The sequence below is a fragment of the Bombus huntii genome, chromosome 3 (genome assembly GCF_024542735.1).
Source record: "Bombus huntii isolate Logan2020A chromosome 3, iyBomHunt1.1, whole genome shotgun sequence".
NCBI lineage: Eukaryota > Metazoa > Arthropoda > Insecta > Hymenoptera > Apidae > Bombus > Bombus huntii.
This window is the reverse complement of record NC_066240.1, coordinates 5,075,372-5,363,729: the sequence shown is the minus strand read 5'-3', so window position 1 is coordinate 5,363,729 and position 288,358 is coordinate 5,075,372.

The window sequence follows — 288,358 nt, the reverse complement described above, 5'->3', positions numbered from 1 at the left end:
GTCAAATGGTATAACGTTATAATGTATTACGTCATATCGTATAACGTTATAACGTAATACGTTATATGGTATAACGTCATATGGTATAACGTTATAACGTATTACGTTATATGGTATTACGTTATAACGTATTGCGTTATATGGTATAACGTTATAACGTATTACGTTATATGGTATTACGTTATAACGTATTACGTTATATGGTACAACGTTGTAACGTATTACCTTATATGGTATAGCGTCATATGGTATAACTTTATAACGTATTACGTTATATGGTATTACGTCATAAAGGAATACGTTATATGGTATAACGTTATAACGTATTACGTTATATGGTATTACGTTTTAACGTATTACGTTATATGGTATAACGTTATAACATATTACCTTATATGGTATAACGTCATATGGTATAACGTTATAACGTATTACGTTATATGGTATTACGTTATAACGTATTACGTTATATGCTATAACGTCATATGGTATAACGTTATAACCTATTACGTTATATGGCATTACGTTATAACGTATTACGTTATATGGTATAAAGTCATATGGTATAACGTTATAACGTATTACGTTATAGGGTATAACTTTATAACGTATTACATTATATGGTATTACGTCATAACGTATTACGTTATATGGTATAACGTTATAACGTATTACGTTATATGGTATTACGTTATAACGTATTATGTTATATGGTATAACGTTATAACGTATTACGTTATATGGTATTACGTTTTAACGTATTACGTTATATGGTATAACGTTATAACGTATTACCTTATATGGTATAACGTCATATGGTATAACGTTATAACGTATTACGTTATAGGGTATAACTTTATAACGTATTACATTATATGGTATTACGTCATAACGTAATACGTTATATGGTATAACGTTATAACGTATTACGTTATATGCTATAACGTCATATGGTATAACGTTATAACGTATTACGTTATATGGTATTACGTTATAACGTATTACGTTATATGCTATAACGTCATATGGTATAACGTTATAACGTATTGCATTATATGGCATTACGTTATAACGTATTACGTTATATGCTATAACGTCATATGGTATAACGTTATAACGTATTACGTTATATGGTATTACGTCATAACGTAATACGTTATATGGTATAACGTTATAACGTATTACGTTATATGGTATAACGTTATAACGTATTACGTTATATGGTATAACGTCAAATGGTATAACGTTATAATGTATTACGTCATATTGTATAACGTTATAACGTAATACGTTATATGGTATAACGTCAAATGGTATAACGTTATAATGTATTACGTCATATCGTATAACGTTATAACGTAATACGTTATATGGTATAACGTCATATGGTATAACGTTATAACGTATTACGTTATATGGTATTACGTTATAACGTATTGCGTTATATGGTATAACGTTATAACGTATTACGTTATATGGTATTACGTTATAACGTATTACGTTATATGGTACAACGTTATAACGTATTACCTTATATGGTATAGCGTCATATGGTATAACTTTATAACGTATTACGTTATATGGTATTACGTCATAAAGGAATACGTTATATGGTATAACGTTATAACGTATTACGTTATATGGTATTACGTTTTAACGTATTACGTTATATGGTATAACGTTATAACATATTACCTTATATGGTATAACGTCATATGGTACAACGTTATAACGTATTACGTTATATGGTATTACGTTATAACGTATTACGTTATATGCTATAACGTCATATGGTATAACGTTATAACCTATTACGTTATATAGCATTACGTTATAACGTATTACGTTATATGGTATAACGTTATAAGGTATTACGTTATATGGTATTACGTTATAACGTATTACGTTATATGGTATAACGTTATAACGTATTACGTTATATGGTATTACGTTATAACGTATTATGTTATATGGTATAACGTTATAACGTATTACGTTATATGGTATTACGTTTTAACGTATTACGTTATATGGTATAACGTTATAAGGTATTACGTTATATGGTATTACGTTATAACGTATTACGTTATATGGTATAACGTTATAACGTATTACGTTATATGGTATTACGTTATAACGTATTATGTTATATGGTATAACGTTATAACGTATTACGTTATATGGTATTACGTTTTAACGTATTACGTTATATGGTATAACGTTATAACGTATTACGTTATATGGTATAACGTCATATGGTATAACGTTATAACGTACTACGTTATAGGGTATAACGTTATAACGTATTACATTATATGGTATTACGTCATAACGTAATACGTTATATGGTATAACGTTATAACGTATTACGTTATATGCTATAACGTCATATGGTATAACTTTATAACGTATTACGTTATATGGTATTACGTCATAAAGGAATACGTTATATGGTATAACGTCATAACGTATTACGTTATATGGTATTACGTTTTAACGTATTACGTTATATGGTATAACGTTATAACATATTACCTTATATGGTATAACGTCATATGGTATAACGTTATAACGTATTACGTTATATGGTATTACGTTATAACGTATTACGTTATATGCTATAACGTCATATGGTATAACGTTATAACCTATTACGTTATATGGCATTACGTTATAACGTATTACGTTATATGGTATAAAGTCATATGGTATAACGTTATAACGTATTACGTTATAGGGTATAACTTTATAACGTATTACATTATATGGTATTACGTCATAACGTATTACGTTATATGGTATAACGTTATAACGTATTACGTTATATGGTATTACGTTATAACGTATTATGTTATATGGTATAACGTTATAACGTATTACGTTATATGGTATTACGTTTTAACGTATTACGTTATATGGTATAACGTTATAACGTATTTCCTTATATGGTATAACGTCATATGGTATAACGTTATAACGTATTACGTTATATGGTATTACGTTATAACGTATTATGTTATATGGTATAACGTTATAACGTATTACGTTATATGGTATTACGTTTTAACGTATTACGTTATATGGTATAACGTTATAACGTATTACCTTATATGGTATAACGTCATATGGTATAACGTTATAACGTATTACGTTATAGGGTATAACGTTATAACGTATTACATTATATGGTATTACGTCATAACGTAATACGTTATATGGTATAACGTTATAACGTATTACGTTATATGCTATAACGTCATATGGTATAACTTTATAACGTATTACGTTATATGGTATTACGTCATAAAGGAATACGTTATATGGTATAACGTTATAACGTATTACGTTATATGGTATTACGTTTTAACGTATTACGTTATATGGTATAACGTTATAACATATTACCTTATATGGTATAACGTCATATGGTATAACGTTATAACGTATTACGTTATATGGTATTACGTTATAACGTATTACGTTATATGCTATAACGTCATATGGTATAACGTTATAACCTATTACGTTATATGGCATTACGTTATAACGTATTACGTTATATGGTATAAAGTCATATGGTATAACGTTATAACGTATTACGTTATAGGGTATAACTTTATAACGTATTACATTATATGGTATTACGTCATAACGTATTACGTTATATGGTATAACGTTATAACGTATTACGTTATATGGTATTACGTTATAACGTATTATGTTATATGGTATAACGTTATAACGTATTACGTTATATGGTATTACGTTTTAACGTATTACGTTATATGGTATAACGTTATAACGTATTACCTTATATGGTATAACGTCATATGGTATAACGTTATAACGTATTACGTTATAGGGTATAACTTTATAACGTATTACATTATATGGTATTACGTCATAACGTAATACGTTATATGGTATAACGTTATAACGTATTACGTTATATGCTATAACGTCATATGGTATAACGTTATAACGTATTACGTTATATGGTATTACGTTATAACGTATTACGTTATATGCTATAACGTCATATGGTATAACGTTATAACGTATTACATTATATGGCATTACGTTATAACGTATTACGTTATATGCTATAACGTCATATGGTATAACGTTATAACGTATTACGTTATATGGTATTACGTCATAACGTAATACGTTATATGGTATAACGTTATAACGTATTACGTTATATGGTATAACGTTATAACGTATTACGTTATATGGTATAACGTCAAATGGTATAACGTTATAATGTATTACGTCATATTGTATAACGTTATAATGTAATACGTTATATGGTATAACGTCAAATGGTATAACGTTATAATGTATTACGTCATATCGTATAACGTTATAACGTAATACGTTATATGGTATAACGTCATATGGTATAACGTTATAACGTATTACGTTATATGGTATTACGTTATAACGTATTGCGTTATATGGTATAACGTTATAACGTATTACGTTATATGGTATTACGTTATAACGTATTACGTTATATGGTACAACGTTATAACGTATTACCTTATATGGTATAGCGTCATATGGTATAACTTTATAACGTATTACGTTATATGGTATTACGTCATAAAGGAATACGTTATATGGTATAACGTTATAACGTATTACGTTATATGGTATTACGTTTTAACGTATTACGTTATATGGTATAACGTTATAACATATTACCTTATATGGTATAACGTCATATGGTATAACGTTATAACGTATTACGTTATATGGTATTACGTTATAACGTATTACGTTATATGCTATAACGTCATATGGTATAACGTTATAACCTATTACGTTATATAGCATTACGTTATAACGTATTACGTTATATGGTATAACGTTATAAGGTATTACGTTATATGGTATTACGTTATAACGTATTACGTTATATGGTATAACGTTATAACGTATTACGTTATATGGTATTACGTTATAACGTATTATGTTATATGGTATAACGTTATAACGTATTACGTTATATGGTATTACGTTTTAACGTATTACGTTATATGGTATAACGTTATAAGGTATTACGTTATATGGTATTACGTTATAACGTATTACGTTATATGGTATAACGTTATAACGTATTACGTTATATGGTATTACGTTATAACGTATTATGTTATATGGTATAACGTTATAACGTATTACGTTATATGGTATTACGTTTTAACGTATTACGTTATATGGTATAACGCTATAACGTATTACCTTATATGGTATAACGTCATATGGTATAACGTTATAACGTATTACGTTATAGGGTATAACGTTATAACGTATTACATTATATGGTATTACGTCATAACGTAATACGTTATATGGTATAACGTTATATCGTATTACGTTATATGCTATAACGTCATATGGTATAACGTTATAACGTATTACGTTATATGGTATTACGTTATAACGTATTACGTTATATGCTATAACGTCATATGGTATAACGTTATAACGTATTACATTATATGGCATTACGTTATAACGTATTACGTTATATGGTATAACGTTATAACGTATTACGTTATATGGTATTACGTTATAACGTATTATGTTATATGGTATAACGTTATAACGTATTACGTTATATGGTATTACGTCATAACGTAATACGTTATATGGTATAACGTTATAACGTATTACGTTATATGGTATAACGTTATAACGTATTACGTTATATGGTATAACGTCAAATGGTATAACGTTATAATGTATTACGTCATATTGTATAACGTTATAACGTAATACGTTATATGGTATAACGTCAAATGGTATAACGTTATAATGTATTACGTCATATCGTATAACGTTATAACGTAATACGTTATATGGTATAACGTCATATGGTATAACGTTATAACGTATTACGTTATATGGTATTACGTTATAACGTATTGCGTTATATGGTATAACGTTATAACGTATTACGTTATATGGTATTACGTTATAACGTATTACGTTATATGGTACAACGTTATAACGTATTACCTTATATGGTATAGCGTCATATGGTATAACTTTATAACGTATTACGTTATATGGTATTACGTCATAAAGGAATACGTTATATGGCATTACGTTATAACGTATTACGTTATATGGTATAACGTTATAAGGTATTACGTTATATGGTATTACGTTATAACGTATTACGTTATATGGTATAACGTTATAACGTATTACGTTATATGGTATTACGTTATAACGTATTATGTTATATGGTATAACGTTATAACGTATTACGTTATATGGTATTACGTTTTAACGTATTACGTTATATGGTATAACGTTATAAGGTATTACGTTATATGGTATTACGTTATAACGTATTACGTTATATGGTATAACGTTATAACGTATTACGTTATATGGTATTACGTCATAACGGATTACGTTATATGGTATTACGTTTTAACGTATTACGTTATATGGTATAACGTCATATGGTATAACGTTATAACGTATTACGTCATATGGCATTACGTTATAACGTATTACGTTATATGGTATTACGTTATAACGTATTACGTTATATGGTATTACGTTTTAACGTATTACGTTATATGGTATAACGTTATAACGTATTACCTTATATGGTATAACGTCATATGGTATAACGTTATAACGTATTACGTTATAGGGTATAACGTTATAACGTATTACATTATATGGTATTACGTCATAACGTAATACGTTATATGGTATAACGTTATAACGTATTACGTTATATGCTATAACGTCATATGGTATAACGTTATAACGTATTACGTTATATGGTGTTACGTTATAACGTATTACGTTATATGCTATAACGTCATATGGTATAACGTTATAACGTATTACATTATATGGCATTACGTTATAACGTATTACGTTATATGGTATAACGTTATAACGTATTACGTTATATGGTATTACGTTATAACGTATTACGTTATATGGTATAACGTTATAACGTATTACGTTATATGGTATAACGTCATATGGTATAACGTTATAACGTATTACGTAATATGGCATTACGTTATAACGTATTACGTTATATGGTATAACGTTATAACGTATTACGTTATATGGCATAACGTTATAACGTATTACGTTATATGGTATTACGTTATAACGTATTACGTTATATGGTATAACGTTATAACGTATTACGTTATATGGTATTACGTTTTAACGTCTTACGTTATATGGTATAACGTTATAACGTATTACGTTATATGGCATAACATTATAACGTATTACGTTATATGGTATTACGTTATAACGTATTACGATATATGGTATAACGTTATAACGTATTACCTTATATGGTAAAACGTCATATGGTATAATGTTATAACGTATTACGTTATATAGTATAACGTCATATGGTATAACGTTATAACGTATTACTTTATATGGTATAACGATATAACGTATTACGTTATATGCTATAACGTTATATGGTATAACGTTATAAGGTATAAGTTATATGGTACTACGTTATAACGTATTACGTTATATGGTATAACGTTATAACGTATTACGTTATATGCTATAACGTCATATGGTATAACGTTATAACGTATTACGTAATATGGCATTACGTTATAACGTATTACGTTATATGGTATAACGTTATAACGTATTACGTTATATGGCATAACATTATAACGTATTACGTTATATGGTATTACGTCATAACGGATTACGTTATATGGTATTACGTTTTAACGTATTACGTTATATGGTATAACGTCATATGGTATAACGTTATAACGTATTACGTAATATGGCATTACGTTATAACGTATTACGTTATATGGTATTACGTTATAACGTATTACGTTATATGGTATTACGTTATAACGTATTACGTTATATGGTATAACGTTATAACGTATTACGTTATATGCTATAACGTCATATGGTATAACGTTGTAACGTATTACGTAATATGGCATTACATTATAACGTATTACGTTATATGGTATAACGTTATAACGTATTACGTTATATGGCATAACATTATAACGTATTACGTTATATGGTATTACGTTATAACGTATTACGATATATGGTATAACGTTATAACGTATTACGTTATATGGTATAACGTCAAATGGTATAACGTTATAATGTATTACGTCATATTGTATAACGTTATAACGTAATACGTTATATGGTATAATGTCATATGGTATAAAGTTATAGCGTATTACGTTATATGGTATTACGTCATAACGGATTACGTTATATGGTATAACGTTATAACGTATTACGTTATATGGTATTACGTTTTAACGTATTACGTTATATGGTATAACGTTATAACGTATTACCTTATATGGTATTACGTTATAACGTATTACGTTATATGGTATTACGTTATAACGTATTACGTTATATGGTATAACGTTATAACGTATTACGTTATATGGTATTACGTTTTAACGTCTTACGTTATATGGTATAACGTTATAACGTATTACCTTATATGGTATAACGTCATATGGTATAACGTTATAACGTATTACGTTATATGGTATAACGTTATAACGTAATACGTTATATGGTTTAAAGTCATATGGTATAACGTTATAACGTATTACGTTATATGGTATTACGTCATAACGGAATACGTTATATGGTATAACGTTATAACGTATTACGTTATATGGTATTACGTTTTAACGTATTACGTTATATGGTATAACGTTATAACGTATTACGTTATATGGTATTACGTTATAACGTATTACGTTATATGGTATAACGTTATAACGTATTACGTTATATGGTATTACGTTTTAACGTATTACGTTATATGGTATAACGTTATAACGTATTACCTTATATGGTATAACGTCATATGGTATAACGTTATAACGTATAACGTTATATGGTATAACGTTATAACGTATTACGTTATATGCTATAACGTCATATGGTATAACGTTATAACGTATTACGTTATATGGCATTAAGTTATAACGTATTACGTTATATGGTATAACGTTATAACGTATTACGTTATATGGTACTACGTTATAACGTATTACGTTATATGGTATAACGTTATAACGTATTACGTTATATGCTATAACGTCATATGGTATAACGTTATAACGTATTACGTAATATGGCATTACGTTATAACGTATTACGTTGTATGGTATAACGTTATAACGTATTACGTTATATGGCATAACATTATAACGTATTACGTTATATGGTATTACGTTATAACGTATTACGATATATGGTATAACGTTATAACGTATTACCTTATATGGTAAAACGTCATATGGTATAACGTTATAACGTATTACGTTATATAGTATAACGTCATATGGTATAACGTTATAACGTATTACTTTATATGGTATAACGATATAACTTATTACGTTATATGCTATAACGTTATATGGTATAACGTTATAAGGTATAAGTTATATGGCACTACGTTATAACGTATTACGTTATATGGTATAACGTTATAACGTATTACGTTATATGCTATAACGTCATATAGTATAACGTTATAACGTATTACGTAATATGGCATTACGTTATAACGTATTACGTTATATGGTATAACGTTATAACGTATTACGTTATATGGCATAACATTATAACGTATTACGTTATATGGTATTACGTTATAACGTATTACGTTATATGGTATAACGTTATAACGTAATACGTTATATGGTTTAAAGTCATATGGTATAACGTTATAACGTATTACGTTATATGGTATTACGTCATAACGGAATACGTTATATGGTATAACGTTATAACGTATTACGTTATATGGTATTACGTTTTAACGTATTACGTTATATGGTATAACGTTATAACGTATTACGTTATATGGTATTACGTTATAACGTATTACGTTATATGGTATAACGTTATAACGTATTACGTTATATGGTATTACGTTTTAACGTATTACGTTATATGGTATAACGTTATAACGTATTACCTTATATGGTATAACGTCATATGGTATAACGTTATAACGTATTACGTTATATGGTATAACGTTATAACGTATTACGTTATATGCTATAACGTCATATGGTATAACGCTATAACGTATTACGTTATATGGCATTAAGTTATAACGTATTACGTTATATGGTATAACGTTATAACGTATTACGTTATATGGTACTACGTTATAACGTATTACGTTATATGGTATAACGTTATAACGTACTACGTTATATGCTATAACGTCATATGGTATAACGTTATAACGTATTACGTAATATGGCATTACGTTATAACGTATTACGTTATATGGTATAACGTTATAACGTATTACGTTATATGGCATAACATTATAACGTATTACGTTATATGGTATTACGTTATAACGTATTACGATATATGGTATAACGTTATAACGTATTACCTTATATGGTAAAACGTCATATGGTATAATGTTATAACGTATTACGTTATATAGTATAACGTCATATGGTATAACGTTATAACGTATTACTTTATATGGTATAACGATATAACGTAATACGTTATATGCTATAACGTTATATGGTATAACGTTATAAGGTATAAGTTATATGGTACTACGTTATAACGTATTACGTTATATGGTATAACGTTATAACGTATTACGTTATATGCTATAACGTCATATGGTATAACGTTATAACGTATTACGTAATATGGCATTACGTTATAACGTATTACGTTATATGGTATAACGTTATAACGTATTACGTTATATGGCATAACATTATAACGTATTACGTTATATGGTATTACGTTATAACGTATTACGTTATATGGTATTACGTTATAACGTATTACGTTATATGCTATAACGTCATATGGTATAACGTTATAACGTATTACGTTAAATGGCATTACGTTATAACGTATTACGTTATATGGTATAACGTTATAACGTATTACGTTATATGGTATTACGTTATAACGTATTACGTTATATGGTATAACGTTATAACGTATTACGTTATATGCTATAACGTCATATGGTATAACGTTGTAACGTATTACGTAATATGGCATTACGTTATAACGTATTACGTTATATGGTATAACGTTATAACGTATTACGTTATATGGCATAACATTATAACGTATTACGTTATATGGTATTACGTTATAACGTATTACGATATATGGTATAACGTTATAACGTATTACGTTATATGGTATAACGTCAAATGGTATAACGTTATAATGTATTACGTCATATTGTATAACGTTATAACGTAATACGTTATATGGTATAACGTCATATGGTATAAAGTTATAGCGTATTACGTTATATGGTATTACGTCATAACGGATTACGTTATATGGTATAACGTTATAACGTATTACGTTATATGGTATTACGTTTTAACGTATTACGTTATATGGTATAACGTTATAACGTATTACCTTATATGGTATTACGTTATAACGTATTACGTTATATGGAATAACGTTATAACGTATTACGTTATATGGTACAACGTTATAACGTATTACGGTATATGCTATAACGTCATATGGTATAATGTTATAGCATATTACGTTATATGGCATTACGTTATAACGTATTACGTTATATGGTATAACGTTATAACGTATTACGTTATATGGTATTACGTTATAACGTATTACGTTATATGGTATTACGTCATAACGGATTACGTTATATGGTATTACGTTTTAACGTATTACGTTATATGGTATAACGTCATATGGTATAACGTTATAACGTATTACGTGATATGGCATTACGTTATAACGTATTACGTTATATGGTATTACGTTATAACGTATTACGTTATATGGTATTACGTTATAACGTATTACGTTATATGGTATAACGTTATAACGTATTACGTTATATGCTATAACGTCATATGGTATAACGTTGTAACGTATTACGTAATATGGCATTACATTATAACGTATTACGTTATATGGTATAACGTTATAACGTATTACGTTATATGGCATAACATTATAACGTATTACGTTATATGGTATTACGTTATAACGTATTACGATATATGGTATAACGTTATAACGTATTACGTTATATGGTATAACGTCAAATGGTATAACGTTATAATGTATTACGTCATATTGTATAACGTTATAACGTAATACGTTATATGGTATAATGTCATATGGTATAAAGTTATAGCGTATTACGTTATATGGTATTACGTCATAACGGATTACGTTATATGGTATAACGTTATAACGTATTACGTTATATGGTATTACGTTTTAACGTATTACGTTATATGGTATAACGTTATAACGTATTACCTTATATGGTATTACGTTATAACGTATTACGTTATATGGTATTACGTTATAACGTATTACGTTATATGGTATAACGTTATAACGTATTACGTTATATGGTATTACGTTTTAACGTCTTACGTTATATGGTATAACGTTATAACGTATTACCTTATATGGTATAACGTCATATGGTATAACGTTATAACGTATTACGTTATATGGTATAACGTTATAACGTAATACGTTATATGGTTTAAAGTCATATGGTATAACGTTATAACGTATTACGTTATATGGTATTACGTCATAACGGAATACGTTATATGGTATAACGTTATAACGTATTACGTTATATGGTATTACGTTTTAACGTATTACGTTATATGGTATAACGTTATAACGTATTACGTTATATGGTATTACGTTATAACGTATTACGTTATATGGTATAACGTTATAACGTATTACGTTATATGGTATTACGTTTTAACGTATTACGTTATATGGTATAACGTTATAACGTATTACCTTATATGGTATAACGTCATATGGTATAACGTTATAACGTATAACGTTATATGGTATAACGTTATAACGTATTACGTTATATGCTATAACGTCATATGGTATAACGTTATAACGTATTACGTTATATGGCATTAAGTTATAACGTATTACGTTATATGGTATAACGTTATAACGTATTACGTTATATGGTACTACGTTATAACGTATTACGTTATATGGTATAACGTTATAACGTATTACGTAATATGGCATTACGTTATAACGTATTACGTTGTATGGTATAACGTTATAACGTATTACGTTATATGGCATAACATTATAACGTATTACGTTATATGGTATTACGTTATAACGTATTACGATATATGGTATAACGTTATAACGTATTACCTTATATGGTAAAACGTCATATGGTATAACGTTATAACGTATTACGTTATATAGTATAACGTCATATGGTATAACGTTATAACGTATTACTTTATATGGTATAACGATATAACGTATTACGTTATATGCTATAACGTTATATGGTATAACGTTATAAGGTATAAGTTATATGGTACTACGTTATAACGTATTACGTTATATGCTATAACGTCATATGGTATAACGTTATAACGTATTACGTTAAATGGCATTACGTTATAACGTATTACGTTATATGGTATAACGTTATAACGTATTACGTTATATGGTATTACGTTATAACGTATTACGTTATATGGTATAACGTTATAACGTATTACGTTATATGCTATAACGTCATATGGTATAACGTTGTAACGTATTACGTAATATGGCATTACGTTATAACGTATTACGTTATATGGTATAACGTTATAACGTATTACGTTATATGGCATAACATTATAACGTATTACGTTATATGGTATTACGTTATAACGTATTACGATATATGGTATAACGTTATAACGTATTACGTTATATGGTATAACGTCAAATGGTATAACGTTATAATGTATTACGTCATATTGTATAACGTTATAACGTAATACGTTATATGGTATAATGTCATATGGTATAAAGTTATAGCGTATTACGTTATATGGTATTACGTCATAACGGATTACGTTATATGGTATAACGTTATAACGTATTACGTTATATGGTATTACGTTTTAACGTATTACGTTATATGGTATAACGTTATAACGTATTACCTTATATGGTATTACGTTATAACGTATTACGTTATATGGTATAACGTTATAACGTATTACGTTATATGGTACAACGTTATAACGTATTACGGTATATGCTATAACGTCATATGGTATAATGTTATAGCGTATTACGTTATATGGCATTACGTTATAACGTATTACGTTATATGGTATAACGTTATAACGTATTACGTTATATGGTATTACGTTATAACGTATTACGTTATATGGTATTACGTCATAACGGATTACGTTATATGGTATTACGTTTTAACGTATTACGTTATATGGTATAACGTCATATGGTATAACGTTATAACGTATTACGTAATATGGCATTACGTTATAACGTATTACGTTATATGGTATAACGTTATAACGTATTACGTTATATGGTATTACGTTTTAACGTATTACGTTATATGGTATAACGTTATAACGTATTACGTTATATGGTATTACGTTATAACGTACTACGTTATATGGTATAACGTTATAACGTATTACGTTATATGGTATTACGTTTTAACGTATTACGTTATATGGTATAACGTTATAACGTATTACCTTATATGGTATAACGTCATATGGTATAACGTTATAACGTATAACGTTATATGGTATAACGTTATAACGTATTACGTTATATGCTATAACGTCATATGGTATAACGTTATAACGTATTACGTTATATGGCATTAAGTTATAACGTATTACGTTATATGGTATAACGTTATAACGTATTACGTTATATGGTACTACGTTATAACGTATTACGTTATATGGTATAACGTTATAACGTATTACGTTATATGCTATAACGTCATATGGTATAACGTTATAACGTATTACGTAATATGGCATTACGTTATAACGTATTACGTTATATGGTATAACGTTATAACGTATTACGTTATATGGCATAACATTATAACGTATTACGTTATATGGTATTACGTTATAACGTATTACGATATATGGTATAACGTTATAACGTATTACCTTATATGGTAAAACGTCATATGGTATAACGTTATAACGTATTACGTTATATAGTATAACGTCATATGGTATAACGTTATAACGTATTACTTTATATGGTATAACGATATAACGTATTACGTTATATGCTATAACGTTATATGGTATAACGTTATAAGGTATAAGTTATATGGTACTACGTTATAACGTATTACGTTATATGGTATAACGTTATAACGTATTACGTTATATGCTATAACGTCATATGGTATAACGTTATAAGGTATTACGTAATATGGCATTACGTTATAACGTATTACGTTATATGGTATAACGTTATAACGTATTACGTTATATGGCATAACATTATAACGTATTACGTTATATGGTATTACGTTATAACGTATTACGTTATATGGTATTACGTTATAACGTATTACGTTATATGCTATAACGTCATATGGTATAACGTTGTAACGTATTACGTAATATGGCATTACATTATAACGTATTACGTTATATGGTATAACGTTATAACGTATTACGTTATATGGCATAACATTATAACGTATTACGTTATATGGTATTACGTTATAACGTATTACGATATATGGTATAACGTTATAACGTATTACGTTATATGGTATAACGTCAAATGGTATAACGTTATAATGTATTACGTCATATTGTATAACGTTATAACGTAATACGTTATATGGTATAATGTCATATGGTATAAAGTTATAGCGTATTACGTTATATGGTATTACGTCATAACGGATTACGTTATATGGTATAACGTTATAACGTATTACGTTATATGGTATTACGTTTTAACGTATTACGTTATATGGTATAACGTTATAACGTATTACCTTATATGGTATTACGTTATAACGTATTACGTTATATGGTATTACGTTATAACGTATTACGTTATATGGTATAACGTTATAACGTATTACGTTATATGGTATTACGTTTTAACGTCTTACGTTATATGGTATAACGTTATAACGTATTACCTTATATGGTATAACGTCATATGGTATAACGTTATAACGTATTACGTTATATGGTATAACGTTATAACGTAATACGTTATATGGTTTAAAGTCATATGGTATAACGTTATAACGTATTACGTTATATGGTATTACGTCATAACGGAATACGTTATATGGTATAACGTTATAACGTATTACGTTATATGGTATTACGTTTTAACGTATTACGTTATATGGTATAACGTTATAACGTATTACGTTATATGGTATTACGTTATAACGTATTACGCTATATGGTATAACGTTATAACGTATTACGTTATATGGTATTACGTTTTAACGTATTACGTTATATGGTATAACGTTATAACGTATTACCTTATATGGTATAACGTCATATGGTATAACGTTATAACGTATAACGTTATATGGTATAACGTTATAACGTATTACGTTATATGCTATAACGTCATATGGTATAACGTTATAACGTATTACGTTATATGGCATTAAGTTATAACGTATTACGTTATATGGTATAACGTTATAACGTATTACGTTATATGGTACTACGTTATAACGTATTACGTTATATGGTATAACGTTATAACGTATTACGTTATATGCTATAACGTCATATGGTATAACGTTATAACGTATTACGTAATATGGCATTACGTTATAACGTATTACGTTATATGGTATAACGTTATAACGTATTACGTTATATGGCATAACATTATAACGTATTACGTTATATGGTATTACGTTATAACGTATTACGATATATGGTATAACGTTATAACGTATTACCTTATATGGTAAAACGTCATATGGTATAACGTTATAACGTATTACGTTATATAGTATAACGTCATATGGTATAACGTTATAACGTATTACTTTATATGGTATAACGATATAACGTATTACGTTATATGCTATAACGTTATATGGTATAACGTTATAAGGTATAAGTTATATGGTACTACGTTATAACGTATTACGTTATATGGTAAAACGTTATAACGTATTACGTTATATGCTATAACGTCATATGGTATAACGTTATAACGTATTACGTAATATGGCATTACGTTATAACGTATTACGTTATATGGTATAACGTTATAACGTATTACGTTATATGGCATAACATTATAACGTATTACGTTATATGGTATTACGTTATAACGTATTACGTTATATGGTATTACGTTATAACGTATTACGTTATATGCTATAACGTCATATGGTATAACGTTATAACGTATTACGTTAAATGGCATTACGTTATAACGTATCACGTTATATGGTATAACGTTATAACGTATTACGTTATATGGTATTACGTTATAACGTATTACGTTATATGGCATAACATTATAACGTATTACGTTATATGGTATTACGTTATAACGTATTACGATATATGGTATAACGTTATAACGTATTACGTTATATGGTATAACGTCAAATGGTATAACGTTATAATGTATTACGTCATATTGTATAACGTTATAACGTAATACGTTATATGGTATAATGTCATATGGTATAAAGTTATAGCGTATTACGTTATATGGTATTACGTCATAACGGATTACGTTATATGGTATAACGTTATAACGTATTACGTTATATGGTATTACGTTTTAACGTATTACGTTATATGGTATAACGTTATAACGTATTACCTTATATGGTATTACGTTATAACGTATTACGTTATATGGTATAACGTTATAACGTATTACGTTATATGGTACAACGTTATAACGTATTACGGTATATGCTATAACGTCATATGGTATAATGTTATAGCGTATTACGTTATATGGCATTACGTTATAACGTATTACGTTATATGGTATAACGTTATAACGTATTACGTTATATGGTATTACGTTATAACGTATTACGTTATATGGTATAACGTTATAAGGTATTACGTTATATGGTATTACGTTATAACGTATTACGTTATATGGTATAACGTTATAACGTATTACGTTATATGGTATTACGTTATAACGTATTATGTTATATGGTATAACGTTATAACGCATTACGTTATATGGTATAACGTTATAACGTATTACGTTATATGCTATAACGTCATATGGTATAACGTTATAACGTATTACGTAATATGGCATTACGTTATAACGTATTACGTTATATGGTATAACGTTATAACGTATTACGTTATATGGCATAACATTATAACGTATTACGTTATATGGTATTACGTTATAACGTATTACGATATATGGTATAACGTTATAACGTATTACCTTATATGGTAAAACGTCATATGGTATAACGTTATAACGTATTACGTTATACAGTATAACGTCATATGGTATAACGTTATAACGTATTACTTTATATGGTATTACGTTATAACGTATTACGTTATATGCTATAACGTCATATGGTATAACGTTATAACGTATTACGTTAAATGGCATTACGTTATAACGTATTACGTTATATGGTATAACGTTATAACGTATTACGTTATATGGTATTACGTTATAACGTATTACGTTATATGGTATAACGTTATAACGTATTACGTTATATGCTATAACGTCATATGGTATAACGTTGTAACGTATTAAGTAATATGGCATTACGTTATAACGTATTACGTTATATGGTATAACGTTATAACGTATTACGTTATATGCTATAACGTCATATGGTATAACGTTGTAACGTATTACGTAATATGGCATTACGTTATAACGTATTACGTTATATGGTATTACGTTTTAACGTATTACGTTATATGGTATAACGTTATAACATATTACCTTATATGGTATAACGTCATATGGTATAACGTTATAACGTATTACGTTATATGGTATTACGTTATAACGTATTACGTTATATGCTATAACGTCATATGGTATAACGTTATAACCTATTACGTTATATGGCATTACGTTATAACGTATTACGTTATATGGTATAACGTCATATGGTATAACGTTATAACGTATTACGTTATAGGGTATAACTTTATAACGTATTACATTATATGGTATTACGTCATAACGTATTACGTTATATGGTATAACGTTATAACGTATTACGTTATATGGTATTACGTTATAACGTATTATGTTATATGGTATAACGTTATAACGTATTACGTTATATGGTATTACGTTTTAACGTATTACGTTATATGGTATAACGTTATAACGTATTACCTTATATGGTATAACGTCATATGGTATAACGTTATAACGTATTACGTTATAGGGTATAACTTTATAACGTATTACATTATATGGTATTACGTCATAACGAAATACGTTATATGGTATAACGTTATAACGTATTACGTTATATGCTATAACGTCATATGGTATAACGTTATAACGTATTACGTTATATGGTATTACGTTATAACGTATTACGTTATATGCTATAACGTCATATGGTATAACGTTATAACGTATTACATTATATGGTATTACGTCATAACGTATTACGTTATATGCTATAACGTCATATGGTATAACGTTATAACGTATTACGTTATATGGTATTACGTCATAACGTAATGCGTTATATGGTATAACGTTATAACGTATTACGTTATATGGTATAACGTTATAACGTATTACGTTATATGGTATAACGTCAAATGGTATAACGTTATAATGTATTACGTCATATTGTATAACGTTATAACGTAATACGTTATATGGTATAACGTCAAATGGTATAACGTTATAATGTATTACGTCATATCGTATAACGTTATAACGTAATACGTTATATGGTATAACGTCATATGGTATAACGTTATAACGTATTACGTTATATGGTATTACGTTATAACGTATTGCGTTATATGGTATAACGTTATAACGTATTACGTTATATGGTATTACGTTATAACGTATTACGTTATATGGTACAACGTTATAACGTATTACCTTATATGGTATAGCGTCATATGGTATAACTTTATAACGTATTACGTTATATGGTATTACGTCATAAAGGAATACGTTATATGGTATAACGTTATAACGTATTACGTTATATGGTATTACGTTTTAACGTATTACGTTATATGGTATAACGTTATAACATATTACCTTATATGGTATAACGTCATATGGTATAACGTTATAACGTATTACGTTATATGGTATTACGTTATAACGTATTACGTTATATGCTATAACGTCATATGGTATAACGTTATAACCTATTACGTTATATGGCATTACGTTATAACGTATTACGTTATATGGTATAACGTTATAAGGTATTACGTTATATGGTATTACGTTATAACGTATTACGTTATATGGTATAACGTTATAACGTATTACGTTATATGGTATTACGTTATAACGTATTATGTTATATGGTATAACGTTATAACGTATTACGTTATATGGTATTACGTTTTAACGTATTACGTTATATGGTATAACGTTATAAGGTATTACGTTATATGGTATTACGTTATAACGTATTACGTTATATGGTATAACGTTATAACGTATTACGTTATATGGTATTACGTTATAACGTATTATGTTATATGGTATAACGTTATAACGTATTACGTTATATGGTATTACGTTTTAACGTATTACGTTATATGGTATAACGTTATAACGTATTACCTTATATGGTATAACGTCATATGGTATAACGTTATAACGTATTACGTTATAGGGTATAACGTTATAACGTATTACATTATATGGTATTACGTCATAACGTAATACGTTATATGGTATAACGTTATAACGTATTACGTTATATGCTATAACGTCATATGGTATAACGTTATAACGTATTACGTTATATGGTATTACGTTATAACGTATTACGTTATATGCTATAACGTCATATGGTATAACGTTATAACCTATTACGTTATATGGCATTACGTTATAACGTATTACGTTATATGGTATAACGTTATAAGGTATTACGTTATATGGTATTACGTTATAACGTATTACGTTATATGGTATAACGTTATAACGTATTACGTTATATGGTATTACGTTATAACGTATTATGTTATATGGTATAACGTTATAACGTATTACGTTATATGGTATTACGTTTTAACGTATTACGTTATATGGTATAACGTTATAAGGTATTACGTTATATGGTATTACGTTATAACGTATTACGTTATATGGTATAACGTTATAACGTATTACGTTATATGGTATTACGTTATAACGTATTATGTTATATGGTATAACGTTATAACGTATTACGTTATATGGTATAACGTTATAACGTATTACGTTATATGCTATAACGTCATATGGTATAACGTTATAACGTATTACGTAATATGGCATTACGTTATAACGTATTACGTTATATGGTATAACGTTATAACGTATTACGTTATATGGCATAACATTATAACGTATTACGTTATATGGTATTACGTTATAACGTATTACGATATATGGTATAACGTTATAACGTATTACCTTATATGGTAAAACGTCATATGGTATAACGTTATAACGTATTACGTTATATAGTATAACGTCATATGGTATAACGTTATAACGTATTACTTTATATGGTATAACGATATAACGTATTACGTTATATGCTATAACGTTATATGGTATAACGTTATAAGGTATAAGTTATATGGTACTACGTTATAACGTATTACGTTATATGGTATAACGTTATAACGTATTACGTTATATGCTATAACGTCATATGGTATAACGTTATAACGTATTACGTAATATGGCATTACGTTATAACGTATTACGTTATATGGTATAACGTTATAACGTATTACGTTATATGGCATAACATTATAACGTATTACGTTATATGGTATTACGTTATAACGTATTACGTTATATGGTATTACGTTATAACGTATTACGTTATATGCTATAACGTCATATGGTATAACGTTATAACGTATTACGTTAAATGGCATTACGTTATAACGTATTACGTTATATGGTATAACGTTATAACGTATTACGTTATATGGTATTACGTTATAACGTATTACGTTATATGGTATAACGTTATAACGTATTACGTTATATGCTATAACGTCATATGGTATAACGTTGTAACGTATTAAGTAATATGGCATTACGTTATAACGTATTACGTTATATGGTATAACGTTATAACGTATTACGTTATATGGCATAACATTATAACGTATTACGTTATATGGTATAACGTTATAACGTATTACGTTATATGCTATAACGTCATATGGTATAACGTTATAACGTATTACGTAATATGGCATTACGTTATAACGTATTACGTTATATGGTATAACGTTATAACGTATTACGTTATATGGCATAACATTATAACGTATTACGTTATATGGTATTACGTTATAACGTATTACGATATATGGTATAACGTTATAACGTATTACCTTATATGGTAAAACGTCATATGGTATAACGTTATAACGTATTACGTTATATAGTATAACGTCATATGGTATAACGTTATAACGTATTACTTTATATGGTATAACGATATAACGTATTACGTTATATGCTATAACGTTATATGGTATTACGTTATAACGTATTACGTTATATGGTATAACGTTATAACGTATTACGTTATATGGTACAACGTTATAACGTATTACGGTATATGCTATAACGTCATATGGTATAATGTTATAGCGTATTACGTTATATGGCATTACGTTATAACGTATTACGTTATATGGTATAACGTTATAACGTATTACGTTATATGGTATTACGTTATAACGTATTACGTTATATGGTATTACGTCATAACGGATTACGTTATATGGTATTACGTTTTAACGTATTACGTTATATGGTATAACGTCATATGGTATAACGTTATAACGTATTACGTAATATGGCATTACGTTATAACGTATTACGTTATATGGTATTACGTTTTAACGTATTACGTTATATGGTATAACGTTATAACATTTTACCTTATATGGTATAACGTCATATGGTATAACGTTATAACGTATTACGTTATATGGTATTACGTTATAACGTATTACGTTATATGCTATAACGTCATATGGTATAACGTTATAACCTATTACGTTATATGGCATTACGTTATAACGTATTACGTTATATGGTATAACGTCATATGGTATAACGTTATAACGTATTACGTTATAGGGTATAACTTTATAACGTATTACATTATATGGTATTACGTCATAACGTATTACGTTATATGGTATAACGTTATAACGTATTACGTTATATGGTATTACGTTATAACGTATTATGTTATATGGTATAACGTTATAACGTATTACGTTATATGGTATTACGTTTTAACGTATTACGTTATATGGTATAACGTTATAACGTATTACCTTATATGGTATAACGTCATATGGTATAACGTTATAACGTATTACGTTATAGGGTATAACTTTATAACGTATTACATTATATGGTATTACGTCATAACGAAATACGTTATATGGTATAACGTTATAACGTATTACGTTATATGCTATAACGTCATATGGTATAACGTTATAACGTATTACGTTATATGGTATTACGTTATAACGTATTACGTTATATGCTATAACGTCATATGGTATAACGTTATAACGTATTACATTATATGGTATTACGTCATAACGTATTACGTTATATGCTATAACGTCATATGGTATAACGTTATAACGTATTACGTTATATGGTATTACGTCATAACGTAATACGTTATATGGTATAACGTTATAACGTATTACGTTATATGGTATAACGTTATAACGTATTACGTTATATGGTATAACGTCAAATGGTATAACGTTATAATGTATTACGTCATATTGTATAACGTTATAACGTAATACGTTATATGGTATAACGTCAAATGGTATAACGTTATAATGTATTACGCTATATGGTATTACGTTATAACGTATTATGTTATATGGTATAACGTTATAACGTATTACGTTATATGGTATTACGTTTTAACGTATTACGTTATATGGTATAACGTTATAAGGTATTACGTTATATGGTATTACGTTATGACGTATTACGTTATATGGTATAACGTTATAACGTATTACGTTATATGGTATTACGTTATAACGTATTATGTTATATGGTATAACGTTATAACGTATTACGTTATATGGTATTACGTTTTAACGTATTACGTTATATGGTATAACGTTATAACGTATTACCTTATATGGTATAACGTCATATGGTATAACGTTATAACGTATTACGTTATAGGGTATAACGTTATAACGTATTACATTATATGGTATTACGTCATAACGTAATACGTTATATGGTATAACGTTATAACGTATTACGTTATATGCTATAACGTCATATGGTATAACGTTATAACGTATTACGTTATATGGTATTACGTTATAACGTATTACGTTATATGCTATAACGTCATATGGTATAACGTTATAACGTATTACATTATATGGCATTACGTTATAACGTATTACGTTATATGGTATAACGTTATAACGTATTACGTTATATGGTATTACGTTATAACGTATTACGTTATATGGTATAACGTTATAACGTATTACGTTATATGGTATAACGTCATATGGTATAACGTTATAACGTATTACGTAATATGGCATTACGTTATAACGTATTACGTTATATGGTATAACGTTATAACGTATTACGTTATATGGCATAACGTTACAACGTATTACGTTATATGGTATTACGTTATAACGTATTACGTTATATGGTATAACGTTATAACGTATTACGTTATATGGTATTACGTTTTAACGTCTTACGTTATATGGTATAACGTTATAACGTATTACCTTATATGGTATAACGTCATATGGTATAACGTTATAACGTATTACGTTATATGGTATAACGTTATAACGTAATACGTTATATGGTTTAAAGTCATATGGTATAACGTTATAACGTATTACGTTATATGGTATTACGTCATAACGGAATACGTTATATGGTATAACGTTATAACGTATTACGTTATATGGTATTACGTTTTAACGTATTACGTTATATGGTATAACGTTATAACGTATTACGTTATATGGTACAACGTTATAACGTATTACCTTATATGGTATAGCGTCATATGGTATAACTTTATAACGTATTACGTTATATGGTATTACGTCATAAAGGAATACGTTATATGGTATAACGTTATAACGTATTACGTTATATGGTATTACGTTTTAACGTATTACGTTATATGGTATAACGTTATAACATATTACCTTATATGGTATAACGTCATATGGTATAACGTTATAACGTATTACGTTATATGGTATTACGTTATAACGTATTACGTTATATGCTATAACGTCATATGGTATAACGTTATAACCTATTACGTTATATGGCATTACGTTATAACGTATTACGTTATATGGTATAACGTTATAAGGTATTACGTTATATGGTATTACGTTATAACGTATTACGTTATATGGTATAACGTTATAACGTATTACGTTATATGGTATTACGTTATAACGTATTATGTTATATGGTATAACGTTATAACGTATTACGTTATATGGTATTACGTTTTAACGTATTACGTTATATGGTATAACGTTATAAGGTATTACGTTATATGGTATTACGTTTTAACGTCTTACGTTATATGGTATAACGTTATATCGTATTACCTTATATGGTATAACGTCATATGGTATAACGTTATAACGTATTACGTTATATGGTATAACGTTATAACGTAATACGTTATATGGTTTAAAGTCATATGGTATAACGTTATAACGTATTACGTTATATGGTATTACGTCATAACGGAATACGTTATATGGTATAACGTTATAACGTATTACGTTATATGGTATTACGTTATAACGTATTACGTTATATGGTATAACGTTATAACGTATTACGTTATATGGTATAACGTTATAACGTATTACGTTATATGGTATTACGTTATAACGTATTACGTTATATGGTATAACGTTATAACGTATTACGTTATATGGTATTACGTTTTAACGTCTTACGTTATATGGTATAACGTTATATCGTATTACCTTATATGGTATAACGTCATATGGTATAACGTTATAACGTATTACGTTATATGGTATAACGTTATAACGTAATACGTTATATGGTTTAAAGTCATATGGTATAACGTTATAACGTATTACGTTATATGGTATTACGTCATAACGGAATACGTTATATGGTATAACGTTATAACGTATTACGTTATATGGTATTACGTTTTAACGTATTACGTTATATGGTATAACGTTATAACGTATTACGTTATATGGTATTACGTTATAACGTATTACGTTATATGGTATAACGTTATAACGTATTACGTTATATGGTATTACGTTTTAACGTATTACGTTATATGGTATAACGTTATAACGTATTACCTTATATGGTATAACGTCATATGGTATAACGTTATAACGTATTACGTTATATGGTATAACGTTATAACGTATTACGTTATATGCTATAACGTCATATGGTATAACGTTATAACGTATTACGTTATATGGCATTAAGTTATAACGTATTACGTTATATGGTATAACGTTATAACGTATTACGTTATATGGTACTACGTTATAACGTATTACGTTATATGGTATAACGTTATAACTTATTACGTTATATGCTATAACGTCATATGGTATAACGTTATAACGTATTACGTAATATGGCATTACGTTATAACGTATTACGTTATATGGTATAACGTTATAACGTATTACGTTATATGCTATAACGTCATATGGTATAACGTTATAACGTATTACGTAATATGGCATTACGTTATAACGTATTACGTTATATGGTATAACGTTATAACGTAATACGTTATATGGTTTAAAGTCATATGGTATAACGTTATAACGTATTACGTTATATGGTATTACGTCATAACGGAATACGTTATATGGTATAACGTTATAACGTATTACGTTATATGGTATAACGTTATAACGTAATACGTTATATGGTTTAAAGTCATATGGTATAACGTTATAACGTATTACGTTATATGGTATTACGTCATAACGGAATACGTTATATGGTATAACGTTATAACGTATTAAGTTATATGGTATTACGTTTTAACGTATTACGTTATATGGTATAACGTTATAACGTATTACGTTATATGGTATTACGTTATAACGTATTACGTTATATGGTATAACGTTATAACGTATTACGTTATATGGTATTACGTTTTAACGTATTACGTTATATGGTATAACGTTATAACGTATTACCTTATATGGTATAACGTCATATGGTATAACGTTATAACGTATTACGTTATATGGTATAACGTTATAACGTATTACGTTATATGCTATAACGTCATATGGTATAACGTTATAACGTATTACGTTATATGGCATTAAGTTATAACGTATTACGTTATATGGTATAACGTTATAACGTATTACGTTATATGGTACTACGTTATAACGTATTACGTTATATGGTATAACGTTATAACGTATTACGTTATATGCTATAACGTCATATGGTATAACGTTATAACGTATTACGTAATATGGCATTACGTTATAACGTATTACGTTATATGGTATAACGTTATAACGTATTACGTTATATGGCATAACATTATAACGTATTACGTTATATGGTATTACGTTATAACGTATTACGATATATGGTATAACGTTATAACGTATTACCTTATATGGTAAAACGTCATATGGTATAACGTTATAACGTATTACGTTATATAGTATAACGTCATATGGTATAACGTTATAACGTATTACTTTATATGGTATAACGATATAACGTATTACGTTATATGCTATGACGTTATATGGTATAACGTTATAAGGTATAAGTTATACGGTACTACGTTATAACGTATTACGTTATATGGTATTACGTTTTAACGTCTTACGTTATATGGTATAACGTTATAACGTATTACCTTATATGGTATAACGTCATATGGTATAACGTTATAACGTATTACGTTATATGGTATAACGTTATAACGTAATACGTTATATGGTTTAAAGTCATATGGTATAACCTTATATCGTATTACGTTATATGGTATAACGTTATAACGTATTACGTTATATGGCATAACATTATAACGTATTACGTTATATGGTATTACGTTATAACGTATTACGATATATGGTATAACGTTATAACGTATTACGTTATATGGTATAACGTCAAATGGTATAACGTTATAATGTATTACGTCATATTGTATAACGTTATAACGTAATACGTTATATGGTATAATGTCATATGGTATAAAGTTATAGCGTATTACGTTATATGGTATTACGTCATAACGGATTACGTTATATGGTATAACGTTATAACGTATTACGTTATATGGTATTACGTTTTAACGTATTACGTTATATGGTATAACGTTATAACGTATTACCTTATATGGTATTACGTTATAACGTATTACGTTATATGGTATAACGTTATAACGTATTACGTTATATGGTACAACGTTATAACGTATTACGGTATATGCTATAACGTCATATGGTATAATGTTATAGCGTATTACGTTATATGGCATTACGTTATAACGTATTACGTTATATGGTATAACGTTATAACGTATTACGTTATATGGTATTACGTTATAACGTATTACGTTATATGGTATTACGTCATAACGGATTACGTTATATGGTATTACGTTTTAACGTATTACGTTATATGGTATAACGTCATATGGTATAACGTTATAACGTATTACGTAATATGGCATTACGTTATAACGTATTACGTTATATGGTATAACGTTATAACGTATTACGTTATATGGCATAACATTATAACGTATTACGTTATATGGTATTACGTTATAACGTATTACGTTATATGGTATTACGTTATAACGTATTACGTTATATGCTATAACGTCATATGGTATAACGTTATAACGTATTACGTTAAATGGCATTACGTTATAACGTATTACGTTATATGGTATAACGTTATAACGTATTACGTTATAACGTATTACGTTATATGGTATAACGTTATAACGTATTGCGTTATATGCTATAACGTCATATGGTATAACGTTGTAACGTATTACGTAATATGGCATTACGTTATAACGTATTACGTTATATGGTATAACGTTATAACGTATTACGTTATATGGCATAACATTATAACGTATTACGTTATATGGTATTACGTTATAACGTATTACGATATATGGTATAACGTTATAACGTATTACGTTATATGGTATAACGTCAAATGGTATAACGTTATAATGTATTACGTCATATTGTATAACGTTATAACGTAATACGTTATATGGTATAATGTCATATGGTATAAAGTTATAGCGTATTACGTTATATGGTATTACGTCATAACGGATTACGTTATATGGTATAACGTTATAACGTATTACGTTATATGGTATTACGTTTTAACGTATTACGTTATATGGTATAACGTTATAACGTATTACCTTATATGGTATTACGTTATAACGTATTACGTTATATGGTATAACGTTATAACGTATTACGTTATATGGTACAACGTTATAACGTCTTACGGTATATGCTATAACGTCATATGGTATAATGTTATAGCGTATTACGTTATATGGCATTACGTTATAACGTATTACGTTATATGGTATAACGTTATAACGTATTACGTTATATGGTATTACGTTATAACGTATTACGTTATATGGTATTACGTCATAACGGATTACGTTATATGGTATTACGTTTTAACGTATTACGTTATATGGTATAACGTTATAACGTATTACGTTATATGGTATTACGTTATAACGTATTACGTTATATGGTATAACGTTATAACGTATTACGTTATATGGTATTACGTTTTAACGTATTACGTTATATGGTATAACGTTATAACGTATTACCTTATATGGTATAACGTCATATGGTATAACGTTATAACGTATTACGTTATATGGTATAACGTTATAACGTAATACGTTATATGGTTTAAAGTCATATGGTATAACGTTATAACGTATTACGTTATATGGTATTACGTCATAACGGAATACGTTATATGGTATAACGTTATAACGTATTACGATATATGGTATTACGTTTTAACGTATTACGTTATATGGTATAACGTTATAACGTATTACGTTATATGGTATTACGTTATAACGTATTACGTTATATGGTATAACGTTATAACGTATTACGTTATATGGTATTACGTCATAACGGAATACGTTATATGGTATAACGTTATAACGTATTACGATATATGGTATTACGTTTTAACGTATTACGTTATATGGTATAACGTTATAACGTATTACGTTATATGGCATAACATTATAACGTATTACGTTATATGGTATTACGTTATAACGTATTACGATATATGGTATAACGTTATAACGTATTACCTTATATGGTAAAACGTCATATGGTATAACGTTATAACGTATTACGTTATATAGTATAACGTCATATGGTATAACGTTATAACGTATTACTTTATATGGTATAACGATATAACGTATTACGTTATATGCTATAACGTTATATGGTATAACGTTATAAGGTATAAGTTATATGGTATAACGTTATAACATATTACGTTCTATGGTAATACGTTATAAAGTATTACGTTATATGGTATAACGTTATAACGTATTACCTTATATGGTATAACGTCATATGGTATAACGTTATAACATATTACGTTATATGGTATAACGATATAACGTATTAGGTTATGTGGTATTACGTTATAACTTATTACGTTATATGGTATAACGTTATAACGTATTACGTTATATAGTATAACTTCATATGGTATAACGTTATAACGTATTACGTTATATGGTATTACGTCATAACGTAATACGTTATATGGTATAACGTTATAACGTATTACGTTATATGGTATTACGTCAAAACGTATTGCGTTATGTGGTATAACTTTTTTAACGTATTACGTTATATGGTATTACGTCATAACGTAATACGTTATATGGTATAACGTCATATGGTATAACGTTATAACGTATTACGTTATATGGTATTACGTTATAACGTATTACGTTATATGGTATAACGTTACAACTTATTGCGTTATATGGTATTACGTCATAGCGTATTACGTTATATGGTATAACGTAATAACGTATTACGTTATATGCTATAACGTCATATGGTGTAACGTTATAACGTATTACGTTATATGGTATTAAGTTATAACGTATTACGTTACATGGTATAACGTTATAACGTATTACGTTATATGGTATAACGTCATATGGTATAACGTTATAATGTATTACGTCATATTGTATAACGTTATAACGTAATACGTTATATGGTATAACGTCATATGGTATAACGTTATAACGTATTACGTTATAACGTATTACGTTATATGGTACAACGTTATAACGTATTACGGTATATGCTATAACGTCATATGGTATAACGTTATAACGTATTACGTTATATGGCATTACGTTATAACGTATTACGTTATATGGTATAACGTTATAACGTATTACGTTATATGGTATTACGTTATAACGTATTACGTTATATGGTATTACGTCATAACGGATTACGTTATATGGTATTACGTTTTAACGTATTACGTTATATGGTATAACGTTATAACGTATTACGTTATATGGTATTACGTTATAACGTATTACGTTATATGGTATAACGTTATAACGTATTACGTTATATGGTATTACGTTTTAACGTATTACGTTATATGGTATAACGTTATAACGTATTACCTTATATGGTATAACGTCATATGGTATAACGTTATAACGTATTACGTTATATGGTATAACGTTATAACGTAATACGTTATATGGTTTAAAGTCATATGGTATAACGTTATAACGTATTACGTTATATGGTATTACGTCATAACGGAATACGTTATATGGTATAACGTTATAACGTATTACGTTATATGGTATTACGTTTTAACGTATTACGTTATATGGTATAACGTTATAACGTATTACGTTATATGGTATTACGTTATAACGTATTACGTTATATGGTATAACGTTATAACGTATTACGTTATATGGTATAACGTCATATGGTATAACGTTATAATGTATTACGTCATATTGTATAACGTTATAACGTAATACGTTATATGGTATAACGTCATATGGTATAACGTTATAACGTATTACGTTATAACGTATTACGTTATATGGTACAACGTTATAACGTATTACGGTATATGCTATAACGTCATATGGTATAACGTTATAACGTATTACGTTATATGGCATTACGTTATAACGTATTACGTTATATGGTATAACGTTATAACGTATTACGTTATATGGTATTACGTTATAACGTATTACGTTATATGGTATTACGTCATAACGGATTACGTTATATGGTATTACGTTTTAACGTATTACGTTATATGGTATAACGTTATAACGTATTACGTTATATGGTATTACGTTATAACGTATTACGTTATATGGTATAACGTTATAACGTATTACGTTATATGGTATTACGTTTTAACGTATTACGTTATATGGTATAACGTTATAACGTATTACCTTATATGGTATAACGTCATATGGTATAACGTTATAACGTATTACGTTATATGGTATAACGTTATAACGTAATACGTTATATGGTTTAAAGTCATATGGTATAACGTTATAACGTATTACGTTATATGGTATTACGTCATAACGGAATACGTTATATGGTATAACGTTATAACGTATTACGTTATATGGTATTACGTTTTAACGTATTACGTTATATGGTATAACGTTATAACGTATTACGTTATATGGTATTACGTTATAACGTATTACGTTATATGGTATAACGTTATAACGTATTACGTTATATGGTATTACGTTTTAACGTATTACGTTATATGCTATAACGTCATATGGTATAACGTTATAACGTATTACGTTATATGGCATTAAGTTATAACGTATTACGTTATATGGTATAACGTTATAACGTATTACGTTATATGGTACTACGTTATAACGTATTACGTTATATGGTATAACGTTATAACGTATTACGTTATATGGTATTACGTTTTAACGTATTACGTTATATGGTATAACGTTATAACGTAATACGTTATATGGTTTAAAGTCATATGGTATAACGTTATAACGTATTACGTTATATGGTATTACGTCATAACGGAATACGTTATATGGTATAACGTTATAACGTATTACGTTATATGGTATTACGTTTTAACGTATTACGTTATATGGTATAACGTTATAACGTATTACGTTATATGGTATTACGTTATAACGTATTACGTTATATGGTATAACGTTATAACGTATTACGTTATATGGTACTACGTTTTAACGTATTACGTTATATGGTATAACGTCATATGGTATAACGTTATAACGTATTACGTTATATAGTATAACGTCATATGGTATAACGTTATAACGTATTACGTTATATGCTATAACGTCATATGGTATAACGTTATAACGTATTACGTAATATGGCATTACGTTATAGCGTATTACGTTATATGGTATAACGTTATAACGTATTACGTTATATGGCATAACATTATAACGTATTACGTTATATGGTATTACGTTATAACGTATTACGATATATGGTATAACGTTATAACGTATTACCTTATATGGTAAAACGTCATATGGTATAACGTTATAACGTATTACGTTATATAGTATAACGTCATATGGTATAACGTTATAACGTATTACTTTATATGGTATAACGATATAACGTATTACGTTATATGCTATAACGTTATATGGTATAACGTTATAAGGTATAAGTTATATGGTATAACGTTATAACATATTACGTTCTATGGTAATACGTTATAAAGTATTACGTTATATGGTATAACGTTATAACGTATTACCTTATATGGTATAACGTCATATGGTATAACGTTATAACATATTACGTTATATGGTATAACGATATAACGTATTAGGTTATGTGGTATTACGTTATAACTTATTACGTTATATGGTATAACGTTATAACGTATTACGTTATATAGTATAACTTCATATGGTATAACGTTATAACGTATTACGATATATGGTATTACGTCATAACGTAATACGTTATATGGTATAACGTTATAACGTATTACGTTATATGGTATTACGTCAAAACGTATTGCGTTATGTGGTATAACTTTTTTAACGTATTACGTTATATGGTATTACGTCATAACGTAATACGTTATATGGTATAACGTCATATGGTATAACGTTATAACGTATTACGTTATATGGTATTACGTTATAACGTATTACGTTATATGGTATAACGTTACAACTTATTGCGTTATATGGTATTACGTCATAGCGTATTACGTTATATGGTATAACGTAATAACGTATTACGTTATATGCTATAACGTCATATGGTGTAACGTTATAACGTATTACGTTATATGGTATTAAGTTATAACGTATTACGTTACATGGTATAACGTTATAACGTATTACGTTATATGGTATAACGTCATATGGTATAACGTTATAATGTATTACGTCATATTGTATAACGTTATAACGTAATACGTTATATGGTATAACGTCATATGGTATAACGTTATAACGTATTACGTTATAGCGTATTACGTTATATGGTACAACGTTATAACGTATTACGGTATATGCTATAACGTCATATGGTATAACGTTATAACGTATTACGTTATATGGCATTACGTTATAACGTATTACGTTATATGGTATAACGTTATAACGTATTACGTTATATGGTATTACGTTATAACGTATTACGTTATATGGTATTACGTCATAACGGATTACGTTATATGGTATTACGTTTTAACGTATTACGTTATATGGTATAACGTTATAACGTATTACGTTATATGGTATTACGTTATAACGTATTACGTTATATGGTATAACGTTATAACGTATTACGTTATATGGTATTACGTTTTAACGTATTACGTTATATGGTATAACGTTATAACGTATTACCTTATATGGTATAACGTCATATGGTATAACGTTATAACGTATTACGTTATATGGTATAACGTTATAACGTAATACGTTATATGGTTTAAAGTCATATGGTATAACGTTATAACGTATTACGTTATATGGTATTACGTCATAACGGAATACGTTATATGGTATAACGTTATAACGTATTACGTTATATGGTATTACGTTTTAACGTATTACGTTATATGGCATTAAGTTATAACGTATTACGTTATATGGTATAACGTTATAACGTATTACGTTATATGGTACTACGTTATAACGTATTACGTTATATGGTATAACGTTATAACGTATTACGTTATATGCTATAACGTCATATGGTATAACGTTATAACGTATTACGTAATATGGCATTACGTTATAACGTATTACGTTATATGGTATAACGTTATAACGTATTACGTTATATGGCATAACATTATAACGTATTACGTTATATGGTATTACGTTATAACGTATTACGATATATGGTATAACGTTATAACGTATTACCTTATATGGTAAAACGTCATATGGTATAACGTTATAACGTATTACGTTATATAGTATAACGTCATATGGTATAACGTTATAACGTATTACTTTATATGGTATAACGATATAACGTATTACGTTATATGCTATAACGTCATATGGTATAACGTTATAACGTATTACGTAATATGGCATTACGTTATAACGTATTACGTTATATGGTATAACGTTATAACGTAATACGTTATATGGTTTAAAGTCATATGGTATAACGTTATAACGTATTACGTTATATGGTATTACGTTTTAACGTATTACGTTATATGGTATAACGTTATAACGTATTACCTTATATGGTATAACGTCATATGGTATAACGTTATAACGTATTACGTTATATGGTATAACCTTATAACGTATTACGTTATATGCTATAACGTCATATGGTATAACGTTATAACGTATTACGTTATATGGCATTAAGTTATAACGTATTACGTTATATGGTATAACGTTATAACGTATTACGTTATATGGTACTACGTTATAACGTATTACGTTATATGGTATAACGTTATAACGTATTACGTTATATGCTATAACGTCATATGGTATAACGTTATAACGTATTACGTAATATGGCATTACGTTATAACGTATTACGTTATATGGTATAACGTTATAACGTATTACGTTATATGGCATAACATTATAACGTATTACGTTATATGGTATTACGTTATAACGTATTACGATATATGGTATAACGTTATAACGTATTACCTTATATGGTAAAACGTCATATGGTATAACGTTATAACGTATTACGTTATATAGTATAACGTCATATGGTATAACGTTATAACGTATTACTTTATATGGTATAACGATATAACGTATTACGTTATATGCTATAACGTTATATGGTATAACGTTATAAGGTATAAGTTATATGGTACTACGTTATAACGTATTACGTTATATGGTATTACGTTTTCACGTCTTACGTTATATGGTATAACGTTATAACGTATTACCTTATATGGTATAACGTCATATGGTATAACGTTATAACGTATTACGTTATATGGTATAACGTTATAACGTAATACGTTATATGGTTTAAAGTCATATGGTATAACGTTATAACGTATTACGTTATATGGTATTACGTCATAACGGAATACGTTATATGGTATAACGTTATAACGTATTACGTTATATGGTATTACGTTTTAACGTATTACGTTATATGGTATAACGTTATAACGTATTACGTTATATGGTATTACGTTATAACGTATTACGTTATATGGTATAACGTTATAACGTATTACGTTATATGGTATTACGTTTTAACGTATTACGTTATATGGTATAACGTTATAACGTATTACCTTATATGGTATAACGTCATATGGTATAACGTTATAACGTATTACGTTATATGGTATAACGTTATAACGTATTACGTTATATGCTATAACGTCATATGGTATAACGTTATAACGTATTACGTTATATGGCATTAAGTTATAACGTATTACGTTATATGGTATAACGTTATAACGTATTACGTTATATGGTACTACGTTATAACGTATTACGTTATATGGTATAACGTTATAACGTATTACGTTATATGCTATAACGTCATATGGTATAACGTTATAACGTATTACGTAATATGGCATTACGTTATAACGTATTACGTTATATGGTATAACGTTATAACGTATTACGTTATATGGCATAACATTATAACGTATTACGTTATATGGTATTACGTTATAACGTATTACGATATATGGTATAACGTTATAACGTATTACCTTATATGGTAAAACGTCATATGGTATAACGTTATAACGTATTACGTTATATAGTATAACGTCATATGGTATAACGTTATAACGTATTACTTTATATGGTATAACGATATAACGTATTACGTTATATGCTATAACGTTATATGGTATAACGTTATAAGGTATAAGTTATATGGTACTACGTTATAACGTATTACGTTATATGGTATAACGTTATAACGTATTACGTTATATGCTATAACGTCATATGGTATAACGTTATAACGTATTACGTAATATGGCATTACGTTATAACGTATTACGTTATATGGTATAACGTTATAACGTATTACGTTATATGGCATAACATTATAACGTATTACGTTATATGGTATTACGTTATAACGTATTACGTTATATGGTATTACGTTATAACGTATTACGTTATATGCTATAACGTCATATGGTATAACGTTATAACGTATTACGTTAAATGGCATTACGTTATAACGTATTACGTTATATGGTATAACGTTATAACGTATTACGTTATATGGTATTACGTTATAACGTATTACGTTATATGGTATAACGTTATAACGTATTACGTTATATGCTATAACGTCATATGGTATAACGTTGTAACGTATTACGTAATATGGCATTACGTTATAACGTATTACGTTATATGGTATAACGTTATAACGTATTACGTTATATGGCATAACATTATAACGTATTACGTTATATGGTATTACGTTATAACGTATTACGATATATGGTATAACGTTATAACGTATTACGTTATATGGCATAACATTATAACGTATTACGTTATATGGTATTACGTTATAACGTATTACGATATATGGTATAACGTTATAACGTATTACGTTATATGGTATAACGTCAAATGGTATAACGTTATAATGTATTACGTCATATTGTATAACGTTATAACGTAATACGTTATATGGTATAATGTCATATGGTATAAAGTTATAGCGTATTACGTTATATGGTATTACGTCATAACGGATTACGTTATATGGTATAACGTTATAACGTATTACGTTATATGGTATTACGTTTTAACGTATTACGTTATATGGTATAACGTTATAACGTATTACCTTATATGGTATTACGTTATAACGTATTACGTTATATGGTATAACGTTATAACGTATTACGTTATATGCTATAACGTCATATGGTATAACGTTGTAACGTATTACGTAATATGGCATTACGTTATAACGTATTACGTTATATGGTATAACGTTATAACGTATTACGTTATATGGCATAACATTATAACGTATTACGTTATATGGTATTACGTTATAACGTATTACGATATATGGTATAACGTTATAACGTATTACGTTATATGGCATAACATTATAACGTATTACGTTATATGGTATTACGTTATAACGTATTACGATATATGGTATAACGTTATAACGTATTACGTTATATGGTATAACGTCAAATGGTATAACGTTATAATGTATTACGTCATATTGTATAACGTTATAACGTAATACGTTATATGGTATAATGTCATATGGTATAAAGTTATAGTGTATTACGTTATATGGTATTACGTCATAACGGATTACGTTATATGGTATAACGTTATAACGTATTACGTTATATGGTATTACGTTTTAACGTATTACGTTATATGGTATAACGTTATAACGTATTACCTTATATGGTATTACGTTATAACGTATTACGTTATATGGTATAACGTTATAACGTATTACGTTATATGGTACAACGTTATAACGTATTACGGTATATGCTATAACGTCATATGGTATAATGTTATAGCGTATTACGTTATATGGCATTACGTTATAACGTATTACGTTATATGGTATAACGTTATAACGTATTACGTTATATGGTACAACGTTATAACGTATTACGGTATATGCTATAACGTCATATGGTATAATGTTATAGCGTATTACGTTATATGGCATTACGTTATAACGTATTACGTTATATGGTATAACGTTATAACATATTACGTTCTATGGTAATACGTTATAAAGTATTACGTTATATGGTATAACGTTATAACGTATTACCTTATATGGTATAACGTCATATGGTATAACGTTATAACATATTACGTTATATGGTATAACGATATAACGTATTAGGTTATGTGGTATTACGTTATAACTTATTACGTTATATGGTATAACGTTATAACGTATTACGTTATATAGTATAACTTCATATGGTATAACGTTATAACGTATTACGTTATATGGTATTACGTCATAACGTAATACGTTATATGGTATAACGTTATAACGTATTACGTTATATGGTATTACGTCAAAACGTATTGCGTTATGTGGTATAACTTTTTTAACGTATTACGTTATATGGTATTACGTCATAACGTAATACGTTATATGGTATAACGTCATATGGTATAACGTTATAACGTATTACGTTATATGGTATTACGTTATAACGTATTACGTTATATGGTATAACGTTACAACTTATTGCGTTATATGGTATTACGTCATAGCGTATTACGTTATATGGTATAACGTAATAACGTATTACGTTATATGCTATAACGTCATATGGTGTAACGTTATAACGTATTACGTTATATGGTATTAAGTTATAACGTATTACGTTACATGGTATAACGTTATAACGTATTACGTTATATGGTATAACGTCATATGGTATAACGTTATAATGTATTACGTCATATTGTATAACGTTATAACGTAATACGTTATATGGTATAACGTCATATGGTATAACGTTATAACGTATTACGTTATAACGTATTACGTTATATGGTACAACGTTATAACGTATTACGGTATATGCTATAACGTCATATGGTATAACGTTATAACGTATTACGTTATATGGCATTACGTTATAACGTATTACGTTATATGGTATAACGTTATAACGTATTACGTTATATGGTATTACGTTATAACGTATTACGTTATATGGTATTACGTCATAACGGATTACGTTATATGGTATTACGTTTTAACGTATTACGTTATATGGTATAACGTTATAACGTATTACGTTATATGGTATTACGTTATAACGTATTACGTTATATGGTATTACGTTATAACGTATTACGTTATATGGTATAACGTTATAACGTATTACGTTATATGGCATAACATTATAACGTATTACGTTATATGGTATTACGTTATAACGTATTACGATATATGGTATAACGTTATAACGTATTACCTTATATGGTAAAACGTCATATGGTATAACGTTATAACGTATTACGTTATATAGTATAACGTCATATGGTATAACGTTATAACGTATTACTTTATATGGTATAACGATATAACGTATTACGTTATATGCTATAACGTTATATGGTATAACGTTATAAGGTATAAGTTATATGGTATAACGTTATAACATATTACGTTCTATGGTAATACGTTATAAAGTATTACGTTATATGGTATAACGTTATAACGTATTACCTTATATGGTATAACGTCATATGGTATAACGTTATAACATATTACGTTATATGGTATAACGATATATCGTATTAGGTTATGTGGTATTACGTTATAACTTATTACGTTATATGGTATAACGTTATAACGTATTACGTTATATAGTATAACTTCATATGGTATAACGTTATAACGTATTACGTTATATGGTATTACGTCATAACGTAATACGTTATATGGTATAACGTTATAACGTATTACGTTATATGGTATTACGTCAAAACGTATTGCGTTATGTGGTATAACTTTTTTAACGTATTACGTTATATGGTATTACGTCATAACGTAATACGTTATATGGTATAACGTCATATGGTATAACGTTATAACGTATTACTTTATATGGTATTACGTTATAACGTATTACGTTATATGGTATAACGTTACAACTTATTGCGTTATATGGTATTACGTCATAGCGTATTACGTTATATGGTATAACGTAATAACGTATTACGTTATATGCTATAACGTCATATGGTGTAACGTTATAACGTATTACGTTATATGGTATTAAGTTATAACGTATTACGTTACATGGTATAACGTTATAACGTATTACGTTATATGGTATAACGTCATATGGTATAACGTTATAATGTATTACGTCATATTGTATAACGTTATAACGTAATACGTTATATGGTATAACGTCATATGGTATAACGTTATAACGTATTACGTTATAACGTATTACGTTATATGGTACAACGTTATAACGTATTACGGTATATGCTATAACGTCATATGGTATAACGTTATAACGTATTACGTTATATGGCATTACGTTATAACGTATTACGTTATATGGTATAACGTTATAACGTATTACGTTATATGGTATTACGTTATAACGTATTACGTTATATGGTATTACGTCATAACGGATTACGTTATATGGTATTACGTTTTAACGTATTACGTTATATGGTATAACGTTATAACGTATTACGTTATATGGTATTACGTTATAACGTATTACGTTATATGGTATAACGTTATAACGTATTACGTTATATGGTATTACGTTTTAACGTATTACGTTATATGGTATAACGTTATAACGTATTACCTTATATGGTATAACGTCATATGGTATAACGTTATAACGTATTACGTTATATGGTATAACGTTATAACGTAATACGTTATATGGTTTAAAGTCATATGGTATAACGTTATAACGTATTACGTTATATGGTATTACGTCATAACGGAATACGTTATATGGTATAACGTTATAACGTATTACGTTATATGGTATTACGTTTTAACGTATTACGTTATATGGTATAACGTTATAACGTATTACGTTATATGGTATTACGTTATAACGTATTACGTTATATGGTATAACGTTATAACGTATTACGTTATATGGTATAACGTCATATGGTATAACGTTATAATGTATTACGTCATATTGTATAACGTTATAACGTAATACGTTATATGGTATAACGTCATATGGTATAACGTTATAACGTATTACGTTATAACGTATTACGTTATATGGTACAACGTTATAACGTATTACGGTATATGCTATAACGTCATATGGTATAACGTTATAACGTATTACGTTATATGGCATTACGTTATAACGTATTACGTTATATGGTATAACGTTATAACGTATTACGTTATATGGTATTACGTTATAACGTATTACGTTATATGGTATTACGTCATAACGGATTACGTTATATGGTATTACGTTTTAACGTATTACGTTATATGGTATAACGTTATAACGTATTACGTTATATGGTATTACGTTATAACGTATTACGTTATATGGTATAACGTTATAACGTATTACGTTATATGGTATTACGTTTTAACGTATTACGTTATATGGTATAACGTTATAACGTATTACCTTATATGGTATAACGTCATATGGTATAACGTTATAACGTATTACGTCATATGGTATAACGTTATAACGTAATACGTTATATGGTTTAAAGTCATATGGTATAACGTTATAACGTATTACGTTATATGGTATTACGTCATAACGGAATACGTTATATGGTATAACGTTATAACGTATTACGTTATATGGTATTACGTTTTAACGTATTACGTTATATGGTATAACGTTATAACGTATTACGTTATATGGTATTACGTTATAACGTATTACGTTATATGGTATAACGTTATAACGTATTACGTTATATGGTATTACGTTTTAACGTATTACGTTATATGCTATAACGTCATATGGTATAACGTTATAACGTATTACGTTATATGGCATTAAGTTATAACGTATTACGTTATATGGTATAACGTTATAACGTATTACGTTATATGGTACTACGTTATAACGTATTACGTTATATGGTATAACGTTATAACGTATTACGTTATATGGTATTACGTTTTAACGTATTACGTTATATGGTATAACGTTATAACGTAATACGTTATATGGTTTAAAGTCATATGGTATAACGTTATAACGTATTACGTTATATGGTATTACGTCATAACGGAATACGTTATATGGTATAACGTTATAACGTATTACGTTATATGGTATTACGTTTTAACGTATTACGTTATATGGTATAACGTTATAACGTATTACGTTATATGGTATTACGTTATAACGTATTACGTTATATGGTATAACGTTATAACGTATTACGTTATATGGTACTACGTTTTAACGTATTACGTTATATGGTATAACGTCATATGGTATAACGTTATAACGTATTACGTTATATAGTATAACGTCATATGGTATAACGTTATAACGTATTACGTTATATGCTATAACGTCATATGGTATAACGTTATAACGTATTACGTAATATGGCATTACGTTATAGCGTATTACGTTATATGGTATAACGTTATAACGTATTACGTTATATGGCATAACATTATAACGTATTACGTTATATGGTATTACGTTATAACGTATTACGATATATGGTATAACGTTATAACGTATTACCTTATATGGTAAAACGTCATATGGTATAACGTTATAACGTATTACGTTATATAGTATAACGTCATATGGTATAACGTTATAACGTATTACTTTATATGGTATAACGATATAACGTATTACGTTATATGCTATAACGTTATATGGTATAACGTTATAAGGTATAAGTTATATGGTATAACGTTATAACATATTACGTTCTATGGTAATACGTTATAAAGTATTACGTTATATGGTATAACGTTATAACGTATTACCTTATATGGTATAACGTCATATGGTATAACGTTATAACATATTACGTTATATGGTATAACGATATAACGTATTAGGTTATGTGGTATTACGTTATAACTTATTACGTTATATGGTATAACGTTATAACGTATTACGTTATATAGTATAACTTCATATGGTATAACGTTATAACGTATTACGTTATATGGTATTACGTCATAACGTAATACGTTATATGGTATAACGTTATAACGTATTACGTTATATGGTATTACGTCAAAACGTATTGCGTTATGTGGTATAACTTTTTTAACGTATTACGTTATATGGTATTACGTCATAACGTAATACGTTATATGGTATAACGTCATATGGTATAACGTTATAACGTATTACGTTATATGGTATTACGTTATAACGTATTACGTTATATGGTATAACGTTACAACTTATTGCGTTATATGGTATTACGTCATAGCGTATTACGTTATATGGTATAACGTAATAACGTATTACGTTATATGCTATAACGTCATATGGTGTAACGTTATAACGTATTACGTTATATGGTATTAAGTTATAACGTATTACGTTACATGGTATAACGTTATAACGTATTACGTTATATGGTATAACGTCATATGGTATAACGTTATAATGTATTACGTCATATTGTATAACGTTATAACGTAATACGTTATATGGTATAACGTCATATGGTATAACGTTATAACGTATTACGTTATAGCGTATTACGTTATATGGTACAACGTTATAACGTATTACGGTATATGCTATAACGTCATATGGTATAACGTTATAACGTATTACGTTATATGGCATTACGTTATAACGTATTACGTTATATGGTATAACGTTATAACGTATTACGTTATATGGTATTACGTTATAACGTATTACGTTATATGGTATTACGTCATAACGGATTACGTTATATGGTATTACGTTTTAACGTATTACGTTATATGGTATAACGTTATAACGTATTACGTTATATGGTATTACGTTATAACGTATTACGTTATATGGTATAACGTTATAACGTATTACGTTATATGGTATTACGTTTTAACGTATTACGTTATATGGTATAACGTTATAACGTATTACCTTATATGGTATAACGTCATATGGTATAACGTTATAACGTATTACGTTATATGGTATAACGTTATAACGTAATACGTTATATGGTTTAAAGTCATATGGTATAACGTTATAACGTATTACGTTATATGGTATTACGTCATAACGGAATACGTTATATGGTATAACGTTATAACGTATTACGTTATATGGTATTACGTTTTAACGTATTACGTTATATGGCATTAAGTTATAACGTATTACGTTATATGGTATAACGTTATAACGTATTACGTTATATGGTACTACGTTATAACGTATTACGTTATATGGTATAACGTTATAACGTATTACGTTATATGCTATAACGTCATATGGTATAACGTTATAACGTATTACGTAATATGGCATTACGTTATAACGTATTACGTTATATGGTATAACGTTATAACGTATTACGTTATATGGCATAACATTATAACGTATTACGTTATATGGTATTACGTTATAACGTATTACGACATATGGTATAACGTTATAACGTATTACCTTATATGGTAAAACGTCATATGGTATAACGTTATAACGTATTACGTTATATAGTATAACGTCATATGGTATAACGTTATAACGTATTACTTTATATGGTATAACGATATAACGTATTACGTTATATGCTATAACGTTATATGGTATAACGTTATAAGCTATAAGTTATATGGTACTACGTTATAACGTATTACGTTATATGGTATAACGTTATAACGTATTACGTTATATGCTATAACGTCATATGGTATAACGTTATAACGTATTACGTAATATGGCATTACGTTATAACGTATTACGTTATATGGTATAACGTTATAACGTAATACGTTATATGGTTTAAAGTCATATGGTATAACGTTATAACGTATTACGTTATATGGTATTACGTTTTAACGTATTACGTTATATGGTATAACGTTATAACGTATTACCTTATATGGTATAACGTCATATGGTATAACGTTATAACGTATTACGTTATATGGTATAACCTTATAACGTATTACGTTATATGCTATAACGTCATATGGTATAACGTTATAACGTATTACGTTATATGGCATTAAGTTATAACGTATTACGTTATATGGTATAACGTTATAACGTATTACGTTATATGGTACTACGTTATAACGTATTACGTTATATGGTATAACGTTATAACGTATTACGTTATATGCTATAACGTCATATGGTATAACGTTATAACGTATTACGTAATATGGAATTACGTTATAACGTATTACGTTATATGGTATAACGTTATAACGTATTACGTTATATGGCATAACATTATAACGTATTACGTTATATGGTATTACGTTATAACGTATTACGATATATGGTATAACGTTATAACGTATTACCTTATATGGTAAAACGTCATATGGTATAACGTTATAACGTATTACGTTATATAGTATAACGTCATATGGTATAACGTTATAACGTATTACTTTATATGGTATAACGATATAACGTATTACGTTATATGCTATAACGTTATATGGTATAACGTTATAAGGTATAAGTTATATGGTACTACGTTATAACGTATTACGTTATATGGTATTACGTTTTAACGTCTTACGTTATATGGTATAACGTTATAACGTATTACCTTATATGGTATAACGTCATATGGTATAACGTTATAACGTATTACGTTATATGGTATAACGTTATAACGTAATACGTTATATGGTTTAAAGTCATATGGTATAACGTTATAACGTATTACGTTATATGGTATTACGTCATAACGGAATACGTTATATGGTATAACGTTATAACGTATTACGTTATATGGTATTACGTTTTAACGTATTACGTTATATGGTATAACGTTATAACGTATTACCTTATATGGTATAACGTCATATGGTATAACGTTATAACGTATTACGTTATATGGTATAACGTTATAACGTATTACGTTATATGCTATAACGTCATATGGTATAACGTTATAACGTATTACGTTATATGGCATTAAGTTATAACGTATTACGTTATATGGTATAACGTTATAACGTATTACGTTATATGGTACTACGTTATAACGTATTACGTTATATGGTATAACGTTATAACGTATTACGTTATATGCTATAACGTCATATGGTATAACGTTATAACGTATTACGTAATATGGCATTACGTTATAACGTATTACGTTATATGGTATAACGTTATAACGTATTACGTTATATGGCATAACATTATAACGTATTACGTTATATGGTATTACGTTATAACGTATTACGATATATGGTATAACGTTATAACGTATTACCTTATATGGTAAAACGTCATATGGTATAACGTTATAACGTATTACGTTATATAGTATAACGTCATATGGTATAACGTTATAACGTATTACTTTATATGGTATAACGATATAACGTATTACGTTATATGCTATAACGTTATATGGTATAACGTTATAAGGTATAAGTTATATGGTACTACGTTATAACGTATTACGTTATATGGTATAACGTTATAACGTATTACGTTATATGCTATAACGTCATATGGTATAACGTTATAACGTATTACGTAATATGGCATTACGTTATAACGTATTACGTTATATGGTATAACGTTATAACGTATTACGTTATATGGCATAACATTATAACGTATTACGTTATATGGTATTACGTTATAACGTATTACGTTATATGGTATTACGTTATAACGTATTACGTTATATGCTATAACGTCATATGGTATAACGTTATAACGTATTACGTTAAATGGCATTACGTTATAACGTATTACGTTATATGGTATAACGTTATAACGTATTACGTTATATGGTATTACGTTATAACGTATTACGTTATATGGTATAACGTTATAACGTATTACGTTATATGCTATAACGTCATATGGTATAACGTTGTAACGTATTACGTAATATGGCATTACGTTATAACGTATTACGTTATATGGTATAACGTTATAACGTATTACGTTATATGGCATAACATTATAACGTATTACGTTATATGGCATAACATTATAACGTATTACGTTATATGGTATTACGTTATAACGTATTACGATATATGGTATAACGTTATAACGTATTACGTTATATGGTATAACGTCAAATGGTATAACGTTATAATGTATTACGTCATATTGTATAACGTTATAACGTAATACGTTATATGGTATAATGTCATATGGTATAAAGTTATAGCGTATTACGTTATATGGTATTACGTCATAACGGATTACGTTATATGGTATAACGTTATAACGTATTACGTTATATGGTATTACGTTTTAACGTATTACGTTATATGGTATAACGTTATAACGTATTACCTTATATGGTATTACGTTATAACGTATTACGTTATATGGTATAACGTTATAACGTATTACGTTATATGCTATAACGTCATATGGTATAACGTTGTAACGTATTACGTAATATGGCATTACGTTATAACGTATTACGTTATATGGTATAACGTTATAACGTATTACGTTATATGGCATAACATTATAACGTATTACGTTATATGGTATTACGTTATAACGTATTACGATATATGGTATAACGTTATAACGTATTACGTTATATGGCATAACATTATAACGTATTACGTTATATGGTATTACGTTATAACGTATTACGATATATGGTATAACGTTATAACGTATTACGTTATATGGTATAACGTCAAATGGTATAACGTTATAATGTATTACGTCATATTGTATAACGTTATAACGTAATACGTTATATGGTATAATGTCATATGGTATAAAGTTATAGCGTATTACGTTATATGGTATTACGTCATAACGGATTACGTTATATGGTATAACGTTATAACGTATTACGTTATATGGTATTACGTTTTAACGTATTACGTTATATGGTATAACGTTATAACGTATTACCTTATATGGTATTACGTTATAACGTATTACGTTATATGGTATAACGTTATAACGTATTACGTTATATGGTACAACGTTATAACGTATTACGGTATATGCTATAACGTCATATGGTATAATGTTATAGCGTATTACGTTATATGGCATTACGTTATAACGTATTACGTTATATGGTATAACGTTATAACGTATTACGTTATATGGTATTACGTTATAACGTATTACGTTATATGGTATTACGTCATAACGGATTACGTTATATGGTATTACGTTTTAACGTATTACGTTATATGGTATAACGTTATAACGTATTACGTTATATGGTATTACGTTATAACGTATTACGTTATATGGTATAACGTTATAACGTATTACGTTATATGGTATTACGTTTTAACGTATTACGTTATATGGTATAACGTTATAACGTATTACCTTATATGGTATAACGTCATATGGTATAACGTTATAACGTATTACGTTATATGGTATAACGTTATAACGTAATACGTTATATGGTTTAAAGTCATATGGTATAACGTTATAACGTATTACGTTATATGGTATTACGTCATAACGGAATACGTTATATGGTATAACGTTATAACGTATTACGTTATATGGTATTACGTTTTAACGTATTACGTTATATGGTATAACGTTATAACGTATTACGTTATATGGTATTACGTTATAACGTATTACGTTATATGGTATAACGTTATAACGTATTACGTTATATGGTATTACGTTTTAACGTATTACGTTATATGGTATAACGTCATATGGTATAACGTTATAACGTATTACGTTATATAGTATAACGTCATATGGTATAACGTTATAACGTATTACGTTATATGCTATAACGTCATATGGTATAACGTTATAATGTATTACGTAATATGGCATTACGTTATAACGTATTACGTTATATGGTATAACGTTATAACGTATTACGTTATATGGCATAACATTATAACGTATTACGTTATATGGTATTACGTTATAACGTATTACGATATATGGTATAACGTTATAACGTATTACCTTATATGGTAAAACGTCATATGGTATAACGTTATAACGTATTACGTTATATTTTATAACGTCATATGGTATAACGTTATAACGTATTACTTTATATGGTATAACGATATAACGTATTACGTTATATGCTATAACGTTATATGGTATAACGTTATAAGGTATAAGTTATATGGTATAACGTTATAACATATTACGTTCTATGGTAATACGTTATAAAGTATTACGTTATATGGTATAACGTTATAACGTATTACCTTATATGGTATAGCGTCATATGGTATAACGTTATAACATATTACGTTATATGGTATAACGATATAACGTATTAGGTTATGTGGTATTACGTTATAACTTATTACGTTATATGGTATAACGTTATAACGTATTACGTTATATAGTATAACTTCATATGGTATAACGTTATAACGTATTACGTTATATGGTATTACGTCATAACGTAATACGTTATATGGTATAACGTTATAACGTATTACGTTATATGGTATTACGTCAAAACGTATTGCGTTATGTGGTATAACTTTTTTAACGTATTACGTTATATGGTATTACGTCATAACGTAATACGTTATATGGTATAACGTCATATGGTGTAACGTTATAACGTATTACGTTATATGGTATTACGTTATAACGTATTACGTTATATGGTATAACGTTACAACTTATTGCGTTATATGGTATTACGTCATAGCGTATTACGTTATATGGTATAACGTAATAACGTATTACGTTATATGCTATAACGTCATATGGTGTAACGTTATAACGTATTACGTTATATAGTATTAAGTTATAACGTATTACGTTACATGGTATAACGTTATAACGTATTACGTTATATGGTATAACGTCATATGGTATAACGTTATAATGTATTACGTCATATTGTATAACGTTATAACGTAATACGTTATATGGTATAACGTCATATGGTATAACGTTATAACGTATTACGTTATAACGTATTACGTTATATGGTACAACGTTATAACGTATTACGGTATATGCTATAACGTCATATGGTATAACGTTATAACGTATTACGTTATATGGCATTACGTTATAACGTATTACGTTATATGGTATAACGTTATAACGTATTACGTTATATGGTATTACGTTATAACGTATTACGTTATATGGTATTACGTCATAACGGATTACGTTATATGGTATTACGTTTTAACGTATTACGTTATATGGTATAACGTTATAACGTATTACGTTATATGGTATTACGTTATAACGTATTACGTTATATGGTATAACGTTATAACGTATTACGTTATATGGTATTACGTTTTAACGTATTACGTTATATGGTATAACGTTATAACGTATTACCTTATATGGTATAACGTCATATGGTATAACGTTATAACGTATTACGTTATATGGTATAACGTTATAACGTAATACGTTATATGGTTTAAAGTCATATGGTATAACGTTATAACGTATTACGTTATATGGTATTACGTCATAACGGAATACGTTATATGGTATAACGTTATAACGTATTACGTTATATGGTATTACGTTTTAACGTATTACGTTATATGGTATAACGTTATAACGTATTACGTTATATGGTATTACGTTATAACGTATTACGTTATATGGTATAACGTTATAACGTATTACGTTATATGGTATTACGTTTTAACGTATTACGTTATATGGTATAACGTTATAACGTATTACCTTATATGGTATAACGTCATATGGTATAACGTTATAACGTATTACGTTATATGCTATAACGTCATATGGTATAACGTTATAACGTATTACGTTATATGGCATTAAGTTATAACGTATTACGTTATATGGTATAACGTTATAACGTATTACGTTATATGGTACTACGTTATAACGTATTACGTTATATGGTATAACGTTATAACGTATTACGTTATATGCTATAACGTCATATGGTATAACGTTATAACGTATTACGTAATATGGCATTACGTTATAACGTATTACGTTATATGGTATAACGTTATAACGTATTACGTTATATGGCATAACATTATAACGTATTACGTTATATGGTATTACGTTATAACGTATTACGATATATGGTATAACGTTATAACGTATTACCTTATATGGTAAAACGTCATATGGTATAACGTTATAACGTATTACGTTATATAGTATAACGTCATATGGTATAACGTTATAACGTATTACTTTATATGGTATAACGATATAACGTATTACGTTATATGCTATAACGTTATATGGTATAACGTTATAAGGTATAAGTTATATGGTATAACGTTATAACATATTACGTTATATGGTAATACGTCATAACGTATTACGTTATGTGGTATCACGTTATAACGTATTACGTTATATAGTATAACGTCATATGGTATAACGTTATAACGTATTACGTTATATGGTATTACGTCATAACGTAATACGTTATATTTTATAACGTTATAACGTATTACGTTATATGCTATAACGTCATATGGTATAACGTTATAACGTATTAGGTTATATGGTATAACGTTACAACGTATTACGTTATATGGTATTACGTCATAACGTATTACGCTATATGGTACCACGTTATAACGTATTACGTTATATGGCATAACGTTATAACGTATTACGTTATATGGTATTACGTTATAACGTATTACGATATATGGTATAACGTTATAACGTATTACGTTATATGGTATAACGTCAAATGGTATAACGTTATAATGTATTACGTCATATTGTATAACGTTATAACGTAGTACGTTATATGGTATAACGTCATATGGTATGAAGTTATAGCGTATTACGTTATATGGTATTACGTTATAACGTATTACGTTATATGGTATAACTTCATATGGTATAACGTTATAACGTATTACGTTATATGGTATAACGTTATAACGTATTACGTTATATGGTATAACGTCAAATGGTATAACGTTATAATGTATTACGTCATATTGTATAACGTTATAACGTAATACGTTATATGGTATAACGTCATATGGTATAAAGTTATAGCGTATTACGTTATATGATATTACGTTATAACGTATTACGTTATATGGTATAACTTTATAACGTATTACGTTATATGGTATTACGTTATAACGTATTACGTTATATGGTATAACCTTATAACGTATTACCTTATATGGTAAAACGTCATATGGTATAACGTTATAACGTATTACGTTATATAGTATAACGTCATATGGTATAACGTTATAACGTATTACTTTATATGGTATAACGATATAACGTATTACGTTATATGCTATAACGTTATATGGTTTAACGCTATAAGTTATAAGTTATATGGTATAACGTTATAACATATTACGTTATATGGTATAACGTTACAACTTATTACGTTATATGGTATTACGTCATAGCGTATTCCGTTATATGGTATAACGTAATAACGTATTACGTTATATGCTATAACGTCATATGGTATAACGTTATAACGTATTACGTTATATGGTATTAAGTTATAACGTATTACGTTACATGGTATAACGTTATAACGTATTACGTTATATGGTATAACGTCATATGGTATTACGTTATAATGTATTACGTCATATTGTATAACGTTATAACGTAATACGTTATATGGTATAACGTTATATGGTATAACGTTATAACGTATTACGTTATATGGTATTACGTTATAACGTATTACGTTATATGGTACAACGTTATAACGTATTACGGTATATGCTATAACGTCATATGGTATAACGTTATAACGTATTACGTTATATGGCATTACGTTATAACGTATTACGTTATATGGTATAACGTTATAACGTATTACCTTATATGGTATTACGTTATAACGTATTACGTTATATGGTATTAGGTCATAACGGATTACGTTATATGGTATTACGTTTTAACGTATTACGTTATATGGTATAACGTTATAACGTATTACGTTATATGGTATTACGTTATAACGTATTACGTTATATGGTATAACGTTATAACGTATTACGTTATATGGTATTACGTCATAACGTAATACGTTATATGGTATAACGTTATAACGTATTACGATATATGCTATAACGTCATATGGTATAACGTTATAACGTATTACGTTATATGGTATAACGTTATAACGTATTACCTTATATGGTATTACGTTATAACGTATTACGTTATATGGTATAACGTTATAACGTATTACGTTATATGGTACAACGTTATAACGTATTACGGTATATGCTATAACGTCATATGGTATAATGTTATAGCGTATTACGTTATATGGCATTACGTTATAACGTATTACGTTATATGGTATAACGTTATAACGTATTACGTTATATGGTATTACGTTATAACGTATTACGTTATATGGTATTACGTCATAACGGATTACGTTATATGGTATTACGTTTTAACGTATTACGTTATATGGTATAACGTTATAACGTATTACGTTATATGGTATTACGTTATAACGTATTACGTTATATGGTATAACGTTATAACGTATTACGTTATATGGTATTACGTTTTAACGTATTACGTTATATGGTATAACGTTATAACGTATTACCTTATATGGTATAACGTCATATGGTATAACGTTATAACGTATTACGTTATATGGTATAACGTTATAACGTAATACGTTATATGGTTTAAAGTCATATGGTATAACGTTATAACGTATTACGTTATATGGTATTACGTCATAACGGAATACGTTATATGGTATAACGTTATAACGTATTACGTTATATGGTATTACGTTTTAACGTATTACGTTATATGGTATAACGTTATAACGTATTACGTTATATGGTATTACGTTATAACGTATTACGTTATATGGTATAACGTTATAACGTATTACGTTATATGGTATTACGTTTTAACGTATTACGTTATATGGTATAACGTCATATGGTATAACGTTATAACGTATTACGTTATATAGTATAACGTCATATGGTATAACGTTATAACGTATTACGTTATATGCTATAACGTCATATGGTATAACGTTATAACGTATTACGTAATATGGCATTACGTTATAACGTATTACGTTATATGGTATAACGTTATAACGTATTACGTTATATGGCATAACATTATAACGTATTACGTTATATGGTATTACGTTATAACGTATTACGATATATGGTATAACGTTATAACGTATTACCTTATATGGTAAAACGTCATATGGTATAACGTTATAACATATTACGTTCTATGGTAATACGTTATAAAGTATTACGTTATATGGTATAACGTTATAACGTATTACCTTATATGGTATAACGTCATATGGTATAACGTTATAACATATTACGTTATATGGTATAACGATATAACGTATTAGGTTATGTGGTATTACGTTATAACTTATTACGTTATATGGTATAACGTTATAACGTATTACGTTATATAGTATAACTTCATATGGTATAACGTTATAACGTATTACGATATATGGTATTTCGTCATAACGTAATACGTTATATGGTATAACGTTATAACGTATTACGTTATATGGTATTACGTCAAAACGTATTGCGTTATGTGGTATAACTTTTTTAACGTATTACGTTATATGGTATTACGTCATAACGTAATACGTTATATGGTATAACGTCATATGGTATAACGTTATAACGTATTACGTTATATGGTATTACGTTATAACGTATTACGTTATATGGTATAACGTTACAACTTATTGCGTTATATGGTATTACGTCATAGCGTATTACGTTATATGGTATAACGTCATATGGTATAACGTTATAATGTATTACGTCATATTGTATAACGTTATAACGTAATACGTTATATGGTATAACGTCATATGGTATAACGTTATAACGTATTACGTTATAACGTATTACGTTATATGGTACAACGTTATAACGTATTACGGTATATGCTATAACGTCATATGGTATAACGTTATAACGTATTACGTTATATGGCATTACGTTATAACGTATTACGTTATATGGTATAACGTTATAACGTATTACGTTATATGGTATTACGTTATAACGTATTACGTTATATGGTATTACGTCATAACGGATTACGTTATATGGTATTACGTTTTAACGTATTACGTTATATGGTATAACGTTATAACGTATTACGTTATATGGTATTACGTTATAACGTATTACGGTATATGGTATAACGTCATATGGTATAACGTTATAATGTATTACGTCATATTGTATAACGTTATAACGTAATACGTTATATGGTATAACGTCATATGGTATAACGTTATAACGTATTACGTTATAACGTATTACGTTATATGGTACAACGTTATAACGTATTACGGTATATGCTATAACGTCATATGGTATAACGTTATAACGTATTACGTTATATGGCATTACGTTATAACGTATTACGTTATATGGTATAACGTTATAACGTATTACGTTATATGGTATTACGTTATAACGTATTACGTTATATGGTATTACGTCATAACGGATTACGTTATATGGTATTACGTTTTAACGTATTACGTTATATGGTATAACGTTATAACGTATTACGTTATATGGTATTACGTTATAACGTATTACGGTATATGGTATAACGTTATAACGTATTACGTTATATGGTATTACGTTTTAACGTATTACGTTATATGGTATAACGTTATAACGTATTACCTTATATGGTATAACGTCATATGGTATAACGTTATAACGTATTACGTTATATGGTATAACGTTATAACGTAATACGTTATATGGTTTAAAGTCATATGGTATAACGTTATAACGTATTACGTTATATGGTATTACGTCATAACGGAATACGTTATATGGTATAACGTTATAACGTATTACGTTATATGGTATTACGTTTTAACGTATTACGTTATATGGTATAACGTTATAACGTATTACGTTATATGGTATTACGTTATAACGTATTACGTTATATGGTATAACGTTATAACGTATTACGTTATATGGTATTACGTTTTAACGTATTACGTTATATGGTATAACGTTATAACGTATTACCTTATATGGTATAACGTCATATGGTATAACGTTATTACGTATTACGTTATATGGTATAACGTTATAACGTATTACGTTATATGCTATAACGTCATATGGTATAACGTTATAACGTATTACGTTATATGGCATTAAGTTATAACGTATTACGTTATATGGTATAACGTTATAACGTATTACGTTATATGGTACTACGTTATAACGTATTACGTTATATGGTATAACGTTATAACGTATTACGTTATATGCTATAACGTCATATGGTATAACGTTATAACGTATTACGTAATATGGCATTACGTTATAACGTATTACGTTATATGGTATAACGTTATAACGTATTACGTTATATGGCATAACATTATAACGTATTACGTTATATGGTATTACGTTATAACGTATTACGATATATGGTATAACGTTATAACGTATTACCTTATATGGTAAAACGTCATATGGTATAACGTTATAACGTATTACGTTATATAGTATAACGTCATATGGTATAACGTTATAACGTATTACTTTATATGGTATAACGATATAACGTATTACGTTATATGCTATAACGTTATATGGTATAACGTTATAAGGTATAAGTTATATGGTATAACGTTATAACATATTACGTTATATGGTAATACGTCATAACGTATTACGTTATGTGGTATCACGTTATAACGTATTACGTTATATAGTATAACGTCATATGGTATATCGTTATAACGTATTACGTTATATGGTATTACGTCATAACGTAATACGTTATATGGTATAACGTTATAACGTATTACGTTATATGCTATAACGTCATATGGTATAACGTTATAACGTATTAGGTTATATGGTATAACGTTACAACGTATTACGTTATATGGTATTACGTCATAACGTATTACGCTATATGGTATCACGTTATAACGTATTACGTTATATGGCATAACGTTATAACGTATTACGTTATATGGTATTACGTTATAACGTATTACGATATATGGTATAACGTTATAACGTATTACGTTATATGGTATAACGTCAAATGGTATAACGTTATAATGTATTACGTCATATTGTATAACGTTATAACGTAGTACGTTATATGGTATAACGTCATATGGTATGAAGTTATAGCGTATTACGTTATATGGTATTACGTTATAACGTATTACGTTATATGGTATAACTTCATATGGTATAACGTTATAACGTATTACGTTATATGGTATAACGTTATAACGTATTACGTTATATGGTATAACGTCAAATGGTATAACGTTATAATGTATTACGTCATATTGTATAACGTTATAACGTAATACGTTATATGGTATAACGTCATATGGTATAAAGTTATAGCGTATTACGTTATACGATATTACGTTATAACGTATTACGTTATATGGTATAACTTTATAACGTATTACGTTATATGGTATTACGTTATAACGTATTACGTTATATGTTATAACGATATAACTTATTACGTTATATAGTATAACTTCATATGGTATAACGTTATAACGTATTACGTTATATGGTATAACCTTATAACGTATTACCTTATATGGTAAAACGTCATATGGTATAACGTTATAACGTATTACGTTATATAGTATAACGTCATATGGTATAACGTTATAACGTATTACTTTATATGGTATAACGATATAACGTATTACGTTATATGCTATAACGTTATATGGTTTAACGCTATAAGTTATAAGTTATATGGTATAACGTTATAACATATTACGTTATATGGTATAACGTTACAACTTATTACGTTATATGGTATTACGTCATAGCGTATTACGTTATATGGTATAACGTAATAACGTATTACGTTATATGCTATAACGTCATATGGTATAACGTTATAACGTATTACGTTATATGGTATTAAGTTATAACGTATTACGTTACATGGTATAACGTTATAACGTATTACGTTATATGGTATAACGTCATATGGTATAACGTTATAATGTATTACGTCATATTGTATAACGTTATAACGTAATACGTTATATGGTATAACGTTATATGGTATAACGTTATATGGTATAACGTTATAACGTATTACGTTATATGGTATTACGTTATAACGTATTACGTTATATGGTACAACGTTATAACGTATTACGGTATATGCTATAACGTCATATGGTATAACGTTATAACGTATTACGTTATATGGCATTACGTTATAACGTATTACGTTATATGGTATAACGTTATAACGTATTACCTTATATGGTATTACGTTATAACGTATTACGTTATATGGTATTACGTCATAACGGATTACGTTATATGGTATTACGTTTTAACGTATTACGTTATATGGTATAACGTTATAACGTATTACGTTATATGGTATTACGTTATAACGTATTACGTTATATGGTATAACGTTATAACGTATTACGTTATATGGTATTACGTCATAACGTAATACGTTATATGGTATAACGTTATAACGTATTACGTTATATGCTATAACGTCATATGGTATAACGTTATAACGTATTACGTTATATGGTATAACGTTATAACGTATTACCTTATATGGTATAACGTCATATGGTATAACGTTATAACGTATTACGTTATATGGTATAACGTTATAACGTATTACGTTATATGGTATTACGTCATAACGTAATACGTTATATGGTATAACGTTATAACGTATTACGTTATAAGCTATAACGTCATTAGGTATAACGTTATAACGTATTACGTTATATGGTATTACGTTATAACGTATTACGTTATAGGCTATAACGTCATATGGTATAACGTTATAACGTATTACGTTATATGGCATTACGTTAGAACGTATTACGTTATATGGTATAACGTTATAACGTGTTACGTTATCTGGTATTACGTTATAACGTATTACGTTATATGGTATAACGTTATAACGTATTACGTTATATGCTATAACGTCATATGGTATAACGTTATAACGTATTAAGTTATATGGCATTACGTTATAACGTATTACGTTATATGGTGTAACGTTATAACGTATTACGTTATATGGTATTACGTTATAACGTATTACGTTATATGGTATAACGTTATAACGTATTACGTTATATGCTATAACGTCATATGGTATAACGTTGTAACGTATTACGTAATATGGCATTACGTTATAACGTATTACGTTATGTGGTATAACGTTATAACGTATTACGTTATATGGCATAACATTATAACGTATTACGTTATATGGTATTACGTTATAACGTATTACGATATATGGTATAACGTTATAACGTATTACGTTATATGGTATAACGTCAAATGGTATAACGTTATAATGTATTACGTCATATTGTATAACGTTATAACGTAGTACGTTATATGGTATAACGTCATATGGTATGAAGTTATAGCGTATTACGTTATATGGTATTACGTTATAACGTATTACGTTATATGGTATAACTTCATATGGTATAACGTTATAACGTATTACGTTATATGGTATAACGTTATAACGTATTACCTTATATGGTATTACGTTATAACGTATTACGTTATATGGTATAACGTTATAACGTATTACGTTATATGGTACAACGTTATAACGTATTACGTTATATGGTATTACGTCATAACGGAATACGTTATATGGTATAACGTTATAACGTATTACGTTATATGCTATAACGTCATTAGGTATAACGTTATGACGTATTACGTTATATGGTATTACGTCATAACGGATTACGTTATATGGTATTACGTTTTAACGTATTACGTTATATGGTATAACGTTATAACGTATTACGTTATATGGTATTACGTTATAACGTATTACGTTATATGGTATAACGTTATAACGTATTACCTTATATGGTATAACGTCATATGGTATAACGTTATAACGTATTACGTTGTATGGTATAACGTTATAACGTATTACGTTATATGGTATTACGTCATAACGTAATACGTTATATGGTATAACGTTATAACGTATTACGTTATATGCTATAACGTCATTAGGTATAACGTTATAACGTATTACGTTATATGGTATTACGTTATAACGTATTACGTTATATGCTATAACGTCATATGGTATAACGTTATAACGTATTACGTTATATGGCATTACGTTAGAACGTATTACGTTATATGGTATAACGTTATAACGTGTTACGTTATCTGGTATTACGTTATAACGTATTACGTTATATGGTATAACGTTATAACGTATTACGTTATATGCTATAACGTCATATTGTATAACGTTATAACGTATTAAGTTATATGGCATTACGTTATAACGTATTACGTTATATGGTGTAACGTTATAACGTATTACGTTATATGGTATTACGTCATAACGGATTACGTTATATGGTATTACGTTTTAACGTATTACGTTATATGGTATAACGTTATAACGTATTACCTTATATGGTATAACGTCATATGGTATAACGTTATATCGTATTACGTTATATGGTATAACGTTATAACGTAATACGTTATATGGTTTAAAGTCATATGGTATAACGTTATAACGTATTACGTTATATGGTATTACGTCATAACGGAATACGTTATATGGTATAACGTTATAACGTATTACGTTATATGCTATAACGTCATTAGGTATAACGTTATGACGTATTACGTTATATGGTATTACGTCATAACGGATTACGTTATATGGTATTACGTTTTAACGTATTACGTTATATGGTATAACGTTATAACGTATTACGTTATATGGTATTACGTTATAACGTATTACGTTATATGGTATAACGTTATAACGTATTACCTTATATGGTATAACGTCATATGGTATAACGTTATAACGTATTACGTTGTATGGTATAACGTTATAACGTATTACGTTATATGGTATTACGTCATAACGTAATACGTTATATGGTATAACGTTATAACGTATTACGTTATATGCTATAACGTCATTAGGTATAACGTTATAACGTATTACGTTATATGGTATTACGTTATAACGTATTACGTTATATGCTATAACGTCATATGGTATAACGTTATAACGTATTACGTTATATGGCATTACGTTAGAACGTATTACGTTATATGGTATAACGTTATAACGTGTTACGTTATCTGGTATTACGTTATAACGTATTACGTTATATGGTATAACGTTATAACGTATTACGTTATATGCTATAACGTCATATTGTATAACGTTATAACGTATTAAGTTATATGGCATTACGTTATAACGTATTACGTTATATGGTGTAACGTTATAACGTATTACGTTATATGGTATTACGTTATAACGTATTACGTTATATGGTATAACGTTATAACGTATTACGTTATATGCTATAACGTCATATGGTATAACGTTGTAACGTATTACGTAATATGGCATTACGTTATAACGTATTACGTTATATGGTATAACGTTATAACGTATTACGTTATATGGCATAACATTATAACGTATTACGTTATATGGTATTACGTTATAACGTATTACGATATATGGTATAACGTTATAACGTATTACGTTATATGGTATAACGTCAAATGGTATAACGTTATAATGTATTACGTCATATTGTATAACGTTATAACGTAGTACGTTATATGGTATAACGTCATATGGTATGAAGTTATAGCGTATTACGTTATATGGTATTACGTTATAACGTATTACGTTATATGGTATAACTTCATATGGTATAACGTTATAACGTATTACGTTATATGGTATAACGTTATAACGTATTACCTTATATGGTATTACGTTATAACGTATTACGTTATATGGTATAACGTTATAACGTATTACGTTATATGGTACAACGTTATAACGTATTACGGTATATGCTATAACGTCATATGGTATAACGTTATAACGTATTACGTTATATGGCATTACGTTATAACGTATTACGTTATATGGTATAACGTTATAACGTATTACGTTATATGGTATTACGTTATAACGTATTACGTTATATGGTATTACGTCATAACGGATTACGTTATATGGTATTACGTTTTAACGTATTACGTTATATGGTATAACGTTATAACGTATTACCTTATATGGTATAACGTCATATGGTATAACGTTATAACGTATTACGTTATATGGTATAACGTTATAACGTAATACGTTATATGGTTTAAAGTCATATGGTATAACGTTATAACGTATTACGTTATATGGTATTACGTCATAACGGAATACGTTATATGGTATAACGTTATAACGTATTACGTTATATGCTATAACGTCATTAGGTATAACGTTATGACGTATTACGTTATATGGTATTACGTCATAACGGATTACGTTATATGGTATTACGTTTTAACGTATTACGTTATATGGTATAACGTTATAACGTATTACGTTATATGGTATTACGTTATAACGTATTACGTTATATGGTATAACGTTATAACGTATTACCTTATATGGTATAACGTCATATGGTATAACGTTATAACGTATTACGTTGTATGGTATAACGTTATAACGTATTACGTTATATGGTATTACGTCATAACGTAATACGTTATATGGTATAACGTTATAACGTATTACGTTATATGCTATAACGTCATTAGGTATAACGTTATAACGTATTACGTTATATGGTATTACGTTATAACGTATTACGTTGTATGCTATAACGTCATATGGTATAACGTTATAACGTATTACGTTATATGGCATTACGTTATAACGTATTACGTTATATGGTATAACGTTATAACGTGTTACGTTATATGGTATTACGTTATAACGTATTACGTTATATGGTATAACGTTATAACGTATTACGTTATATAGTATAACGTCATATGGTATAACGTTATAACGTATTACTTTATATGGTATAACGATATAACGTATTACGTTATATGCTATAACGTTATATGGTATAACGTTATAAGGTATAAGTTATATGGTATAACGTTATAACATATTACGTTATATGGTAATACGTCATAACGTATTACGTTATATGGTATCACGTTATAACGTATTACGTTATATAGTATAACGTCATATGGTATAACGTTATAACGTATTACGTTATATGGTATTACGTCATAACGTAATACGTTATATGGTATAACGTTATAACGTATTACGTTATATGCTATAACGTCATATGGTATAACGTTATAACGTATTACGTTATATGGCATTACGTTATAACGTATTACGTTATATGGTATAACGTTATAACGTGTTACGTTATATGGTATTACGTTATAACGTATTACGTTATATGGTATAACGTTATAACGTATTACGTTATATAGTATAACGTCATATGGTATAACGTTATAACGTATTACTTTATATGGTATAACGATATAACGTATTACGTTATATGCTATAACGTTATATGGTATAACGTTATAAGGTATAAGTTATATGGTATAACGTTATAACATATTACGTTATATGGTAATACGTCATAACGTATTACGTTATATGGTATCACGTTATAACGTATTACGTTATATAGTATAACGTCATATGGTATAACGTTATAACGTATTACGTTATATGGTATTACGTCATAACGTAATACGTTATATGGTATAACGTTATAACGTATTACGTTATATGCTATAACGTCATATGGTATAACGTTATAACGTATTAGGTTATATGGTATAACGTTACAACGTATTACGTTATATGGTATTACGTCATAACGTATTACGCTATATGGTATCACGTTATAACGTATTACGTTATATGGCATAACGTTATAACGTATTACGTTATATGGTATTACGTTATAACGTATTACGATATATGGTATAACGTTATAACGTATTACGTTATATGGTATAACGTCAAATGGTATAACGTTATAATGTATTACGTCATATTGTATAACGTTATAACGTAGTACGTTATATGGTATAACGTCATATGGTATAAAGTTATAGCGTATTACGTTATATGGTATTACGTTATAACGTATTACGTTATATGGTATAACTTCATATGGTATAACGTTATAACGTATTACGTTATATGGTATAACGTTATAACGTATTACGTTATATGGTATAACGTCAAATGGTATAACGTTATAATGTATTACGTCATATTGTATAACGTTATAACGTAATACGTTATATGGTATAACGTCATATGGTATAAAGTTATAGCGTATTACGTTATATGATATTACGTTATAACGTATTACGTTATATGGTATAACTTTATAACGTATTACGTTATATGGTATTACGTTATAACGTATTACGTTATATGTTATAACGTTATAACTTATTACGTTATATAGTATAACTTCATATGGTATAACGTTATAACGTATTACGTTATATGGTATAACCTTATAACGTATTACCTTATATGGTAAAACGTCATATGGTATAACGTTATAACGTATTACGTTATATAGTATAACTTCATATGGTATAACGTTATAACGTATTACTTTATATGGTATAACGATATAACGTATTACGTTATATGCGATAACGTTATATGGTTTAACGCTATAAGTTATAAGTTATATGGTATAACGTTATAACGTATTACGTTATATGGTATTAAGTTATAACGTATTACGTTACATGGTATAACGTTATAACGTATTACGTTATATGGTATAACGTCATATGGTATAACGTTATAATGTATTACGTCATATTGTATAACGTTATAACGTAATACGTTATATGGTATAACGTCATATGGTATAACGTTATAACGTATTACGTTATATGGTATTACGTTATAACGTATTACGTTATATGGTACAACGTTATAACGTATTACGGTATATGCTATAACGTCATATGGTATAACGTTATAACGTATTACTTTATATGGTATAACGATATAACGTATTACGTTATATGCTATAACGTTATATGGTATAACGTTATAAGGTATAAGTTATATGGTATAACGTTATAACATATTACGTTATATGGTAATACGTCATAACGTATTACGTTATATGGTATCACGTTATAACGTATTACGTTATATAGTATAACGTCATATGGTATAACGTTATAACGTATTACGTTATATGGTATTACGTCATAACGTAATACGTTATATGGTATAACGTTATAACGTATTACGTTATATGCTATAACGTCATATGGTATAACGTTATAACGTATTAGGTTATATGGTATAACGTCATATGGTATAAAGTTATAGCGTATTACGTTATATGGTATTACGTCATAACGTATTACGCTATATGGTATCACGTTATAACGTATTACGTTATATGGCATAACGTTATAACGTATTACGTTATATGGTATTACGTTATAACGTATTACGATATATGGTATAACGTTATAACGTATTACGTTATATGGTATAACGTCAAATGGTATAACGTTATAATGTATTACGTCATATTGTATAACGTTATAACGTAGTACGTTATATGGTATAACGTCATATGGTATAAAGTTATAGCGTATTACGTTATATGGTATTACGTTATAACGTATTACGTTATATGGTATAACGTTATAACGTATTACCTTATATGGTATAACGTCATATGGTATAACGTTATAACGTATTACGTTATATGGTATAACGTTATAACGTATTACGTTATATGGTATTACGTCATAACGTAATACGTTATATGGTATAACGTTATAACGTATTACGTTATATGCTATAACGTCATTAGGTATAACGTTATAACGTATTACGTTATATGGTATTACGTCATAACGTAATACGTTATATGGTATTACGTTATAACGTATTACGTTGTATGCTATAACGTCATATGGTATAACGTTATAACGTATTACGTTATATGGTATTACGTCATAACGTAATACGTTATATGGTATAACGTTATAACGTATTACGTTATATGCTATAACGTCATTAGGTATAACGTTATAACGTATTACGTTATATGGTATTACGTCATAACGTAATACGTTATATGGTATAACGTTATAACGTATTACGTTATATGCTATAACGTCATATGGTATAACGTTATAACGTATTACTTTATATGGTATAACGATATAACGTATTACGTTATATGCGATAACGTTATATGGTTTAACGCTATAAGTTATAAGTTATATGGTATAACGTTATAACGTATTACGTTATATGGTATTAAGTTATAACGTATTACGTTACATGGTATAACGTTATAACGTATTACGTTATATGGTATAACGTCATATGGTATAACGTTATAATGTATTACGTCATATTGTATAACGTTATAACGTAATACGTTATATGGTATAACGTCATATGGTATAACGTTATAACCTATTACGTTATATGGTATTACGTTATAACGTATTACGTTATATGGTACAACGTTATAACGTATTACGGTATATGCTATAACGTCATATGGTATAACGTTATAACGTATTACGTTATATGGCATTACGTTTTAACGTATTACGTTATATGGTATAACGTTATAACGTATTACCTTATATGGTATAACGTCATATGGTATAACGTTATAACGTATTACGTTATATGGTATAACGTTATAACGTAATACGTTATATGGTTTAAAGTCATATGGTATAACGTTATAACGTATTACGTTATATGGTATTACGTCATAACGGAATACGTTATATGGTATAACGTTATAACGTATTACGTTATATGCTATAACGTCATTAGGTATAACGTTATGACGTATTACGTTATATGGTATTACGTCATAACGGATTACGTTATATGGTATTACGTTTTAACGTATTACGTTATATGGTATAACGTTATAACGTATTACGTTATATGGTATTACGTTATAACGTATTACGTTATATGGTATAACGTTATAACGTATTACCTTATATGGTATAACGTCATATGGTATAACGTTATAACGTATTACGTTGTATGGTATAACGTTATAACGTATTACGTTATATGGTATTACGTCATAACGTAATACGTTATATGGTATAACGTTATAACGTATTACGTTATATGCTATAACGTCATTAGGTATAACGTTATAACGTATTACGTTATATGGTATTACGTTATAACGTATTACGTTATATGCTATAACGTCATTAGGTATAACGTTATAACGTATTACGTTATATGGTATTACGTTATAACGTATTACGTTATATGCTATAACGTCATATGGTATAACGTTATAACGTATTACGTTATATGGCATTACGTTAGAACGTATTACGTTATATGGTATAACGTTATAACGTGTTACGTTATCTGGTATTACGTTATAACGTATTACGTTATATGGTATAACGTTATAACGTATTACGTTATATGCTATAACGTCATATGGTATAACGTTATAACGTATTAAGTTATATGGCATTACGTTATAACGTATTACGTTATATGGTGTAACGTTATAACGTATTACGTTATATGGTATTACGTTATAACGTATTACGTTATATGGTATAACGTTATAACGTATTACGTTATATGCTATAACGTCATATGGTATAACGTTGTAACGTATTACGTAATATGGCATTACGTTATAACGTATTACGTTATATGGTATAACGTTATAACGTATTACGTTATATGGCATAACATTATAACGTATTACGTTATATGGTATTACGTTATAACGTATTACGATATATGGTATAACGTTATAACGTATTACGTTATATGGTATAACGTCAAATGGTATAACGTTATAATGTATTACGTCATATTGTATAACGTTATAACGTAGTACGTTATATGGTATAACGTCATATGGTATGAAGTTATAGCGTATTACGTTATATGGTATTACGTTATAACGTATTACGTTATATGGTATAACTTCATATGGTATAACGTTATAACGTATTACGTTATATGGTATAACGTTATAACGTATTACCTTATATGGTATTACGTTATAACGTATTACGTTATATGGTATAACGTTATAACGTATTACGTTATATGGTACAACGTTATAACGTATTACGGTATATGCTATAACGTCATATGGTATAACGTTATAACGTATTACGTTATATGGCATTACGTTATAACGTATTACGTTATATGGTATAACGTTATAACGTATTACGTTATATGGTATTACGTTATAACGTATTACGTTATATGGTATTACGTCATAACGGATTACGTTATATGGTATTACGTTTTAACGTATTACGTTATATGGTATAACGTTATAACGTATTACCTTATATGGTATAACGTCATATGGTATAACGTTATAACGTATTACGTTATATGGTATAACGTTATAACGTAATACGTTATATGGTTTAAAGTCATATGGTATAACGTTATAACGTATTACGTTATATGGTATTACGTCATAACGGAATACGTTATATGGTATAACGTTATAACGTATTACGTTATATGCTATAACGTCATTAGGTATAACGTTATGACGTATTACGTTATATGGTATTACGTCATAACGGATTACGTTATATGGTATTACGTTTTAACGTATTACGTTATATGGTATAACGTTATAACGTATTACGTTATATGGTATTACGTTATAACGTATTACGTTATATGGTATAACGTTATAACGTATTACCTTATATGGTATAACGTCATATGGTATAACGTTATAACGTATTACGTTGTATGGTATAACGTTATAACGTATTACGTTATATGGTATTACGTCATAACGTAATACGTTATATGGTATAACGTTATAACGTATTACGTTATATGCTATAACGTCATTAGGTATAACGTTATAACGTATTACGTTATATGGTATTACGTTATAACGTATTACGTTGTATGCTATAACGTCATATGGTATAACGTTATAACGTATTACGTTATATGGCATTACGTTATAACGTATTACGTTATATGGTATAACGTTATAACGTGTTACGTTATATGGTATTACGTTATAACGTATTACGTTATATGGTATAACGTTATAACGTATTACGTTATATAGTATAACGTCATATGGTATAACGTTATAACGTATTACTTTATATGGTATAACGATATAACGTATTACGTTATATGCTATAACGTTATATGGTATAACGTTATAAGGTATAAGTTATATGGTATAACGTTATAACATATTACGTTATATGGTAATACGTCATAACGTATTACGTTATATGGTATCACGTTATAACGTATTACGTTATATAGTATAACGTCATATGGTATAACGTTATAACGTATTACGTTATATGGTATTACGTCATAACGTAATACGTTATATGGTATAACGTTATAACGTATTACGTTATATGCTATAACGTCATATGGTATAACGTTATAACGTATTACGTTATATGGCATTACGTTATAACGTATTACGTTATATGGTATAACGTTATAACGTGTTACGTTATATGGTATTACGTTATAACGTATTACGTTATATGGTATAACGTTATAACGTATTACGTTATATAGTATAACGTCATATGGTATAACGTTATAACGTATTACTTTATATGGTATAACGATATAACGTATTACGTTATATGCTATAACGTTATATGGTATAACGTTATAAGGTATAAGTTATATGGTATAACGTTATAACATATTACGTTATATGGTAATACGTCATAACGTATTACGTTATATGGTATCACGTTATAACGTATTACGTTATATAGTATAACGTCATATGGTATAACGTTATAACGTATTACGTTATATGGTATTACGTCATAACGTAATACGTTATATGGTATAACGTTATAACGTATTACGTTATATGCTATAACGTCATATGGTATAACGTTATAACGTATTAGGTTATATGGTATAACGTTACAACGTATTACGTTATATGGTATTACGTCATAACGTATTACGCTATATGGTATCACGTTATAACGTATTACGTTATATGGCATAACGTTATAACGTATTACGTTATATGGTATTACGTTATAACGTATTACGATATATGGTATAACGTTATAACGTATTACGTTATATGGTATAACGTCAAATGGTATAACGTTATAATGTATTACGTCATATTGTATAACGTTATAACGTAGTACGTTATATGGTATAACGTCATATGGTATAAAGTTATAGCGTATTACGTTATATGGTATTACGTTATAACGTATTACGTTATATGGTATAACTTCATATGGTATAACGTTATAACGTATTACGTTATATGGTATAACGTTATAACGTATTACGTTATATGGTATAACGTCAAATGGTATAACGTTATAATGTATTACGTCATATTGTATAACGTTATAACGTAATACGTTATATGGTATAACGTCATATGGTATAAAGTTATAGCGTATTACGTTATATGATATTACGTTATAACGTATTACGTTATATGGTATAACTTTATAACGTATTACGTTATATGGTATTACGTTATAACGTATTACGTTATATGTTATAACGTTATAACTTATTACGTTATATAGTATAACTTCATATGGTATAACGTTATAACGTATTACGTTATATGGTATAACCTTATAACGTATTACCTTATATGGTAAAACGTCATATGGTATAACGTTATAACGTATTACGTTATATAGTATAACGTCATATGGTATAACGTTATAACGTATTACTTTATATGGTATAACGATATAACGTATTACGTTATATGCGATAACGTTATATGGTTTAACGCTATAAGTTATAAGTTATATGGTATAACGTTATAACGTATTACGTTATATGGTATTAAGTTATAACGTATTACGTTACATGGTATAACGTTATAACGTATTACGTTATATGGTATAACGTCATATGGTATAACGTTATAATGTATTACGTCATATTGTATAACGTTATAACGTAATACGTTATATGGTATAACGTCATATGGTATAACGTTATAACGTATTACGTTATATGGTATTACGTTATAACGTATTACGTTATATGGTACAACGTTATAACGTATTACGGTATATGCTATAACGTCATATGGTATAACGTTATAACGTATTACTTTATATGGTATAACGATATAACGTATTACGTTATATGCTATAACGTTATATGGTATAACGTTATAAGGTATAAGTTATATGGTATAACGTTATAACATATTACGTTATATGGTAATACGTCATAACGTATTACGTTATATGGTATCACGTTATAACGTATTACGTTATATAGTATAACGTCATATGGTATAACGTTATAACGTATTACGTTATATGGTATTACGTCATAACGTAATACGTTATATGGTATAACGTTATAACGTATTACGTTATATGCTATAACGTCATATGGTATAACGTTATAACGTATTAGGTTATATGGTATAACGTCATATGGTATAAAGTTATAGCGTATTACGTTATATGGTATTACGTCATAACGTATTACGCTATATGGTATCACGTTATAACGTATTACGTTATATGGCATAACGTTATAACGTATTACGTTATATGGTATTACGTTATAACGTATTACGATATATGGTATAACGTTATAACGTATTACGTTATATGGTATAACGTCAAATGGTATAACGTTATAATGTATTACGTCATATTGTATAACGTTATAACGTAGTACGTTATATGGTATAACGTCATATGGTATAAAGTTATAGCGTATTACGTTATATGGTATTACGTTATAACGTATTACGTTATATGGTATAACGTTATAACGTATTACCTTATATGGTATAACGTCATATGGTATAACGTTATAACGTATTACGTTATATGGTATAACGTTATAACGTATTACGTTATATGGTATTACGTCATAACGTAATACGTTATATGGTATAACGTTATAACGTATTACGTTATATGCTATAACGTCATTAGGTATAACGTTATAACGTATTACGTTATATGGTATAACGTTATAACGTATTACGTTATATGGCATTACGTTATAACGTATTACGTTATATGGTATAACGTTATAACGTGTTACGTTATATGGTATTACGTTATAACGTATTACGTTATATGGTATAACGTTATAACGTATTACGTTATATAGTATAACGTCATATGGTATAACGTTATAACGTATTACTTTATATGGTATAACGATATAACGTATTACGTTATATGCTATAACGTTATATGGTATAACGTTATAAGGTATAAGTTATATGGTATAACGTTATAACATATTACGTTATATGGTAATACGTCATAACGTATTACGTTATATGGTATCACGTTATAACGTATTACGTTATATAGTATAACGTCATATGGTATAACGTTATAACGTATTACGTTATATGGTATTACGTCATAACGTAATACGTTATATGGTATAACGTTATAACGTATTACGTTATATGCTATAACGTCATATGGTATAACGTTATAACGTATTAGGTTATATGGTATAACGTTACAACGTATTACGTTATATGGTATTACGTCATAACGTATTACGCTATATGGTATCACGTTATAACGTATTACGTTATATGGCATAACGTTATAACGTATTACGTTATATGGTATTACGTTATAACGTATTACGATATATGGTATAACGTTATAACGTATTACGTTATATGGTATAACGTCAAATGGTATAACGTTATAATGTATTACGTCATATTGTATAACGTTATAACGTAGTACGTTATATGGTATAACGTCATATGGTATAAAGTTATAGCGTATTACGTTATATGGTATTACGTTATAACGTATTACGTTATATGGTATAACTTCATATGGTATAACGTTATAACGTATTACGTTATATGGTATAACGTTATAACGTATTACGTTATATGGTATAACGTCAAATGGTATAACGTTATAATGTATTACGTCATATTGTATAACGTTATAACGTAATACGTTATATGGTATAACGTCATATGGTATAAAGTTATAGCGTATTACGTTATATGATATTACGTTATAACGTATTACGTTATATGGTATAACTTTATAACGTATTACGTTATATGGTATTACGTTATAACGTATTACGTTATATGTTATAACGTTATAACTTATTACGTTATATAGTATAACTTCATATGGTATAACGTTATAACGTATTACGTTATATGGTATAACCTTATAACGTATTACCTTATATGGTAAAACGTCATATGGTATAACGTTATAACGTATTACGTTATATAGTATAACGTCATATGGTATAACGTTATAACGTATTACTTTATATGGTATAACGATATAACGTATTACGTTATATGCGATAACGTTATATGGTTTAACGCTATAAGTTATAAGTTATATGGTATAACGTTATAACGTATTACGTTATATGGTATTAAGTTATAACGTATTACGTTACATGGTATAACGTTATAACGTATTACGTTATATGGTATAACGTCATATGGTATAACGTTATAATGTATTACGTCATATTGTATAACGTTATAACGTAATACGTTATATGGTATAACGTCATATGGTATAACGTTATAACGTATTACGTTATATGGTATTACGTTATAACGTATTACGTTATATGGTACAACGTTATAACGTATTACGGTATATGCTATAACGTCATATGGTATAACGTTATAACGTATTACTTTATATGGTATAACGATATAACGTATTACGTTATATGCTATAACGTTATATGGTATAACGTTATAAGGTATAAGTTATATGGTATAACGTTATAACATATTACGTTATATGGTAATACGTCATAACGTATTACGTTATATGGTATCACGTTATAACGTATTACGTTATATAGTATAACGTCATATGGTATAACGTTATAACGTATTACGTTATATGGTATTACGTCATAACGTAATACGTTATATGGTATAACGTTATAACGTATTACGTTATATGCTATAACGTCATATGGTATAACGTTATAACGTATTAGGTTATATGGTATAACGTCATATGGTATAAAGTTATAGCGTATTACGTTATATGGTATTACGTCATAACGTATTACGCTATATGGTATCACGTTATAACGTATTACGTTATATGGCATAACGTTATAACGTATTACGTTATATGGTATTACGTTATAACGTATTACGATATATGGTATAACGTTATAACGTATTACGTTATATGGTATAACGTCAAATGGTATAACGTTATAATGTATTACGTCATATTGTATAACGTTATAACGTAGTACGTTATATGGTATAACGTCATATGGTATAAAGTTATAGCGTATTACGTTATATGGTATTACGTTATAACGTATTACGTTATATGGTATAACGTTATAACGTATTACCTTATATGGTATAACGTCATATGGTATAACGTTATAACGTATTACGTTATATGGTATAACGTTATAACGTATTACGTTATATGGTATTACGTCATAACGTAATACGTTATATGGTATAACGTTATAACGTATTACGTTATATGCTATAACGTCATTAGGTATAACGTTATAACGTATTACGTTATATGGTATTACGTCATAACGTAATACGTTATATGGTATTACGTTATAACGTATTACGTTGTATGCTATAACGTCATATGGTATAACGTTATAACGTATTACGTTATATGGTATTACGTCATAACGTAATACGTTATATGGTATAACGTTATAACGTATTACGTTATATGCTATAACGTCATTAGGTATAACGTTATAACGTATTACGTTATATGGTATTACGTCATAACGTAATACGTTATATGGTATAACGTTATAACGTATTACGTTATATGCTATAACGTCATATGGTATAACGTTATAACGTATTACTTTATATGGTATAACGATATAACGTATTACGTTATATGCGATAACGTTATATGGTTTAACGCTATAAGTTATAAGTTATATGGTATAACGTTATAACGTATTACGTTATATGGTATTAAGTTATAACGTATTAGGTTACATGGTATAACGTTATAACGTATTACGTTATATGGTATAACGTCATATGGTATAACGTTATAATGTATTACGTCATATTGTATAACGTTATAACGTAATACGTTATATGGTATAACGTCATATGGTATAACGTTATAACCTATTACGTTATATGGTATTACGTCATAACGTATTACGTTATATGGTATCACGTTATAACGTATTACGTTATATAGTATAACGTCATATGGTATAACGTTATAACGTATTACGTTATATGGTATTACGTCATAACGTAATACGTTATATGGTATAACGTTATAACGTATTACGTTATATGCTATAACGTCATATGGTATAACGTTATAACGTATTAGGTTATATGGTATAACGTTACAACGTATTACGTTATATGGTATTACGTCATAACGTATTACGCTATATGGTATCACGTTATAACGTATTACGTTATATGGCATAACGTTATAACGTATTACGTTATATGGTATTACGTTATAACGTATTACGATATATGGTATAACGTTATAACGTATTACGTTATATGGTATAACGTCAAATGGTATAACGTTATAATGTATTACGTCATATTGTATAACGTTATAACGTAGTACGTTATATGGTATAACGTCATATGGTATAAAGTTATAGCGTATTACGTTATATGGTATTACGTTATAACGTATTACGTTATATGGTATAACTTCATATGGTATAACGTTATAACGTATTACGTTATATGGTATAACGTTATAACGTATTACGTTATATGGTATAACGTCAAATGGTATAACGTTATAATGTATTACGTCATATTGTATAACGTTATAACGTAATACGTTATATGGTATAACGTCATATGGTATAAAGTTATAGCGTATTACGTTATATGATATTACGTTATAACGTATTACGTTATATGGTATAACTTTATAACGTATTACGTTATATGGTATTACGTTATAACGTATTACGTTATATGTTATAACGTTATAACTTATTACGTTATATAGTATAACTTCATATGGTATAACGTTATAACGTATTACGTTATATGGTATAACCTTATAACGTATTACCTTATATGGTAAAACGTCATATGGTATAACGTTATAACGTATTACGTTATATAGTATAACGTCATATGGTATAACGTTATAACGTATTACTTTATATGGTATAACGATATAACGTATTACGTTATATGCGATAACGTTATATGGTTTAACGCTATAAGTTATAAGTTATATGGTATAACGTTATAACGTATTACGTTATATGGTATTAAGTTATAACGTATTACGTTACATGGTATAACGTTATAACGTATTACGTTATATGGTATAACGTCATATGGTATAACGTTATAATGTATTACGTCATATTGTATAACGTTATAACGTAATACGTTATATGGTATAACGTCATATGGTATAACGTTATAACGTATTACGTTATATGGTATTACGTTATAACGTATTACGTTATATGGTACAACGTTATAACGTATTACGGTATATGCTATAACGTCATATGGTATAACGTTATAACGTATTACTTTATATGGTATAACGATATAACGTATTACGTTATATGCTATAACGTTATATGGTATAACGTTATAAGGTATAAGTTATATGGTATAACGTTATAACATATTACGTTATATGGTAATACGTCATAACGTATTACGTTATATGGTATCACGTTATAACGTATTACGTTATATAGTATAACGTCATATGGTATAACGTTATAACGTATTACGTTATATGGTATTACGTCATAACGTAATACGTTATATGGTATAACGTTATAACGTATTACGTTATATGCTATAACGTCATATGGTATAACGTTATAACGTATTAGGTTATATGGTATAACGTCATATGGTATAAAGTTATAGCGTATTACGTTATATGGTATTACGTCATAACGTATTACGCTATATGGTATCACGTTATAACGTATTACGTTATATGGCATAACGTTATAACGTATTACGTTATATGGTATTACGTTATAACGTATTACGATATATGGTATAACGTTATAACGTATTACGTTATATGGTATAACGTCAAATGGTATAACGTTATAATGTATTACGTCATATTGTATAACGTTATAACGTAGTACGTTATATGGTATAACGTCATATGGTATAAAGTTATAGCGTATTACGTTATATGGTATTACGTTATAACGTATTACGTTATATGGTATAACGTTATAACGTATTACCTTATATGGTATAACGTCATATGGTATAACGTTATAACGTATTACGTTATATGGTATAACGTTATAACGTATTACGTTATATGGTATTACGTCATAACGTAATACGTTATATGGTATAACGTTATAACGTATTACGTTATATGCTATAACGTCATTAGGTATAACGTTATAACGTATTACGTTATATGGTATTACGTCATAACGTAATACGTTATATGGTATTACGTTATAACGTATTACGTTGTATGCTATAACGTCATATGGTATAACGTTATAACGTATTACGTTATATGGTATTACGTCATAACGTAATACGTTATATGGTATAACGTTATAACGTATTACGTTATATGCTATAACGTCATTAGGTATAACGTTATAACGTATTACGTTATATGGTATTACGTCATAACGTAATACGTTATATGGTATAACGTTATAACGTATTACGTTATATGCTATAACGTCATATGGTATAACGTTATAACGTATTACTTTATATGGTATAACGATATAACGTATTACGTTATATGCGATAACGTTATATGGTTTAACGCTATAAGTTATAAGTTATATGGTATAACGTTATAACGTATTACGTTATATGGTATTAAGTTATAACGTATTACGTTACATGGTATAACGTTATAACGTATTACGTTATATGGTATAACGTCATATGGTATAACGTTATAATGTATTACGTCATATTGTATAACGTTATAACGTAATACGTTATATGGTATAACGTCATATGGTATAACGTTATAACCTATTACGTTATATGGTATTACGTTATAACGTATTACGTTATATGGTACAACGTTATAACGTATTACGGTATATGCTATAACGTCATATGGTATAACGTTATAACGTATTACGTTATATGGCATTACGTTATAACGTATTACGTTATATGGTATAACGTTATAACGTATTACGTTATATGGTATTACGTTATAACGTATTACGTTATATGGTATTACGTCATAACGGATTACGTTATATGGTATTACGTTTTAACGTATTACGTTATATGGTATAACGTTATAACGTATTACGTTATATGGTATTACGTTATAACGTATTACGTTATATGGTATAACGTTATAACGTATTACCTTATATGGTATAACGTCATATGGTATAACGTTATAACGTATTACGTTATATGGTATAACGTTATAACGTATTACGTTATATGGTATTACGTCATAACGTAATACGTTATATGGTATAACGTTATAACGTATTACGTTATATGCTATAACGTCATTAGGTATAACGTTATAACGTATTACGTTATATGGTATTACGTTATAACGTATTACGTTATATGGTATTACGTTATAACGTATTACGTTGTATGCTATAACGTCATATGGTATAACGTTATAACGTATTACGTTATATGGCATTACGTTATAACGTATTACGTTATATGGTATAACGTTATAACGTGTTACGTTATATGGTATTACGTTATAACGTATTACGTTATATGGTATAACGTTATAACGTATTACGTTATATGTTATAACGTCATATGGTATAACGTTATAACGTATTACGTAATATGGCATTACGTTATAACGTATTACGTTATATGGTATAACGTTATAACGTATTACGTTATATGGCATAACGTTATAACGTATTACGTTATATGGTATTACGTTATAACGTATTACGTTATATGGCATTACGTTATAACGTATTACGTTATATGGTATAACGTTATAACGTATTACGTTATATGCTATAACGTCATATGGTATACCGTTATAACGTATTACGTAATATGGCATTACGTTATAACGTATTACGTTATATGGTATAACGTTATAACGTATTACGTTATATGGCATAACGTTATAACGTATTACGTTATATGGTATTACGATATAACGTATTACGATATATGGTATAACGTTATAACGTATTACGTTATATGGTATAACGTCAAATGGTATAACGTTATAATGTATTACGTCATATTGTATAACGTTATAACGTAATACGTTATATGGTATAACGTCATATGGTATAAAGTTATAGCGTATTACGTTATATGGTATTACGTCATAACGTATTACTTTATATGGTATAACGATATAACGTATTACGTTATATGCTATAACGTTATATGGTATAACGTTATAAGGTATAAGTTATATGGTATAACGTTATAACATATTACGTTATATGGTAATACGTTATAACGTATTACGTTATATGGTATAACGTTATAACGTATTACCTTATATGGTATAACGTCATATGGTATAACGTTATAACGTATTACGTTATATGGTACAACGTTATAACGTATTAGGTTATGTGTTATTACGTTATAACTTATTACGTTATATGGTATAACGTTATAACGTATTACGTTATATGCTATAACGTCATATGGTATAACGTTATAACGTATTACGTTATATGGTATAACGTTACAACGTATTATGTTATATGGCATTACGTCATAACGTATTACGTTATATGGTATCACGTTATAACGTATTACGTTATATAGTATAACGTCATATGGTATAACGTTATAACGTATTACGTTATATGGTATTACGTCATAACGTAATACGTTATATGGTATAACGTTATAACGTATTACGTTATATGCTATAACGTCATATGGTATAACGTTATAACGTATTACGTTATATGGTATAACGTTACAACGTATTACGTTATATGGTATTACGTCATAACGTATTACGCTATATGGTATCACGCTATAACGTATTACGTTATATGGCATAACGTTATAACGTATTACGTTATATGGTATTACGTTATAACGTATTACGATATATGGTATAACGTTATAACGTATTACGTTATATGGTATAACGTCAAATGGTATAACGTTATAATGTATTACGTCATATTGTATAACGTTATAACGTTATACGTTATATGATATAACGTCATATGGTATAAAGTTATAGCGTATTACGTTATATGGTATTACGTTATAACGTATTACGTTATATGGTATAACGTTATAACGTATTACGTTATATGGTATTACGTTATAACGTATTACGTTATATGTTATAACGTTATAACTTATTACGTTATATAGTATAACTTCATATGGTATAACGTTATAACGTATTATGTTATATGGTATAACGTTATAACGTATTACCTTATATGGTAAAACGTCATATGGTATAACGTTATAACGTATTACGTTATATAGTATAACGTCATATGGTATAACGTTATAACGTATTACTTTATATGGTATAACGATATAACGTATTACGTTATATGCTATAACGTTATATGGTATAACGTTATAAGTTATAAGTTATATGGTATAACGTTATAACATATTACGTTCTATGGTAATACGTTATAAAGTATTACGTTATATGGTATAACGTTATAACGTATTACCTTATATGGTATAACGTCATATGGTATAACGTTATAACGTATTACGTTATATGGTATAACGATATAACGTATTAGGTTATGTGGTATTACGTTATAACTTATTACGTTATATGGTATAACGTTATAACGTATTACGTTATATAGTATAACTTCATATGGTATAACGTTATAACGTATTACGTTATATGGTATTACGTCATAACGTAATACGTTATATGGTATAACGTTATAACGTATTACGTTATATGGTATTACGTCAAAACGTATTGCGTTATGTGGTATGACTTTTTTAACGTATTACGTTAAATGGTATTACGTCATAACGTAATACGTTATATGGTATAACGACATATGGTATAACGTTATAACGTATTACGTTATATGGTATTACGTTATGACGTATTACGTTATATGGTATAACGTTACAACTTATTGCGTTATATGGTATTACGTCATAGCGTATTACGTTATATGGTATAACGTAATAACGTATTACGTTATATGCTATAACGTCATATGATATAACGTTATAACGTATTACGTTATATGGTATTAAGTTATAACGTATTACGTTACATGGTATAACGTTATAACGTATTACGTTACATGGTATAACGTTATAACGTATTACGTTTTATGGTATAACGTCATATGGTATAACGTTATAATGTATTACGTCATATTGTATAACGTTATAACGTAATACGTTATATGGTATAACGTCATATGGTATAACGTTATAACGTATTACGTTATATGGTATTACGTTATAACGTATTACGTTATATGGTACAACGTTAAAACGTATTACGGTATATGCTATAACGTCATATGGTATAAAGTTATAACGTATTACGTTATATGGCATTACGTTATAACGTATTACGTTATATGGTATAACGTTATAACGTATTACGTTATATGGTATTACGTTATAACGTATTACGTTATATGGTATTACGTCATAACGGATTACGTTATATGGTATTACGTTTGAACGTATTACGTTATATGGTATAACGTTATAACGTATTACGTAATATGGCATTACGTTATAACGTATTACGTTATATGGTATAACGTTATAACGTATTACGTTATATGGCATAACATTATAACGTATTACGTTATATGGTATTACGTTATAACGTATTACGATATATGGTATAACGTTATAACGTATTACGTTATATGGTATAACGTCAAATGGTATAACGTTATAATGTATTACGTCATATTGTATAACGTTATAACGTAATACGTTATATGGTATAATGTCATATGGTATAAAGTTATAGCGTATTACGTTATATGGTATTACGTCATAACGGAATACGTTATATGGTATAACGTTATAACGTATTACGTTATATGGTATTACGTTATAACATATTACGTTATATGGTATAACATTATAACGTATTACGTTATATGGTATTACGTTATAACGTATTACGTTATATGGTATAACGTTATAACGTATTACGTTATATGGTATTACGTTTTAACGTATTACGTTATATGGTATAACGTTATAATGTATTACCTTATATGGTATAACGTCATATGGTATAACGTTATAACGTATTACGTTATATGGTATAACGTTATAACGTATTACGTTATATGGTATAACGTTATAACGTATTACGTTATATGGTATTACGTCATAACGTAATACGTTATATGGTATAACGTTATAACGTATTACCTTATATGGTATAACGTCATATGGTATAACGTTATAACGTATTACGATATATGGTATAACGTTATAACGTATTACGTTATATGGTATTACGTCATAACGTAATACGTTATATGGTATAACGTTATAACGTATTAGGTTATGTGGTATTACGTTATAACTTATTACGTTATATGGTATAACGTTATAACGTATTACGTTATATAGTATAACTTCATATGGTATAACGTTATAACTTATTACGTTATATGGTATTACGACATAACGTAATACGTGATATGGTATAACGTTATAACGTTTTACGTTATATGGTATTACGTCAAAACGTATTGCGTTATGTGGTATAACTTTTTTAACGTATTACGTTATATGGTATTACGTCATAACGTAATACGTTATATGGTATAACGTCATATGGTATAACGTTATAACGTATTACGTTATATGGTATTACGTTATAACGTATTACGTTATATGGTATAACGTTACAACTTATTACGTTATATGGTATTACGTTATAACGTATTACGTTATATGGTATTACGTAATAACGTATTACGTTATATGGTATAACGTTATAACGTATTACGTTATATGGTATTACGTTATATGGTATAACGTTATAAGTTATAAGTTATATGGTATAACGTTATAACATATTACGTTCTATGGTAATACGTTATAAAGTATTACGTTATATGGTATAACGTTATAACGTATTACCTTATATGGTATAACGTCATATGGTATAACGTTATAACGTATTACGTTATATGGTATAACGATATAACGTATTAGGTTATGTGGTATTACGTTATAACTTATTACGTTATATGGTATAACGTTATAACGTATTACGTTATATGCTATAACGTTATATGGTATAACGTTATAAGTTATAAGTTATATGGTATAACGTTATAACATATTACGTTCTATGGTAATACGTTATAAAGTATTACGTTATATGGTATAACGTTATAACGTATTACCTTATATGGTATAACGTCATATGGTATAACGTTATAACGTATTACGTTATATGGTATAACGATATAACGTATTAGGTTATGTGGTATTACGTTATAACTTATTACGTTATATGGTATAACGTTATAACGTATTACTTTATATGGTATAACGATATAACGTATTACGTTATATGCTATAACGTTATATGGTATAACGTTATAAGGTATAAGTTATGTGGTATAACGTTATAACATATTACGTTATATGGTAATACGTTATAACGTATTACGTTATATGGTATAACGTTATAACGTATTAGGTTATGTGGTATTACGTTATAACTTATTACGTTATATGGTATAACGTTATAACGTATTACGTCATATGGTATAACGTTATAACGTATTACGTTATATGGCATTACGTTATAACGTATTACGTTATATGGTATAACGTTATAACGTATTACGTTATATGGTATAACGTTATAACGTATTACGTTATATGGTATTACGTCATATCGGATTACGTTATATGGTATAACGTTATAACGTATTACGTTATATGGTATTACGTTTTAACGTATTACGTTATATGGTATAACGTTATAACGTATTACCTTATATGGTATAACGTCATATGGTATAACGTTATAACGTGTTACGTTATATGGTATAACGTTATAACGTATTACGTTATATGGTATTACGTCATAACGTAATACGTTATATGGTATAACGTTATAACGTATTACGTTATATGGTATAAAGTTATAACGTATTACGTTATATGGTAAAACGTCAAATGGTATAACGTTATAATGTATTACGTCATATTGTATAACGTTATAACGTAATACGTTATATGGTATAACGTCAAATGGTATAACGTTATAATGTATTACGTCCTATTGTATAACGTTATAACGTAATACGTTATATGGTATAACGTCATATGGTATAACGTTATAACGTATTACGTTATATGGTATTACATTATAACGCATTACGTTATATGGTATAACGTTATAACGTATTACGTTATATGGTATAACGTCATATGTTATAACGTTATAATGTATTACGTCATATTGTATAACGTTATAACGTAATACGTTATATGGTATAACGTCATATGGTATAACGTTATAACGTATTACGTTATATGTTATTACGTTATAACGTATTACGTTATATGGTACAACGTTATAACGTATTATCTTATATGGTATAACGTCATATGGTATAACGTTATAACGTATTACGTTATATGGCATTACGTTATAACGTATTACGTTATATGGTATTACGTCATAACGTAATACGTTATATGGTATAACGTTATAACGTATTACGTTATATGCTATAACGTCATATGGTATAACGTTATAACGTATTACGTTATATGGTATTACGTTATAACGTATTACGTTATATGCTATAACGTCATATGGTATAACGTTATAACGTATTACGTTATATGGCATTACGTTATAACGTATTACGTTATATGCTATAACGTCATATGGTATAACGTTATAACGTATTACGTTATATGGTATTACGTTATAACGTATTACGTTATATGCTATAACGTCATATGGTATAACGTTATAACGTATTACGTTATATGGCATTACGTTATAACGTATTACGTTATATGGTATAACGTTATAACGTATTACGTTATATGGTATTACGTCATAACGTAATACGTTATATGGTATAACGTTATAACGTATTACCTTATATGGTATAACGTCATGTGGTATAACGTTATAACGTATTACGTTATATGGTATTACGTTATAACGTATTACGTTATATGGTATAACGATATAACGTATTACGATATATGGTATAACGTTATAACGTATTACGTTATATGGTATTACGTTATAACGTATTACGTTATACGGTATAACGTTATAACGTATTACCTTATATGGTATAACGTCATATGGTATAACGTTATAACGTATTACGTTATATGGTATTACGTTATAACGTATTACGTTATATGGTATAACGTTATAACGTATTACGTTATATGGTATAACGTTATAACGTATTACGTTATATGGTATTACGTTATAACGTATTACGTTATATGCTATAACGTCCTTTGGTATAACGTTATAACGTATTACGTTATATGGTATTACGTTATAACGTATTACGTTATATGCTATAACGTCATATGGTATAACGTTATATCGTATTACGTTATATGGTATTACGTTATAACGTATTACGTTATATGGTGTAACGTTATAACGTATTACGTTATATGGTATAACGTCATATGGTATAACGTTATAACGTATTACGTAATATGGCATTACGTTATAACGTATTACGTTATATGGTATAACGTTATAACGTATTACGTTATATGGCATAACGTTATAACGTATTACGTTATATGGTATTACGTTATAACGTATTACGATATATGGTATAACGTTATAACGTATTACGTTATATGGTATAACATCAAATGGTATAACGTTATAATGTATTACGTCATATTGTATAACGTTATAACGTAATACGTTATATGGTATAACGTCATAACGGATTACGTTATATGGTATAACGTTATAACGTATTACGTTATATGGTATTACGTTTTAACGTATTACGTTATATGGTATAACGTTATAACGTATTACGTTATATGGCATAACGTTATAACGTATTACGTTATATGGTATTACGTTATAACGTATTACGATATATGGTATAACGTTATAACGTATTACGTTATATGGTATAACGTCAAATGGTATAACGTTATAATGTATTACGTCATATTGTATAACGTTATAACGTAATACGTTATATGATATAACGTCATATGGTATAAAGTTATAGCGTATTACTTTATATGGTATTACGTCATAACGGATTACGTTATATGGTATAACGTTATAACGTATTACGTTATATGGTATTACGTTTTAACGTATTACGTTATATGGTATAACGTTATAACGTATTACCTTATATGGTAAAACGTCATATGGTATAACGTTATAACGTATTACGTTATATAGTATAACGTCATATGGTATAACGTTATAACGTATTACTTTATATGGTATAACGATATAACGTATTACGTTATAGGCTATATCGTTATATGGTATAACGTTATAAGGTATAAGTTATATGGTATAACGTTATAACATATTACGTTATATGGTAATACGTTATAACGTATTACGTTATATGGTATAACGTTAAAACCTATTACCTTATATGGTATAACGTTATAACGTATTAGGTTATGTGTTATTACGTTATAACTTATTACGTTATATGGTATAACGTTATAACGTATTACGTTATATGCTATAACGTAATATGGTATAACGTTATAACTTACTACCTTATATGGTATAACGTTACAACGTATTATGTTATATGGTATTACGTCATAACGTATTACGTTATATGGTATCACGTTATAACGTATTACGTTATATAGTATAACGTCATATGGTATAACGTTATAACGTATTACGTTATATGGTATTACGTCATAACGTAATACGTTATATGGTATAACGTTGTAACGTATTACGTTATATGCTATAACGTCATGTGGTATAACGTTATAACGTATTACGTTATATGGTATAACGTTACAACGTATTACGTTATATGGTATTACGTCATAACGTATTACGCTATATGGTATCACGTTATAACGTATTACGTTATATGGTATAACGTCATATGGTATAACGTTATAACGTATTACGTTATATGGTATAACGTTATAACGTATTAGGTTATGTGGTATTACGTTATAACTTATTACGTTATATGGTATAACGTTATAACGTATTACGTTATATGGTATAACGTTATAAGGTATAAGTTATATGGTATAACGTTATAACGTATTACGTTATATGGTATTACGTCATAACGTAATCCGTTATATGGTATAACGTTATAACGTATTACGTTATATGGTATTACGTCATAACGGATTACGTTATATGGTATAACGTTATAACGTATTACGTTATATGGTATAACGCTATAACGTATTACGTTATATGGTATTACGTCATAACGGATTACTTTATATGGTATAACGTTATAACGTATTACGTTATATGGTATTACGTTTTAACGTATTACGTTATATGGTATTACGTCATAACGGATTACGTTATATGGTATAACGTTATAACGTATTACGTTATATGGTATAACGCTATAACGTATTACGTTATATGGTATAACGTTATAACGTATTACGTTATATGGTATTACGTCATAACGTAATACGTTATATGGTATAACGTTATAACGTATTACGTTATATGGTATAACGTTATAACGTATTACGTTATATGGTATTACGTCATAACGTATTACGCTATATGGTATCACGTTATAACGTATTACGTTATATGGTATAACGTCATATGGTATAACGTTATAACGTATTACGTTATATGGTATAACGTTATAACGTATTAGGTTATGTGGTATTACGTTATAACTTATTACGTTATATGGTATTACGTTTTAACGTATTACGTTATATGGTATTACGTTATAACGTATTACGTTATATGGTACAACGTTATAACGTATTACCTTATATGGTATAGCGTCATATGGTATAACTTTATAACGTATTACGTTATATGGTATTACGTCATAAAGGAATACGTTATATGGTATAACGTTATAACGTATTACGTTATATGGTATTACGTTTTAACGTATTACGTTATATGGTATAACGTTATAACATATTACCTTATATGGTATAACGTCATATGGTATAACGTTATAACGTATTACGTTATATGGTATTACGTTATAACGTATTACGTTATATGCTATAACGTCATATGGTATAACGTTATAACCTATTACGTTATATGGCATTACGTTATAACGTATTACGTTATATGGTATAACGTTATAAGGTATTACGTTATATGGTATTACGTTATAACGTATTACGATATATGGTATAACGTTATAACGTATTACGTTATATGGTATAACGTCAAATGGTATAACGTTATAATGTATTACGTCATATTGTATAACGTTATAACGTAATACGTTATATGATATAACGTCATATGGTATAAAGTTATAGCGTATTACTTTATATGGTATTACGTCATAACGGATTACGTTATATGGTATAACGTTATAACGTATTACGTTATATGGTATTACGTTTTAACGTATTACGTTATATGGTATAACGTTATAACGTATTACCTTATATGGTAAAACGTCATATGGTATAACGTTATAACGTATTACGTTATATAGTATAACGTCATATGGTATAACGTTATAACGTATTACTTTATATGGTATAACGATATAACGTATTACGTTATAGGCTATATCGTTATATGGTATAACGTTATAAGGTATAAGTTATATGGTATAACGTTATAACATATTACGTTATATGGTAATACGTTATAACGTATTACGTTATATGGTATAACGTTATAACGTATTACCTTATATGGTATAACGTTATAACGTATTAGGTTATGTGTTATTACGTTATAACTTATTACGTTATATGGTATAACGTTATAACGTATTACGTTATATGCTATAACGTAATATGGTATAACGTTATAACTTACTACCTTATATGGTATAACGTTACAACGTATTATGTTATATGGTATTACGTCATAACGTATTACGTTATATGGTATCACGTTATAACGTATTACGTTATATAGTATAACGTCATATGGTATAACGTTATAACGTATTACGTTATATGGTATTACGTCATAACGTAATACGTTATATGGTATAACGTTGTAACGTATTACGTTATATGCTATAACGTCATGTGGTATAACGTTATAACGTATTACGTTATATGGTATAACGTTACAACGTATTACGTTATATGGTATTACGTCATAACGTATTACGCTATATGGTATCACGTTATAACGTATTACGTTATATGGTATAACGTTATAACATATTACCTTATATTGTATAACGTCATATGGTATAACGTTATAACGTATTACGTTATATGGTATTACGTTATAACGTATTACGTTATATGCTATAACGTCATATGGTATAACGTTATAACCTATTACGTTATATGGCATTACGTTATAACGTATTACGTTATATGGTATAACGTTATAAGGTATTACGTTATATGGTATTACGTTATAACGTATTACGTTATATGGTATAACGTTATAACTTATTACGTTATATGGTATTACGTTATAATGTATTATGTTATATGGTATAACGTTATAACGTATTACGTTATATGGTATTACGTTTTAACGTATTACGTTATATGGTATAACGTTATAAGGTATTACGTTATATGGTATTACGTTATAACGTATTACGTTATATGGTATAACGTTATAACGTATTACGTTATATGGTATTACGTTATAACGTATTATGTTATATGGTATAACGTTATAACGTATTACGTTATATGGTATTACGTTTTAACGTATTACGTTATATGGTATAACGTTATAACGTATTACCTTATATGGTATAACGTCATATGGTATAACGTTATAACGTATTACGTTATAGGGTATAACGTTATAACGTATTACATTATATGGTATTACGTCATAACGTAATACGTTATATGGTATAACGTTATAACGTATTACGTTATATGCTATAACGTCATATGGTATAACGTTATAACGTATTACGTTATATGGTATTACGTTATAACGTATTACGTTATATGGTATAACGTTATAACGTATTACGTTATATGGTATAACGTCATATGGTATAACGTTATAACGTATTACGTAATATGGCATTACGTTATAACGTATTACGTTATATGGTATAACGTTATAACGTATTACGTTATATGGCATAACGTTATAACGTATTACGTTATATGGCATAACGTTATAACGTATTACGTTATATGGTATAACGTTATAACGTATTACCTTATATGGTAAAACGTCATATGGTATAACGATATAACGTATTACGTTATATGGTATAACGTTATAACGTATTAGGATATGTGTTATTACATTATAACTTATTACGTTATATGGTATAACGTTATAACGTATTACGTTATATGGTATAACGTCAAATGGTATAACGTTATAATGTATTACGTCATATTGTATAACGTTATAACGTAATACGTTATATGGTATAACGTCAAATGGTATAACGTTAGAATGTATTACGTCATATCGTATAACGTTATAACGTAATACGTTATATGGTATAACGTCATATGGTATAACGTTATAACGTATTACGTTATATGGTATTACGTTATAACGTATTGCGTTATATGGTATAACGTTATAACGTATTACGTTATATGGTATTACGTTATAACGTATTACGTTATATGGTACAACGTTATAACGTATTACCTTATATGGTATAGCGTCATATGCTATAACTTTATAACGTATTACGTTATATGGTATTACGTCATAAAGGAATACGTTATATGGTATAACGTTATAACGTATTACGTTATATGGTATTACGTTTTAACGTATTACGTTATATGGTATAACGTTATAACATATTACCTTATATGGTATAACGTCATATGGTATAACGTTATAACGTATTACGTTATATGGTATTACGTTATAACGTATTACGTTATATGCTATAACGTCATATGGTATAACGTTATAACCTATTACGTTATATGGCATTACGTTATAACGTGTTATGTTATATGGTATAACGTTATAACGTATTACGTTATATGGTATTACGTTTTAACGTATTACGTTATATGGTATAACGTTATAAGGTATTACGTTATATGGTATTACGTTATAACGTATTACGTTATATGGTATAACGTTATAACGTATTACGTTATATGGTATTACTTTATAACGTATTATGTTATATGGTATAACGTTATAACGTATTACGTTATATGGTATTACGTTTTAACGTATTACGTTATATGGTATAACGTTATAAGGTATTACGTTATATGGTATTACGTTTTAACGTATTACGTTATATGGTATAACGTTATAAGGTATTACGTTATATGGTATTACGTTATAACGTATTACGTTATATGGTATAACGTTATAACGTATTACGTTATATGGTATAACGTTATAACGTATTACGTTATATGGTATTACGTTATAACGTATTACGTTATATGCTATAACGTCATATGGTATAACGTTATAACGTATTACATTATATGGTATTACGTTATAACGTATTACGTTATATGGTATAACGTTATAACGTATTACGTTATATGGTATTACGTTATAACGTATTACGTTATATGGTATAACGTTATAACGTATTACGTTATATGGTATAACGTCATATGGTATAACGTTATAACGTATTACGTTATATGGTATAACGTTTCAACGTATTACGTTATATGGTATTACGTTATAACGTATTACGCTATATGGTATCACGTTATAACGTATTACGTTATATGGTATAACGTCATATGGTATAACGTTATAACGTATTACGTTATATGGTATAACGTTATAACGTATTACGTTATATGGTATAACGTCATATGTAATAACGTTATAACGTATTACGTTATATGGTATAACGTTATAACGTATTAGGATATGTGTTATTACATTATAACTTATTACGTTATATGGTATAACGTTATAACGTATTACGTTATATGGTATAACGTCAAATGGTATAACGTTATAATGTATTACGTCATATTGTATAACGTTATAACGTAATACGTTATATGGTATAACGTCAAATGGTATAACGTTAGAATGTATTACGTCATATCGTATAACGTTATAACGTAATACGTTATATGGTATAACGTCATATGGTATAACGTTATAACGTATTACGTTATATGGTATTACGTTATAACGTATTGCGTTATATGGTATAACGTTATAACGTATTACGTTATATGGTATTACGTTATAACGTATTACGTTATATGGTACAACGTTATAACGTATTACCTTATATGGTATAGCGTCATATGCTATAACTTTATAACGTATTACGTTATATGGTATTACGTCATAAAGGAATACGTTATATGGTATAACGTTATAACGTATTACGTTATATGGTATTACGTTTTAACGTATTACGTTATATGGTATAACGTTATAACATATTACCTTATATGGTATAACGTCATATGGTATAACGTTATAACGTATTACGTTATATGGTATTACGTTATAACGTATTACGTTATATGCTATAACGTCATATGGTATAACGTTATAACCTATTACGTTATATGGCATTACGTTATAACGTGTTATGTTATATGGTATAACGTTATAACGTATTACGTTATATGGTATTACGTTTTAACGTATTACGTTATATGGTATAACGTTATAAGGTATTACGTTATATGGTATTACGTTATAACGTATTACGTTATATGGTATAACGTTATAACGTATTACGTTATATGGTATTACTTTATAACGTATTATGTTATATGGTATAACGTTATAACGTATTACGTTATATGGTATTACGTTTTAACGTATTACGTTATATGGTATAACGTTATAAGGTATTACGTTATATGGTATTACGTTTTAACGTATTACGTTATATGGTATAACGTTATAAGGTATTACGTTATATGGTATTACGTTATAACGTATTACGTTATATGGTATAACGTTATAACGTATTACGTTATATGGTATAACGTTATAACGTATTACGTTATATGGTATTACGTTATAACGTATTACGTTATATGCTATAACGTCATATGGTATAACGTTATAACGTATTACATTATATGGTATTACGTTATAACGTATTACGTTATATGGTATAACGTTATAACGTATTACGTTATATGGTATTACGTTATAACGTATTACGTTATATGGTATAACGTTATAACGTATTACGTTATATGGTATAACGTCATATGGTATAACGTTATAACGTATTACGTTATATGGTATAACGTTTCAACGTATTACGTTATATGGTATTACGTTATAACGTATTACGCTATATGGTATCACGTTATAACGTATTACGTTATATGGTATAACGTCATATGGTATAACGTTATAACGTATTACGTTATATGGTATAACGTTATAACGTATTACGTTATATGGTATAACGTCATATGTAATAACGTTATAACGTATTACGTTATATGGTATAACGTCATATGGTATAACGTTATAACGTATTACGTTATAGCGTATTACGTTATATGGTATAACGTTATAACGTATTACGTTATATGCCATAACGTCATATGGTATAACGTTATAACGTATTACGTTATATGGTATTACGTCATAACGTATTACGTTAAATGGTATATCGTTATAACGTATTACCTTATATGGTATAACGTCATATGGTATAACGGTATAACGTATTACGTTATATGGTATTACGTTATAACGTATTACGTTATATGGTATAACGTTATAACGTATTACCTTATATGGTATAACGTCATATGGTATAACGTTATAACGTATTACGTTATATGGTATAGCGTCATATGTAATAACGTTATAACGTATTACGTTATATGGTATAACGTCATATGGTATAACGTTATAACGTATTACGTTATATGGTATTACGTTATTACATATAACGTTATATGGTATAACGTTATAACGTATTACGTTATATGGTATAACGTTATAAGGTATTACATTATGTGGTATTACGTTATAACGTATTACGTTATATGGTATAACGTCTCATGGTATAATGTTATAACGTATTACGTTATATGGTATTACGTCATAACGTATTACGTTAAATGGTATATCGTTATAACGTATTACCTTATATGGTATAACGTCATATGGTATAACGGTATAACGTATTACGTTATATGGTATTACGTTATAACGTATTACGTTATATGGTATAACGTTATAACGTATTACCTTATATGGTATAACGTCATATGGTATAACGTTATAACGTATTACGTTATATGGTATAACGTCATATGTAATAACGTTATAACGTATTACGTTATATGGTATAACGTCATATGGTATAACGTTATAACGTATTACGTTATATGCTATAACGTCATATGGTATAACGTTATAACGTATTACTTTATATGGTATTACGTTATATGGTATAACGTTATAACGTATTACGTTATATGGTATTACGTTATAACGTATTACGTTATATGGTATAACGTTATAACGTATTACCTTATATGGTATAACGTCATATGGAATAACGTTATAACGTATTACGTTATATGGTATTACGTTATAACGTATTACGTTATATGGTATAACGTTATAACGTATTACCTTATGTGGTATAACGTCATATGGTATAACGTTATAACGTATTACGTTATATGGTATAACGTCATATGTAATAACGTTATAACGTATTACGTTATATGGTATAACGTCATATGGTATAACGTTATAACGTATTACGTTATATGCTATAACGTCATATGGTATAACGTTATAACGTATTACGTTATATGCCATAACGTCATATGGTATAACGTTATAACGTATTACGTTATATGGTATTACGTCATAACGTATTACGTTAAATGGTATATCGTTATAACGTATTACCTTATATGGTATAACGTCTTATGGTATAACGGTATAACGTATTACGTTATATGGTATTACGTTATAACGTATTACGTTATATGGTATAACGTTATAACGTATTACCTTATATGGTATAACGTCATATGGTATAACGTTATAACGTATTACGTTATATGGTATAACGTCATATGTAATAACGTTATAACGTATTACGTTATATGGTATAACGTCATATGGTATAACGTTATAACGTATTACGTTATATGCTATAACGTCATATGGTATAACGTTATAACGTATTACGTTATATGGTATTACGTTATATGGTATAACGTTATAACGTATTACGTTATATGGTATTACGTTATAACGTATTACGTTATAATGTATAACGTTATAACGTATTACCTTATATGGTATAACGTCATATGGTATAACGTTATAATGTATTACGTCATATTGTATAACGTTATAACGAAATACGTTATATGCTATAGCGTCATATGGTATAACGTTATAACGTATTACGTTATATGGTATTACGTTATAGCGTATTACGTTATATGGTATAACGTTATAACGTATTACGTTATATGCTATAACGTCATATGGTATAAAGTTATAATGTATTACGTCATATTGTATAACGTTATGACGAAATACGTTATATGCTATAGCGTCATATGGTATAACGTTATAACGTATTACGTTATATGCTATATCGTCATATGGTATAAAGTTATAATGTATTACGTCATATTGTATAACGTTATAACGTAATACGTTATATGGTATAACGTTATAACGTATTACGTTATATGCTATAACGTCACATGGTATAACGTTATAATGTATTACGTCATATTGTATAACGTTATAACGTAATACGTTATATGGTATAACGTCATATGGTATAACGTTATAACGTATTACGTTATATGGTATTACGTCATAACGTAATACGTTATATGGTATAACGTTATAACGTATTACGTTATGTGGTATTACGTTATAACGTAATAACGTATTACGTTATATGGTATAACGTCATATGGTATAACGTTATAATGTATTACGTCATATTGTATAACGTTATAACGAAATACGTTATATGCTATAGCGTCATATGGTATAACGTTATAACGTATTACGTTATATGGTATTACGTCATAACGTATTACGTTAAATGGTATATCGTTATAACGTATTACCTTATATGGTATAACGTCATATGGTATAACGTTATAACGTATTACGTTATATGGTATTACGTCATAACGTATTACGTTAAATGGTATATCGTTATAACGTATTACCTTATATGGTATAACGTCATATGGTATAACGGTATAACGTATTACGTTATATGGTATTACGTTATAACGTATTACGTTATATGGTATAACGTTATAACGTATTACGTTATATGGTATAACGTTATAACGTATTACCTTATGTGGTATAACGTCATATGGTATAACGTTATAACGTATTACGTTATAGCGTATTACGTTATATGGTATAACGTTATAACGTATTACGTTATATGCCATAACGTCATATGGTATAACGTTATAACGTATTACGTTATATGGTATTACGTCATAACGTATTACGTTAAATGGTATATCGTTATAACGTATTACCTTATATGGTATAACGTCATATGGTATAACGGTATAACGTATTACGTTATATGGTATTACGTTATAACGTATTACGTTATATGGTATAACGTTATAACGTATTACCTTATATGGTATAACGTCATATGGTATAACGTTATAACGTATTACGTTATATGGTATAACGTCATATGTAATAACGTTATAACGTATTACCTTATATGGTATAACGTCATATGGTATAACGTTATAACGTATTACGTTATATGGTATTACGTTATTACGTATAACGTTATATGGTATAACGTTATAACGTATTACGTTATATGGTATAACGTTATAAGGTATTACATTATGTGGTATTACGTTATAACGTATTACGTTATATGGTATAACGTCTCATGGTATAATGTTATAACGTATTACGTTATATGGTATTACGTCATAACGTATTACGTTAAATGGTATATCGTTATAACGTATTACCTTATATGGTATAACGTCATATGGTATGACGGTATAACGTATTACGTTATATGGTATTACGTTATAACGTATTACGTTATATGGTATAACGTTATAACGTATTACCTTATATGGTATAACGTCATATGGTATAACGTTATAACGTATTACGTTATATGGTATAACGTCATATGTAATAACGTTATAACGTATTACGTTATATGGTATAACGTCATATGGTATAACGTTATAACGTATTACGTTATATGCTATAACGTCATATGGTATAACGTTATAACGTATTACTTTATATGGTATTACGTTATATGGTATAACGTTATAACGTATTACGTTATATGGTATTACGTTATAACGTATTACGTTATATGGTATAACGTTATAACGTATTACCTTATATGGTATAACGTCATATGGAATAACGTTATAACGTATTACGTTATATGGTATAACGTCATATGTTATAACGTTATAACGTATTACGTTATATGGTATAACGTCATTTGGTATAACGTTATAACGTATTACGTTATATGGTATCACGTTATAACGTATTACGTTATATGGCATAACGTTATAACGTATTTCATTATATGGTATTACGTCATAACGCATTACGTTATATGGTATAACGTTATAACGTATTCCGTTATATGGCATAACGTTATAACGTATTACATTATGTGGTATAACGTTATAACGTATTACGTTATATGGTATAACGTTATAACGTATTACCTTATATGGTATAACGTCATATGGTATAACGTTATAACGTATTACGTTATATGGTATATCGTTATAACGTGTTACGTTATATGGTATAACGTCATATAGTATAACGTTATAACGTATTACGTTATATGCTATAACGTCATATGGTATAACGTTATAATGTATTACGTCATATTGTATAACGTTATAACGTAATACGTTATATGGTATAACGTCTCATGGTATAACGTTATAACGTATTACGTTATATGGTATTACGTTATAACGTATTACGTTAAATGGTATATCGTTATTACGTATTACCTTATATGGTATAACGTCATATGGTATAACGTTATAACGTATTACGTTATATGGTATTACGTAATAACGTAATACGTTATATGGTATAACGTTATAACGTATTACGTTATATGGTATAACGTCTCATGGTATAACGTTATAACATATTACGTTATATGGTATGACGTTATAACGTATTACGTTATATGGTATAACGTCATATGTTATAACGTTATAATGTATTACGTCATATTGTATAACGTTATGACGAAATACGTTATATGCTATAGCGTCATATGGTATAACGTTATAACGTATTACGTTATATGGTATTACGTTATAACGTATTACGTTAAATTGTTATATCGTTATTACGTATTACCTTATATGGTATAACGTCATATGGTATAACGTTATAACGTATTACGTTATATGGCATAACGTTATAACGTATTACATTATATGGTATTACGTCATAACGTATTACGTTATATGGTATAACGTTATAACGTATTACGTTATATGGCATAACGTTATAACGTATTACATTATGTCGTATTACGTTAGAACGTATTACGCTATATGGTATAACGTTATAGCGTATTACGTTATATGGTATATCGTTATAACGTATTACGTTATATGCTATAACGTAATATAGTATAACGTTATAACGTATTATGTTATATGGTATAACGTTATAACGTATTACGTTATATGGTATAACGTTATAACGTATTGCGTTATATGGTATAACGTCATATGGTATAACGTTATAATGTATTACGTCATATTGTATAACGTTATAACGAAATACGTTATATGCTATAGCGTCATATGGTATAACGTTATATCGTATTACGTTATATCGTATTACGTTATAACGTATTACGTTATATGGTATAACGTTATAACGTATTACGTTATATGCTATAACGTCATATGGTATAACGTTATAATGTATTACGTCATATAGTATAACGTTATAACGAAATACGTTATATGTTATAGCGTCATATGGTATAACGTTATAACGTATTACGTTATATGGTATAACGTTATAACGTATTACCTTATATGGTATAACGCCATATGGTATAACGTTATAACGAATTACGTTATATGGTATTACGTCAACACGTATTACGTTATATTGTATAACGTTATAACGTATTACGTTATATGCTATAACGTCATATGGTATAACGTTATAACGTATTACGTTATATGCTATAACGTCATATGGTATAACGTTATAACGTATTACGTTATATGATATTACGTTATAACGTATTACGTCATAACGTATTACGTTATATGGTATATCGTTATAACGTATTACGTTATATGGTATTACGTTATTACGTATTACGTTATATGGTATAAGGTTATAACGTATTACGTTAAATGGTATATCGTTATAACGTATTACCTTATATGGTATAACGTCATATGGTATAACGTTATAACGCATTACGTTATATGGTATAACGTTCTAACGTATTACGTTATATGGTATACGTTATAACTTATTACGTCATAACGTATTACGTTATATGGTATATCGTTATAACGTATTACGTTATATGGTATAACGTCATATAGTATAACGTTATAACGTATTACGTTATATGGTATTACGTCATAACGTAATACGTTATATGGTATAACGTTATAACGTATTACGTTATATGGTATTACGTTATAACGTATTACGTTATATAGTATAACGTTATATCGTATTACCTTATATGGTATAACGTCATATGGTATAACGTTATAACGTATTACGTTATATGGTATAACGATATAACGTATTACGTTATATGGTAATACGTCAAAACGTGTTACGTTATGTGGCATAACGTTTTTGACGTATTACGTTATATGGTATTACGTCATAACGTAATACGTCATATGGTATAACGTTATAACGTATTACGTTATATGCTATAACGTCATATGGTATAACGTTATAACGTATTACGTTATATGGTATCACGTTATATCGTATTACCTTATATGGTATAACGTCAAATGGTATAACGTCATATGTTATAACGTTATAACGTATTACGTTATATGGTATAACGTTATAACGTATTACGTTATATGGTATCACGTTATATCGTATTACGTTATATGGCATAACGTTATAACGTATTACATTATATGGTATCACGTCATAACGTATTACGTTATATGGTATAACGTTATAACGTATTACGTTATATGGTATTACGTTATAACGTATTACGTCATAACGTATTACGTTATATGGTATATCGTTATAACGCATTACGTTATATGGTATAACGTCATATAGTATAACGTTATAACGTATTACGTTATATGGTATTACGTTATTACGTATAACGTTATATGGTATAACGTTATAACGTTTTTCGTTATATGGTATAACGTTATAAGGTATTACATTATGTGGTATTACGTTATAACGTATTACGATATATGGTATAACGTTATAACGTATTACGTTATATGGTATAACGTTATAACGTATTACGTTATATGGTATAACGTTATAACGTATTACGTTATATGGTATAACGTCATATGGTATAACGTTATAATGTATTACGTCATATTGTATAACGTTATAACGAAATACGTTATATGCTATAGCGTCATATGGTATAACGTTATAACGAATTACGTTATATGGTATTACGTTATAACGTATTACGTTATATGGTATAACGTTAGAACGTATTACGTTATGTGGCATAACGTTTTTAACGAATTACGTTATATGGTATTACGTCATAACGTATTACGTTATATGGTATAACGTTATATCGTATTACCTTATATGGTATAACGTCATATGGTATAACGTCATATGTTATAACGTTGTAACGTATTACGTTATATGGTATAACGTTATAACGTATTACGTTATATGGTATCACGTTATATCGCATTACGTTATATGGCATAACGTTATAACGTATTACATTATATGGTATCACGTCATAACGTATTACGTTATATGGTATAACGTTATAACGTATTACGTTATATGGTATTACGTTATAACGTATTACGTCATAACGTATTACGTTATATGGTATATCGTTATAACGTATTACGTTATATGGTATAACGTCATATAGTATAACGTTATAACGTATTACGTTATATGGTATTACGTTATTACGTATAACGTTATATGGTATAACGTTATAACGTATTACGTTATATGGTATAACGTTATAAGGTATTACATTATGTGGTATTACGTTATAACGTATTACGTTATATGGTATAACGTTATGACGTATTACGTTATATGGTATAACGTCATATGGTATAACGTTATAACGTATTACGTTATATGGTATAACGTTATAACGAATTACGTTATATGATATAACGTTATAACGTATTACGTTATATGGTATAACGTCATATGGTATAACGTTATAATGTATTACGTCATATTGTATAACGTTATAACGAAATACGTTATATGCTATAGCGTCATATGGTATAACGTTATAACGTATTACGTTATATGGTATTACGTTATAACGTATTACGTTATATGGTATAACGTTATAACGTATTACGTTATATGTTATCACGTTATATCGCATTACGTTATATGGCATAACGTTATAACGTATTACATTATATGGTATCACGTCATAACGTATTACGTTATATGGTATAACGTTATAACGTATTACGTTATATGGTATTACGTTATAACGTATTACGTCATAACGTATTACGTTATATGGTATATCGTTATAACGTATTACGTTATATGGTATAACGTCATATAGTATAACGTTATAACGTATTACGTTATATGGTATTACGTTATTACGTATAACGTTATATGGTATAACGTTATAACGTATTACGTTATATGGTATAACGTTATAAGGTATTACATTATGTGGTATTACGTTATAACGTATTACGTTATATGGTATAACGTTATGACGTATTACGTTATATGGTATAACGTCATATGGTATAACGTTATAACGTATTACGTTATATGGTATAACGTTATAACGTATTACGTTATATGATATAACGTTATAACGTATTACGTTATATGGTATAACGTCATATGGTATAACGTTATAATGTATTACGTCATATTGTATAACGTTATAACGAAATACGTTATATGCTATAGCGTCATATGGTATAACGTTATAACGTATTACGTTATATGGTATTACGTTATAACGTATTACGTTATATGGTATAACGTTATAACGTATTACGTTATATGGTATAACGTTAAAACGTATTGCGTTATATGGTATAACGTCATATGGTATAACGTTATAATGTATTACGTCATATTGTATAACGTTATAACGAAATACGTTATATGCTATAGCGTCATATGGTATAACGTTATAACGTATTACGTTATATGGTATTACGTTATAACGTATTACGTTATATGGTATAACGTTATAACGTATTACCTTATATGGTATAACGTCATATGGTATAACGTTAAATGGTATATCGTTATAACGTATTACCTTATATGGTATAACGTCATATGGTATAACGTTATAACGTATTACGTTATATGGTATAACGTTCTAACGTATTACGTTATATGGTATAACGTTCTAACGTATTACGTTATATGGTATTACGTTATAACGTATTACGTCATAACGTATTACGTTATATGGTATATCGTTATAACGTATTACGTTATATGGTATAACGTCATATAGTATAACGTTATAACGTATTACGTTATATGCTATTACGTTATTACGTTTTACGTTATATGGTATAATGTTATAAGGTATTACGTTAAATGGTATATCGTTATAACGTATTACCTTATATGGTATAACGTCATATGGTATAACGTTATAACGTATTACGTTATATGGTATAACGTTCTAACGTATTACGTTATATGGTATTACGTTATAACGTATTACGTCATAACGTATTACGTTATATGGTATATCGTTATAACGTATTACGTTATATGGTATAACGTCATATAGTATAACGTTATAACGTATTACGTTATATGGTATTACCTTATTACGTATTACGTTATATGGTATAACGTTATAAAGTATTACGTTAAATGGTATATCGTTATAACGTATTACCTTATATGGTATAACGTCATATGGTATAACGTTATAACGTATTACGTTATATGGTATAACGTCATATAGTATAACGTTATAACGTATTACGCTATATGGTATTACGTTATTACGTATTACGTTATATGGTATAACGTTATAACGTATTACGTTAAATGGTATATCGTTATAACGTATTACCTTATATGGTATAACGTCATATGGTATAACGTTATAACGCATTACGTTATATGGTATAACGTTCTAACGTATTACGTTATATGGTATTACGTTATAACGTATTACGTCATAACGTATTACGTTATATGGTATATCGTTATAACGTATTACGTTATATGGTATAACGTCATATAGTATAACGTTATAACGTATTACGTTATATGGTATTACGTCATAACGTAATACGTTATATGGTATAACGTTATAACGTATTACGTTATATGGTATTACGTTATAACGTATTACGTTATATAGTATAACGTTATATGTATTACCTTATATGGTATAACGTCATATGGTATAACGTTATAACGTATTACGTTATATGGTATAACGTTATAACGTATTACGTTATATGGTATTACGTCAAAACGTGTTACGTTATGTGGCATAACGTTTTTGACGTATTACGTTATATGGTATTACGTCATAACGTAATACGTCATATGGTATAACGTTATAACGTATTACGTTATATGCTATAACGTCATATGGTATAACGTTATAACGTATTACGTTATATGGTATTACGTCATAACGTAATACGTTATATGGTATAACGTTATAACGTATTACATTATGCGGTATTACGTTATAACGTATTACGTTATATGGTATAACGTTATAACTTATTACCTTATATGGTATAACGTCATATGGTATAACGTTATAACGTATTACGTTATATGGTATAACGTTATAACGTATTACGTTATATGGTATCACGTTATATCGTATTACCTTATATGGTATAACGTCAAATGGTATAACGTCATATGTTATAACGTTATAACGTATTACGTTATATGGTATAACGTTATAACGTATTACGTTATATGGTATCACGTTATATCGTATTACGTTATATGGCATAACGTTATAACGTATTACATTATATGGTATCACGTCATAACGTATTACGTTATATGGTATAACGTTATAACGTATTACGTTATATGGTATTACGTTATAACGTATTACGTCATAACGTAATACGTCATATGGTATAACGTTATAACGTATTACGTTATATGCTATAACGTCATATGGTATAACGTTATAACGTATTACGTTATATGGTATAACGTTATAACGTATTACGTTATATGGCATAACGTTATAACGTATTACATTATGCGGTATTACGTTATAACGTATTACGTTATATGGTATAACGTTATAACTTATTACCTTATATGGTATAACGTCATATGTTATAACGTTATAACGTATTACGTTATATGGTATAACGTCATATGGTATAACGTTATAACGTATTACGTTATATGGTATAACGTTATAACGTATTACGTTATATGGTATTACGTTATAACGTATTACGTCATAACGTATTACGTTATATGGTATATCGTTATAACGTATTACGTTATATGGTATAACGTCATATAGTACAACGTTATAACGTATTACGTTATATGGTATTACCTTATTACGTATTACGTTATATGGTATAACGTTATAACGTATTATGTTAAATGGTATATCGTTATAACGTATTACCTTATATGGTATAACGTCATATGGTATAACGTTATAACGTATTACGTTATATGGTATAACGTCATATAGTATAACGTTATAACGTATTACGTTATATGGTATTACGTTATTACGTATTACGTTATATGGTATAACGTTATAACGTATTACGTTAAATGGTATATCGTTATAACGTATTACCTTATATGGTATAACGTCATATGGTATAACGTTATAACGCATTACGTTATATGGTATAACGTTCTAACGTATTACGTTATATGGTATTACGTTATAACGTATTACGTCATAACGAATTACGTTATATGGTATATCGTTATAACGTATTACGTTATATGGTATAAGGTCATATAGTATAACGTTATAACGTATTACGTTATATGGTATTACGTTATTACGTATTACGTTATATGGTATAACGTTATAAGGTATTACATTATGTGGTATTACGTTATAACGTATTACGTTATATGGTATATCGTTATTACGTATTACCTTATATGGTATAACGTCATATGGTATAACGTTATAACGTATTACGTTATATGGTATTACGTAATAACGTAATACGTTATATGGTATAACGTTATAACGTATTACGTTGTATGGTATAACGTCTCATGGTATAACGTTATAACATATTACGTTATATGGTATGACGTTATAACGTATTACGTTATATGGTATAACGTCATATGGTATAACGTTATAATGTATTACGTCATATTGTATAACGTTATGACGAAATACGTTATATGCTATAGCGTCATATGGTATAACGTTATAACGTATTACGTTATATGGTATTACGTTATAACGTATTACGTTAAATGGTATATCGTTATTACGTATTACCTTATATGGTATAACGTCATATGGTATAACGTTATAACGTATTACGTTATATGGCATAACGTTATAACGTATTACATTATATGGTATTACGTCATAACGTATTACGTTATATGGTATAACGTTATAACGTATTACGTTATATGGCATAACGTTATAACGTATTACATTATGTCGTATTACGTTATAACGTATTACGTTATATGGTATAACGTTATAGCGTATTACGTTATATGGTATATCGTTATAACGTATTACGTTATATGCTATAACGTAATATAGTATAACGTTATAACGTATTATGTTATATGGTATAACGTTATAACGTATTACGTTATATGGAATAACGTTATAACGTATTACGTTATATGGTATAACGTCATATGGTATAACGTTATAATGTATTACGTCATATTGTATAACGTTATAACGAAATACGTTATATGCTATAGCGTCATATGGTATAACGTTATATCGTATTACGTTATATCGTATTACGTTATAACGTATTACGTTATATGGTATAACGTTATAACGTATTACGTTATATGCTATAACGTCATATGGTATAACGTTATAATGTATTACGTCATATAGTATAACGTTATAACGAAATACGTTATATGTTATAGCGTCATATGGTATAACGTTATAACGTATTACGTTATATGGTATAACGTTATAACGTATTACCTTATATGGTATGACGCCATATGGTATAACGTTATAACGAATTACGTTATATGGTATTACGTCAACGCGTATTACGTTATATGGTATAACGTTATAACGTATTACGTTATATGCTATAACGTCATATGGTATAACGTTATAACGTATTACGTTATATGCTATAACGTCATATGGTATAACGTTATAACGTATTACGTTATGTGGTATGACGTTATAAAGTGTTACTTTATATGGTATAAAGTCATATGGTATAACGTTATAACGTATTACGTTATATGGTATGACGTTATAACGTATTACGTTATATGGTATTACGTCAAAACGTATTACGTTATCTGGCATAACGTTTTTAACGTATTACGTTATATGGTATTACGTCATAACGTAATACGTTATATGGTATAACGTTATAACGTATTACGTTATATGCTATAACGTCATATGGTATAACGTTATAACGTATTACGTTATATGGTATTACGTTATAACGTATTACGTTATATGGTATAACGTTATAACGTTTTACGTTATATGATATTACGTTATAACGTATTACGTTATATGGTATAACGTTATAACGTATTCCCTTATATGGTATAACGTCATATGGTATAACGTTATAACGTATTACGTTATATGGTATAACGTCATATGTTATAACGTTTTAACGTATTACGTTATATGGTATAACGTCATATGGTATAACGTTATAACGTATTACGTTATATGGTATCACGTTATAACGTATTACGTTATATGGCATAACGTTATAACGTATTACATTATATGGTATTACGTCATAACGTATTACGTTATATGGTATAACGTTATAACGTATTACGTTATATGGCATAACGTTATAACGTATTACATTATGCGGTATTACGTTATAACGTATTACGTTATATGGTATAACGTTATAACTTATTACCTTATATGGTATAACGTCATATGGTATAACGTTATAACGTATTACGTTATATGGTATAACGTCATATGTTATAACGTTATAACGTATTACGTTATATGGTATAACGTCATATGGTATAACGTTATAACGTATTACGTTATATGGTATAACGTTATAACGTATTACGTTATATGGTATTACGTTATAACGTATTACGTCATAACGTATTACGTTATATGGTATATCGTTATAACGTATTACGTTATATGGTATAACGTCATATAGTATAACGTTATAACGTATTACGTTATATGGTATTACCTTATTACGTATTACGTTATATGGTATAACGTTATAACGTATTACGTTAAATGGTATATCGTTATAACGTATTACCTTATATGGTATAACGTCATATGGTATAACGTTATAACGTATTACGTTATATGGTATAACGTCATATAGTATAACGTTATAACGTATTACGCTATATGGTATTACGTTATTACGTATTACGTTATATGGTATAACGTTATAACGTATTACGTTAAATGGTATATCGTTATAACGTATTACCTTATATGGTATAACGTCATATGGTATAACGTTATAACGCATTACGTTATATGGTATAACGTTCTAACGTATTACGTTATATGGTATTACGTTATAACGTATTACGTCATAACGTATTACGTTATATGGTATATCGTTATAACGTATTACGTTATATGGTATAACGTCATATAGTATAACGTTATAACGTATTACGTTATATGGTATTACGTCATAACGTAATACGTTATATGGTATAACGTTATAACGTATTACGTTATATGGTATTACGTTATAACGTATTACGTTATATAGTATAACGTTATATGTATTACCTTATATGGTATAACGTCATATGGTATAACGTTATAACGTATTACGTTATATGGTATAACGTTATAACGTATTACGTTATATGGTATTACGTCAAAACGTGTTACGTTATGTGGCATAACGTTTTTGACGTATTACGTTATATGGTATTACGTCATAACGTAATACGTCATATGGTATAACGTTATAACGTATTACGTTATATGCTATAACGTCATATGGTATAACGTTATAACGTATTACGTTATATGGTATTACGTCATAACGTAATACGTTATATGGTATAACGTTATAAAGTATTACGTTATATAGTATTACGTTATAACGTATTACGTTATATGGTATAACGTTATAACGTATTACCTTATATGGTATAACGTCATATGGTATAACGTTATAACGTATTACGTTATATGGTATAACGTTATAACGTATTACGTTATATGGTATCACGTTATATCGTATTACCTTATATGGTATAACGTCAAATGGTATAACGTCATATGTTATAACGTTATAACGTATTACGTTATATGGTATAACGTTATAACGTATTACGTTATATGGTATCACGTTATGTCGTATTACGTTATATGGCATAACGTTATAACGTATTACATTATATGGTATCACGTCATAACGTATTACGTTATATGGTATAACGTCATAACGTATTACGTTATATGGTATTACGTTATAACGTATTACGTCATAACGTATTACGTTATATGGTATATCGTTATAACGTATTACGTTATATGGTATAACGTCATATAGTATAACGTTATAACGTATTACGTTATATGGTATTACGTTATTACGTATAACGTTATATGGTATAACGTTATAACGTATTACGTTATATGGTATAACGTTATAAGGTATTACATTATGTGGTATTACGTTATAACGTATTACGTTATATGGTATAACGTTATAACGTATTACGTTATATGGTATAACGTCATATGGTATAACGTTATAACGTATTACGTTATATGGTATAACGTTATAACGTATTACGTTATATGGTATAACGTCATATGGTATAACGTTATAATGTATTACGTCATATTGTATAACGTTATAACGAAATACGTTATATGCTATAGCGTCATATGGTATAACGTTATAACGTATTACGTTATATGGTATTACGTTATATGGTATAACGTTATAACGTATTACGTTATATGGTATAACGTTATAACGTATTACGTTATATGGTATAACGTCATATGGTATAACGTTATAATGTATTACGTCATATTGTATAACGTTATAACGAAATACGTTATATGCTATAGCGTCATATGGTATAGCGTTATAACGTATTACGTTATATGGTATTACGTTATAACGTATTACGTTATATGGTATAACGTTAGAACGTATTACGTTATGTGGCATAACGTTTTTAACGAATTACGTTATATGGTATTACGTCATAACGTATTACGTTATATGGTATAACGTTATATCGTATTACCTTATATGGTATAACGTCATATGGTATAACGTCATATGTTATAACGTTGTAACGTATTACGTTATATGGTATAACGTTATAACGTATTACGTTATATGGTATCACGTTATATCGCATTACGTTATATGGCATAACGTTATAACGTATTACATTATATGGTATCACGTCATAACGTATTACGTTATATGGTATAACGTTATAACGTATTACGTTATATGGTATTACGTTATAACGTATTACGTCATAACGTATTACGTTATATGGTATATCGTTATAACGTATTACGTTATATGGTATAACGTCATATAGTATAACGTTATAACGTATTTCGTTATATGGTATTACGTTATTACGTATAACGTTATATGGTATAACGTTATAACGTATTACGTTATATGGTATAACGTTATAAGGTATTACATTATGTGGTATTACGTTATAACGTATTACGTTATATGGTATAACGTTATGACGTATTACGTTATATGGTATAACGTCATATGGTATAACGTTATAACGTATTACGTTATATGGTATAACGTTATAACGTATTACGTTATATGGTATAACGTTATAACGTATTACGTTATATGGTATAACGTCATATGGTATAACGTTATAATGTATTACGTCATATTGTATAACGTTATAACGAAATACGTTATATGCTATAGCGTCATATGGTATAACGTTATAACGTATTACGTTATATGGTATTACGTTATAACGTATTACGTTATATGGTATAACGTTATAACGTATTACGTTATATGGTATAACGTTATAACGTATTACGTTATATGGTATAACGTCATATGGTATAACGTTATAATGTATTACGTCATATTGTATAACGTTATAACGAAATACGTTATATGCTATAGCGTCATATGGTATAACGTTATAACGTATTACGTTATATGGTATTACGTTATAACGTATTACGTTATATGGTATAACGTTATAACGTATTACCTTATATGGTATAACGTCATATGGTATAACGTTAAATGGTATATCGTTATAACGTATTACCTTATATGGTATAACGTCATATGGTATAACGTTATAACGTATTACGTTATATGGTATAACGTTCTAACGTATTACGTTATATGGTATAACGTTCTAACGTACTACGTTATATGGTATTACGTTATAACGTATTACGTCATAACGTATTACGTTATATGGTATATCGTTATAACGTATTACGTTATATGGTATAACGTCATATAGTATAACGTTATAACGTATTACGTTATATGGTATTACGTTATTACGTATTACGTTATATGGTATAACGTTATAAGGTATTACGTTAAATGGTATATCGTTATAACGTATTACCTTATATGGTATAACGTCATATGGTATAACGTTATAACGTATTACGTTATATGGTATAACGTTCTAACGTATTACGTTATATGGTATTACGTTATAACGTATTACGTCATAACGTATTACGTTATATGGTATATCGTTATAACGTATTACGTTATATGGTATAACGTCATATAGTATAACGTTATAACGTATTACGTTATATGGTATTACGTCATAACGTAATACGTTATATGGTATAACGTTATAACGTATTACGTTATATGGTATTACGTTATAACGTATTACGTTATATAGTATAACGTTATATCGTATTACCTTATATGGTATAACGTCATATGGTATAACGTTATAACGTATTACGTTATATGGTATAACGTTATAACGTATTACGTTATATGGTATTACGTCAAAACGTATTACGTTATGTGGCATAACGTTTTTGACGTATTACGTTATATGGTATTACGTCATAACGTAATACGTCATATTGTATAACGTTATAACGTATTACGTTATATGCTATAAAGTCATATGGTATAACGTTATAACGTATTACGTTATATGGTATTACGTCATAACGTAATACGTTATATGGTATAACGTTATAACGTATTACGTTATATGGTATTACGTTATAACGTATTACGTTATATGGTATAACGTTATAACGTATTACCTTATATGGTATAACGTCATATGGTATAACGTTATAACGTATTACGTTATATGGTATAACGTTATAACGTATTACGTTATATGGTATTACGTCAAAACGTATTACGTTATGTGGCATAACGTTTTTAACGAATTACGTTATATGGTATTACGTCATAACGTATTACGTTATATGGTATAACGATATATCGTATTACCTTATATGGTATAACGTCATATGGTATAACGTCATATGTTATAACGTTATAACGTATTACGTTATATGGTATAACGTCATATGGTATAACGTTATAACGTATTACGTTATATGGTATCACGTTATATCGTATTACGTTATATGGCATAACGTTATAACGTATTACATTATATGGTATCACGTCATAACGTATTACGTTATATGGTATAACGTTATAACGTATTACGTTATATGGTATTACGTTATAACGTTTTACGTCATAACGAATTACGTTATATGGTATATCGTTATAACGTATTACGTTATATGGTATAAGGTCATATAGTATAACGTTATAACGTATTACGTTATATGGTATAACGTTATAACGTATTACGTTATATGGTATTACGTCAAAACGTATTACGTTATGTGGCATAACGTTTTTAACGAATTACGTTATATGGTATTACGTCATAACGTATTACGTTATATGGTATAACGATATATCGTATTACCTTATATGGTATAACGTCATATGGTATAACGTCATATGTTATAACGTTATAACGTATTACGTTATATGGTATAACGTCATATGGTATAACGTTATAACGTATTACGTTATATGGTATCACGTTATATCGTATTACGTTATATGGCATAACGTTATAACGTATTACGTTATATGGTATAACGTTATAACGTATTACGTTATATGGTATAACGTCATATGGTATAACGGTATAATGTATTACGTCATATTGTATAACGTTATAACGAAATACGTTATATGCTATAGCGTCATATGGTATAACGTTATAACGTATTACGTTATATGGTATTACGTTATAACGTATTACGTTATATGGTATAACGTTATAACGTATTACCTTATATGGTATAACGTCATATGGTATAACGTTAAATGGTATATCGTTATAACGTATTACCTTATATGGTATAACGTCATATGGTATAACGTTATAACGTATTACGTTATATAGTATTACGTTATAACGTATTACGTTATATGGTATAACGTTATAACGTATTACGTTATATGCTATAACGTCATATGGCATAACGTTGTAATGTATTACGTCATATTGTAAAACGTTATAACGTAATACGTTACATGGTATAACGTTTCGTGGTATAACGTTATAACGTAATAAGTTATATGGTATAACGTCTCATGGTATAACTTTATAACGTATTACGTTATATGGTATTACGTTATAACGTATTACGTTAAATGGTATATCGTTATAACGTATTACCTTATATGGTATAACGTCATATGGTATAACGTTATAGCGTATTACGTTATATGGTATAACGTCATATAGTATAACGTTATAACGTATTACGTTATATGGTATTACGTTATTACGTATTACGTTACATGGCATAACGTTATAACGTATTACGTCAAATGGTATATCGTTATAACGTATTACGTCAAATGGTATATCGTTATAACGTATTACCTTATATGGTATAACGTCATATGGTATAACGTTATAACGTATTACGTTATATGGTATAACGTTCTAACGTATTACGTTATATGGTATTACGTTATAACGTATTACGTCATAACGTATTACGTTATATGGTATATCGTTATAACGTATTACGTTATATGGTATAACGTCATATAGTATAACGTTATAACGTATTACGTTATATGGTATTACGTCATAACGTAATACGTTATATGGTATAACGTTATAACGTATTACGTTATATGGTATTACGTTATAACGTATTACGTTATATAGTATAACGTTATATCGTATTACATTATATGGTATAACGTCATATGGTATAACGTTATAACGTATTACGTTATATGGTATAACGTTATAACGTATTACGTTATATGGTATTACGTCAAAACGTATTACGTTATGTGGCATAACGTTTTTGATGTATTACGTTATATGGTATTACGTCATAACGTAATACGTCATATGGTATAACGTTATAACGTATTACGTTATATGCTATAACGTCATATGGTATAACGTTATAACGTATTACGTTATATGGTATTACGTCATAACGTAATACGTTATATGGTATAACGTTATAACGTATTACGTTATATGGTATTACGTTATAACGTATTACGTTATATGGTATAACGTTATAACGTATTACCTTATATGGTATAACGTCATATGGTATAACGTTATAACGTATTACGTTATATGGTATAACGTTATAACGTATTACGTTATATGGTATTACGTCAAAACGTATTACGTTATGTGGCATAACGTTTTTAACGAATTACGTTATATGGTATTACGTCATAACGTATTACGTTATATGGTATAACGTTATATCGTATTACCTTATATGGTATAACGTCATATGGTATAACGTCATATGTTATAACGTTATAACGTATTACGTTATATGGTATAACGTTATAACGTATTACGTTATATGGTATTACGTCAAAACGTATTACGTTATGTGGCATAACGTTTTTGACGTATTACGTTATATGGTATTACGTCATAACGTAATACGTCATGTGGTATAACGTTATAACGTATTACGTTATATGCTATAACGTCATATGGTATAACGTTATAACGTATTACGTTATATGGTATAACGTTATATCGTATTACCTTATATGGTATAACGTCATATGGTATAACGTCATATGTTATAACGTTATAACGTATTACGTTATATGGTATAACGTCATATGGTATAACGTTATAACGTATTACGTTATATGGTATCACGTTATATCGTATTACGTTATATGGCATAACGTTATAACGTATTACATTATATGGTATCACGTCATAACGTATTACGTTATATGGTATAACGTTATAACGTATTACGTTATATGGTATTACGTTATAACGTATTACGTCATAGCGTATTACGTTATATGGTATAACGTTATAACGTATTACGTTATATGGTATAACGTCATATGGTATAACATTATATCGTATTACGTTATATGGTATCACGTTATATCGTATTACGTTATATGGCATAACGTTATAACGTATTACATTATATGGTATTACTTCATAACGTATTACGTTATATGGTATGACGTTATAACGTATTACGTTATATGGCATAACGTTATAACGTATTACATTATGCGGTATTACGTTATAACGTATTACGTTATATGGTATAACGTTATAACGTATTACCTTGTATGGTATAACGTTATATGGTATAACGTTATAACGTATTACGTTATATGGTATAACGTTATAAGGTATTACATTATGTGGTATTACGTTATAACGTATTACGTCATAACGTATTACGTTATATGGTATATCGTTATAACGTATTACGTTATATGGTATAACGTCATATGTTATAACGTTATAACGTATTACGTATATGGTATAACGTCATATGGTATAACGTTATAACATATTACGTTATATCGTATTACGTTATATGGCATAACGTTATAACGTATTACATTATATGGTATTACTTCATAACGTATTACGTTATATGGTATAACGTTATAAGGTATTACATTATGTGGTATTACGTTATAACGTATTACGTTATATGGTATAACGTTATGACGTATTACGTTATATGGTATAACGTCATATGGTATAACGTTATAACGTATTACGTTATATGGTATAACGTTATAACGTATTGCGTTATATGGTATAACGTTATAACGTATTACGTTATATGGTATAACGTCATATGGTATAACGTTATAATGTATTACGTCATATTTTATAACGTTACAACGAAATACGTTATATGCTATAGCGTCATATGGTATAACGTTATAACGTATTACGTTATATGGTATAACGTCATATGGTATAACGTTATAACGTATTACATTATATGGTATCACGTTATATCGTATTACGTTATATGGTATAACGTTATAACGTATTACCTTATATGGTATAACTTCATATGGTATAACGTTATAACGTATTACGTTATATGGTATAACGTCATATGTTATAACGTTATAACGTATTACGTTATATGGTATAACGTCATATGGTATAACGTTATAACGTATTACGTTATATGGTATCACGTTATATCGTATTACGTTATATGGCATTACGTTATAACGTATTACATTATATGGTATTACGTCATATGGTATAACGTTATAACGTATTACGTTATATGGTATAACGTCATATGTTATAACGTTATAACGTATTACGTTATATGGTATTACGTTATATGGTATAACGTTATAACGTATTTCGATATGGTATAACGTTATAAGGTATTACCTTATATGGTATAACGTCATATGGTATAACGTTATAACGTATTACGTTATATGGTATTACGTTATAACGTATTACGTCATAACGTATTACGTTATATGGTATATCGTTATAACGTATTACGTTATATGGTATAACGTCATATAGTATAACGTTATAACGTATTACGTTATATGGTATTACGTTATATGGTATAACGTTATAACGTATTTCGATATGGTATAACGTTATATGGTATTACATTATGTGGTATTACGTTATAACGTATTACGTTATATGGTATAACGTTATAACGTATTACGTTATATGGTATAACGTCATATGGTAAACGTTATATCGTATTACGTTATATGGTATAACGTTATAACGTATTACGTTATATGGTATAACGTTATAACGTATTACGTTATATGGTATAACGTTATAACGTATTACGTTATATGGTATAACGTCATATGGTATAACGTTATAATGTATTACGTAATATTGTATAACGTTATAACGAAATACGTTATATGCTATAGCGTCATATGGTATAACGTTATAACGTATTACGTTATATGGTATAACGTCATATGGTATAACGTTATAACGTATTACGTTATATGGTATTACGTTATATGGTATAACGTCATATGGTGTAACGTTATAACGTATTACGTTATATGGTATCACGTTATATCGTATTACGTTATATGGCATAACGTTATAACGTATTACATTATATGGTATTACGTCATAACGTATTACGTTATATGGTATAACGTTATAACGTATTACGTTATATGGCATAACGTTATAACGTATTACATTATGCGATATTACGTTATAACGTATTACGTTATATGGTATAACGTTATAACGTATTACCTTATATGGTATAACGTCATATGGTATAACGTTATAACGTATTACGTTATATGGTATCACGTTATATCGTATTACGTTATATGGCATAACGTTATAACGTATTACATTATATGGTATTACGTCATAACGTATTACGTCATATGTTATAACGTTATAACGTATTACGTTATATGGTATAACGTCATATGGTATAACGTTATAACGTATTACGTTATATGGTATCACGTTATATCGTATTACGTTATATGGCATTACGTTATAACGTATTACATTATATGGTATTACGTCATATGGTATAACGTTATAACGTATTACGTTATATGGTATAACGTCATATGTTATAACGTTATAACGTATTACGTTATATGGTATTACGTTATATGGTATAACGTTATAACGTATTTCGATATGGTATAACGTTATAAGGTATTACCTTATATGGTATAACGTCATATGGTATAACGTTATAACGTATTACGTTATATGGTATTACGTTATAACGTATTACGTCATAACGTATTACGTTATATGGTATATCGTTATAACGTATTACGTTATATGGTATAACGTCATATAGTATAACGTTATAACGTATTACGTTATATGGTATTACGTTATATTGTATAACGTTATAACGTATTTCGATATGGTATAACGTTATATGGTATTACATTATGTGGTATTACGTTATAACGTATTACGTTATATGGTATAACGTTATAACGTATTACGTTATATGGTATAACGTCATATGGTAAACGTTATATCGTATTACGTTATATGGTATAACGTTATAACGTATTACGTTATATGGTATAACGTTATAACGTATTACGTTATATGGTATAACGTTATAACGTATTACGTTATATGGTATAACGTCATATGGTATAACGTTATAATGTATTACGTAATATTGTATAACGTTATAACGAAATACGTTATATGCTATAGCGTCATATGGTATAACGTTATAACGTATTACGTTATATGGTATAACGTCATATGGTATAACGTTATAACGTATTACGTTATATGGTATTACGTTATATGGTATAACGTCATATGGTGTAACGTTATAACGTATTACGTTATATGGTATCACGTTATATCGTATTACGTTATATGGCATAACGTTATAACGTATTACATTATATGGTATTACGTCATAACGTATTACGTTATATGGTATAACGTTATAACGTATTACGTTATATGGCATAACGTTATAACGTATTACATAATGCGATATTACGTTATAACGTATTACGTTATATGGTATAACGTTATAACGTATTACCTTATATGGTATAACGTCATATGGTATAACGTTATAACGTATTACGTTATATGGTATCACGTTATATCGTATTACGTTATATGGCATAACGTTATAACGTATTACATTATATGGTATTACGTCATAACGTATTACGTTATATGGTATAACGTTATAACGTATTACGTTATATGGCATAACCTTATAACGTATTACATTATGCGGTATTACGTTATAACGTATTATGTTATATGGTATAACGTTATAACGTATTACGTTATATGGCATAACGTTATAACGTATTACATTATGCGATATTACGTTATAACGTTATAACGTATTACCTTATATGGTATAACGTCATATGGTATAACGTTATAACGTATTACGTTATATGGTATTACGTTATAACGTATTACGTCATAACGTATTACGTTATATGGTATATCGTTATAACGTATTACCTTATATGGTATAACGTCATATGGTATAACGTTATAACGTATTACGTTATATGGTATTACGTTATAACGTATTACGTCATAACGTATTACGTTATATGGTATATCGTTATAACGTATTACGTTATATGGTATAACGTCATATAGTATAACGTTATAACATATTACGTTATATGGTATTACGTTATATGGTATATCGTTATAACGTATTACGATATGGTATAACGTTATAAGGTATTACATTATGTGGTATTACGTTATAACGTATTACGTTATATGGTATAACGTTATAACGTATTACGTTATATGGTATAACGTCATATGGTATAACGTTATATCGTATTACGTTATATGGTATAACGTTATAACGTATTACGTTATATGGTATAACGTTATAACGTATTACGTTATATGGTATAACGTTATAACGTATTACGTTATATGGTATAACGTCATATGGTATAACGTTATAATGTATTACGTAATATTGTATAACGTTATAACGAAATACGTTATATGCTATAGCGTCATATGGTATAACGTTATAACATATTACGTTATATGGTATAACGTCATATGGTATAACGTTATAACGTATTACGTTATATGGTATCACGTTATATCGTATTACGTTATATGGCATAACGTTATAACGTATTACATTATATGGTATTACGTCATAACGTATTACGTTATATGGTATAACGTTATAACGTATTACCTTATATGGTATAACGTCATATGGTATAACGTTATAACGTATTACGTTATATGGTATTACGTTATAACGTATTACGTGATAACGTATTACGTTATATGGTATATCGTTATAACGTATTACGTTATATGGTATAACGTCATATAGTATAACGTTATAACGTATTACGTTATATGGTATAACGTTATAAGGTATTACATTATGTGGTATTACGTTATAACGTATTACGTTATGTGGTATAACGTTATAACGTATTACGTTATATGTTATAAGGTCATATGGTATAACGTTATAACGTATTACGTTATATGGTATAACGTTATAACGTATTACGTTATATGGTATTACGTTATAACGTATTACGTCATAACGTATTACGTTATAACGTATTACGTTATGTGGTATGACGTTATAACGTGTTACGTTATATGGTATAACGTCATATGGTATAACGTCATAACGTATTACGTTATATGGCATAACGTTATAACGAAATACGTTATATGCTATAGCGTCATATGGTATAACGTTATAACGTATTACGTTATATAGTATTACGTTATAACGTATTACGTTATATGGTATAACGTTATAACGTATTACGTTATATGCTATAACGTCATATGGCATAACGTTGTAATGTATTACGTCATATTGTATAACGTTATAACGTAATACGTTACATGGTATAACGTCTCATGGTATAACGTTATAACGTAATAAGTTATATGGTATAACGTCTCATGGTATAACGTTATAACGTATTACGTTATATGGTATTACGTTATAACGTATTACGTTAAATGGTATATCGTTATAACGTATTACCTTATATGGTATAACGTCATATGGCATAACGTTTTTAACGTATTACGTTATATGGTATTAGGTCTTAACGTAATACGATATATGGTATAACGTTATAACGTATTACGTTATATGCTATAACGTTGTATGGTGTAACGTCATATGGTATAACGTTATAACGTATTACGTTATATGGTATAACGTCATATGTTATAACGTTATAACGTATTACGTTATATGGTATAGCGTCATATGGTATAACGTTATAACGTATTACGTAATATGGTATCACGTTATAACGTATTACGTTATATGGCATAACGTTATAACGTATTACATTATATGGTATTACGTCATAACGTATTACGTTATATGGTATAACGTTATAACGTATTACGTTATATGGCATAACGTTATAACGTATTACATTATGTGGTATTACGTTATAACGTATTACGTTATATGGTATAACGTTATAACGTATTACGTTATATGATATATCGTTATAACGTATTACCTTATATGGTATAACGTCATATGGTATAACGTTATAACGTATTACGTTATATAGTATTACGCAATATCGTAATACGTTATATGGTATAACGTTATAACGTATTACGTTATATGCTATAACGTCATATGGTATAACGTTATAATGTATTACGTCATATTGCATAACGTTATAACGTAATACGTTATATGGTATAACGTCATATGGTATAACGTTATAACGCATTACGTTATATGGTATTAGGTCATAACGTAATACGTTATATGGTATAACGTTATAGCGTATTACGTTATATGCTATAACGTCATATGGTATAACGTTATAATGTATTACGTCATATTGCATAACGTTATAACGTAATACGTTATATGGTATAACGTCATATGGTATAACGTTATAACGTATTACGTTATATGGTATAACGTTATAACGTATTACGTTATATGGTATTACGTCAAAACGCATTACGTTATGTGGCATAACGTTTTTAACGTATTACGTTATATGGTATTACGTCATAACGTATTACGTTATATGGTATAACGTTATAACGTATTACCTTATATGGTATAACGTCATATGGTATAACGTTATAACGTATTACGTTATATGGTATAACGTCATATGTTATAACGTTATAACGCATTACGTTATATGGTATAACGTCATATGGTATAACGTTATAACGTATTACGTTATATGGTATCACGTTATATCGTATTACGTTATATGGCATAACGTTATAACGTATTACATTATATGGTATTACGTCATAACGTATTACGTTATATGGTATAACGATATAACGTATTACGTTATATGGCATAACGTTATAACGTATTACATTATGCGGTATTACGTTATAACGTATTATGTTATATGGTATAACGTTATAACGTATTACGTTATACGGCATAACGTTATAACGTATTACATTATGCGGTATTACGTTATAACGTATTACGTTATATGGTATAACGTTATAACGTATTACCTTGTATGGTATAACGTCATATGGTATAACGTTATAACGTATTACGTTATAACGTATTACGTTATATGGTATTACGTTATAACGTATTACGTCATAACGTATTACGTTATATGGTATATCGTTATAACGTATTACGTTATATGGTATAACGTCATATAGTATAACGTTATAACGTATTACGTTATATGGTATTACGTTATATGGTATAACGTTATAACGTATTACGATATGGTATAACGTTATAAGGTATTACATTATGTGGTATTACGTTATAACGTATTACGTTATATGGTATAACGTTATAACGTATTACGTTATATGGTATAACGTCATATGGTATAACGTTATATCGTATTACGTTATATGGTATAACGTTATAACGTATTACGTTATATGGTATAACGTTATAACGTATTACGTTATATGGTATAACGTTATAACGTATTACGTTATATGGTATAACGTCATATGGTATAACGTTATAATGTATTACGTAATATTGTATAACGTTATAACGAAATACGTTATATGCTATAGCGTCATATGGTATAACGTTATAACGTATTACGTTATATGGTATAACGTCATATGGTATAACGTTATAACGTATTACGTTATATGGTATCACGTTATATCGTATTACGTTATATGGTATTACGTTATATGGTATAACGTTATAACGTATTACCTTATATGGTATAACGTCATATGGTATAACGTTATAACGTATTACGTTATATGGTATAACGTCATATGTTATAACGTTATAACGTATTACGTTATATGGTATAACGTCATATGGTATAACGTTATAACGTATTACGTTATATGGTATCACTTTATATCGTATTACGTTATATGGCATAACGTTATAACGTATTACATTATATGGTATTACGTCATAACGTATTACGTTATATGGTATAACGTTATAACGTATTACGTTATATGGTATAACGTTATAACGTATTACGTTATATGGTATAACGTCATATGGTATAACGTTATAACGTATTACGTTATATGGTATTACGTTATAACGTATTACGTCATAACGTATTACGTTATATGGTATAACGTCATATGGTATAACGTTATAACGTATTACGTTATATGGTATTACGTTATAACGTATTACGTCATAACGTATTACGTTATATGGTATATCGTTATAACGTATTACGTTATATGGTATAACGTCATATGGTATAACGTTATAACGTATTACGTTATATGGTATAACGTCATATAGTATAACGTTATAACGTATTACGTTATATGGTATTACGTTATATGGTATAACGTTATAATGTATTACGTTATATGGTATAACGTTATAACGTATTACGTTATATGGTATAACGTCATATGGTATAACATTATATCGTATTACGTTATATGGTATCACGTTATATCGTATTACGTTATATGGCATAACGTTATAACGTATTACATTATATGGTATTACTTCATAACGTATTACGTTATATGGTATGACGATATAACGTATTACGTTATATGGCATAACGTTATAACGTATTACATTATGCGGTATTACGTTATAACGTATTACGTTATATGGTATAACGTTATAACGTATTACCTTGTATGGTATAACGTTATATGGTATAACGTTATAACGTATTACGTTATATGGTATAACGTTATAAGGTATTACATTATGTGGTATTACGTTATAACGTATTACGTCATAACGTATTACGTTATATGGTATATCGTTATAACGTATTACATTATATGGTATTACTTCATAACGTATTACGTTATATGGTATAACGTTATAAGGTATTACATTATGTGGTATTACGTTATAACGTATTACGTTATATGGTATAACGTTATGACGTATTACGTTATATGGTATAACGTCATATGGTATAACGTTATAACGTATTACGTTATATGGTATAACGTTATAACGTATTGCGTTATATGGTATAACGTTATAACGTATTACGTTATATGGTATAACGTCATATGGTATAACGTTATAATGTATTACGTCATATTTTATAACGTTACAACGAAATACGTTATATGCTATAGCGTCATATGGTATAACGTTATAACGTATTACGTTATATGGTATAACGTCATATGGTATAACGTTATAACGTATTACATTATATGGTATCACGTTATATCGTATTACGTTATATGGTATAACGTTATAACGTATTACCTTATATGGTATAACTTCATATGGTATAACGTTATAACGTATTACGTTATATGGTATAACGTCATATGTTATAACGTTATAACGTATTACGTTATATGGTATAACGTCATAACGTATTACGTTATATGGTATAACGTTATAACGTATTACGTTATATGGCATAACCTTATAACGTGTTACATTATGCGGTATTACGTTATAACGTATTATGTTATATGGTATAACGTTATAACGTATTACGTTATATGGCATAACGTTATAACGTATTACATTATGCGATATTACGTTATAACGTTATAACGTATTACCTTATATGGTATAACGTCATATGGTATAACGTTATAACGTATTACGTTATATGGTATTACGTTATAACGTATTACGTCATAACGTATTACGTTATATGGTATATCGTTATAACGTATTACCTTATATGGTATAACGTCATATGGTATAACGTTATAACGTATTACGTTATATGGTATTACGTTATAACGTATTACGTCATAACGTATTACGTTATATGGTATATCGTTATAACGTATTACGTTATATAGTATAACGTCATATAGTATAACGTTATAACGTATTACGTTATATGGTATTACGTTATATGGTATAACGTTATAACGTATTACGATATGGTATAACGTTATAAGGTATTACATTATGTGGTATTACGTTATAACGTATTACGTTATATGGTATAACGTTATAACGTATTACGTTATATGGTATAACGTCAGATGGTATAACGTTATATCGTATTACGTTATATGGTATAACGTTATAACGTATTACGTTATATGGTATAACGTTATAACGTATTACGTTATATGGTATAACGTTATAACGTATTACGTTATATGGTATAACGTCATATGGTATAACGTTATAATGTATTACGTAATATTGTATAACGTTATAACGAAATACGTTATATGCTATAGCGTCATATGGTATAACGTTATAACGTATTACGTTATATGGTATAACGTCATATGGTATAACGTTATAACGTATTACGTTATATGGTATCACGTTATATCGTATTACGTTATATGGCATAACGTTATAACGTATTACATTATATGGTATTACGTCATAACGTATTACGTTATATGGTATAACGTTATAACGTATTACCTTATATGGTATAACGTCATATGGTATAACGTTATAACGTATTACGTTATATGGTATAACGTTATAAGGTATTACATTATGTGGTATTACGTTATAACGTATTACGTCATAACGTATTACGTTATATGGTATATCGTTATAACGTATTACGTTATATGGTATAACGTCATATGTTATAACGTTATAACGTATTACGTTATATGGTATAACGTCATATGGTATAACGTTATAACATATTACGTTATATCGTATTACGTTATATGGCATAACGTTATAACGTATTACATTATATGGTATTACTTCATAACGTATTACGTTATATGGTATAACGTTATAAGGTATTACATTATGTGGTATTACGTTATAACGTATTACGTTATATGGTATAACGTTATGACGTATTACGTTATATGGTATAACGTCATATGGTATAACGTTATAACGTATTACGTTATATGGTATAACGTTATAACGTATTGCGTTATATGGTATAACGTTATAACGTATTACGTTATATGGTATAACGTCATATGGTATAACGTTATAATGTATTACGTCATATTTTATAACGTTACAACGAAATACGTTATATGCTATAGCGTCATATGGTATAACGTTATAACGTATTACGTTATATGGTATAACGTCATATGGTATAACGTTATAACGTATTACATTATATGGTATCACGTTATATCGTATTACGTTATATGGTATAACGTTATAACGTATTACCTTATATGGTATAACTTCATATGGTATAACGTTATAACGTATTACGTTATATGGTATAACGTCATATGTTATAACGTTATAACGTATTACGTTATATGGTATAACGTCATATGGTATAACGTTATAACGTATTACGTTATATGGTATCACGTTATATCGTATTACGTTATATGGCATAACGTTATAACGTATTACATTATATGGTATTACGTCATATGGTATAACGTTATAACGTATTACGTTATATGGTATAACGTCATATGTTATAACGTTATAACGTATTACGTTATATGGTATTACGTTATATGGTATAACGTTATAACGTATTTCGATATGGTATAACGTTATAAGGTATTACCTTATATGGTATAACGTCATATGGTATAACGTTATAACGTATTACGTTATATGGTATTACGTTATAACGTATTACGTCATAACGTATTACGTTATATGGTATATCGTTATAACGTATTACGTTATATGGTATAACGTCATATAGTATAACGTTATAACGTATTACGTTATATGGTATTACGTTATATGGTATAACGTTATAACGTATTTCGATATGGTATAACGTTATAAGGTATTACATTATGTGGTATTACGTTATAACGTATTACGTTATATGGTATAACGTTATAACGTATTACGTTATATGGTATAACGTCATATGGTAAACGTTATATCGTATTACGTTATATGGTATAACGTTATAACGTATTACGTTATATGGTATAACGTTATAACGTATTACGTTATATGGTATAACGTTATAACGTATTACGTTATATGGTATAACGTCATATGGTATAACGTTATAATGTATTACGTAATATTGTATAACGTTATAACGAAATACGTTATATGCTATAGCGTCATATGGTATAACGTTATAACGTATTACGTTATATGGTATAACGTCATATGGTATAACGTTATAACGTATTACGTTATATGGTATTACGTTATATGGTATAACGTCATATGGTGTAACGTTATAACGTATTACGTTATATGGTATCACGTTATATCGTATTACGTTATATGGCATAACGTTATAACGTATTACATTATATGGTATTACGTCATAACGTATTACGTTATATGGTATAACGTTATAACGTATTACGTTATATGGCATAACGTTATAACGTATTACATTATGCGATATTACGTTATAACGTATTACGTTATATGGTATAACGTTATAACGTATTACCTTATATGGTATAACGTCATATGGTATAACGTTATAACGTATTACGTTATATGGTATCACGTTATATCGTATTACGTTATATGGCATAACGTTATAACGTATTACATTATATGGTATTACGTCATAACGTATTACGTTATATGGTATAACGTTATAACGTATTACGTTATATGGCATAACCTTATAACGTATTACATTATGCGGTATTACGTTATAACGTATTATGTTATATGGTATAACGTTATAACGTATTACGTTATATGGCATAACGTTATAACGTATTACATTATGCGATATTACGTTATAACGTTATAACGTATTACCTTATATGGTATAACGTCATATGGTATAACGTTATAACGTATTACGTTATATGGTATTACGTTATAACGTATTACGTCATAACGTATTACGTTATATGGTATATCGTTATAACGTATTACCTTATATGGTATAACGTCATATGGTATAACGTTATAACGTATTACGTTATATGGTATTACGTTATAACGTATTACGTCATAACGTATTACGTTATATGGTATATCGTTATAACGTATTACGTTATATGGTATAACGTCATATAGTATAACGTTATAACGTATTACGTTATATGGTATTACGTTATATGGTATAACGTTATAACGTATTACGATATGGTATAACGTTATAAGGTATTACATTATGTGGTATTACGTTATAACGTATTACGTTATATGGTATAACGTTATAACGTATTACGTTATATGGTATAACGTCATATGGTATAACGTTATATCGTATTACGTTATATGGTATAACGTTATAACGTATTACGTTATATGGTATAACGTTATAACGTATTACGTTATATGGTATAACGTTATAACGTATTACGTTATATGGTATAACGTCATATGGTATAACGTTATAATGTATTACGTAATATTGTATAACGTTATAACGAAATACGTTATATGCTATAGCGTCATATGGTATAACGTTATAACGTATTACGTTATATGGTATAACGTCATATGGTATAACGTTATAACGTATTACGTTATATGGTATCACGTTATATCGTATTACGTTATATGGCATAACGTTATAACGTATTACATTATATGGTATTACGTCATAACGTATTACGTTATATGGTATAACGTTATAACGTATTACCTTATATGGTATAACGTCATATGGTATAACGTTATAACGTATTACGTTATATGGTATTACGTTATAACGTATTACGTGATAACGTATTACGTTATATGGTATATCGTTATAACGTATTACGTTATATGGTATAACGTCATATAGTATAACGTTATAACGTATTACGTTATATGGTATAACGTTATAAGGTATTACATTATGTGGTATTACGTTATAACGTATTACGTTATGTGGTATAACGTTATAACGTATTACGTTATATGTTATAAGGTCATATGGTATAACGTTATAACGTATTACGTTATATGGTATAACGTTATAACGTATTACGTTATATGGTGTAACGTTATAACGTATTACGTTATATGGTATAACGTCATATGGTATAACGTTATAACGTATTACGTTATATGGTATAACGTCATATAGTATAACGTTATAATGTATTACGTTATGTGGTATTACGTTATATGGTATAACGTTATAACGTATTACCTTATATGGTATAACGTCATATGGTATAACGTTATAACGTATTACGTTAAATGGTATAACGTCATATGTTATAACGTTATAACGTATTACCTTATATGGTATAACGTCATATGGTATAACGTTATAACGTATTACGTTATATGGTATTACGTTATAACGTATTACGTCATAACGTATTACGTTATATGGTATATCGTTATAACGTATTACGTTATATGGTATAACGTCATATAGTATAACGTTATAACGTATTACGTTATATGGTATAACGTTATAAGGTATTACATTATGTGGTATTACGTTATAACGTACTACGTTATGTGGTATAACGTTATAACGTATTACGTTATATGTTATAAGGTCATATGGTATAACGTTATAACGTATTACGTTATATGGTATAACGTTATAACGTATTACGTTATATGGTGTAACGTTATAACGTATTACGTTATATGGTATAACGTCATATGGTATAACGTTATAACGTATTACGTTATATGGTATAACGTCATATAGTATAACGTTATAACGTATTACGTTGTATGGTATTACGTTATATGGTATAACGTCATATGGTGTAACGTTATAACGTATTACGTTATATGGTATCACGTTATATCGTATTACGTTATATGGCATAACGTTATAACGTATTACATTATATGGTATTACGTCATAACGTATTACGTTATATGGTATAACGTTATAACGTATTACGTTATATGGCATAACGTTATAACGTATTACATTATGCGATATTACGTTATAACGTATTACGTTATATGGTATAACGTTATAACGTATTACCTTATATGGTATAACGTCATATGGTATAACGTTATAACGTATTACGTTATATGGTATTACGTTATAACGTATTACGTCATAACGTATTACGTTATATGGTATATCGTTATAACGTATAACGTTATATGGTATAACGTCATATAGTATAACGTTATAACGTATTACGTTATATGGTATTACGTTATATGGTATAACGTTATAACGTATTTCGATATGGTATAACGTTATAAGGTATTACATTATGTGGTATTACGTTATAACGTATTACGTTATATGGTATAACGTTATAACGTATTACGTTATATGGTATAACGTCATATGGTAAACGTTATATCGTATTACGTTATATGGTATAACGTTATAACGTATTACGTTATATGGTATAACGTTATAACGTATTACGTTATATGGTATAACGTTATAACGTATTACGTTATATGGTATAACGTCATATGGTATAACGTTATAATGTATTACGTAATATTGTATAACGTTATAACGAAATACGTTATATGCTATAGCGTCATATGGTATAACGTTATAACGTATTACGTTATATGGTATAACGTCATATGGTATAACGTTATAACGTATTACGTTATATGGTATTACGTTATATGGTATAACGTCATATGGTGTAACGTTATAACGTATTACGTTATATGGTATCACGTTATATCGTATTACGTTATATGGCATAACGTTATAACGTATTACATTATATGGTATTACGTCATAACGTATTACGTTATATGGTATAACGTTATAACGTATTACGTTATATGGCATAACGTTATAACGTATTACATTATGCGATATTACGTTATAACGTATTACGTTATATGGTATAACGTTATAACGTATTACCTTATATGGTATAACGTCATATGGTATAACGTTATAACGTATTACGTTATATGGTATCACGTTATATCGTATTACGTTATATGGCATAACGTTATAACGTATTACATTATATGGTATTACGTCATAACGTATTACGTTATATGGTATAACGTTATAACGTATTACGTTATATGGCATAACCTTATAACGTATTACATTATGCGGTATTACGTTATAACGTATTATGTTATATGGTATAACGTTATAACGTATTACGTTATATGGCATAACGTTATAACGTATTACATTATGCGATATTACGTTATAACGTTATAACGTATTACCTTATATGGTATAACGTCATATGGTATAACGTTATAACGTATTACGTTATATGGTATTACGTTATAACGTATTACGTCATAACGTATTACGTTATATGGTATATCGTTATAACGTATTACCTTATATGGTATAACGTCATATGGTATAACGTTATAACGTATTACGTTATATGGTATTACGTTATAACGTATTACGTCATAACGTATTACGTTATATGGTATATCGTTATAACGTATTACGTTATATGGTATAACGTCATATAGTATAACGTTATAACGTATTACGTTATATGGTATTACGTTATATGGTATAACGTTATAACGTATTACGATATGGTATAACGTTATAAGGTATTACATTATGTGGTATTACGTTATAACGTATTACGTTATATGGTATAACGTTATAACGTATTACGTTATATGGTATAACGTCATATGGTATAACGTTATATCGTATTACGTTATATGGTATAACGTTATAACGTATTACGTTATATGGTATAACGTTATAACGTATTACGTTATATGGTATAACGTTATAACGTATTACGTTATATGGTATAACGTCATATGGTATAACGTTATAATGTATTACGTAATATTGTATAACGTTATAACGAAATACGTTATATGCTATAGCGTCATATGGTATAACGTTATAACGTATTACGTTATATGGTATAACGTCATATGGTATAACGTTATAACGTATTACGTTATATGGTATCACGTTATATCGTATTACGTTATATGGCATAACGTTATAACGTATTACATTATATGGTATTACGTCATAACGTATTACGTTATATGGTATAACGTTATAACGTATTACCTTATATGGTATAACGTCATATGGTATAACGTTATAACGTATTACGTTATATGGTATTACGTTATAACGTATTACGTGATAACGTATTACGTTATATGGTATATCGTTATAACGTATTACGTTATATGGTATAACGTCATATAGTATAACGTTATAACGTATTACGTTATATGGTATAACGTTATAAGGTATTACATTATGTGGTATTACGTTATAACGTATTACGTTATGTGGTATAACGTTATAACGTATTACGTTATATGTTATAAGGTCATATGTTATAACGTTATAACGTATTACGTTATATGGTATAACGTTATAACGTATTACGTTATATGGTGTAACGTTATAACGTATTACGTTATATGGTATAACGTCATATGGTATAACGTTATAACGTATTACGTTATATGGTATAACGTCATATAGTATAACGTTATAATGTATTACGTTATGTGGTATTACGTTATATGGTATAACGTTATAACGTATTACCTTATATGGTATAACGTCATATGGTATAACGTTATAACGTATTACGTTAAATGGTATAACGTCATATGTTATAACGTTATAACGTATTACCTTATATGGTATAACGTCATATGGTATAACGTTATAACGTATTACGTTATATGGTATTACGTTATAACGTATTACGTCATAACGTATTACGTTATATGGTATATCGTTATAACGTATTACGTTATATGGTATAACGTCATATAGTATAACGTTATAACGTATTACGTTATATGGTATAACGTTATAAGGTATTACATTATGTGGTATTACGTTATAACGTACTACGTTATGTGGTATAACGTTATAACGTATTACGTTATATGTTATAAGGTCATATGGTATAACGTTATAACGTATTACGTTATATGGTATAACGTTATAACGTATTACGTTATATGGTGTAACGTTATAACGTATTACGTTATATGGTATAACGTCATATGGTATAACGTTATAACGTATTACGTTATATGGTATAACGTCATATAGTATAACGTTATAACGTATTACGTTGTATGGTATTACGTTATATGGTATAACGTCATATGGTGTAACGTTATAACGTATTACGTTATATGGTATCACGTTATATCGTATTACGTTATATGGCATAACGTTATAACGTATTACATTATATGGTATTACGTCATAACGTATTACGTTATATGGTATAACGTTATAACGTATTACGTTATATGGCATAACGTTATAACGTATTACATTATGCGATATTACGTTATAACGTATTACGTTATATGGTATAACGTTATAACGTATTACCTTATATGGTATAACGTCATATGGTATAACGTTATAACGTATTACGTTATATGGTATTACGTTATAACGTATTACGTCATAACGTATTACGTTATATGGTATATCGTTATAACGTATAACGTTATATGGTATAACGTCATATAGTATAACGTTATAACGTATTACGTTATATGGTATTACGTTATATGGTATAACGTTATAACGTATTTCGATATGGTATAACGTTATAAGGTATTACATTATGTGGTATTACGTTATAACGTATTACGTTATATGGTATAACGTTATAACGTATTACGTTATATGGTATAACGTCATATGGTATAACGTTATATCGTATTACGTTATATGGTATAACGTTATAACGTATTACGTTATGTGGTATAACGTTATAACGTATTACGTTATATGGTATAACGTTATAACGTATTACGTTATATGGTATAACGTCATATGGTATAACGTTATAATGTATTACGTAATATTGTATAACGTTATAACGTATTACGTTATATGGTATAACGTTATAAGGTATTACATTATGTGGTATTACGTTATAACCTATTACGTTATATGGTATAACGTTATAACGTATTACGTTATATGGTATAACGTCATATGGTATAACGTTATAACGTATTACGTTATATGGTATAACGTTATAACGTATTACGTTATATGGTATAACGTTATAACGTATTACGTTATATGGTATTACGTTATATGGTATAACGTTATAACGTATTACCTTATATGGTATAACGTCATATGGTATAACGTTATAACGTATTACGTTAAATGGTATAACGTCATATGTTACAACGTTATATCGTATTACGTTATATGGTATTACGTTATATGGTATAACGTTATAACGTATTACCTTATATGGTATAACGTCATATGGTATAACGTTATAACGTATTACCTTATATGGTATAACGTCATATGGTATAACGTTATAACGTATTACGTTATATGGTATAACGTTATAACGTATTACGTTATATGGTATTACGTCAAAACGCATTACGTTATGTGGCATAACGTTTTTAACGTATTACGTTATATGGTATTACGTCATAACGTATTACGTTATATGGTATAACGTTATAACGTATTACCTTATATGGTATAACGTCATATGGTATAACGTTATAACGTATTACGTTATATGGTATAACGTCATATGTTATAACGTTATAACGTATTACGTTATATGGTATAACGTCATATGGTATAACGTTATAACGTATTACGTTATATGGTATCACGTTATATCGTATTACGTTATATGGCATAACGTTATAACGTATTACATTATATGGTATTACGTCATAACGTATTACGTTATATGGTATAACGTTATAACGTATTACGTTATATGGCATAACGTTATAACGTATTACATTATGCGGTATTACGTTATAACGTATTATGTTATATGGTATAACGTTATAACGTATTACGTTATATGGCATAACGTTATAACGTATTACATTATGCGGTATTACGTTATAACGTATTACGTTATATGGTATAACGTTATAACGTATTACCTTGTATGGTATAACGTCATATGGTATAACGTTATAACGTATTACGTTATAACGTATTACGTTATATGGTATTACGTTATAACGTATTACGTCATAACGTATTACGTTATATGGTATATCGTTATAACGTATTACGTTATATGGTATAACGTCATATGGTATCACGTTATATCGTATTACGTTATATGGTATTACGTTATATGGTATAACGTTATAACGTATTACCTTATATGGTATAACGTCATATGGTATAACGTTATAACGTATTACGTTATATGGTATCACGTTATATCGTATTACGTTATATGGCATAACGTTATAACGTATTACATTATATGGTATTACGTCATAACGTATTACGTTATATGGTATAACGTTATAACGTATTACGTTATATGGCATAACCTTATAACGTATTACATTATGCGGTATTACGTTATAACGTATTATGTTATATGGTATAACGTTATAACGTATTACGTTATATGGCATAACGTTATAACGTATTACATTATGCGATATTACGTTATAACGTTATAACGTATTACCTTATATGGTATAACGTCATATGGTATAACGTTATAACGTATTACGTTATATGGTATTACGTTATAACGTATTACGTCATAACGTATTACGTTATATGGTATATCGTTATAACGTATTACCTTATATGGTATAACGTCATATGGTATAACGTTATAACGTATTACGTTATATGGTATTACGTTATAACGTATTACGTCATAACGTATTACGTTATATGGTATATCGTTATAACGTATTACGTTATATGGTATAACGTCATATAGTATAACGTTATAACGTATTACGTTATATGGTATTACGTTATATGGTATAACGTTATAACGTATTACGATATGGTATAACGTTATAAGGTATTACATTATGTGGTATTACGTTATAACGTATTACGTTATATGGTATAACGTTATAACGTATTACGTTATATGGTATATCGTTATAACGTATTACGTTATATGGTATAACGTCATATGGTATAACGTTATAACGTATTACGTTATATGGTATAACGTTATAACGTATTACCTTGTATGGTATAACGTCATATGGTATAACGTTATAACGTATTACGTTATAACGTATTACGTTATATGGTATTACGTTATAACGTATTACGTCATAACGTATTACGTTATATGGTATATCGTTATAACGTATTACGTTATATGGTATAACGTCATATGGTATCACGTTATATCGTATTACGTTATATGGTATTACGTTATATGGTATAAAGTTATAACGTATTACCTTATATGGTATAACGTCATATGGTATAACGTTATAACGTATTACGTTATATGGTACCACGTTATATCGTATTACGTTATATGGCATAACGTTATAACGTATTACATTATATGGTATTACGTCATAACGTATTACGTTATATGGTATAACGTTATAACGTATTACGTTATATGGCATAACCTTATAACGTATTACATTATGCGGTATTACGTTATAACGTATTATGTTATATGGTATAACGTTATAACGTATTACGTTATATGGCATAACGTTATAACGTATTACATTATGCGATATTACGTTATAACGTTATAACGTATTACCTTATATGGTATAACGTCATATGGTATAACGTTATAACGTATTACGTTATATGGTATTACGTTATAACGTATTACGTCATAACGTATTACGTTATATGGTATATCGTTATAACGTATTACCTTATATGGTATAACGTCATATGGTATAACGTTATAACGTATTACGTTATATGGTATTACGTTATAACGTATTACGTCATAACGTATTACGTTATATGGTATATCGTTATAACGTATTACGTTATATGGTATAACGTCATATAGTATAACGTTATAACGTATTACGTTATATGGTATTACGTTATATGGTATAACGTTATAACGTATTACGATATGGTATAACGTTATAAGGTATTACATTATGTGGTATTACGTTATAACGTATTACGTTATATGGTATAACGTTATAACGTATTACGTTATATGGTATAACGTCATATGGTATAACGTTATATCGTATTACGTTATATGGTATAACGTTATAACGTATTACGTTATATGGTATAACGTTATAACGTATTACGTTATATGGTATAACGTTATAACGTATTACGTTATATGGTATAACGTCATATGGTATAACGTTATAATGTATTACGTAATATTGTATAACGTTATAACGAAATACGTTATATGCTATAGCGTCATATGGTATAACGTTATAACGTATTACGTTATATGGTATAACGTCATATGGTATAACGTTATAACGTATTACGTTATATGGTATCACGTTATATCGTATTACGTTATATGGCATAACGTTATAACGTATTACATTATATGGTATTACGTCATAACGTATTACGTTATATGGTATAACGTTATAACGTATTACCTTATATGGTATAACGTCATATGGTATAACGTTATAACGTATTACGTTATATGGTATTACGTTATAACGTATTACGTGATAACGTATTACGTTATATGGTATATCGTTATAACGTATTACGTTATATGGTATAACGTCATATAGTATAACGTTATAACGTATTACGTTATATGGTATAACGTTATAAGGTATTACATTATGTGGTATTACGTTATAACGTATTACGTTATGTGGTATAACGTTATAACGTATTACGTTATATGTTATAAGGTCATATGGTATAACGTTATAACGTATTACGTTATATGGTATAACGTTATAACGTATTACGTTATATGGTGTAACGTTATAACGTATTACGTTATATGGTATAACGTCATATGGTATAACGTTATAACGTATTACGTTATATGGTATAACGTCATATAGTATAACGTTATAACGTATTACGTTATGTGGTATTACGTTATATGGTATAACGTTATAACGTATTACCTTATATGGTATAACGTCATATGGTATAACGTTATAACGTATTACGTTAAATGGTATAACGTCATATGTTATAACGTTATAACGTATTACGTTATATGGTATAACGTCATATAGTATAACGTTATAACGTATTACGTTATATGGTATTACGATATATGTTATAACGTTATAACGTATTACGTTATATGGTATAACGTCATATGGTATAACGTTATAACTTATTACGTTATATGGTATAACGTCATATAGTATAACGTTATAACGTATTACGTTATATGGTATTACGTTATATGGTATAACGTTATAATGTATTACGTTATATGGTATAACGTTATAACGTATTACGTTATATGGTATAACGTCATATGGTATAACATTATATCGTATTACGTTATATGGTATCACGTTATATCGTATTACGTTATATGGCATAACGTTATAACGTATTACATTATATGGTATTACTTCATAACGTATTACGTTATATGGTATGACGTTATAACGTATTACGTTATATGGCATAACGTTATAACGTATTACATTATGCGGTATTACGTTATAACGTATTACGTTATATGGTATAACGTTATAACGTATTACCTTGTATGGTATAACGTTATATGGTATAACGTTATAACGTATTACGTTATATGGTATAACGTTATAAGGTATTACATTATGTGGTATTACGTTATAACGTATTACGTCATAACGTATTACGTTATATGGTATATCGTTATAACGTATTACGTTATATGGTATAACGTCATATAGTAGAACGTTATAACGTATTACGTTATATGGTATCACGTTATATCGTATTACGTTATATGGCATAACGTTATAACGTATTACATTATATGGTATTACGTCATAACGTATTACGTTATATGGTATTACGTTATAACGTATTACGTCATAACGTATTACGTTATATGGTATATCGTTATAACGTATTACGTTATATGGTATAACGTCATATAGTATAACGTTATAACGTATTACGTTATATGGTATTACGTTATATGGTATAACGTTATAACGTATTACGTTATATGGTATAACGTTATAAGGTATTACATTATGTGGTATTACGTTATAACGTATTACGTTATATGGTATAACGTTATAACGTATTACGTTATATGGTATAACGTCATATGGTATAACGTTATAATGTATTACGTAATATTGTATAACGTTATATCGTATTACGTTATATGGAATTACGTCATATGGTATAACGTTATAACGTATTACGTTATATGGTATAACGTCATATGGTATAACGTTATAACGTATTACGATATGGTATAACGTTATATCGTATTACGTTATATGGTATAACGTTATAACGTATTACGTTATATGGTATAACGTTATAACGTATTACGTTATATGGTATTACGTTATATGGTATAACGTTATAACGTATTACGATATGGTATAACGTTATAAGGTATTACATTATGTGGTATTACGTTATAACGTATTACGTTATATGGTATAACGTTATAACGTATTACGTTATATGGTATAACGTCATATGGTATAACGTTATATCGTATTACGTTATATGGTATAACGTTATAACGTATTACGTTATATGGTATAACGTTATAACGTATTACGTTATATGGTATAACGTTATATCGTATTACGTTATATGGTATAACGTCATATGGTATAACGTTATAATGTATTACGTAATATTGTATAACGTTATATCGTATTACGTTATAATGTATTACGTTATATGGTATCACGTTATAACGTATTACGTTATATGGCATAACGTTATAACGTATTACCTTATATGGTATAACGTCATATGTTATAACGTTATAACGTATTACGTTATATGGTATAACGTCAATGGTATAACGTTATGACGTATTACGTTATATGGTATCACGTTATAACGTATTACGTTATATGGCATAACGTTATAACGTATTACCTTATATGGTATAACGTCATATATTATAACGTTATAACGTATTACGTTATATGGTATAACGTCATATGGTATAACGTTATAACGTATTACGTCATATTGTATAACGTTATAACGTAATACGTTATATGGTATAACGTCTCATGGTATAACGTTATGACGTATTACGTTATATGTTATTACGTTATAATATTACGTTAAATGGTATATCGTTATAACGTATTACGTTATATGCTATAACGTCATATGGTATATCGTTATAATGTATTACCTCATATTGTATAATGTTATAACGTAATACGTTATATGGTATTACGTCATAACGTAATACGTTATATGGTATAACGTTATAACGTATTACGTTATATGCTATAACGTCATATGGTATAACGTTATAATGTATTACGTCATATTGTATAATGTTATAACGTAGTACGTTATATGGTATAACGTCTCATGGTATAACGTTATAACGTATTACCTTAAATGGTATATCGTTATAACGTATTACCTTATATGGTATAACGTCATATGGTATAACGTTATAACGTATTACCTTATATGGTATAACGTCATATGGTATAACGTTATAACGTATTACGTTATATGGTATCACGTTATAACGTATTACGCTATATATGGCATAACGTTATAACGTATTACATTATATGGTATTACTTCATAACGTATTACGTTATATGGTATAACGTTATCACGTATTACGTTATATAGTATAACGTTATAACGTAATACGTTATATGGTATAACGTCTCATGGTATAACGTTATAACGTATTACGTTATATGGTATAACGTTAAAACGTATTACGTTAAATGGTATATCGTTAAAACGTATTACCTTATATGGTATAACGTCATGTGGTATAACGTTATAACGTATTACGTTATATGGTATTACGTCATAACGTAATACGTTATATGGTATAACGTTATAACGTATTACGTTATATGGTATTACGTTATAACGTATTACGTTATATGGTATAACGTTATAATGTATTACGTCATATTGTATAATGTTATAACGTAATACGTTATATGGTATAACGTCTCATGGTATAACGTTATAACGTATTACGTTATATGGTATTACGTTATAACGTGTTACGTTAAATGGTATATCGTTATAACGTATTACCTTATACGGTATAACGTCATATGGTATAACGTTATAACGTATTACGTTATATGGTATTACGTCATAACGTAATACGTTATATGGTATAACGTCATATGTTATAACGTTATAACTTATTACGTTATATGGTATAGCGTCATATGGTATAACGTTATAACGTATTACGTTATATGGTATCACGTTATAACGTATTACGTTATATGGCATAACGTTATAACGTATTACATTATATGGTATTACGTCATAACGTATTACGTTATATGGTATAACGTTATAACGTATTACGTTATATGGCATATCGTTATAACGTATTACATTATGTGGTATTACGTTATAACGTATTACGTTATATGGTATAACGTTATAACGTATTACCTTATATGGTATAACGTCATACGTTATAACGTTATAACGTATTACGTTATATGGTATAACGTCATATGGTATAACGTTATAATGTATTACGTTATATGGTATCACGTTATAACGTATTACGTTATATGGCATAACGTTATAACGTATTACCTTATATGGTATAACGTCATATGGTATAACGTTATAACGTATTACGTTATATGGTATAACGTCATATGTTATAACGTTATAACTTATTACGTTATATGGTATAGCGTCATATGGTATAACGTTATAACGTATTACGTTATATGGTATCACGTTATAACGTATTACGTTATATGGCATAACGTTATAACGTATTACATTATATGGTATTACGTCATAACGTATTACGTTATATGGTATAACGTTATAACGTATTACGTTATATGGCATAACGTTATAACGTATTACATTATGTGGTATTACGTTATAACGTATTACGTTATATGGCATAACGTTTTAACGTATTACATTATATGGTATTACGTCATAACGTATTACGTTATATGGTATAACGTTATAACGTATTACGTTATATGGCATAACGTTATAACGTATTAGATTATGTGGTATTACGTTATATGGTATTACGTCATAATGTATTACGTTATATGGTATATCGTTATAACGTATTACGTTATATGCTATAACGTAATATAGTATAACGTTATAACGTATTATGTTATATGGTATTACGTTATAACGTATTACGTTATATGGTATCACGTTTTAACGTATTACGTTATATGGTATTACGTCAGAACGTATTACGTTATATGGTATAACGTTATAACGTATTACGTTATATGGTATAACGTCATATGGTATAACGTTATGACGTATTACGTTATATGGTATAACGTTATAACGTATTACGTTATATGCTATAACGTCATATGGTATAACGTTATAATGTATTACGTCATATTGTATAACGTTATAACGTAATACGTTATATGGTATATCGTCATATGGTATAACGTTATACCGTATTATGTTATATGGTATTACGTTATAACGTAATACGTTATATGGTATAACGTTATAACGTATTACCTTATATGGTATAACGTCATATGGTATAACGTTATAACGTATTACGTTAAATGGTATTACGTCATAACGTATTACGTTATATGGTATAACGTTATAACGTATTACCTTATATGGTATAACGTCATATGGTATAACGTTATCATGTATTACGTCATATTGTATAATGTTATAACGTAATACGTTATATGGTATAACGTCTCATGGTATAACGTTATAACGTATTACGTTATATGGTATTACGTTATAACGTATTACGTTATAACGTATTACGTTAAATGCTATATCGTTATAACGTATTACCTTATATGTTATAACGTCATATGTTATAACGTTATAACGTATTACGTTATATGGTATTACGTCATAACGTAATACGTTATATGGTATAACGTTATAACGTATTACGTTATATGGTATCACGTTATAACGTATTACGTTATATGGCATAACGTTATAACGTATTACATTATATGGTATTATGTCATAACGTATTACGTTATATGGTATAACGTTATAACGTATTACGTTATATGGCATAACGTTATAACGTATTACGTTATATGGTATAACGGTATAACGTATTACCTTATATGGTATAACGTCATATGGTATAACGTTATAACGTATTACGTTATACGGTATAACGTTATAACGTATTACGTTATATGGTAAAACGTCATATGGTATAACGTTATAACGTACTACCTTATATGGTATAACGTCATATGGAATAACGTTATAACGTATTACGTTATATGGTATTACGTCATAACGTCATACGTTATATGGTATAACGTTATAACGTATTATGTTATATGGTATTACGTTATAACGTATTACGTTATATGCTATAACGTCATATGGTATAACGTTATAATGTATTACGTCATATTGTATAACGTTATAACGTAATACGTTATATGGTATAACGTCTCATGGTATAACGTTATAACGTATTACGTTATATGGTATTACGTTATAACGTATTACGTTAAATGGTATATCGTTATAACGTATTACCTTATATGGTATAACGTCATATGGTATAACGTTATAACGTATTACGTTATATGCTATAACGTCATATGGTATAACGTTATAACGTATTACGTTAAATGGTATATCGTTATAACGTATTACCTTATATGGTATAACGTCATATGGTATAACGTTATAACGTATTACGTTATATGGTATTACGTCATAACGTAATACGTTATATGGTATAACGTTATAACGTATTACGTTATATGCTATAACGTCATATGGTATAACGTTATAATGTATTACGTCATATTGTATAATGTTATAACGTAATACGTTATATGGTATAACGTCTCATGGTATAACGTTATAACGTATTACGTTAAATGGTATATCGTTATAACGTATCACCATATATGGTATAACGTCATATGGTATAACGTTATAACGTATTACCTTATATGGTATAACGTCATATGGTATAACGTTATAACGTATTACGTTATATGGTATAACGTCATATGTTATAACGTTATAACTTATTACGTTATATGGTATTACGTCATAACGTAATACGTTATATGGTATAACGTTATAACGTATTATGTTATATGGTATTACGTTATAACGTATTACGTTATATGCTATAACGTCATATCGTATAACGTTATAATGTATTACGTCATATTGTATAACGTTATAATGTAATACGTTATATGGTATAACGTCTCATGGTATAACGCTATAACGTATTACGTTATATGGTATTACGTTATAACGTATTACGTTAAATGGTATATCGTTATAACGTATTACCTTATATGGTATAACGTCATATGGTATAACGTTATAACGTATTACGTTATATGATATAACGTCATATGGTATAACGTTATAATGTATTACGTCATATTGTATAACGTTATAACGTAATACGTTATATGGTATAACGTCTCATGGTATAACGTTATAACGTATTACGTTGTATGGTATTACGTTATAACGTATTACGTTAAATGGTATATCGTTATAACGTATTACCTTATATGGTATAATGTCATATGGTATAACGTTATAACGTAATACGTTATATGGTATAACGTCTCATGGTATAACGTTATAACGTATTACGTTATATGGTATTACGTTATAACCTATTACGTTAAATGGTATATCGTTATAACGTATTACCTTATATGGTATAACGTCATATGGTATAACGTTATAACGTATTACGTTATATGGTATTACGTCATAACGTAATACGTTATATGGTATAACGTTATAACGTATTACGTTATATGGTATCACGTTATAACGTATTACGTTATATGGCATAACGTTACAACGTATTACATTATATGGTATTACGTCATAACGTATTACGTTATATGGTATAACGTTATAACGTATTACGTTATATGGCATATCGTTATAACGTATTACATTATGTGGTATTACGTTATAACGTATTACGTTATATGGTATAACGTTATAACGTATTACGTTATATGGTATAACGTCATATGGTATAACGTTGTAACGTATTGCGTTATATGGTATAACGTTATAACTTATTACCTTATATGGTATAACGTCATATGGTATAACGTTATAACGTATTACGTTATATGGTATAACGTTATAACGTATTACGTTATAAGGTATAACGTCAAATGGTATAACGTTATGACGTATTACTTTATATGCTATTACGTCATAACGTATTACGTTATATGGTATAACGTTATAACGTATTACGTTATATGGTATTACGTTATAACGTATTACGTTATATGCTATAACGTCATATGGTATAACGTTATATTGTATTACGTCATATTGTATAACGTTATAACGTAATACGTTATATGGTATAACGTCATATGGTATAACGTTATAACGTATTACGCTATATGGTATCGCGTTATAACGTATTACGTTATATGGCATAACGTTATAACGTATTACATTATATGGTATTACGTCATAACGTATTACGTTATATGGTATAACGTTATAACGTATTACGTTATATAGTATAACGTTATAACGTAATACGTTATATGGTATAACGTCTCATGGTATAACGTTATAACGTATTACGTTATATGGTATTACGTTATAACGTATTACGTTAAATGGTATATCGTTATAACGTATTACCTTATATGGTATAACGTCATATGGTATAACGTTATAACGTATTACGTTATATGGTATTACGTCATAACGTAATACGTTATATGGTATAACGTTATAACGTATTACGTTATATGGCATAACGTTATAACGTATTACCTTATATAGTATAACGTTATAACATATTACCTTATATGGTATAACGTCATATGTTATAACGTTATAACGTATTACGTTATATGGTATAACGTCATATGGTATAACGTTATAACGTATTACGCTATATGGTATCACGTTATAACGTATTACGTTATATGGCATAACGTTATAACGTATTACATTATATGGTATTACGTCATAACGTATTACGTTATATGGTATTACGTCATAACGTATTACATTATATGGTATAACGTTATAACGTATTACATTATATGGTATTACGTCATAACGTATTACGTTATATGGTATAACGTTATAACGTATTACGTTATATAGTATAACGTTATAACGTAATACGTTATATGGTATAACGTCTCATGGTATAACGTTATAACGTATTACGTTATATGGTATTACGTTATAACGTATTACGTTAAATGGTATATCGTTATAACGTATTACCTTATATGGTATAACGTCATATGGTATAACGTTATAACGTATTACGTTATATGGTATTACGTCATAACGTAGTACGTTATATGGTATAACGTTATAACGTATTACGTTATATGTTATAACGTCATATGATATAACGTTATAATGTATTACGTCATATTGTATAATGTTATAACGTAATGCGTTATATGGTATAACGTCTCATGGTATAACGTTATAACGTATTACGTTAAATGGTATATCGTTATAACGTATTACCTTATATGGTATAACGTCATATGGTATAACGTTATAACGTATTACGTTATATGGTACTACGTCATAACGTAATACGTTATATGGTATAACGTTATAACGTATTACGTTATATGGTATAACGTCATATGGTATAACGTTATAACGTATTACGTTATATGGTATCACGTTATAACGTATTACGTTATATGGTATAACGTTATAACGTATTACATTATATGGTATTACGTCATAACGTATTACGTTATATGGTATAACGTTATAACGTATTACGTTATATGGCATATCGTTATAACGTATTACATTATGTGGTATTACGTTATAACGTATTACGTTATATGGTATAACGTTATAACGTATTACGTTATATGGTATAACGTCATATGGTATAACGTTATAACGTATTACGTTATATGGTATAACGTTATAACGTCTTACGTTATAACGTATTACGTTATATGGTATATCGTTATAACGTATTACGGTATATGGTATAACGTTATATCGTATTACGTTATATGGTATAATGTTATAACGTAATACGTTATATGGTATAACGTTATAACGTATTACGTTATATGGTATAGCGTTATAATGTATTACGTTATATGGTATAACGTCATATGGTATAACGTTATAACGTATTACGTTATATGGTATAACGTTATAACGTCTTACGTTATAACGTATTACCTTATATGGTATAACGTCATATGGTATAACGTTATAACGTATTACGTTATATGGTATTACGTCATAACGTAATACGTTATATGGTATAACGTTATAACGTATTACGTTATATGGTATAGCGTTATAATGTATTACGTCATATTGCATAATGTTATAACGTAATACGTTATATGGTATAACGTCTCATGGTATAACGTTATAACGTATTACGTTATATGGTATAACGTTATAACGTATTACGTTATATGGCATAACGTTATAACGTATTACGTTAAATGGTATACCGTTATAACGTATTACCTTATATGGTATAACGTCATATGGTATAACGTTATAACGTATTACGTTATATGGTATTACGTCATAACGTAATACATTATACGGTATAACGTAATAACGTATTACGTTATATGCTATAACGTCATATGGTATAACGTTATAATGTATTACGTCATATTGTATAATGTTATAACGTAATACGTTATATGGTATAACGTCTCATGGTATAACGTTATAACGTATTACGTTATATGGTATAACGTTATAACGTATTACGTTATATGGCATAACGTTATAACGTATTACATTATATGGTGTTACGTCATAACGTATTACGTTATATGGTATAACGTTATAACGTATTACGTTATATGGCATATCGTTATAACGTATTACATTATGTGGTATTACGTTATAACGTATTACGTTATATGGTATAACGTTATAACGTATTGCGTTATATGGTATCACGTTATAACGTATTACGTTATATGGTATAACGTTATAACGTATTACGTTATATGGCATAACGTTATAACGTATTACATTATATGGTGTTACGTCATAACGTATTACGTTATATGGTATAACGTTATAACGTATTACGTTATATGGCATATCGTTATAACGTATTACATTATGTGGTATTACGTTATAACGTATTACGTTATATGGTATAACGTTATAACGTATTGCGTTATATGGTATCACGTTATAACGTATTACGTTATATGGTATAACGTTATAACGTATTACGTTATATGGTATAACGGTATAACGTATTACCTTATATGGTATAACATCATATGGTATAACGTTATAACGTATTACGTTATATGTTATAACGTTATAACGTATTACGTTATATGGTAAAACGTCATATGGTATAACGTTATAACGTACTACCTTATATGGTATAACGTCATATGGTATAAAGTTATAACGTATTTCGTTATATGGTATAACGTTATAACGTATTACGTTATATGGTATAACGTCATATGGTATAACGTTATGACGTATTACTTTATATGCTATTACGTCATAACGTATTACGTTATATGGTATAACGTTATAACGTATTACCTTATATGGTATAACGTCATATGGTATAACGTCTTATGGTATAACGTTATAACGTATTACGTTATATGGTATAACGTTATAACGTATTACGTTATATCGTAAAACGTCATATGGTATAACGTTATAACGTACTACCTTATATGGTATAACGTCATATGGTATAACGTTATAACGTATTACGTTATATGGTATAACGTTATAACGTACTACGTTATATGGTATAACGTCATATGGTATAACGATATGACGTATTACTTTATATGCTATTACGTCATAACGTATTACGTTATATGGTATTACGTTATATGGTATTACGTTATAACGTATTACGTTAAATGGTATACCGTTATAACGTATTACCTTATATGGTATAACGTCATATGGTATAACGTTATAACGTATTACGTTATATGGTATCACGTTATAACGTATTACGTTATATGGCATAACGTTATAACGTATTACATTATATGGCATTACGTCATAACGTATTACGTAATATGGTATAACGTTATATGGTATAACGTCATATGGTATAACGTTATAACGTATTACGTTATATGGTACCACGTTATAACGTATTACGTTATATAGTATTACGTTATAACGTATTACGTTATATGGTATAACGTTATAACGTATTGCGTTATATGGTATTACTTTATAACGTATTACGTTATATGGTATAACGTTATAACGTATTACGTTATATGGTATTACGTTATATGGTATAACGTTATAACGTATTACGTTATATGGTATAACGTTATAACGTATTACATTATGTGGTATTACGTTATAACGTATTACGTTATATGGCATAACGTTTTAACGTATTACATTATATGGTATTACGTCATAACGTATTACGTTATATGGTATAACGTTATAACGTATTACGTTATATGGCATAACGTTATAACGTATTAGATTATGTGGTATTACGTTATATGGTATTACGTCATAATGTATTACGTTATATGGTATATCGTTATAACGTATTACGTTATATGCTATAACGTAATATAGTATAACGTTATAACGTATTATGTTATATGGTATTACGTTATAACGTATTACGTTATATGGTATCACGTTTTAACGTATTACGTTATATGGTATTACGTCAGAACGTATTACGTTATATGGTATAACGTTATAACGTATTACGTTATATGGTATAACGTCATATGGTATAACGTTATGACGTATTACGTTATATGGTATAACGTTATAACGTATTACGTTATATGCTATAACGTCATATGGTATAACGTTATAATGTATTACGTCATATTGTATAACGTTATAACGTAATACGTTATATGGTATATCGTCATATGGTATAACGTTATACCGTATTATGTTATATGGTATTACGTTATAACGTAATACGTTATATGGTATAACGTTATAACGTATTACCTTATATGGTATAACGTCATATGGTATAACGTTATAACGTATTACGTTAAATGGTATTACGTCATAACGTATTACTTTATATGGTATAACGTTATAACGTATTACCTTATATGGTATAACGTCATATGGTATAACGTTATCATGTATTACGTCATATTGTATAATGTTATAACGTAATACGTTATATGGTATAACGTCTCATGGTATAACGTTATAACGTATTACGTTATATGGTATTACGTTATAACGTATTACGTTATAACGTATTACGTTAAATGCTATATCGTTATAACGTATTACCTTATATGTTATAACGTCATATGTTATAACGTTATAACGTATTACGTTATATGGTATTACGTCATAACGTAATACGTTATATGGTATAACGTTATAACGTATTACGTTATATGGTATCACGTTATAACGTATTACGTTATATGGCATAACGTTATAACGTATTACATTATATGGTATTACGTCATAACGTATTACGTTATATGGTATAACGTTATAACGTATTACGTTATATGGCATATCGTTATAACGTATTACATTATGTGGTATTACGTTATAACGTATTACGTTATATGGTATAACGTTATAACGTATTACGTTATATGGTATAACGTCATATGGTATAACGTTATAACGTATTACGTTATATGGTATAACGTTATAACGTATTACCTTATATGGTATAACGTCATATGTTATAACGTTATAACGTATTACGTTATATGGTATAACGTCATATGGTATAACGTTATAACGTATTACGTTATATGGTATCACGTTATAACGTATTACGTTATATGGCATAACGTTATAACGTATTACCTTATATGGTATAACGTCATATGTTATAACGTTATAACGTATTACGTTATATGGTATAACGTCATATGGTATAACGTTATAACGTATTACGTTATATGGTACCACGTTATAACGTATTACGTTATATGGCATAACGTTATAACGTATTACATTATATGGTATTATGTCATAACGTATTACGTTATATGGTATAACGTTATAACGTATTACGTTATATGGCATAACGTTATAACGTATTACGTTATATGGTATAACGGTATAACGTATTACCTTATATGGTATAACGTCATATGGTATAACGTTATAACGTATTACGTTATACGGTATAACGTTATAACGTATTACGTTATATGGTAAAACGTCATATGGTATAACGTTATAACGTACTACCTTATATGGTATAACGTCATATGGAATAACGTTATAACGTATTACGTTATATGGTATTACGTCATAACGTCATACGTTATATGGTATAACGTTATAACGTATTATGTTATATGGTATTACGTTATAACGTATTACGTTATATGCTATAACGTCATATGGTATAACGTTATAATGTATTACGTCATATTGTATAACGTTATAACGTAATACGTTATATGGTATAACGTCTCATGGTATAACGTTATAACGTATTACGTTATATGGTATTACGTTATAACGTATTACGTTAAATGGTATATCGTTATAACGTATTACCTTATATGGTATAACGTCATATGGTATAACGTTATAACGTATTACGTTATATGCTATAACGTCATATGGTATAACGTTATAACGTATTACGTTAAATGGTATATCGTTATAACGTATTACCTTATATGGTATAACGTCATATGGTATAACGTTATAACGTATTACGTTATATGGTATTACGTCATAACGTAATACGTTATATGGTATAACGTTATAACGTATTACGTTATATGCTATAACGTCATATGGTATAACGTTATAATGTATTACGTCATATTGTATAATGTTATAACGTAATACGTTATATGGTATAACGTCTCATGGTATAACGTTATAACGTATTACGTTAAATGGTATATCGTTATAACGTATTACCATATATGGTATAACGTCATATGGTATAACGTTATAACGTATTACCTTATATGGTATAACGTCATATGGTATAACGTTATAACGTATTACGTTATATGGTATAACGTCATATGTTATAACGTTATAACTTATTACGATATATGGTATTACGTCATAACGTAATACGTTATATGGTATAACGTTATAACGTATTATGTTATATGGTATTACTTTATAACGTATTACGTTATATGCTATAACGTCATATCGTATAACGTTATAATGTATTACGTCATATTGTATAACGTTATAATGTAATACGTTATATGGTATAACGTCTCATGGTATAACGTTATAACGTATTACGTTATATGGTATTACGTTATAACGTATTACGTTAAATGGTATATCGTTATAACGTATTACCTTATATGGTATAACGTCATATGGTATAACGTTATAACGTATTACGTTATATGATATAACGTCATATGGTATAACGTTATAATGTATTACGTCATATTGTATAACGTTATAACGTAATACGTTATATGGTATAACGTCTCATGGTATAACGTTATAACGTATTACGTTGTATGGTATTACGTTATAACGTATTACGTTAAATGGTATATCGTTATAACGTATTACCTTATATGGTATAATGTCATATGGTATAACGTTATAACGTAATACGTTATATGGTATAACGTCTCATGGTATAACGTTATAACGTATTACGTTATATGGTATTACGTTATAACCTATTACGTTAAATGGTATATCGTTATAACGTATTACCTTATATGGTATAACGTCATATGGTATAACGTTATAACGTATTACGTTATATGGTATTACGTCATAACGTAATACGTTATATGGTATAACGTTATAACGTATTACGTTATATGGTATCACGTTATAACGTATTACGTTATATGGCATAACGTTACAACGTATTACATTATATGGTATTACGTCATAACGTATTACGTTATATGGTATAACGTTATAACGTATTACGTTATATGGCATATCGTTATAACGTATTACATTATGTGGTATTACGTTATAACGTATTACGTTATATGGTATAACGTTATAACGTATTACGTTATATGGTATAACGTCATATGGTATAACGTTGTAACGTATTGCGTTATATGGTATAACGTTATAACTTATTACCTTATATGGTATAACGTCATATGGTATAACGTTATAACGTATTACGTTATATGGTATAACGTTATAACGTATTACGTTATAAGGTATAACGTCAAATGGTACAACGTTATGACGTATTACTTTATATGCTATTACGTCATAACGTATTACGTTATATGGTATAACGTTATAACGTATTACGTTATATGGTATTACGTTATAACGTATTACGTTATATGCTATAACGTCATATGGTATAACGTTATATTGTATTACGTCATATTGTATAACGTTATAACGTAATACGTTATATGGTATAACGTCATATGGTATAACGTTATAACGTATTACGCTATATGGTATCACGTTATAACGTATTACGTTATATGGCATAACGTTATAGCGTATTACATTATATGGTATTACGTCATAACGTATTACGTTATATGGTATAACGTTATAACGTATTACGTTATATAGTATAACGTTATAACGTAATACGTTATATGGTATAACGTCTCATGGTATAACGTTATAACGTATTACGTTATATGGTATTACGTTATAACGTATTACGTTAAATGGTATATCGTTATAACGTATTACCTTATATGGTATAACGTCATATGGTATAACGTTACAACGTATTACATTATATGGTATTACGTCATAACGTATTACGTTATATGGTATAACGTTATAACGTATTACGTTATATGGCATATCGTTATAACGTATTACATTATGTGGTATTACGTTATAACGTATTACGTTATATGGTATAACGTTATAACGTATTACGTTATATGGTATAACGTCATATGGTATAACGTTGTAACGTATTGCGTTATATGGTATAACGTTATAACTTATTACCTTATATGGTATAACGTCATATGGTATAACGTTATAACGTATTACGTTATATGGTATAACGTTATAACGTATTACGTTATAAGGTATAACGTCAAATGGTACAACGTTATGACGTATTACTTTATATGCTATTACGTCATAACGTATTACGTTATATGGTATAACGTTATAACGTATTACGTTATATGGTATTACGTTATAACGTATTACGTTATATGCTATAACGTCATATGGTATAACGTTATATTGTATTACGTCATATTGTATAACGTTATAACGTAATACGTTATATGGTATAACGTCATATGGTATAACGTTATAACGTATTACGCTATATGGTATCACGTTATAACGTATTACGTTATATGGCATAACGTTATAGCGTATTACATTATATGGTATTACGTCATAACGTATTACGTTATATGGTATAACGTTATAACGTATTACGTTATATAGTATAACGTTATAACGTAATACGTTATATGGTATAACGTCTCATGGTATAACGTTATAACGTATTACGTTATATGGTATTACGTTATAACGTATTACGTTAAATGGTATATCGTTATAACGTATTACCTTATATGGTATAACGTCATATGGTATAACGTTATAACGTATTACGTTATATGGTATTACGTCATAACGTAATACGTTATATGGTATAACGTTATAACGTATTACGTTATATGGCATAACGTTATAACGTATTACCTTATATAGTATAACGTTATAACATATTACCTTATATGGTATAACGTCATATGTTATAACGTTATAACGTATTACGTTATATGGTATAACGTCATATGGTATAACGTTATAACGTATTACGCTATATGGTATCACGTTATAACGTATTACGTTATATGGCATAACGTTATAACGTATTACATTATATGGTATTACGTCATAACGTATTACGTTATATGGTATAACGTTATAACGTATTACGTTATATAGTATAACGTTATAACGTAATACGTTATATGGTATAACGTCTCATGGTATAACGTTATAACGTATTACGTTATATGGTATTACGTTATAACGTATTACGTTAAATGGTATATCGTTATAACGTATTACCTTATATGGTATAACGTCATATGGTATAACGTTATAACGTATTACGTTATATGATATAACGTCATATGGTATAACGTTATAATGTATTACGTCATATTGTATAACGTTATAACGTAATACGTTATATGGTATAACGTCTCATGGTATAACGTTATAACGTATTACGTTGTATGGTATTACGTTATAACGTATTACGTTAAATGGTATATCGTTATAACGTATTACCTTATATGGTATAATGTCATATGGTATAACGTTATAACGTAATACGTTATATGGTATAACGTCTCATGGTATAACGTTATAACGTATTACGTTATATGGTATTACGTTATAACCTATTACGTTAAATGGTATATCGTTATAACGTATTACCTTATATGGTATAACGTCATATGGTATAACGTTATAACGTATTACGTTATATGGTATTACGTCATAACGTAATACGTTATATGGTATAACGTTATAACGTATTACGTTATATGGTATCACGTTATAACGTATTACGTTATATGGCATAACGTTACAACGTATTACATTATATGGTATTACGTCATAACGTATTACGTTATATGGTATAACGTTATAACGTATTACGTTATATGGCATATCGTTATAACGTATTACATTATGTGGTATTACGTTATAACGTATTACGTTATATGGTATAACGTTATAACGTATTACGTTATATGGTATAACGTCATATGGTATAACGTTGTAACGTATTGCGTTATATGGTATAACGTTATAACTTATTACCTTATATGGTATAACGTCATATGGTATAACGTTATAACGTATTACGTTATATGGTATAACGTTATAACGTATTACGTTATAAGGTATAACGTCAAATGGTACAACGTTATGACGTATTACTTTATATGCTATTACGTCATAACGTATTACGTTATATGGTATAACGTTATAACGTATTACGTTATATGGTATTACGTTATAACGTATTACGTTATATGCTATAACGTCATATGGTATAACGTTATATTGTATTACGTCATATTGTATAACGTTATAACGTAATACGTTATATGGTATAACGTCATATGGTATAACGTTATAACGTATTACGCTATATGGTATCACGTTATAACGTATTACGTTATATGGCATAACGTTATAGCGTATTACATTATATGGTATTACGTCATAACGTATTACGTTATATGGTATAACGTTATAACGTATTACGTTATATAGTATAACGTTATAACGTAATACGTTATATGGTATAACGTCTCATGGTATAACGTTATAACGTATTACGTTATATGGTATTACGTTATAACGTATTACGTTAAATGGTATATCGTTATAACGTATTACCTTATATGGTATAACGTCATATGGTATAACGTTATAACGTATTACGTTATATGGTATTACGTCATAACGTAATACGTTATATGGTATAACGTTATAACGTATTACGTTATATGGCATAACGTTATAACGTATTACCTTATATAGTATAACGTTATAACATATTACCTTATATGGTATAACGTCATATGTTATAACGTTATAACGTATTACGTTATATGGTATAACGTCATATGGTATAACGTTATAACGTATTACGCTATATGGTATCACGTTATAACGTATTACGTTATATGGCATAACGTTATAACGTATTACATTATATGGTATTACGTCATAACGTATTACGTTATATGGTATAACGTTATAACGTATTACGTTATATAGTATAACGTTATAACGTAATACGTTATATGGTATAACGTCTCATGGTATAACGTTATAACGTATTACGTTATATGGTATTACGTTATAACGTATTACGTTAAATGGTATATCGTTATAACGTATTACCTTATATGGTATAACGTCATATGGTATAACGTTATAACGTATTACGTTATATGGTATTACGTCATAACGTAATACGTTATATGGTATAACGTTATAACGTATTACGTTATATGTTATAACGTCATATGATATAACGTTATAATGTATTACGTCATATTGTATAATGTTATAACGTAATGCGTTATATGGTATAACGTCTCATGGTATAACGTTATAACGTATTACGTTAAATGGTATATCGTTATAACGTATTACCTTATATGGTATAACGTCATATGGTATAACGTTATAACGTATTACGTTATAAGGTACTACGTCATAACGTAATACGTTATATGGTATAACGTTATAACGTATTACGTTATATGGTATAACGTCATATGGTATAACGTTATAACGTATTACGTTATATGGTATCACGTTATAACGTATTACGTTATATGGTATAACGTTATAACGTATTACATTATATGGTATTACGTCATAACGTATTACGTTATATGGTATAACGTTATAACGTATTACGTTATATGGCATATCGTTATAACGTATTACATTATGTGGTATTACGTTATAACGTATTACGTTATATGGTATAACGTTATAACGTATTACGTTATATGGTATAACGTCATATGGTATAACGTTATAACGTATTACGTTATATGGTATAACGTTATAACGTCTTACGTTATAACGTATTACGTTATATGGTATATCGTTATAACGTATTACGGTATATGGTATAACGTTATATCGTATTACGTTATATGGTATAATGTTATAACGTAATACGTTATATGGTATAACGTTATAACGTATTACGTTATATGGTATAGCGTTATAATGTATTACGTCATATTGCATAATGTTATAACGTAATACGTTATATGGTATTACGTTATAACGTATTACGTTAAATGGTATACCGTTATAACGTATTACCTTATATGGTATAACGTCATATGGTATAACGTTATAACGTATTACGTTATATGGTATTACGTCATAACGTAATACGTTATATGGTATAACGTTATAACGTATTACGTTATATGGTATAGCGTTATAATGTATTACGTCATATTGCATAATGTTATAACGTAATACGTTATATGGTATAACGTCTCATGGTATAACGTTATAACGTATTACGTTATATGGTATTACGTTATAACGTATTACGTTAAATGGTATACCGTTATAACGTATTACCTTATATGGTATAACGTCATATGGTATAACGTTATAACGTATTACGTTATATGGTATTACGTCATAACGTAATACGTTATACGGTATAACGTAATAACGTATTACGTTATATGCTATAACGTCATATGGTATAACGTTATAATGTATTACGTCATATTGTATAATGTTATAACGTAATACGTTATATGGTATAACGTCTCATGGTATAACGTTATAACGTATTACGTTATATGGTATAACGTTATAACGTATTACGTTATATGGCATAACGTTATAACGTATTACATTATATGGTGTTACGTCATAACGTATTACGTTATATGGTATAACGTTATAACGTATTACGTTATATGGCATATCGTTATAAGGTATTACATTATGTGGTATTACGTTATAACGTATTACGTTATATGGTATAACGTTATAACGTATTGCGTTATATGGTATCACGTTATAACGTATTACGTTATATGGTATAACGTTATAACGTATTACGTTATATGGTATAACGGTATAACGTATTACCTTATATGGTATAACATCATATGGTATAACGTTATAACGTATTACGTTATATGTTATAACGTTATAACGTATTACGTTATATGGTAAAACGTCATATGGTATAACGTTATAACGTACTACCTTATATGGTATAACGTCATATGGTATAAAGTTATAACGTATTTCGTTATATGGTATAACGTTATAACGTATTACGTTATATGGTATTACGTTATAACGTATTACGTTATATGCTATAACGTCATATGGTATAACGTTATATTGTATTACGTCATATTGTATAACGTTATAACGTAATACGTTATATGGTATAACGTCATATGGTATAACGTTATAACGTATTACGCTATATGGTATCACGTTATAACGTATTACGTTATATGGCATAACGTTATAACGTATTACATTATATGGTATTACGTCATAACGTATTACGTTATATGGTATAACGTTATAACGTATTACGTTATATAGTATAACGTTATAACGTAATACGTTATATGGTATAACGTCTCATGGTATAACGTTATAACGTATTACGTTATATGGTATTACGTTATAACGTATTACGTTAAATGGTATATCGTTATAACGTATTACCTTATATGGTATAACGTCATATGGTATAACGTTATAACGTATTACGTTATATGGTATTACGTCATAACGTAATACGTTATATGGTATAACGTTATAACGTATTACGTTATATGGCATAACGTTATAACGTATTACCTTATATAGTATAACGTTATAACATATTACCTTATATGGTATAACGTCATATGTTATAACGTTATAACGTATTACGTTATATGGTATAACGTCATATGGTATAACGTTATAACGTATTACGCTATATGGTATCACGTTATAACGTATTACGTTATATGGCATAACGTTATAACGTATTACATTATATGGTATTACGTCATAACGTATTACGTTATATGGTATAACGTTATAACGTATTACGTAATATGGTATAACGTTATATGGTATAACGTCATATGGTATAACGTTATAACGTATTACGTTATATGGTATTACGTTATATGGTATAACGTTATAACGTATTACGTTATATGGTATTACGTTATAACGTATTACGTTATATGGAATCTCGTTATAACGTTTTACGTTATACGGTATAACGTTATAACGTATTACGTTATATGGTATAACGTTATAACGTATTACGTTATATGGCATATCGTTATAACGTATTACATTATGTGGTATTACGTTATAACGTATTACGTTATATGGTATCACGTTATAACGTATTACGTTATATGGTATAACCTTATAACGTATTACGTTATATGGTATAACGGTATAACGTATTACCTTATATGGTATAACGTCATATGGTATAACGTTATAACGTATTACGTTATATGGTATAACGTTATAACGTATTACGTTATATGGTAAAACGTCATATGGTATAACGTTATAACGTACTACCTTATATGGTATAACGTCATATGGTATAAAGTTATAACGTATTACGTTATATGGTATAACGTTATAACGTATTACGTTATATGGTATAACGTCATATGGTGTAACGTTATGACGTATTACTTTATATGCTATTACGTCATAACGTATTACGTTATATGGTATAACGTTATAACGTATTACCTTATATGGTATAACGTCATATGGTATAACGTTATAACGTATTACGTTATATGGTATAACGTTATAACGTATTACGTTATATCGTAAAACGTCATATGGTATAACGTTATAACGTACTACCTTATATGGTATAACGTCGTATGGTATAACGTTATAACGTATTACGTTATATGGTATAACGTTATAACGTACTACGTTGTATGGTATAAGGTCATATGGTATAACGATATGACGTATTACTTTATATGCTATTACGTCATAACGTATTACGTTATATGGTATTACGTTATAACGTATTACGTTAAATGGTATACCGTTATAACGTATTACCTTATATGGTATAACGTCATATGGTATAACGTTATAACGTATTACGTTATATGGTATTACGTCATAACGTAATACGTTATATGTTATAACGTTATAACGTATTACGTTATATGGCATATCGTTATAACGTATTACATTATGTGGTATTACGTTATAACGTATTACGTTATATGGTATAACGTTATAACGTATGACCTTATATGGTATAACGTCATACGTTATAACGTTATAACGTATTACGTTATATGGTATAACGTCATATGGTATAACGTTATAACGTATTGCGTTATATGGTATCACGTTATAACGTATTACGTTATATGGTATAACGTTATAACGTATTGCGTTATATGGTATCACGTTATAACGTATTACGTTATATGGTATAACCTTATAACGTATTACGTTATATGGTACCACGTTATAACGTATTACGTTCTATAGTATTACGTCATAACGTATTACGTTATATGGTATAACGTTATAACGTATTACGTTATATGGCATAACGTTATAACGTATTTCATTATGTGGTATTACGTTATAACGTATTACGTTATATGGTATAACGTTATAACGTATTACGTTATATGGAATCTCGTTATAACGTATTACGTTATATGGTATAACGTCATATGGTATAACGTTATAACGTATTACGTTATATGGTATTACGTCATAACGTATTACGTTATATGGTATTACTTTGTAACGTATTACGTTATATGGTATAACGTTATAACGTATTACGTTATATGGTATCACGTTATAACGTATTACGTTATATTGCATAACGTTATAACGTATTACCTTATATGGTATAACGTCATATGGTATAACGTTATAACGTATTACCTTATATGGTATAACGTCATATATTATAACGCTATAACGTATTACGTTATATGGTATAACGTCATACGGTATAACGTTACAACGTATTACATTATATGGTATTACGTCATAACTTATTACGTTATATGGTATAACGTTATAACGTATTACGTTATATGGCATAACGTTATAACGTATTACGTTATATGGTATAACGTTATAACGTATTACCTTATATGGTATAACGTCATATGGTATAACGTTATAACGTATTACGTTATATGGTATTACGTCATAACGTAATACGTTATATGGTATAACGTCATATGTTATAACATAATAACTTATTACGTTATATGGTATAGCGTCATATGGTATAACGTTATAACGTATTACGTTATATGGTATCACGTTATAACGTATTACGTTATATGGCATAACGTTATAACGTATTACATTATATGGTATTACGTCATAACGTATTACGTTATATGGTATAACGTTATAACGTATTACGTTATATGGCATATCGTTATAACGTATTACATTATGTGGTATTACGTTATAACGTATTACGTTATATGGTATAACGTTATAACGTATTACCTTATATGGTATAACGTCATACGTTATAACGTTATAACGTATTACGTTATATGTTATAACGTCATATGGTATAACGTTATAACGTATTGCGTTGTATGGTATCACGTTATAACGTATTACGTTATATGGTATAACGTTATAACGTATTGCGTTATATGGTATCACGTTATAACTTATTACGTTATATGGTATAACGTTATAACGTATTACGTTATATGGTATAACGTTATAACGTATTGCGTTATATGGTATCACGTTATAACGTATTACGTTATATGGTATAACCTTATAACGTATTACGTTATATGGTACCACGTTATAACGTATTACGTTATATAGTATTACGTCATAACGTATTACGTTATATGGTATAACGTCATAACGTATTACGTTATATGGCATAACGTTATAACGTATTTCATTATGTGGTATTACGTTATAACGTATTACGTTATATGGTATAACATTATAACGTATGACCTTATATGGTATAACGTCATATGGTATAACGTTATAACGTATTACGTTATATGGTATTACGTCATAACGTATTACGTTATATGGCATATCGTTATAACGTATTACATTATGTGGTATTACGTTATAACGTATTACGTTATATGGTATAACGTTATAACGTATGACCTTATATGGTATAACGTCATACGTTATAACGTTATAACGTATTACGTTATATGGTATAACGTCATATGGTATAACGTTATAACGTATTGCGTTATATGGTATCACGTTATAACGTATTACGTTATATGGTATAACGTTATAACGTATTACGTTATATGGAATCTCGTTATAACGTATTACGTTATATGGTATAACGTCATATGGTATAACGTTATAACGTATTACGTTATATGGTATTACGTCATAACGTATTACGTTATATGGTATTACTTTATAACGTATTACGTTATATGGTATAACGTTATAACGTATTACGTTATATGGTATTACGTTATAACGTATTACGTTATATGGAATCTCGTTATAACGTATTACGTTATATGGTATGACGTTATAACGTATTACGTTATATGGTATAACGTCATACGGTATAACATTATAACGTATTACGTTATATGGTATCACGTTATAACGTATTACGTTATATGGCATAACGTTATAACGTATTACCTTATATGGTACAACGTCATATGTTATAACGTTATAACGTATTACGTTATATGGTATAACGTCATATGGTATAACGTTATAACGTATTACGTTATATGGTATCACGTTATAACGTATTACGTTATATTGCATAACGTTATAACGTATTACCTTATATGGTATAACGTCATATGGTATAACGTTATAACGTATTACCTTATATGGTATAACGTCATATATTATAACGCTATAACGTATTACGTTATATGATATAACGTCATACGGTATAACGTTATAACGTATTACATTATATGGTATTACGTCATAACTTATTACGTTATATGGTATAACGTTATAACGTATTACGTTATATGGCATAACGTTATAACGTATTACGTTATATGGTATAACGTTATAACGTATTACCTTATATGGTATAACGTCATATGGTATAACGTTATAACGTATTACGTTATATGGTATTACGTCATAACGTAATACGTTATATGGTATAACGTCATATGTTATAGCATAATAACTTATTACGTTATATGGTATAGCGTCATATGGTATAACGTTATAACGTATTACGTTATATGGTATCACGTTATAACGTATTACGTTATATGGCATAACGTTATAACGTATTACATTATATGGTATTACGTCATAACGTATTACGTTATATGGTATAACGTTATAACGTATTACGTTATATGGCATATCGTTATAACGTATTACATTATGTGGTATTACGTTATAACGTATTACGTTATATGGTATAACGTTATAACGTATTACCTTATATGGTATAACGTCATACGTTATAACGTTATAACGTATTACGTTATATGTTATAACGTCATATGGTATAACGTTATAACGTATTGCGTTGTATGGTATCACGTTATAACGTATTACGTTATATGGTATAACGTTATAACGTATTGCGTTATATGGTATCACGTTATAACTTATTACGTTATATGGTATAACGTTATAACGTATTACGTTTTATGGCATAACGTTATAACGTATTACATTATATGGTATTACGTCATAACGTATTACGTTATATGGTATAACGTTATAACGTATTACGTTATATGGCATATCGTTATAACGTATTACATTATGTGGTATTACGTTATAACGTATTACGTTCTATGGTATAACGTTATAACGTATTGCGTTATATGGTATCACGTTATAACGTACTACCTTATATGGTATAACGTCATATGGTATAACGTTATAACGTATTACGTTATATGGTATAACGTTATAACGTAATACGTTATATGGTATAACGTCATATGGTATAACGATATGACGTATTACTTTATATGCTATTACGTCATAACGTATTACGTTATATGGTATTACGTTATAACGTATTACGTTAAATGGTATACCGTTATAACGTATTACCTTATATGGTATAACGTCATATGGTATAACGTTATAACGTATTACGTTATATGGTATTACGTCATAACGTAATACGTTATATGTTATAACGTTATAACGTATTACGTTATATGGCATATCGTTATAACGTATTAAATTATGTGGTATTACGTTATAACGTATTACGTTATATGGCATAACGTTATAACGTATTACGTTATATGGTATAACGTTATAACGTATTACCTTATATGGTATAACGTCATATGGTATAACGTTATAACGTATTACGTTATATGGTATTACGTCATAACGTAATACGTTATATGGTATAACGTCATATGTTATAACATAATAACTTATTACGTTATATGGTATAGCGTCATATGGTATAACGTTATAACGTATTACGTTATATGGTATCACGTTATAACGTATTACGTTATATGGCATAACGTTATAACGTATTACATTATATGGTATTACGTCATAACGTATTACGTTATATGGTATAACGTTATAACGTATTACGTTATATGGCATATCGTTATAACGTATTACATTATGTGGTATTACGTTATAACGTATTACGTTATATGGTATAACGTTATAACGTATTACCTTATATGGTATAACGTCATACGTTATAACGTTATAACGTATTACGTTATATGTTATAACGTCATATGGTATAACGTTATAACGTATTGCGTTGTATGGTATCACGTTATAACGTATTACGTTATATGGTATAACGTTATAACGTACTACGTTATATGGTATAACGTCATATGGTATAACGATATGACGTATTACTTTATATGCTATTATGTCATAACGTATTACGTTATATGGTATTACGTTATATGGTATTGCGTTATAACGTATTACGTTAAATGGTATACCGTTATAACGTATTACCTTATATGGTATAACGTCATATGGTATAACGTTATAACGTATTACGTTATATGGTATTACGTCATAACGTAATACGTTATATGTCATAACGTTATAACGTATTACGTTATATGGTATCACGTTATAACGTATTACGTTATATGGTATAACGTTATAACGTATTGCGTTATATGGTATCACGTTATAACGTATTACGTTATATGGTATAACCTTATAACGTATTACGTTATATGGTATCACGTCATAACGTATTACGTTATATGGTATTACGTTATAACGTATTACGTTAAATGGTATCACGTTATAACGTATTACCTTATATGGTATAACGTCATATGGTATAACGTTATAACGTATTACGTTATATGGTATTACGTCATAACGTAATACGTTATATGTTATAACGTTATAACGTATTACGTTATATGGCATATCGTTATAACGTATTACATTATGTGGTATTACGTTATAACGTATTACGTTATATGGTATAACGTTATAACGTATTACGTTATATGGCATAACGTTATAACGTATTACATTATATGGCATTACGTCATAACGTATTACGTAATATGGTATAACGTTATATGGTATAACGTCATATGGTATAACGTTATAACGTATTACGTTATATGGTACCACGTTATAACGTATTACGTTATGTAGTATTACTTTATAACGTATTACGTTATATGGTATAACGTTATAACGTATTACGTTATATGGTATTACGTTATAACGTATTACGTTATATGGAATCTCGTTATAACGTTTTACGTTATACGGTATAACGTTATAACGTATTACGTTATATGGTATAACGTTATAACGTATTACGTTATATGGCATATCGTTATAACGTATTACATTATGTGGTATTACGTTATAACGTATTACGTTATATGGTATAACGTTATAACGTATTACCTTATATGGTATAACGTCATACGTTATAACGTTATAACGTATTACGTTATATGGTATAACGTCATATGGTATAACGTTATAACGTATTGCGTTATATGGTATCACGTTATAACGTATTACGTTATATGGTATAACGTTATAACGTATTGCGTTATATGGTATCACGTTATAACGTATTACGTTATATGGTATAACCTTATAACGTATTACGTTATATGGTATAACGGTATAACGTATTACCTTATATGGTATAACGTCATATGGTATAACGTTATAACGTATTACGTTATATGGTATAACGTTATAACGTATTACGTTATATGGTAAAACGTCATATGGTATAACGTTATAACGTACTACCTTATATGGTATAACGTCATATGGTATAAAGTTATAACGTATTACGTTATATGGTATAACGTTATAACGTATTACGTTATATGGTATAGCGTCATATGGTATAACGTTATGACGTATTACTTTATATGCTATTACGTCATAACGTATTACGTTATATGGTATAACGTTATAACGTATTACCTTATATGGTATAACGTCATATGGTATAACGTTATAACGTATTACGTTATATGGTATAACGTTATAACGTATTACGTTATATCGTAAAACGTCATATGGTATAACGTTATAACGTACTACCTTATATGGTATAACGTCATATGGTATAACGTTATAACGTATTACGTTATATGGTATAACGTTATAACGTACTACGTTATATGGTATAACGTCATATGGTATAACGATATGACGTATTACTTTATATGCTATTACGTCATAACGTATTACGTTATATGGTATTACGTTATAACGTATTACGTTAAATGGTATACCGTTATAACGTATTACCTTATATGGTATAACGTCATATGGTATAACGTTATAACGTATTACGTTATATGGTATTACGTCATAACGTAATACGTTATATGTTATAACGTTATAACGTATTACGTTATATGGCATATCGTTATAACGTATTACATTATGTGGTATTACGTTATAACGTATTACGTTATATGGTATAACGTTATAACGTATGACCTTATATGGTATAACGTCATACGTTATAACGTTATAACGTATTACGTTATATGGTATAACGTCATATGGTATAACGTTATAACGTATTGCGTTATATGGTATCACGTTATAACGTATTACGTTATATGGTATAACGTTATAACGTATTGCGTTATATGGTATCACGTTATAACGTATTACGTTATATGGTATAACCTTATAACGTATTACGTTATATGGTACCACGTTATAACGTATTACGTTATATAGTATTACGTCATAACGTATTACGTTATATGGTATAACGTTATAACGTATTACGTTATATGGCATAACGTTATAACGTATTTCATTATGTGGTATTACGTTATAACGTATTACGTTATATGGTATAACGTTATAACGTATTACGTTATATGGAATCTCGTTATAACGTATTACGTTATATGGTATAACGTCATATGGTATAACGTTATAACGTATTACGTTATATGGTATTACGTCATAACGTATTACGTTATATGGTATTACTTTATAACGTATTACGTTATATGGTATAACGTTATAACGTATTACGTTATATGGTATCACGTTATAACGTATTACGTTATATTGCATAACGTTATAACGTATTACCTTATATGGTATAACGTCATATGGTATAACGTTATAACGTATTACCTTATATGGTATAACGTCATATATTATAACGCTATAACGTATTACGTTATATGGTATAACGTCATACGGTATAACGTTATAACGTATTACATTATATGGTATTACGTCATAACTTATTACGTTATATGGTATAACGTTATAACGTATTACGTTAAATGGCATAACGTTATAACGTATTACGTTATATGGTATAACGTTATAACGTATTACCTTATATGGTATAACGTCATATGGTATAACGTTATAACGTATTACGTTATATGGTATTACGTCATAACGTAATACGTTATATGGTATAACGTTATAACGTATTGCGTTATATGGTATCACGTTATAACGTATTACGTTATATGGTATAACGTTATAACGTATTACCTTATATGGTATAACGTCATATGGTATAACGTTATAACGTATTACGTTATATGGTATTACGTCATAACGTAATACGTTATATGGTATTAAGTTATAACGTATTACGTTAAATGGTATCACGTTATAACGTATTACCTTATATGGTATAACGTCATATGGTATAACGTTATAACGTATTACGTTATATGGTATTACGTCATAACGTAATACGTTATATGTTATAACGTTATAACGTATTACGTTATATGGCATATCGTTATAACGTATTACATTATGTGGTATTACGTTATAACGTATTACGTTATATGGTATAACGTTATAACGTATTACCTTATATGGTATAACGTCATACGTTATAACGTTATAACGTATTACGTTATATGGTATAACGTCATATGGTATAACGTTATAACGTATTGCGTTATATGGTATCACGTTATAACGTATTACGTTATATGGTATAACGTTATAACGTATTTCGTTATATGGTATCACGTTATAACGTATTACGTTATATGGTATCACGTTATAACGTATTACGTTATATGGTATTACGTTATAACGTATTACGTTAAGTGGTATACCGTTATAACGTATTACCTTATATGGTATAACGTCATATGGTATAACGTTATAACGTATTACGTTATATGGTATCACGTTATAACGTATTACGTTATATGGCATAACGTTATAACGTATTACATTATATGGCATTACGTCATAACGTATTACGTAATATGGTATAACGTTATATGGTATAACGTCATATGGTATAACGTTATAACGTATTACGTTATATGGTACCACGTTATAACGTATTACGTTATATAGTATTACGTTATAACGTATTACGTTATATGGTATAACGTTATAACGTATTGCGTTATATAGTATCACGTTATAACGTATTACGTTATATGGTATAACGTTATAACGTATTGCGTTATATGGTATCACGTTATAACGTATTACATTATATGGTATAACCTTATAACGTATTACGTTATATGGTATAACGGTATAACGTATTACCTTATATGGTATAACGTCATATGGTATAACGTTATAACGTATTACGTTATATGGTATAACGTTATAACGTATTACGTTATATGGTAAAACGTCATATGGTATAACGTTATAACGTACTACCTTATATGGTATAACGTCATATGGTATAAAGTTATAACGTATTACGTTATATGGCATATCGTTATAACGTATTACATTATGTGGTATTACGTTATAACGTATTACGTTATATGGTATAACGTTATAACGTATTACCTTATATGGTATAACGTCATACGTTATAACGTTATAACGTATTACGTTATATGGTATAACGTCATATGGTATAACGTTATAACGTATTGCGTTATATGGTATCACGTTATAACGTATTACGTTATATGGTATAACGTTATAACGTATTGCGTTATATGGTATCACGTTATAACGTATTACATTATATGGTATAACCTTATAACGTATTACGTTATATGGTATAACGGTATAACGTATTACCTTATATGGTATAACGTCATATGGTATAACGTTATAACGTATTACGTTATATGGTATAACGTTATAACGTATTACGTTATATGGTAAAACGTCATATGGTATAACGTTATAACGTACTACCTTATATGGTATAACGTCATATGGTATAAAGTTATAACGTATTACGTTATATGGTATAACGTTATAACGTATTACGTTATATGGTATAGCGTCATATGGTATAACGTTATGACGTATTACTTTATATGCTATTACGTCATAACGTATTACGTTATATGGTATAACGTTATAACGTATTACCTTATATGGTATAACGTCATATGGTATAACGTTATAACGTATTACGTTATATGGTATAACGTTATAACGTACTACGTTATATGGTATAACGTCATATGGTATAACGATATGACGTATTACTTTATATGCTATTACGTCATAACGTATTACGTTATATGGTATTACGTTATAACGTATTACGTTAAATGGTATACCGTTATAACGTATTACCTTATATGGTATAACGTCATATGGTATAACGTTATAACGTATTACGTTATATGGTATTACGTCATAACGTAATACGTTATATGTTATAACGTTATAACGTATTACGTTATATGGCATATCGTTATAACGTATTACATTATGTGGTATTACGTTATAACGTATTACGTTATATGGTATAACGTTATAACGTATGACCTTATATGGTATAACGTCATACGTTATAACGTTATAACGTATTACGTTATATGGTATAACGTCATATGGTATAACGTTATAACGTATTGCGTTATATGGTATCACGTTATAACGTATTACGTTATATGGTATAACGTTATAACGTATTGCGTTATATGGTATCACGTTATAACGTATTACGTTATATGGTATAACCTTATAACGTATTACGTTATATGGTACCACGTTATAACGTATTACGTTATATAGTATTACGTCATAACGTATTACGTTATATGGTATAACGTTATAACGTATTACGTTATATGGCATAACGTTATAACGTATTTCATTATGTGGTATTACGTTATAACGTATTACGTTATATGGTATAACGTTATAACGTATTACGTTATATGGAATCTCGTTATAACGTATTACGTTATATGGTATAACGTCATATGGTATAACGTTATAACGTATTACGTTATATGGTATTACGTCATAACGTATTACGTTATATGGTATTACTTTATAACGTATTACGTTATATGGTATAACGTTATAACGTATTACGTTATATGGTATCACGTTATAACGTATTACGTTATATTGCATAACGTTATAACGTATTACCTTATATGGTATAACGTCATATGGTATAACGTTATAACGTATTACCTTATATGGTATAACGTCATATATTATAACGCTATAACGTATTACGTTATATGGTATAACGTCATACGGTATAACGTTATAACGTATTACATTATATGGTATTACGTCATAACTTATTACGTTATATGGTATAACGTTATAACGTATTACGTTAAATGGCATAACGTTATAACGTATTACGTTATATGGTATAACGTTATAACGTATTACCTTATATGGTATAACGTCATATGGTATAACGTTATAACGTATTACGTTATATGGTATTACGTCATAACGTAATACGTTATATGGTATAACGTCATATGTTATAACATAATAACTTATTACGTTATATGGTATAGCGTCATATGGTATAACGTTATAACGTATTACGTTATATGGTATCACGTTATAACGTATTACGTTATATGGCATAACGTTATAACGTAATACATTATATGGTATTACGTCATAACGTATTACGTTATATGGTATAACGTTATAACGTATTACGTTATATGGCATATCGTTATAACGTATTACATTATGTGGTATTACGTTATAACGTATTACGTTATATGGTATAACGTTATAACGTATTACCTTATATGGTATAACGTCATACGTTATAACGTTATAACGTATTACGTTATATGTTATAACGTCATATGGTATAACGTTATAACGTATTGCGTTGTATGGTATCACGTTATAACGTATTACGTTATATGGTATAACGTTATAACGTATTGCGTTATATGGTATCACGTTATAACTTATTACGTTATATGGTATAACGTTATAACGTATTACGTTATATGGCATAACGTTATAACGTATTACATTATATGGTATTACGTCATAACGTATTACGTTATATGGTATAACGTTATAACGTATTGCGTTATATGGTATCACGTTATAACGTATTACGTTATATGGTATAACGTTATAACGTATTACGTTATATGTTATAACGGTATAACGTATTACCTTATATGGTATAACGTCATATGGTATAACGTTAAAACGTATTACGTTATATGGTATAACGTTATAACGTACTACGTTATATGGTATAACGTCATATGGTATAACGATATGACGTATTACTTTATATGCTATTATGTCATAACGTATTACGTTATATGGTATTACGTTATATGGTATTGCGTTATAACGTATTACGTTAAATGGTATACCGTTATAACGTATTACCTTATATGGTATAACGTCATATGGTATAACGTTATAACGTATTACGTTATATGGTATTACGTCATAACGTAATACGTTATATGTCATAACGTTATAACGTATTACGTTATATGGTATTACTTTATAACGTATTACGTTATATGGTATAACGTTATAACGTATTACGTTATATGGTATTACGTTATATGGTATAACGTTATAACGTATTACGTTATATGGTATTACGTTATAACGTATTACGTTATACGGAATCTCGTTATAACGTTTTACGTTATACGGTATAACGTTATAACGTATTACTGTATATGGTATAACGTTATAACGTATTACGTTATATGGCATATCGTTATAACGTATTACATTATGTGGTATTACGTTATAACGTATTACGTTATATGGTATAACGTTATAACGTATTACCTTATATGGTATAACGTCATACGTTATAACGTTATAACGTATTACGTTATATGGTATAACGTCATATGGTATAACGTTATAACGTATTGCGTTATATGGTATCACGTTATAACGTATTACGTTATATGGTATAACGTTATAACGTATTGCGTTATATGGTATCACGTTATAACGTATTACGTTATATGGTATAACCTTATAACGTATTACGTTATATGGTATAACGGTATAACGTATTACCTTATATGGTATAACGTCATATGGTATAACGTTATAACGTATTACGTTATATGGTATAACGTTATAACGTATTACGTTATATCGTAAAACGTCATATGGTATAACGTTATAACGTACTACCTTATATGGTATAACGTTATATGGTATAACGTTATAACGTATTACGTTATATGGTATAACGTTATAACGTACTACGTTATATGGTATAACGTCATATGGTATAACGATATGACGTATTACTTTATATGCTATTACGTCATAACGTATTACGTTATATGGTATTACGTTATAACGTATTACGTTAAATGGTATACCGTTATAACGTATTACCTTATATGGTATAACGTCATATGGTATAACGTATAACGTATTACGTTATATGGTATTACGTCATAACGTAATACGTTATATGTTATAACGTTATAACGTATTACGTTATATGGCATATCGTTATAACGCAATACATTATGTGGTATTACGTTATAACGTATTACGTTATATGGTATAACGTTATAACGTATGACCTTATATGGTATAACGTCATACGTTATAACGTTATAACGTATTACGTTATATGGTATAACGTCATATGGTATAACGTTATAACGTATTGCTTTATATGGTATCACGTTATAACGTATTACGTTATATGGTATAACGTTATAACGTATTGCGTTATATGGTATCACGTTATAACGTATTACGTTATATGGTATAACCTTATAACGTATTACGTTATATGGTACCACGTTATAACGTATTACGTTATATAGTATTACGTCATAACGTATTACGTTATATGGTATAACCTTATAACGTATTACGTTATATGGCATAACGTTATAACGTATTTCATTATGTGGTATTACGTTATAACGTATTACGTTATATGGTATAACGTTATAACGTATTACGTTATATGGAATCTCGTTATAACGTATTACGTTATATGGTATAACGTCATATGGTATAACGTTATAACGTATTACGTTATATGGTATTACGTCATAACGTATTACGTTATATGGTATTACTTTATAACGTATTACGTTATATGGTATAACGTTATAACGTATTACGTTATATGGTATTACGTTATAACGTATTACGTTATATGGAATCTCGTTATAACGTATTACGTTATATGGTATGACGTTATAACGTATTACGTTATATGGTATAACGTCATACGGTATAACATTATAACGTATTACGTTATATGGTATCACGTTATAACGTATTACGTTATATGGCATAACGTTATAACGTATTACCTTATATGGTACAACGTCACATGTTATAACGTTATAACGTATTACGTTATATGGTATAACGTCATATGGTATAACGTTATAACGTATTACGTTATATGGTATCACGTTATAACGTATTACGTTATATTGCATAACGTTATAACGTATTACCTTATATGGTATAACGTCATATGGTATAACGTTATAACGTATTACCTTATATGGTATAACGTCATATATTATAACGCTATAACGTATTACGTTATATGGTATAACGTCATACGGTATAACGTTATAACGTATTACATTATATGGTATTACATCATAACTTATTACGTTATATGGTATAACGTTATAACGTATTACGTTATATGGCATAACGTTATAACGTATTACGTTATATGGTATAACGTTATAACGTATTACCTTATATGGTATAACGTCATATGGTATAACGTTATAACGTATTACGTTATATGGTATTACGTCATAACGTAATACGTTATATGGTATAACGTCATATGTTATAACATAATAACTTATTACGTTATATGGTATAGCGTCATATGGTATAACGTTATAACGTATTACGTTATATGGTATCACGTTATAACGTATTACGTTATATGGCATAACGTTATAACGTATTACATTATATGGTATTACGTCATAACGTATTACGTTATATGGTATAACGTTATAACGTATTACGTTATATGGCATATCGTTATAACGTATTACATTATGTGGTATTACGTTATAACGTATTACGTTATATGGTATAACGTTATAACGTATTACCTTATATGGTATAACGTCATACGTTATAACGTTATAACGTATTACGTTATATGTTATAACGTCATATGGTATAACGTTATAACGTATTGCGTTGTATGGTATCACGTTATAACGTATTACGTTATATGGTATAACGTTATAACGTATTGCGTTATATGGTATCACGTTATAACTTATTACGTTATATGGTATAACGTTATAACGTATTACGTTATATGGCATAACGTTATAACGTATTACATTATATGGTATTACGTCATAACGTATTACGTTATATGGTATAACGTTATAACGTATTACGTTATATGGCATATCGTTATAACGTATTACATTATGTGGTATTACGTTATAACGTATTACGTTATATGGTATAACGTTATAACGTATTGCGTTATATGGTATCACGTTATAACGTATTACGTTATATGGTATAACGTTATAACGTATTACGTTATATGTTATAACGGTATAACGTATTACCTTATATGGTATAACGTCATATGGTATAACGTTATAACGTATTACGTTATATGGTATAACGTTATAACGTACTACGTTATATGGTATAACGTCATATGGTATAACGATATGACGTATTACTTTATATACTATTATGTCATAACGTATTACGTTATATGGCATTACGTTATATGGTATTGCGTTATAACGTATTACGTTAAATGGTATACCGTTATAACGTATTACCTTATATGGTATAACGTCATATGGTATAACGTTATAACGTATTACGTTATATGGTATTACGTCATAACGTAATACGTTATATGTCATAACGTTATAACGTATTACGTTATATGGTATCACGTTATAACGTATTACGTTATATGGTATAACGTTATAACGTATTGCGTTATATGGTATCACGTTATAACGTATTACGTTATATGGTATAACCTTATAACGTATTACGTTATATGGTATCACGTCATAACGTATTACGTTATATGGTATTACGTTATAACGTATTACGTTAAATGGTATCACGTTATAACGTATTACCTTATATGGTATAACGTCATATGGTATAACGTTATAACGTATTACGTTATATGGTATTACGTCATAACGTAATACGTTATATGTTATAACGTTATAACGTATTACGTTATATGGCATATCGTTATAACGTATTACATTATGTGGTATTACGTTATAACGTATTACGTTATATGGTATAACGTTATAACGTATTACCTTATATGGTATAACGTCATACGTTATAACGTTATAACGTATTACGTTATATGGTATAACGTCATATGGTATAACGTTATAACGTATTGCGTTATATGTTATCACGTTATAACGTATTACGTTATATGGTATAACGTTATAACGTATTGCGTTATATGGTATCACGTTATAACGTATTACGTTATATGGTATAACCTTATAACGTATTACGTTATATGGTACCACGTTATAACGTATTACGTTATATAGTATTACGTCATAACGTATTACGTTATATGGTATAACGTTATAACGTATTACGTTATATGGCATAACGATATAACGTATTTCAATATGTGGTATTACGTTATAACGTATTACGTTATATGGAATCTCGTTATAACGTATTGCGTTATATGGTATCACGTTATAACGTATTACGTTATATGGTATAACGTTATAACGTATTGCGTTATATGGTATCACGTTATAACGTATTACGTTATATGGTATAACGTTATAACGTATTGCGTTATATGGTATTACGTTATAACGTATTACGTTATATGGCATAACGTTATAACGTATTACGTTATATGGTATAACGGTATAACGTATTACATTATATGGTATAACGTCATATGGTATAACGTTATAACGTATTACGTTATATGGTATAACTTTATAACGTATTACGTTATATCGTAAAACGTCATATGGTATAACGTTATAACGTATTATGTTATATGGTATAACGTTATAACGTACTACGTTATATGGTATAACGTCATATGGTATAACGTTATGACGTATTACTTTATATGCTATTACGTCATAACGTATTACGTTATATGGTATTACGTTATATGGTATTACGTTATAACGTATTACGTTAAATGGTATACCGTTATAACGTATTACCTTATATGCTATAACGTCATATGGTATAACGTTATAACGTATTACGTTATATGGTATTACGTCATAACGTAATACGTTATATGGTATAACGTTATAACGTATTACGTTATATGGTATCACGTTATAACGTATTACGTTATATGGCATAACGTTATAACGTATTACATTATATGGCATTACGTCATAACGTATTACGTAATATGGTATAACGTTATATGGTACAACGTTATAACGTATTGCCTTATATGGTATAACGTCATATGGTATAACGTTATAACGTATTACGTTATATGGTACCACGTTATAACGTATTACGTTATATAGTATTACGTCATAACGTATTACGTTATATGGTATAACGTTATAACGTATTACGTTATATGGCATAACGTTATAATGTATTACATTATGTGGTATTACGTTATAACGTATTACGTTATATGGTATAACGTTATAACGTATTACGTTATATGGAATCTCGTTATAACGTATTACGTTATATGGTATAACGTCATATGGTATAACGTTATAACGTATTACGCTATATGGTATTACGTCATAACGTATTACGTTATATGGTATTACTTTATAACGTATTACGTTATATGGTATAACGTTATAACGTATTACGTTATATGGTATTACGTTAGAACGTATTACGTTATATGGAATCTCGTTATAACGTATTACGTTATATGGTATAACGTTATAACGTATTACGTTATATGGTATAACGTCATATGGTATAACGTTATAACGTATTACGTTATACGGTATTACGTCATAACGTATTACGTTATATGGTATTACGTTATAACGTATTACGTTATATGGTATAACGTTATAACGTATTACCTTATATGGTATAACGTCATATGGTATAACGTTATAACGTATTACGTTATATGGTATAACGTTATAATGTATTACGTCATATTGTATAATGCTATAACGTAATACGTTATATGGTATAACGTCTCATGGTATAACGTTATAACGTATTACGTTATATGGTATTACGTTATAACGTATTACGTTAAATGGTATATCGTTATAACGTATTACCTTATATGGTATAACGTCATATGGTATAACGTTATAACGTATTACGTTATATGGTATTACGTCATAACGTAATACGTTATATGGTATAACGTTATAACGTATTACGTTATATGGCATAACGTTATAACGTATTACGTTATATGGTATAACGGTATAACGTATTACTTTATATGGTATAACGTCATATGGTATAACGTTATAACGTATTACCTTATATGGTATAACGTCATATGGTATAACGTTATAACGTATTACGTTATATGGTATTACGTCATAACGTAATACGTTATATGTCATAACGTTATAACGTATTACGTTATATGGTATCACGTTATAACGTATTACGTTATATGGCATAACGTTATAACGTATTACATTATATGGCATTACGTCATAACGTATTACGTAATATGGTATAACGTTATATGGTATAACGTTATAACGTATTACCTTATATGGTACAACGTCATATGGTATAACGTTATAACGTATTACGTTATATGGTACCACGTTACAACGTATTACGTTATATAGTATTACGTTATAACGTATTACGTTATATGGTATAACGTTATAACGTATTGCGTTATATGGTATTACTTTATAACGTATTACGTTATATGGTATTACGTTATAACGTATTACGTTATATGGTATAACGTTATAACGTATTACGTTATATGGTATTACGTTATAACGTATTACGTTATATGGAATCTCGTTATAACGTATTACGTTATATGGTATAACGTTATAACGTATTACGTTATATGGTATAACGTTATAACGTATTACGTTATATGGCATATCGTTATAACGTATTACATTATGTGGTATTACGTTATAACGTACTACGTTATATGGTATATCGTTATAACGTATTACCTTATATGGTATAACGTCATATGTTATAACGTTATAACGTATTACGTTATATGGTATAACGTCATATGGTATAACGTTATAACGTATTACGTTATATGGTATAACGTTATAACGTATTGCGTTATATGGTATCACGTTATAACGTATTACGTTATATGGTATAACGTTATAACGTATTGCGTTATATGGTATCACGTTATAACGTATTACGTTATACGGTATAACGTTATAACGTATTACGTTATATGGTATAACGGTATAACGTATTACCTTATATGGTATAACGTCATATGGTATAAATTTATAACGTATTACGTTATATGGTATAACGTTATAACGTATTACGTTATATGGTATAACGTCATATGGTATAACGTTATGACGTTTTACTTTATATGCTATTACGTCATAACGTATTACGTTATATGTTATAACGTTATAACGTATTACCTTATATGGTATAACGTCATATGGTATAACGTTATAACGTATTACGTTATATGGTATAACGTTATAACGTATTACGTTTTATCGTAAAACGTCATATGGTATAACGTTATAACGTATTGCGTTATATGGTATCACGTTATAACGTATTACGTTATATGGTATAACGTTATAACGTATTGCGTTATATGGTATCACGTTATAACGTATTACGTTATATGGTATAACGTTATAACGTATTGCGTTATATGGTATCACGTTATAACGTATTACGTTATATGGCATAACGTTATAACGTATTACATTATATGGCATTACGTCATAACGTATTACGTAATATGGTATAACGTTATATGGTATAACGTTATAACGTATTACCTTATATGGTACAACGTCATATGGTATAACGTTATAACGTATTACGTTATATGGTACCACGTTACAACGTATTACGTTATATAGTATTACGTTATAACGTATTACGTTATATGGTATAACGTTATAACGTATTGCGTTATATGGTATTACTTTATAATGTATTACGTTATATGGTATTACGTTATAACGTATTACGTTATATGGTATAACGTTATAACGTATTACGTTATATGGTATTACGTTATAACGTATTACGTTATATGGAATCTCGTTATAACGTATTACGTTATATGGTATAACGTTATAACGTATTACGTTATATGGTATAACGTTATAACGTATTACGTTATATGGCATATCGTTATAACGTATTACATTATGTGGTATTACGTTATAACGTACTACGTTATATGGTATATCGTTATAACGTATTACCTTATATGGTATAACGTCATATGTTATAACGTTATAACGTATTACGTTATATGGTATAACGTCATATGGTATAACGTTATAACGTATTACGTTATATGGTATAACGTTATAACGTATTGCGTTATATGGTATCACGTTATAACGTATTACGTTATATGGTATAACGTTATAACGTATTGCGTTATATGGTATCACGTTATAACGTATTACGTTATACGGTATAACGTTATAACGTATTACGTTATATGGTATAACGGTATAACGTATTACCTTATATGGTATAACGTCATATGGTATAAATTTATAACGTATTACGTTATATGGTATAACGTTATAACGTATTACGTTATATGGTATAACGTCATATGGTATAACGTTATGACGTTTTACTTTATATGCTATTACGTCATAACGTATTACGTTATATGTTATAACGTTATAACGTATTACCTTATATGGTATAACGTCATATGGTATAACGTTATAACGTATTACGTTATATGGTATAACGTTATAACGTATTACGTTATATCGTAAAACGTCATATGGTATAACGTTATAACGTACTACCTTATATGGTATAACGTCATATGGTATAACGTTATAACGTATTACGTTATATGGTATAACGTTATAACGTATTACGTTATATGGAATCTCGTTATAACGTATTACGTTATATGGTATAACGTCATATGGTATAACGTTATAACGTATTACGTTATATGGTATTACGTCATAACGTATTACGTTATATGGTATTACTTTATAACGTATTACGTTATATGGTATAACGTTATAACGTATTACGTTATATGGTATTACGTTATAACGTATTACGTTATATGGAATCTCATTATAACGTATTACGTTATATGGTATAACGTTATAACGTATTACGTTATATGGTATAACGTCATATGGTATAACGTTATAACGTATTACGTTATATGGTATTACGTCATAACGTATTACCTTATATGGTATTACGTTATAACGTGTTACGTTAAATGGTATATCGTTATAACGTATTACCTTATATGGTATAACGTCATATGGTATAACGTTATAACGTATTACGTTATATGGTATTACGTCATAACGCAATACGTTATATGGTATAACGTAATAACGTATTACGTTATATGCTATAACGTCATATGGTATAACGTTATAATGTATTACGTTATATGCTATTACGTCATAACGTAATACGTTATATGGTATAACGTCATATGTTATAACGTTATAACTTATTACGTTATATGGTATAACGTCATATGGTATAACGTTATAACGTATTGCGTTATATGGTATCACGTTATAACGTATTACGTTATATGGCATAAAGTTATAACGTATTACCTTATATGGTATAACGTCATATGTTATAACGTTATAACGTATTACGTTATATGGTATAACGTCATATGGTATAACGTTATAACGTATTACGTTATATGGCATAACGTTATAACGTATTGCATTACATGGTATTACGTCATAACGTATTACGTTATATGGTATAACGTTATAACGTATTACGTTATATGGCATAACGTTATAACGTATTACGTTATATGGTATAACGGTATAACGTATTACCTTATATGGTATAACGTCATATGGTATAACGTTATAACGTATTACGTTATATGGTATAACGTTATAACGTATTACGTTATATGGTAAAACGTCATATGGTATAACGTTATAACGTACTACCTTATATGGTATAACGTCATATGGTATAAAGCTATAACGTATTACGTTATATGGTATAACGTTATAACGTATTACGTTATATGGTATAACGTCATATGGTATAACGTTATGACGTATTACTTTATATGCTATTACGTCATAACGTATTACGTTATATGGTATAACGTTATAACGTATTACCTTATATGGTATAACGTCATATGGTATAACGTTATAACGTATTACGTTATATGGCATAACGTTATAACGTATTACATTATGTGGTATTACGTTATAACGTATTACGTTATATGGCATAACGTTTTAACGTATTACATTATATGGTATTACGTCATAACGTATTACGTTATATGGTATAACGTTATAACGTATTACCTTATATGGTATAACGTCATATGGTATAACGTTATAACGTATTACGTTATATGGCATAACGTTATAACGTATTACATTATGTGGTATTACGTTATAACGTATTACGTTATATGGTATTACGTTATAAGTTATTACGTTATATGGTATAACGTTATAACGTATTACGTTATATGGTATAACGTTATAACGTATTACGTCATATTGTATAACGTTATAACGTAATACGTTATATGGTATAACGTCATATGGTATAACGTTATAACGTATTACGTTATATGGTATAACGTCATATGGTATAACGTTATGACGTATTACTTTATATGCTATTACGTCATAACGTATTACGTTATATGGTATAACGTTATAACGTATTACCTTATATGGTATAACGTCATATGGTATAACGTTATAACGTATTACGTTATATGGCATAACGTTATAACGTATTACATTATGTGGTATTACGTTATAACGTATTACGTTATATGGTATATCGTTATAACGTATTACGTTATATGCTATAACGTAATATAGTATAACGTTATAACGTATTACGTTATATGGTATCACGTTATAACGTATTACGTTATATGGCATAACGTTATAACGTATTACATTATATGGTATTACGTCATAACGTATTACGTTATATGGTATAACGTTATAACGTATTACGTTATATGGCATAACGTTATAACGTATTACGTTATATGGTATAACGGTATAACGTATTACATTATATGGTATAACGTCATATGGTATAACGTTATAACGTATTACGTTATATGGTATAACTTTATAACGTATTACGTTATATCGTAAAACGTCATATGGTATAACGTTATAACGTACTACCTTATATGGTATAACGTCATATGGTATAACGTTATAACGTATTATGTTATATGGTATAACGTTATAACGTACTACGTTATATGGTATAACGTCATATGGTATAACGTTATGACGTATTACTTTATATGCTATTACGTCATAACGTATTACGTTATATGGTATTACGTTATATGGTATTACGTTATAACGTATTACGTTAAATGGTATACCGTTATAACGTATTACCTTATATGCTATAACGTCATATGGTATAACGTTATAACGTATTACGTTATATGGTATTACGTCATAACGTAATTCGTTATATGGTATAACGTTATAACGTATTACGTTATATGGTATCACGTTATAACGTATTACGTTATATGGCATAACGTTATAACGTATTACATTATATGGCATTACGTCATAACGTATTACGTAATATGGTATAACGTTATATGGTACAACGTTATAACGTATTGCCTTATATGGTATAACGTCATATGGTATAACGTTATAACGTATTACGTTATATGGTACCACGTTATAACGTATTACGTTATATAGTATTACGTCATAACGTATTACGTTATATGGTATAACGTTATAACGTATTACGTTATATGGCATAACGTTATAATGTATTACATTATGTGGTATTACGTTATAACGTATTACGTTATATGGTATAACGTTATAACGTATTACGTTATATGGAATCTCGTTATAACGTATTACGTTATATGGTATAACGTCATATGGTATAACGTTATAACGTATTACGTTATATGGTATTACGTCATAACGTATTACGTTATATGGTATTACTTTATAACGTATTACGTTATATGGTATAACGTTATAACGTATTACGTTATATGGTATTACGTTAGAACGTATTACGTTATATGGAATCTCGTTATAACCTATTACGTTATATGGTATAACGTTATAACGTATTACGTTATATGGTATAACGTCATATGGTATAACGTTATAACGTATTACGTTATACGGAATTACGTCATAACGTATTACGTTATATGGTATTACGTTATAACGTATTACGTTATATGGTATAACGTTATAACGTATTACCTTATATGGTATAACGTCATATGGTATAACGTTATAACGTATTACGTTATATGGTATAACGTTATAATGTATTACGTCATATTGTATAATGCTATAACGTAATACGTTATATGGTATAACGTCTCATGGTATAACGTTATAACGTATTACGTTATATGGTATTACGTTATAACGTATTACGTTAAATGGTATATCGTTATAACGTATTACCTTATATGGTATAACGTCATATGGTATAACGTTATAACGTATTACGTTATATGGTATTACGTCATAACGTAATACGTTATATGGTATAACGTTATAACGTATTACGTTATATGGTATAACGTTATAACGTATTACGTTATATGCTATAACGTCATATGGTATAACGTTATAACGTATTACGTTATATGGCATTACGTTATAACGTATTACGTTATATGGTATAACGTTATAACGTATTACGTTATATGGTAATACGTTATAACGTATTACGTTATATGGTATAACGTTATAACGTATTACGTTATATGGTATTACGTTATAACGTATTACGTTAAATGGTATATCGTTATAACGTATTACCTTATATGGTATAACGTCATATGGTATAACGGTATAACGTATTACTTTATATGGTATAACGTCATATGGTATAACGTTATAACGTATTACGTTATATCGTAAAACGTCATATGGTATAACGTTATAACGTACTACCTTATATGGTATAACGTCATATGGTATAACGTTATAACGTATTACGTTATATGGTAAAACGTCATATGGTATAACGTTATAACGTACTACCTTATATGGTATAACGTCATATGGTATAACGCTATAACGTATTACGTTATATGGTATAACGTTATATGGTATAACGTCATATGGTATAACGTTATGACGTATTACTTTATATGCTATTACGTCATAACGTATTACGTTATATGGTATAACGTTATAACGTATTACTTTATATGGTATAACGTCATATGGTATAACGTTATAACGTATTACGTTATATGGTATAACGTTATAACGTATTACGTTATATCGTAAAACGTCATATGGTATAACGTTATAACGTACTACCTTATATGGTATAACGTCATATGGTATAACGTTATAACGTATTACGTTATATGGTATAACGTTATAACGTATTACGTTATATGGTATTACGTTATAACGTATTACGTTATATGCTATAACGTCATATGGTATAACGTTATAACGTATTACGTTATATGGCATTACGTTATAACGTATTACGTTATATGGTATAACGTTATAACGTATTACGTTATATGGTATTACGTTATAACGTATTACGTTATATGGTATAACGTTATAACGTATTACGTTATATGCTATAACGTCATATGGTATAACGTTATAACGTATTACGTTATATGGCATTACGTTATACCGTATTACGTTATATGGTATAACGTTATAACGTATTACGTTATATGGTAATACGTTATAACGTATTACGTTATATGGTATAACGTTATAACGTATTACGTTATATGCTATAACGTCATATGGTATAACGTTATAACGTATTACGTAATATGGCATTACGTTATAACGTATTACGTTATATGGTATAACGTTATAACGTATTACGTTATATGGTATAACGTTATAACGTATTACGTTATATGCTATAACGTCATATGGTATAACGTTATAACGTATTACGTAATACGGCATTACGTTATAACGTATTACGTTATATGGTATAACGTTATAACGTATTACGTTATATGGTATAACGTTATAACGTATTACGTTATATGGTATTACGTTATAACGTATTACGTTATATGGTATAACGTTATAACGTATTACGTTATATGCTATAACGTCATATGGTATAACGTTATAACGTATTATGTTATATGGCATTACGTCATAACGTATTACGTTATATGGTATAACGTTATAACGTATTACGTTATATGGTATAACGTTATAACGTATTACGTTATATGGTATTACGTTATAACGTATTACGTTATATGGTATTACGTTATAAGTTATTACGTTATATGGTATAACGTTATAACGTATTACGTTATATGGTATAACGTTATAACGTATTACGTCATATTGTATAACGTTATAACGTAATACGTTATATGGTATAACGTCATATGGTATAACGTTATAACGTATTACGTTATATGGTATAACGTTATAACGTATTACGTTATATGGTATTACGTCATAACGGATTACGTTATATGGTATAACGTTATATCGTGTTACATTATATGGTATTACGTTTTAACGTATTACGTTATATGGTATAACGTTATAACGTATTACCTTATATGGTATAACGTCATATGGTATAACGTTATAACGTATTACGTTATATGGTATTACGTTATAACGTATTACGTTATATGCTATAACGTCATATGGTATAACGTTATAACGTATTACGTTATATGGCATTACGTTATAACGTATTACGTTATATGGTATAACGTTATAACGTATTACGTTATATGGTATTACGTTATAACGTATTACGTTATATGCTATAACGTCATATGGTATAACGTTATAACGTATTACGTTATATGGCATTACGTTATAACGTATTACGTTATATGGTATAACGTTATAACGTATTACGTTATATGGTATTACGTTATAACGTATTACGTTATATGGTATAACGTTATAACGTATTACGTTATATGGTATTACGTTATAACGTATTACGTTATATGCTATATCGTCATATGGTATAACGTTATAACGTATTACGTTATATGGCATTACGTTATAACTTATTACGTTATATGGTATAACGTTATAACGTATTACGTTATATGGTATTACGTTATAACGTATTACGTTATATGGTATAACGTTATAACGTATTACGTTATATGCTATAACGTCATATGGTATAACGTTATAACATATTACGTAATATGGCATTACGTTATAACGTATTACGTTATATGGTATAACGTTATAACGTATTACGTTATATGGTATTACGTTATATCCTATTACGTTATATGGTATAACGTTATAACGTATTACGTTATATAGTATAACGTCATATGGTATAACGTTATAACGTATTACGTTATATAGTATAACGTCATATGGTATAACGTTATAACGTATTACGTTATATGGTATTACGTCATAACGGATTACGTTATATGGTATAACGTTATAACGTATTACGTTATATGGTATAACGTTATAACGTATTACGTTATATGGTATTACGTTATAACGTATTACGTTATATGGTATAACGTTATAACGTATTACGTTATATGGTATAACGTCATATGGTATAACGTTATAACGTATTACGTTATATGGTATAACGTTATAACGTATTACGTTATATGGTATAACGTTATAACGTATTACGTCATATTGTATAACGTTATAACGTAATACGTTATATGGTATAACGTCATATGGTATAACGTTATAACGTATTACGTTATATGGTATAACGTTATAACGTATTACGTTATATGGTATTACGTCATAACGGATTACGTTATATGGTATAACGTTATATCGTATTACATTATATGGTATTACGTTTTAACGTATTACGTTATATGGTATAACGTTATAACGTATTACCTTATATGGTATAACGTCATATGGTATAACGTTATAACGTATTACGTTATATGGTATTACGTTATAACGTATTACGTTATATGCTATAACGTCATATGGTATAACGTTATAACGTATTACGTTATATGGCATTACGTTATAACGTATTACGTTATATGGTATAACGTTATAACGTATTACGTTATATGGTATTACGTTATAACGTATTACGTTATATGCTATAACGTCATATGGTATAACGTTATAACGTATTACGTTATATGGCATTACGTTATAACGTATTACGTTATATGGTATAACGTTATAACGTATTACGTTATATGGTATTACGTTATAACGTATTACGTTATATGGTATAACGTTATAACGTATTACGTTATATGGTATTACGTTATAACGTATTACGTTATATGCTATATCGTCATATGGTATAACGTTATAACGTATTACGTTATATGGCATTACGTTATAACTTATTACGTTATATGGTATAACGTTATAACGTATTACGTTATATGGTATTACGTTATAACGTATTACGTTATATGGTATAACGTTATAACGTATTACGTTATATGCTATAACGTCATATGGTATAACGTTATAACATATTACGTAATATGGCATTACGTTATAACGTATTACGTTATATGGTATAACGTTATAACGTATTACGTTATATGGTATTACGTTATATCCTATTACGTTATATGGTATAACGTTATAACGTATTACGTTATATAGTATAACGTCATATGGTATAACGTTATAACGTATTACGTTATATAGTATAACGTCATATGGTATAACGTTATAACGTATTACGTTATATGGTATTACGTCATAACGGATTACGTTATATGGTATAACGTTATAACGTATTACGTTATATGGTATAACGTTATAACGTATTACGTTATATGGTATTACGTTATAACGTATTACGTTATATGGTATAACGTTATAACGTATTACGTTATATGCTATAACGTCATATGGTATAACGTTATAACGTATTACGTATTATGGCATTACGTTATAACGTATTACGTTATATGGTATAACGTTATAACGTATTACGTTATATGGTATAACGTCATATGGTATAACGTTATAACGTATTACGTTATATGGTATAACGTTATAACGTATTACGTTATATGGTATAACGTTATAACGTATTACGTCATATTGTATAACGTTATAACGTAATACGTTATATGGTATAACGTCATATGGTATAACGTTATAACGTATTACGTTATATGGTATAACGTTATAACGTATTACGTTATATGGTATTACGTCATAACGGATTACGTTATATGGTATAACGTTATATCGTATTACATTATATGGTATTACGTTTTAACGTATTACGTTATATGGTATAACGTTATAACGTATTACCTTATATGGTATAACGTCATATGGTATAACGTTATAACGTATTACGTTATATGGTATTACGTTATAACGTATTACGTTATATGCTATAACGTCATATGGTATAACGTTATAACGTATTACGTTATATGGCATTACGTTATAACGTATTACGTTATATGGTATAACGTTATAACGTATTACGTTATATGGTATTACGTTATAACGTATTACGTTATATGCTATAACGTCATATGGTATAACGTTATAACGTATTACGTTATATGGCATTACGTTATAACGTATTACGTTATATGGTATAACGTTATAACGTATTACGTTATATGGTATTACGTTATAACGTATTACGTTATATGGTATAACGTTATAACGTATTACGTTATATGGTATTACGTTATAACGTATTACGTTATATGCTATATCGTCATATGGTATAACGTTATAACGTATTACGTTATATGGCATTACGTTATAACTTATTACGTTATATGGTATAACGTTATAACGTATTACGTTATATGGTATTACGTTATAACGTATTACGTTATATGGTATAACGTTATAACGTATTACGTTATATGCTATAACGTCATATGGTATAACGTTATAACATATTACGTAATATGGCATTACGTTATAACGTATTACGTTATATGGTATAACGTTATAACGTATTACGTTATATGGTATTACGTTATATCCTATTACGTTATATGGTATAACGTTATAACGTATTACGTTATATAGTATAACGTCATATGGTATAACGTTATAACGTATTACGTTATATAGTATAACGTCATATGGTATAACGTTATAACGTATTACGTTATATGGTATTACGTCATAACGGATTACGTTATATGGTATAACGTTATAACGTATTACGTTATATGGTATAACGTTATAACGTATTACGTTATATGGTATTACGTTATAACGTATTACGTTATATGGTATAACGTTATAACGTATTACGTTATATGCTATAACGTCATATGGTATAACGTTATAACGTATTACGTATTATGGCATTACGTTATAACGTATTACGTTATATGGTATAACGTTATAACGTATTACGTTATATGGTATAACGTTATAACGTATTACGTTATATGCTATAACGTCATATGGTATAACGTTATAACGTATTACGTAATATGGCATTACGTTATAACGTATTACGTTATATGGTATAACGTTATAACGTATTACGTTATATGGTATAACGTTATAACGTATTACGTTATATGGTATTACGTTATAACGTATTACGTTATATGGTATAACGTTATAACGTATTACGTTATATGCTATAACGTCATATGGTATAACGTTATAACGTATTATGTTATATGGCATTACGTTATAACGTATTACGTTATATGGTATAACGTTATAACGTATTACGTTATATGGTATAACGTTATAACGTATTACGTTATATGGTATTACGTTATAACGTATTACGTTATATGGTATTACGTTATAACTTATTACGTTATATGGTATAACGTTATAACGTATTACGTTATATGGTATAACGTTATAATGTATTACGTCATATTGTGTAACGTTATAACGTAATACGTTATATGGTATAACGTCATATGGTATAACGTTATAACGTATTACGTTATATGGTATTACGTTATAACGTATTACGTTATATGGTATAACGTTATAACGTATTACGTTATATGCTATAACGTCATATGGTATAACGTTATAACGTATTACGTAATATGGCATTACGTTATAACGTATTACGTTATATGGTATAACGTTATAACGTATTACGTTATATGGTATAACGTTATAACGTATTACGTTATATGGTATTACGTTATAACGTATTACGTTATATGGTATAACGTTATAACGTGTTACCTTATATGGTATAACGTCATATGGTATAACGTTATAACGTATTACGTTATATGGTATTACGTCATAACGGAATACGTTATATGGTATAACGTTGTAACGTATTACGTTATATGGCATTACGTTATAACGTATTAAGTTATATGGTATAACGTTATAAGGTATTACGTTATATGGTATTACGATATAACGTATTACGTTATATGGTATAACGTTATAACGTATTACGTTATATGCTATAACGTCATATGGTATAACGCTATAACGTATTATGTTATATGGCATTACGTTATAACGTAATATGTTTTATGGTATAACGTCATATGGTATAACGTTATAACGTATTACGTTATATGGTATTACGTTATAACGTATTACGTTATATGGTACAATGTTATAACGTATTACGTTATATGCTATAACGTCATATGGTATAACGTTATAACGTATTACGTTATATGGTATTACGTCATAACGTAATACGTTATATGGTATAACGTTATAATGTATTACGTTATATGGTATAACGTTATAACGTATTACGTTATATGCTATAACGTTATATGGTATAACGTTATAAGGTATTACGTTATATGGTATAACGTTATAACATATTACGTTATATGGTATTACGTTATAACGTATTACGTTATATGGTATAACGTTATAACGTATTACGTTATATGCTATAACGTCATATGGTATAACGTTATAACGTATTACGTCATATTGTATAACGTTATAACGTAATACGTTTTATGGTATAACGTCATATGGTATAACGTTATAACGTATTACGTTATATGGTATTACGTCATAACGTATTACGTTATATGGTATAACGTTATAATGTATTACGTCATATTGTGTAACGTTATAACGTAATACGTTATATGGTATAACGTCATATGGTATAACGTTATAACGTATTACGTTATATGGTATTACGTTATAACGTATTACGTTATATGGTATAACGTTATAACGTATTACGTTATATGCTATAACGTCATATGGTATAACGTTATAACGTATTACGTAATATGGCATTACGTTATAACGTATTACGTTATATGGTATAACGTTATAACGTATTACGTTATATGGTATAACGTTATAACGTATTACGTTATATGGTATTACGTTATAACGTATTACGTTATATGGTATAACGTTATAACGTGTTACCTTATATGGTATAACGTCATATGGTATAACGTTATAACGTATTACGTTATATGGTATTACGTCATAACGGAATACGTTATATGGTATAACGTTGTAACGTATTACGTTATATGGCATTACGTTATAACGTATTAAGTTATATGGTATAACGTTATAAGGTATTACGTTATATGGTATTACGATATAACGTATTACGTTATATGGTATAACGTTATAACGTATTACGTTATATGCTATAACGTCATATGGTATAACGCTATAACGTATTATGTTATATGGCATTACGTTATAACGTAATATGTTTTATGGTATAACGTCATATGGTATAACGTTATAACGTATTACGTTATATGGTATTACGTTATAACGTATTACGTTATATGGTACAACGTTATAACGTATTACGTTATATGCTATAACGTCATATGGTATAACGTTATAACGTATTACGTTATATGGTATTACGTCATAACGTAATACGTTATATGGTATAACGTTATAATGTATTACGTTATATGGTATAACGTTATAACGTATTACGTTATATGCTATAACGTTATATGGTATAACGTTATAAGGTATTACGTTATATGGTATAACGTTATAACATATTACGTTATATGGTATTACGTTATAACGTATTACGTTATATGGTATAACGTTATAACGTATTACGTTATATGCTATAACGTCATATGGTATAACGTTATAACGTATTACGTCATATTGTATAACGTTATAACGTAATACGTTTTATGGTATAACGTCATATGGTATAACGTTATAACGTATTACGTTATATGGTATTACGTCATAACGTATTACGTTATATGGTATAACGTAATAACGTATTACGTTATATGGTATTACGTTATAACGTATTACGTTATATGGTATAACGTTATAACGTATTACGTTATATGCTATAACGTCATATGGTATAACGTTATAACGTATTACGTAATATGGCATTACGTTATAACGTATTACGTTATATGGTATAACGTTATAACGTATTACGTTATATGGTATAACGTTATAACGTATTACGTTATATGGTATTACGTTATAACGTATTACGTTATATGGTATAACGTTATAACGTGTTACCTTATATGGTATAACGTCATATGGTATAACGTTATAACGTATTACGTTATATGGTATTACGTCATAACGGAATACGTTATATGGTATAACGTTGTAACGTATTACGTTATATGGCATTACGTTATAACGTGTTAAGTTATATGGTATAACGTTATAAGGTATTACGTTATATGGTATTACGATATAACGTATTACGTTATATGGTATAACGTTATAACGTATTACGTTATATGCTATAACGTCATATGGTATAACGCTATAACGTATTATGTTATATGGCATTACGTTATAACGTAATATGTTTTATGGTATAACGTCATATGGTATAACGTTATAACGTATTACGTTATATGGTATTACGTTATAACGTATTACGTTATATGGTACAACGTTATAACGTATTACGTTATATGCTATAACGTCATATGGTATAACGTTATAACGTATTACGTTATATGGTATTACGTCATAACGTAATACGTTATATGGTATAACGTTATAATGTATTACGTTATATGGTATAACGTTATAACGTATTACGTTATATGCTATAACGTTATATGGTATAACGTTATAAGGTATTACGTTATATGGTATAACGTTATAACATATTACGTTATATGGTATTACGTTATAACGTATTACGTTATATGGTATAACGTTATAACGTATTACGTTATATGCTATAACGTCATATGGTATAACGTTATAACGTATTACGTCATATTGTATAACGTTATAACGTAATACGTTTTATGGTATAACGTCATATGGTATAACGTTATAACGTATTACGTTATATGGTATTACGTTATAACGTATTACGTTATATGGTACAACGTTATAACGTATTACGTTATATGCTATAACGTCATATGGTATAACGTTATAACGTATTACGTTATATGGCATTACGTTATAACGTATTACGTTATATGGTATAACGTTATAACGTATTACGTTATATGGTATAACGTTATAACGTATTACGTTATATGGTATTACGTCATAACGGATTACGTTATATGGTATAACGTTATAACGTATTACGTTATATCGTATAACGTTATAACGTATTACGTTATATGGTATTACGTCATAACGTAATACGTTATATGGTATAACGTTATAACGTATTACGTTATATGCTATAACGTCATATGGTATAACGTTTTAACGTATTACGTTATATGGTATTACGTTATAACGTATTACGTTATATGCTATATCGTCATATGGTATAACGTTATAACGTATTACATTATATGGCATTACGTTATAACTTATTACGTTATATGGTATAACGTTATAACGTATTACGTTATATGGTATTACGTTATAACGTATTACGTTATATGGTATAACGTTATAACGTATTACGTTATATGCTATAACGTCATATGGTATAACGTTATAACGTATTACGTTATATGCTATAACGTCATATGGTATAACGTTATAACGTATTACGTAATATGGCATTACGTTATAACGTATTACGTTATATGGTATAACGTTATAACGTATTACGTTATATGGTATTACGTTATATCCTATTACGTTATATGGTATAACGTTATAACGTATTACGTTATATAGTATAACGTCATATGGTATAAAGTTATAACGTATTACGTTATATAGTATAACGTCATATGGTATAACGTTATAACGTATTACGTTATATGGTATTACGTCATAACGGATTACGTTATATGGTATAACGTTATAACGTATTACGTTATATGGTATAACGTCATATGGTATAACGTTATAATGTATCACGTCATATTGTATAACGTTATAACGTAATACGTTTTATGGTATAACGTCATATGGTATTACGTTATAACGTATTACGTTATATGGTATTACGTTATAACGTATTACGTTATATGGTATAACGTTACAACTTATTACGTTATATGGTATTACGTCATAACGTATTACGTTATATGGTATAACGTAATAACGTATTACGTTATATGCTATAACGTCATATGGTATAACGTTATAACGTATTACGTTATATGGTATTACGTTATAACGTATTACGTTATATGGTATAACGTTATAACGTATTACGTTATATGGTATTACGTTATAACGTATTACGTTATATGGTATAACGTTATAACGTATTACGTTATATGGTATAACGTCATATGGTATAACGTTATAATGTATCACGTCATATTGTATAACGTTATAACGTAATACGTTTTATGGTATAACGTCATATGGTATAACGTTATAACGTATTACGTTATATGGTATTACGTTATAACGTATTACGTTATATGGTACAACGTTATAACGTATTACGTTATATGCTATAACGTCATATGGTATAACCTTATAACGTATTACGTTATATGACATTACGTTATAACGTATTACGTTATATGGTATAACGTTATAACGTATTACGTTATATGGTATAACGTTATAACGTATTACGTTATATGGTATTACGTCATAACGGATTACGTTATATGGTATAACGTTATAACGTATCACGTTATATGGTATTACGTTATAACGTATTACGTTATATGGTATAACGTTATAACGTATTACCTTATATGGTATAACGTCATATGGTATAACGTTATAACGTATTACGTTATATGGTATAACGTTATATCGTATTAGGTTATATGGTATTACGTTATATCTTATTACGTTATATGGTATAACGTTATAACGTATTACGTTATATGCCATAACGTCATATGGTATAACGTTATAACGTATTACGTTATATGGTATTACGTTATAACGTATTACGTTATATATTATAACGTTATAACGTATTACGTTATATGGTATTACGTTATAACGTATTACGTTATATGGTATAACGTTATAACGTATTACCTTATATGGTAAAACGTCATATGGTATAACGTTATAACGTATTACGTTATATGCCATAACGTCATATGGTATAACGTTATAACGTATTACGTTATATGGTATTACGTTATATCTTATTACGTTATATGGTATAACGTTATAACGTATTACGTTATATAGTATAACGTCATATGGTATAACGTTATAACGTATTACGTTATATGGTATTACGTCAAAACGCATTACGTTATGTGGTATAACTTTTTTAACGTATTACGTTATATGGTATTACGTCATAACGTAATACGTTATATGGTATAACGTTATAAGGTATTACGTTATATGGTATAACGTTATAACATATTACGTTATATGCTATAACGTTATATGGTATAACGTTATAAGGTATTACGTTATAACGTATTACGTTATATGGTATAACGTTATAACGTATTACCTTATATGGTAAAACGTCATATGGTATAACGTTATAACGTATTACGTTATATAGTATAACGTCATATGGTATAACGTTATAACGTATTACGTTATATGGTATAACGATATAACGTATTACGTTATATGCTATAACGTTATATGGTATAACGTTATAAGGTATTACGTTGTATGGTATAACGTTATAACATATTACGTTATATGGTATTACGTTATAACGTATTACGTTATATGGTATTACGTTATAACGTATTACGTTATATGGTATAACGATATAACGTATTACGTTATATGCTATAACGTTATATGGTATAACGTTATAAGGTATAACGTTATATGGTATAACGTTATAACATATTACGTTATATGGTATTACGTTATAACGTATTACGTTATATGGTATTACGTTATAACGTATTACGTTATATGGTATAACGTTACAACTTATTACGTTATATGGTATTACGTCATAACGTATTACGTTATATGGTATAACGTAATAACGTATTACGTTATATGCTATAACGTCATATGGTATAACGTTATAACGTATTACGTTATATGGTATTACGTTATAACGTATTACGTTATACGGTATAACGTTATAAAGTATTACGTTATATGGTATAACGTCATATGGTATAACGTTATAATGTATTACGTCATATTGTATAACGTTATAACGTAATACGTTTTATGGTATAACGTCATATGGTATAACGTTATAACGTATTACGTTATATGGTATTACGTTATAACGTATTACGTTATATGGTACAACGTTATAACGTATTACGTTATATGCTATAACGTCATATGGTATAACGTTATAACGTATTACGTTATATGGCATTACGTTATAACGTATTACGTTATATGGTATTACGTTATAACGTATTACGTTATATGGTATTACGTCATAACGTAATACGTTATATGGTATAACGTTATAACGTATTACGTTATATGCTATAACGTCATATGGTATAACGTTATAACGTATTACGTTATATGGTATTACGTTATAACGTATTACGTTATATGCTATAACGTCATATGGTATAACGTTATAACGTATTACGTTATATGGCATTACGTTATAACGTATTACGTTATATGGTATAACGTTATAACGTATTACGTTATATGGTATTACGTTATAACGTATTACGTTATATGGTATAACGTTATAACGTATTACGTTATATAGTATAACGTCATATGGTATAACGTTATAACGTATTACGTTTTATGGTATTACGTCATAACGGATTACGTTATATGGTATAACGTTATAACGTATCACGTTATATGGTATTACGTTATAACGTATTACGTTATATGGTATAACGTTATAACGTATTACCTTATATGGTATAACGTCATATGGTATAACGTTATAACGTATTACGTTATATGGTATAACGTTATATCGTATTAGGTTATATGGTATTACGTTATATCTTATTACGTTATATGGTATAACGTTATAACGTATTACGTTATATAGTATAACGTCATATGGTATAACGTTATAACGTATTACGTTATATGGTATTACGTCATAACGTAATACGTTATGTGGTATAACGTTATAACGTATTACGTTATATGGTATTACGTCAAAACGCATTACGTTATGTGGTATAACTTTTTTAACGTATTACGTTATATGGTATTACGACATAACGTAATACGTTATATGGTATAACGTTATAACGTATTACGTTATATGCCATAACGTCATATGGTATAACGTTATAACGTATTACGTTATATGTTATAACGTTATAACGTATTACGTTATATGGTATTACGTTATAACGTATTACGTTATATGGTATAACGTTATAACGTATTACCTTATATGGTAAAACGTCATATGGTATAACGTTATAACGTATTACGTTATATGCCATAACGTCATATGGTATAACGTTATAACGTATTACGTTATATGGTATTACGTTATATCTTATTACGTTATATGGTATAACGTTATAACGTATTACGTTATATAGTATAACGTCATATGGTATAACGTTATAACGTATTACGTTATATGGTATTACGTCATAACCTAATACGTTATGTGGTATAACGTTATAACGTATTACGTTATATGGTATTACGTCATAACGTAATACGTTATATGGTATAACGTTATAAGGTATTACGTTATATGGTATAACGTTATAACATATTACGTTATATGCTATAACGTTATATGGTATAACGTTATAAGGTATTACGTTGTAACGTATTACGTTATATGGTATAACGTTATAACGTATTACCTTATATGGTAAAACGTCATATGGTATAACGTTATAACGTATTACGTTATATAGTATAACGTCATATGGTATAACGTTATAACGTATTACGTTATATGGTATAACGATATAACGTATTACGTTATATGCTATAACGTTATATGGTATAACGTTATAAGGTATTACGTTATATGGTATAACGTTATAACATATTACGTTATATGGTATTACGTTATAACGTATTACGTTATATGGTATTACGTTATAACGTATTACGTTATATGGTATAACGATATAACGTATTACGTTATATGCTATAACGTTATATGGTATAACGTTATAAGGTATAACGTTATATGGTATAACGTTATAACATATTACGTTATATGGTATTACGTTATAACGTATTACGTTATATGGTATTACGTTATAACGTATTACGTTATATGGTATAACGTTACAACTTATTACGTTATATGGTATTACGTCATAACGTATTACGTTATATGGTATAACGTAATAACGTATTACGTTATATGCTATAACGTCATATGGTATAACGTTATAACGTATTACGTTATATGGTATTACGTTATAACGTATTACGTTATATGGTATAACGTTATAAAGTATTACGTTATATGGTATAACGTCATATGGTATAACGTTATAATGTATTACGTCATATTGTATAACGTTATAACGTAATACGTTTTATGGTATAACGTCATATGGTATAACGTTATAACGTATTACGTTATATGGTATTACGTTATAACGTATTACGTTATATGGTACAACGTTATAACGTATTACGTTATATGCTATAACGTCATATGGTATAACGTTATAACGTATTACGTTATATGGCATTACGTTATAACGTATTACGTTATATGGTATAACGTTATAACGTATTACGTTATATGGTATTACGTTATAACGTATTACGTTATATGGTATTACGTTATAACGTATTACGTTATATGGTATAACGTTATAACGTATTACGTTATATGGTATAACGTTATATGGTATAACGTTATAAGGTATTACGTTATATGGTATAACGTTATAACATATTACGTTATATGGTATTACGTTATAACGTATTACGTTATATGGTATAACGTTATAACGTATTACCTTATATGGTAAAACGTCATATGGTATAACGTTATAACGTATTACGTTATATGCCATAACGTCATATGGTATAACGTTATAACGTATTACGTTATATGGTATTACGTTATATCTTATTACGTTATATGGTATAACGTTATAACGTATTACGTTATATAGTATAACGTCATATGGTATAACGTTATAACGTATTACGTTATATGGTATTACGTCATAACGTAATACGTTATGTGGTATAACGTTATAACGTATTACGTTATATGGTATTACGTCAAAACGCATTACGTTATGTGGTATAACTTTTTTAACGTATTACGTTATATGGTATTACGTCATAACGTAATACGTTATATGGTATAACGTTATAAGGTAATACGTTATATGGTATAACGTTATAACATATTACGTTATATGCTATAACGTTATATGGTATAACGTTATAAGGTATTACGTTATAACGTATTACGTTATATGGTATAACGTTATAACGTATTACCTTATATGGTAAAACGTCATATGGTATAACGTTATAACGTATTACGTTATATAGTATAACGTCATATGGTATAACGTTATAACGTATTACGTTATATGGTATAACGATATAACGTATTACGTTATATGCTATAACGTTATATGGTATAACGTTATAAGGTATTACGTTATATGGTATAACGTTATAACATATTACGTTATATGGTATTACGTTATAACGTATTACGTTATATGGTATTACGTTATAACGTATTACGTTATATAGTATAACGTCATATGGTATAACGTTATAACGTATTACGTTATATGGTATAACGATATAACGTATTACGTTATATGCTATAACGTTATATGGTATAACGTTATAAGGTATTACGTTATATGGTATAACGTTATAACATATTACGTTATATGGTATTACGTTATAACGTATTACGTTATATGGTATTACGTTATAACGTATTACGTTATATGGTATAACGATATAACGTATTACGTTATATGCTATAACGTTATATGGTATAACGTTATAAGGTATAACGTTATATGGTATAACGTTATAACATATTACGTTATATGGTATTACGTTATAACGTATTACGTTATATGGTATTACGTTATAACGTATTACGTTATATGGTATAACGTTACAACTTATTACGTTATATGGTATTACGTCATAACGTATTACGTTATATGGTATAACGTAATAACGTATTACGTTATATGCTATAACGTCATATGGTATAACGTTATAACGTATTACGTTATATGGTATTACGTTATAACGTATTACGTTATATGGTATAACGTTATAAAGTATTACGTTATATGGTATAACGTCATATGGTATAACGTTATAATGTATTACGTCATATTGTATAACGTTATAACGTAATACGTTTTATGGTATAACGTCATATGGTATAACGTTATAACGTATTACGTTATATGGTATTACGTTATAACGTATTACGTTATATGGTACAACGTTATAACGTATTACGTTATATGCTATAACGTCATATGGTATAACGTTATAACGTATTACGTTATATGGCATTACGTTATAACGTATTACGTTATATGGTATAACGTTATAACGTATTACGTTATATGGTATTACGTTATAACGTATTACGTTATATGGTATTACGTTATAACGTATTACGTTATATGGTATAACGTTATAACGTATTACGTTATATGGTATAACGTTATATGGTATAACGTTATAAGGTATTACGTTATATGGTATAACGTTATAACATATTACGTTATATGGTATTACGTTATAACGTATTACGTTATATGGTATAACGTTATAACGTATTACCTTATATGGTAAAACGTCATATGGTATAACGTTATAACGTATTACGTTATATGCCATAACGTCATATGGTATAACGTTATAACGTATTACGTTATATGGTATTACGTTATATCTTATTACGTTATATGGTATAACGTTATAACGTATTACGTTATATAGTATAACGTCATATGGTATAACGTTATAACGTATTACGTTATATGGTATTACGTCATAACGTAATACGTTATGTGGTATAACGTTATAACGTATTACGTTATATGGTATTACGTCAAAACGCATTACGTTATGTGGTATAACTTTTTTAACGTATTACGTTATATGGTATTACGTCATAACGTAATACGTTATATGGTATAACGTTATAAGGTAATACGTTATATGGTATAACGTTATAACATATTACGTTATATGCTATAACGTTATATGGTATAACGTTATAAGGTATTACGTTATAACGTATTACGTTATATGGTATAACGTTATAACGTATTACCTTATATGGTAAAACGTCATATGGTATAACGTTATAACGTATTACGTTATATAGTATAACGTCATATGGTATAACGTTATAACGTATTACGTTATATGGTATAACGATATAACGTATTACGTTATATGCTATAACGTTATATGGTATAACGTTATAAGGTATTACGTTATATGGTATAACGTTATAACATATTACGTTATATGGTATTACGTTATAACGTATTACGTTATATGGTATTACGTTATAACGTATTACGTTATATGGTATAACGATATAACGTATTACGTTATATGCTATAACGTTATATGGTATAACGTTATAAGGTATAACGTTATATGGTATAACGTTATAACATATTACGTTATATGGTATTACGTTATAACGTATTACGTTATATGGTATTACGTTATAACGTATTACGTTATATGGTATAACGTTACAACTTATTACGTTATATGGTATTACGTCATAACGTATTACGTTATATGGTATAACGTAATAACGTATTACGTTATATGCTATAACGTCATATGGTATAACGTTATAACGTATTACGTTATATGGTATTACGTTATAACGTATTACGTTATATGGTATAACGTTATAAAGTATTACGTTATATGGTATAACGTCATATGGTATAACGTTATAATGTATTACGTCATATTGTATAACGTTATAACGTAATACGTTTTATGGTATAACGTCATATGGTATAACGTTATAACGTATTACGTTATATGGTATTACGTTATAACGTATTACGTTATATGGTACAACGTTATAACGTATTACGTTATATGCTATAACGTCATATGGTATAACGTTATAACGTATTACGTTATATGGCATTACGTTATAACGTATTACGTTATATGGTATAACGTTATAACGTATTACGTTATATGGTATTACGTTATAACGTATTACGTTATATGGTATTACGTTATAACGTATTACGTTATATGGTATAACGTTATAACGTATTACGTTATATGGTATTACGTCATAACGGATTACGTTATATGGTATAACGTTATAACGTATTACGTTATATGGTATAACGTTATAACGTATTACGTTATATGGTATTACGTTATAACGTATTACGTTATATGGTATTACGTTATAACGTATTACGTTATATGCTATAACGTCATATGGTATAACGTTATAACGTATTACGTTATATGGCATTACGTTATAACGTATTACGTTATATGGTATAACGTTATAACGTATTACCTTATATGGTAAAACGTCATATGGTATAACGTTATAACGTATTACGTTATATAGTATAACGTCATATGGTATAACGTTATAACGTATTACGTTATATGGTATAACGTTATAACGTATTACGTTATATGCTATAACGTTATATGGTATAACGTTATAAGGTATTACGTTATATGGTATAACGTTATAACATATTACGTTATATGGTATAACGTCATATGGTATAACGTTATAACGTATTACGTTATATGGTATTACGTTATAACGTATTACGTTATATGGTACAACGTTATAACGTATTACGTTATATGCTATAACGTCATATGGTATAACGTTATAACGTATTACGTCATATTGTATAACGTTATAACGTAATACGTTTTATGGTATAACGTCATATGGTATAACGTTATAACGTATTACGTTATATGGTATTACGTTATAACGTATTACGTTATATGGTACAACGTTATAACGTATTACGTTATATGCTATAACGTCATATGGTATAACGTTATAACGTATTACGTTATATGGCATTACGTTATAACGTATTACGTTATATGGTATAACGTTATAACGTATTACGTTATATGGTATTACGTTATAACGTATTACGTTATATGGTATTACGTTATAACGTATTACGTTATATGGTATAACGTTATAACGTATTACGTTATATGGTAATACGTCATAACGGATTACGTTATATGGTATAACGTTATAACGTATTACGTTATATGGTATAACGTTATAACGTATTACGTTATATGGTATTACGTTATAACGTATTACGTTATATGGTATTACGTTATAACGTATTACGTTATATGCTATAACGTCATATGGTATAACGTTATAACGTATTACGTTATATGGCATTACGTTATAACGTATTACGTTATATGGTATAACGTTATAACGTATTACCTTATATGGTAAAACGTCATATGGTATAACGTTATAACGTATTACGTTATATAGTATAACGTCATATGGTATAACGTTATAACGTATTACGTTATATGGTATAACGATATAACGTATTACGTTATATGCTATAACGTTATATGGTATAACGTTATAAGGTATTACGTTATATGGTATAACGTTATAACATATTACGTTATATGGTATTACGTTATAACGTATTACGTTATATGGTATTACGTTATAACGTATTACGTTATATGGTATAACGATATAACGTATTACGTTATATGCTATAACGTTATATGGTATAACGTTATAAGGTATAACGTTATATGGTATAACGTCATATGGTATAACGTTATAACGTATTACGTTATATGTTATTACGTTATAACGTATTACGTTATATGGTACAACGTTATAACGTATTACGTTATATGCTATAACGTCATATGGTATAACGTTATAACGTATTACGTTATATGGCATTACGTTATAACGTATTACGTTATATGGTATAACGTTATAACGTATTACGTTATATGGTATTACGTCATAACGTAATACGTTATATGGTATAACGTTATAACGTATTACGTTATATGCTATAACGTCATATGGTATAACGTTATAACGTATTACGTTATATGGTATTACGTTATAACGTATTACGTTATATGCTATAACGTCATATGGTATAACGTTATAACGTATTACGTTATATGGCATTACGTTATAACGTATTACGTTATATGGTATAACGTTATAACGTATTACGTTATATGGTATTACGTTATAACGTATTACGTTATATGGTATAACGTTATAACGTATTACGTTATATGGTATTACGTTATAACGTATTACGTTATATGGTATAACGTTATAACGTATTACGTTATATGGTATAACGTCATATGGTATAACGTTATAATGTATCACGTCATATTGTATAACGTTATAACGTAATACGTTTTATGGTATAACGTCATATGGTATTACGTTATAACGTATTACTTTATATGGTATTACGTTATAACGTATTACGTTATATGGTATAACGTTACAACTTATTACGTTATATGGTATTACGTCATAACGTATTACGTTATATGGTATAACGTAATAACGTATTACGTTATATGCTATAACGTCATATGGTATTACGTTATAACGTATTACGTTATATGGTATAACGTTATAACGTATTACGTTATATGGTATTACGTTACAACTTATTACGTTATATGGTATTACGTCATAACGTATTACGTTATATGCTATAACGTCATATGGTATTACGTTATAACGTATTACGTTATATGGTATAACGTTATAACGTATTACGTTATATGGTATTACGTTATAACGTATTACGTTATATGGTATAACGTTATAACGTATTACGTTATATGGTATAACGTCATATGGTATAACGTTATAATGTATCACGTCATATTGTATAACGTTATAACGTAATACGTTTTATGGTATAACGTCATATGGTATTACGTTATAACGTATTACGTTATATAGTATTACGTTATAACGTATTACGTTATATGGTATAACGTTACAACTTATTACGTTATATGGTATTACGTCATAACGTATTACGTTATATGCTATAACGTCATATGGTATTACGTTATAACGTATTACGTTATATGGTATAACGTTATAACGTATTACGTTATATGGTATTACGTTATAACGTATTACGTTATATGGTATAACGTTATAACGTATTACGTTATATGGTATAACGTCATATGGTATAACGTTATAATGTATCACGTCATATTGTATAACGTTATAACGTAATACGTTTTATGGTATAACGTCATATGGTATAACGTTATAACGTATTACGTTATATGGTATTACGTTATAACGTATTACGTTATATGGTACAACGTTATAACGTATTACGTTATATGCTATAACGTCATATGGTATAACGTTATAACGTATTACGTTATATGGCATTACGTTATAACGTATTACGTTATATGGTATAACGTTATAACGTATTACGTTATATGGTATAACGTTATAACGTATTACGTTATATGGTATTACGTCATAACGGATTACGTTATATGGTATAACGTTATAACGTATCACGTTATATGGTATTACGTTTTAACGTATTACGTTATATGGTATAACGTTATAACGTATTACCTTATATGGTATAACGTCATATGGTATAACGTTATAACGTATTACGTTATATGGTATTACGTTATAACGTATTACGTTATATGCTATAACGTCATATGGTATAACGTTATAACGTATTACGTTATATGGCACTACGTTATAACGTATTACGTTATATGGTATAACGTTATAACGTATTACGTTATATGGTATTACGTTATAACGTATTACGTTATATGGTATAACGTTATAACGTATTACGTTATATGGTATAACGTTATATCGTATTAGGTTATATGGTATTACGTCATAACGTAATACGTTATATGGTATAACGTTATAACGTATTACGTTATATGGTATTACGTCAAAACGCATTACGTTATGTGGTATAACTTTTTTAACGTATTACGTTATATGGTATTACGTCATAACGTAATACGTTATATGGTATAACGTTATAACGTATTACGTTATATGCCATAACGTCATATGGTATAACGTTATAACGTATTACGTTATATGGTATTACGTTATAACGTATTACGTTATATGTTATAACGTTATAACGTATTACGTTATATGGTATTACGTTATAACGTATTACGTTATATGGTATAACGTTATAACGTATTACCTTATATGGTAAAACGTCATATGGTATAACGTTATAACGTATTACGTTATATAGTATAACGTCATATGGTATAACGTTATAACGTATTACGTTATATGGTATAACGTTATAAGGTATTACGTTATATGGTATAACGTTATAACATATTACGTTATATGGTATTACGTTATAACGTATTACGTTATATGGTATAACGTTATAACGTATTACCTTATATGGTAAAACGTCATATGGTATAACGTTATAACGTATTACGTTATATGCCATAACGTCATATGGTATAACGTTATAACGTATTACGTTATATGGTATTACGTTATATCTTATTACGTTATATGGTATAACGTTATAACGTATTACGTTATATAGTATAACGTCATATGGTATAACGTTATAACGTATTACGTTATATGGTATTACGTCATAACGTAATACGTTATGTGGTATAACGTTATAACGTATTACGTTATATGGTATTACGTCAAAACGCATTACGTTATGTGGTATAACTTTTTTAACGTATTACGTTATATGGTATTACGTCATAACGTAATACGTTATATGGTATAACGTTATAAGGTAATACGTTATATGGTATAACGTTATAACATATTACGTTATATGCTATAACGTTATATGGTATAACGTTATAAGGTATTACGTTATAACGTATTACGTTATATGGTATAACGTTATAACGTATTACCTTATATGGTAAAACGTCATATGGTATAACGTTATAACGTATTACGTTATATAGTATAACGTCATATGGTATAACGTTATAACGTATTACGTTATATGGTATAACGATATAACGTATTACGTTATATGCTATAACGTTATATGGTATAACGTTATAAGGTATTACGTTATATGGTATAACGTTATAACATATTACGTTATATGGTATTACGTTATAACGTATTACGTTATATGGTATTACGTTATAACGTATTACGTTATATGGTATAACGATATAACGTATTACGTTATATGCTATAACGTTATATGGTATAACGTTATAAGGTATAACGTTATATGGTATAACGTTATAACATATTACGTTATATGGTATTACGTTATAACGTATTACGTTATATGGTATTACGTTATAACGTATTACGTTATATGGTATAACGTTACAACTTATTACGTTATATGGTATTACGTCATAACGTATTACGTTATATGGTATAACGTAATAACGTATTACGTTATATGCTATAACGTCATATGGTATAACGTTATAACGTATTACGTTATATGGTATTACGTTATAACGTATTACGTTATATGGTATAACGTTATAAAGTATTACGTTATATGGTATAACGTCATATGGTATAACGTTATAATGTATTACGTCATATTGTATAACGTTATAACGTAATACGTTTTATGGTATAACGTCATATGGTATAACGTTATAACGTATTACGTTATATGGTATTACGTTATAACGTATTACGTTATATGGTACAACGTTATAACGTATTACGTTATATGCTATAACGTCATATGGTATAACGTTATAACGTATTACGTTATATGGCATTACGTTATAACGTATTACGTTATATGGTATAACGTTATAACGTATTACGTTATATGGTATTACGTTATAACGTATTACGTTATATGGTATTACGTTATAACGTATTACGTTATATGGTATAACGTTATAACGTATTACGTTATATGGTATTACGTCATAACGGATTACGTTATATGGTATAACGTTATAACGTATTACGTTATATGGTATAACGTTATAACGTATTACGTTATATGGTATTACGTTATAACGTATTACGTTATATGGTATTACGTTATAACGTATTACGTTATATGCTATAACGTCATATGGTATAACGTTATAACGTATTACGTTATATGGCATTACGTTATAACGTATTACGTTATATGGTATAACGTTATAACGTATTACCTTATATGGTAAAACGTCATATGGTATAACGTTATAACGTATTACGTTATATAGTATAACGTCATATGGTATAACGTTATAACGTATTACGTTATATGGTATAACGATATAACGTATTACGTTATATGCTATAACGTTATATGGTATAACGTTATAAGGTATTACGTTATATGGTATAACGTTATAACATATTACGTTATATGGTATAACGTCATATGGTATAACGTTATAACGTATTACGTTATATGGTATTACGTTATAACGTATTACGTTATATGGTACAACGTTATAACGTATTACGTTATATGCTATAACGTCATATGGTATAACGTTATAACGTATTACGTCATATTGTATAACGTTATAACGTAATACGTTTTATGGTATAACGTCATATGGTATAACGTTATAACGTATTACGTTATATGGTATTACGTTATAACGTATTACGTTATATGGTACAACGTTATAACGTATTACGTTATATGCTATAACGTCATATGGTATAACGTTATAACGTATTACGTTATATGGCATTACGTTATAACGTATTACGTTATATGGTATAACGTTATAACGTATTACGTTATATGGTATTACGTTATAACGTATTACGTTATATGGTATTACGTTATAACGTATTACGTTATATGGTATAACGTTATAACGTATTACGTTATATGGTAATACGTCATAACGGATTACGTTATATGGTATAACGTTATAACGTATTACGTTATATGGTATAACGTTATAACGTATTACGTTATATGGTATTACGTTATAACGTATTACGTTATATGGTATTACGTTATAACGTATTACGTTATATGCTATAACGTCATATGGTATAACGTTATAACGTATTACGTTATATGGCATTACGTTATAACGTATTACGTTATATGGTATAACGTTATAACGTATTACCTTATATGGTAAAACGTCATATGGTATAACGTTATAACGTATTACGTTATATAGTATAACGTCATATGGTATAACGTTATAACGTATTACGTTATATGGTATAACGATATAACGTATTACGTTATATGCTATAACGTTATATGGTATAACGTTATAAGGTATTACGTTATATGGTATAACGTTATAACATATTACGTTATATGGTATTACGTTATAACGTATTACGTTATATGGTATTACGTTATAACGTATTACGTTATATGGTATAACGATATAACGTATTACGTTATATGCTATAACGTTATATGGTATAACGTTATAAGGTATAACGTTATATGGTATAACGTCATATGGTATAACGTTATAACGTATTACGTTATATGTTATTACGTTATAACGTATTACGTTATATGGTACAACGTTATAACGTATTACGTTATATGCTATAACGTCATATGGTATAACGTTATAACGTATTACGTTATATGGCATTACGTTATAACGTATTACGTTATATGGTATAACGTTATAACGTATTACGTTATATGGTATTACGTCATAACGTAATACGTTATATGGTATAACGTTATAACGTATTACGTTATATGCTATAACGTCATATGGTATAACGTTATAACGTATTACGTTATATGGTATTACGTTATAACGTATTACGTTATATGCTATAACGTCATATGGTATAACGTTATAACGTATTACGTTATATGGCATTACGTTATAACGTATTACGTTATATGGTATAACGTTATAACGTATTACGTTATATGGTATTACGTTATAACGTATTACGTTATATGGTATAACGTTATAACGTATTACGTTATATGGTATTACGTTATAACGTATTACGTTATATGGTATAACGTTATAACGTATTACGTTATATGGTATAACGTCATATGGTATAACGTTATAATGTATCACGTCATATTGTATAACGTTATAACGTAATACGTTTTATGGTATAACGTCATATGGTATTACGTTATAACGTATTACTTTATATGGTATTACGTTATAACGTATTACGTTATATGGTATAACGTTACAACTTATTACGTTATATGGTATTACGTCATAACGTATTACGTTATATGGTATAACGTAATAACGTATTACGTTATATGCTATAACGTCATATGGTATTACGTTATAACGTATTACGTTATATGGTATAACGTTATAACGTATTACGTTATATGGTATTACGTTACAACTTATTACGTTATATGGTATTACGTCATAACGTATTACGTTATATGCTATAACGTCATATGGTATTACGTTATAACGTATTACGTTATATGGTATAACGTTATAACGTATTACGTTATATGGTATTACGTTATAACGTATTACGTTATATGGTATAACGTTATAACGTATTACGTTATATGGTATAACGTCATATGGTATAACGTTATAATGTATCACGTCATATTGTATAACGTTATAACGTAATACGTTTTATGGTATAACGTCATATGGTATTACGTTATAACGTATTACGTTATATAGTATTACGTTATAACGTATTACGTTATATGGTATAACGTTACAACTTATTACGTTATATGGTATTACGTCATAACGTATTACGTTATATGCTATAACGTCATATGGTATTACGTTATAACGTATTACGTTATATGGTATAACGTTATAACGTATTACGTTATATGGTATTACGTTATAACGTATTACGTTATATGGTATAACGTTATAACGTATTACGTTATATGGTATAACGTCATATGGTATAACGTTATAATGTATCACGTCATATTGTATAACGTTATAACGTAATACGTTTTATGGTATAACGTCATATGGTATAACGTTATAACGTATTACGTTATATGGTATTACGTTATAACGTATTACGTTATATGGTACAACGTTATAACGTATTACGTTATATGCTATAACGTCATATGGTATAACGTTATAACGTATTACGTTATATGGCATTACGTTATAACGTATTACGTTATATGGTATAACGTTATAACGTATTACGTTATATGGTATAACGTTATAACGTATTACGTTATATGGTATTACGTCATAACGGATTACGTTATATGGTATAACGTTATAACGTATCACGTTATATGGTATTACGTTTTAACGTATTACGTTATATGGTATAACGTTATAACGTATTACCTTATATGGTATAACGTCATATGGTATAACGTTATAACGTATTACGTTATATGGTATTACGTTATAACGTATTACGTTATATGCTATAACGTCATATGGTATAACGTTATAACGTATTACGTTATATGGCACTACGTTATAACGTATTACGTTATATGGTATAACGTTATAACGTATTACGTTATATGGTATTACGTTATAACGTATTACGTTATATGGTATAACGTTATAACGTATTACGTTATATGGTATAACGTTATATCGTATTAGGTTATATGGTATTACGTCATAACGTAATACGTTATATGGTATAACGTTATAACGTATTACGTTATATGGTATTACGTCAAAACGCATTACGTTATGTGGTATAACTTTTTTAACGTATTACGTTATATGGTATTACGTCATAACGTAATACGTTATATGGTATAACGTTATAACGTATTACGTTATATGCCATAACGTCATATGGTATAACGTTATAACGTATTACGTTATATGGTATTACGTTATAACGTATTACGTTATATGTTATAACGTTATAACGTATTACGTTATATGGTATTACGTTATAACGTATTACGTTATATGGTATAACGTTATAACGTATTACCTTATATGGTAAAACGTCATATGGTATAACGTTATAACGTATTACGTTATATAGTATAACGTCATATGGTATAACGTTATAACGTATTACGTTATATGGTATAACGTTATAACATATTACGTTATATGGTATTACGTTATAACGTATTACGTTATATGGTATTACGTTATAACGTATTACGTTATATGGTATAACGTAATAACGTATTACGATATATGCTATAACGTCATATGGTATAACGTTATAACGTATTACGTTATATGGTATAACGTTATAACGTATTACGTTATATGGTATTACGTCATAACGGATTACGTTATATGGTATAACGTTATAACGTATCACGTTATATGGTATTACGTTTTAACGTATTACGTTATATGGTATAACGTTATAACGTATTACCTTATATGGTATAACGTCATATGGTATAACGTTATAACGTAATACGTTATATGGTATAACGTTATAACGTATTACGTTATATGCCATAACGTCATATGGTATAACGTTATAACGTATTACGTTATATGGTATTACGTTATAACGTATTACGTTATATGTTATAACGTTATAACGTATTACGTTATATGGTATTACGTTATAACGTATTACGTTATATGGTATAACGTTATAACGTATTACCTTATATGGTAAAACGTCATATGGTATAACGTTATAACGTATTACGTTATATAGTATAACGTCATATGGTATAACGTTATAACGTATTACGTTATATGGTATTACGTTATAACGTATTACGTTATATGGTATAACGATATAACGTATTACGTTATATGCTATAACGTTATATGGTATAACGTTATAAGGTATAACGTTATATGGTATAACGTTATAACATATTACGTTATATGGTATTACGTTATAACGTATTACGTTATATGGTATTACGTTATAACGTATTACGTTATATGGTATAACGTTACAACTTATTACGTTATATGGTATTACGTCATAACGTATTACGTTATATGGTATAACGTAATAACGTATTACGATATATGCTATAACGTCATATGGTATAACGTTATAGCGTATTACGTTATATGGTATTACGTTATAACGTATTACGTTATATGCTATAACGTCATATGGTATAACGTTATAACGTATTACGTTATATGCTATAACGTTATATGGTATAACGTTATAAGGTATAACGTTATAACGTATTACGTTATATGGCATTACGTTATAACGTATTACGTTATATGGTATAACGTTATAACGTATTACGTTATATGGTATAACGTTATAACGTATCACGTTATATGATATTACGTTATAACGTATTACGATATATGCTATAACGTCATATGGTATAACGTTATAAGGTATTACGTTATATGGTATAACGTTATAACATATTACGTTATATGGTATTACGTTATAACGTATTACGTTATATGGTATAACGATATAACGTATTACGTTATATGCTATAACGTTATATGGTATAACGTTATAAGGTATAACGTTATAACGTATTACGTTATATGGCATTACGTTATAACGTATTACGTTATATGGTATAACGTTATAACGTATTACGTTATATGGTATAACGTTATAACGTATCACGTTATATGATATTACGTTATAACGTATTACGTTATATGCTATAACGTCATATGGTATAACGTTATAACGTATTACGTTATATGGCATTACGTTATAACGTATTACGTTATATGGTATAACGTTATAACGTATTACGTTATATGGTATAACGTTATAACGTATCACGTTATATGATATTACGTTATAACGTATTACGTTATATGGTATAACGTTATAACGTATTACCTTATATGGTATAACGTCACATGGTATAACGTTATAACGTATTACGTTATATGCTATAACGTCATATGGTATAACGTTATAACGTATTACGTTATATGGTATTACGTTATAACGTATTACGTTATATGCTATAACGTCATATGGTATAACGTTATAACGTATTACGTTATATGGCATTACGTTATAACGTATTACGTTATATGGTATAACGTTATAACGTATTACGTTATATGGTATAACGTTATAACGTATCACGTTATATGATATTACGTTATAACGTATTACGTTATATGGTATAACGTTATAACGTATTACATTATATGGTATAACGTCACATGGTATAACGTTATAACGTATTACGTTATATGGTATTACGTCACAACGTAATACGTTATATGGCATTACGTTATAACGTATTACGTTATATGGTATAACGTTATAACGTATTACGTTATATGGTATTACGTCATAACGTAATACGTTATATGGTATAACGTTATAACGTATTACGTTATACGCTATAACGTCATATGGTATAACGTTATAACGTATTACGTTATATGGTATTACGTTATAACGTATTACGTTATATGCTATAACGTCATATGGTATAACGTTATAACGTATTACGTTATATGGCATTACGTTATAACGTATTACGTTATATGGTATAACGTTATAACGTATTACGTTATATGGTATAACGTTATAACGTATCACGTTATATGATATTACGTTATAACGTATTACGTTATATGGTATAACGTTATAACGTATTACCTTATATGGTATAACGTCACATGGTATAACGTTATAACGTATTACGTTATATGGTATAACGTTATAACGTATTAGGTTATATGGTATTACGTTATATCTTATTACGTTATATGGTATAACGTTATAACGTATTACATTATATAGTATAACGTCATATGGTATAACGTTATAACGTATTACGTTATATGGTATAACGATATAACGTATTACGTTATATGCTATAACGTTATATGGTATAACGTTATAAGGTATTACGTTATATGGTATAACGTTATAACATATTACGTTATATGGTATAACGTTATAACGTATTACGTTATATGGTATTACGTTATAACGTATTACGTTATATGGTATTACGTTATAACGTATTACGTTATATGGTATAACGTTACAACTTATTACGTTATATGGTATTACGTCATAACGTATTACGTTATATGGTATAACGTAATAACGTAATACGTTATATGCTATAACGTCATATGGTATAACGTAATAACGTATTACGTTATATGGTATTACGTTATAACGTATTACGTTATATGGTATAACGTTATAAAGTATTACGTTATATGGTATAACGTCATATGGTATAACGTTATAATGTATTACGTCATATTGTATAACGTTATAACGTAATACGTTTTATGGTATAACGTCATATGGTATAACGTTATAACGTATTACGTTATATGGTATTACGTTATAACGTATTACGTTATATGGTACAACGTTATAACGTATTACGTTATATGCTATAACGTCATATGGTATAACGTTATAACGTATTACGTTATATGGCATTACGTTATAACGTATTACGTTATATGGTATAACGTTATAACGTATTACGTTATATGGTATAACGTTATAACGTATTACGTTATATGGTATTACGTCGTAACGGATTACGTTATATGGTATAACGTTATAACGTATTACGTTATATGGTACAACGTTATAACGTATTACGTTATATGCTATAACGTCATATGGTATAACGTTATAACGTATTACGTTATATGGTATAACGATATAACGTATTACGTTATATGCTATAACGTTATATGGTATAACGTTATAAGGTATTACGTTATAACGTATTACGTTATATGGTATAACGTTATAACGTATTACCTTATATGGTAAAACGTCATATGGTATAACGTTATAACGTATTACGTTATATAGTATAACGTCATATGGTATAACGTTATAACGTATTACGTTATATGGTATAACGATATAACGTATTACGTTATATGCTATAACGTTATATGGTATAACGTTATAAGGTATTACGTTATATGGTATAACGTTATAACATATTACGTTATATGGTATAACGTTATAACGTATTACGTTATATGGTATTACGTTATAACGTATTACGTTATATGGTATAACGTTATAACGTATTACGTTATATGGTATTACGTCATAACGGATTACGTTATATGGTATAACGTTATAACGTATCACGTTATATGGTATTACGTTTTAACGTATTACGTTATATGGTATAACGTTATAACGTATTACCTTATATGGTATAACGTCATATGGTATAACGTTATAACGTATTACGTTATATGGTATTACGTTATAACGTATTACGTTATATGCTATAACGTCATATGGTATAACGTTATAACGTATTACGTTATATGGCATTACGTTATAACGTATTACGTTATATGGTATAACGTTATAACGTATTACGTTATATGGTATTACGTTATAACGTATTACGTTATATGGTATAACGTTATAACGTATTACGTTATATGGTATAACGTTATATCGTATTAGGTTATATGGTATTACGTCATAACGTAATACGTTATATGGTATAACGTTATAACGTATTACGTTATATGGTATTACGTCAAAACGCATTACGTTATGTGGTATAACTTTTTTAACGTATTACGTTATATGGTATTACGTCATAACGTAATACGTTATATGGTATAACGTTATAACGTATTACGTTATATGCCATAACGTCATATGGTATAACGTTATAACGTATTACGTTATATGGTATTACGTTATAACGTATTACGTTATATGTTATAACGTTATAACGTATTACTTTATATGGTATTACGTTATAACGTATTACGTTATATGGTATAACGTTATAACGTATTACCTTATATGGTAAAACGTCATATGGTATAACGTTATAACGTATTACGTTATATAGTATAACGTCATATGGTATAACGTTATAACGTATTACGTTATATGGTATAACGATATAACGTATTACGTTATATGCTATAACGTTATATGGTATAACGTTATAAGGTATTACGTTATAACGCATTACGTTATATGGTATAACGTTATAACGTATTACCTTATATGGTAAAACGACATATGGTATAACGTTATAACGTATTACGTTATATAGTATAACGTCATATGGTATAACGTTATAACGTATTACGTTATATGGTATAACGATATAACGTATTACGTTATATGCTATAACGTTATATGGTATAACGTTATAAGGTATTACGTTATATGGTATAACGTTATAACATATTACGTTATATGGTATTACGTTATAACGTATTACGTTATATGGTATTACGTTATAACGTATTACGTTATATGGTATAACGATATAACGTATTACGTTATATGCTATAACGTTATATGGTATAACGTTATAAGGTATAACGTTATATGGTATAACGTTATAACATATTACGTTATATGGTATTACGTTATAACGTATTACGTTATATGGTATTACGTTATAACGTATTACGTTATATGGTATAACGTTACAACTTATTACGTTATATGGTATTACGTCATAACGTATTACGTTATATGGTATAACGTAATAACGTATTACGATATATGCTATAACGTCATATGGTATAACGTTATAACGTATTACGTTATATGGCATTACGTTATAACGTATTACGTTATATGGTATAACGTTATAAAGTATTACCTTATATGGTATAACGTCATATGGTATAACGTTATAATGTATTACGTCATATTGTATAACGTTATAACGTAATACGTTTTATGGTATAACGTCATATGGTATAACGTTATAACGTATTACGTTATATGGTATTACGTTATAACGTATTACGTTATATGCTATAACGTCATATGGTATAACGTTATAACGTATTACGTTATATGGCATTACGTTATAACGTATTACGTTATATGCTATAACGTCATATGGTATAACGTTATAACGTATTACGTTATATGGCATTACGTTATAACGTATTACGTTATATGGTATAACGTTATAAAGTATTACGTTATATGGTATAACGTCATATGGTATAACGTTATAATGTATTACGTCATATTGTATAACGTTATAACGTAATACGTTTTATGGTATAACGTCATATGGTATAACGTTATAACGTATTACGTTATATGGTATAACGTTATAACGTATTACGTTATATGCTATAACGTCATATGGTATAACGTTATAACGTATTACGTTATATGGTATTACGTTATAACGTATTACGTTATATGCTATAACGTCATATGGTATAACGTTATAACGTATTACGTTATATGGCATTACGTTATAACGTATTACGTTATATGGTATAACGTTATAACGTATTACGTTATATGGTATTACGTCATAACGTAATACGTTATATGGTATAACGTTATAACGTATTACGTTATATGGCATTACGTTATAACGTATTACGTTATATGGTATAACGTTATAAAGTATTACGTTATATGGTATAACGTCATATGGTATAACGTTATAATGTATTACGTCATATTGTATAACGTTATAACGTAATACGTTTTATGGTATAACGTCATATGGTATAACGTTATAACGTATTACGTTATATAGTATAACGTCATATGGTATAACGTTATAACGTATTACGTTATATGGTATAACGATATAACGTATTACGTTATATGCTATAACGTTATATGGTATAACGTTATAAGGTATTACGTTATATGGTATAACGTTATAACATATTACGTTATATGGTATTACGTTATAACGTATTACGTTATATGGTATTACGTTATAACGTATTACGTTATATGGTATAACGATATAACGTATTACGTTATATGCTATAACGTTATATGGTATAACGTTATAAGGTATAACGTTATATGGTATAACGTTATAACATATTACGTTATATGGTATTACGTTATAACGTATTACGTTATATGGTATTACGTTATAACGTATTACGTTATATGGTAGAACGTTACAACTTATTACGTTATATGGTATTACGTCATAACGTATTACGTTATATGGTATAACGTAATAACGTATTACGATATATGCTATAACGTCATATGGTATAACGTTATAACGTATTACGTTATATGGCATTACGTTATAACGTATTACGTTATATGGTATAACGTTATAAAGTATTACCTTATATGGTATAACGTCATATGGTATAACGTTATAATGTATTACGTCATATTGTATAACGTTATAACGTAATACGTTTTATGGTATAACGTCATATGGTATAACGTTATAACGTATTACGTTATATGGTATTACGTTATAACGTATTACGTTATATGCTATAACGTCATATGGTATAACGTTATAACGTATTACGTTATATGGCATTACGTTATAACGTATTACGTTATATGCTATAACGTCATATGGTATAACGTTATAACGTATTACGTTATATGGCATTACGTTATAACGTATTACGTTATATGGTATAACGTTATAAAGTATTACGTTATATGGTATAACGTCATATGGTATAACGTTATAATGTATTACGTCATATTGTATAACGTTATAACGTAATACGTTTTATGGTATAACGTCATATGGTATAACGTTATAACGTATTACGTTATATGGTATAACGTTATAACGTATTACGTTATATGCTATAACGTCATATGGTATAACGTTATAACGTATTACGTTATATGGCATTACGTTATAACGTATTACGTTATATGGTATAACGTTATAACGTATTACGTTATATGGTATTACGTCATAACGTAATACGTTATATGGTATAACGTCATATGGTATAACGTTATAACGTATTACGTTATATGGCATTACGTTATAACGTATTACGTTATATGGTATAACGTTATAACGTATTACGTTATATGGTATTACGTCATAACGTAATACGTTATATGGTATAACGTTATAACGTATTACGTTATATGCTATAACGTCATATGGTATAACGTTATAACGTATTACGTTATATGGTATTACGTTATAACGTATTACGTTATATGCTATAACGTCATATGGTATAACGTTATAACGTATTACGTTATATGGCATTACGTTATAACGTATTACGTTATATGGTATAACGTTATAACGTATTACGTTATATGGTATAACGTTATAACGTATTACCTTATATGGTATAACGTCACATGGTATAACGTTATAACGTATTACGTTATATGGTATAACGTTATAACGTATTAGGTTATATGGTATTACGTTATATCTTATTACGTTATATGGTATAACGTTATAACGTATTACGTTATATAGTATAACGTCATATGGTATAACGTTATAAGGTATTACGTTATATGGTATAACGTTATAACATATTACGTTATATGGTATTACGTTATAACGTATTACGTCATATGGTATAACGTTATAACGTATTACGTTATATGGTATTACGTTATAACGTATTACGTTATATGCTATAACGTCATATGGTATAACGTTATAACGTATTACGTTATATGGCATTACGTTATAACGTATTACGTTATATGGTATAACGTTATAACGTATTACGTTATATGGTATAACGTTATAACGTATTACCTTATATGGTATAACGTCACATGGTATAACGTTATAACGTATTACGTTATATGGTATAACGTTATAACGTATTAGGTTATATGGTATTACGTTATATCTTATTACGTTATATGGTATAACGTTATAACGTATTACGTTATATAGTATAACGTCATATGGTATAACGTTATAAGGTATTACGTTATATGGTATAACGTTATAACATATTACGTTATATGGTATTACGTTATAACGTATTACGTTATATGGTATTACGTTATAACGTATTACGTTATATGGTATAACGATATAACGTATTACGTTATATGCTATAACGTTATATGGTATAACGTTATAAGGTATAACGTTATATGGTATAACGTTATAACATATTACGTTATATGGTATTACGTTATAACGTATTACGTTATATGGTATTACGTTATAACGTATTACGTTATATGGTATAACGTTACAACTTATTACGTTATATGGTATTACGTCATAACGTATTACGTTATATGGTATAACGTAATAACGTATTACGATATATGCTATAACGTCATATGGTATAACGTTATAACGTATTACGTTATATGGCATTACGTTATAACGTATTACGTTATATGGTATAACGTTATAAAGTATTACGTTATATGGTATAACGTCATATGGTATAACGTTATAATGTATTACGTCATATTGTATAACGTTATAACGTAATACGTTTTATGGTATAACGTCATATGGTATAACGTTATAACGTATTACGTTATATGGTATTACGTTATAACGTATTACGTTATATGCTATAACGTCATATGGTATAACGTTATAACGTATTACGTTATATGGCATTACGTTATAACGTATTACGTTATATGCTATAACGTCATATGGTATAACGTTATAACGTATTACGTTATATGGCATTACGTTATAACGTATTACGTTATATGGTATAACGTTATAAAGTATTACGTTATATGGTATAACGTCATATGGTATAACGTTATAATGTATTACGTCATATTGTATAACGTTATAACGTAATACGTTTTATGGTATAACGTCATATGGTATAACGTTATAACGTATTACGTTATATGGTATAACGTTATAACGTATTACGTTATATGCTATAACGTCATATGGTATAACGTTATAACGTATTACGTTATATGGTATTACGTTATAACGTATTACGTTATATGCTATAACGTCATATGGTATAACGTTATAACGTATTACGTTATATGGCATTACGTTATAACGTATTACGTTATATGGTATAACGTTATAACGTATTACGTTATATGGTATAACGTTATAACGTATCACGTTATATGATATTACGTTATAACGTATTACGTTATATGGTATAACGTTATAACGTATTACCTTATATGGTATAACGTCACATGGTATAACGTTATAACGTATTACGTTATATGGTATAACGTTATAACGTATTAGGTTATATGGTATTACGTTATATCTTATTACGTTATATGGTATAACGTTATAACGTATTACGTTATATAGTATAACGTCATATGGTATAACGTTATAACGTATTACGTTATATGGTATAACGATATAACGTATTACGTTATATGCTATAACGTTATATGGTATAACGTTATAAGGTATTACGTTATATGGTATAACGTTATAACATATTACGTTATATGGTATAACGTTATAACGTATTACGTTATATGGTATTACGTTATAACGTATTACGTTATATGGTATAACGTTATAAAGTATTACGTTATATGGTATAACGTCATATGGTATAACGTTATAATGTATTACGTCATATTGTATAACGTTATAACGTAATACGTTTTATGGTATAACGTCATATGGTATAACGTTATAGCGTATTACGTTATATGGTATTACGTTATAACGTATTACGTTATATGGTACAACGTTATAACGTATTACGTTATATTCTATAACGTCATATGGTATAACGTTATAACGTATTACGTTATATGGCATTACGTCATAACGTATTACGTTATATGGTATAACGTTATAACGTATTACGTTATATTGTATAACGTTATAACGTATTACGTTATATGGTATTACGTTATAACGTATTACGTTATATGGTATTACGTTATAACTTATTACGTTATATGGTATAACGTTATAACGTATTACGTTATATGGTATTACGTCATAACGGATTACGTTATATGGTATAACGTTATAACGTATTACATTATATGGTATTACGTTTTAACGTATTACGTTATATGGTATAACGTTATAACGTATTACGTTATATGGTATTACGTCATAACGGATTACGTTATATGGTATAACGTTATAACGTATTACGTTATATGGTATTACGTTTTAACGTATTATGTTATATGGTATAACGTTATAACGTATTACCTTATATGGTATAACGTCATATGGTATAACGTTATAACGTATTACGTTATATGGCATTACGTTATAACGTATTACGTTATATGGTATAACGTTATAACGTATTACGTTATATGGTATAACGTTATAACGTATTACGTTATATGGTATAACGTTATAACGTATTACGTTATATGGTATTACGTCATAACGTATTACGTTATATGCTATAACGTCATATGGTATAACGTTATAACGTATTATGTTATATGGCATTACGTTATAACGTATTACGTTATATGGTATAACGTTATAACGTATTACGTTATATGGTATAACGTTATAACGTATTACGTTATATGGTATTACGTTTTAACGTATTACGTTATATGGTATAACGTTATAACGTATTACCTTATATGGTATAACGTCATATGGTATAACGTTATAACGTATTACGTTATATGGTATAACGTTATAACGTATTACGTTATATGGTATTACGTCATAACGTAATACGTTATATGGTATAACGTTATAACGTATTACGTTATATGCTATAACGACATATGGTATAACGTTATAACGTATTACGTTATATGGTATTACGTTATAACGTATTACGTTATATGCTATAACGTCATATGGTATAACGTTATAACGTATTACGTTATATGGCATTACGTTATAACGTATTACGTTATATGGTATAACGTTATAACGTATTACGTTATATGGTATAACGTTATAACGTATTACCTTATATGGTATAACGTCACATGTTATAACGTTATAACGTATTACGTTATATGGTATAACGTTATAACGTATTAGGTTATATGGTATTACGTTATATCTTATTACGTTATATGGTATAACGTTATAACGTATTACGTTATATAGTATAACGTCATATGGTATAACGTTATAAGGTATTACGTTATATGGTATAACGTTATAACATATTACGTTATATGGTATAACGTTATAACGTATTACGTTATATGGTATTACGTTATAACGTATTACGTTATATGGTATAACGATATAACGTATTACGTTATATGCTATAACGTTATATGGTATAACGTTATAAGGTATAACGTTATATGGTATAACGTTATAACATATTACGTTATATGGTATTACGTTATAACGTATTACGTTATATGGTATTACGTTATAACGTATTACGTTATATGGTATAACGTTACAACTTATTACGTTATATGGTATTACGTCATAACGTATTACGTTATATGGTATAACGTAATAACGTATTACGATATATGCTATAACGTCATATGGTATAACGTTATAACGTATTACGTTATATGGCATTACGTTATAACGTATTACGTTATATGGTATAACGTTATAAAGTATTACGTTATATGGTATAACGTCATATGGTATAACGTTATAATGTATTACGTCATATTGTATAACGTTATAACGTAATACGTTTTATGGTATAACGTCATATGGTATAACGTTATAACGTATTACGTTATATGGTATTACGTTATAACGTATTACGTTATATGCTATAACGTCATATGGTATAACGTTATAACGTATTACGTTATATGGCATTACGTTATAACGTATTACGTTATATGCTATAACGTCATATGGTATAACGTTATAACGTATTACGTTATATGGCATTACGTTATAACGTATTACGTTATATGGTATAACGTTATAAAGTATTACGTTATATGGTATAACGTCATATGGTATAACGTTATAATGTATTACGTCATATTGTATAACGTTATAACGTAATACGTTTTATGGTATTACGTCATAACGGATTACGTTATATGGTATAACGTTATAACGTATTACGTTATATGGTATTACGTTTTAACGTATTATGTTATATGGTATAACGTTATAACGTATTACCTTATATGGTATAACGTCATATGGTATAACGTTATAACGTATTACGTTATATGGCATTACGTTATAACGTATTACGTTATATGGTATAACGTTATAACGTATTACGTTATATGGTATAACGTTATAACGTATTACGTTATATGGTATAACGTTATAACGTATTACGTTATATGGTATTACGTCATAACGTATTACGTTATATGCTATAACGTCATATGGTATAACGTTATAACGTATTATGTTATATGGCATTACGTTATAACGTATTACGTTATATGGTATAACGTTATAACGTATTACGTTATATGGTATAACGTTATAACGTATTACGTTATATGGTATTACGTTATAACGTATTACGTTATATGGTATTACGTTATAACGTATTACGTTATATGGTAGAACGTTACAACTTATTACGTTATATGGTATTACGTCATAACGTATTACGTTATATGGTATAACGTAATAACGTATTACGATATATGCTATAACGTCATATGGTATAACGTTATAACGTATTACGTTATATGGCATTACGTTATAACGTATTACGTTATATGGTATAACGTTATAAAGTATTACCTTATATGGTATAACGTCATATGGTATAACGTTATAATGTATTACGTCATATTGTATAACGTTATAACGTAATACGTTTTATGGTATAACGTCATATGGTATAACGTTATAACGTATTACGTTATATGGTATTACGTTATAACGTATTACGTTATATGCTATAACGTCATATGGTATAACGTTATAACGTATTACGTTATATGGCATTACGTTATAACGTATTACGTTATATGCTATAACGTCATATGGTATAACGTTATAACGTATTACGTTATATGGCATTACGTTATAACGTATTACGTTATATGGTATAACGTTATAAAGTATTACGTTATATGGTATAACGTCATATGGTATAACGTTATAATGTATTACGTCATATTGTATAACGTTATAACGTAATACGTTTTATGGTATAACGTCATATGGTATAACGTTATAACGTATTACGTTATATGGTATAACGTTATAACGTATTACGTTATATGCTATAACGTCATATGGTATAACGTTATAACGTATTACGTTATATGGCATTACGTTATAACGTATTACGTTATATGGTATAACGTTATAACGTATTACGTTATATGGTATTACGTCATAACGTAATACGTTATATGGTATAACGTCATATGGTATAACGTTATAACGTATTACGTTATATGGCATTACGTTATAACGTATTACGTTATATGGTATAACGTTATAACGTATTACGTTATATGGTATTACGTCATAACGTAATACGTTATATGGTATAACGTTATAACGTATTACGTTATATGCTATAACGTCATATGGTATAACGTTATAACGTATTACGTTATATGGTATTACGTTATAACGTATTACGTTATATGCTATAACGTCATATGGTATAACGTTATAACGTATTACGTTATATGGCATTACGTTATAACGTATTACGTTATATGGTATAACGTTATAACGTATTACGTTATATGGTATAACGTTATAACGTATTACCTTATATGGTATAACGTCACATGGTATAACGTTATAACGTATTACGTTATATGGTATAACGTTATAACGTATTAGGTTATATGGTATTACGTTATATCTTATTACGTTATATGGTATAACGTTATAACGTATTACGTTATATAGTATAACGTCATATGGTATAACGTTATAAGGTATTACGTTATATGGTATAACGTTATAACATATTACGTTATATGGTATTACGTTATAACGTATTACGTCATATGGTATAACGTTATAACGTATTACGTTATATGGTATTACGTTATAACGTATTACGTTATATGCTATAACGTCATATGGTATAACGTTATAACGTATTACGTTATATGGCATTACGTTATAACGTATTACGTTATATGGTATAACGTTATAACGTATTACGTTATATGGTATAACGTTATAACGTATTACCTTATATGGTATAACGTCACATGGTATAACGTTATAACGTATTACGTTATATGGTATAACGTTATAACGTATTAGGTTATATGGTATTACGTTATATCTTATTACGTTATATGGTATAACGTTATAACGTATTACGTTATATAGTATAACGTCATATGGTATAACGTTATAAGGTATTACGTTATATGGTATAACGTTATAACATATTACGTTATATGGTATTACGTTATAACGTATTACGTTATATGGTATTACGTTATAACGTATTACGTTATATGGTATAACGATATAACGTATTACGTTATATGCTATAACGTTATATGGTATAACGTTATAAGGTATAACGTTATATGGTATAACGTTATAACATATTACGTTATATGGTATTACGTTATAACGTATTACGTTATATGGTATTACGTTATAACGTATTACGTTATATGGTATAACGTTACAACTTATTACGTTATATGGTATTACGTCATAACGTATTACGTTATATGGTATAACGTAATAACGTATTACGATATATGCTATAACGTCATATGGTATAACGTTATAACGTATTACGTTATATGGCATTACGTTATAACGTATTACGTTATATGGTATAACGTTATAAAGTATTACGTTATATGGTATAACGTCATATGGTATAACGTTATAATGTATTACGTCATATTGTATAACGTTATAACGTAATACGTTTTATGGTATAACGTCATATGGTATAACGTTATAACGTATTACGTTATATGGTATTACGTTATAACGTATTACGTTATATGCTATAACGTCATATGGTATAACGTTATAACGTATTACGTTATATGGCATTACGTTATAACGTATTACGTTATATGCTATAACGTCATATGGTATAACGTTATAACGTATTACGTTATATGGCATTACGTTATAACGTATTACGTTATATGGTATAACGTTATAAAGTATTACGTTATATGGTATAACGTCATATGGTATAACGTTATAATGTATTACGTCATATTGTATAACGTTATAACGTAATACGTTTTATGGTATAACGTCATATGGTATAACGTTATAACGTATTACGTTATATGGTATAACGTTATAACGTATTACGTTATATGCTATAACGTCATATGGTATAACGTTATAACGTATTACGTTATATGGTATTACGTTATAACGTATTACGTTATATGCTATAACGTCATATGGTATAACGTTATAACGTATTACGTTATATGGCATTACGTTATAACGTATTACGTTATATGGTATAACGTTATAACGTATTACGTTATATGGTATAACGTTATAACGTATCACGTTATATGATATTACGTTATAACGTATTACGTTATATGGTATAACGTTATAACGTATTACCTTATATGGTATAACGTCACATGGTATAACGTTATAACGTATTACGTTATATGGTATAACGTTATAACGTATTAGGTTATATGGTATTACGTTATATCTTATTACGTTATATGGTATAACGTTATAACGTATTACGTTATATAGTATAACGTCATATGGTATAACGTTATAACGTATTACGTTATATGGTATAACGATATAACGTATTACGTTATATGCTATAACGTTATATGGTATAACGTTATAAGGTATTACGTTATATGGTATAACGTTATAACATATTACGTTATATGGTATAACGTTATAACGTATTACGTTATATGGTATTACGTTATAACGTATTACGTTATATGGTATAACGTTATAAAGTATTACGTTATATGGTATAACGTCATATGGTATAACGTTATAATGTATTACGTCATATTGTATAACGTTATAACGTAATACGTTTTATGGTATAACGTCATATGGTATAACGTTATAGCGTATTACGTTATATGGTATTACGTTATAACGTATTACGTTATATGGTACAACGTTATAACGTATTACGTTATATTCTATAACGTCATATGGTATAACGTTATAACGTATTACGTTATATGGCATTACGTCATAACGTATTACGTTATATGGTATAACGTTATAACGTATTACGTTATATTGTATAACGTTATAACGTATTACGTTATATGGTATTACGTTATAACGTATTACGTTATATGGTATTACGTTATAACTTATTACGTTATATGGTATAACGTTATAACGTATTACGTTATATGGTATTACGTCATAACGGATTACGTTATATGGTATAACGTTATAACGTATTACATTATATGGTATTACGTTTTAACGTATTACGTTATATGGTATAACGTTATAACGTATTACGTTATATGGTATTACGTCATAACGGATTACGTTATATGGTATAACGTTATAACGTATTACGTTATATGGTATTACGTTTTAACGTATTATGTTATATGGTATAACGTTATAACGTATTACCTTATATGGTATAACGTCATATGGTATAACGTTATAACGTATTACGTTATATGGCATTACGTTATAACGTATTACGTTATATGGTATAACGTTATAACGTATTACGTTATATGGTATAACGTTATAACGTATTACGTTATATGGTATAACGTTATAACGTATTACGTTATATGGTATTACGTCATAACGTATTACGTTATATGCTATAACGTCATATGGTATAACGTTATAACGTATTATGTTATATGGCATTACGTTATAACGTATTACGTTATATGGTATAACGTTATAACGTATTACGTTATATGGTATAACGTTATAACGTATTACGTTATATGGTATTACGTTTTAACGTATTACGTTATATGGTATAACGTTATAACGTATTACCTTATATGGTATAACGTCATATGGTATAACGTTATAACGTATTACGTTATATGGTATAACGTTATAACGTATTACGTTATATGGTATTACGTCATAACGTAATACGTTATATGGTATAACGTTATAACGTATTACGTTATATGCTATAACGACATATGGTATAACGTTATAACGTATTACGTTATATGGTATTACGTTATAACGTATTACGTTATATGCTATAACGTCATATGGTATAACGTTATAACGTATTACGTTATATGGCATTACGTTATAACGTATTACGTTATATGGTATAACGTTATAACGTATTACGTTATATGGTATAACGTTATAACGTATTACCTTATATGGTATAACGTCACATGTTATAACGTTATAACGTATTACGTTATATGGTATAACGTTATAACGTATTAGGTTATATGGTATTACGTTATATCTTATTACGTTATATGGTATAACGTTATAACGTATTACGTTATATAGTATAACGTCATATGGTATAACGTTATAAGGTATTACGTTATATGGTATAACGTTATAACATATTACGTTATATGGTATAACGTTATAACGTATTACGTTATATGGTATTACGTTATAACGTATTACGTTATATGGTATAACGATATAACGTATTACGTTATATGCTATAACGTTATATGGTATAACGTTATAAGGTATAACGTTATATGGTATAACGTTATAACATATTACGTTATATGGTATTACGTTATAACGTATTACGTTATATGGTATTACGTTATAACGTATTACGTTATATGGTATAACGTTACAACTTATTACGTTATATGGTATTACGTCATAACGTATTACGTTATATGGTATAACGTAATAACGTATTACGATATATGCTATAACGTCATATGGTATAACGTTATAACGTATTACGTTATATGGCATTACGTTATAACGTATTACGTTATATGGTATAACGTTATAAAGTATTACGTTATATGGTATAACGTCATATGGTATAACGTTATAATGTATTACGTCATATTGTATAACGTTATAACGTAATACGTTTTATGGTATAACGTCATATGGTATAACGTTATAACGTATTACGTTATATGGTATTACGTTATAACGTATTACGTTATATGCTATAACGTCATATGGTATAACGTTATAACGTATTACGTTATATGGCATTACGTTATAACGTATTACGTTATATGCTATAACGTCATATGGTATAACGTTATAACGTATTACGTTATATGGCATTACGTTATAACGTATTACGTTATATGGTATAACGTTATAAAGTATTACGTTATATGGTATAACGTCATATGGTATAACGTTATAATGTATTACGTCATATTGTATAACGTTATAACGTAATACGTTTTATGGTATTACGTCATAACGGATTACGTTATATGGTATAACGTTATAACGTATTACGTTATATGGTATTACGTTTTAACGTATTATGTTATATGGTATAACGTTATAACGTATTACCTTATATGGTATAACGTCATATGGTATAACGTTATAACGTATTACGTTATATGGCATTACGTTATAACGTATTACGTTATATGGTATAACGTTATAACGTATTACGTTATATGGTATAACGTTATAACGTATTACGTTATATGGTATAACGTTATAACGTATTACGTTATATGGTATTACGTCATAACGTATTACGTTATATGCTATAACGTCATATGGTATAACGTTATAACGTATTATGTTATATGGCATTACGTTATAACGTATTACGTTATATGGTATAACGTTATAACGTATTACGTTATATGGTATAACGTTATAACGTATTACGTTATATGGTATTACGTTTTAACGTATTACGTTATATGGTATAACGTTATAACGTATTACCTTATATGGTATAACGTCATATGGTATAACGTTATAACGTATTACGTTATATGGTATAACGTTATAACGTATTACGTTATATGGTATTACGTCATAACGTAATACGTTATATGGTATAACGTTATAACGTATTACGTTATATGCTATAACGACATATGGTATAACGTTATAACGTATTACGTTATATGGTATTACGTTATAACGTATTACGTTATATGCTATAACGTCATATGGTATAACGTTATAACGTATTACGTTATATGGCATTACGTTATAACGTATTACGTTATATGGTATAACGTTATAACGTATTACGTTATATGGTATAACGTTATAACGTATTACCTTATATGGTATAACGTCACATGGTATAACGTTATAACGTATTACGTTATATGGTATAACGTTATAACGTATTAGGTTATATGGTATTACGTTATATCTTATTACGTTATATGGTATAACGTTATAACGTATTACGTTATATAGTATAACGTCATATGGTATAACGTTATAAGGTATTACGTTATATGGTATAACGTTATAACATATTACGTTATATGGTATAACGTTATAACGTATTACGTTATATGGTATTACGTTATAACGTATTACGTTATATGGTATAACGATATAACGTATTACGTTATATGCTATAACGTTATATGGTATAACGTTATAAGGTATAACGTTATATGGTATAACGTTATAACATATTACGTTATATGGTATTACGTTATAACGTATTACGTTATATGGTATTACGTTATAACGTATTACGTTATATGGTATAACGTTACAACTTATTACGTTATATGGTATTACGTCATAACGTATTACGTTATATGGTATAACGTAATAACGTATTACGATATATGCTATAACGTCATATGGTATAACGTTATAACGTATTACGTTATATGGCATTACGTTATAACGTATTACGTTATATGGTATAACGTTATAAAGTATTACGTTATATGGTATAACGTCATATGGTATAACGTTATAATGTATTACGTCATATTGTATAACGTTATAACGTAATACGTTTTATGGTATAACGTCATATGGTATAACGTTATAACGTATTACGTTATATGGTATTACGTTATAACGTATTACGTTATATGCTATAACGTCATATGGTATAACGTTATAACGTATTACGTTATATGGCATTACGTTATAACGTATTACGTTATATGCTATAACGTCATATGGTATAACGTTATAACGTATTACGTTATATGGCATTACGTTATAACGTATTACGTTATATGGTATAACGTTATAAAGTATTACGTTATATGGTATAACGTCATATGGTATAACGTTATAATGTATTACGTCATATTGTATAACGTTATAACGTAATACGTTTTATGGTATAACGTCATATGGTATAACGTTATAACGTATTACGTTATATGGTATAACGTTATAACGTATTACGTTATATGCTATAACGTCATATGGTATAACGTTATAACGTATTACGTTATATGGTATTACGTTATAACGTATTACGTTATATGCTATAACGTCATATGGTATAACGTTATAACGTATTACGTTATATGGCATTACGTTATAACGTATTACGTTATATGGTATAACGTTATAACGTATTACGTTATATGGTATTACGTCATAACGTAATACGTTATATGGTATAACGTTATAACGTATTACGTTATATGCTATAACGTCATATGGTATAACGTTATAACGTATTACGTTATATGGTATTACGTTATAACGTATTACGTTATATGCTATAACGTCATATGGTATAACGTTATAACGTATTACGTTATATGGCATTACGTTATAACGTATTACGTTATATGGTATAACGTTATAACGTATTACGTTATATGGTATAACGTTATAACGTATCACGTTATATGATATTACGTTATAACGTATTACGTTATATGGTATAACGTTATAACGTATTACCTTATATGGTATAACGTCACATGGTATAACGTTATAACGTATTACGTTATATGGTATAACGTTATAACGTATTAGGTTATATGGTATTACGTTATATCTTATTACGTTATATGGTATAACGTTATAACGTATTACGTTATATAGTATAACGTCATATGGTATAACGTTATAACGTATTACGTTATATGGTATAACGATATAACGTATTACGTTATATGCTATAACGTTATATGGTATAACGTTATAAGGTATTACGTTATATGGTATAACGTTATAACATATTACGTTATATGGTATAACGTTACAACTTATTACGTTATATGGTATTACGTCATAACGTATTACGTTATATGGTATAACGTAATAACGTAATACGTTATATGCTATAACGTCATATGGTATAACGTTATAACGTATTACGTTATATGGTATTACGTTATAACGTATTACGTTATATGGTATAACGTTATAAAGTATTACGTTATATGGTATATCGTCATATGGTATAACGTTATAATGTATTACGTCATATTGTATAACGTTATAACGTAATACGTTTTATGGTATAACGTCATATGGTATAACGTTATAACGTATTACGTTATATGGTATTACGTTATAACGTATTACGTTATATGGTACAACGTTATAACGTATTACGTTATATTCTATAACGTCATATGGTATAACGTTATAACGTATTACGTTATATGGCATTACGTCATAACGTATTACGTTATATGGTATAACGTTATAACGTATTACGTTATATTGTATAACGTTATAACGTATTACGTTATATGGTATTACGTTATAACGTATTACGTTATATGGTATTACGTTATAACTTATTACGTTATATGGTATAACGTTATAACGTATTACGTTATATGGTATTACGTCATAACGGATTACGTTATATGGTATAACGTTATAACGTATTACATTATATGGTATTACGTTTTAACGTATTACGTTATATGGTATAACGTTATAACGTATTACGTTATATGGTATTACGTCATAACGGATTACGTTATATGGTATAACGTTATAACGTATTACGTTATATGGTATTACGTTTTAACGTATTATGTTATATGGTATAACGTTATAACGTATTACCTTATATGGTATAACGTCATATGGTATAACGTTATAACGTATTACGTTATATGGCATTACGTTATAACGTATTACGTTATATGGTATAACGTTATAACGTATTACGTTATATGGTATAACGTTATAACGTATTACGTTATATGGTATAACGTTATAACGTATTACGTTATATGGTATTACGTCATAACGTATTACGTTATATGCTATAACGTCATATGGTATAACGTTATAACGTATTATGTTATATGGCATTACGTTATAACGTATTACGTTATATGGTATAACGTTATAACGTATTACGTTATATGGTATAACGTTATAACGTATTACGTTATATGGTATTACGTTTTAACGTATTACGTTATATGGTATAACGTTATAACGTATTACCTTATATGGTATAACGTCATATGGTATAACGTTATAACGTATTACGTTATATGGTATAACGTTATAACGTATTACGTTATATGGTATTACGTCATAACGTAATACGTTATATGGTATAACGTTATAACGTATTACGTTATATGCTATAACGACATATGGTATAACGTTATAACGTATTACGTTATATGGTATTACGTTATAACGTATTACGTTATATGCTATAACGTCATATGGTATAACGTTATAACGTATTACGTTATATGGCATTACGTTATAACGTATTACGATATATGGTATAACGTTATAACGTATTACGTTATATGGTATTACGTTATAACGTATTACGTTATATGGTATAACGTTATAACGTATTACGTTATATGCTATAACGTCATATGGTATAACGTTATAACGTATTACGTAATATGGCATTACGTTATAACGTTTTACGTTATATGGTATTACGTTATAACGTATTACGTTATATGGTATAACGTTATAACGTATTACGTTATATGGCATTACGTTATAACGTATTACGTTATATGGTATAACGTTATAAGGTATTACGTTATATGGTATTACGTTATAACGTATTACGTTATATGGTATAACGTTATAACGTATTACGTAATATGGTATAACGTTATAACGTATTACGTTATGTGGTATTACGTCATAACGGATTACGTTATATGGTATAACGTTATAACGTATTACGTTATATGGTATAACGTTACAACTTATTACGTTATATGGTATTACGTCATAACGTATTACGTTATATGGTATAACGTAATAACGTAATACGTTATATGCTATAACGTCATATGGTATAACGTTATAACGTATTACGTTATATGGTATTACGTTATAACGTATTACGTTATATGGTATAACGTTATAAAGTATTACGTTATATGGTATAACGTCATATGGTATAACGTTATAATGTATTACGTCATATTGTATAACGTTATAACGTAATACGTTTTATGGTATAACGTCATATGGTATAACGTTATAACGTATTACGTTATATGGTATTACGTTATAACGTATTACGTTATATGGTACAACGTTATAACGTATTACGTTATATTCTATAACGTCATATGGTATAACGTTATAACGTATTACGTTATATGGCATTACGTCATAACGTATTACGTTATATGGTATAACGTTATAACGTATTACGTTATATTGTATAACGTTATAACGTATTACGTTATATGGTATTACGTTATAACGTATTACGTTATATGGTATTACGTTATAACTTATTACGTTATATGGTATAACGTTATAACGTATTACGTTATATGGTATTACGTCATAACGGATTACGTTATATGGTATAACGTTATAACGTATTACATTATATGGTATTACGTTTTAACGTATTACGTTATATGGTATAACGTTATAACGTATTACGTTATATGGTATTACGTCATAACGGATTACGTTATATGGTATAACGTTATAACGTATTACGTTATATGGTATTACGTTTTAACGTATTATGTTATATGGTATAACGTTATAACGTATTACCTTATATGGTATAACGTCATATGGTATAACGTTATAACGTATTACGTTATATGGCATTACGTTATAACGTATTACGTTATATGGTATAACGTTATAACGTATTACGTTATATGGTATAACGTTATAACGTATTACGTTATATGGTATAACGTTATAACGTATTACGTTATATGGTATTACGTCATAACGTATTACGTTATATGCTATAACGTCATATGGTATAACGTTATAACGTATTATGTTATATGGCATTACGTTATAACGTATTACGTTATATGGTATAACGTTATAACGTATTACGTTATATGGTATAACGTTATAACGTATTACGTTATATGGTATTACGTTTTAACGTATTACGTTATATGGTATAACGTTATAACGTATTACCTTATATGGTATAACGTCATATGGTATAACGTTATAACGTATTACGTTATATGGTATAACGTTATAACGTATTACGTTATATGGTATTACGTCATAACGTAATACGTTATATGGTATAACGTTATAACGTATTACGTTATATGCTATAACGACATATGGTATAACGTTATAACGTATTACGTTATATGGTATTACGTTATAACGTATTACGTTATATGCTATAACGTCATATGGTATAACGTTATAACGTATTACGTTATATGGCATTACGTTATAACGTATTACGTTATATGGTATAACGTTATAACGTATTACGTTATATGGTATTACGTTATAACGTATTACGTTATATGGTATAACGTTATAACGTATTACGTTATATGCTATAACGTCATATGGTATAACGTTATAACGTATTACGTAATATGGCATTACGTTATAACGTTTTACGTTATATGGTATTACGTTATAACGTATTACGTTATATGGTATAACGTTATAACGTATTACGTTATATGGCATTACGTTATAACTTATTACGTTATATGGTATAACGTTATAAGGTATTACGTTATATGGTATTACGTTATAACGTATTACGTTATATGGTATAACGTTATAACGTATTACGTTATATGGTATAACGTTATAACGTATTACGTTATGTGGTATTACGTCATAACGGATTACGTTATATGGTATAACGTTATAACGTATTACGTTATATGGTATAACGTTATAACGTATTACGTTATATGGTATAACGTTATAACGTATTACGTTATATGGTATTACGTCATAACGGATTACGTTATATGGTATAACGTTATAACGTATTACGTTATATGGTATAACGTTATAACGTATTACGTTATATGGTATAACGTTATAACGTATTACGTTATATGGTATAACGTTATAACGTATTACGTTATATGGTATAACGTTATAACGTATTACGTTATATGGTATTACGTTTTAACGTATTACGTTATATGGTATAACGTTATAACGTATTACCTTATATGGTATAACGTCATATGGTATAACCTTATAACGTATTACGTTATATGGTATAACGTTATAACGTATTACGCTATATGGTATTAAGTCATAACGTAATACGTTATATGGTATAACGTTATAACGTATTACGTTATATGCTATAACGACATATGGTATAACGTTATAACGTATTACGTTATATGGTATAACGTTTTAACGTATTACGTTATATGGTACTACGTTATAACGTATTACGTTATATGCTATAACGTTATAACGTATTACGTTATATGGTATTACGTCATAACGTATTACGTTATATGCTATAACGTTATAACGTATTACGTTATATGCTATAACGTCATATGGTATAACGTTATAACGTATTACGTAATATGGCATTACGTTATAACGTTTTACGTTATATGGTATTACGTTATAACGTATTACGTTATATGGTATAACGTTATAACGTATTACGTTATATGGCATTACGTTATAACGTATTACGTTATATGGTATAACGTTATAAGGTATTACGTTATATGGTATTACGTTATAACGTATTACGTTATATGGTATAACGTTATAACGTATTACGTTATATGGTATAACGTTATAACGTATTACGTTATGTGGTATTACGTCATAACGGATTACGTTATATGGTATAACGTTATAACGTATTACGTTATATGGTATAACGTTATAACGTATTACGTTATATGGTATAACGTTATAACGTATTACGTTATATGGTATTACGTCATAACGGATTACGTTATATGGTATATTGTTATAACGTATTACGTTATATGGTATAACGTTATAACGTATTACGTTATATGGTATAACGTTATAACGTATTACGTTATATGGTATAACGTTATAACGTATTACGTTATATGGTATTACGTCATAACGGATTACGTTATATGGTATAACGTTATAACGTATTACGTTATATGGTATTACGTTTTAACGTATTACGTTATATGGTATAACGTTATAACGTATTACCTTATATGGTATAACGTCATATGGTATAACCTTATAACGTATTACGTTATATGGTATAACGTTATAACGTATTACGCTATATGGTATTACGTCATAACTTAATACGTTATATGGTATAACGTTATAACGTATTACGTTATATGCTATAACGACATATGGTATAACGTTATAACGTATTACGTTATATGGTATAACGTTATAACGTATTACGTAATATGGCATTACGTTATAACGTTTTACGTTATATGGTATTACGTTATAACGTATTACGTTATATGGTATAACGTTATAACGTATTACGTTATATGGCATTACGTTATAACGTATTACGTTATATGGTATAACGTTATAAGGTATTACGTTATATGGTATTACGTTATAACGTATTACGTTATATGGTATAACGTTATAAGGTATTACGTTATATGGTATTACGTTATAACGTATTACGTTATATGGTATAACGTTATAACGTATTACGTTATATATTATAACGTTATAACGTATTACGTTATGTGGTATTACGTCATAACGGATTACGTTATATGGTATAACGTTATAACGTATTACGTTATATGGTATAACGTTATAACGTATTACGTCATATGGTATAACGTTATAACGTATTACGTTATATGGTATTACGTCATAACGGATTACGTTATATGGTATAACGTTATAACGTATTACGTTATATGGTATAACGTTATAACGTATTACGTTATATGGTATAACGTTATAACGTGTTACGTTATATGGTATAACGTTATAACGTATTACGTTATATGGTATAACGTTATAACGTATTACGTTATATGATATTACGTCATAACGGAGTACGTTATATGGTATAACGTTATAACGTATTACGTTATATGGTATTACGTTTTAACGTATTACGTTATATGGTATAACGTTATAACGTATTACCTTATATGGTATAACGTCATATGGTATAACCTTATAACGTATTACGTTATATGGTATAACGTTATAACGTATTACGCTATATGGTATTACGTCATAACGTAATACGTTATATGGTATAACGTTATAACGTATTACGTTATATGCTATAACGACATGTGGTATAACGTTATAATGTATTACGTCATATTGTATAACGTTATAACGTAATACGTTATATGGTATAACGTCATATGGTATAACGTTATAACGTATTACGTTATATGGTATTACGTTATAGCGTATTACGTTATATGGTATAACGTTATAACGTATTACGTTATATGGTATTACGTCATAACGGATTACGTTATATGGTATAACGTTATAACGTATTACGTTATATGGTATTACGTCATAACGGATTACGTTATATGGTATAACGTTATAACGTATTACGTTATATGGTATTTCGTTTTAACGTATTACGTTATATGGTATAACGTTATAACGTATTACCTTATATGGTATAACGTCATATGGTATAACGTTATAACGTATTACGTTATATGGTATAACGTTATAACGTATTACGTTATATGGTATTACGTCATAACGTAATACGTTATATGGTATAACGTTATAACGTATTACGTTATATGCTATAACGACATATGGTATAACGTTATAACGTATTACGTTATATGGTATTACGTTATAACGTATTACGTTATATGCTATAACGTCATATGGTATAACGTTATAACGTATTACGTTATATGGCATTACGTTATAACGTATTACGTTATATGGTATAACGTTATAACGTATTACGTTATATGGTATTACGTTATAACGTATTACGTTATATGGTATAACGTTATAACGTATTACGTTATATGCTATAACGTCATACGGTATAACGTTATAACGTATTACGTAATATGGCATTACGTTATAACGTATTACGTTATATGGTATAACGTTATAACGTATTACGTTATATGGTATAACGTTATAACGTATTACGTTATATGCTATAACGTCATATGGTATAACGTTATAACGTATTACGTTATATGGTATTACGTTATAACGTATTACGTTATATGGTATAACGTTATAACGTATTACGTTATATGGTATAACGTTATAACGTATTACGTTATATGGTATTACGTCATAACGGATTACGTTATATGGTATAACGTTATAACGTATTACGTTATATGGTATTACGTTTTAACGTATTACGTTATATGGTATAACGTTATAACGTATTACCTTATATGGTATAACGTCATATGGTATAACCTTATAACGTATTACGTTATATGGTATAACGTTATAACGTATTACGCTATATGGTATTACGTCATAACTTAATACGTTATATGGTATAACGTTATAACGTATTACGTTATATGCTATAACGACATATGGTATAACGTTATAACGTATTACGTTATATGGTATAACGTTATAACGTATTACGTAATATGGCATTACGTTATAACGTTTTACGTTATATGGTATTACGTTATAACGTATTACGTTATATGGTATAACGTTATAACGTATTACGTTATATGGCATTACGTTATAACGTATTACGTTATATGGTATAACGTTATAAGGTATTACGTTATATGGTATTACGTTATAACGTATTACGTTATATGGTATAACGTTATAAGGTATTACGTTATATGGTATTACGTTATAACGTATTACGTTATATGGTATAACGTTATAACGTATTACGTTATATATTATAACGTTATAACGTATTACGTTATGTGGTATTACGTCATAACGGATTACGTTATATGGTATAACGTTATAACGTATTACGTTATATGGTATAACGTTATAACGTATTACGTCATATGGTATAACGTTATAACGTATTACGTTATATGGTATTACGTCATAACGGATTACGTTATATGGTATAACGTTATAACGTATTACGTTATATGGTATAACGTTATAACGTATTACGTTATATGGTATAACGTTATAACGTGTTACGTTATATGGTATAACGTTATAACGTATTACGTTATATGGTATAACGTTATAACGTATTACGTTATATGATATTACGTCATAACGGAGTACGTTATATGGTATAACGTTATAACGTATTACGTTATATGGTATTACGTTTTAACGTATTACGTTATATGGTATAACGTTATAACGTATTACCTTATATGGTATAACGTCATATGGTATAACCTTATAACGTATTACGTTATATGGTATAACGTTATAACGTATTACGCTATATGGTATTACGTCATAACGTAATACGTTATATGGTATAACGTTATAACGTATTACGTTATATGCTATAACGACATGTGGTATAACGTTATAATGTATTACGTCATATTGTATAACGTTATAACGTAATACGTTATATGGTATAACGTCATATGGTATAACGTTATAACGTATTACGTTATATGGTATTACGTTATAGCGTATTACGTTATATGGTATAACGTTATAACGTATTACGTTATATGGTATTACGTCATAACGGATTACGTTATATGGTATAACGTTATAACGTATTACGTTATATGGTATTACGTCATAACGGATTACGTTATATGGTATAACGTTATAACGTATTACGTTATATGGTATTTCGTTTTAACGTATTACGTTATATGGTATAACGTTATAACGTATTACCTTATATGGTATAACGTCATATGGTATAACGTTATAACGTATTACGTTATATGGTATAACGTTATAACGTATTACGTTATATGGTATTACGTCATAACGTAATACGTTATATGGTATAACGTTATAACGTATTACGTTATATGCTATAACGACATATGGTATAACGTTATAACGTATTACGTTATATGGTATTACGTTATAACGTATTACGTTATATGCTATAACGTCATATGGTATAACGTTATAACGTATTACGTTATATGGCATTACGTTATAACGTATTACGTTATATGGTATAACGTTATAACGTATTACGTTATATGGTATTACGTTATAACGTATTACGTTATATGGTATAACGTTATAACGTATTACGTTATATGCTATAACGTCATACGGTATAACGTTATAACGTATTACGTAATATGGCATTACGTTATAACGTATTACGTTATATGGTATAACGTTATAACGTATTACGTTATATGGTATAACGTTATAACGTATTACGTTATATGCTATAACGTCATATGGTATAACGTTATAACGTATTACGTTATATGGTATTACGTTATAACGTATTACGTTATATGGTATAACGTTACAACTTATTACGTTATATGGTATTACGTCATAACGTATTACGTTATATGGTATAACGTTATAACGTATTAAGTTATATGGTATAACGTCATATGGTATAACGTTATAATGTATTACGTCATATTGTATAACGTTATAACGTAATACGTTATATGGTATAACGTTATATGGTATAACGTCATATGGTATAACGTTATAACGTATTACGTTATAAGGTATTACGTCAAAACGTATTACGTTATATGGTATAACGTTATAATGTATTACGTCATATTGTTTAACGTTATAACGTAATACGTTATATGGTATAACGTCATATGGTATATCATTATAACGTATTACGTTATATGGTATTACGTCATAACGTAATACGTTATATGGTATAACGTTATAACGTATTACGTTATATGGTGCTACGTTATAACTTATTACGTTATATGGTATAACGTTATAACGTATTACCTTATATGGTATAACGTCATATGGTATAACGTTATAACGTATTACCTTATATGGTATAACGTCATATGGTATAACGTTATAACGTATTACGTTATATGGTATAACATTACAACGTATTACGTTATATGGTATAACGTCAAATGGTATAACGTTATAATGTATTACGTCATATTGTATAACGTTATAACGTAATACGTTATATGGTATAACGTCATATGGTATAACGCTATAACGTATTACGTTATATGGTATAACGTTATAACGTATTACGTTATATGGTATAACGTTATATGGTATAACGTTATAACGTACTACCTTATATGGTATAACGTCATATGGTATAACGTTATAACGTATTACCTTATATGGTATAACGTCATATGGTATAACGTTATAACGTATTACGTTATATGGTATAACATTACAACGTATTACGTTATATGGTATAACGTCAAATGGTATAACGTTATAATGTATTACGTCATATTGTATAACGTTATAACGTAATACGTTATATGGTATAACGTTATATGGTATAACGTCATATGGTATAACGTTATAACGTATTACGTTATAAGGTATTACGTCAAAACGTATTACGTTATATGGTATAACGTTATAATGTATTACGTCATATTGTTTAACGTTATAACGTAATACGTTATATGGTATAACGTTATAAGGTATTACGTTATATGGTATTACGTTATAACGTATTACGTTATATGGTATAACGTTATAACGTATTACGTTATATATTATAACGTTATAACGTATTACGTTATGTGGTATTACGTCATAACGGATTACGTTATATGGTATTACGTCATAACGGATTACGTTATATGGTATAACGTTATAACGTATTACGTTATATGGTATAACGTTATAAGGTATTACGTTATATGGAATTACGTCATAACGGATTACGTTATATGGTATAACGTTATAACGTATTACCTTATATGGTATAACGTCATATGGTATAACGTTATAACGTATTACGTTATATGGTATAACATTACAACGTATTACGTTATATGGTATAACGTCAAATGGTATAACGTTATAATGTATTACGTAATATGGCATTACGTTATAACGTTTTACGTTATATGGTATTACGTTATAACGTATTACGTTATATGGTATAACGTTATAACGTATTACGTTATATGGCATTACGTTATAACGTATTACGTTATATGGTATAACGTTATAAGGTATTACGTTATATGGTATTACGTTATAACGTATTACGTTATATGGTATAACGTTATAAGGTATTACGTTATATGGTATTACGTTATAACGTATTACGTTATATGGTATAACGTTATAACGTATTACGTTATATATTATAACGTTATAACGTATTACGTTATGTGGTATTACGTCATAACGGATTACGTTATATGGTATAACGTTATAACGTATTACGTTATATGGTATAACGTTATAACGTATTACGTTATATGGTATAACGTTATAACGTATTACGTTATATGGTATTACGTCATAACGGATTACGTTATATGGTATAACGTTATAACGTATTACGTTATATGGTATAACGTTATAACGTATTACGTTATATGGTATAACGTTATAACGTGTTACGTTATATGGTATAACGTTATAACGTATTACGTTATATGGTATAACGTTATAACGTATTACGTTATATGCTATAACGTCATATGGTATAACGTTATAACGTATTACGTTATATGGTATTACGTTATAACGTATTACGTTATATGGTATAACGTTACAACTTATTACGTATATGGTATTACGTCATAACGTATTACGTTATATGGTATCACGTTATAACGTATTACGTTATATGGTATAACGTTATAACGTATTACGTTATATGGTATAACGTCAAATGGTATAACGTTATAATGTATTACGTCATATTGTATAACGTTATAACGTAATATGTTATATGCTATAACGTCATATGGTATAACGTTATAATGTATTACGTCATATTGTTTAACGTTATAACGTAATACGTTATATGGTATAACGTCATATGGTATATCATTATAACGTATTACGTTATATGGTATTACGTCATAACGTAATACGTTATATGGTATAACGTTATAACGTATTACATTATATGGTATTACGTTATAACGTATTACGTTATATGGTATAACGTTATAACGTAATACGTTATATGGTATAACGTTATATGGTATAACGTCATATGGTATAACGTTATAACGTATTACGTTATATGGTATTACGTCAAAACGTATTACGTTATATGGTACAACGTTATAACGTATTACGTTATATGGTGTTACGTTATAACGTATTACGTTATATGGTATAGCGTTATAACGTATTACGTTATATGGTATAACGTCAAATGGTATAACGTTATAATGTATTACGTCATATTGTATAACGTTATAACGTAATACGTTATATGGTATAACGTTATATGGTATAACGTCATATGGTATAACGTTATAACGTATTACGCTATAAGGTATTACGTCAAAACGTATTACGTTATGTGGTATTACGTTATAACGTATTACGTTATATGGTATAACGTTATATGGTATAACGTTATAACGTATTACCTTACACGGTATAACGTCATATGGTATAACGTTATAACGTATTACGTTATATGGTATCACGTTATAACGTATTACGTTATATGGCATAACGTTATAACGTATTACGTTATATGGTATTACGTTATAACGTATTACGATATATGGTATAACGTTATAACGTAATACGTTATACGGTATACCATCATATGGTATAACGTTATAACGCATTACGTTATATGGTATAACGTTATAACGTATTACGTTATATGGTATCACGTTATAACGTATTACGTTATATGGTATTACGTTATAACGCATTACGTTATATGGTATAACGTTATAACGTATTACGTTATATGGTATAACGTCAAATGGTATAACGTTATAATGTATTACGTCATATTGTATAACGTTATAACGTAATACGTTATACGGTATACCGTCATATGGTATAACGTTATAACGTATTACGTTATATGGTATTACGTTATATGGTATTACGTTATAACGTATTACGTTATATGGTATAACGTTATAACGTATTACCTTATATGGTATAACGTCATATGGTATAACGTTATAACGTATTACGTTATATGGTATAACGTTATAACGTATTACGTTATATGGTATAACGTTATATGGTATAACGATATATGGTATAACGTTATAACGTACTACCTTATATGGTATAACGTCATATGGTATAACGTTATAACGTATTACGTTATATGGTATAATGTTATAACGTATTACGTTATATGGTATTACGTCAAAACGTATTACGTTATATGGTATAACGTTATAACGTATTACGTTATATGGTGTTACGTTATAACGTATTACGTTATATGGTATAACGTTATAACGTATTACGTTATATGGTATTACGTTATAACGTATTACGTTATATGGTATAACGTTATATGGTATAACGTTATATGGTATAACGTTATAACGTATTACCTTACACGGTATAACGTCATATGGTATAACGTTATAACGTATTACGTTATATGGTATCACGTTATAACGTATTACGTTATATGGCATAACGTTATAACGTATTACGTTATATGGTATTACGTTATAACGTATTACGATATATGGTATAACGTTATAACGTATTACGTTATATGGTATAACGTCAAATGGTATAACGTTATAATGTATTACGTCATATTGTATAACGTTATAACGTAATACGTTATACGGTATACCATCATATGGTATAACGTTATAACGTATTACGTTATATGGTATAACGTCATAACGTATTACGTTATATGGTATAACGTTATATGGTATAACGATATATGGTATAACGTTATAACGTACTACCTTATATGGTATAACGTCATATGGTATAACGTTATAACGTATTACGTCATATTGTATAACGTTATAACGTAATATGTTATATGGTATAACGTCATATGGTATAACGTTATAACGTATTACGTTATATGGTATTACGTTATAACGTATTACGTTATATGGTATAACGTTATAACGTATTACGTTATATGGTATAACGTCAAATGGTATAACGTTATAATGTATTACGTCATATTGTATAACGTTATAACGTAATACGTTATATGGTATAACGTTATATGGTATAACGTCATATGGTATAACGTTATAACGTATTACGTTATATGGTATAACGTCAAATGGTATAACGTTATAATGTATTACGTCATATTGTATAACGTTATAACGTAATACGTTATACGGTATACCATCATATGGTATAACGTTATAACGTATTACGTTATATGGTATAACGTCATAACGTATTACGTTATATGGTATAACGTTATATGGTATAACGATATATGGTATAACGTTATAACGTACTACCTTATATGGTATAACGTCATATGGTATAACGTTATAACGTATTACGTCATATTGTATAACGTTATAACGTAATATGTTATATGGTATAACGTCATATGGTATAACGTTATAACGTATTACGTTATATGGTATTACGTTATAACGTATTACGTTATATGGTGTTACGTTATAACGTATTATGTTATATGGTATAACGTTATAACGTATTACGTTATATGGTATAACGTCAAATGGTATAACGTTATAATGTATTACGTCATATTGTATAACGTTATAACGTAATACGTTATATGGTATAACGTCATATGGTATATCATTATAACGTATTACCTTATATGGTATAACGTCATATGGTATAACGTGATAACGTATTACGTTATATGGTATAACGTTATAAGGTATTAGGTTATATAGTATTACGTTATAACTTATTACGTTATATGGTATAACGTTATAACGTATTACGTTATATGGTATAACGTCATAACGTATTACGTTATATGGTATAACGTTATAACGTATTACCTTATATGGTATAACGTCATATGGTATAACGTTATAACGTATTACGTTATATGGTATAACGTTATAACGTATTACGTTATATGGTATTACGTCATAACGTAATACGTTATATGGTATAACGTTATAACGTATTACGTTATATGCTATAACGACATATGGTATAACGTTATAACGTATTACGTTATATGGTATTACGTTATAACGTATTACGTTATATGCTATAACGTCATATGGTATAACGTTATAACGTATTACGTTATATGGCATTACGTTATAACGTATTACGTTATATGGTATAACGTTATAACGTATTACGTTATATGGTATTACGTTATAACGTATTACGTTATATGGTATAACGTTATAACGTATTACGTTATATGCTATAACGTCATATGGTATAACGTTATAACGTATTACGTAATATGGCATTACGTTATAACGTATTACGTTATATGGTATAACGTTATAACGTATTACGTTATATGGTATAACGTTATAACGTATTACGTTATATGCTATAACGTCATATGGTATAACGTTATAACGTATTACGTTATATGGTATTACGTTATAACGTATTACGTTATATGGTATAACGTTACAACTTATTACGTATATGGTATTACGTCATAACGTATTACGTTATATGGTATAACGTTATAACGTATTAAGTTATATGGTATAACGTCATATGGTATAACGTTATAATGTATTACGTCATATTGTATAACGTTATAACGTAATACGTTATATGGTATAACGTTATATGGTATAACGTCATACGGTATAACGTTATAACGTATTACGTTATAAGGTATTACGTCAAAACGTATTACGTTATATGGTATAACGTTATAATGTATTACGTCATATTGTTTAACGTTATAACGTAATACGTTATATGGTATAACGTCATATGGTATATCATTATAACGTATTACGTTATATGGTATTACGTCATAACGTAATACGTTATATGGTATAACGTTATAACGTATTACGTTATATGGTGCTACGTTATAACGTATTACGTTATATGGTATAACGTTATAACGTATTACGTTATATGGTATTACGTTATAACGTATTACGATATATGGTATAACGTTATAACGTAATACGTTATACGGTATACCATCATATGGTATAACGTTATAACGCATTACGTTATATGGTATAACGTTATAACGTATTACGTTATATGGTATCACGTTATAACGTATTACGTTATATGGCATAACGTTATAACGTATTACGTTATATGGTATTACGTTATAACGTATTACGATATATGGTATAACGTTATAACGTATTACGTTATATGGTATAACGTCAAATGGTATAACGTTATAATGTATTACGTCATATTGTATAACGTTATAACGTAATACGTTATACGGTATACCATCATATGGTATAACGTTATAACGTATTACGTTATATGGTATAACGACATAACGTATTACGTTATATGGTATAACGTTATATGGTATAACGATATATGGTATAACGTTATAACGTACTACCTTATATGGTATAACGTCATATGGTATAACGTTATAACGTATTACGTCATATTGTATAACGTTATAACGTAATATGTTATATGGTATAACGTCATATGGTATAACGTTATAACGTATTACGTTATATGGTATTACGTTATAACGTATTACGTTATATGGTATAACGTTATAACGTATTACGTTATATGGTATAACGTCAAATGGTATAACGTTATAATGTATTACGTCATATTGTATAACGTTATAACGTAATACGTTATATGGTATAACGTTATATGGTATAACGTCATATGGTATAACGTTATAACGTATTACGTTATATGGTATAACGTCAAATGGTATAACGTTATAATGTATTACGTCATATTGTATAACGTTATAACGTAATACGTTATACGGTATACCATCATATGGTATAACGTTATAACGTATTACGTTATATGGTATAACGTCATAACGTATTACGTTATATGGTATAACGTTATATGGTATAACGATATATGGTATAACGTTATAACGTACTACCTTATATGGTATAACGTCATATGGTATAACGTTATAACGTATTACGTCATACTGTATAACGTTATAACGTAATATGTTATATGGTATAACGTCATATGGTATAACGTTATAACGTATTACGTTATATGGTATTACGTTATAACGTATTACGTTATATGGTGTTACGTTATAACGTATTATGTTATATGGTATAACGTTATAACGTATTACGTTATATGGTATAACGTCAAATGGTATAACGTTATAATGTATTACGTCATATTGTATAACGTTATAACGTAATACGTTATATGGTATAACGTCATATGGTATATCATTATAACGTATTACCTTATATGGTATAACGTCATATGGTATAACGTGATAACGTATTACGTTATATGGTATAACGTTATAAGGTATTAGGTTATATAGTATTACGTTATAACTTATTACGTTATATGGTATAACGTTATAACGTATTACGTTATATGGTATAACGTCATAACGTATTACGTTATATGGTATAACGTTATAACGTATTACGTTATATGGTATTACGTTATAACGTATTACGTTATATGGTATTACGTCATAACGGAGTACGTTATATGGTATAACGTTATAACGTATTACGTTATATGGTATTACGTTTTAACGTATTACGTTATATGGTATAACGTTATAACGTATTACCTTATATGGTATAACGTCATATGGTATAACCTTATAACGTATTACGTTATATGGTATAACGTTATAACGTATTACGCTATATGGTATTTCGTTTTAACGTATTACGTTATATGGTATAACGTTATAACGTATTACCTTATATGGTATAACGTCATATGGTATAACGTTATAACGTATTACGTTATATGGTATAACGTTATAACGTATTACGTTATATGGTATTACGTCATAACGTAATACGTTATATGGTATAACGTTATAACGTATTTCGTTATATGCTATAACGACATATGGTATAACGTTATAACGTATTACGTTATATGGTATTACGTTATAACGTATTACGTTATATGCTATAACGTCATATGGTATAACGTTATAACGTATTACGTTATATGGTATTACGTTATAACGTATTACGTTATATGGTATAACGTTACAACTTATTACGTATATGGTATTACGTCATAACGTATTACGTTATATGGTATAACGTTATAACGTATTAAGTTATATGGTATAACGTCATATGGTATAACGTTATAATGTATTACGTCATATTGTATAACGTTATAACGTAATATGTTATATGCTATAACGTCATATGGTATAACGTTATAATGTATTACGTCATATTGTTTAACGTTATAACGTAATACGTTATATGGTATAACGTCATATGGTATATCATTATAACGTATTACGTTATATGGTATTACGTCATAACGTAATACGTTATATGGTATAACGTTATAACGTATTACATTATATGGTATTACGTTATAACGTATTACGTTATATGGTATAACGTTATAACGTATTACGTTATATGGTATAACGTTATATGGTATAACGTTATAACGTACTACCTTATATGGTATAACGTCATATGGTATAACGTTATAATGTATTACGTCATATTGTATAACGTTATAACGTAATACGTTATATGGTATAACGTTATATGGTATAACGTCATATGGTATAACGTTATAACGTATTACGTTATATGGTATTACGTCAAAACGTATTACGTTATATGGTATAACGTTATAACGTATTACGTTATATGGTGTTACGTTATAACGTATTACGTTATATGGTATAACGTTATAACGTATTACGTTATATGGTATAACTTCAAATGGTATAACGTTATAATGTATTACGTCATATTGTATAACGTTATAACGTAATACGTTATATGGTATAACGTTATATGGTATAACGTCATATGGTATAACGTTATAACGTATTACGCTATAAGGTATTACGTCAAAACGTATTACGTTATGTGGTATTACGTTATAACGTATTACGTTATATGGTATAACGTTATATGGTATAACGTTATAACGTATTACCTTACACGGTATAACGTCATATGGTATAACGTTATAACGTATTACGTTATATGGTATAACGTTATAACGTATTACGTTATATGGTATTACGTCAAAACGTATTACGTTATATGGTATAACGTTATAACGTATTACGTTATATGGTGTTACGTTATAACGTATTACGTTATATGGTATAACGTTATAACGTATTACGTTATATGGTATAACGTCAAATGGTATAACGTTATAACGTATTACGTTATATGGTATAACGTTATAACGTATTACGTTATATGGTATTACGTTATAACGTATTACGTTATATGGTATAACGTTATAACGTATTACCTTATATGGTATAACGTCATATGGTATAACGTTATAACGTATTACGTTATATGGTATCACGTTATAACGTATTACGTTATATGGTATAACGTTATATGGTATAACGATATATGGTATAACGTTATAACGTACTACCTTATATGGTATAACGTCATATGGTATAACGTTATAACGTATTACGTTATATGGTATAATGTTATAACGTATTACGTTATATGGTATTACGTCAAAACGTATTACGTTATATGGTATAACGTTATAACGTATTACGTTATATGGTGTTACGTTATAACGTATTACGTTATATGGTATAACGTTATAACGTATTACGTTATATGGTATTACGTTATAACGTATTACGTTATATGGTATAACGTTATATGGTATAACGTTATATGGTATAACGTTATAACGTATTACCTTACACGGTATAACGTCATATGGTATAACGTTATAACGTATTACGTTATATGGTATCACGTTATAACGTATTACGTTATATGGCATAACGTTATAACGTATTACGTTATATGGTATTACGTTATAACGCATTACGATATATGGTATAACGTTATAACGTTTTACGTTATATGGTATAACGTCAAATGGTATAACGATATATGGTATAACGTTATAACGTACTACCTTATATGGTATAACGTCATATGGTATAACGTTATAACGTATTACGTCATATTGTATAACGTTATAACGTAATATGTTATATGGTATTACGTCATATGGTATAACGTTATAACGTATTACGTTATATGGTATTACGTTATAACGTATTACGTTATATGGTATAACGTTATAACGTATTACGTTATATGGTATAACGTCATAACGTATTACGTTATATGGTATAACGTTATATGGTATAACGATATATGGTATAACGTTATAACGTACTACCTTATATGGTATAACGTCATATGGTATAACGTTATAACGTATTACGTCATATTGTATAACGTTATAACGTAATATGTTATATGGTATAACGTCATATGGTATAACGTTATAACGTATTACGTTATATGGTATTACGTTATAACGTATTACGTTATATGGTATAACGTTATAACGTATTACGTTATATGGTATAACGTCAAATGGTATAACGTTATAATGTATTACGTCATATTGTATAACGTTATAACGTAATACGTTATATGGTATAACGTTATATGGTATAACGTCATATGGTATAACGTTATAACGTATTACGTTATATGGTATAACGTCAAATGGTATAACGTTATAATGTATTACGTCATATTGTATAACGTTATAACGTAATACGTTATACGGTATACCATCATATGGTATAACGTTATAACGTATTACGTTATATGGTATAACGTCATAACGTATTACGTTATATGGTATAACGTTATATGGTATAACGATATATGGTATAACGTTATAACGTACTACCTTATATGGTATAACGTCATATGGTATAACGTTATAACGTATTACGTCATATTGTATAACGTTATAACGTAATATGTTATATGGTATAACGTCATATGGTATAACGTTATAACGTATTACGTTATATGGTATTACGTTATAACGTATTACGTTATATGGTATAACGTTATAACGTATTACGTTATATGGTATAACGTCAAATGGTATAACGTTATAATGTATTACGTCATATTGTATAACGTTATAACGTAATACGTTATATGGTATAACGTTATATGGTATAACGTCATATGGTATAACGTTATAACGTATTACGTTATATGGTATTACGTCAAAACGTATTACGTTATATGGTATAACGTTATAACGTATTACGTTATATGGTGTTACGTTATAACGTATTATGTTATATGGTATAACGTTATAACGTATTACGTTATATGGTATAACGTCAAATGGTATAACGTTATAATGTATTACGTCATATTGTATAACGTTATAACGTAATACGTTATATGGTATAACGTCATATGGTATATCATTATAACGTATTACGTTATATGGTGTTACGTTATAACGTATTACGTTATATGGTATAACGTTATAACGTATTACGTTATATGGTAATACGTTATAACGTATTACGTTATATGGTATAACGTTATATGGTATAACGTTATAACGTATTACCTTATATGGTATAACGTCATATGGTATAACGTGATAACGTATTACGTTATATGGTATAACGTTATAAGGTATTAGGTTATATAGTATTACGTTATAACTTATTACGTTATATGGTATAACGTTATAACGTATTACGTTATATGGTATAACGTCATAACGTATTACGTTATATGGTATAACGTTATAACGTATTACGTTATATGGTATAACGTTATAACGTATTACCTTATATGGTATAACGGCATATGGTATAACGTTATAACGTATTACGTTATATGGTATAACGTTATAACGTATTACGTTATATGGTATAACATCATATGGTATAACGTTATGACGTATTACGTTATATGGTATTACGTCATAACGTATTACGTTATATGGTACAACGTTATAACGTATTACGTTATATGCTATAACGTCATATGGTATAACGTTATAATGTATTACGTCATATTGTTTAACGTTATAACGTAATACGTTATATGGTATAACGTCATATGGTATATCATTATAACGTATTACGTTATATGGTATTACGTCATAACGTAATACGTTATATGGTATAACGTTATAACGTATTACGTTATATGGTATTACGTTATAACGTATTACGTTATATGGTATAACGTTATAACGTATTACGTTATATGGTATAACGTTATATGGTATAACGTTATAACGTACTACCTTATATGGTATAACGTCATATGGTATAACGTTATAATGTATTACGTCATATTGTATAACGTTATAACGTAATACGTTATATGGTATAACGTTATATGGTATAACGTCATATGGTATAACGTTATAACGTATTACGTTATATGGTATTACGTCAAAACGTATTACGTTATATGGTATAACGTTATAACGTATTACGTTATATGGTGTTACGTTATAACGTATTACGTTATATGGTATAACGTTATAACGTATTACGTTATATGGTATAACGTCAAATGGTATAACGTTATAATGTATTACGTCATATTGTATAACGTTATAACGTAATACGTTATATGGTATAACGTTATATGGTATAACGTCATATGGTATAACGTTATAACGTATTACGCTATAAGGTATTACGTCAAAACGTATTACGTTATATGGTATTACGTTATAACGTATTACGTTATATGGTATAACGTCAAATGGTATAACGTTATAATGTATTACGTCATATTGTATAACGTTATAACGTAATACGTTATATGGTATAACGTTATATGGTATAACGTCATATGGTATAACGTTATAACGTATTACGTTATATGGTATTACGTCAAAACGTATTACGTTATATGGTATAACGTTATAACGTATTACGTTATATGGTGTTACGTTATAACGTATTATGTTATATGGTATAACGTTATAACGTATTACGTTATATGGTATAACGTCAAATGGTATAACGTTATAATGTATTACGTCATATTGTATAACGTTATAACGTAATACGTTATATGGTATAACGTCATATGGTATATCATTATAACGTATTACGTTATATGGTGTTACGTTATAACGTATTACGTTATATGGTATAACGTTATAACGTATTACGTTATATGGTAATACGTTATAACGTATTACGTTATATGGTATAACGTTATATGGTATAACGTTATAACGTATTACCTTATATGGTATAACGTCATATGGTATAACGTGATAACGTATTACGTTATATGGTATAACGTTATAAGGTATTAGGTTATATAGTATTACGTTATAACTTATTACGTTATATGGTATAACGTTATAACGTATTACGTTATATGGTATAACGTCATAACGTATTACGTTATATGGTATAACGTTATAACGTATTACGTTATATGGTATAACGTTATAACGTATTACCTTATATGGTATAACGGCATATGGTATAACGTTATAACGTATTACGTTATATGGTATAACGTTATAACGTATTACGTTATATGGTATAACATCATATGGTATAACGTTATAACGTATTACGTTATATGGTATAACGTTATAACGTATTACGTTATATGGTATAACATCATATGGTATAACGTTATGACGTATTACGTTATATGGTATTACGTCATAACGTATTACGTTATATGGTACAACGTTATAACGTATTACGTTATATGCTATAACGTCATATGGTATAACGTTATAATGTATTACGTCATATTGTTTAACGTTATAACGTAATACGTTATATGGTATAACGTCATATGGTATATCATTATAACGTATTACGTTATATGGTATTACGTCATAACGTAATACGTTATATGGTATAACGTTATAACGTATTACGTTATATGGTATTACGTTATAACGTATTACGTTATATGGTATAACGTTATATGGTATAACGTTATATGGTATAACGTTATAACGTACTACCTTATATGGTATAACGTCATATGGTATAACGTTATAATGTATTACGTCATATTGTATAACGTTATAACGTAATACGTTATATGGTATAACGTTATATGGTATAACGTCATATGGTATAACGTTATAACGTATTACGTTATATGGTATTACGTCAAAACGTATTACGTTATATGGTATAACGTTATAACGTATTACGTTATATGGTGTTACGTTATAACGTATTACGTTATATGGTATAACGTTATAACGTATTACGTTATATGGTATAACGTCAAATGGTATAACGTTATAATGTATTACGTCATATTGTATAACGTTATAACGTAATACGTTATATGGTATAACGTTATATGGTATAACGTCATATGGTATAACGTTATAACGTATTACGCTATAAGGTATTACGTCAAAACGTATTACGTTATATGGTATTACGTTATAACGTATTACGTTATATGGTATAACCTTATATGGTATAACGTTATAACGTATTACCTTACACGGTATAACGTCATATGGCATAACGTTATAACGTATTACGTTATATGGTATTACGTTATAACGTATTACGATATATGGTATAACGTTATAACGTAATACGTTATACGGTATACCATCATATGGTATAACGTTATAACGTATTACGTTATATGGTATAACGTTATAACGTATTACGTTATATGGTATCACGTTATAACGTATTACGTTATATGGTATTACGTTATAACGCATTACGTTATATGGTATAACGTTATATGGTATAACGTTATAACGTATTACCTTATATGGTATAACGTCATATGGTATAACGTTATAACGTATTACGTTATTAGGTATCACGTTATGACGTATTACGTTATATGGCATAACGTTATAACGTATTACGTTATATGGTATTACGTTATAACGTATTACGTTATATGGTATAACGTTATAACGTATTACGTTATATGGTATAACGTTATAACGTATTACGTTATATGGTATAACGTTATATGGTATAACTATATATGGTATAACGTTATAACGTACTACCTTATATGGTATAACGTCATATGGTATAACGTTATAACGTATTACGTTATATGGTATAATGTTATAACGTATTACGTTATATGGTATTACGTCAAAACGTATTACGTTATATGGTATAACGTTATAACGTATTACGTTATATGGTGTTACGTTATAACGTATTACGTTATATGGTATAACGTTATAACGTATTACGTTATATGGTATTACGTTATAACGTATTACTTTATATGGTATAACGTTATATGGTATAACGTTATAACGTATTACCTTACACGGTATAACGTCATATGGTATAACGTTATAACGTATTACGTTATATGGTATCACGTTATAACGTATTACGTTATATGGCATAACGTTATAACGTATTACGTTATATGGTATTACGTTATAACGTATTACGATATATGGTATAACGTTATAACGTATTACGTTATATGGTATAACGTCAAATGGTATAACGTTATAATGTATTACGTCATATTGTATAACGTTATAACGTAATACGTTATACGGTATACCATCATATGGTATAACGTTATAACGTATTACGTTATATGGTATAACGTCATAACGTATTTCGTTATATGGTATAACGTTATATGGTATAACGATATATGGTATAACGTTATAACGTACTACCTTATATGGTATAACGTCATATGGTATAACGTTATAACGTATTACGTTATATGGTATCACGTTATAACGTATTACGTTATATGGTATTACGTTATAACGCATTACGTTATATGGTATAACGTTATATGGTATAACGTTATAACGTATTACCTTATATGGTATAACGTCATATGGTATAACGTTATAACGTATTACGTCATATTGTATAACGTTATAACGTAATATGTTATATGGTATAACGTCATATGGTATAACGTTATAACGTATTACGTTATATGGTATTACGTTATAACGTATTACGTTATATGGTATAACGTTATAACGTATTACGTTATATGGTATAACGTCAAATGGTATAACGTTATAATGTATTACGTCATATTGTATAACGTTATAACGTAATACGTTATATGGTATAACGTTATATGGTATAACGTCATATGGTATAACGTTATAACGTATTACGTTATATGGTATTACGTCAAAACGTATTACGTTATATGGTATAACGTTATAACTTATTACGTTATATGGTGTTACGTTATAACGTATTATGTTATATGGTATAACGTTATAACGTATTACGTTATATGGTATAACGTCAAATGGTATAACGTTATAATGTATTACGTCATATTGTATAACGTTATAACGTAATACGTTATATGGTATAACGTCATATGGTATATCATTATAACGTATTACGTTATATGGTGTTACGTTATAACGTATTACGTTATATGGTATAACGTTATAACGTATTACGTTATATGGTAATACGTTATAACGTATTACGTTATATGGTATAACGTTATATGGTATAACGTTATAACGTATTACCTTATATGGTATAACGTCATATGGTATAACGTGATAACGTATTACGTTATATGGTATAACGTTATAAGGTATTAGGTTATATAGTATTACGTTATAACTTATTACGTTATATGGTATAACGTTATAACGTATTACGTTATATGGTATAACGTCATAACGTATTACGTTATATGGTATAACGTTATAACGTATTACGTTATATGGTATAACGTTATAACGTATTACCTTATATGGTATAACGGCATATGGTATAACGTTATAACGTATTACGTTATATGGTATAACGTTATAACGTATTACGTTATATGGTATAACATCATATGGTATAACGTTATGACGTATTACGTTATATGGTATTACGTCATAACTTATTACGTTATATGGTACAACGTTATAACGTATTACGTTATATGCTATAACGTCATATGGTATAACGTTATAATGTATTACGTCATATTGTTTAACGTTATAACGTAATACGTTATATGGTATAACGTCATATGGTATATCATTATAACGTATTACGTTATATGGCATTACGTCATAACGTAATACGTTATATGGTATAACGTTATAACGTATTGCGTTATATGGTATTACGTTATAACGTATTACGTTATATGGTATAACGTTATAACGTATTACGTTATATGGTATAACGTTATATGGTATAACGTTATAACGTATTACGTTATATGGTATAACGTCAAATGGTATAACGTTATAATGTATTACGTCATATTGTATAACGTTATAACGTAATACGTTATATGGTATAACGTTATATGGTATAACGTCATATGGTATAACGTTATAACGTATTACGTTATATGGTATTACGTCAAAACGTATTACGTTATATGGTATAACGTTATAACGTATTACGTTATATGGTGTTACGTTATAACGTATTACGTTATATGGTATAACGTTATAACGTACTACGTTATATGGTATAACGTCAAATGGTATAACGTTATAATGTATTACGTCATATTGTATAACGTTATAACGTAATACGTTATATGGTATAACGTTATATGGTATAACGTCATATGGTATAACGTTATAACGTATTACGCTATAAGGTATTACGTCAAAACGTATTACGTTATATGGTATTACGTTATAACGTATTACGTTATATGGTATAACCTTATATGGTATAACGTTATAACGTATTACCTTACACGGTATAACGTCATATGGTATAACGTTATAACGTATTACGTTATATGGTATCACGTTATAACGTATTACGTTATATGGCATAACGTTATAACGTATTACGTTATATGGTATTACGTTATAACGTATTACGATATATGGTATAACGTTATAACGTAATACGTTATACGGTATACCATCATATGGTATAACGTTATAACGTATTACGTTATATGGTATAACGTTATAACGTATTACGTTATATGGTATCACGTTATAACGTATTACGTTATATGGTATTACGTTATAACGCATTACGTTATATGGTATAACGTTATATGGTATAACGTTATAACGTATTACCTTATATGGTATAACGTCATATGGTATAACGTTATAACGTATTACGTTATTAGGTATCACGTTATGACGTATTACGTTATATGGCATAACGTTATAACGTATTACGTTATATGGTATTACGTTATAACGTATTACGTTATATGGTATAACGTTATAACGTATTACGTTATATGGTATAACGTTATAACGTATTACGTTATATGGTATAACGTTATATGGTATAACGATATATGGTATAACGTTATAACGTACTACCTTATATGGTATAACGTCATATGGTATAACGTTATAACGTATTACGTTATATGGTATAATGTTATAACGTATTACGTTATATGGTATTACGTCAAAACGTATTACGTTATATGGTATAACGTTATAACGTATTACGTTATATGGTGTTACGTTATAACGTATTACGTTATATGGTATAACGTTATAACGTATTACGTTATATGGTATTACGTTATAACGTATTACGTTATATGGTATAACGTTATATGGTATAACGTTATAACGTATTACCTTACACGGTATAACGTCATATGGTATAACGTTATAACGTATTACGTTATATGGTATCACGTTATAACGTATTAAGTTATATGGCATAACGTTATAACGTATTACGTTATATGGTATTACGTTATAACGTATTACGATATATGGTATAACGTTATAACGTATTACGTTATATGGTATAACGTCAAATGGTATAACGTTATAATGTATTACGTCATATTGTATAACGTTATAACGTAATACGTTATACGGTATACCATCATATGGTATAACGTTATAACGTATTACGTTATATGGTATAACGTCATAACGTATTACGTTATATGGTATAACGTTATATGGTATAACGATATATGGTATAACGTTATAACGTACTACCTTATATGGTATAACGTCATATGGTATAACGTTATAACGTATTACGTTATATGGTATCACGTTATAACGTATTACGTTATATGGTATTACGTTATAACGCATTACGTTATATGGTATAACGTTATATGGTATAACGTTATAACGTATTACCTTATATGGTATAACGTCATATGGTATAACGTTATAACGTATTACGTTATATGGTATCACGTTATGACGTATTACGTTATATGGCATAACGTTATAACGTATTACGTTGAATGGTATTACGTTATAACGTATTACGTTATATCGTATAACGTTATAACGTATTACGTTATATGGTATAACGTCAAATGGTATAACGTTATAATGTATTACGTCATATTGTATAACGTTATAACGTAATACGTTATATGGTATAACGTTATATGGTATAACGTCATATGGTATAACGTTATAACGTATTACGTTATATGGTATTACGTCAAAACGTATTACGTTATATGGTATAACGTTATAACGTATTACGTTATATGGTGTTACGTTATAACGTATTACGTTATATGGTATAACGTTATAACGTATTACGTTATATGGTATAACGTCAAATGGTATAACGTTATAATGTATTACGTCATATTGTATAACGTTATAACGTAATACGTTATATGGTATAACGTTATATGGTATAACGTCATATGGTATAACGTTATAACGTATTACGCTATAAGGTATTACGTCAAAACGTATTACGTTATATGGTATAACGTTATAACGTATTACGTTATATGTTGTTACGTTATAACGTATTACGTTATATGGTATAACGTTATAACGTATTACGTTATATGGTATTACGTTATAACGTATTACGTTATATGGTATAACGTTATATGGTATAACGTTATAACGTATTACCTTACACGGTATAACGTCATATGGTATAACGTTATAACGTATTACGTTATATGGTATCACGTTATAACGTATTACGTTATATGGCATAACGTTATAACGTATTACGTTATATGGTATTACGTTATAACGTATTACGATATATGGTATAACGTTATAACGTATTACGTTATATGGTATAACGTCAAATGGTATAACGTTATAATGTATTACGTCATATTGTATAACGTTATAACGTAATACGTTATATGGTATAACGTTATATGGTATAACGTCATATGGTATAACGTTATAACGTATTACGTTATATGGTATTACGTCAAAACGTATTACGTTATATGGTATAACGTTATAACGTATTACGTTATATGGTGTTACGTTATAACGTATTATGTTATATGGTATAACGTTATAACGTATTACGTTATATGGTATAACGTCAAATGGTATAACGTTATAATGTATTACGTCATATTGTATAACGTTATAACGTAATACGTTATATGGTATAACGTCATATGGTATATCATTATAACGTATTACGTTATATGGTATTACGTCATAACGTAATACGTTATATGGTATAACGTTATAACGTATTACGTTATATGGCATTACGTTATAACGTATTACGTTATATGGTATAACGTTATAACGTATTACGTTATATGGTATAACGTTATATGGTATAACGTTATAACGTACTACCTTATATGGTATAACGTCATATGGTATAACGTTATAACGTATTACGTTATATGGTATCACGTTATAACGTATTACGTTATATGGTATAACGTTATAACGTATTACGTTATATGGTATAACGTCAAATGGTATAACGTTATAATGTATTACGTCATATTGTATAACGTTATAACGTAATACGTTATATGGTATAACGTCATATGGTATAACGTTATAACGTATTACGTTATATGGTATTACGTTATAACGTATTACGTTAAATGGTATAACGTTATAACGTATTACGTTATATGGTATAACGTCAAATGGTATAACGTTATAATGTATTACGTCATATTGTATAACGTTATAACGTAATACGTTATATGGTATAACGTTATATGGTATAACGTCATATGGTATAACGTTATAACGTATTACGTTATATGGTATTACGTCAAAACGTATTACGTTATATGGTATAACGTTATAACGTATTACGTTATATGGTGTTACGTTATAACGTATTACGTTATATGGTATAACGTTATAACGTATTACGTTATATGGTATAACGTCAAATGGTATAACGTTATAATGTATTACGTCATATTGTATAACGTTATAACGTAATACGTTATATGGTATAACGTTATATGGTATAACGTCATATGGTATAACGTTATAACGTATTACGTTATAAGGTATTACGTCAAAACGTATTACGTTATATGGTATAACGTTATAACGTATTACGTTATATGGTGCTACGTTATAACGTATTACGTTATATGGTATAACTTTATAACGTATTACCTTATATGGTATAACGTCATATGGTATAACGTTATAACGTATTACCTTATATGGTATAACGTCATATGGTATAACGTTATAACGTATTACGTTATATGGCATAACATTACAACGTATTACGTTATATGGTATGACGTCAAAACGTATTACGTTATATGGTATAACGTTATAATGTATTAGGTTATATGGCATTACGTTATAACTTATTACGTTATATGCTATAACGTTATAACGTATTACGTTATATGGTAAAACGTCATATGGTATAACGTTATAACGTATTACGTTATATGGTATTACGTTATAACGTATTACGTTATATGGTATAACGTTATAACGTATTACCTTATATGGTATAACGTCATATGGTATAACGTTATAACGTATTACGTTATATGGTATAAAGTCATATGGTATTACGTCAAAACGCATTACGTTATATGGTATAACGTTATAACGTATTACGTTATATCGTGTTACGTTATAACGTATTACGTTATATGGTATAACGTTATAACGTATTACGTTATATGGTAATACGTTATAACGTATTACGTTATATGGTATAACGTTATATGGTATAACGTTATAACGTATTACCTTATATGGTATAACGTCATATGGTATAACGTGATAACGTATTACGTTATATGGTATAACGTTATAAGGTATTAGGTTATATAGTATTACGTTATAACTTATTACGTTATATGGTATAACGTTATAACGTATTACATTATATGGTATAACGTCATAACGTATTACGTTATATGGTATAACGTTATAACGTATTACGTTATATGGTATAACGTTATAACGTATTACCTTATATGGTATAACGGCATATGGTATAACGTTATAACGTATTACGTTATATGGTATAACGTTATAACGTATTACGTTATATGGTATAACGTCATATGGTATAACGTTATGACGTATTACGTTATATGGTATTACGTCATAACGTATTACGTTATATGGTACAACGTTATAACGTATTACGTTATATGCTATAACGTCATATGGTATAACGTTATAATGTATTACGTCATATTGTTTAACGTTATAACGTAATACGTTATATGGTATAACGTCATATGGTATATCATTATAACGTATTACGTTATATGGTATTACGTCATAACGTAATACGTTATATGGTATAACGTTATAACGTACTACCTTATATGGTATAACGTCATATGGTATAACGTTATAACGTATTACGTTATATGGTATCACGTTATAACGTATTACGTTATATGGTATAACGTTATAACGTATTACGTTATATGGTATAACGTCAAATGGTATAACGTTATAATGTATTACGTCATATTGTATAACATTATAACGTAATACGTTATATGGTATAACGTTATATGGTATAACGTCATATGGTATAACGTTATAACGTATTACGTTATATGGTATTACGTCAAAACGTATTACGTTATATGGTATAACGTTATAACGTATTACGTTATATGGTGTTACGTTATAACGTATTACGTTATATGGTATAACGTTATAACGTATTACGTTATATGGTATAACTTCAAATGGTATAACGTTATAATGTATTACGTCATATTGTATAACGTTATAACGTAATACGTTATATGGTATAACGTTATATGGTATAACGTCATATGGTATAACGTTATAACGTATTACGCTATAAGGTATTACGTCAAAACGTATTACGTTATATGGTATAACGTTATAACGTATTACGTTATATGGTGTTACGTTATAACGTATTACGTTATATGGTATAACGTTATAACGTATTACGTTATATGGTATTACGTTATAACGTATTACGTTATATGGTATAACGTTATATGGTATAACGTTATAACGTATTACCTTACACGGTATAACGTCATATGGTATAACGTTATAACGTATTACGTTATATGGTATCACGTTATAACGTATTACGTTATATGGCATAACGTTATAACGTATTACGTTATATGGTATTACGTTATAACGTATTACGTTATATGGTATAACGTTATATGGTATAACGTTATATGGTATAACGTTATAACGTATTACCTTACACGGTATAACGTCATATGGTATAACGTTATAACGTATTACGTTATATGGTATAACGTTATAACGTATTACGTTATATGGTATCACGTTATAACGTATTACGTTATATGGTATTACGTTATAACGCATTACGTTATATGGTATAACGTTATATGGTATAACGTTATATGGTATAACGTTATAACGTATTACCTTATATGGTATAACGTCATATGGTATAACGTTATAACGTATTACGTTTTTAGGTATCACGTTATGACGTATTACGTTATATGGCATAACGTTATAACGTATTACGTTATATGGTATTACGTTATAACGTATTACGTTATATGGTATAACGTTATAACGTATTACGTTATATGGTATAACGTCAAATGGTATAACGTTATAATGTATTACGTCATATTGTATAACGTTATAACGTAATACGTTATACGGTATACCGTCATATGGTATAACGTTATAACGTATTACGTTATATGGTATTACGTTATAACGTATTACGTTATATGGTATAACGTTATAACGTATTACCTTATATGGTATAACGTCATATGGTATAACGTTATAACGTATTACGTTATATGGTATAACGTTATAACGTATTACGTTATATGGTATAACGTTATAACGTATTACGTTATATGGTATTACGTTATAACGTATTACCTTATATGGTATAACGTCGTATGGTCTAACGTTATAACGTATTACGTTTTTAGGTATCACGTTATGACGTATTACGTTATATGGCATAACGTTATAACGTATTACGTTATATGGTATAACGTTATAACGTACTACCTTATATGGTATAACGTCATATGGTATAACGTTATAACGTATTACGTTATATGGTATAATGTTATAACGTATTACGTTATATGGTATTACGTCAAAACGTATTACGTTATATGGTATAACGTTATAACGTATTACGTTATATGGTGTTACGTTATAACGTATTACGTTATATGGTATAACGTTATAACGTATTACGTTATATGGTATTACGTTATAACGTATTACGTTATATGGTATAACGTCAAATGGTATAACGTTATAACGTATTACGTCATATTGTATAACGTTATAACGTATTACGTTATATGGTATTACGTTATAACGTATTACCTTATATGGTATAACGTCATATGGTATAACGTTATAACGTATTACGTTTTTAGGTATCACGTTATGACGTATTACGTTATATGGCATAACGTTATAACGTATTACGTTATATGGTATAACGTTATAACGTACTACCTTATATGGTATAACGTCATATGGTATAACGTTATAACGTATTACGTTATATGGTATAACGTTATAACGTATTACCTTACACGGTATAACGTCATATGGTATAACGTTATAACGTATTACGTTATATGGTATCACGTTATAACGTATTACGTTATATGGCATAACGTTATAACGTATTACGTTATATGGTATTACGTTATAACGTATAACGATATATGGTATAACGTTATAACGTATTACGTTATATGGTATAACGTCAAATGGTATTACGTTATAATGTATTACGTCATATTGTATAACGTTATAACGTAATACGTTATACGGTATACCATCATATGGTATAACGTTATAACGTATTAAGTTATATGGTATAACGTCATAACGTATTACGTTATATGGTATAACGTTATATGGTATAACGATATATGGTATAACGTTATAACGTACTACCTTATATGGTATAACGTCATATGGTATAACGTTATAACGTATTACGTTATATGGTATCACGTTATAACGTACTACCTTATATGGTATAACGTCATATGGTATAACGTTATAACGTATTACGTTATATGGCATAACATTACAACGTATTACGTTATATGGTATGACGTTATAACGTACTACCTTATATGGTATAACGTCATATGGTATAACGTTATAACGTATTACGTTATATGGCATAACATTACAACGTATTACGTTATATGGTATGACGTCAAAACGTATTACGTTATATGGTATAACGTTATAATGTATTAGGTTATATGGCATTACGTTATAACTTATTACGTTATATGCTATAACGTTATAACGTATTACGTTATATGGTAAAACGTCATATGGTATAACGTTATAACGTATTACGTTATATGGTATTACGTTATAACGTATTACGTTATATGGTATAACGTTATAACGTATTACCTTATATGGTATAACGTCATATGGTATAACGTTATAACGTATTACGTTATATGGTATAAAGTCATATGGTATTACGTCAAAACGCATTACGTTATATGGTATAACGTTATAACGTATTACGTTATATCGTGTTACGTTATAACGTATTACGTTATATGGTATAACGTTATAACGTATTACGTTATATGGTAATACGTTATAACGTATTACGTTATATGGTATAACGTTATATGGTATAACGTTATAACGTATTACCTTATATGGTATAACGTCATATGGTATAACGTGATAACGTATTACGTTATATGGTATAACGTTATAAGGTATTAGGTTATATAGTATTACGTTATAACTTATTACGTTATATGGTATAACGTTATAACGTATTACATTATATGGTATAACGTCATAACGTATTACGTTATATGGTATAACGTTATAACGTATTACGTTATATGGTATAACGTTATAACGTATTACCTTATATGGTATAACGGCATATGGTATAACGTTATAACGTATTACGTTATATGGTATAACGTTATAACGTATTACGTTATATGGTATAACGTCATATGGTATAACGTTATGACGTATTACGTTATATGGTATTACGTCATAACGTATTACGTTATATGGTACAACGTTATAACGTATTACGTTATATGCTATAACGTCATATGGTATAACGTTATAATGTATTACGTCATATTGTTTAACGTTATAACGTAATACGTTATATGGTATAACGTCATATGGTATATCATTCTAACGTATTACGTTATATGGTATTACGTCATAACGTAATACGTTATATGGTATAACGTTATAACGTACTACCTTATATGGTATAACGTCATATGGTATAACGTTATAACGTATTACGTTATATGGTATCACGTTATAACGTATTACGTTATATGGTATAACGTTATAACGTATTACGTTATATGGTATAACGTCAAATGGTATAACGTTATAATGTATTACGTCATATTGTATAACATTATAACGTAATACGTTATATGGTATAACGTTATATGGTATAACGTCATATGGTATAACGTTATAACGTATTACGTTATATGGTATTACGTCAAAACGTATTACGTTATATGGTATAACGTTATAACGTATTACGTTATATGGTGTTACGTTATAACGTATTACGTTATATGGTATAACGTTATAACGTATTACGTTATATGGTATAACTTCAAATGGTATAACGTTATAATGTATTACGTCATATTGTATAACGTTATAACGTAATACGTTATATGGTATAACGTTATATGGTATAACGTCATATGGTATAACGTTATAACGTATTACGCTATAAGGTATTACGTCAAAACGTATTACGTTATATGGTATAACGTTATAACGTATTACGTTATATGGTGTTACGTTATAACGTATTACGTTATATGGTATAACGTTATAACGTATTACGTTATATGGTATTACGTTATAACGTATTACGTTATATGGTATAACGTTATATGGTATAACGTTATAACGTATTACCTTACACGGTATAACGTCATATGGTATAACGTTATAACGTATTACGTTATATGGTATCACGTTATAACGTATTACGTTATATGGCATAACGTTATAACGTATTACATTATATGGTATAACGTCATAACGTATTACGTTATATGGTATAACGTTATAACGTATTACGTTATATGGTATAACGTTATAACGTATTACCTTATATGGTATAACGGCATATGGTATAACGTTATAACGTATTACGTTATATGGTATAACGTTATAACGTATTACGTTATATGGTATAACGTCATATGGTATAACGTTATGACGTATTACGTTATATGGTATTACGTCATAACGTATTACGTTATATGGTACAACGTTATAACGTATTACGTTATATGCTATAACGTCATATGGTATAACGTTATAATGTATTACGTCATATTGTTTAACGTTATAACGTAATACGTTATATGGTATAACGTCATATGGTATATCATTCTAACGTATTACGTTATATGGTATTACGTCATAACGTAATACGTTATATGGTATAACGTTATAACGTACTACCTTATATGGTATAACGTCATATGGTATAACGTTATAACGTATTACGTTATATGGTATCACGTTATAACGTATTACGTTATATGGTATAACGTTATAACGTATTACGTTATATGGTATAACGTCAAATGGTATAACGTTATAATGTATTACGTCATATTGTATAACATTATAACGTAATACGTTATATGGTATAACGTTATATGGTATAACGTCATATGGTATAACGTTATAACGTATTACGTTATATGGTATTACGTCAAAACGTATTACGTTATATGGTATAACGTTATAACGTATTACGTTATATGGTGTTACGTTATAACGTATTACGTTATATGGTATAACGTTATAACGTATTACGTTATATGGTATAACTTCAAATGGTATAACGTTATAATGTATTACGTCATATTGTATAACGTTATAACGTAATACGTTATATGGTATAACGTTATATGGTATAACGTCATATGGTATAACGTTATAACGTATTACGCTATAAGGTATTACGTCAAAACGTATTACGTTATATGGTATAACGTTATAACGTATTACGTTATATGGTGTTACGTTATAACGTATTACGTTATATGGTATAACGTTATAACGTATTACGTTATATGGTATTACGTTATAACGTATTACGTTATATGGTATAACGTTATATGGTATAACGTTATAACGTATTACCTTACACGGTATAACGTCATATGGTATAACGTTATAACGTATTACGTTATATGGTATCACGTTATAACGTATTACGTTATATGGCATAACGTTATAACGTATTACGTTATATGGTATTACGTTATAACGTATTACGTTATATGGTATAACGTTATATGGTATAACGTTATAACGTATTACCTTACACGGTATAACGTCATATGGTATAACGTTATAACGTATTACGTTATATGGTATAACGTTATAACGTATTACGTTATATGGTATCACGTTATAACGTATTACGTTATATGGTATTACGTTATAACGCATTACGTTATATGGTATAACGTTATATGGTATAACGTTATATGGTATAACGTTATAACGTATTACCTTATATGGTATAACGTCATATGGTATAACGTTATAACGTATTACGTTTTTAGGTATCACGTTATGACGTATTACGTTATATGGCATAACGTTATAACGTATTACGTTATATGGTATTACGTTATAACGTATTACGTTATATGGTATAACGTTATAACGTATTACGTTATATGGTATAACGTCAAATGGTATAACGTTATAATGTATTACGTCATATTGTATAACGTTATAACGTAATACGTTATACGGTATACCGTCATATGGTATAACGTTATAACGTATTACGTTATATGGTATTACGTTATAACGTATTACGTTATATGGTATAACGTTATAACGTATTACCTTATATGGTATAACGTCATATGGTATAACGTTATAACGTATTACGTTATATGGTATAACGTTATAACGTATTACGTTATATGGTATAACGTTATAACGTATTACGTTATATGGTATTACGTTATAACGTATTACCTTATATGGTATAACGTCATATGGTATAACGTTATAACGTATTACGTTTTTAGGTATCACGTTATGACGTATTACGTTATATGGCATAACGTTATAACGTATTACGTTATATGGTATAACGTTATAACGTACTACCTTATATGGTATAACGTCATATGGTATAACGTTATAACGTATTACGTTATATGGTATAATGTTATAACGTATTACGTTATATGGTATTACGTCAAAACGTATTACGTTATATGGTATAACGTTATAACGTATTACGTTATATGGTGTTACGTTATAACGTATTACGTTATATGGTATAACGTTATAACGTATTACGTTATATGGTATTACGTTATAACGTATTACGTTATATGGTATAACGTCAAATGGTATAACGTTATAACGTATTACGTCATATTGTATAACGTTATAACGTATTACGTTATATGGTATTACGTTATAACGTATTACCTTATATGGTATAACGTCATATGGTATAACGTTATAACGTATTACGTTTTTAGGTATCACGTTATGACGTATTACGTTATATGGCATAACGTTATAACGTATTACGTTATATGGTATAACGTTATAACGTACTACCTTATATGGTATAACGTCATATGGTATAACGTTATAACGTATTACGTTATATGGTATAACGTTATAACGTATTACCTTACACGGTATAACGTCATATGGTATAACGTTATAACGTATTACGTTATATGGTATCACGTTATAACGTATTACGTTATATGGCATAACGTTATAACGTATTACGTTATATGGTATTACGTTATAACGTATAACGATATATGGTATAACGTTATAACGTATTACGTTATATGGTATAACGTCAAATGGTATAACGTTATAATGTATTACGTCATATTGTATAACGTTATAACGTAATACGTTATACGGTATACCATCATATGGTATAACGTTATAACGTATTAAGTTATATGGTATAACGTCATAACGTATTACGTTATATGGTATAACGTTATATGGTATAACGATATATGGTATAACGTTATAACGTACTACCTTATATGGTATAACGTCATATGGTATAACGTTATAACGTATTACGTTATATGGTATCACGTTATAACGTATTACGTTATATGGCATTACGTTATAACGCATTACGTTATATGGTACAACGTTATATGGTATAACGTTATAACGTATTACCTTATATGGTATAACGTCATATGGTATAACGTTATAACGTATTACGTTATATGGTATCACGTTATGACGTATTACGTTATATGGCATAACGTTATAACGTATTACGTTATATGGTATTACGTTATAACGTATTACGTTATATGGTATAACGTTATAACGTATTACGTTATATGGTATAACGTCAAATGGTATAACGTTATAATGTATTACGTCATATTGTATAACGTTATAACGTAATACGTTATATGGTATAACGTTATATGGTATAACGTCATATGGTATAACGTTATAACGTATTACGTTATATGGTATTACGTCAAAACGTATTACGTTATATGGTATAACGTTATAACGTATTACGTTATATGGTGTTACGTTATAACGTATTACGTTATATGGTATAACGTTATAACGTATTACGTTATATGGTATAACGTCAAATGGTATAACGTTATAATGTATTACGTCATGTTGTATAACGTTATAACGTAATACGTTATATGGTATAACGTTATATGGTATAACGTCATATGGTATAACGTTATAACGTATTACGCTATAAGGTATTACGTCAAAACGTATTACGTTATATGGTATAACGTTATAACGTATTACGTTATATGGTGTTACGTTATAACGTATTACGTTATATGGTATAACGTTATAACGTATTACGTTATAAGGTATTACGTTATAACGTATTACGTTATATGGTATAACGTTATATGGTATAACGTTATAACGTATTACCTTACACGGTATAACGTCATATGGTATAACGTTATAACGTATTACGTTATATGGTATCACGTTATAACGTATTACGTTATATGGCATAACGTTATAACGTATTACGTTATATGGTATTACGTTATAACGTATTACGATATATGGTATAACGTTATAACGTATTACGTTATATGGTATAACGTCAAATGGTATAACGTTATAATGTATTACGTCATATTGTATAACGTTATAACGTAATACGTTATACGGTATACCATCATATGGTATAACGTTATAACGTATTACGTTATATGGTATAACGTCATAACGTATTACGTTATATGGTATAACGTTATATGGTATAACGATATATGGTATAACGTTATAACGTACTACCTTATATGGTATAACGTCATATGGTATAACGTTATAACGTATTACGTTATATGGTATCACGTTATAACGTATTACGTTATATGGTATTACGTTATAACGCATTACGTTATATGGTATAACGTTATATGGTATAACGTTATAACGTATTACCTTATATGGTATAACGTCATATGGTATAACGTTATAACGTATTACGTTATATGGTATCACGTTATGACGTATTACGTTATATGGCATAACGTTATAACGTATTACGTTATATGGTATTACGTTATAACGTATTACGTTATATGGTATAACGTTATAACGTATTACGTTATATGGTATAACGTCAAATGGTATAACGTTATAATGTATTACGTTATATGGTATTACGTTATAACGTATTACGTTATATGGTATAACGTTATAACGTATTACCTTATATGGTATAACGTCATATGGTATAACGTTATAACGTATTACGTTATATGGTATAACGTTATAACGTATTACGTTATATGGTATAACGTTATATGGTATAACGATATATGGTATAACGTTATAACGTACTACCTTATATGGTATAACGTCATATGGTATAACGTTATAACGTATTACGTTATATGGTATAATGTTATAACGTATTACGTTATATGGTATTACGTCAAAACGTATTACGTTATATGGTATAACGTTATAACGTATTACGTTATATGGTGTTACGTTATAACGTATTACGTTATATGGTATAACGTTATAACGTATTACGTTATATGGTATTACGTTATAACGTATTACGTTATATGGTATAACGTTATATGGTATAACGTTATAACGTATTACGTTATATGGTATCACGTTATAACGTATTACGTTATATGGCATAACGTTATAACGTATTACGTTATATGGTATTACGTTATAACGTATTACGATATATGGTATAACGTTATAACGTATTACGTTATATGGTATAACGTCAAATGGTATAACGTTATAATGTATTACGTCATATTGTATAACGTTATAACGTTATACGTTATACGGTATACCATCATATGGTATAACGTTATAACGTATTACGTTATATGGTATAACGTCATAACGTATTACGTTATATGGTATAACGTTATATGGTATAACGATATATGGTATAACGTTTTAACGTACTACCTTATATGGTATAACGTCATATGGTATAACGTTATAACGTATTACGTTATATGGTATCACGTTATAACGTATTACGTTATATGGTATTACGTTATAACGCATTACGTTATATGGTATAACGTTATATGGTATAACGTTATATGGTATAACGTTATAACGTATTACCTTATATGGTATAACGTCATATGGTATAACGTTATAACGTATTACGTAATATGGTATCACGTTATAACGTATTACGTTATATGGTATTACGTTATAACGCATTACGTTATATGGTATAACGTTATATGGTATAACGTTATAACGTATTACCTTATATGGTATCACGTTATAACGTATTACGTTATATGGTATAACGTTATAACGTATTACGTTATATGGTATAACGGCAAATGGTATAACGTTATAATGTATTACGTCATATTGTATAACGTTATAACGTAATACGTTATATGGTATAACGTCATATGGTATAACGTTATAACGTATTACGTTATATGGTATTACGTTATAACGTATTACGTTATATGGTATAACGTTATAACGTATTACGATATATGGTATAACGTTATAACGTATTACGTTATATGGTATAACGTCAAATGGTATAACGTTATAATGTATTACGTCATATTGTATAACGTTATAACGTTATACGTTATACGGTATACCATCATATGGTATAACGTTATAACGTATTACGTTATATGGTATCACGTTATGACGTATTACGTTATATGGCATAACGTTATAACGTATTACGTCATATGGTATTACGTTATAACGTATTACGTTATATGGTATAACGTTATAACGTATTACGTTATATGGTATAACGTCAAATGGTATAACGTTATAATGTATTACGTCATATTCTATAACGTTATAACGTAATACGTTATACGGTATACCGTCATATGGTATAACGTTATAACGTATTACGTTATATGGTATCACGTTATAACGTATTACGTTATATGGTACAACGTTATAACGTATTACGTTATATGGTATAACGGCAAATGGTATAACGTTATAATGTATTACGTCATATTGTATAACGTTATAACGTAATACGTTATATGGTATAACGTCATATGGTATAACGTTATAACGTATTACGTTATATGGTATTACGTTATAACGTATTACGTTATATGGTATAACGTTATAACGTATTACCTTATATGGTATAACGTCATATGGAATAACGTTATAACGTATTACGTTATATGGTATAACGTTATAACGTATTACGTTATATGGTATAACGTTATATGGTATAACGATATATGGTATAACGTTATAACGTACTACCTTATATGGTATAACGTCATATGGTATAACGTTATAACGTATTACGTTATATGGTATCACGTTATAACGTATTACGTTATATGGCATAACGTTATAACGTATTACGTTATATGGTGTTACGTTATAACGTATTACGTTATATGGTATAACGTTATAACGTATTACGTTATATGGTATTACGTTATAACGTATTACGTTGTATGGTATAACGTTATATGGTATAACGTTATAACGTATTACCTTACAAGGTATAACGTCATATGGTATAACGTTATAACGTATTACGTTATATGGTATCACGTTATAACGTATTACGTTATATGGCATAACGTTATAACGTATTACGTTATATGGTATTACGTTATAACGTATTACGATATATGGTATAACGTTATAACGTATTACGTTATATGGTATAACGTCAAATGGTATAACGTTATAATGTATTACGTCATATTGTATAACGTTATAACGTAATACGTTATACGGTATACCATCATATGGTATAACGTTATAACGTATTACGTTATATGGTATAACGTCATAACGTATTACGTTATATGGTATAACGTTATATGGTATAACGATATATGGTATAACGTTATAACGTACTACCTTATATGGTACAACGTCATATGGTATAACGTTATAACGTATTACGTTGTATGGTATCACGTTATAACGTATTACGTTATATGGTATTACGTTATAACGCATTACGTTATATGGTATAACGTTATATGGTATAACGTTATAACGTATTACCTTATATGGTATAACGTCATATGGTATAACGTTATAACGTATTACGTTATATGGTATCACGTTATGACGTATTACGTTATATGGCATAACGTTATAACGTATTACGTTATATGGTATTACGTTATAACGTATTACGTTATATGGTATAACGTTATAACGTATTACGTTATATGGTATAACGTCAAATGGTATAACGTTATAATGTATTACGTCATATTGTATAACGTTATAACGTAATACGTCATACGGTATACCGTCATATGGTATAACGTTATAACGTATTACGTTATATGGTATCACGTTATAACGTATTACGTTATATGGTATAACGTTATAACGTATTACGTTATATGGTATAACGTCAAATGGTATAACGTTATAATGTATTACGTCATATTGTATAACGTTATAACGTAATACGTTATATGGTATAACGTTATATGGTATAACGTCATATGGCATAACGTTATAACGTATTACGTTATATGGTATTACGTCAAAACGTATTACGTTATATGGTATAACGTTATAACGTATTACGTTATATGGTGTTACGTTATAACGTATTACGTTATATGGTATAACGTTATAACGTATTACGTTATATGGTATAACGTCAAATGGTATAACGTTATAATGTATTACGTCATATTGTATAACGTTATAACGTAATACGTTATATGGTATAACGTTATATGGTATAACGTCATATGGTATAACGTTATAACGTATTACGCTATAAGGTATTACGTCAAAACGTATTACGTTATATGGTATAACGTTATAACGTATTACGTTATATGGCATAACGTTATAACGTATTACGTTATATGGTATTACGTTATAACGTATTACGATATATGGTATAACGTTATAACGTATTACGTTATATGGTATAACGTCAAATGGTATAACGTTATAATGTATTACGTCATATTGTATAACGTTATAACGTAATACGTTATATGGTATAACGTTATATGGTATAACGTCATATGGTATAACGTTATAACGTATTACGCTATAAGGTATTACGTCAAAACGTATTACGTTATATGGTATAACGTTATAACGTATTACGTTATATGGTATAACGTTATAACGTATTACGTTGTATGGTATAACGTCATAACGTATTACGTTATATGGTATAACGTTATATGGTATAACGATATATGGTATAACGTTATAACGTATTACCTTATATGGTATAACGTCATATGGTATAACGTTATAACGTATTACGTTATATGGTATCACGTTATGACGTATTACGTCATATGGCATAACGTTATAACGTATTACGTTATATGGTATTACGTTATAACGTATTACGTTATATGGTATAACGTTATAACGTATTACGTTATATGGTATAACGTCAAATGGTATAACGTTATAATGTATTACGTCATATTGTATAACGTTATAACGTAATACGTTATACGGTATACCGTCATATGGTATAACGTTATAACGTATTACGTTATATGGTATTACGTTATAACGTATTACGTTATATGGTATAACGTTATAACGTATTACCTTATATGGTATAACGTCATATGGTATAACGTTATAACGTATTACGTTATATGGTATAACGTTATAACGTATTACGTTATATGGTATAACGTTATATGGTATAACGATATATGGTATAACGTTATAACGTGCTACCTTATATGGTATAACGTCATATGGTATAACGTTATAACGTATTACGTTATATGGTATAATGTTATAACGTATTACGTTATATGGTATTACGTCAAAACGTATTACGTTATATGGTATAACGTTATAACGTATTACGTTATATGGTGTTACGTTATAACGTATTACGTTATATGGTATAACGTTATAACGTATTACGTTATATGGTATTACGTTATAACGTATTACGTTATATGGTATAACGTTATAACGTATTACCTTACACGGTATAACGTCATATGGTATAACGTTATAACGTATTACGTTATATGGTATCACGTTATAACGTATTACGTTATATGGCATAACGTTATAACGTATTACGTTATATGGTATTACGTTATAACGTATTACGATATATGGTATAACGTTATATGGTATAACGTCAAATGGTATAACGTTATAATGTATTACGTCATATTGTATAACGTTATAACGTAATACGTTATACGGTATACCATCATATGGTATAACGTTATAACGTATTACGTTATATGGTATAACGTCATAACGTATTACGTTATATGGTATAACGTTATATGGTATAACGATATATGGTATAACGTTATAACGTACTACCTTATATGGTATAACGTCATATGGTATAACGTTATAACGTATTACGTTATATGGTATCACGTTATAACGTATTACGTTATATGGTATTACGTTATAACGCATTACGTTATATGGTATAACGTTATATGGTATAACGTTATAACGTATTACCTTATATGGTATAACGTCATATGGTATAACGTTATAACGTATTACGTTATATGGTATCACGTTATAACGTATTACGTTATATGGTATTACGTTATAACGCATTACGTTATATGGTATAACGTTATATGGTATAACGTTATAACGTATTACCTTATATGGTATAACGTCATATGGTATAACGTTATAACGTATTACGTTATATGGTATTACGTTATAACGTATTACGTTATATGGTATAACGTTATAACGTATTACGTTATATGGTATAACGTCAAATGGTATAACGTTATAATGTATTACGTCATATTGTATAACGTTATAACGTAATACGTTATATGGTATAACGTTATATGGTATAACGTCATATGGTATAACGTTATAACGTATTACGTTATATGGTATTACGTCAAAACGTATTACGTTATATGGTATAACGTTATAACGTATTACGTTATATGGTGTTACGTTATAACGTATTACGTTATATGGTATAACGTTATAACGTATTACGTTATATGGTATAACGTCAAATGGTATAACGTTATAATGTATTACGTCATATTGTATAACGTTATAACGTAATACGTTATATGGTATAACGTTATATGGTATAACGTCATATGGTATAACGTTATAACGTATTACGCTATAAGGTATTACGTCAAAACGTATTACGTTATATGGTATAACGTTATAACGTATTACGTTATATGGTGTTACGTTATAACGTATTACGTTATATGGTATAACGTTATAACGTATTACGTTATATGGTATTACGTTATAACGTATTACGTTATATGGTATAACGTCAAATGGTATAACGTTATAATGTATTACGTCATATTGTATAACGTTATAACGTAATACGTTATACGGTATACCATCATATGGTATAACGTTATAACGTATTACATTATATGGTATAACGTCATAACGTATTACGTTATATGGTATAACGTTATATGGTATAACGATATATGGTATAACGTTATAACGTACTACCTTATATGGTATAACGTCATATGGTATAACGTTATAACGTATTACGTTATATGGTATCACGTTATAACGTATTACGTTATATGGTATAACGTTATAACGTATTACCTTATATGGTATAACGTCATATGGTATAACGTTATAACGTATTACGTTATATGGTATAACGTTATAACGTATTACGTTATATGGTATAACGTTATATGGTATAACGATATATGGTATAACGTTATAACGTACTACCTTATATGGTATAACGTCATATGGTATAACGTTATAACGTATTACGTTATATGGTATAATGTTATAACGTATTACGTTATATGGTATTACGTCAAAACGTATTACGTTATATGGTATAACGTTATAACGTATTACGTTATATGGTGTTACGTTATAACGTATTACGTTATATGGTATAACGTTATAACGTATTACGTTATATGGTATTACGTTATAACGTATTACGTTATATGGTATAACGTTATATGGTATAATGTTATAACGTATTACCTTACACGGTATAACGTCATATGGTATAACGTTATAACGTATTACGTTATATGGTATCACGTTATAACGTATTACGTTATATGGCATAACGTTATAACGTATTACGTTATATGGTATTACGATATAACGTATTACGATATATGGTATAACGTTATAACGTATTACGTTATATGGTATAACGTCAAATGTTATAACGTTATAATGTATTACGTCATATTGTATAACGTTATAACGTAATACGTTATACGGTATACCATCATTTGGTATAACGTTATAACGTATTACGTTATATGGTATAACGTCATAACGTATTACGTTATATGGTATAACGTTATATGGTATAACGATATATGGTATAACGTTATAACGTACTACCTTATATGGTATAACGTCATATGGTATAACGTTATAACGTATTACGTTATATGGTATCACGTTATAACGTATTACGTTATATGGTATTACGTTATAACGCATTACGTTATATGGTATAACGTTATATGGTATAACGTTATAACGTATTACCTTATATGGTATAACGTCATATGGTATAACGTTATAACGTATTACGTTATATGGTATCACGTTATGACGTATTACGTTATATGGCATAACGTTATAACGTATTACGTTATATGGTATTACGTTATAACGTATTACGTTATATGGTATAACGTTATAACGTATTACGTTATATGGTATAACGTCAAATGGTATAACGTTATAATGTATTACGTCATATTGTATAACGTTATAACGTAATACGTTATACGGTATACCGTCATATGGTATAACGTTATAACGTATTACGTTATATGGTATTACGTTATAACGTATTACGTTATATGGTATAACGTTATAACGTATTACCTTATATGGTATAACGTCATATGGTATAACGTTATAACGTATTACGTTATATGGTATAACGTTATAACGTATTACGTTATATGGTATAACGTTATATGGTATAACGATATATGGTATAACGTTATAACGTACTACCTTATATGGTATAACGTCATATGGTATAACGTTATAACGTATTACGTTATATGGTATAATGTTATAACGTATTACGTTATATGGTATTACGTCAAAACGTATTACGTTATATGGTATAACGTTATAACGTATTACGTTATATGGTGTTACGTTATAACGTATTACGTTATATGGTATAACGTTATAACGTATTACGTTATATGGTATTACGTTATAACGTATTACGTTATATGGTATAACGTTATAACGTATTACCTTACACGGTATAACGTCATATGGTATAACGTTATAACGTATTACGTTATATGGTATCACGTTATAACGTATTACGTTATATGGCATAACGTTATAACGTATTACGTTATATGGTATTACGTTATAACGTATTACGATATATGGTATAACGTTATATGGTATAACGTCAAATGGTATAACGTTATAATGTATTACGTCATATTGTATAACGTTATAACGTAATACGTTATACGGTATACCATCATATGGTATAACGTTATAACGTATTACGTTATATGGTATAACGTCATAACGTATTACGTTATATGGTATAACGTTATATGGTATAACGATATATGGTATAACGTTATAACGTACTACCTTATATGGTATAACGTCATATGGTATAACGTTATAACGTATTACGTTATATGGTATCACGTTATAACGTATTACGTTATATGGTATTACGTTATAACGCATTACGTTATATGGTATAACGTTATATGGTATAACGTTATAACGTATTACCTTATATGGTATAACGTCATATGGTATAACGTTATAACGTATTACGTTATATGGTATCACGTTATAACGTATTACGTTATATGGTATTACGTTATAACGCATTACGTTATATGGTATAACGTTATATGGTATAACGTTATAACGTATTACCTTATATGGTATAACGTCATATGGTATAACGTTATAACGTATTACGTTATATGGTATTACGTTATAACGTATTACGTTATATGGTATAACGTTATAACGTATTACGTTATATGGTATAACGTCAAATGGTATAACGTTATAATGTATTACGTCATATTGTATAACGTTATAACGTAATACGTTATATGGTATAACGTTATATGGTATAACGTCATATGGTATAACGTTATAACGTATTACGTTATATGGTATTACGTCAAAACGTATTACGTTATATGGTATAACGTTATAACGTATTACGTTATATGGTGTTACGTTATAACGTATTACGTTATATGGTATAACGTTATAACGTATTACGTTATATGGTATAACGTCAAATGGTATAACGTTATAATGTATTACGTCATATTGTATAACGTTATAACGTAATACGTTATATGGTATAACGTTATATGGTATAACGTCATATGGTATAACGTTATAACGTATTACGCTATAAGGTATTACGTCAAAACGTATTACGTTATATGGTATAACGTTATAACGTATTACGTTATATGGTGTTACGTTATAACGTATTACGTTATATGGTATAACGTTATAACGTATTACGTTATATGGTATTACGTTATAACGTATTACGTTATATGGTATAACGTCAAATGGTATATCGTTATAATGTATTACGTCATATTGTATAACGTTATAACGTAATACGTTATACGGTATACCATCATATGGTATAACGTTATAACGTATTACATTATATGGTATAACGTCATAACGTATTACGTTATATGGTATAACGTTATATGGTATAACGATATATGGTATAACGTTATAACGTACTACCTTATATGGTATAACGTCATATGGTATAACGTTATAACGTATTACGTTATATGGTATCACGTTATAACGTATTACGTTATATGGTATAACGTTATAACGTATTACCTTATATGGTATAACGTCATATGGTATAACGTTATAACGTATTACGTTATATGGTATAACGTTATAACGTATTACGTTATATGGTATAACGTTATATGGTATAACGATATATGGTATAACGTTATAACGTACTACCTTATATGGTATAACGTCATATGGTATAACGTTATAACGTATTACGTTATATGGTATAATGTTATAACGTATTACGTTATATGGTATTACGTCAAAACGTATTACGTTATATGGTATAACGTTATAACGTATTACGTTATATGGTGTTACGTTATAACGTATTACGTTATATGGTATAACGTTATAACGTATTACGTTATATGGTATTACGTTATAACGTATTACGTTATATGGTATAACGTTATATGGTATAATGT